This window comes from Lampetra fluviatilis, chromosome 21 (genome assembly GCF_964198595.1).
Source record: "Lampetra fluviatilis chromosome 21, kcLamFluv1.1, whole genome shotgun sequence".
Classification (NCBI taxonomy): domain Eukaryota; kingdom Metazoa; phylum Chordata; class Hyperoartia; order Petromyzontiformes; family Petromyzontidae; genus Lampetra; species Lampetra fluviatilis.
Genome location: NC_136295.1, coordinates 182523 through 470880, shown reverse-complemented (window position 1 = coordinate 470880; position 288358 = coordinate 182523). Strand labels below are relative to the sequence as shown.

Below are 288358 nucleotides of genomic sequence, written 5' to 3'. Positions count from 1 at the left end.
TGGCTGACCTGACAGCCCGGAGGCGAAACCTCCGTGGTATGTCTTAAACTAATGGGCCGTGTGCTCATATGGCTCGGGGAGTCATGGTTCAGTTGTGCGGTGGCAGACTGAACCTGGTGTGCCGGGGGCTCACGGGTTTTGGGTTAGGGCGTTATTGTCTCTATAAGAGAACATTACCCCGTGGGGGGGGTCGTTGATATCTGGCCTTGCCGAGGGATTGATCTTCCCTTGGCTATGAAGCGCATTTCAAAGATTGATGGAGCTCGTTTGACGGGGTTGCAGTGGGAGACGTGTCTTATATATTGGACGATATCATTGTCTTCAGCCGCACATTGAGGAACATTTAACACGGCTGGAGACAGTGTTCACGAGGATGCGCTCTGCGAATTTAAAATTTAAACCAAAGAAATGCCACCTACTGCAACGGTCCGTCCGTTATCTGGGGCACATTGTGAGTGCTGAGGGGGTGTCCACGGATCCGGAAAAGACGGCGTGCGTCCGGGATTGGCCGACTCCGGCCACCGTGGGGGATGTTCGGCGGTTTTTGGGATTTGCCTCGTATTACCGAAGATTTGTGCCGGGTTTTGCGACGATTGCGAGGCCCTTGCATCTCCTTACGGGTAAAGGACGGAAATTTGTTTGGGGACAGCCGGAAGAGGCGGCCTTTCGGAGTCTGCGTGATCTATTGGCTACAGCTCCGACATTGGATTATCCCGATTTTGATCGCCCTTTCATTCTTGATACGGACGCGAGTGACACAGGTAATGGGGCGGTATTATCACAGTCTAAAGGGGGCGTAGAGCGCGTCGTGGCGTATGGTAGCCGAGTCTTGTCGCCTGCGGAAACACGCTACTGTGTCACTCGTAGAGAACTTTTGGCGGTTGGTTTTTCCTACGGCAATTTCGACCGTACCTTTACGGTCGTTCTTTTATTGTGCGTACGGATCATGCGGCCTTGCAATATGCACTTAAAATGGACCAGCCATCGGGACAGTGGGCACGTTGGTTGGACACGCTACAGGCATTTTCCTTCCAAATTCAACATCGGAAGGGAGTGCGCCATGCGAACGCTGACGCACTTTCCAGATTACCAGGGCGCGCCCCTTGTAAATGTGCGTCGGGGACGCATAGGTGTTCGCCGATTCTAAACCCCCCTCAGCCGCTTACGTTGGCCGTCGAGAAGTCGGATACTCCGATGGAACCGGGACCGACTGACGGGGTTTTGAATCTGCCGCGGTCTGTCTGGATTCGGGAACAAATGATGGATGAGTTGTTGTTGTCCATGCGGAAGCGGTCTATGAGGGACAATGGGAGTCTGAGTACGGCTGTGGGGCCGCGAACCGCTCTCCGAGATGGTCTGCTTATGTGGCGAGAAGGGTTCCAGGAAAGCTGGCATGTGGTGCTACCAACGTCCTTGCGATTCGAGTTGATTAGAACTCTCCATTGTGACACACTATTGCATTTAGGGGTGCAGAAGACTTTGTTGACGTTGCAACGTCATTATTTTTGGCAAGGCTGGTGTGTGTCCATCGCTGATGGGATAGTAAGGGAGGAGCATGGCCGAGTGCTGCTCATCCCCGAAATGGCACTAGATGAGAGTATGGTAAATGGATGTTGCCGTGGGTTGACGACCACGGTGAGGGTTACGGCGAATTAAACGTTACCGCTGGGGAGCGTGGCTCTCTCCACGCGAGGGTGTGCGATTAGGGGTTTTGTTGGTTTGTTGAGAGTGACTGTGGGTACATGCTGTGTACGTCTGAGGTCTGTGCTGGTCCTCAAGGGAGGACTGCTGGTGGGTAAGAGCAGACATTTTTTTGTTGTTGTTGTTTTCACGTGTAAATAATATTGTTGTTAAAATGTAAATACTGGGGCGTCCATCGCGGTTATTTGGGTAATTATTGGGGTTTTCTTAAGCGGCCCGGGTGGCTGTCGTGTACGACATGCGGATGTGCGTTGTTGTGCTTTGTGCCATTGTTGTTCTTGTTGTTATATTACATGCTTAGTGTCCTTTAAGGGGGAAGGTCGGTTCACCGCATTACGCTTTGGTATTGTTCAGCCGAGGTCGGCTGGGTTTTTTCTACGGGGGAGGGTGGTGTAATGCGGGCGTAAGCGACCTTCCGGATGTGACGTCACGAGGAGGCGGAGCCAGGTGACGTGGGTGAAAGGTTGGGGTCCTTAAGCGGGTAAACCGGAAAGAGAAGGGAGTCGGGTTGTGAATGGAAAAGGGTGAGGCCACGAGGGCGAATGAGAGGAGGGGGGCACCGCCGGCGAGCGGGAGCCGACCCCAGAGTACAGCCAGGAAGGCTGTGTGTTAGAGGCAGCGGTGTGGCTGCAGAGAGTCGCAGGAGCGACGAAGAGAGAGGAGAGTACAGCCAGGAAGGCTGTGTGTTAGAGGCAGCAGTGTGGCTGCAGAGAGTCGCAGGAGCGACGAAGAGAGAGAGAGACAGCACGAGGCTGTCAGCGCTGCGGAGTGAGCAGCAGCGATTACAGCCAAGGGGGCTGAGAGTGAGTAACAGCAGCGGAGCTGCTGTGGGGGCTGCAAGAGCGACAAAGAACAGCAGCGGGGCTGCTGATGGTGACTGGAGTGACATCGGAACCAGCACTGAGAGAATAAGAAGAGACAGCCGTGTGGGTAATACAGTACGGACCAAATAAAGGACACTGAGCCAGAGATCGTGGTCAAGTCTTTTATTACACAAGGACGTCAGGTCTGGGGGTACCCAGGGTCCGACCACTGTCCCACCTCAGTCCCGGCCCTTAGAAAGACAGCGGGTCTGGGGGTCCCAGGGTCCTACTCTAAGCCCGGTCTTCTGTCTACGGCTTGGGGACGACTGCCGAACCCGTTCAAGGGTCTGGCTTTTATATACCCTCCATGGTCTCTCCGTCCCTGGCCATGCCTCCTTTCCAGAATGTTCTAGGGGATCCTGCAATATTCCCCCAGCCCCCCTCCTGGGGTCTGGGGAACCCTAGCGGCCCACATACCGCCACCTCCTGACGTATGTCTAATACTGCAGGTAAGTTACCACTGTTCATGGCGCTACATCATCCCCCCCCCCCCCCCCCCCCACTTGTAGCATCTAGCCATCCCGGCTGTCAAAACAACAATACAACCCGTGAACAAACTAAAAACAGTACGTGTGCCTCAATAAAGCGAGAACAATAACAACAACAAGTGGCCCCACATAAATGCCTCAACCCACCTGTACAAATATACTCTAAATACATAATTACAAGTGGCTGCACGTCCAACCGCACCCACGCAACCAATCAATTGACGAAACGGCCGGCCGCTGGCAAGACAAAGTTAAGAACGACAGCAGAAGAAAACAGCCAGTCGGACGTGAGGGTAAGTGCGCGGTGCGGAGTCCGTGAAAGTGGGGATATGTCTTATGAGAACTTCAGAGTTTTTGAGCGAGTCTGCATTGCTGGTTCATCAGGAAGAGCAGGAGTTTGGGGTGGCCGGTCCCCAAAGACAGGGCCCACTTGCGGGCCCGGCGGCTGTGCGGGCAGGTGCCCTGCAGGAGGAGCAGCCGGCATGGATGGCTGTGACGGTGTCACTCCTGCGACAGAAGGTGCAACAACACGGCAGGTTTCAGGTTTAGGCACTCCCGGCGCATGGCCCGGCCCGTCGGACACCTCACGCTCTCGGCCCCTGTGTAGTGTGGGGTGTGGGTGGAGTGTGAGGCGTGACAAAAGGTTGAAGGCGCGACCGGTGAATGTACCAGCGGAGCCTACCATACTGGAGCTTAACATATTGTGGCCTGACAACCCGGATAATCTCGACGGGGCCCCTCCAAGGTTTCTGCAATTTTGGCGAAGTCGCCAGAGGCACCTGGGTGCAGTGTAGCCAAGCTTTGTCCCCTTCAACCCAGTCATGACTGGACATACGAAGGCCCCGTAGGCGTTCGTTGGCCAGCTGACGCCACTCAGAGTTGTGTTTAGCGGCCTCCTGCGCATCAACCAACTTCTGTACATTAACTCAAACGTGGTCGGCGATCTTAGATTTAGGTCCGGGCAGCCTGACGCGCAATTGGACGTCTACCGGGGAGCTGAGGTCGCAATCGGGTACCCGATACCCGTACCCTACCCGATACCCGGCTACCCGTACCCTACCCGGCCGGGTACAGGTACCCGTTTGCGACCCTGGTGCGGCTGGGTACGGGTACGGGTAAGGAATCAAAACCCGTTTGCGACCCTTGCCGGGGAGTTGACCTCCCTGCCATACATTAGGTAGAACGGCGAAAACCCAGTTGCCGCGTGAGGCACCATTCGATACGTGGCCAGGACTCCCGGAATATGCACGTCTTAATCGACTTGTGATTCGCACACCCGATGGCTCAGCATGGAGATGAGTGTTCTGTGGAGGCGCTCGACCATACCGTCTGTTTATGGATGATATGGCAAAGTACAATCTTTATGCATGCCCAGCAGGTTGCACACGTCCCGCAATAAGGGAGACGCAAAGTTCTTCCCTTGGTCGGTCAGCAGCCGTTCGGGAGATCCCTTGTCCAAGACATAGCCCTGGAGAAAGGCCCTCATGATGGCTGCTGCCGATTGGTTGGGGAGTGGCCAGGCCATAGGCCATTGAGAGAAATATTCGACCCCAACCCACAGGTACTTATTACCCCTGGGAGTGGTGGGAAATGGCCCCAGAATGTCCAGCGCTACAAATTCATTCACGTGGGACACGTGAATGGACTGTAACAGCGGGCAGGATGGTCTGGCGGGAGGTTTCCGGCGTGTGCACTGGACACAACCCTGGAGTAAATCGGCGACATTCCTTGCCATGCCCAGCCTGAAGAAAGCACCACCAATTTGTAAGTCTGCGAGTAGCCATCCCATCTCATGAGAAGGCCGTCCCGCATGGCCCCCATGACCTCTATCCCTGCTAGACTCTCTGGTTCAATGGCGCAATTTAAGGAGGGACCCGCCCTCCAATTGAAGACGCCCCCACTCAGCCAAAGTTAGGCCCAATAAAGCATCCCGCATGACCGACGCCTCGGGCACACTAGGGAAATCGACCACAGCATCGGCCGCAGTAGCAAGGGCCGGAGGCGAGCCGTCAGTTGGCAGTTTACAACGCCCTGACCCTATGAAGCACGCACATCTCCCGGCAGGCGGCAACTGTGATAGCGCGATAGGTGACCGTGAACCTGTAGTCCTGGAGGACTTCGAGCCAGCAGGATAGTTGGCCAGATGGCTGGTCAACACATAACGCGTACTGAAGCGCCACGTGGTCCGAATGCACGGTAAAATGTCTCCCATAGAGGTATGGTCTGTCCTATTGGATGAAGAAAACAATGGCCAACAGTTCTCGATGGGTGACGCAACAGCGTTGTTCTGCGGGTGATAACACCCTGCTGCCGTAGGCAACGACAGGCTCGACACCATCGACGACTTGGGACAACACCCCCCCGATTCTGGTGTTACTGGCGTCCGTGTCTAGGACGAAGGGCACGAAAAAATCTGGGTATCGCAAAGGAGGGGCATTGACCAGGGCGTCACGGAGGGAGTCAAATGTGGCTCGTTCCGCTTCTCCCCACTGAAATTTCGCGCCTTTAGCCATCAGTGCATGGAGGGGCTTTGCAATGAACGCAAATCCTGCCACGAAGCGCCGATAATAAGAGGCAAAGCCAATGAAGCTCCGCACACCCCCGACAGGAGTGGGGTTTGGCCATGAGTGGACGCAACTCGTTTTTTCTGGGTCCGTGGCAATGCCAGACTGACTAACAATGTGGCCAAGGTAACAGACAGAGTCCCGTAGGATGATGATATTTCTGGGGTTTGAATTTCAAATTCGCAGCCCGCATTTTAATGAAAATGGCTTTCGGCGGGCTAAAGATGATAACATCGTCCAAGTAGATAAGGCACGTGTCCCACTGGAGCCAACGAGGACCAGCTCCAACAGGCGCTGGAATGTCGCTGGGGCCGAGTGGGTGCCCATGGGCAGCCGGTTAAACTCAAAGAGGCCTTGTGGTGTGCGGAAGGCCGTCTTAGGCTTTGACGCCTTGTCAAGGGCAATTGCCAGAACCCTGGCAAGAGGTCCAGTGTCGAGAAATAGCGTGCACCAAACAAGGCATCAAGCAACTCGTCCATACGCGGGAGTGGGTACGCGTCGGTGACCAAAATTTTGCCATCGTGCTTTTTGATGAGAACGATGGGAGCTCCCCATGGGCTGGTGGACGGGGAGATAATGTCAGCCGCCAGCATGTCGTTAACGGCCAATCTCGACGGGACTCAACCAGAATGGGTTTTGTCGGATGGGAGCGGTGTCTCCCGTATCGATGTGGTGGCTAAGCAATTTAGTGCATCCAATGTCGAATTTGCCATGACTAAAGACATCTAAAAAATCACACAACAGCGTGTGCAATTTACCCTGTTGGGAGTCGGTTAGGTTGCTATCAGCAGAGCAAAGCGCATCAATCCACTTTTCATCGAGGTTCGAATGCAGCCATGAATGGGAAACGTCACTCACGTGACCCACCACTGATTCCCCCAGGGACACCGGTGCCGCGTGAGCGAGCACTGTCCCTTGTGGGATGATAGTCGTTCGCAACCCCGCATTCAGGACCTGGATGAAAGGTTCAGCGTCACCCGAACAAAGCATCTGCACACTGACCAGGTCCAAACCTCTTACTGCGGTGTTCGATGGTCCTAACAGAACACCCCCCGCCATAGTGTCTGAGGAAAGGTCGTGCAGGCCGTGCGCAATCGAGTGGGTGAAGGTGTGGACCGCTGCACTGGTGAGATGGCGTAAAATTCCGCCAAGGCGTCATCGTCAAGAGAAGTGGGGGGCGCTTTCAATGCTTCTTCCTCCATCCACCCCACCAACGTGCAGCTTGCGGTGAAGCGGCATTTGAATGCCTCCCAATCCCCGCCAGCAGCTGTGAATTCACGAACAAATGGGAGCCAGCGATGCAGCGCAGGAACGTTCCGCGGCGTGCCCGGCGGGTGAGAGGAAATAGCGGCCTCCCCACCATGCGTTCACGCAAAAATGGATGCCGCTCGGTCGGAGCCACCTACTGGCGCGAACTCGATGCCGGAGAGCTGTCGACAGAGAAGATCCCCCCGGAGCCACGTAGCGTCGACATCGATGCCACATGGCTCTGGGGCGATCTTCTCTGTCGACAGCTCTCCGGCATCGAGTTCGGCGACCAACTCGGCTGTGGCGCCCAGAAACTCAGCAAGGCAGGCGCTGGCCATCCGACGAGTGTCGGACGGCGATGTGTCTGTCGCCTGAGACGCACAGCGCTGTTCCGCTGGCAGTGAAGCCTCGGTGGAACCCTCCGAGGTTGCCATCCCCATGCCGCCAACTCTAAGTGAGGGGTGAACATTAACTCACCCGATGGCCGGTGGGCGAGGTAAGTGGCGGGCGTCGCTACCGGTACCAGCATCTCTGCGAGGGGCCCGATGGTGACAGCCGACGCCAGGACAGCAGCCACGGGTTTGAAGTGGGGTCGATCCAGCCCCTGTCCCAGGAACAGAATCCGCTCCCCAGAGGACCCGGAGAAAAATCCATGTGACCACGGGACAGAGACATGCAACTCTAAATATACAGGCATCGTCAGGTTCAGAAGCAGAACCCACGACTTCCTGTATACCACCATGGCCTCTCACCTCTTACAGCCTGAGGTCACTACAATTGTGGTGGCCGGCGTCCACCCCACCGCCCTAGCCGGGCAGGTGGGGCGCGATATCCGCCCCTTCCACTTCCTCCTCCACTCCCTCCTCGATCAGCCCCTGCCGGGCCCCCACCGACCAGGTGATCGGCCCCCCGCGTTAACGCCCCCTCTGAGGGACATAGCTGAATTGCTGGCTCACCGTCGCACGGGGTTATTCCACACACGCCCACGCACACCACTTGTAATGCTCACGCAGTGGCGAGCATGCGCGGCGCTCCCACTGGTGATGATACTCTACTATGCGCACGCCCCACAGTTAACACTACAGCGGCGGCATGAATACACGCACGCGCCTGCGGCCGGTTATATCCGAATCTGCGCCTGCACAAAGAATAGCACTAAAGCGGATGCACGAATATGCGCGTGCGCCTGCGGGTGGTTAAATCCTAATCCGCTCATGCACAAAGACTAGTGCTAAAGTGCATGCGCGAATATGCGCGCATGCCTGCGGGTGGTTAAATCCTAATCTGCTCACGCACAAAGACTAGCACTAAAGCAGATGCACGAATATGCGCGTGTGCCTCCGGGCAGTTAAACTCTAATTTGTTCACGCACAAAGACTAGGACTACAGCGACTGCGCAAACACGCGCGCGCCGGCGGGTGGTTATCCGCTACCCCGCACCCACACTAAGACTCGCTCTAAAACGGTAGCGCGAACACGCGTGCGCCGGCGGACAGTCACTCCATGCACACTCGAATCACAACACTGCACTGATGCTCTGTGCTAACGTTTTCATTTGTGCCACAAAACTCTGCATTGCCCGGAGGGAATATTCTGCGAGCAGAGCCTATCCTATTATTACCCAATTCTCGCGGCGTCACATGGATGCTGTGAGAGTCAGAGGGACGGAGATGAAATAGGACTTTACCTATCACTGTCTCGTAGCTGCATTCGTGAGAGGCTCGAGGAGGCAGGCAGGGAGACGGTTTGGGCGGCCAGGCGGTCAAAATGACAGAACTGACCTGAACCGTTTCGGTTCCCCTTTTTATTCCCCTTGATTTCGGCCAATCTCCTGGTGCCGGGGAACTGTAGGACTTTGGATGAAAACCCGTTGTGCAGGTGATCCCCCGCCGGGGAAACTATGTGTGTGTGCTGCATGTGTGCGTGTGCTCGGGGAGGGGGGGGGGGGTAGGGGGGAATCGTGGCGCTTGCGGAGTTGCTCCGTGGTCGTGGCACCACGTAATCCCCCGAGGTGCGAATCCCCGTCCCGGGCTGACTGGGGCACGTCGCCTGGGTCGCTCCAACCAGGTAGCGCCGCGGAGTCCATGGGACTCGCCTGGCCCTTGTTGCCAGTTTCGTGGGCGGTGGCTCAGCTGTCCGAGGCTCCTGCGGCAGTCTCCGTCTCCATTCCAGAGGCTCCTCCCACCCTCCAGCGTCCACTGGCTGGTGAACAAACTCAGGGGTGGAGGGGTTTAGGTGCCGCCGCGCCCCTCGCCTCCTTGCTGGGCCGGGATCCGCTGGGAACTGGGGCCCAGCGGGGTCCATGTATGGCATGAAGCCATCGGGTACGGGGGGCATGGGGTGCGGGGATTCTTGGGTTTTGGGGTACCCAAAGGATGGGTTCTTCCCCCACCGGGGCCGATCTTCAGGGTTTTCATTAGCGGACGTTGACCACCGTCTCTCGACGCCTCTCCCCGCTCTAGATCAGCACCATCCAGGGGGATATCTGCTGCACCATGGTCCAGGGTCCGCGCCAGTAGGTGGTCAGCTTCCCCACCTGTTTGGCTCCTACATGCGGGATATGCAGCCATACCTTAGAGCCCGCTGAGTAGAAAGGGGGGCTCCACACGGGGGCAGCCTCCCCTTGTTGGTGTAATAGATGACTCCGTCAGTCACTGCTGGTCTCCGCTTGTCTTTTATTCAGGTTCTTCTCCACACCCCACTGGTCTCCTCTTCGGACCAGCGTCGTCTCACGCGCGCCCTGCGCGCGCTCCCTCTCGCGTGCCACACACGTTCCTCCGTTAGCTCCTCTACTCACACACTCCGCACACCGCTGGCCGACGGCGTGCTGAGGTCCTTCGGCCACGTGGCCGATGGCGCGGATCTCTCTCTCACCACCCAACGTGGCTCAGATTCTTAACTTCCCCGACTGCCCCGATCTCTTCCGGGCTCCCACTTATATACATTTCCCCCACGTGACCCTGACTCCTCCCCTTCCGGATCGTCAGATCCGGCCTTCCCATACTACCCCGCTGGCTCCGCCCCCATTCACCTCGCCTCCCATTGGAGCCGAGGTGAACGGTGGCCCCTCCCACATGCCTCGCAGACCAGGCTCCGCCCCCCAATACCCTGGGCGATGTGATTGGACCAGAGCCCAGCAACAACCCCATTATGCTCGCATTACATTGGTAGGCCCGGGCACATGCCCCTCGCAGGGTCCCCATTAGGTGCTCCACGGGTTGGCTCCCTTACTCTGGTTGTGGCGGGGGAATGCCGAACAACAGATCTGCCGGAAGGCGAGACTCACGACCAAACATTATTAGGAATAAGGTCTGTCCAGTGGATGTGTGTACCGTGGTGGTGTAGACGAACAGAGCATAGGGGAGGTATTCATCCCAGTCCTGTTGATTGGCGGCCTCCATATGTTTGAGCTTTCAGGCCAAGGTCTGGTTCATGTGTTCCACCATACCATTTGCCTGGGGGTGGTATGCGGTGGTTCACCTGGCAGACATGGAACGGCCTGAGGGGCACCTGATACCGCGCTAGTTTCTGCTCCGACTGTGACAAGCAGGGCAGCCCTGTACCCAGGCGGCCACGTCTTGCGTCAGTTTGGGCCAGAGATACTGTCGACGCAGGGTCTCCTGAGTACGCCGTTCCCCATCATGGTCCCCGAGCGGGTGGTCATGCACCAGCCGTAGCAACTGGGGCCGCACCTGGGCGGGAACACAAATGCACCCCGGCTGTCCGGTTTCGGCTAGTTCCGCATCACCCCATCTTTCACACACAACCGGGAGTACAAACCACTCCAGGGTCCCTGTACGGCGATCTTCTCGTCCTGCAGGGCCGTCTCCACCGCCACCAGGTCCGGGTCCTGCTGCTGAGCCTGTCGCAGTTGCTCGTTGTCCAGGTCAGGGAACAAACAGCCAACGTCCTCTTGGATCCGATCGGGTGGGGCAGAGCATCCCCTCGGGACCCTGGGTGCGGGCTCCGGACCTGCCGGGCGGCACCCAGGGCCCCCGGCCCCCTCTGCAGGGACCTCTGTGAAACACACGGCACTCTCTCTCAATAGGGGGGGGGGGGGGTTAGTTTCAGGGCATTCCAGGGGGGCTGCTGTCTGTCGGCAGCGCCCTCCCTTGAAACGGGCAGTTTCTCACGAGATGCCCCCGTCGGTCGCATAGATAGCATGCCCGGGGAAGGGTGTTGGCTCTGTAGGAGGCCCCTTGCCCACTCCCTCTCCCCTCCCGATGCGCATTTGTCCGAACTCTGCCTCTAATTGAGACACCCACCCAGTTAGACCCCCTACCATGGAGCGTAGTCCTCCCACCTCGGACTGGACCACCTCCACTGTGGACTGCAGCTTGTTCATATTTCCGTGTACTCAGGTCACCTCCCCGCGTACTTGGGTCACCTGCTCGCTTACTTTGCTTCACGTTACCTCCCCGCGTACTTGGGTCACCTCCCCGTGTAAATGGGTCACATGGCCTGCTATATCTTCTATGCCAGTCTGTATCCCTGCTTCCCATCCCGGAGTTGTTTCATTGGCTTCCGGAGGCTCCCTCGCCCCCCCCTCACCAATATTTAGCTGCTGCTGCTGCTGCTGCAGCACCTGCACGTCTGGGGCACGTCTGGGAAGCGAACGCGGAGCCTAATTAGGCTGGTTGTAAACAGTATCGCAATAAACTGTGGATTAACTTTAGCAAGTTGTGCGATCTCCGTGGGTGGTTATAGCTTACGGCAGTGGTTTTTAACCTCCTGGCGTGCACGCATCCTTAGGGGTGCAAAACATGACTGATTTTTTTAAAGAAAGTAAAATAATCGAAAACACAAATTAAGCACGGACACGTAAGTGCAACTACTTTGTTTAATCAAATCTATGTATTTATTAACATTATACATCTGTTTTAATATTGAGAACCAACGGGGTGCAAGTTTGCAGTAAAGGCTAAGAACCACTAGCTTAGGGGGAACATAGGCGCGGTTGGAACAAGGCACCTTGTCAGATTAAACACCCCTCCCTGGTGTCCTAGGGCTTAGTGGGTGCGGCATGAGCGGTCGCATTGTGGGAAGCGAACGCGGTGCCTCGCCCGCCAACCTTGTGGAGTGCGCCCGTTTGTAGCCTCCCGTTGTGTAGACTGCAGCGGCTTCTCAACCTTTTGTTGGCTACTGTACCCTACCCCCTTGTTGAATTTTGTTTCAAACGAATACCCCCCTAGCTTGACCCAACATGGTTTTCTGAGAAATAAATGTATGAGTAATGAACATCGATATTGTAACCAATTGTCCATTTTGTGAGGTATCCTGACTAGCAGGTAACTGCAAGCGAATACAAACAAAATCAATGGATGCTCCGCATGCGTGGTGTAATTTGTTCCCGCTCGCTTGTTATTCTTGGAAACCCGCATTGTTTACGATGAATCAGTTTAGAAAGGTATTTTATATCATTCTAGATTACCATATGGATTTACATTTTATCGTAGTTATATTATATTGGCAGATTTAGATTTAAGGGATGTCAGGAGAAGGATTCCTGCCATGGAGTGGGAACAGTGGAAGAGGGAGGAGCAGGCGAGGAGATATTAGAGAGATAACTTGGGGGAAAGAGGGGAGAACTGGCGGGAAACGGACAGAGAAGGCTGGGGACGAGTGTGAACTGGGGGAAGCAATAAAGGACGATTCCCCTGCAACCTTGTGTCGTCTCTCCTTTACATCTCGTGGCAGCGGTGGGATCGAGTCTGGCTACAAGGAAGAACCTCCACGGAAAAGAGCCAACAGAAGAGGAAGCAGGGACTGGGGACCCCCCACGTCCAGGGCAACAAGGGGGCCTGCTACTGAGAGCAGCAGCAGGGGGCCCGGATCCCATGAAGGACCCCATGAAGAATTACATGGCCCGTTTGGAGACGGCGCTCCAGGAGCTACTGTGTCGGCTCCCTATGGGGGGCCTGCCGGCGCCGGGACCCACTCTCCCACTCGTACTACGGGAGGAGGCACCACAGGACCCGGCGGCCGACCAGCCAGCTGGGCAGGAGCCACAACCATCCCCGTCGCGCCAGTCGCCGCCATCATCACCCCTACCCGGGCCAAGGTCGCCGGCCACCACTCACTGACCTGCAGGGGGTTATGTGCCCTGTGTTCGCTTGTCACCTAACGCGCCCCATGTGAGGCCTGACGGAGAGGTTGGAGAGATGGCAGCACGGGACAAGGCAAAACCAGCGCCGCCGAACCTGGGACTGCGACGAGAGGGCCTCCGACGGAGGTAGCCACTGCAGTCATCTGCAGCCTGTGGATGTCCGGGCTGTTACGGGGCACTTGCTGGAGACCCGGGCAGACCGTTCATATGATGTTGTTGTGTTATATGAATTGCATGGTTTCTTGGGGGTTAAGGGCTGTTGTCACTGAGTGGGGGGGGGGGGGGTGGAGCTCATGGAGAAACTGAAATAGTCGATGGGGTAGGCAGAACCGAGGATTTTTTTTCTTTCCGGGGGGGGGAGATGTCAGGGATGTCAGGGGAAGGAGGGGGACAGTAGAATGGGAACAGTGGAAGGGGGAGGAGCATGCGAGGAGATATAAGAGAGAGAACTGGCAGGAAAGAGGGAAGAACTGGCGGGAAACAGACAGAGAAGGCTGGGGTAGAGTGTGGACTAGGGGAAGCACTAAAGGACAAACCCCCTTCAACCTTGTGTAGTAAGTATTCAGGAGGCTTGACGACGGGATCGGAGGCACACTTATTTATTAACACCAACTTGTGTACAGTAGCGGGTACACACAGTACTTAAGGGGTTAACGTCCCCTTTACTCGGCTAACAGGGAGACACAACATCTAACCCCGCTAACCTAAGCCCAAGTCCTCCACTACGGAGCTAAGGGAGGCTACCTATCCCAGCCCTGGTCAAGCTGGGATCCCGGCACCCTGAGTCTGGGCTCTCGGGGCCACGCCACCGGCTTGCCCTGGTCGGCCCTGACAAGGACAGCGAGCCAGGGGAGCTCCGGGGCCTATGCTAGCTGGTCTTCGGTCTTCGCTGGTTAAAGCTGATACCCCGACCTCGAGCCCTCCGGCTCACCACCTTTTATAGTACTCGGCCCCCGGGAGGGGCCCGTGGGGGATGCAGGTGCGGACGTCGGTGTGAGCACCTCCTCTGTGTACGGCCCTAACCACGCCCCCTGTGTTTGTTAGCCATCCGCGCCCATACACAATTACACCTCTACATCACCCCCCCCTGTACAGCTCGCAGCCGTCCCCGGCTGCAACAAAAACAGAATAAAGGTGCATCCCTCCCCAAAACCGTGTGTGCCTCGCGTAATTTTAACAAGAACAATGACAACCATAACAACAACAACAGGAAACAGGTAGAAGACGAAAGAGAGAAATAAAATAACCCGGCGCACCCCCCCGAATAAATACCCCATTCCGCAAAACCAACATATATATACACGCGCCCCGGGCGCCTCCCCCCCTCGTCCGCAAAGGCTCCCCAACGGCCGACCTCACAATAGTCTGCGCGTTTTGGCGCGCGTTCTCGTGGCGGGCCCGTCACAAGGGCCCGTCCCGGCATGCTCAGTGGCGGTTGTTGACGGTCCGGGTGCGAGAGAGTCTGGTTTCGCTGCCGAGTGACCCCCGACCCCCCCAAGGGGGGTTGGCGGTCGTGGACCCGTCACTCCAGTTGCACCTGGAGATGGAACAGTTGATGTCAGGTTAGGCGAGAGCAGCGACGTCGGGGAGTCGGCGGACCCCTCACACGTTTGGCCATGCGTGTGTGTGTGCGAACCACGGGGCGGCGCAATGAACGGTTTCAACCTTGAGGGGTGCACGTACCACCGACGCCTGCCCCATTTGACGCGTACACATTGCGGCCGCAAGACCTGTACGACCTCCATGGGCCCCTGCCACGGCCGTACCAACTTTGACGAGGTCGCCAGCGGCACCTGGGGGCAGTGCAACCATGCCCTGTCCCCTGGTTTCCATTTGAACACATGTGCCTGCCCCAGCCAAAGCCTCTCGTTCGCCTTCTGGCGGAGTTCAGAATTTTGCACGGCCGCTTCCCGCGCCTCAGATAATTTGCCGATGTTAAATTTAACGTGTTCGGACAATGTAGACTTCGCCCGAGGCGCCGAGAGCTTCAGCTGGGTCGTCACAGGGGGGTTAGCCTCGCGGCCATACATTAAAAAGAAAGGGGAAAATCCGGTGGCCGCATGGGGAGCCATCCTGTAGGCTTGCAACACACCGGCAATGCGAAGGTCCCAATCTGTCTGGGATTCCGATACCTGCTGGGACAGCATGGACATGATGGTCCGATGCAGCCGTTCCACCATCCCATCAGTTTGTGGGTGATACGAGGAGGTCCGAATTTTCTCCGTACCCAAGAGGTCGCACACCTCGCGGAGGAGTTTCCCCGAAAAATTCTTACCCTGATCAGTCAGCAGCCGTTCCGGAGCACCCTTGTCAAGGACATAGCCCTGGACAAAGGCCTCCGCGACGGCTGCTGCTGACTGGTTGGCCAGGGGCCAGGCCATTGGCCATCTCGTGAAGTATTCGACCCCTGTCAATAAATACCTATTTCCCCTGGGTGAAGCGGGAAATGGCCCGAGAATATCTAGAGCAATGAGCTCGTTAACCCGGGAAACCTTTATGGACTGCAGCGGAGGGTTGGACCCCCTTGCTGGTGGCTTCTGCTGCGCGCATTGCGTGCATGACCCCAGGAGATCCCCCACGTCCTTTGCCATGCCCGGCCAGAAGAAATCGAGCTGGAGTGTGGCAAAGGTCTTGTGAACCCCCAAGTGCAGGAGCCGCTCATGAGCAGCCCATACCACCTTACCCCTTAATGCTGCAGGCACCACGAGCCGTTGGCGACGGGATTTTCCGTCCCAGTGCATTAAAAGACCCTGGAACAACCCCCACGAGTCAACGTTCGCCACCCCCTGACCAACCCCCCCAGTGCGACGGCGCAGAGCGAGGAGGGAGGTGTCCTCCATTTGGAGGCGTCCCCACTCCGCGACCGACAACCCCAGCAACGAATCCCTCCCTTCTTGCTCGATAGGACCCGAAGCCGAAGGCGCATTGGCGGCGGCCACGAGGACCGAATCGGTGGTGACGTTCGGGGGCCTACAACGCCCCGAACCCAAGAGGCAAGCGCACTCCGAAGTGGGTGGCAACCGCAACAGGGCATCAGCGTTCGTGTGGCGGACGCCCTTACGATATGTGGTGACAAAGTCGTAGTCTTGGAGAATCTCCAACCATCGAGACAACTGGCCCGATGGTTGTTGAACCCGCAGGGCGTACTGTAGAGCCGCATGATCTGTACGGACGGTGAAACGCCGACCGTACAGATACGGGCGGTACTGCTGAATGAAATAAACAATTGCCAATAATTCCCGACGGGTAACGCAGTACCGTTGTTCCGCTGGAGACAGTACCCGACTACCGTAAGCCACCACATGCTCTACGCCCCCAATGAGCTGGGACAGCACGCCCCCAATGCCCGTGTTACTTGCGTCTGTATCGAGCAAGAAGGGTTGTGAGAAATCAGGGTAATTCAACGGCGGAGCCCCCACCAGGGCATTCCGGAGGGCGCGAAAAGCAGCCTCCTCCTCCGGCCCCCAATGAAACCTGACTCCCTTGGACGTCAAGGCATGCAATGGTTTCGCGATCGTAGCGAAGTCAGCCACAAACCGTTGGTAGTACGACGCGAACCCAATGAAACTCCTGACCTCTCCCACCGAGGTGGGAGTCGGCCAAGAGCTAACGCATTCCATTTTGGCGAGATCAGTGGATATCCCCGAGCGCCCAACAATGTGACCCAAATACCGCACCAATTCGCGGAGCAAATGGCACTTCTGCGGTTTAAATTTCAAATTGGCAGCCCGCATTTTGAGAAAAACAGCACGCAACCTCTGGAGGTGTTCCTCGAAGGATTTGCTAAAAACAATGACATCGTCCAAGTAAATTAAACACGAATCCCATTGCAAGCCTGCCAAGACCAGTTCCATTAACCGCTGAAAAGTTGCCGGCGCAGAATGTAAGCCCATCGGCAAGCGGTTAAATTGGAAGAGACCTTGCGGTGTACGAAAAGCAGTCTTAGGTTTTGATTCGTCATCCAGAGGAAGCTGCCAGAATCCAGAAAGTAAATCGAGGGTGGAAAAGAATCGCGCCCCCGCCAAGGCATCGAGCGACTCATCCATTCGAGGAAGCGGGTATGCATCTGCCACAGAAATTTTGTTCAATCGCCGAAAGTCGACACAAAACCGCAGTGAGCCGTCGTGTTTTTTCACCAAAACGATCGGCGCGCCCCACGGGCTGTTGGAAGGGGAAATGATATCGGCGGCTAGCATGTCATCAACGGCCGATTTGACATGATCCTTTTCGGCGGGACTCAGCCGAAAGGGATTTTGGCGGATTGGCGCGCTGTCACCCGTGTCAATATGGTGTCGCAGCAATTTAGTACAACCAATATCAAATTTGTGTTGACTAAAAACGTCGGCAAATTCTTTCAGGAGAACTCGCAGCTGCGCACGCTGCGAGTCGGACAGGTCCACTGATCCCGCGCAAAGTGCATCCAGCCATCCGTCATCACAGTCCAAATGCGGTCGCGACGGAGGATCGGTGGTTACCTGACCCACGAGTGGTTCCTCATAGGGTGCCGGCGTTGCGTGTGCAAGCACGGTCCCTTGAGGAATCACGGCCGTTCGCAATCCTACATTAAGGACTGCAATGAAGGGGTCCCCATCCCCTTTCACCATGGTCTGAGCCGCTAGCAAATCGGGGCCATTGACTCCGGCCCGAGATGGTCCCAACAAGACCCCCCGATCCGCAACCCCCTCAGCAAACGGCCAACGCAACCTAAGAGGGACGAGCATCTGAGCCCCCGGGGGTACGCGCACAGTTTTTGCTACGAGCGCCTGCACGGTTGCAAAAGCCCGACGCCCCGTGGCGGGGGAAGACAAAAACGTTACGCGTCGACCCGACGGGAGCTCGATGCACCCCTGGTCAATCAAGATACGAATGGGCATTTTGGCCAAGAAATCCGTCCCCAACAGGCACGGAACCGCCAGTGAGGAGGAAACCAAAACAGGGCCGGATAATTTAATGTCTCCAATGCAAATTTTGGCGCGGATTTGGCCAATGATGCCTAGCGAGCCCCCGTTAGCTGCATAGCATGGCACGTCAATGGGGAGCAAGGGACGACTTTGAACGGGAAGAATGTTATAGATCAAATCAGATATAATGGTCGCCGACGCTCCTGTGTCAATTAAAATCCGCACCTCTACCCCATCAATATGACCGACCACAACCGACGATCCCGCCGACGCTGCAACGACACGATGGGCGAGCTCCGACCACTGACCCGGTTGGAGTGCTCGCTGCATTTCAGAATAATCGGGCGCAACTGCCGTTGATTTGCGAGCCCTGTTCGGTTGAGCGCGTGAGTGTGTGTCGGATGTGTGCATGGGCCAAACGTGTGAGGTGCCACGACTCGCCGTATTTCTCTGCTGGAGCTTGGGTGGAGACGGCGCGGCGTCCTGACGAGGTGTCGCCCCGCGCTGGCGGGGAGCCCGGCACCCTGAAGCAACTTGGCCTTGAAGGCCACAGTTGTAGCAGCGTGTGAGCGCCCGAGATGGCCTGGGCTGCTCCTGGCGGCTCGGTCCATTCCGAGCCTGTGGTGCCGCCGATCTCCATTCCCCCCGCCGCTCCACCCCGCAGACCTCCTCCGATGGGAGGGTGGTGGCCGCCATGGCATGGCCGGCCACCCCCTTGGCGGCCTTGCGACGTAGGGACCGCAAGCCCCCGTGGATGTGGCGCGCGACCAGCAAGGACGACATCTCTGCGTCGTCTTGAACCAAGACGGCGACGTCCAGCTCATCCGCGAGTAGCAGCAGCTTTTCAGCCACCATAGCGTCCACTCCCTCCTCGTCCATCCGCGGGAAAGCTGCCTTCGCCAGGGCCAGGAGAGCCGTCCGGAAGGCCAGGAGCGATTCGTTGGCGCCCCGATGCCGATCGTGGGATAGCTGCCTGCAGTCCGAAGGCGGGCCATAGACAGCTGACAGCAGCTGCAGCGCCAAGTGCAGCGTGGCGCGCTTTTCCTTAGGCGCCGAGGTGAGAGTAGCCAGGGCGTCGTTGTCCAGCATCGCCGGCAGCGCGCGTAGTGCTTCGGCGTCCGTCCAGTTCGCCATCTCTTGATGAGCGATGAACCGCCTTTTGAAGCCGCCCCAGTCTCCGTCCGCGCCCACGAATTCTTTGAGAGGCGGCAGTCGCTGCTGTAACGCGACGTCCGTGGCTGCGGATCGCGCTCCGTCGTTCCCAGCAGATGTTACAGTGTGGGCGGGCTGCGAGCATGGCATCGCCGGTCGCTCTGTTGTTGACGCGCTGGCTGGTGTTGATGATGTCACGGCTCGTGCTTGGCCCTCAGCAGTCACCTGACGTGGGCCGGCCCCGCCCTCTGCCCGCACTGTAGTGACGGCGGGAAATTTAACCGCGAGCCGCGTCGGGGTGGCGGGAACTGTCGCCGCGCGTTGGCTGCTGTCGTCGTCCCGCGCAGCCCCTCCAGCCCCCAGCCGCGTGATCTCTTCCAACGCGGCGGCCGCAGCGTAGAGCAGCTCCGCCAGGCGGGAGTGAGCCAGCCGAAGTCCCTCGGCCGACGCATCCCCCCCTTCCTGTCATAGCAGCGTGGGTGTACTCGGCCCCGACTGCTCCGATCCGACCTCGGCCATCTCTGGTGGCGATTCGGCCGCGGTGTCCTTCATCTCCAACTCCCTGGTACGTGTCGTCCCTCGTGTGTCCATCGTTGAACGTTTTACTTCTGACACCAGATGTAGTAAGTATTCAGGAGGCTTGACGACGGGATCGGAGGCACACTTATTTATTAACACCAACTTGTGTACAGTAGCGGGTACACACAGTACTTAAGGGGTTAACGTCCCCTTTACTCGGCTAACAGGGAGACACAACATCTAACCCCGCTAACCTAAGCCCAAGTCCTCCACTACGGAGCTAAGGGAGGCTACCTATCCCAGCCCTGGTCAAGCTGGGATCCCGGCACCCTGAGTCTGGGCTCTCGGGGCCACGCCACCGGCTTGCCCTGGTCAGCCCTGACAAGGACAGCGAGCCAGGGGAGCTCCGGGGCCTATGCTAGCTGGTCTTCGGTTTTCGCTGGTTAAAGCTGATACCCCGACCTCGAGCCCTCCGGCTCACCACCTTTTATAGTACTCGGCCCCCGGGAGGGGCCCGTGGGGGATGCAGGTGCGGACGTCGGTGTGAGCACCTCCTCTGTGTACGGCCCTAACCACGCCCCCTGTGTTTGTTAGCCATCTGCGCCCATACACAGTTACACCTCTACACTTGTATCAGCCCTCCTTTACACATACATGATTATTCACCAATGACTCTCATGTATAAATCACGTCACCCGTACCCCCTGGGACATTGCCACGTAACCCCAGGGGTCCGCGTACCCCCGGTTGAGAACCACTAGTGTAGTATACAGTGCAGTGTGTAGTAGTGTAGTGTATAGTGTAGAATATAAGGTAGTGTGTAGTAGTGTAGTATATAGTGTAGTGTGTAGTAATGCAGTGTATAGTGTAGTGTGTAGTAGTGCAGTGTATAGTGTAGTGTGTAGTAGTGCAGTGTATAGTGTAGTGTGTAGTATTGCAGTGTATAGTGTAGTGTGTAGTAGTGCAGTGTATAGTGTAGTGTGTAGTAGTGCAGTGTATAGTGTAGTGTGTAGTAGTGCAGTGTATAGTGTAGTATGTCTACAATGACTCATGTATGCTAAAAATGCACACATGTGTAGTGTACTCATTCACAGACACTAGTAGGAGGTACACTCCCTCGTTCATTATAGCCTTCACAGCCTTTAGGGGATAACCACCCACTGGATCGGGACAGTCAACATGCTGACAGACCCACAGCTTTAAGAGGGTGAAGATCACAATGACGACGGCACGACGAGTACCACTCCAGATCGCAGCAGCCCCGAATGTGAGTCGGAGCTCGCCTTATATCCTGAACAGCATGGCCAGGCCCCGCCCTCGGCCCTGCACCCCTCAGGATCCCCAAGATTGCTCCATGCCTTGCCCACAGGTGCAACTGGTAGAATGGGCTGTTACCCCTAATTATATTGTTTACCAATCTCCCAGCAGCACGCACTCCAGTGACTCATTCCACGTAACTATATTACGCCCCCGCACCCCGCACCCCCCCCCCCCCCCCCGTGAAAAAACCTCAGGCTGACCCCCATACATCACACGGCGGGATGATGAACACCACAATATCCACGCAACACTTAGCAATGCATGGCAACAATCCAGCCCTCAAAATAACAGCAATCCAACGACGAGTAGGGGCGGTCATCTGAACCGAACCATCTTGGTTCGGGTCCTTGTCACTGGTCCATCATATGGACCCAGCACGTGTCCCCCAGGGATCCTGGGGGTGACTCGCAGCTGGCCCAACGGGTGCGGTCTCCCCCGGGACGAAGATAGAGAGGAAGAAGCAGGTGGCGGTTGTACCGTCTACCCCTGTCTGCCTGTGGACGGCACCACCTGGCGGTTCCATGGGCGTCACGCCCTGGGATCCTGCGGATGGAGGAACATAATCTCGCAGAGGTGCAATCTCTGTAAATGTGCATCCGTCCCCGTCGGACACATCACACACCCGGCCATCAGATGGTGGAGATGAATTTCCCTCATAAGGTGAAAAATATGGTTACAGTCGTGACGGGTGCACATACCAACGCCTCCGACCAACCTGGATCCGTACACACTGCAGCCTTCTAACCTCAATTACCTCTGTAATAAAGGACTCTTTCACTGTGTCTGTCTCCGTTGTCCTTTATTTGGGTTCTTACAACTTTGCCCCACACGGCCCTCGCTCAGAGCCTTCCGCTTGGCAGGTTGAAAGCTGCCGTCGCTCACGTAGCCTTTTCTCCCTGGTCCTGATGCAGCTCCGCTGCTGGCTTCCCTCTTAGCCTCTCCGCCTTTGTGCAGTCTCCCAGCTGCTCTCTCTGCAGCCCCACCGCTGCTCTCCGTCTCCCCCCCGTTCCCGGACACCGCTGGCCAACGGTGCCGAGTCCCGTCCTGTGGCGATCGCGCCACTCTCCACTCTCTGCCTTGCGTGGCCTCCTCCCGTCTTTATTCTTACACTCTCCTCTCGTCTCTTCCGGTTACCGCCCTTAAGAGCTTTCCCCTCTCCCCTACGTGACCTAACCCCTCCCCCCGTTACGTCATATCCGCGAGGCCGTTTACGCCCGCATTACACCACCCTCCCCCGTGGAGAAAATTCCAGCCGTCCTCGGCTGAACAACAACAACAAGTAATGCGAGCGACCACCAACCATCAGACATGCAAGGACAACGAAGCATACAATAAATATAACAACAACAACGAGAACAAGAACAGCATAAATCAACGAAAAGCAAGGGACTTCGACCGCGTGCGGGTCGCCGGCCCGTCCCGGGCGGGCGGCGGCCCCCCTGCAGACCGAGAACGCGACGGGGTTTTAGGAGCGACAGGATCAAGACTGCCTGTCGCTATTGGAGGCCCGCCAACGCCACGGTCCCATTTCCCCGAAGGACCAGAGTCCGGGGTGTCCCGCAATCGTGTCTGCGGCGGGGTCGGAAGGGCGGTGGGGCTCGGCGTCTCCGCAGCCGTGGTAGGCCCACCCCGAGCAGAGTCCCCTGTCTCCTGCAGTGTCACGGCCGGCTTGTTTGTAAAAGGCACGACAGGCGCTCTTGCAGGGTCAACAGGCACAGGCAAGGGTGCGTCGGCAGCAACAGACACCAGCAAGGCAACATCAGGAGATGACGCATCCGTTCGAGGGGCCACGCATGGTTTCAAGCGAGACGTGTGGACGTACCAACGCCGAGATCCGAACCGAACGCGTGCAGACTGTGGGTTGGGAACCTCGATGAGCTGAACAGGCCCTTGCCATGGTTTATGTAATTTAGGAGAGGTCCCTGGCCGCACCTTTGGGCAATGCAGCCAGGCCATGTCCCCCACCTTCCAGGGGCACTTCCCCTTAGAGCGTCGAGCGCACCGCTCGTTCCGGGCCTGGGCTTTGGCCGTAGCCATGCGGGCCCCTTTCCGCGCCTCAGTGACGCGGCGAACGGTGTCCTGAATATAATCAGGAAGAGGATTAATAGGTCCCCTCGCTCCTGTTCCCAACTGCACATCCATCGGCGGCACGTTTTCGCGACCGTACATAAGAAAAAACGGCGAATATCCAGTAGACGCATGCGGCGTCATCCGGTATGCCGAGAGTACCCCAGGGATATGCAAATCCCAATCCGCTTGTTTTTCATTCACCGTGTGACACAGCATGGCGGACAGAGTCCGATTCAGCCGTTTAACCATACCATCCGTCTGCGGGTGGTAGGGAGATGTCCGGATCTTTTTAGTTCCCAGAGCCGCGCACACTTCCACCAACAACTTGGAAGAAATATTCCGGCCCTGATCCGTGAGGAGCCTCTCCGGCGCCCCCTTGTCCATAACGTACCCGAATAGAAAGGCGTCCGTAATGCACCACAACGTGTCCAAGATGGCGGCCCCCCACCACGGAGGGCGCAAGATGGCGGCTTCCCTCCGTTCTTCCCCTGCCACGCCCAAGATGGCGTCTTCGTGCCGCGTGGCAGATGGCGCTGGCAGCTCAGGCAAGACCGAGGCCTGCGGATCACCCCCGGGCCTCCCCGACGCCGTCGCCGGCGTGACGAGGTCGCACAGTTGCGCCAGCACGGTTTTCAAGGTCTCCAACTGCGCCGCCATCTGCCTCCATCGTAAGGCAGCGTCCTCCGGCGCGGACGGGTCCACTGACGCGGCGACATCTTGAACTCCCGGACCCGTACTCGTTCCCGCTCGGATCTCTTCCTCCATCGCAGGCAGGTCCGCCGCCTGAGGAAGGTCGTCATCGTCGGATGATGTAGCAGACGATGGTGCAGGAATATTCTTTCTTCTGAGCTGTTTTGACATGCCGTTTCACTTCTGACACCAGTGTAATAAAGGACTCTTTCACTGTCTGTCTCCGTTGTCCTTTATTTGGGTTCTTACAACTTTGCCCCACACGGCCCTCGCTCAGAACCTTCCGCTTGGCAGCTTGACAGCTGCCGTCGCTCACGTAGCCTTTTCTCCCTGGTCCCGATGCAGCTCCGCTGCTGGCTTCCCTCTTAGCCTCTCCGCCTTTGTGCAGTCTCTCAACTGCTCTCTCTGCAGCCCCACCGCTGCTCTCCGTCTCCCCCCGTGCCCGGACACCGCTGGCCAACGGTGCCGAGTCCCGTCCTGTGGCGATCGCGCCACTCTCCACTCTCTGCCCTGTGTGGCCTCCTCCCGTCTTTATTTTTACACTCTCCTCCCGTCTCTTCCGGTTACCGCCCTTAAGAGCTTTCCCCTCTCCCCCACGTGACCTAACCCCTCCCCCCATTACGTCATATCCGCGAGGCCGTTTACGCCCGCATTACACCTCCACTGGGTCCTGCCATGGCCTGTGTAATTTAGAGGGGCAATGCAGCCATGCCCTCTCCCCAGGTTTCCACGATTTCCCCGATTCCTTAAGCCCGGCCTCATTTGCAGCCTGCCATTTGGCCAAATTTTTCCGGGACGCCTCCCGTGCTTCCGTCAACCGCTTTAGGGTGAGGCTCATCAGTCCCGGCACAGAGACTCTCTTTTTGCTTGACTAAATATTTGACTGGGCTTCCATGGGGGGGTTGCATTCTTTCCCGTCCATAAAAAAAACGGGGAGAATCCGATAGAGGCATGAGGAGCCACCCTATAGGCCGCAAGAACGTGTAGGTCCCAATCGGACTGTGCCTCGTTGACTTGTTGGCACAACATGGACGTAAGTGTCCTATATAAACGCTCTACCATCCCGTCATTCTGGGGATGGTAGGGCGAGGTTTGAATTTTCTTCGTACCCAACAAATTACATACCTCTTGCAATAATTTTAAAGAAAAATTCCAGCCCTGGTTCATAAGGAGACGTTCCGGAGCCCCTTTATCTAATTCATAACCTTGCAGGAACGCGTCCATAGTGGACACCGCTGACTGATCCGGTAGGGGCCATGCCACCGGCCACCGTGACAGGTACTCCAACTCTACCAACAAGAATTTATTTCCATTTAAAGCTTTTGTGACTGCAGGGATTCATCTTCTTGGTTCTTTCGGTAAAGTCACGTAGAAGGGAAATAATACAATAATAAAAATAAAACATAATAAAAAGAATGAAACACCACCACCAAGCTTGGAGTGTATATTTAAGCTTAAATATACGCTCCAAGCTTGGTGGTGTTTCATTCTTCACCTGAGGACGGGTGCTTGCGTTATGGCCGAAACGTCGTGAGAATTATTTTATTATGTTTTATTTTTATTATTTTATTATTTCCCTTCTACGTGACTTTACCGAAAGAACCAAGAAGAAGAATGTATTTCCCCTCGGAGTGGTAGGAAATGGCCCGAGGATGTTGAGGGCCACGAGCTCGTTTACACGGTACACCCCAATGGACTGCAGCGGTGGTCGGGTCAGTCTCAGTGGGGGCTTCCGGCGGGCACATTCTACACAACCCTTGAGCATGTTGTGAACGTTCTCTGCCATCCCGGGCCAAAATAAGTCCCGCTTTAACGTAGCCAACGTTTTCTGCACCCCGAGGTGCATCAATCGTACATGGGCAGCTCTTGCCACTTTACCCCGCAGAGCAGTTGGCACCACAATACAGTACCCACTGTACCTCCGTATCCCAGCACATAAGTATCCCATCTCAGAGGACCACGGCTAACATACCCCCTGGGCCCTTCCTATCGCTTGGTGCATCAACACGGCGCTGCAACTTTAATACTAATAATGAAATTCATAACGCTCGCAAATTTGCGGAGGTAACGGCCGCAACTCAGAGGCGCGGAGCCTAGCTCAGAGTCGCTCGAAAGCATGGTTATAGAGGTGAGTTTATACGTGTATCTTGAAGGAGGCAATTGAGGTGATGCTGCGAATGTGCAGAGGGATAGCGTTCCAGACTGTTGGGGCTGCCACCAAGAAGCGGCGCATAGACATGACCATCCTGGATCTTGATATCAATAGGAGGTCGTGAATCGTGCTGTGCAGGCATCTGCCGTGTGCTGAGCTGCAAGTTGTCAATAATGAAGAAAGGTAGGCAGATGTGAAGGCATGGTGGCAGAGGCAGGCGATCTTGTATATGACCCTACTGGCGATGGGTAGCCAGTTGAGGGAACGGAGACAGGCAAGTGAGTCGAGATGGGGATGAGTGTGGCCAATGACGACGTGTGCTAGGTTTTTTGTAGTCTTTGAAGTTTAAATTTCGATTTAATGCTTTCGTGACTGCAGGGATTCATCTTCTTGGTTCTTTCGGTAAAGTCACGTAGAATGGAAATAATAAAATAATAAAAATAAAACATAATAAAATAATTCTCACGACGTTTCGGCCACAACGCAAGCAGCTGTCCTCAGGTGGAGAACAGGTCTGTCGAGAAGACAGAGTCTGAATGACACACCCCAGGCTTGGAGCGTATATTTAAGCTGGGATGGAGGGGGAAGAGCGCCTTGACAAAATAATTTGCATATCCAGAGGAATTTAGCATATTTATGGGAAATGCAGATATGCGATTAGTACTACTTGTGAAATGCGTAGGAGGTTTGGTGGGGGGTTTAAAGTCATATTATGCTCGTGCATTATGCAGGATTAGCAGCATCAAAGGGAGGGGATAGGGGTAGCATTAATAAAGGTAAGGAATGTTAATAGTATGTAGCTGCAGTAACTAAACCACCACGTAAACAACTAAAGTATAAACTACATAGTATCATCAGTATACTAAATATACTCTCCAATAAGCTGAGCTACTAACAGTAAGTAATATATTACAATTCTATGTCGCAAAAAATATAATATGCTTCCATTCTAGATTTGAAACTTTCGTGACTGCAAGGAATCATCTTCTTAGGTTTTTTCGGTAAAGTCACGTAGAAAGTAAAATAAAATAAAAACAAAAATCACGACGTTTCGGAGGCAACACAAGTCTCCGTCATCAGGTGGGACCGTCACAGCCAGATTAGCTGTATCAAGTGAGGCAATGATTCAAGATGTAATCCCTTAAAAGCATGTTGAGGGGGGAGGGAGAGGGAGGGGGGAGCTCATCAGACTATGGTAGCCAATGAAAGGAACGTATCGGGAGGGAGGGGGGGGCGAGGCCAAAAGGGTGGGCGATGGACGTGGAAGCGCTTGTGCGCAAGCGGCCAATTACTGCACACGCCAACACAATGGAGCGATTGCGCGCAAGCGGCCAGCCACTGCACCCGCCAACACAATGGGTAGAGAGGAGGAGGGGAGGTCTAATACACATGATAGACAAAAGAACGAAAATGATGATGGGTACAAACTTAGGGGGAGCTCATCAGACTATGGTAGCCAATGAATGGAACGTATCGAGAGGGAGGGGGGGGGCGGGGGGGGGCGAGGCCAAAAGGGTGGGCGACGGACGTGGAAGCGATTGTGCGCAAGCGGCCAATTACTGCACACGCCAACTCAATAGAGAGAGAGGGGGAGGGGGGGTCTGATACACATGATAGACAAAAGAACGAAAATGCCCATGTTTATACCAATGCTGGCTGAACAATGAAGAGAGTACTGTTAAAATAAATGGGGATGTTAACACTCGGTAAAGTACAGTAAAATAGTGCCTGTCAGATAAGATGGTCCAAAAAATTTTTGTGATTAAGTCTTTTTTGCGTGGTTGATAACATATTTCCAATGATTACTAAGTTTGTACCCATCATCACGGTTGAAATTATGTCTGTGTTTGTATATTTGTATGGCTTCGTGTACAAACCTTTGATGGTAGCCGGGAGGTTTGCAGAGAACTTTGGTCTCGGAAAAGACAATTTCATGAGAGCCCACCGAGTTGTAGCAATGATCAGCCACGGCAGAAGAATCAGTTCTGCCGTGTTTCAGATCTGACTTGTGCTCGCGGACACGATCAGAAACATGACGTTTCGTTTCTCCAATGTAGCAATCACCACAAATGCAACTCAGTTTGTAGACTCCAGGATACTGTAAGTCAGGAACGACATCCTTCACAGATGGAATCAGATCACGGATTTTATGCACTGTACTGAATCGGACTTGGATCTTATGTTTGTTTAGAATTTTGGAGATCTTTTTGGTCACGCCAGCTATGTATGGTAACGTGATGGTTTTGGTCGGAGTTTCATGTGGCTGTTTCTGTGTGGTGGGAGAGACAGCTTGGCGGATAGTACGGTCAGAGTATCCGTTCATCCTGAGGGCCCGATGTACATGTCTTAATTCACCGGTCAGGTGGTGATTGTCAGAAATGCCATGTGCTCTGTGGTATAGCGTTTTGATGAGAGAGTTCTTTTGAGATGGGTGGTGGTGGGAATCCGGTTTCAAGTAGGAGTCTGTGTGGGTGGCTTTTCTGTAGACAGAATGTCCCAAGGAACCGTCAGGACTCCTCTCAAACAGAATATCCAAGAATGGTAGTTTACCGTCTTTCTCCACTTCCATGGTGAATCTGATGGATGGGTGTCTAGAATTGATGTGGTCCAAGAAGTGGTTCAATGCTGGGAGGCCATGTGGCCAGATGACGAAAGTGTCATCCACATATCTCTTCCACAGGGAAGGACGCAGGGTGGATGTCTGGATGGCGTCTGATTCAGACTTTTCCATGAATATGTTGGCTATAACTGGTGACAAAGGGGAGCCCATAGGGGTACCCTCATTCTGTTTGTAGAAGGTGCCATTCCAGGTAAAATAGGTGTTGGTGAGGCAATGCTTAACCAGCGCAGGTGCATCAGAATTCAATCCATGTTGGACTAAGTCCTCAATTATTGTTAGGGTGTCCGGTACTGGGACTTTGGTAAACAAAGATACTACATCAAAGCTGACGAGGATGTCATCAGGAGATAGTACCATGTCCTTAACCATAGAGACTAATTGGGTTGAGTTGAGTACTGCTGAAGAGGTCTTGCCTGTGAAAGGGAGCAGAGTATCTGATAGAAAAGGGCTAGTTTGTACGTAGGAGAGTTTATCGTCGACACAATGGGTCGTAGCGGGGTGCCTTCCTTATGGATTTTGGGAAGACCATAGAGTCTGGGAGGTCTTGCCGCCGATGGTTTTAGAGAGGGACGTTTGCTTGGTTCGATTAGGGAAGTCGAACTCGTGATGATACTGTTGGTTTTTGTCGTTAGCCTTTTAGTGGGATCGTTTTTAATTTTGGAGTAACTCCCATCATTAAGAAGGTCCAGGATTTTGTTGTTGTATGAATCTTTATCCATGATGACCGTGGCATTGCCCTTGTCTGCCGAGAGGATGACTATATCATCTCTCTTTTTTAGGTCCGCGAGTTCAGAGCGTTCGTTTTTGCTGATGTTACTAGTGGGTTTCTTAGCATTCTTAAGAATAGTAGCTATTTCAGCTCTTGCTACATCCGCATGGATGTGTCCTATGCCTCTGAGGGCTACATCAATCTGGGAAATCATATCCTCTACTGGTATATATTTAGGGGTGACGGCGAAATTTAGTCCTTTGGCCAGTACCGTTTTTAGAGTGTCAGAAATTGGGATGTTACTCTGATTAATCACGGTCTTGTTAACATCCAGCTTTGCGATGTGTGGCTCTGGTTTCTTCTTAGATAGGAGGTTGAATTTAGAAATCAGGTTAGCTTTGCATTTGGCTGACAGTGAGTCAGCAGAAGCAGAAGTCATGTTATCAACGTGGTTCCAATCAGAAGGTGACATTTTTTGTGTTAACATTAAATGTGTTTGTAAGAGAGTCTTGTCTAAATTATCGAGTTCAGATCGGAGTAACCTTATTCTCTCCGAGATTAGTGATAGGCTGGCTTTAAATAAGATCTGTTAGGAGTTCGGTGAGGACACAGCAGCGGATGTGAGTGTGAAAGCGATGGGTATTACCTTGTTATCTCGGCATCTCTTGAGGAAGGCCAGCGTCTCGAGAAGCTGTGACTTCTTGTCTCTTTGTCTGTTAAAAACTCTAACAGATAGGTGGAATTCCTCCCCGTAGAGGGCATTAATTCTAGATTTGAAGCTTTCGTGACTGCAAGGAATCATCTTCTTAGGTTTTTTCGGTAAAGTCACGTAGAAAGTAAAATAAAATAAAAACAAAAATCACGACGTTTCGGAGGCAACACAAGTCTCCGTCATCAGGTGGGACCGTCACAGCCATCGCTTGTGTTGCCTCCGAAACGTCGTGATTTTTGTTTTTATTTTATTTTACTTTCTACGTGACTTTACCGAAAAAACCTAAGAAGATGATTCCTTGCAGTCACGAAAGCTTCAAATCTAGAATTAATGCCCTCTACGGGGAGGAATTCCACCTATCTGTTAGAGTTTTTAACAGACAAAGAGACAAGAAGTCACAGCTTCTCGAGACGCTGGCCTTCCTCAAGAGATGCCGAGATAACAAGGTAATACCCATCGCTTTCACACTCACATCCGCTGCTGCGTCCTCACCGAACTCCTAACAGATCTTATTTAAAGCCAGCCTATCACTAATCTCGGAGAGAATAAGGTTACTCCGATCTGAACTCGATAATTTAGACAAGACTCTCTTACAAACACATTTAATGTTAACACAAAAAATGTCACCTTCTGATTGGAACCACGTTGATAACATGACTTCTGCTTCTGCTGACTCACTGTCAGCCAAATGCAAAGCTAACCTGATTTCTAAATTCAACCTCCTATCTAAGAAGAAACCAGAGCCACACATCGCAAAGCTGGATGTTAACAAGACCGTGATTAATCAGAGTAACATCCCAATTTCTGACACTCTAAAAACGGTACTGGCCAAAGGACTAAATTTCGCCGTCACCCCGAAATATATACCAGTAGAGGATATGATTTCCCAGATTGATGTAGCCCTCAGAGGCATAGGACACATCCATGCGGATGTAGCAAGAGCTGAAATAGCTACTATTCTTAAGAATGCTAAGAAACCCACTAGTAACATCAGCAAAAACGAACGCTCTGAACTCGCGGACCTAAAAAAGAGAGATGATATAGTCATCCTCTCGGCAGACAAGGGCAATGCCACGGTCATCATGGATAAAGATTCATACAACAACAAAATCCTGGACCTTCTTAATGATGGGAGTTACTCCAAAATTAAAAACGATCCCACTAAAAGGCTAACGACAAAAACCAACAGTATCATCACGAGTTCGACTTCCCTAATCGAACCAAGCAAACGTCCCTCTCTAAAACCATCGGCGGCAAGACCTCCCAGACTCTATGGTCTTCCCAAAATCCATAAGGAAGGCACCTCGCTACGACCCATTGTGTCGACGATAAACTCTCCTACGTACAAACTAGCCCGCTTTCTATCAGATACTCTGCTCCCTTTCACAGGCAAGACCTCTTCAGCAGTACTCAACTCAACCCAATTAGTCTCTATGGTTAAGGACATGGTACTATCTCCTGATGACATCCTCGTCAGCTTTGATGTAGTATCTTTGTTTACCAAAGTCCCAGTACCGGACACCCTAACAATAATTGAGGACTTAGTCCAACATGGATTGAATTCTGATGCACCTGCGCTGTTTAGGCATTGCCTCACCAACACCTATTTTACCTGGAATGGCACCTTCTACAAACAGAATGAGGGTACCCCTATGGGCTCCCCTTTGTCACCAGTTATAGCCAACATATTCATGGAAAAGTTTGAATCAGACGCCATCCAGACATCCACCCTGCGTCCTTCCCTGTGGAAGAGATATGTGGATGACACTTTCGTCATCTGGCCACATGGCCTCCCAGCATTGAACCACTTCTTGGACCACATCAATTCTAGACACCCATCCATCAGATTCACCATGGAAGTGGAGAAAGACGGTAAACTACCATTCTTGGATATTCTGTTTGAGAGGAGTCCTGACGGTTCCTTGGGACATTCTGTCTACAGAAAAGCCACCCACACAGACTCCTACTTGAAACCGGATTCCCACCACCACCCATCTCAAAAGAACTCTCTCATCAAAACGCTATACCACAGAGCACATGGCATTTCTGACAATCACCACCTGACCGGTGAATTAAGACATGTACATCGGGCCCTCAGGATGAACGGATACTCTGACCGTACTATCCGCCAAGCTGTCTCTCCCACCACACAGAAACAGCCACATGAAACTCCGACCAAAACCATCACGTTACCATACATAGCTGGCGTGACCAAAAAGATCTCCAAAATTCTAAACAAACATAAGATCCAAGTCCGATTCAGTACAGTGCATAAAATCCGTGATCTGATTCCATCTGTGAAGGATGTCGTTCCTGACTTACAGTATCCTGGAGTCTACAAACTGAGTTGCATTTGTGGTGATTGCTACATTGGAGAAACGAAACGTCATGTTTCTGATCGTGTCCGCGAGCACAAGTCAGATCTGAAACACGGCAGAACTGATTCTTCTGCCATGGCCGATCATTGCTATAACTCGGTGGGCTCTCATGAAATTGTCTTTTCCGAGACCAAGGTTCTCTGCAAACCTCCCGGCTACCATCAAAGGTTTGTACACGAAGCCATACAAATATACAAACACAGACATAATTTCAACCGTGATGATGGGTACAAACTTAGTAATCATTGGAAAGATGTTATCAACCACGCAAAAAAGACTTAATCACAAAAAAATTTTGGACCATTTTATCTGACAGGCACTATTTTACTGTACTTTACCGAGTGTTAACATCCCCAGTTATTTTAACAGTACTCTCTTCATTGTTCAGCCAGCATTGGTATAAACATGGGCATTTTCGTTCTTTTGTCTATCATGTGTATCAGACCCCCCCTCCCCCTCTCTCTCCATTGAGTTGGCGTGTGCAGTAATTGGCCGCTTGCGCACAATCGCTTCCACGTCCGTCGCCCACCCTTTTGGCCTCGCCCCCCCCCCGCCCCCCCCCCCCCCCTCCCTCTCGATACGTTCCATTCATTGGCTACCATAGTCTGATGAGCTCCCCCTAAGTTTGTACCCATCATCATTTTCGTTCTTTTGTCTATCATGTGTATTAGACCTCCCCTCCTCCTCTCTACCCATTGTGTTGGCGGGTGCAGTGGCTGGCCGCTTGCGCGCAATCGCTCCATTGTGTTGGCGTGTGCAGTAATTGGCCGCTTGCGCACAAGCGCTTCCACGTCCATCGCCCACCCTTTTGGCCTCGCCCCCCCCTCCCTCCCGATACGTTCCTTTCATTGGCTACCATAGTCTGATGAGCTCCCCCCTCCCTCTCCCTCCCCCCTCAACACGCTTTTAAGGGATTACATCTTGAATCATTGCCTCACTTGATACAGCTAATCTGGCTGTGACGGTCCCACCTGATGACGGAGACTTGTGTTGCCTCCGAAACGTCGTGATTTTTGTTTTTATTTTATTTTACTTTCTACGTGACTTTACCGAAAAAACCTAAGAAGATGATTCCTTGCAGTCACGAAAGCTTCAAATCTAGAATTAATGCCCTCTACGGGGAGGAATTCCACCTATCTGTTAGAGTTTTTAACAGACAAAGAGACAAGAAGTCACAGCTTCTCGAGACGCTGGCCTTCCTCAAGAGATGCCGAGATAACAAGGTAATACCCATCGCTTTCACACTCACATCCGCTGCTGCGTCCTCACCGAACTCCTAACAGATCTTATTTAAAGCCAGCCTATCACTAATCTCGGAGAGAATAAGGTTACTCCGATCTGAACTCGATAATTTAGACAAGACTCTCTTACAAACACATTTAATGTTAACACAAAAAATGTCACCTTCTGATTGGAACCACGTTGATAACATGACTTCTGCTTCTGCTGACTCACTGTCAGCCAAATGCAAAGCTAACCTGATTTCTAAATTCAACCTCCTATCTAAGAAGAAACCAGAGCCACACATCGCAAAGCTGGATGTTAACAAGACCGTGATTAATCAGAGTAACATCCCAATTTCTGACACTCTAAAAACGGTACTGGCCAAAGGACTAAATTTCGCCGTCACCCCGAAATATATACCAGTAGAGGATATGATTTCCCAGATTGATGTAGCCCTCAGAGGCATAGGACACATCGATGCGGATGTAGCAAGAGCTGAAATAGCTACTATTCTTAAGAATGCTAAGAAACCCACTAGTAACATCAGCAAAAACGAACGCTCTGAACTCGCGGACCTAAAAAAGAGAGATGATATAGTCATCCTCTCGGCAGACAAGGGCAATGCCACGGTCATCATGGATAAAGATTCATACAACAACAAAATCCTGGACCTTCTTAATGATGGGAGTTACTCCAAAATTAAAAACGATCCCACTAAAAGGCTAACGACAAAAACCAACAGTATCATCACGAGCTCGACTTCCCTAATCGAACCAAGCAAACGTCCCTCTCTAAAACCATCGGCGGCAAGACCTCCCAGACTCTATGGTCTTCCCAAAATCCATAAGGAAGGCACCTCGCTACGACCCATTGTGTCGACGATAAACTCTCCTACGTACAAACTAGCCCGTTTTCTATCAGATACTCTGCTCCCTTTCACAGGCAAGACCTCTTCAGCAGTACTCAACTGAACCCAATTAGTCTCTATGGTTAAGGACATGGTACTATCTCCTGATGACATCCTCGTCAGCTTTGATGTAGTATCTTTGTTTACCAAAGTCCCAGTACCGGACACCCTAACAATAATTGAGGACTTAGTCCAACATGGATTGAATTCTGATGCACCTGCGCTGTTTAGGCATTGCCTCACCAACACCTATTTTACCTGGAATGGCACCTTCTACAAACAGAATGAGGGTACCCCTATGGGCTCCCCTTTGTCACCAGTTATAGCCAACATATTCATGGAAAAGTTTGAATCAGACGCCATCCAGACATCCACCCTGCGTCCTTCCCTGTGGAAGAGATATGTGGATGGCACTTTCGTCATCTGGCCACATGGCCTCCCAGCATTGAACCACTTCTTGGACCACATCAATTCTAGACACCCATCCATCAGATTCACCATGGAAGTGGAGAAAGACGGTAAACTACCATTCTTGGATATTCTGTTTGAGAGGAGTCCTGACGGTTCCTTGGGACATTCTGTCTACAGAAAAGCCACCCACACAGACTCCTACTTGAAACCGGATTCCCACCACCACCCATCTCAAAAGAACTCTCTCATCAAAACGCTATACCACAGAGCACATGGCATTTCTGACAATCACCACCTGACCGGTGAATTAAGACATGTACATCGGGCCCTCAGGATGAACGGATACTCTGACCGTACTATCCGCCAAGCTGTCTCTCCCACCACACAGAAACAGCCACATGAAACTCCGACCAAAACCATCACGTTACCATACATAGCTGGCGTGACCAAAAAGATCTCCAAAATTCTAAACAAACATAAGATCCAAGTCCGATTCAGTACAGTGCATAAAATCCGTGATCTGATTCCATCTGTGAAGGATGTCGTTCCTGACTTACAGTATCCTGGAGTCTACAAACTGAGTTGCATTTGTGGTGATTGCTACATTGGAGAAACGAAACGTCATGTTTCTGATCGTGTCCGCGAGCACAAGTCAGATCTGAAACACGGCAGAACTGATTCTTCTGCCGTGGCCGATCATTGCTACAACTCGGTGGGCTCTCATGAAATTGTCTTTTCCGAGACCAAGGTTCTCTGCAAACCTCCCGGCTACCATCAAAGGTTTGTACACGAAGCCATACAAATATACAAACACAGACATAATTTCAACCGTGATGATGGGTACAAACTTAGTAATCATTGGAAAGATGTTATCAACCACGCAAAAAAGACTTAATCACAAAAAATGTTTGGACCATCTTATCTGACAGGCACTATTTTACTGTACTTTACCGAGTGTTAACATCCCCAGTTATTTTAACAGTACTCTCTTCATTGTTCAGCCAGCATTGGTATAAACATGGGCATTTTCGTTCTTTTGTCTATCATGTGTATCAGACCCCCCCTCCCCCTCTCTCTCCATTGAGTTGGCGTGTGCAGTAATTGGCCGCTTGCGCACAATCGCTTCCACGTCCGTCGCCCACCCTTTTGGCCTCGCCCCCCCCCGCCCCCCCCCCTCCCTCTCAATACGTTCTATTCATTGGCTACCATAGTCTGATGAGCTCCCCCTAAGTTTGTACCCATCATCATTTTCGTTCTTTTGTCTATCATGTGTATTAGACCTCCCCTCCTCCTCTCTACCCATTGTGTTGGCGGGTGCAGTGACTGGCCGCTTGCGCGCAATCGCTCCATTGTGTTGGCGTGTGCAGTAATTGGCCGCTTGCGCACAAGCGCTTCCACGTCCATCGCCCACCCTTTTGGCCTCGCCCCCCCCTCCCTCCCGATACGTTCCTTTCATTGGCTACCATAGTCTGATGAGCTCCCCCCTCCCTCTCCCTCCCCCCTCAACACGCTTTTAAGGGATTACATCTTGAATCATTGCCTCACTTGATACAGCTAATCTGGCTGTGACGGTCCCACCTGATGACGGAGACTTGTGTTGCCTCCGAAACGTCGTGATTTTTGTTTTTATTTTATTTTACTTTCTACGTGACTTTACCGAAAAAACCTAAGAAGATGATTCCTTGCAGTCACGAAAGCTTCAAATCTAGAATTAATGCCCTCTACGGGGAGGAATTCCACCTATCTGTTAGAGTTTTTAACAGACAAAGAGACAAGAAGTCACAGCTTCTCGAGACGCTGGCCTTCCTCAAGAGATGCCGAGATAACAAGGTAATACCCATCGCTTTCACACTCACATCCGCTGCTGCGTCCTCACCGAACTCCTAACAGATCTTATTTAAAGCCAGCCTATCACTAATCTCGGAGAGAATAAGGTTAATAAAATAAAAACAAAAATCACGACGTTTCGGAGGCAACACAAGCGATGGCTGTGACGGTCCCACCTGATGACGGAGACTTGTGTTGCCTCCGAAACGTCGTGATTTTTGTTTTTATTTTATTTTACTTTCTACGTGACTTTACCGAAAAACCTAAGAAGAATATGCTTCCAGCTAAACTTTTTTCTCTTACATCACACGGGTCTACCCCGTACTATATACTGCCATAGACAAACCCAACATTTAATTATATACTGTATTACTATACACCTTCGACTATACATTGTAATATTACACTATGTATTATTCTACCCACCCTACTGTATATCACACTGCTGTATATTCACTCTACAATTACGATACTATATATTACTTTGTACATTGTATTAAACATTACAATATTTATACTATTTATTATTATACAATCCGCTATACATTATACCATTGACCGTCGCGTGAAAGATACTAAGAGAAAGCAACGAAATATGTCAATGGGAGAGTGGTGGTAGGAGACTTGCAGCAGAGCAACGAATCCATTCCCTGCGGAGAATACAAGATATATAGTCAATGCCAGTGAGTGGACTGCGGTCTGAAAGTCACCGTAAACGTGAACACAATCAGTTAAGATCCGAAATGGTTTATTACGTCCTTCCAATGATTGCTGAGCCAGAATCCATCTTCTCGGTTGAAATTGTCTCTGTGTTTGTATATGTGGATCGCCTCATGAACGAATCTCTCATGGTAGCCAGATGGCTTGCAGAGAACCTCTGTCTTGGAGAAGTCAATATCATGTGAGCCCACTGAATTGTAACAGTGATCTGCCACGGCTGAGGTGTTTGTCCTAGCGTGTTTCAAGTCTGCTTTATGTTCACGGATGCGGTCCGAGACATGTCGTTTGGTTTCTCCAATGTAACTGCTACCACAGAGGCAACTTAATTTGTAGACGCCAGGGTACTGTGTGTCTGGAACCACATATATTACAGACGGGACCAGATCACGGATTTTATGTACTGTGTTGAATCGGACCTGGATTTGTGTTTAATCAGGATTTTGGAGATCTTTTTTGTGACCCCAGCAATGTAGGGTAAGGTGATGGGTTTGAAAGGCTCCTCAACAGGATCCTTCTTGATGGTTGGAGTGATGGCTTTGCGGATTGTGTAGTCGAAGTAACCATTAGCCTTAAGAGCTTGGCATACGTGTTTGAGTTTACTGGCAATGTGTTCCTGGTCGGAGATGCATTGGGCTCTATGGTATAGAGTCTTGATGAGGGAATTCTTCTGGGATGGATGGTGGTGGGAATCCGGTTTTAGGTAAGCATCCGTATGGGTGGCTTTCCTGTAGACAAAGTGGCTCATTGAACCATAAGGTCTCCTTTTAAATAGGACATCCAAAAAGGGTAGCTTGCCATCTTTTTCGACTTCCATGGTGAATCTGATGGCTGGGTGTATGGAATTGATGTGGTCGAGGAATTGGTCTAGAGCAGGCCGGCCATGTGGCCAGATGACAAAAGTGTCATCTACGTACCTCTTCCATAAGGTCGAGCGTAGAGTGGCAGTCTGGATGGCGTCAGTCTCAAATTTCTCCATTAAAACGTTGGCTACAATCGGAAATAGGGGGGAGCCCATTGGGGTGCCCTCAGTTTGTTTGTAGAAAGTTCCATTCCAGGTGAAGTATGTATTATTAAGCAGTGTCTCACCAGGGGGGGTACCCCAGTATTCAGTCCTTGATGAACCAAGTCTTCAATGATTGCGATGGTGTCAGGTACAGGAACTTTGGTGAATAAGGAAACCACATCAAAACTGACAAGCAGGTCGTCTGGGGACAGGGAAATCCCTTTAATTGTCGATACCAGGTCAGTAGAGTTTAGTACCGCAGAGGTGGTTTTTCCAGTGAAAGGCCGCAGGATTTCAGACAAAAAACGAGCCAGTTTGTAGGTGGGGGAGTTGATAGTATAGATAATGGGACGAAGAGGTGTATCTTCTTTATATATCTTTGGCAAGCCATATAATCTTGGTGGCCTGGCTGCAGAAGGTTTCAACGAGAACTGTTTGGTTTGATCAATTAATGCGGTTGAATCATACATAATTTTGTTGGTTATAATGACGAGGCTGTTGGTGGGGTAAAATAAATAAAAATAAAAAGAGACCCCACCAACAGCCTCGTCATTAAAACCAACAAAATCATTTCTGATTCAACCGTATTAATTGATCAAACCAAACAGTTCTCGTTGAAACCTTCTGCAGCCAGGCCACCAAGATTATACGGCTTGCCAAAGATACGTAAAAAAGATACACCTCTTCGTCCCATTGTCTCTACTATCAACTCCCCCACCTACAAACTGGCTCGTTTTTGTCTGAAATCCTGCGGCCTTTCACTGGAAAAACCACCTCTGCGGTACTAAACTCTACTGACCTGGTATCGACAATCAAGGGGATTTCCCTGTCCCCAGACGACCTGCTTGTCAGTTTTGATGTGGTTTCCTTATTCACCAAAGTTCCTGTACATGACACCATCGCAATCATTGAAGACTTGGTTCATCAAGGACTGAATACTGGGGTACCCCCCCTGGTGAGACACTGCTTAACCAATACATACTTCACCTGGAATGGAACTTTCTACAAACAAACTGAGGGCACCCCAATGGGCCCACCCCCTATCTCCGGTTGTAGCCAACGTTTTCATGGAGAAATTTGAGACTGACGCCATCCAGATTGCCACTCTACGCCCGACCTTATGGAAGAGGTACGTAGATGACACTTTTGTCATCTGGCCACATGGCCGGCCTGCTCTAGACCAATTCCTCGACCACATCAATTCCATACACCCAGCCATCAGATTCACCATGGAAGTCGAAAAAGATGGCAAGCTACCCGTTTTGGATGTCCTAATTAAAAGGAGACCTGATGGCTTAATGAGCCACTCTGTCTACAGGAAAGCCACCCATACGGATGCTTACCTAAAACCGGATTCCCACCACCATCCATCCAAGAAGAATTCCCTCATCAAGACTCTATACTATGGAGCCCAATGCATCTCCGACCAGGAACACATTGCCAGTGAACTCAAACACGTACGCCAAGCTCTTAAGGCTAATGGTTACTCCGACTACACAATCCGCAAAGCCATCACTCCAACCATCAAGAACGATCCTGTTGAGGAGCCTTTCAAAACCATCACCTTACCATTTTCTTAGGTTTTTTCGGTAAAGTCACGTAGGTAAAAAAATTAAAATTAATAAAAGTTAAATAAAAATAAAATAAAAATCACGACGTTTCGGAGGCAACACAAGCTTTCGTCTTCAGGTGGAACCGTCACAGCACGAAAGCTGTATCAAGTGAGAGAATTTCCAAGAAACAGTATTTGTATATATATACAGGTTGAGGGTGGGAGGAGCCAAGGTAGGCCCTGAATATTATTTTTGTGTGGTTCGGTGCGGCTGAAGCACGCTGTTAGGAATGAGCCTTTGTTGTGTAAACTAGGTGCGGATGATGTAAAGGTGCGTGTAAAAGGGACTGAGCGTTTTTGTTATGTAGAGATGATGCGGCAGAAATCACTGCCAGGAAATGAGTCTTTGTTGTGTAGAATAGTTGACTGAGCCTATTATTATGTAGAGGTTTAGTACACATATTTGGAGCATTGCTGGCAGCGATTTCAGCCGCACCATCTCTACATAACAATAGGCTCAGTCAACCATTCTACACAACAAAGACTAATTTCCTGGCAGCGATTTAAGCCGCACCACCTCTACATAATAATAGGCTCAATCAACCATTCTACACAACAAAGACTAATTTCCTGGCAGTGATTTCAGCCGCATCATCTCTACATAACAAAAACGCTCAGTCCCTTTGACACGCACCTTTACATCATCCGCACCTAGTTTACACAACAAAGGCTCATTCCTAACAGCGTGCTTCAGCCGCACCGAACCACACAAAAATAATATTCAGGGCCTCCCTTGGCTCCTCCCACCCTCAACCGGTATATATACAAATACTGTTTCTTGGAATTTCTCTCAGCTATCGTGCTGTGACGGTTCCACCTGAAGACGGAAGCTTGTGTTGCCTCCAAAACGTCGTGATTTTTATTTTACTTTTATTAATTTTAATTTTTTACCTACGTGACTTTACCGAAAAAACCTAAGAATATGAATCCTTGCAGTCACGAAAGCTTCAAATCTAGCATCACCTTACCCTACATTGCTGGGGTCACAAAAAAAAAAGATCTCCAAAATCTTGATAAAACACAAGATCCAGGTCCGATTCAACACAGGACATAAAATCCGTGATCTGGTCCCGTCTGTAAAAGATGTGGTTCCAGACACACAGTACCCTGGCGTCTACAAACTTAGTTGCCTCTGTGGTAGCAGTTACATTGGAGAAACCAAACAACATGTCTCGGACCGCATCCGTGAACATAAAGCAGACTTGAAACACGGTAGGACAAACACCTCAGCCGTGGCAGATCACTGTTACAATTCAGTGGGCTCACATGATATTGACTTCTCCAAGACAGAGGTTCTCTGCAAGCCATCTGGCTACCATGAGAGATTCGTTCATGAGGCGATCCACATATACAAACACAGAGATAATTTCAACCGAGAAGATGGATTCTGGCTCAGCAATCATTGTGTAACGGGTTCCGGAGACACTTGTAGAGGTAACTTCTTTATTACAATACAACACTCCAACAGTCCTGATACTCTGCTACAGCCTAGGTACATAGCCTAGGTACACAGCCTAGATACTCTACTCTGGCTATGCTCTGGAACTCGCCCTCACAAGGTCGTAGAGTCGGGAGTTCCAGAGTCCCACCACTTGCTCTCACAACATCCCAGGGTCTTCAGATGGCTGGTCGTGGGTCTTGGGTCTTGAGTTACAACTGGCCCCGATCGTCTAGGGAGCTCCCCTTTTTATGCCTAGTCCAACGAGGGGTGGGGCCGTGTGCGCCGCCAGACATCCCACAGAGCACACACAGCCCCCCCCCCCCGTTGGCGGCGCCAACAGGCTTAAGCGCCTGGGAACCCAACGCCTGGCGCCCAGAGGCTTAAGCGTCTGGACCCCCTGGGAACCCAGAGCCCCCAGCAGCCCCTCCCTTCTTATGTCACTACAATTGGAAGGACGTAATAAACCATTTCGGATCTTAACTGATTGTGTTCACGTTTACGGTGACTTTCAGACCGCAGTCCACTCACTGGCATTGACTATATATCTTGTATTCTCCGCAGGGAATGGATTCGTTGCTCCGCTGCAAGTCTCCTACCACCACTCTCCCATTGACATATTTCGTTGCTTTCTCTTAGTATCGTTCACGCGACGGTCAATGGTATAGTGTATAGCGGATTGTATAATAATAAATAGTATAAAATTGTAATGCTTAATACAATGTACAAAGTAATATATAGTATCGTAATTGTATAGTGAATATACAGCAGTGTGATATACAGTAGGGTGGGTAGAATAATACATAGTGTAATATTACAATGTATAAGGTATAGATAGGGTGGTGTATAGTAATACAGTATATAATTCAATGTTGGGTTTGTCTATGGCAGTATATAGTACGGTGTAGACCCGTGTGATGTAAGAGAATAAAGTTTAGCTGGAAGCATATTATATTTTTTGCGACATAGAATTGTAATGTATTACTTACTGTTAGTAGCTCAGCTTATTGAAGAGTATATTTAGTATCCTGATGATACTATGTAGTTTATACTTCAGTTGTTTACGTGGTGGTTTAGTTACTGCAGCTACATTCTATTAACATTCCTTCCCTTTATTAATGTTACCCCTATCCCCTCCCTTTGATGCTGCTAATCCTGCATAATGCACGGGCATAATATGACTTTAAACCCCCCGCCAAAGCTCTTACGCATTTCACAAGTAGTACTAATCGCATATCTGCATTTCCCATAAATATGCTAAATTCCTCTTGATATGCAAATTATTTTGTCAAGGCGCTCTTCCCCCTCCATCCCAGCTTAAATAGACGCTCCAAGCCTGGGGTGTGTCATTCAGACTCTGTCTTCTCGACAGACCTGTTCTCCACCTGAGGACGGCTGCTTGCGTTGTGGCCGAAACGTCGTGAGAATTATTTTATTATGTTTTATTTTTATTATTTTATTATTTCCATTCTACGTGACTTTACCGAAAGAATCTTTGAAGTTTTTTTATGTTGCCAGTAGAGGTCCAGACTAGGACGGAGTTGCAATAGTCAAGCCAATGTGTTGACAATTTCGGTGGAGATGAGAGGACTTAGGTGTCTGAGAGCCTTCAGGTGAAAGTTATATGAACTGATGATATGATTGGTTTGACGGTCGAAGGATAAAGTTGAATTGAGGATGACAACGAGGTAGCTGAAGTGATTGTTGAACCTGATGCTGTGACCAAAGATGTGTATGTGTGTTGGGAGTACTGATGAGTTGAGACGTTGCTTTGTACCTAACATGATGGCCACTGACTTTTTCGGATTAAGGGCTAGGCTGTGTGCAGTGAACCACTGTTGCAAGGCGGTGGTACAATCCGAGAGCCTCTCGAATCCAGATGCATTGCTAGAATCGATGGCGGTGAATAGAATAGTGTCATCCACGTATGAGTGGTGTTTAACACCGAAGCTTGCGATGAGCCGGTCGATCGGGGAAGTGTAGGCTGTGAAGAGGAGGGGACCTAGGACGGAGCCCTGGGGAACCCCGCATAATGCTTTTGTTTCAGGCGATGTGGACGTGTCCACCCTGACTGAAGATTGCCGGTCAGAAAGGTACGAAACTATCCACTTGAGTGCTGAGCCACATATACCGAAGTCGGATTCCAGGAGGGAAGTAAGGAACTAGTGGTTGATGGTGTCGAAGGCTGACAAAATGTCCAGACTTACAAATGCAACAATGGAGCCGGTATCAATTATCGTTAAAATGTCATCGAGCACTCTAGTGAGTGCTGTTTCTGTGGAGAATTTTGACGGTAAGTTGACTGGAAGCAGCAGTAGTTTGCGGAGGAGGTGATGTGTGGTTTTAGCTGGGCGAGGGCTAGTCGTTCAAGGAGTTTAGAGAGGTTCGAGAGATTAGTGATGGGACGATAACTAGATGGGTCATCCGGGTCGAGACTTGGTTTCTTTAACAAGGGAGAAACCAGGCCAGATTTGAGGTTGGACGGAAAACACTCCATAGAGAATGAGGCATTTGCGATGTTCCTGATCATGATGACGAGTTCCGGAGCACATCGCTTGAACAAGGAACCTGGGAGCACGTCGAGTGGAGATGACTTCAATTGAAGTGATTCAATTAAAGAGAAAACGTCTTTTGTAGACACCGACTTGAGCATAGTTAGCAAAGTGTCTGGATGAGTGCTTACAATTTTAGGTAACTTGAGCGGGGTACAATGGTGCGATGTGTGGGTAGACGTGCAAGAGTTTGCAATGGTGATCAGCTTGTTGGTAAAGTAAGTATTAAAATAGGTGGCAAGTTTCAGTGAGGCCAGGGGCTCGCTAAGGTGAGGGACCATGGTGTTACCAGGATGTAGAAGATCGTTGAGGGTGATTGTCTTGGGAATTTGGAGGGAAAAAAGTATGAGGCGGTGGTTGGAGTAACCAGTTTGGAAAACTCCCAGTGCAGTGATGCGTCGATGCTGGTCAGGTTCCAGAACCAGGTCGAGCATGCTCTCAACATTTGTTGAGGATGCTCTGGTGGGGCCTGAGTTTGTGATGACCAGGTTATGGCAGGCCAAGGTTGACTCAAGGTGACTATCGATAGAGGCTGCGGTATTGCCGGGGCAATTAAAGTCACCTGTAAGCACAAGCCTGTGAGATGGGTTAGGAATGAGGTAAGGGAATTCCGAAAGCTCGTTTAATAAGGTATTGATGCTGCCATCTGGAGGGCGATAGATGTAAATGATGGAAAAGCACTTGTTGTTAGTAGTGAGGGATACGGACTGGACCTCGAAGGTGGCGGGAGCCATCGGTAGATAGAGCTCTTTAATTTTCAAGTGTGCATTGTAACCGACCGCTAAACCACCACCCCGCTGGTTAGTTGCGCGAGGTTTATGAAGAACCTTGTATCCAGGGGGCGCAACTTCCAGAGAGATGGCTGGCGGGGAGTCTTGCCTGCACCAGGTCTCAGTAATGAGCAAAAGGTCGATTTGGTGGTCCGAGATGGTATCGTGAATCAGGGCTGATTTGTTGGTAATGGAGCGTGAGTTGAGTAGGCCGAGGCGGATGTGTGAAGGTGGATGTGATGATCCGTAGAGGCGAGGCATCGAGGGATTAGAGGAGATGGCTGGTTGAAGGTTGACCTGTGAACGGCGGCCCCTACCACCTTTAGCAACCACGGTGCCGATGCAGTCTCTGACGTTGACCTCGAAGAAGCCCGAGGTCAGAGAGCGTCCTCAGGAGCGCGGGTTCCAGGTGCAGGTGATGAAGAGATGGTATATGTCGAAGCCCTATTATATCAGCCCATGCTGTACCGATGGTGGTGATGAGGGGGGCAAGGATTCGGGTGGACTCCAATCAGCGGCTCTGCTGCCCGGAGCAGCAAGTCGAGGTAGCGTTGTCCAAGCTCCGCGCCATCAGCAAGCACTTCCCCGTACATAGCGGATGCGTAAACGCCTGTGTAAACACTCGTTGAGCGCGTACACGGGCGTACAGAACCACACAGGTGGGGCGTACAATGGAGCAGCCAGAAGAACACGAGGTCCAGTGGATTAGCTGACCACGCGCTGTGCTCCAGCTCGCAGGTGATGCAGCAGGGTGGACAAACCTCCCAGAGCTCCCGTTCACTAGTGGTGCTGGGCAGCAGGCAAGCCAACTCTCTCGTATTGAGGAGATGACAGTCTGCTTCACGTTCCCACTCGCTGATGGTGTTGAACAGTGGATGGAGCACGTCGAGCTCCCACTTGCTGGCGATGCTGGGGCATGCCAAGCTCCCACTCACTGATAGTGTCGGAAGAGGTGCCTTGTAAGGACGTTGCTGGCAGGAACCGTACAAGGGGCGGCTGTTAAGCCGCGCTGCATGAACAATGCAGCCAGCGTCCTCCAGCCTCGTGAGTCGGAGCAGCAGGCCTCGTTTACCCGCACTGCCCCTCAGCTGTGCGATTCGGCAGTTAAGCCGGGTTGTGTGACACTGCAGCAGCCGGCATTTGTCAGCTGCTGTAGCGCCGCGGGGCGTGTGCAGTGAACGCGGAGGCAGGCGGGGTTGGGTGCAGGGATCTGCCACCACCCAAAACTCGGGCAACGCCAAAGTAATAATGAAAATAATAAAACAAAATAAATAATAAGAAAAATGTAGTGGAAGATGAAATTAAGAAGAGCGGTGGTGAGTGAAGAAAGACGTGGGTAAGGTACGAGGTGTGGTTAGTAAGGAGGCGTCCTCGTGCGCAAGACCAATCGTATTGTGGTGGGTAAAACAGAGACTCAGTCTAGCACTGGAGGCAACACGTTTGTAGGACTCGTACTCGGCTGTCTTTCTGTTCTCTTTATTTTCCGCTCAACAGTCCACCTCCGCTGCGCCACCGCTTCGCGTCTCTCTCTGCAGCGCCACCGCTCCGCGTCTCTCCGTGCCCTCATTTTGCTCCGCGTCGCTCCGTGTCTCTCTCTCTCGCCGCGCCGCGTCTCCTCCGTGTCTCCCTCTCTCTCTCTAGGTCTGTCGACTCCCCTGCTATTCTACACTGCATCCTTCAGATGCATGGCTACCCCTGTTCGCACACTGCGTTCTCGCTATCACGGTCTCTCTATACTCTGTTCCGTCTGTCGCCGCTAACCCACTCTATCTCTGCTCTACTACCGTCACCGCCTGCTCTGCGATTCCCTGGGAACCGTCGCTGCAGCTCCATCCAAGACGCCAACCAAGACAATAAGACCCTCTCTCCATCGCGATGTGGCTTATATCCCCACACCAATTAATCCCCATTAATTATCTCAACCCCCCGCTTATCACTCGCCCCCTGGCCCCCGGTCTCACGTGACCTTGTTATTGCCGCCAGAGCGACACCAGCTAATAACCAATTACCCTCTTAGCCAATCGCTGGCCTGTGTCCCCCCAGCTACCCCGAACACCTGTCTCAACACTTAACGACCCTCTCACCTAATGCCACAACAACCGTATCCTCACATACACCCCACTGTACTCTGCTCGCTCGCATAACAACAGTGGAAGAGAATGCGTGGCGCGCTATAACTCAAGTCCTACATCACCCCCCCCCCTGTTGAAAAAAATAGCCGTCCCAGCTAAAGACAACGTGCCACGCGGAACCCACAATACACAAGAAGTACAACAGATGCTCAATATACACACCCCAAGTCCCCAAGGAATTAAGTAAAAGTTAATCTTCTTGAACATGTTCCCGCGGCCGGTCCGTCACCCCGACTCGATTGAACAGGGTGTTGTATGTGTAGTGGTGGTGCGGACGCGCGACCGCAGTGAGAGATCACGGGGCGGCGCGGGGTGCGTGGTTGGGCACGCGATGTAGGCGTGGTGTTGATGCGCGCGCCAGGAGTGAGAGATTACGGGGCGGCGCGGGGTGCGTGGTTGTGCGCGCTGACACAAGGTGGGAAAGAGGATCGTGGGCAGCGCGCAGTGATTGGTCAACTGGGGTGGGTGCTCTCAGCGACGTCCGCATGAAGGACTATAAAGGGGGACGCGCGGGAGCACTCGGGAAGTTGTTAACCAGTCGAAGACCGAAGACGGAGTTTAGAGGTAGGCCCTGAGACCCCTAGTCCCGCTGTCCTTGTGAGGGCCGGGGCCCTGTGTGGCTCGGAGGCGAGACTGTGGGACCCGTGGTCTGACGTCCCTGTGGACCGAGACTGTGGGACCCAGAGTCGAGACGGACACCCCGGCTGGGTGTGTTCCGAGAGGCTACGGGGCGTAAGAGCCCGTGTGGGTGTAGCCGGGGGAACCCCGTGGGTTAAGGCTGGAGTTAGCCACCCGTGTAATATACGTTGGTGTTAATAAAAGAGTGTGCTACCCGTAAGGTCGTCTCCCGCCAAGTTCCTACATTACAACTGGCGTCAGAAGTAAACCTGTCTTCAAAAGGATGGATACTAGGAAGACTACCCGTACCCACGAGCGAGATCGGGAAGACGACGGCGTACCGGAGCCACAAACCTCGGAAGGAGAGGATGAGGAGTTGCCGCCGATGCAGCACTTCGCGGCGATGGCCGACGCTCCGCTCGCCTCCGACACCAGCCTACAGGCTGCAAACTCCCGCCTGGCGGAGTTGCTGCTCGCCGCCGCTTCAATTTTGGCGGAAATCACCGTTTCAGCAGGCGGAAGGACGACTACGAGGTTGGAGGAGGGAGCGCGACCGGAGGGATCCCGCCAGAATGCGCTTCGCGCCGAAAGTTTTGAGGGTCCACCATCGGTTGGCGGGAAGCGTGGACACCACGTGGTCGGAGACCTACACTCTGCACAGCGCGCGTCATCGGCGCGCGCCAGAGCTCTCCACCATGCGCCTGCCGACGGAGCCGACATTTTCGTCAACCACAGCGGCGCGCAGGAAAAGCATTCCTCGGAGGACGACGACCAGGTCTTCCAGCAACGACTGCCCGCGCTGACGGCGTTCAAGGCAGACGGGGGCGACTGGGGGGCCTTCCAACGAAGGTTCCTCGCACATCAAGAAATGTCGGGGTGGTCCGACACCACTGCCCTATGCGCGCTGCCAGCGACGCTCGACGACGACGCGCTTGCGGCCTTCACATCCGCCCCAAGGTCGTCCCGCTCAACGCTCCAGGCCGCGCTACATCTAATGGCTAAGGTGTTCGGACCGCCCTCGACCTGTTGCCACCAGTTCTATGACGGCGCAAGATGGTTGGAGAAACTACGCTCGCCTATCGCACGGCGCTGCTCACCCTGGCGGATGCTGCTTTTCCCCGCATGGACAAGGAGGGGAAGGACGCCATGGTGACAGAGCAGCTGCTGGCGTTGGCTCATGACCTGGGAGTCCCCATCAATACGGCGGACGAAATGGACATCTGCTCCTTGGGGATTGCTACTAGTATTCACGCACACGAGGTCCTCAAGCGCAAGCGGACGGTCGTCTGTGCATCGGCGGGGATCGCGGCACCTGCCGCCACGGTCGCCGAGCCTCAGACTGCTACGGCTCGGGAGGAGGCCTTCACCATGTCGAGACCGGGGGAGTAGAGAGCGGGAGGTCGTTCGCCCACACGTTCGTCCCGCAAGCTGGAGCAACCGAAACCCACGACGTCCCTCGTCATGTGTTACAACTGCGGCCTTCGGGGTCACGTCGCGTCCGGGTGCCGGGCTCCGCGTCAGCGCGCCATGGGACCACGTCCGGACGACGACCAAGGCCCCAAGTCGTCCCAGCTAACCCCGGCAAGTTGCGGCACCCCACACGCTCGGTCCACATACACGGCACACTCGGGTCGCCGCTTCGCGGTGGGGGGACCGCGTATGGGTACCGGGGATTCGGTTCGGCGAGGGGGTTTCGTACACGGCCCGAAAGCAGTCGAATGGTCCGAATTGGCCCACAGGATAATGGCTGCGTCGGCCGGGTCGTCCGTGGTAACGGGTTTTATTGACGGGGTTGAGGTCCGGGTGCTGGTGGACACGGGTGCGTCAGCCACTATCATTTCGGACCTTATTTATAACATCCTTCCCGTCCAATGTCGACCCCTTTTGCCGGTGGACGTACCATTTTACGCGGCGAACAGGGGATCCTTGGGAATCATCGGACAGATTCGGGCGACTATTTGTATTGGCGATATCAAATTGGCGGGTCCTATTTTTGTATCATCATCTCTGGCAGGTCCTTGTTTACTGGGTACGGACTTTCTGGCTAAAATGCCCATCAAAATTCTCATCGATCAGGCCTGCATTGAGCTTCCATCGGGACGGCGGGTTGCATTTTTGACGAGTCCTACAAAAATACGCACGGTTTGTGCGACGGTTCAGGCGCTGGCAACTCAGACTGTACGGGTACCCCCGGGATCGCAAATGTTGGTACCCCTTCGATTGAGGAAACCCCTCAGGGTGGATGCAGCGGGACAGGGTGTTCTGTTGGGGCCGTCAAACAGAGCTGTTGGGGGCCTCGACTTAGCGGTAGCTCAGACCATGGTGCGGGCGGACAGTGAGCCGTTCGTTATGGTTCTGAATACGGGGTCGCGGCCAGCCGTAATTACACAGGGCACGGTGCTGGCTCACGCGGCGCCGCTACCCGTCGATGAACAGCTCGTTGCACATGCGGATTCGGGCCTCGATACGCATCCTCCATTTGAGAAGGGGACAGAGTGGTTGGACTCGTTGTGTGCTGGGTCTGGTAACTTGTCTAGTGTGCAGTTGGGAGCGTTGAGGGGCTTGCTACTCGAATTCGCTGACGTGTTTAGCAGACACAAGTACGATATTGGCTGCACAGACCTGTTGCGCCACCACATAGCGACGGGTGACGCGGCCCCTATTCGGCAGAATCCCTTCCGGCTCAGCCCAGCCGAGAAGGAGCATGTGCAGTCGGCTGTTAATGACATGTTGGCGGCCGACATCATTTCACCCTCTTCCAGTCCGTGGGGTGCTCCCATCATCCTTGTTAAAAAACAGGACGGGTCCTTGCGGTTCTGTGTGGATTTCCGCCGCCTAAACAAAATCTCAATGGCCGACGCGTATCCACTCCCCAGGATGGATGAGTCGCTGGATGCCTTGGCGGGAGCACAGTTTTTTTCGACGCTTGACCTGCTTTCGGGATTTTGGCAATTGCCCCTCGATGACGAATCGAAACCAAAGACCGCTTTCCGGACACCAGGAGGCCTATTTGAATTCAATCAATTGCCCATGGGCTTACATTCTGCTCCCGCCACGTTCCAGAGGCTCATGGAATTGGTTTTGTCAGGACTCCAATGGGACACCTGTTTGATTTATCTCGATGATATCATCGTTTTCAGCCGGACTTTCGAGGAGCACCTCCAGCAACTGAGAGCGGTGTTCCTCAGGATGCGTTCCGCTAAATTAAAATTTAAACCGGCGAAATGTTACCTGCTTCGGGAATCGGTCAGGTACTTGGGGCATATCGTTGGCCGTTCAGGGATCTCTACAGACCCTGCTAAGACGCACTGCGTCAGCTCATGGCCAACGCCAACCTCAGTCACTGAAGTCCGCAGCTTCATAGGATTCGCCTCCTACTACCGCCCTTTTGTCGAACATTTTGCCACCATAGCCAGGCCCCTGCACGCTTTGACGGCTAAATGAGTAAGGTTTCACTGGGGGCCGGAAGAGGAGGCTGCGTTCTGCTCCCTTCGAGACGCCTTGGTGCGGGCTCCGCCCTTGTGTTACCCCGATTTCACGCAACCGTTCCTGCTTGACACGGATGCCAGTAACACGGGTATCGGGGGAGTGCTCTCACAGGTGGTCGGGGGGGTCGAACGAGTGGTCGCCTACGGTAGCAGAGTTTTGTCACCTGCAGAACAACGCTACTGTGTAACACGTCGTGAATTGCTAGCGATCGTTTTTTTTATACAGCAATTCAGGCCGTATCTCTACGGCCGTCATTTTACTGTTCGTACGGACCACGCGGCTCTCCAATACGCTATGCGGGTGGCGCAACCCTCCGGCCAATTGTCCCGATGGCTGGAGGTCCTCCAAGACTACCAATTCACGACGATTTACCGTAAGGGATTGCGGCACTCGAATGCGGATGCCTTGTCGCGATTGCCGCCCCGCTCGGAATGCGCATGTCTTCTGGGATCGGCGCGGTGTAAACCCCCTGTCGCCGTCCCCGCGGAAGTTTTGCTCGCCGCCACTGACGCGCCCGCCGCTCCCAAGGGGAGGGACTCATTACTAGCATTGCCTCTTATCGAGTGGGGCCGTCTCCAAATGGCCGACAGCTCCCTACTCACGCTGCGTCGGAAGGCTGACGCTCCCGGGGGGGGGAGACGCGGGTCGGTTCCTGGGTGGTCAGACAGGGCCTCCTGATGAAGTGGGACAACATGTCTCGGCGTCATGCGCTCGTTGTGCCATTTGCTATGCGGGGTAGGATCGTTCTGGCTGCTCACGAACGACTCATGCATTTGGGATTTCACAAAACGCTCGCCCTAATCCAACGGGACTATTATTGGCCGGGTATGGGCAACGACGTGGCAAACATACTTAAGGGATGTGTGGGGTGCGCCCAAAGGAAACCGCCACCAATAGCGGCTAATCCACCGCTACAATCCATTCAGGTTTCGCGCACAAACGAACTGGTTGCGCTCGACATCTTGGGGCCCTTTCCCGCTACACCTAGGGGTAATAAGTACCTGCTGGTTGGCGTAGAATACTTCACCCGATGGCCCATGGCATGGCCACTCGCCAACCAGTCGGCTGCGGAAGTGGCGGACGCCTTTGTCCAGGGCTATGTTTTGGACAAAGGCGCCCCCGAACGCTTGCTGACGGACCAAGGGAAGAATTTTTCGAGCGTTTTGTTGCGCGAGGTGTACGACCTGTTGGGTACAAAGAAAGTGCGTACCTCCCCGTACCACCCGCAGACTGATGGAATGGTTGAACGTCTGAACAGGACGATTACTTCTATGCTGTTCCAACAGGTTTGCAACGATCAGGTTGATTGGGACTTACAGGTACCTGGGGTACTCGCGGCCTATCGAATGGCCCCTCATGCGGCGACGGGGTTTTCCCCATTTTTTCTCATGTATGGGCGGGAGGCCGATCCGGCCATGGATGTCCAACTGGGGATTTCCCAGCCACGTGCGAAATCTAAATTGGCCGACCACATCAAATTTAATATCGCCAAACTGGCTGAAGCGCGAGAGGCTGCGAGGTTGAATTCGAGGTCTCGCCAGATCGCTAACGAAAGATTGCATGAACGAAAGGTGTATACGCACGATTGGAAACCAGGTGATAAGGCCTGGCTGCACTGTCCACATGCACCGTTGGCTACGTCCCCTAAATTGTTGAGACCATGGAGGGGACCAGTGGAAATTGTGCGTGTTGCACGACCCCAGAGTATCCAGATTAAATGGGAAAAACGCCGTTGTAACGTACACCCCTCCCGGCTGAAACCCTTCGCGGCACCGCATGGCCTCCCTTTGTGCCGTAACGACCGAGCGTGTGATGTGGCCGTCGACTCGGGGAGGGATGTGTCGCAGGCTGATCCTCACGTGTCTCCACCTGACCCACTCCCAGGTGTCTCGGACCTGACGGCTGTTGACCGTCGGGAACCGGAACCCCGCGGCACGCGCGGATCTCCGATGCCTGCCCCGTGCCTTCCTGGACTGCCGGCACCACCGGACGGTCAACCGCGTCTGGTGCCGTACGACGGACCGGCCAGGCAGACTCGTGCTAAGACACAACACTTTTCATGAAAAAAAAAAAAAAAACCGAGCTCGCCGCCGCGTTCCCCTTCTGCCCGGTGTAATGTCCCGTTCAAGGGGCGCTCGGAAATGAAGGGACGCTGCACGAGTCATTTTTTTGCATACACATTTATTGTTGTCGCCCGCCGCGTTGTACATATTGTTCTTGTTGTGTTGTGTTGTTGTTGTTGTTGCTTGTGTTACGGGACACACACGGGGGGGGGGTAATAAGATTTTTTTTATAGCAGCCGGGTCGGCTGCGAGCTATGTGGTAGGGGGTGATGTAGTGGTGGTGCGGACGTGCGCCCGCAGTGAGAGATCACGGGGTGGCGCGGGGTGCGTGGTTGGGCACGCGATGTAGGCGTGGTGTTGACGCGCGCGCCGGGAGTGAGAGATTACGGGGCGGCGCGGTGTGCGTGGTTGTGTGCGCTGACACAAGGTGGGAAAGAGGATCGTGGGCAGCGCTCAGTGATTGGTCAACTGGGGTGGGTGCTCTCAGCGACGTCCGCATAAAGGACTATAAAGGGGGACGCGCGGGAGCACTCGGGAAGTTGTTAACCAGTCGAAGACCGAAGACGGAGTTCAGAGGTAGGCCCTGAGACCCCTAGTCCCGCTGTCCTTGTGAGGGCTGGGGCCCTGTGTGGCTCGGAGGCGAGACTGTGGGACCCGTGGTCTGACGTCCCTGTGGACCGAGACTGTGGGACCCAGAGTCGAGACGGACACCCCGGCTGGGTGTGTTCCGAGAGGCTACGGGGCGTAAGAGCCCGTGTGAGTGTAGCCGGGGGAACCCTGTGGGTTAAGGCTGGAGTTAGCCACCCGTGTAATATACGTTGGTGTTAATAAAAGAGTGTGCTACCCGTAAGGTCGTCTCCCGCCAAGTTCCTACATTACATATGTGTTGGGTTATGAAATTTTGATAAAAATAATAAAAATCAATTATTTTCCGAAAAATGCGCAAATCGCATTAATTATGTTAATGTGTGTATTAGCATGCATAATTATGATAATGTGTGTAATTATATGCATAAATTATGATAATCGCGGAGATAATCGTAGTAATTTATGCGGATGCTTGCGATTATGTTAATGTGTGCAGTTGTGATAATTAGGCTTAGCTTCGTTTATCCAGGGTTATATCAATCAGGATAACACGATTATCATCGATTAAACGTTTACCGATTATCTTAGTGTGTTTATGTTATTTTAGGTCTCCAGTTTCAGATCTCATCACAGGATACAGTTATCAAGAATAAGACAGTTTTGCATGGACTTGGAAAGAAGCACTCGAACAGTTGGTGTTAAGTAATTTTAATTCTAAACAAACACATGACACTCTCTTATCCGAAAGCAAGTATACATCAATAAATTCATGGGCGAGATTATGCAATTAACGAAATTGAATGACTAAAAATACTTCTTCATTGGCGAGATTATGCAATTAACGAAATTGAATGACTAAAACATTTCTTATTCATGTAACTCGACGGCAGCAACTGCTTTGCACGTTCAGTTGATATTGAACGCACCACCTCGAAATGGCAACCCTTTTTGAAACGCAAAGATACATTTTTTTTTTTAAGTCTTATTCGTGTGCGTGCTGTGTGTGCGTTGTCCCCTTGTAATATTAATTAATTCTTAGAGCCGGGAGTTGTGTCGTTAGCTTGTGTGGTGTGGGAGGATACAAACAGCGGCCAGAAGTTTTCTCTGGATTGGGCGTGGCCGCATCGAGTCGTGCTGCTCCCTCGCTCGGCGTGTCTCTGCTTGTGCGCTCTCTCTCTCTCCACTGCTCGATTGAGTTTGCACGACGCTCGCCGACGTGGTGCGCGATGATTCCGTCGCCGGATAGCGCGCAGCTCCTCCACGAGTCGGCACGACGCTCGGTGACGTCCGAGTCGTGCTGCTCTTGCGCTCTCTCTCCCTCTACTGCTAGATGACGAGTTGACACGACGCTCGGTGACGCCCGGGTCGTGCTGCTGCTGTGGCTCTCTCCTTGATCGTTGCCAACTTCACACGGACACTCGCCCTTGCTTCAGGCTGTGTTGGCTTGTGGCTCTGGACGACGCGGCTGTGCTCACTGGGTGGTGGTCGGTCTGAGTATCAAACACACTGCGCATTCGATGGCGCTTTCTCTCTCTTGGTGGCAGCCCCCGACTTCTCCACTGCTCGATTGATTGTTGAGTCGGCACGATGCTCGCCGTCGCTCTAGACGTCCTGTCTGTTCACACTGGTCGTTGGTAGGTGTGCCCTCAAACACACGGCGCATTCGATGGCGCTGTCCTCTTCCTCACAGCCGTTTGATCAGACTTTCTCCACTGCTTCGCGCTCTCTGCTTTGCACGCTTGGTCGACGCTTGGCGATCTCCGCCCTTTTACAGGTTGATTGCTTGTCGTCACTCGTCACTCTCTCTGCTCCGTGCTTCCCTTGTTCGTGCAGCTGCCAGCTTCACTCGCACTTAACTTCGTTCTGCGAGAAGCGACACCTGCTATCGGCATCGGTGTTTCGTTTCCTCACGACGCTCCGCCAGCCGGAGCACGGCTGAAACCCAGCCCCGACCCAGGTTGAACTCAGACTTCTGCGACTCGAACGACCCCTCCTCGTTCCATCACTTCTCGAGGCACAACCGCCCCAGCTCTCTTGCGAGCCCCGTCGCAACGCTGCGTCGCAAACCGAGTCGCGAGACTGAGCGCGACTCGAACAGACTGCCCTCAGACTGTCACCATAACGACCCCTCGTCGTCCCATCTCTCCTCGAGGCACGACGCGCCTCAGTTCTCTTGCGAGCCCCGTCGCAACACCGCGTCGCAAGCCGAGTTGCGAGACTGAGCGCGACTCGGACAGACTGCTCTCAGGCGGTCACTCTCTGACCCCTCGTCGTCCCATCTCTCCTCGAGGCACGACGCCTCAGCTCTCTTGCGAGCCCCGTCGCAACGCTGAGCGCGACTCGGACAGACTGCTCTCGCTATGTGCGCCTGTGCCTAACTCAAAACGTGACTCCCCTCTCTGCGCATCCCTTGCGAGAGAAAAACAAACAGAAAAAAAACAGATGTCTTTGGAATGTCAGGCACCGATTCCCCCCTGTGACCTTTTTGCTCCCTCCTTGCTTGCCGGACCGTTGGAGACAAAGGTGGCTGAGGAGATTTTTGCAATACATTTATGTGGTCTTGTGTGTTACATTTATTCTTGAGTTATATTTTAATGTCCTGAGGTTAAGTGTAACTATGTTTCCACTTAAGCTTTCTGGAATTCGTACTCTTTTAGTTTTTAGGAAGGTCATGTAGATAGGAAACATATAATTTTAAATAATATGTATGTGGTGAATACGAGTAATATAAGAGAATTACTAATAATAATAAAAAAAACTTATTGTTTGTTGGTTAATTCTCTTTGTTAAGTTTCTACTTTTCGGTAAGGAAAACGTTAAGAAAACGCGAGTGGCAACCGTTATTATCCTTTACTCTGCTCTGCACCCCCTCCGTGCATCTCAAGATGTCTTGGGAGGTCAGGCCATCGATCTTTGTCCATCTGGATGTCTCTGACCTCTCTGTGACCGACTTCTTACCAGTTTAATGGCCGTTTCACAGATTCCTGGTGTGCTTGTAGTGGGTTGTTTTCATTATTTAATTACAAAATATATATATATATATATAGATATAAACAAAAAAAAAATTCTTAATTATTCTTAATATTAATAACGGAAAACAGGGCATAGATACAACAAGGGGCTAGGGCATCCCTGTCCGTGGCCATAGGGCAGCATTCTGCCTGAACCGTGCATCCATCTCCATCACCCTGTCCATTCCTCGACGAGAGCCACCCACGGCCTTGTGCGTCCCGGTGTGACCGTTGCCTCAAAAATTGTGCTCCTGCAGACACACGGGGGGTAAACCGCTGAGGTGCATCCTTCCATCGCCCCCCAGGACACTCGTCGAACACATCCAATACAGGCCGTTCCGGGATTGGAGATGACGCATCATACGGCACCACATATCTTTTCAACCGTGACGGGTGAATGTGCCACAACCGTCGACCGTAGCGAATCCTTACACTTTGATCCCGACGAACTTCCACAATCTCAACGGGCCCCTGCCAGGGCCGGTGGAATTTTGGTGACGTGCCCACCGGCACCATCGGAAAATGTAACCAAGCCTTGTCCCCCACCTGCCATGGTTCCCGTAGAGGCTGCCCACCGTGCAGACGCTCATTAGCTGCCTGCCTTCGTTCCGTGTTTCGCAGCGAGGCCTCCCTGGCCTCATTCAACCGATCCAATGACTCGCGCATGGGGACAGCCACTACTGGCGACTTGCTCTTAGATTTCACACCCAGCCTGACCAAGGCCGGGGCTTCTGGTTCACGCCCATACATTAGATAAAATGGCGAATACCCTGTGGGGCCAATCTATAAGCGACTAAAGCCGCCGGGACATGTAAATCCCAATCTGTCTGAGCCGAATTAACCTGTTGGCACAACATAGATGTCAACGTTCGATGAAGACGCTCGACCATTCCGTCGGTTTGCGGGTGGTATGGGGATGTCCGGATTTTCCTCGTACCCAATGCGTCACACACCTCCTTCACAAGGCGGGACGAAAAATTTCTACCCTGGTCCGTAAGCAGGTGCTCTGGGGCCCCTTTATCGAAAACGTAACCCTTGCAGGAAGGCCTCCACGATTGATCCCGCCGATTGGTCCACTAGCGGCCATGCCATAGGCCACCGAGTTCGGTACTCGACCCCCACGAGCAGGTATTTGTGACCCCGCGGGGTAACGGTCCCAGAATGTCAAGGGCTACAATTTCGTTGACCCGCGAAACACGTATCGATTGCAATGGTACCCGGCATGGCTGAGCCGGCGCCTTCCGCCGTGCGCACTCGTGACAAGCTTTAACATAAAAATGAACATCATTCTGTAAACCCGGCCAATAGAAATCGTTACTCAAAGTCAAAGCGGTTTTCTTCTCCCCCAAGTGCATCAATCGCTCGTGCGTGTCAGAAATGAGTTTCCCTCGTAAACACAGTGGCACCACTATACAAAATTTCTGTAAGACGACATCCCATCTAACCAGGAGGTCGTCAATGAGTCGAAGAAAGGCCCGATCATCCGACTGTTTGGAACGAGAGGCACGTAGCCTCATCTTGGTAAGCGACGGATCGTCTATTTGCAACCGCACCCAACGCCCCCGTGACAATCCCAGCAACCCAGGCTCAGTAACCGGTGCTTCGTCAACCTGCTTCGAAATAGATGCAGCGGCCATGCTCGGCATGCTCTGCAGCGGCAGCCCACAACGCAGCGATCCTTCAGAGCATCTACACGAGCCCGATGCCTGAGGCAACCGAGACAGAGCATCCGCGTTAACGTGACGTGTACCTTTCCTGTGCTGGACCGTAAATGAGTATCCCTGCAGGACCTCAAGCCAGCGGGCCATTTGGCCCGAGGGTTGATCGATCCGCAAGGAGTACTGCAGTGCCGCGTGGTCGGTGTGGACCAAAAATTGTCGCCCGTACAAGTATGGTCGATACAACTGCACAAAGTGAACAATCGCCAATAATTCCCTGCGCATTACACAATACCTTTGTTCTGCCGGGGACAGTACCCGACTGCCATACGCGACGACCCTTTCAACCCCGTCAATCGTTTGCGACAATACAGCACCGATGCCCGTATCACTGGCATCAGTGTCCAAAGTAAACATTTCCGCAAAATTTGGATACCTGAGCGGCGGTGCGTCCGCCAAAGCGTCCCGGAGCGTTTCAAACGAACGCTGTTCCTCGTCACCCTATAAAAACTTCTTACCCTTAGCAGTCAGCGTGTGCAGCGGCCTCGCAATCGTAGCAAAATTCTTAACAAATTGACGATAATATGACGCAAAACCCACGAAGCTACGTACTTCCGACACCGTTTTAGGCACTGGCCACGCACGAACACAACTAGTTTTCTCCGGGTCCGTGGTGACCCCCGCTTCGCTGACCACATGCCCAAGATATTTGACGGACGTTCGCAACAGATGACACTTTTGGGGTTTAAACTTCAAATTGGCGCTCCGTACCCTGCCAAACACAGCTTGCAGCCGCTGCAAATGTCCCTCAAAATCCTTACTGAACACAATGACGTCGTCCAGGTATATCAAACACGACTCCCACTGCAATCCCGTCAACACAAGTTCCATCAGTCTTTGAAAAGTGGCAGGTGCGGAGTGCAGCCCCATAGGCAATACATTAAAGTGAAACAATCCTTGCGGCGTGCGAAAAGCCGTCTTCGGTTTAGATTCCTCGTCCAAAGGCAATTGCCAAAAGCCAGATAAGAGGTCTAATGTGGAAAAAAATTTAGCACCGGACAATGCGTCCAATGAGTCATCAATGCGCAGAAGCGGATATGCATCCGCCACCGAAACCTTATTCAATTTACGGTAATCCACACAAAATCGCAGAGAACTATCTCTTTTTTTAACCAACACGATCGGGGCTCCCCATGGGCTGGACGAAGGGGAGACGATATCCTGTTGCAACATCTCGTCAACCGTTCTCCAAATGCAATCCTTCTCCAGCGGGCTCACCCGGTGAGGATTTAATCGAACAGGGGGCGCATCTTTAGTGTCAATGTGATGTCGCAACAAGGTCGTACGACCGACGTCAAACTTCCCTGAGCTAAGCACGTCCCTGAATTCCCAAAGCAACTTTCTTAACCGCGTCCGCTGCTCGGGTGTCAAATCGTCGTTGCCTTCATACAACTCGTGAAACCAGCTCGGTTCCTTCTCCGCCCGCGGCAGCGTGCTACCACCCTCCGCTGCCAAACACACATGACTTTCCGAACCTCGTTCGACTGACACGTGCGCCAGCGTAGTCCCTTCCTGAATAACGACCGGCTCGTGCCCCGTGTTTACAATTTGAATGAACGGGTCGGCAGTCGCTGGCACCATCGTAAAAGCCCCCACCAAGGAGGGCATTCGTGTCACGGCATTTGAAGGCGACAATAATATGCCTTCCTCCAAGTTACCTACTGACAGCCCCTTTTTCAATTTCAACGGGACAAGCATCTGCGTCGCAGGCGGAACGCGCACCGTGCGGCTAACCACCGCCTGGACCACAGCGTTGACACGAGCAAATTTAGACGGAGTTCCCAAAAATTTTAGGCACTTCCCTGACGGCAATTCCAATCGTCCCTTTTCAATCGAAATCTGAATTGGTATATTTTGCAAAAAATCCGTGCCCAACAAACACAGCACAGCCAGAACAGACGAAACCAAAATGTATCCCGTTACACACACCTCCCCGACCTGTATCGTTGCCAGTATACGACCCATAATTCCCAAACTACCCCCATTTGCCGCTATACACAGGCCCTCCACCGGTTCCAAAACATGGGCCGAGGTAGGAAGCAATCGGAAGGTGTGCAAGGAAATAAGCGTCGCTGATGCCCCCATATCGACAATAACCTGAACTTGAACCCCTTGAACAAGCGCCATCACATCCGATGAGCCCGGCGCAGCCCCCAAAACATGATGAGCCAACGCACCCCATACCACATTACCTTGTGTATCATACGAAGGGGGATCAATATTGTGTATCGTCGCGGATGGGTGAGGTGTAGGATACGGCCGTGTATTGCATGTGTCGCGACTCGCCTGGTAATCCTGCGCTGGGTAGAATCCGCGATTGTAGGCTCCTGCTGAACGTGGGAAGTGTCCTTGACGCCCGCACTCGTAGCACCGTAGCGGACCGCCACGTCCACCCGTATCCGAGCGGCGGTGTGGGCTCAACGGTGGTCGTGCGGCTGCTGCCGTCCGCGGCGTCGGCTCGCCCTCCAGTAGACCACCGTCCGCTCCAACGCCCACCACCAGGGGCTGAGATGGCCCTGCCGATGGCTCGTCGCATAGATCCAGGTTGACCTGGATGTTCCTGGCAAGCACCAAGGATGACCCGTCGTTGTTGTTGTCGCTGGGAAGCGAGAGGAAGGCTTGTAGCTCCTTCGCCATCTGCAACAGCTACTCCTGGGCCAAAGAATCAAGGGCCGCCTCGTCCATTGCCGGTTAAGCCACTTGGCCAAGAGTCAACAGCGCACTGCGATACGCGAGGGGAGATTCTCCCTCCGCCCATCGCCTCGTTCGTAAATTTTCTGCATCGCCGCGAATATCTCTGGCAACAACAAGCGAACCCCTCGAGGGAGGCCGTAGAACGTCGCCAACGCGTCGTCGTCCAAGGCTGTTGGCAGCGCCCATAGCGCTTGAGCTTCCGTCCAGCCGAGCGACTCGTACGCTGCCCGAAATCATCGTGTAAATGCCGTCCAGTCGCCGACTGGGACCTCAAAGCGTTCCACGTGCAGTCGGCGTGACGTGCTCGAGGGCAGCGATTCCGGTTCCTCCTCCTCGTCCAGCTGCGCACCTGGTGCCTCGGGAGATCCAGCCGCGCCGTCGGCCCCCGCAGATGTAATGATATCGTGCGGCTGTGAATCCAATCCCGTCGGCGCTTCCCGCATTGTCCACAGAAATCGATCAAATTCTTGTGTGAGCGCCGTCATCCTGGCCTCTCACGCCACCATCGTAGCTCTCCATACGTGCGGCGGGCTCGGCTCCTCCTCGTCGTGCGGGTCGACCTTGTCGTGCGGCGGTGCTTGCTCAGTCACGTCATCCGGCGATGCGGGGGCCTCCACTCCCGATGGAGGAATCACGTCCGCATCGCTGCTCTCCGCCGACGAGGCTGCTGCAAGTTCTTTTTCTTCATAACTTTCTTGGACATTTCGGCGCAGGTCTTTTATCACTTCTGACACCAGTTGTAGGACTCGTACTCGGCTGTCTTTCTGTTCTCTTTATTTTCCGCTCAACAGTCCACCTCCGCCGCGCCACCGCTCCGCGTCTCTCCGTGCCCTCACTCCACTCTGCGTCACTCCGCATCTCTCTCTCTCGCCGCGCCGCGTCTCCTCCGCGTCTCCCTCTCTCTCTCTATGTCTGTCGACTCCCCTGCTATTCTACACTGCATCCTTCAAATGCATGGCTACCCCTGTTTGCACACTGCGTTCTCGCTATCAGTCTCTCTATACTCTACTCCGTCTGTCGCCGCTAACCCACTCTATCTCTGCTCTACTACCGTCACCGCCTGCTCTGCGATTCCCCGGGCACCGTCGCTGCAGCTCCATCCAAGACGCCGACCAAGACAAGAAGACCCTCTCTCCGTCGCACTGTGGCTTATATCCCCACACCAATTAATCCCCATTAATTATCTCAACCCCCCGCTTATCACTCGCCCCCTGGCCCCCGGTCTCACGTGACCTTGTTATTGCCGCCAAAGCGACGCCAGCTAATAACCAATTACCCTCTTAGCCAATTGCTGGCCTGTGTCCCCCCGGCTACCCCGAACACCTGTCTCAACACTTAACGACCCTCTCACCTAATGCCACAACAACAACCGTGTCCTCACATACACCCCACTGTACTCTGCTCGCTCGCATAGCAACAGTGGAAGAGAATGCGTGGCGCGCTCTAACTCAAGTCCTACACGTTTATTAACATTAACACAAAAGAGGTAATGGCCCCTTTACCCGCTTAGCTACGGTGGTAACCCACCGAACTAGCTAACTTAACACACACCACAACGTAACCATCCTCCTGCCCTACTCGAGTCCGAGTTCCCATGTGTAGCTCCTCTTCAGGCTGGGGCGTAACATCTTCACAGCAATCCTCCCTCTAGATCCCCACCGGGGACCGGCTTTTTATCGCCCTGTGCGAGACTTGCTCCGCCCTCAGCCCCACCTCCTTTACGGGCCCACACATAGGGCTCCTCCCCCGACCCGGGGTCCCCTCAGCCCCCCTTCTGGGGGTCCTCGGGTAGGTCCCCCTTCTTGCCCCCTTTACCCTGGGGCTGGTACTGCACCCTGACAGTACGTCGCGTGGCGTGCCCTGGCCAGGTAAGTCCAGCACACGGTGACATGGGACGATGTCGCTACAGTATAATCGCATGCCACCCCCGGTACGGGTGGCGGAGCATCCACTCATGCTACCATGGTGTCCGGCTCCCCCGTATCCACCTGCTTACAACGGTCGGCGCCCATCAAACATGTGCACTGGCTCTTCGGCGATAACCATGACAGAGCGTCCGCGTTGTAGTGGTGAGCCATTTCCTATAGGTGACTTCGAAATAATAATCTTACAATATTTCCAACCATCGTGAGAGTTGCGCGGACGGCTGGACAACGCGTAGTGTGTATTGCAAAGCCGCGTGATCTGTGCGCACCACAAACTTGCTCTCCACCCCGTTCTCCACTTGTGACAACACGGCGCTGATCCCGGTATCACTGGCATCCATATCCAACGTAAATGGCAATGAGAAATCGGGGTATTGAAGGGGGGGGGTGCGTTCACGAGACTGTCAAGCAGCGTAACAAATGCGGCTTCCTCCTCTGTCTCCCACCAAAACCTTTGGCCCTTTGCCATGAGAGCATGGAGCGGCTTCGAGATTGTCGCAAACCCGGCCACAAAGCGGCGGTAATACAACACGAACCCCACAAAACTGCGGACCTCACCCACCGATGTGGGGGTTGGCCATTTACGCACACACGCAGTCTTGTCAGGTTCTGTGGCGATTCCGGACTCTCTAACAATGTGCCCCAGGTATCGAACCGATTTTTGCAAGAAGTAACATTTCTGCAACCGCTGCAGATGTTCCTGGAACGTGCAGCCAAAGACAATTATGTCATCCAAATATATCAGACATGACTCCCATTGGAGCCCCGACAGTGCCAACTCCATAAGTCGCTGGAACGTGACCGGAGCCGAGTGAATCCCCATCGGAAGCACGTTAAATTGAAACAGCCCTTGCTGTGTCTGGAACGTAATTTTGGGTTTTGAACTTTCATCCAGGGGCAACTGCCAAAACCCTGACAATAGATCCAGGGTGGAGAAAAACCGCACCCTCGACAGGGCATCCAATGAAACGTCCACCATGGAGACCTTATTCAATTTCTGAAAGTCCACACAGAACTGCAAACTCCCATCCTTCTTTTTAACCAGGACAATAGGAGCACGCCACGGACTGTTTGACGGAGAGATTGTATCGGCGGCCAACATCTCGTCGACCGCCTGACGAACGTAGTCCTTTTCCTTCAGACTAAACCAAAATGAGTTCTGACAAATGGGAACAGCGCCACCCGTATCAATATGGTGACGCATCAGAGGCATGCGGCCCACATCGAATTTACCCTTACTAAATACATTGGAGAATTCCCGAAGCAATGCCCGTAACTCGCCCCTCTGCTCCCACGACAAATCCGGATTACCCATGCACAACGGATCCATCCACGAGTCATCCAACACCGCTTCCCGTTCAACCGCGGCCACAACTTGAGTGGTCACATCATCCGTATCCTAACAATACACAGCCATCGCGTGGGCCAACACCGTACCAGCCTGAATGACCGCGAAATCCAGCCCAGCATTTAATCCTTGCAGGAAGGGCTCCTGATCCCCAAAAACTATCATCTGAGCCCCTATCAAAGTGAGCCGACGAACTGCTCTCTTCGAAGGGGTTAAAAGAACCCCACCCCCAGTGATGTTCTGGTCGAGCCGCTTCCGCAGCCTCAAAGGTACGAGCATCTGTGCCCCCGGGGGAACCCTAACAGTTTCACGCACCAGGGCCCGAACCACAGCGTTAGCCATAGACAACCCGGTAGGGGACTCCAAAAACCTTAACCGATGCCCCGACGGCAACTCCACACAATCCTGGTCAACTAAAATCTGGAGGGGCATCCTCTTAAAAAAAATCCGTCCCCAATAAACAAGGCACCGCCAATGAACGTGAAACCAACACTGAGCCTGTCCTTTCAATATCGCCAATCCGTATCAATGCCTTAATTTGGCCCACAATGCCTAAACTCCCGCCATTAGCAGCAACACACGGATTATCCACCGGACTAAGGCAACCCAACGTCGATGGCAGAGTCCTAAAAATAAACTCGGAAACCATGGTAGCGGATGCCCCCGAATCTATGAGCATCCGCACCTCAACACCCTGCACAAATCCCCTTACCGTGGGTGATCCCGCTCCCGCTGCCATGACACGGTGTGCCAGTGCGGTCCATTGCCCAGACCCTCGCGGCCAAACATCACGCACCGAAGCGCCATCTTCGTACCCCATATCACTATGAGGGGCGATGGCATGTGCACCCGACACTGACTGCAATGGGGATGCATGAGGTGGCTGTGTCGGCCGAGTGTGTGATGCATCGCGACCTGTCTTTGGACCCAGAGGAACGGAGGCCGGTAAGGCAGAGGATGGCGAAGCCAGGAAAAACTGCCCCAAATCAGCACGGCAGTCCCTGGAGATGTGGCCCGGCAGGCCACACCTGAAGCAGGTAGCAGGACCCCGCCATGGCGGAAGCAAGGTCCCCCCCCCCCGCTTGTCCTGTCGTCGTCCCGCTCCAACTCTCCCCCGCAGGCTACAACCACCTGATGCCCAGACCCAGGGAGATTCTTGGTGCTCTTGGTCGCCCTCTTCTCCCGGAAATTCAGCCCCGGCTGCCACCCCAGCACGTCGTCGCAGGTTACAATGGGCCTGGATGCATCGGGCTACCTGAATCGAGGACAGGTCATACTTCTCTGTGCCCGGCAAAACAAGTAAATTTCCTGAGCCAGCGTCAACAGTTTCTCGAGCACCAGAGAATCCAGTCTTGCCCGCTCAGCTCAATCCTTGGGTACGCATCCTGGGCCAGTGACAGTAGTGTGCTGCAGAAGACGAGGGGCCTATCGGTCTCCCCCCGACTCCGCATCACGAATTTCCGCCGCGCGTTGGACGGCGGGTCAAAAATTGCCGCCAACTGGCCGTACGCCTGACACAGCGGAGTCGCCCGTTTGCTGCCCCCTTGCCCAGTTACCCCACCAGCGCCGTCACCGCGGAGAGCAGTTCCACGATACACACGATGAGTGCCCGCAGCCCTTCTCCAGCCGGCAGCGATGCGGGATCATTGTCCTTCACTTGCTGCCCCGCCGGGACCGCCACTCCGGGACCCCCCGCCGGGGTCTCGACTGCCGGGGCTGCCCGAGAACCCTCCTGCCCCGACTGTGAGTCGGAGCTCACCTTATATCCTGAACTGCGTGGCCAGGCTCTGCCCTCAGCCCCGCACCCTTCTGGATCCCCCAGATTGCTCCGTGCCTTGCCCACATATGTAACTGGTAGAACGGGCTGTTACCCATAATTCTATTGTTTACCAATCTCCCAGCAGCACGCGCTCCAGTAACTCATTCCATGTCACGACACGTGTAGTGGATTCAACTGAGTCGCAGATGTACTTCTTAGAGGCAACACATATTACAAAGAGGTTACTGCCCCTTTACCAGATAACTTATGGTGGTGGACCACCAGGTTAACTACGCTAGTTACTGGGAGTAGCTACAACGGACAGGAACCTAGCTGGGGTCCTCGTTCACGTGTTGGTGACTTCTTCTTGGACGTAGAACGTAGATCTCCCTGTGCGGACCCGGTTTATATGCTGCTGGGTCGTGGCTGGCCCTGCCCTTGGCCACGACCACCTTTGAGAAACCTCTTGTCGATTCTCGACCCTTCCCGTAGGATCTTAGCCGACACGTGACCACCCCCAAGCCCCCACCTGGGGCCCCTGTGTAGATCTTACTAGTCACATGCCTTCCAGGATCAACCAGAGTGCCATGGCCCAGGGTAACCTCATCCCATGGCTGACACTCTCACACTCTTTCCTGTAGGAGTCAGTACTACACGCCACGCGTGGTGCCACTGCGCTCTCCCAGCGCTCACCGAGCCCCCTCTACACATGTAGAAATAACGTCACGTACCCCCAGAGGTCCGCGTACCTTCCCCCCCCACCCGCCCCGGTTGATTCCCACTGATGGTGTAGAGACTGCATGAGCCGTTGTTATTGCTGGTTGTTTGCTTTGGGCGACAGGGCCACTTCATGGGCCTCATCATCGTCGTGGTCGTCATCACGACCCGTAGTAAATGTCCACTGCACATTTCGCAATTTTGTTTCCATTTTCTTCTGTCTTGCAGTGGCAATGTGCTCAAGTAGTGCCAAATCTTTCTGGCACCAATCTCTTATGTCATCAATTTCTGGCACCAATCCTCTTATGAACCACCTCACGCTGTGCCAAGTTTTCTTTAGTTCCTTGGGCTTCTCTCTACATATCTTTTACAGGTAGGAACAATGTTCCACACTGCCCACCAGGGATTTTTTGTCTGTCTGTCTGACTGTCTGTCGTGCATAAATACATATATAATACAAACAGCTCTTTGATTGGTGGAGACCTACTGCCGGGTATGGAGAGGGGAGGGGCCTAAGGGAAGGGGGGTCAGGGGAGGAGCCTAAGGATATGGGGGGGTGGTCAGGGGAGGGGCCTAAGGGAGGGGGGTCAGCGGAGGGGCCTGAGGGAGGGGGGTAAGGGGAGGTGCCTAAGCAAGGGGGAGGGGCCGATAGTTAAGGGGGTTGAGGATGTCGGGGAGGGTGGGGGGAAAGTAAACACGCCCACTCATCAACTGCCCCCCCCCTGAACGCCACGCTGAGTGTGTGTGTGAGTCTGACAGTGTGAGAGTGTGTGTGTGTGAGTCTGAGAGTGTGTGTGTGAGTCTGAAAGTGTGAAATTGAGTGTATGTGTGTGTGAGAGTGAGTATGCGTATGTCTGAGAGTGTGAAAGTGAGTGTGTGTGTCTAAGAGTGTGAGGGTGAGTGAGTGTGAGTCTGAGAGTGTGAGAGTGTGAGGGTGAGTGTGTGTGTGAGTCTGAGAGTGTGAGGGTGAGTGTGTGTGTGAGTCTGAGAGTGTGAGATTGAGTGTATGTGTGTGTGAGAGTGTGTGTGTGTGAGTCTGAGAGTGAGTGTATGTGTGTGTGAGTCTGAGAGTGTGAGAGTGAGTGTGTGTGAGTCTGAGAGTGTGAGAGTGAGTGTGTGTGTGTGAGTCTGAGAGTGTGTGTGTGTGTGTGAGTCTGAGAGTGTGTGTGTGAATCTGAAAGTGTGAGGGTGTGTGTGTATGAGAGAGAGAGTGTGTGTGTGTGCGAGTCTGAGAGTGTGAGAGTGAGTGTGTGTGTGAGTCTGAGAGTGTGAGAGTGAGTGTGTGTGAGTCTGAGAGTGTGAGAGTGAGTGTGTGTGAGTCTGAGAGTGAGTGTGTATGTGTGTGTGAGTCTGAGAGTGTGTGTGTGAGTCTGAGAGTGTGAGGGTGAGTGTATGTGTGTGTGAGTCTGAGAGTGTGAAAGTGAGTGTGTGTGTCTGAGAGTGTGAGGGTGAGTGAGTGTGAGTCTGAGAGTGTGAGAGTGTGAGAGTGAGAGTGTGTGTTTGAGTCTGAGAGTGTGAGAGTGAGTGTGTGTGTGTGTGAGTCTGAGAGTGTGTGTGTGAGTCTGAGAGTGTGAGAGTGAGTGTATGTGTGTGTGAGTCTGAGAGTGTTAAAGTGAGTGTGTGTGTCTGACAGTGTGAGGGTGAGTGAGTGTGAGTCTGAGAGTGTGAGATTGAGTGTATGTGTGTGTGAGAGTGAGTGTGTGTGTGAGTCTGAGAGTGTGAGAGTGAGTGTATGTGTGTGAGTCTGAGAGTGTGAGAGTGAGTGTGTGTGTGAGTCTGAGAGTGTGAGAGGTGAGTGTGTGTGTGAGTCCGAGAGTGTGAGAGTGAGTGTGTGTGTGAGTGAGAGTGTGAGCGTTAGTGTGTGTGTCTGAGAGTGTGAGAGTGAGTGTGTGTGTATGAGTCTCAGAGTGTGAAGGTGTGTGTGTGTGTGTGAGTCTGAGAGTGTGTGTGTGTGTAAGTCCGAGAGTGTGAAAGTGAGTGTATGTGTGTGTGAGTCTGAGAGTGTGAGGGTGAGTGTGTGTGAGTCTGAGAGTGTGAGGGTGAGTGTGTGTGTGTGAGTCTGAGAGTGTAAGCGTGAGTGTGTGTGAGTCTGAGAGTGTGAGAGTGTGTGTGTATGTGAGTCTGAGAGTGTGAGGGGGAGTGTATGTGTGTGTGAGTCTGAGAGTGTGAGGGTGAGTGTGTGTGTGTGAGTCTGAGAGTGTGAGCGTGAGTGTGTGTGTGTGAGTCTGAGAGTGTGGGAGTGAGTGTGTGTGTGTGAGTCTGAGAGTGTGAGTGTATGTGTGTGTGAGTCTGAGAGTGTGAGAGGTGAGTGTGTGTGTGTGTGAGTCTGAGAGTGTGAGGTTGAGTGTATGTATGTGTGAGAGTGTGAGCGTGAGTGTGTGTATCTGAGCGTGTGAGAGTGAGTGTGTGTGAGTCTGAGAGTGTGAGAATGAGTGTGTGTGTGTGAGTCTGAGAGTGTGTGTGTGACTCTGAAAGTGTGAGGGTGTGTGTGTGAGAGAGAGAGAGTGAGTGTGTGTGTGTGCGAGTCTGAGAGTGTGAGAGTGAGTGTGTGTGAGTCTGAGAGTGTGAGAGTGAGTGTGTGTGAGTCTGAGAGTGTGAGGGTGAGTGTGTGTGTGTGTGAGTCTGAGAGTGTGTGTGTGTGAGTCTGAGAGTGTGAGAGTGAGTGTGTGTGTGAGTGAGAGTGTGAGCGTGAGTGTGTGTGTCTGAGAGTGTGAGAGTGAGTGTGTGTGTGAGTCTCAGAGTGTGAGAGTGTGTGTGTGTGTGAGTATGAGAGTGTGTGTGTGTGAGTCTGAGAGTGTGTGTGTGTGTGAGTCTGAGAGTGTGAGATGTGTGTGTGTGAGTCTGAGAGTGTGAGAGTATGTGTGTGTGAGTCTGAGAGTGTGTGTGTGTGAGTCTGAAAGTGTGAGGGTGTGTGTGTGTGAGAGAGTGAGTGTGTGTGTGGGTGTGCGAGTCTGAGAGTGTGAGAGTGAGTGTGTGTGTGAGTCTGAGAGTGTGAGAGTGAGTGTGTGTGAGTCTGAGAGTGTGAGGGTGAGTGTGTGTGTGAGTCTGAGAGTGTGTGTGTGTGAGTCTGAGATTGTGAGAGTGAGTGTATGTGTGTGTGAGTCTGAGAGTGTGAAAGTGAGTGTGTGTGTCTGAGAGTGTGAATGAGTGTGAGTCTGAGAGTGTGAGAGTGTGTGTGTGAGTCTGAGAGTGTGTGTGTGTGAGTCTAAGAGTGTGAGATTGAGTGTATGTGTGTGTGAGAGTGTGAGCGTGAGTGTGTGTGTCTGAGAGTGTGAGAGTGAGTGTGTGTGTGAGTCTGAGAGTGTGTGTGTGTGAGAGTGAGTGTGTGTGTGTGTGAGTCTGAGAGTGTGTGTGTGAGTCTGAAAGTGTGAGGGTGTGTGTGTCTGAGAGTGTGAGAGTGAGTAGTGTGTGAGTCTGAGAGTGTGAGTGTGTGTGAGTCTGAGAGTGTGAGAGTGAGTGTGTGTGAGTCTGAGAGTGTGAGAGTGAGTGTGTGTGTGAGTCTGAGAGTGTGTGTGTGAGTCTGAGAGTGTGTGTGTGAATCTGAAAGTGTGAGGGTGTGTGTGTGAGAGAGAGTGAGTGTGTGTGTGTGTGCGAGTCTGAGAGTGTGAGAGTGAGTGTGTGTGTGAGTCTGAGAGTGTGAGAGTGAGTGTATGTGTGTGTGAGTCTGAGAGTGTGAGATGTGAGTGTGTGTGTGAGTCTGAGAGTGTGAGAGGTGAGTGTGTGTGTGAGTCTGAGAGTGTGAGAGTGAGTGTGTGTGTGAGTGAGAGTGTGAGTATGTGTGTGTGTCTGAGAGTGTGAGAGTGAGTGTGTGTGTGTGTGAGTCTCAGAGTGTGAGTAAGTGTGCGTGTGTGTGAGTCTGAGACTGTGAGAGTGTGTGTGTGTGTGTGAGTCTGAGAGTGTGAGAGTGAGTGTGTGTGTGTGTGAGTCTGAGACTGTGAGAGTGTGTGTGAGTCTGAGAGTGTGAGAGTGAGTGTATGTGTGTGTGAGTCTGAAAGTGTGAGGGTGTGTGTGTGTGTGAGAGTGAGTGTGTGTGTGTGCGAGTCTGAGAGTGAGTGTGTGTGTGAGTCTCAGAGTGTGAGCGTGAGTGTGTGAGTCTGAGAGTGAGTGTGTGTGTGTGAGTCTAAGAGTGTGAGAGTGTGTGTGTGTGAGTCTGAGAGTGTGTGTGTGAATCTGAAAGTGTGAAATTGAGTGTATGTGTGTGTGAGAGTGAGTATGCGTATGTCTGAGAGTGTGAAAGTGAGTGTGTGTGTCTAAGAGTGTGAGGGTGAGTGAGTGTGAGTCTGAGAGTGTGAGAGTGTGAGGGTGAGTGTGTGTGTGAGTCTGAGAGTGTGAGGGTGAGTGTGTGTGTGAGTCTGAGAGTGTGAGATTGAGTGTATGTGTGTGTGAGAGTGTGTGTGTGTGAGTCTGAGAGTGAGTGTATGTGTGTGTGAGTCTGAGAGTGTGTGAGTGAGTGTGTGTGAGTCTGAGAGTGTGAGAGTGAGTGTGTGTGTGAGTCTGAGAGTGTGTGTGTGTGTGTGAGTCTGAGAGTGTGTGTGTGAATCTGAAAGTGTGAGGGTGTGTGTGTATGAGAGAGAGAGTGTGTGTGTGTGCGAGTCTGAGAGTGTGAGAGTGAGTGTGTGTGTGAGTCTGAGAGTGTGAGAGTGAGTGTGTGTGAGTCTGAGAGTGTGAGAGTGAGTGTGTGTGAGTCTGAGAGTATGAGAGTGAGTGTGTATGTGTGTGTAAGTCTGAGAGTGTGTGTGTGAGTCTGAGAGTGTGAGGGTGAGTGTATGTGTGTGTGAGTCTGAGAGTGTGAAAGTGAGTGTGTGTGTCTGAGAGTGTGAGGGTGAGTGAGTGTGAGTCTGAGAGTGTGAGAGTGAGAGTGTGTGTTTGAGTCTGAGAGTGTGAGAGTGAGTGTGTGTGTGTGTGAGTCTGAGAGTGTGTGTGTGAGTCTGAGAGTGTGAGAGTGAGTGTATGTGTGTGTGAGTCTGAGAGTGTTAAAGTGAGTGTGTGTGTCTGACAGTGTGAGGGTGAGTGAGTGTGAGTCTGAGAGTGTGAGATTGAGTGTATGTGTGTGTGAGAGTGAGTGTGTGTGTGAGTCTGAGAGTGTGAGAGTGAGTGTATGTGTGTGAGTCTGAGAGTGTGAGAGTGAGTGTGTGTGTGAGTCTGAGAGTGTGAGAGGTGAGTGTGTGTGTGAGTCCGAGAGTGTGAGAGTGAGTGTGTGTGTGAGTGAGAGTGTGAGCGTTAGTGTGTGTGTCTGAGAGTGTGAGAGTGAGTGTGTGTGTATGAGTCTCAGAGTGTGAAGGTGTGTGTGTGTGTGTGAGTCTGAGAGTGTGTGTGTGTGTAAGTCCGAGAGTGTGAAAGTGAGTGTATGTGTGTGTGAGTCTGAGAGTGTGAGGGTGAGTGTGTGTGAGTCTGAGAGTGTGAGGGTGAGTGTGTGTGTGTGAGTCTGAGAGTGTAAGCGTGAGTGTGTGTGAGTCTGAGAGTGTGAGAGTGTGTGTGTATGTGAGTCTGAGAGTGTGAGGGGGAGTGTATGTGTATGTGAGTCTGAGAGTGTGAGGGTGAGTGTGTGTGTGTGAGTCTGAGAGTGTGAGCGTGAGTGTGTGTGTGAGTCTGAGAGTGTGGGAGTGAGTGTGTGTGTGTGTGTGTGAGAGTGAGTGTGTGTGTGTGCGAGTCTGAGAGTGAGTGTGTGTGTGAGTCTCAGAGTGTGAGCGTGAGTGTGTGAGTCTGAGAGTGAGTGTGTGTGTGTGAGTCTAAGAGTGTGAGAGTGTGTGTGTGTGAGTCTGAGAGTGTAAGCGTGAGTGTGTGTGAGTCTGAGAGTGTGAGAGTGTGTGTGTATGTGAGTCTGAGAGTGTGAGGGGGAGTGTATGTGTGTGTGAGTCTGAGAGTGTGAGGGTGAGTGTGTGTGTGTGAGTCTGAGAGTGTGAGCGTGAGTGTGTGTGTGAGTCTGAGAGTGTGGGAGTGAGTGTGTGTGTGTGTGTGTGAGAGTGAGTGTGTGTGTGTGCGAGTCTGAGAGTGAGTGTGTGTGTGAGTCTCAGAGTGTGAGCGTGAGTGTGTGAGTCTGAGAGTGAGTGTGTGTGTGTGAGTCTAAGAGTGTGAGAGTGTGTGTGTGTGAGTCTGAGAGTGTGTGTGTGAGTCTGAAAGTGTGAAATTGAGTGTATGTGTGTGTGAGAGTGAGTATGCGTATGTCTGAGAGTGTGAAAGTGAGTGTGTGTGTCTAAGAGTGTGAGGGTGAGTGAGTGTGAGTCTGAGAGTGTGAGAGTGTGAGGGTGAGTGTGTGTGTGAGTCTGAGAGTGTGAGGGTGAGTGTGTGTGTGAGTCTGAGAGTGTGAGATTGAGTGTATGTGTGTGTGAGAGTGTGTGTGTGTGAGTCTGAGAGTGAGTGTATGTGTGTGTGAGTCTGAGAGTGTGAGAGTGAGTGTGTGTGAGTCTGAGAGTGTGAGAGTGAGTGTGTGTGTGAGTCTGAGAGTGTGTGTGTGTGTGTGAGTCTGAGAGTGTGTGTGTGAATCTGAAAGTGTGAGGGTGTGTGTGTATGAGAGAGAGAGTGTGTGTGTGTGCGAGTCTGAGAGTGTGAGAGTGAGTGTGTGTGTGAGTCTGAGAGTGTGAGAGTGAGTGTGTGTGAGTCTGAGAGTGTGAGAGTGAGTGTGTGTGAGTCTGAGAGTATGAGAGTGAGTGTGTATGTGTGTGTAAGTCTGAGAGTGTGTGTGTGAGTCTGAGAGTGTGAGGGTGAGTGTATGTGTGTGTGAGTCTGAGAGTGTGAAAGTGAGTGTGTGTGTCTGAGAGTGTGAGGGTGAGTGAGTGTGAGTCTGAGAGTGTGAGAGTGAGAGTGTGTGTTTGAGTCTGAGAGTGTGAGAGTGAGTGTGTGTGTGTGTGAGTCTGAGAGTGTGTGTGTGAGTCTGAGAGTGTGAGAGTGAGTGTATGTGTGTGTGAGTCTGAGAGTGTTAAAGTGAGTGTGTGTGTCTGACAGTGTGAGGGTGAGTGAGTGTGAGTCTGAGAGTGTGAGATTGAGTGTATGTGTGTGTGAGAGTGAGTGTGTGTGTGAGTCTGAGAGTGTGAGAGTGAGTGTATGTGTGTGAGTCTGAGAGTGTGAGAGTGAGTGTGTGTGTGAGTCTGAGAGTGTGAGAGGTGAGTGTGTGTGTGAGTCCGAGAGTGTGAGAGTGAGTGTGTGTGTGAGTGAGAGTGTGAGCGTTAGTGTGTGTGTCTGAGAGTGTGAGAGTGAGTGTGTGTGTATGAGTCTCAGAGTGTGAAGGTGTGTGTGTGTGAGTCTGAGAGTGTGTGTGTGTGTAAGTCCGAGAGTGTGAAAGTGAGTGTATGTGTGTGTGAGTCTGAGAGTGTGAGGGTGAGTGTGTGTGAGTCTGAGAGTGTGAGGGTGAGTGTGTGTGTGTGAGTCTGAGAGTGTAAGCGTGAGTGTGTGTGAGTCTGAGAGTGTGAGAGTGTGTGTGTATGTGAGTCTGAGAGTGTGAGAGGGAGTGTATGTGTGTGTGAGTCTGAGAGTGTGAGGGTGAGTGTGTGTGTGTGAGTCTGAGAGTGTGAGCGTGAGTGTGTGTGTGAGTCTGAGAGTGTGGGAGTGAGTGTGTGTGTGTGAGTCTGAGAGTGTGAGTGTATGTGTGTGTGAGTCTGAGAGTGTGAGAGGTGAGTGTGTGTGTGAGTCTGAGAGTGTGAGGTTGAGTGTATGTATATGTGAGAGTGAGAGTGTGAGCGTGAGTGTGTGTATCTGAGCGTGTGAGAGTGAGTGTGTGTGAGTCTGAGAGTGTGAGAATGAGTGTGTGTGTGTGAGTCTGAGAGTGTGTGTGTGACTCTGAAAGTGTGAGGGTGTGTGTGTGAGAGAGAGAGAGTGTGTGTGTGTGTGTGCGAGTCTGAGAGTGTGAGAGTGAGTGTGTGTGAGTCTGAGAGTGTGAGAGTGAGTGTGTGTGAGTCTGAGAGTGTGAGGGTGAGTGTGTGTGTGTGTGAGTCTGAGAGTGTGTGTGTGTGAGTCTGAGAGTGTGAGAGTGAGTGTGTGTGTGAGTGAGAGTGTGTGTGTCTGAGAGTGTGAGAGTGAGTGTGTGTGTGAGTCTCAGAGTGTGAGAGTGTGTGTGTGTGTGAGTATGAGAGTGTGTGTGTGTGGGAGTCTGAGAGTGTGTGTGTGAGTCTGAGAGTGTGAGATGTGTGTGTGTGAGTCTGAGAGTGTGAGAGTATGTGTGTGTGAGTCTGAGAGTGTGTGTGTGTGAGTCTGAAAGTGTGAGGGTGTGTGTGTGTGTGTGAGAGAGTGAGTGTGTGTGTGGGTGTGCGAGTCTGAGAGTGTGAGAGTGAGTGTGTGTGTGAGTCTGAGAGTGTGAGAGTGAGTGTGTGTGAGTCTGAGACTGTGAGAGTGAGTGTGTGTGAGTCTGAGAGTGTGAGAGTGTGTGTGAGTCTGAGAGTGTGAGAGTGAGTGTATGTGTGTGAGTCTGAAAGTGTGAGGGTGTGTGTGTGTGAGAGAGTGAGTGTGTGTGTGTGCGAGTCTGAGAGTGAGTGTGTGTGTGAGTCTCAGAGTGTGAGTGTGTGAGTCTGAGAGTGAGTGTGTGTGTGTGAGTCTAAGAGTGTGAGAGTGAGTTTGTGTGAGTCTGAGAGTGTGAGAGTGAGTGTATGTATGTGTGAGTCTGAGAGTGAGTGTGTGTGTGAGTCTGAGAGTGTGAGAGTGAGTGTATGTGTGTGTGAGTCTTAGTTACCTAGAGTGTTATACAGGTAGGAACAATAGGTTCCACACTGCCCACCAGGGATTATGTGTCTGTCTGTCTGTCGTGCATATCCGGAATTCCGCCCACCCATGCACCTCCCCACCGAACACCAAGCTACGCCGCGATTGGTTGACGATGTCGGGGAGGGTGGGTGCGAAGGGTCAACATGCCCACTCATCCAACTGCCCCCCCCCCTGAACGCCGCGTTGTCCAACCAAGTTCCTACCTGCCCACTCCGAAGGAACGTGTTTTTTATCGTTAGCGTCTTGGGTTGAACCTCAAACCTCCTGGTGTTTATCTTCAGTTTATTTGGATTATCTCGTGCAGAAGGACGAAATCATAGCCACAAAGGCAAGTGGATTGAGTTGGCTTTGGTGCCACCCGCCAATCGGAGTTGCATTACTCCACACCTGCTGACACAGCAGTGGAAATTCAACGTTCTTTTGGCGGGGAACGAGCTTATCCACTGGATAACCTGTACGTATGTAATTGTATGCACCTCGTCACCCCATTGCTCCATCGCGTTCCACATCGAAGGACGTTTGCAGGTTTGTATGTTCTTCTTTCGCACCACCGTACGTAGCCAACCATGCTCATTGGAGGTGCGGGGGGAAGGACAAACAAACTAAACACAACGACAAGAAGCAGTTTAATCGTCAGAACGAATTTAATAATAAAAAACTCCACGCAGCCCTCACTGTCCTGATCTGACGGCTGATGTCATTATCTCGCTCCCGGTCACGAATACACTCTACCAACTACAAACAGCAGAGATAGGTATTTATACTGCAGGAGGAATCTGATGATCTATAAAGCTCTTTTTCACAAATTTCCAGTAGGGGCACGGAGTCAGAAGGTTTATAAAAGTTAAGCAAATCAATAAACATACAAATACAACTAAACTCTTATTTTAACAGGTAAGGCCCCACTGAGCTATGGGCTTCTTTTTCAGAAGCCACCTGGCCACAAATGATAGCTCAACGAAGTGGCTTATTACGTGGAAATGTATAGCAGCCAAATACGCTAAACACACGTTTCTAAATGTGGAGGGAAAACCCGGAGGAAATGGAAACAAATCCACGCGACCACGGGGAGAACCTGCAAACTCCAAATATACAGGATTGAACCCACGACCTCATGTATACCAATCGAGATAGTTAACATCTTGTCACGGTGGCGCCAAATTATGGAAATTGTCTAAACAAGAACGCTGCTGCCACCACAACCCAACGACGAGAGCGTTCCGGTGTAGCAGACCGCGGGCACAGTCGTGGAGCGGTCGAGCGCAATTTTTTATTTCACGGAAATCCTTTTGTGATACACAAGCATGACGCTTGCGAATGATAAACACAACGGTAACAAGTATAACCCGTAAAAACAAAGTTTTTCACTATAAATCCTTTATATGCGTGGCGGCTAGAGTCCTCTCGTCCTCTGGCTTGAGATGGCTGCCACCTATGGGTCAGATGATTGCATGGCAGCATTAAGCAATTGGTAATTAAATATAATATTTTTGTCCTAAAAAGTGTCAAATTTTCGAAAAAATGTTTCACGAACATTGTCACGCACAACGAGTCTGTGTGGAAAATGTCAGCTCGATTGGATCACGGGAAGTGGGTTAAAAAACGACCGAAAGATGTGCACGGTCCTAAGCAAGCAAGCAAGTGAACTTAATATAAAGGATTTAAAAATATACATTTTAGAAACAAACGTCAGCCACCAAATATCCAACATTGTCACCGTTTTTCAGAATCATATTTATTGGCAACTGAGAGAGAAATCCGATGAACTATAAAGCTCTCGTGAGGTAGAGATCATCTTTGAATTGGGCGGCCATCTTTTGTATTTTGGTGGCTAGCGGTTTTTTCTGTTCTAATTGTGCGACGTTAGGGGGCACTATGTGCCGAATGTTTTGCCTGCACTCCAGTTTGAAGGATTATTATTACGACGACGACTCCGCAGAAGCTGCGCCGTAAACACAAATACGGTGACGTCACGGGCCGTGAGCGCGTCACGGGGTCGCGACAGCGGCCTGTGGGCGCCGAGCTCGCAGCCTCTCACACCTCAACACACACACAGCCCCTCCTCGTCACATTCAGTCCTCTCAGTCTGATCCTCACACTCAGCCTCACCATCACACACAGCCCGCTCACGTCCGCCTCCTCCTCACTCTCGGAGACCACGGATCTCACGGTGGTGCCGCTGGCGGTGCCGCTGCTGCTGCTTCCCGAGTCCCGGGCCTCGCCGCGACCGCCGTGAGTCGCGACTGCTCACCCACTCACTGAGCCTCTCACTCACTCACTCACCTACCCTCTCACCCACTCACTGAGCCTCTCACTCACTCACCTACCTTCTCACCCACTCACTGAGCCTCTCACCCACTCACTGAACCTCTCACCCACTCACCTACCCTCTCACCCACTCACCTACCCTCTCACCCACTCACCGAGCCTCTCACCCACTCGCCGAGTCTCTCACCTACTCGCCGAGCCTCTCACTCACCCACTCACCCACCCACTCACCGAGCCTCTCACTCACCCACTCACTGAGCCCCTCGCCCACTCGCCGAGCTTCTCACTCACCCAGCCCCTCATCACCCACTGACTCAACGAGGCTCTGATTGATCCACTCGGCCACCCCATCACCCACTCACCCATACCCTCACTCATTCTCTCACTCAACCAGGTTCTCGCTCACTCACCCACCAATCCTCTCACTCACTCAGCCTCTCACTCACCCACCCAGACGTTCACTCACCCACTCACCGAGCCTCTCACTCACCCCCACCCACTTACCCACTCACCTACACACATAGCCTCTCACTCACCCACTCACCGAGCCTCTCACTCACCCAGCCTCTCACTTACCCAGCCTCTCACTCACCCAGCCTCTCACTCACCTACACACTCACCCAGCCTCTCACTTACCCAGCCTCTCACTCACCCAGCCTCTCACTCACCTACACACTCACCCAGACTCTCACTCACCCAGCCTCTCACTTACCCAGCCTCTCACTCACCTACACACTCACCCAGCCTCTCACTCACCCAGCCTCTCACTTACCCAGGCTCTCACACAGCCTACCAACTCACTCACCTATGCACTCAGCCAGCCTCTCACTCACCCAGCCTCTCACTCACCTACACATTCACCCAGCCTCTCACTCACCTCGCCTCTCACTCACCTACACACTCACCCAGCCTCTCACTCACCTCGCCTCTCACTCACTACACACTCACCCAGCCTCTCACTCACCCAGCCTCTCACTCACCCAGCCTCTCACTCACCTACACACTCACCCAGCCTCTCACTCACCTCGCCTCTCACTCACCTACACACTCACCCAGCCTCTCACTCACCTCGCCTCTCACTCACCTACACACTCACCCAGCCTCTCACTCACCCAGCCTCTCACTTACCCAGGCTCTCACGCAGCCTACCAACTCACTCACCTACGCACTCAGCCAGCCTCTCACTCACCCAGCCTCTCACTCACCTACACATTCACCCAGCCTCTCACTCACCTCGCCTCTCACTCACCTACACACTCACCCAGCCTCTCACTCACCTACACACTCACCCTCTCACTCACCTACACACTCACCCAGCCTCTCACTCACCTCGCCTCTCACTCACCTACACACTCACCCAGCCTCTCACTCACCCAGCCTCTCACTCACCTACACACTCATCCAGCCTCTCACTCACCCAGCCTCTCACTTACCCAGCCTCTCACTCACCCAGCCTCTCACTCACCCAGCCTCTCACTCACGCATCCTCTCACACAGCCTACCAACTCACTCACCTACACACTCACCCAGCCTCTCACACAGCCTACCAACTCAGTCACCTACACACTCACCCAGCCTCGCACACAGCCTACCAACTCACTCACCTACACACTCACCCAGCCTCTCACACAGCCTACCAACTCACTCACCTACACACTCACCCAGTCTCGCACACAGCCTACCAACTCACTCACCTACACTCACCCAGCCTCTCACACAGCCTACCAACTCACTCACGTTAGCCTCTCACGCACCCCAGCTTCACCCAGTCTCTCACTCGTCCAAGCCGCTCAATGCAACTCTTGCTTCCCCACCTCGTGTGTCCTCGCGGCTGTGTGGTAGCCTCGTGACTCTACTCGGCCGTGTCTCCTGACATTTTTGTTCTGTTTACGCTCTTAATGTGAGCTGCCACAGCGGTGTGACGGCTCGCAACACCACGGATTTACCATGCCGTGGTCGCCAATTACAATTCAATCTCCCGATGCGGCAGTTGAAAAGAACGTTTCACGTTCCTGAATTCCTTCTCCCGCTCAGTCCTCCCAGCAGTATATATATACAGTACTGTGTAACACAGCGTTTAGGTAAACCACAGTTCATGGGCAGGTCGCACATGGTAGAGATAAGTGTGGGTACACCGAACTCTTTCAAGATGTCTGGCTGTCATTGGGAAGATTAGTTGGGTCCAATACCCTGTCAAGCTCGTGGAGGTCGCGTTCCACTAGCAGTAGAGTGAGCGAGTCCATTGCATGCGTGTGGTTGCACCTTTTCCTTTTACAACTCCTAGAACAACGCCCTCATCGTGTGTTATTGTCACGTGTTGGCGTGCAGAGTGTATTCAATACAACGCGCCTTTATTCATGGAACGCATGCGTGAGACATTAACACTCGGAACGCATTCCCCAGTAACACTGTTGCCCTCAAACGGGAGGAGGGGGTGGGACTTTATAAACACGTTCCTTCGGAGTGGGCAGGTAGGAACTTGGTTGGACAGCGCGGCGTTCAGGGAGTGGGGGGGGCAGTTGGATGAGTGGGCACGTTGACCCTTCGCCCCCACCCTCCCCAACATTGTCAACCAATCGCGGCGTAGCTTGGTGTTCGGTGGGGAGGTGCATGGGTGGGCGGAATTCCGGATATGCACGACAGACAGACAGACACATATTCCCTGGTGGGCAGTGTGGAACCTGTTGTTCCTACCTGTATAACACTCTAGGTAACTAAGACTCACACACACATACACTCTATCTCGGCCTCGCTGTGCGCTGCGTTGCACCGCTAGTCGAGTAGATAACCTTGCGTTCAATAAACCCTCGGAGCCTGGATGAACGTCCAACTCCAATCGTCATTTATTGATTGTAACAAGGTAAAACTGGTGAGAAAACACAGATACATCATCTGTTATAATCCGGAAACACCAACACAATGAACACCACAGCATCAGAACATTGTCTTAGATAACAATAGATCCTGGACGGACCAGGCCCCTACATTACCACTGAACAGCTAGACGAGCACAAGCCGGTGCGTTGCATACAGGCACATCGTGTATTCATCCCACTTCACCCCAAATGTACAGCATTACACATAACACTAAACTGTGGATGAGATACTTCGTCATCTTTACTCTCAGGATCGCAACATAGGCACAAGTCTGACTCGACCTACTTAATCACAAGTAACATCCACAATAAGGAAAGTCGCAGGCTTCGTTACTAACTAGGCCTCGTATTTACTACAACAACTTAACGGCACCATAAAGGCATTTACATCACTATAACGGTCATTCCAACATTACAACAGCATTGCCAATATTATAGGAATATAAACAAACTTACAGACAATGCTTCTTAAGCTCCCACAATGGACAAGTGCGGCTGTGGTCTCACTAAGATGTGATGCGTGCCGCCATCTTGAATTATCAGTAAGATGGCAGATGCCCACGTGGTTCACTGAAAATCTAACATCGTCACTTCCTGGTCACGTGACCAAAATTAGCAACAACAACAGGAACTTCCTGTAAACATACGCTCCACATCTGCCGTGAGGCAAGACACACTCACTCTCACACTCTGAGACTCACACACACACACTCACTCTCACACTCTCAGACACACACACACTCACTCTCAGACTCACACACTCACTCTCAGACTCACACACATACACTCACTCTCACACTCTCAGACTCACACACACACTCACGCTTACACTCTCAGACTCACACTCACCCTCACACTCTCAGACTCACACACACACACTCACTCTCACACTCTCAGACTCACACACACACACACTCTCACACTCTCAGACACACACACACTCACTCTCAGACTCACACACACACTCACTCTCAGACTCACACACATACACTCACTCTCAGACTCACACACACACTCACGCTTACACTCTCAGACTCACACTCACCCTCACACTCTCAGACTCACACACAGACACTCACTCTCACACTCTGAGACTCACACACACACACACTCACTCTCACACTCTCAGACACACACTCACTCTCACACACACACTCTCACACTTTCAGACTCACACACACACTCTCAGACTCACACACACATACACTCACCCTCACACTCTCAGACTCACATACACGCTCACCCTCACACTCTCAGACTCACACACACACTCACTCTCACACTCTCAGACTCACACACACACTCTCAGACTCACACACACACACTCTCACACTCTGAGACTCACACACACACTCACTCTCACACACACATACACTTAGGCCCCTCCCCTGACCCCCCCCCCTAATCCATAGGCCCCTCCCCTGACCCCCTTCCCTTAGGCCCCTCCCCTCTCCATACCCGGCAGTAGGTCTCCACCAATCAAAGAGCTGTTTGTATTATATATTTATTTATGCACGACAGACAGACAAAAATCCCTGGTGGGCAGTGTGGAACATTGTTCCTACCTGTATAATGATGTATAGTAATAGACGACGTTTCGTGTACTGGCACTTCTTCATAGCGCATGAAGAAGGGCCGCAACCCGAAACGTTTTCTAGTATATATATTTTCCCACGTTTAAGGCAAGGTTAATGCTTAAGAATTCGTCCGTAAAATGTTGTCTTTCGTTTTAGTTACAGTGCTACTAACGAATGTGAGACCATTTTTTGTGAAATATAATTGGGACAATGTTGAAGTGGAAACAGCAGAGCTCCGGTTGACGGAAAGCCAAGGCGTGGGTTTGTCTAACTTTGTCACCTCTGCACAACGTTGCCGTGATACACTGGGGAACACGAGTGTGTAAGCAACAGGCTCCACAATATCGAGTGTCTCATCATCCCGAGCAGGAGTGGAGTGGGGAGCCGCTGTTGACCGAAGGCGGCTCTTCCCGAGCGGAGGCCCTCATTAATTATAATCACTGTATCTGTTACATTCAGATTTGAACAACACACACAGATGTGCAGCCACTGCATGTGTTGGCATGTTGTTGTTAGTTTAATATGTTGTGGCCTGCACTCGTGTCTGTTGTGGTGGGGGGGGGCCTCGTCATTTACAGACTTGAATTGTGTGTCGATTGTGAGTGGCTGCGGTTACTGTTGTGAATCAATACATCCTGTTTGGGTGAAGCAGCTGTGTCTTAGCGTTGGTTTTCCCACAGCAGGTTGCCCCGAAGAGGCTTCAGAATAAGCCGAGGAGACGAGCAGCCACCACTTTATTCAGTTTTTTTAGCCATCTGGCCAGAATTGGGCAAAACTTTTTACACAGGCAACTGAAAGCCCCAGACTAAGTCTCTAATCAAACGTTAAAACTTACAATAATGTACGGTATTTAAGAATCACAATTAAGAGACAACATGTGTACTGTTAAACAGAAGAATAAAAATGTTTTACTTAATCTCGTGAATTATCCTGATACTTTCCTGGATGCTGTCCACTGCCCAACCAGGCTGCTATTGTTATTTAAGGAACCGTAAGCACCAACTCAACGCTGCAAGGAAAATTTTGGCAATTTTAAATCGGGACTAGAACGCAACCGATGTAGGTGAGTGCGGGAAGGTCAAATTACCCTTCAGATGATAAAAATGTCTATGAAATAAAATATTGTGTCTAAGCAGGATATAGTTCTCCTTTTCTTCAATCTGCAAAGGAGATTTAATTCAGTGAGCTTATTTAAGGTGCTTCGTGGAATGGGTATCTGAGATCAAATGGAGGTAAGAACATCAGAATCAGAATATGTATTTATACTGGAGGAATCCGATGAACTATAAAGCAATTTTTTTACAGATGTTCAATAGGGGCGGTAAGAATGTTACAACAACAAAAATACAAAAACATGATAAAAAGTAACATCAAGACTCTTAGAGGCCGTGACTCGGGTGCATTGAGAGAAAGGACTGGGAGTATCATTGCGTGGAATAAACGACGCCTCACCTGCAACTAAAAGCCCAGATTCTGCCTTTTAAGTTGAATGTGTTCAATATGAGACTCAAAATATAGCTTCTCATCAATCCAAATCTTGACTTAAAGCTTTCGTGACTGCAGGAATTCATATTCTTTGGGTCTTTTGATAAAGTCGCGTAGATGGGTTCGACGAAAATAACAAAAAATTTGCAAAAAACTACGACGTTTCGATCGCAACACAAGTGGTCGTCATCAGGAAAAGGGGGGGTATGAAAAGGGGGGGAGGGGTTGCTTCTAAAGACAAACTGTTTATAAAGGTTTGAAATGGCCGTAGCTCAAATGTCAGCAGCCAATGTTAATGTAAGTGGTGGGCAGCGACTGCGGCGGTGGTGGATTTTTCCACCAATCAAAGGGCTGCCAGGTAAGAATGAGCATACTCTTAGTTCTTTCGGTAAAGTCACGTAGGTAAAAAAATGAAATTAAAATTAATAAAAATAAAACAATTAAATCACGACGTTTCGGAGGCAACACAAGCTTCCGTCTTCAGGCGAAAGAACTAAGAGTATGAATCCTTGCAGTCACGAAAGCTTCAAATCTAGAAAGAATTAGCATGTTAATGGACGATCACCGAGCATCCTCCACGGCGAGCACGCCGAGCATCCTTCACGCCGAGCACGCCAAGGTGGCTCTGTTAATGTGAGAGATTAGCATGTTAACGTGAGAGATTAGCATGATAATGGCAGATCGTCGAGCAGCAACCTCGAGGATTGCACGCGAGGTGGCTGTGTAAATGTAAAAAATAAATCGGAGCCGAAAATAACAACTAACATCGGAAGATGGTAGGATTGGAACATCACAGCCAGTAATGACTTAAACTGGTTAATGACGTCTTTCCAATGATTGCTCAATGAGCAATGAATGCTCCATGAGCAATAATACTCTGGGTCTTTCGATGAAGTCACATAGATAGAAAAATAATTTTAAAAATCACGACGTTTCGATCGCAACACAAGCATTCGTCCTCAGGTGGAAAAAAAAGACCCAAAGAGTATAAATTCCTGCAGTCACGAAAGCTTTAAGTCAAGGGTATATCAATATTAACAGAAAAAAACACATTACTGTTTTTTTTTTTATATAAAGTTTTCAATATCAGTTTTTGACAAACGAATCCTATTCAGAAAATAAATCACTGAAGGCATGCACTACACTCAGCTGGGGTCTGGGCCATAAGTGTACAACACCGTATAATCCACATACAAATGCAATTTGCAGGATTGCACGGCCGTAATTACATCATTCAAAAAATAATTTTCAAAAGGTGAGGGCCCAGAATGGAGCCCTCAGGCATGCCACATACAGTCTGCTCTCATAACGCGGTAGTTGCGTTCCCAAAGAACACAGCATTATGGAAGAATTGTGTTATAATAAATAATGTAGGGTAAAGCGCAGTCCGCAATAACACGTGAGATGTGTACGCATGCCGAACAAAGACCGAGGCGCGTGGGTAGCATCTAGAAAGTATCCAGCAACATATCCCGCCTTGTGTGATGATGCTACGCCGAGGCAGGCATACAATCCCTTAAAACCTACATGTGCAACATAGTTCTGTTCACTTAATCGCGTTATATCCAATTCGCATCCGCGTTATAAAAATGTGTGTTCCCTAATGCATTTATCGTATTATATCCAATTCATGTTATTAAAACAAATGGCATTATAGGAGAACAGACTGTACATCCTATCCCATCTTGCTTTTAATTCTATCCCATTGGACACACTAGGATCTATCCCTCAGATTGGCCTCTATCCATTCCAGGGGTTGTGGACCAAATCTTAAGATTTTCAATTTTTTTACCAGGGTGGGATTAAAGGTCAAATGCTTTTCTTTGGATCAATGAAGACTGCTATAATGCTATTTCCCCACTATCCAGGGCTTTTTGGAGATCAGCCACCACATTAACAAGAGCTGTTGAAGTCGAATGTCCTTTGCCAGCTCCTGATTGAGCATCATGAATGAGTGGAAATTGCTCAAGATGCCTAGATGACTATAGATTTATCTTGCACTCTAACATCTTGCTCAGAGTAGTTAGCAATGATTTGGGGCTGAAGTTGTCTATAAAATTCACCGCAATCTTGATTTGAAGATGCTTACTCACCTGGTGACGGACGCTTGTGTTGCGCCCGAAACGTCGTGATTTATTTTATTTTATACCTACGTGACTTTACCGATAGAAACAAAGAGTATAAAAATTCCCCTCCTTTATGGACTAGGATCACAAGAGCCTCCTTCCAGGCTGATGGAAAACATCCAGTGGCCAAGGTTAGGTTAAAAATATGCCAAAAAGGTATTTGCGATTAGGGCTGTCCCTTTCTTAAAAAGAAAATGCGCTCGATGCTGTCCGTGCCAACAGCTCTGAAAATGTAATGAATATTCAGTACTTCAGAGTTAATAACTTGGCTTCAGATAAAAAAAGACATCAATAACGAGGATTGGAATGTCATAAGTGCCAAAGTCAAAATTGTTCTGAGAAGATGTTACATTTTTGTGGAGTTCTTGAATACTACCAATGAAATTATTCAAAGTTTGTGGGAGTGTCTCCATACTGATGTGATGACCAGCTTGGTGTTTCACCAAAGGGTTGGATAGCACTTCGTGTAAAGCATTACGTTCTTAACACTTTTCCAGAATAACTTGGATTTATTGAAATTATAATCAAGTTTATCGTTGAACTATCTGCATTTAGCTTACTTCTAAACTGGTTTCCTAACTTGTTTATACTGAGAAAAGTCCCGTTGGTCTATTAAAGCTTTTCCAACTCTTACACGCTTGTTTTTTATTTATATGACAGAATCATTTAGATCCACTGTAAACCAGGGCTGATACCATCTTTTGGACCTCATCCTTTTAATTGGGGAAACTTATTTTACAATTTCCGTGACCTTTCTGGTAACATAGTCAGCAGCACAGTCTAAGTCAGGGATGGCATACAAAGAATCTCAATCCCCATCTTTACATTTCTAGCAGGACATCTAATCATTAAAATTATTTTCTTAGACCTATTTTCTGCGATAAGGTCATAAGTGTGCATGGGTGTTATAGAGATGGCACGTTTCGTGCTGAATACAAGACAAGGATCACTAATGAAATAATCAGCCACTCATACACACACTTTCCTGTGAGGAGTGTCTGAGATAGCTAAAGCTAAGAGAGAGTGCGTCAATGTTTGTGTTTATTGGAGCTGTAAAGTGATGTACCATCTAAGTCGGGGATAATTCTTAGGAGCATTTTATATGGGGGTTTCCCTGCTTACTCAGGAGATTGTAATTTACATCGCCCATGACTAATAATTCAACTTTGCTCTTTATAGGAGTTTGCTTGAGGCTTAAAAGAAGGGTTTTTAGATGTGTAACACCATGAGTTGCTTATTTAGGAGATCGATAAACTGTAGAGAAAACTGTCGGTACAGTGTAAGTTGGTCGAACTAAAATGGATGTACAGTGAGGGAAAAAAGTATTTGATCCCCTGCTGATTTTGTACGTTTGCCCACTGACAAAGAAATGATCAGTCTATAATTTTAATGGTAGGTTTATTTGAACAGTGAGAGACAGAATAACAACAACAAAATCCAGAAAAACGCATGTCAAAAATGTTATAAATTGATTTGCATTTTAATGAGGGAAATAAGTATTTGACCCCTCTGCAAAACATGACTTAGTACTTGGTGGTAAAACCCTTGTTGGCAATCACAGAGGTCAGACGTTTCTTGTAGTTGGCCACCAGGTTTGCTCACATCTCAGGAGGGATTTTGTCCCACTCCTCTTTGCAGATCTTCTCCAAGTCATTAAGGTTTCGAGGCTGACGTTTGGCAACTCGAACCTTCAGCTCCCTCCACAGATTTTCTATGGGATTAAGGTCTGGAGAGACTGGCTAGGCCACTCCAGGACCTTAATGTGCTTCTTCTTGAAATATTAAATTGGATAAAATGTAATCCGTTTGGCAAATTTGCCATATCTATTAATAAGGAAGCACAAGGGTTAGGATGAATATCTCTGCATATACGTAATTATCTTTTTTCCAAGTTGACCTGGCTTCGTGTTAATAGCTGGGCAGGCTGGAAGGGGGCTTCCACTCATATTCGTAAATACATCACATTGCAAGTTGACCAACCTGCAAAATTTGCCAAAGCAGCACTACTTTCAGGACCTAGAATATAAGGGTCATTTAGGATCAATCCATACCAAATAATCCACACAATGTGAGAAATAGTACCTATGCACTTTTGGAATTTAACTGTACACTGAGAAAACATTTTGCAAAACAATTACGCGTGATGAAAATAATGATTTAAAACGCTACAATGTAGTCTCATAGGTCAGACAATAATACAATCATATCTCCAGTGTCAGAGCATTAAAGAGTAGATTCAAATAATACAATAACATTAAAACACAACCACCGTAAAATAACAGATATGCATCTAAATTGCAAGAAACCTGAGTGTTTGTACAAGAGTAATACAGGCTGCGGTAATTCCGCCGTGCCAAGACGTATGGATCTACATGTGCATGTTGAACTTCTATCGCACCGTGTGTAGCCAACCGTGATAATCGGAGGTGATCTACACTTCAGTGCTAAGCCACAAACAGGGATCCCACTGGAGTCCCAGCAGTGGAATGCAGCACAGCAGTTACATGGAACCGAAGCAGGTACTGCCGGAAATGATATATTTTAGAGGAACTGAACCCAAAACCTGGACCGCCAAAAACATCACAGCTCCCAGTTCCAGTTGGGCTTTATGTTGGTCCCACGAGTTCCCTGCAAGTGCCAAATAACCCCCACAAAAAAATATCCACACTCCCAGGATCGGTGAGTTGGCCTCAGTCTGCAGTCAGACAGGGAAGACCAAGGACGTGCATGCTTCCTTCAGTGCTCTGTGGCTTCAGGTGCTTCATGTTGACTGTCGCCTAATTCTCAGTCAATTAATACCTACCTTTTTTTTGCAAAGAAGGATATATATACACATAATACAGCCAAATAGTGAAACACCTGTATCCAGACTGCATAGTTATCAGTGGTGTCGGCCAATCAGTTTCAAAGACAATGCATATATGATCAGAGCATGTTTGGTTGCATGTTTTGCCACAAGTATGTGTGGTTAATGCAGACTTGATGCCTTGAAAAAGGTAGCTATTTAGTGTTTGAACATCTTAACACCTGTTTTATTGCCAGAAAGGGGAAATCGTATTCTTATTTTTTCACCATTTTGACACTGGCAAATAAGTCCCATAAATATAGCTAATGTGTTTAAAAAAGATATGTATGTTGAACTTATTTTGCAGTGTACGTAGCCAACCGTGCTAAATGGAAAAATAAGCCTTTTCTTTTCAACGCCCTTGTGGGGTTCACTTTTGCCTAGGAACCGGTTCCGGAACCGATCGGGTTGAGCTCGAACCACATCCAAACCCAGAATCGTTCAGCTTCCGTTCCACATTACTGCAGCACAGTAGAAATTGAGGTGTGTGCGTGCAGGGTTGAACAGGAAGGAGACGGCAGAGGTGGTGCACAACACCACAGAGGGGGGCTGCAGGCAAGTAACTCGCACCAAGACTCCAGGAGACATGTGTAGTGTAAATTACGCACAGCAAAGCTGGTCACAGATAGCCCTCACGTGAGCCCCAGAAGGGGTAGTGCAGGACACCAAAGAGCTAAGGTGCAGGCAGGTAACTCTTACCAGTGCCTCAGCAGAGGTAGTGGAGTACACCACAGAGCAAGGGTGCAGGCAGGCCACCATCATCAAAGCTGCAGTTGGGATGTGCGACACACTCCAAAGTTGACCTGCTGAAGTTAATTTCCCAGGCAGAACAATTCAGTTCACAGCACAAACCCAGCAGGGACAAGTAGTACCTTGCAGTACCAGCGAAACGTCGTACTCAAATTGTAAATGTTGTGGTTTCACGCTTCAACACACCGGTGGGCTAAAGCAGTGGACTATTTGTCTTTTGTCAACGTGACACTTTTTTACTGATTGGCCGTGTCGGGTGGTGGAGGGTTACGACACATTTATAAATAACGCGATTTAAACCCAAAAACGGTGATTATGAATAATATTCTTCCGCACTGTTCGTAGCCAACCTTGTGTGTGATGTCATCAAGCAGGTGTGAGTGGTGATGTCAACGATACAAAAGAGCTTGAGAGCGCTGTGCCCAGTCAGACAGGAATCCAGCCAGGTCATCAGGCTACACAACTTTTTTACTGGTAGGAACCTCCTGGTTACACCAGCCCACAGGGGATTATTGTGTCCGTTCATCTGTCTGTCGTGCATCCAAAAATGGGAGGGGTGGGCCTGGGTGGAGAGGGGAGGGTGGGGAGGGGCTGGGTGGGGTGGGGAGGGGCTGGGTTGGGAGGGTGGGGCTGGGTGGAGGGTGGCAGGGGTGGGGCTGAGTGGGGTGGGGCTGGTCACCCCGTGGTGCCCTTATAAAACTCAATGTTTAACCTACTCACGCCGGCTTGTGCCCGCCCTCACAGTCGGCCATATTTGCGGAATACACCAAGCCGCCGTTGACCCTAGCCATTGACCGAGCAACCCAACGTTCCTACCAGCTCCCTCCGCAGGAATGTGTTTCTGATATACTATAACACTTGTGTACCCAGGAAAGCTTCGCTGAGTCTCATGATTTATTTTTATGAGGGTCCTGGCCAACTTTTCACAGTAGGGGGTGATGACTATAATCCAGTAAGTTGTATCTTTTGAGCATTTTTGTGGATATTTACAAAAATGTAGCCCATGACACCAGGACGCAATGGCTGAACTCTTGCAAATGACGTCACGGGATCTCTGAAGGTCCATTGTGAAGCAGACGACATGTGTAGTACCTGTTTGGTTAATAACAGCCACAGCATTAATCGGGACGGCCGCTAGGTTCGAAGCATGAAACCACTGCAACAAGTGACGAGTGCGCTGCCGCCACCCCAACAGCCAACACGGACTGCAGCCATCGTGATAATCGCGGAAAGGCCTCTGAATGTTCGACAACGCACGTGGGGACTGAGGGCATTTGATTTAAACTTCATCGTCGGAACGGCACTGGAGAAGAATGCTCCATGGGCTGATGATTGCTACGTATAATCCAAATTGAGTAATTTGCAGATAATATTTAAAGTTTGGGACGTAACGCTGGCACACAATGGCAAATGACATTCAGAGATATTTAATGTACGTTGTGAAGCAGGTGGTGCATAGTACTTCACGTTTATTACACCCGCGATAGTAACCAGGGGCGAACTGTGAACCTCGCCAGCAAGTGGCAAACGTGCTACCGCTGGGTCATGCTCATTGGTGGAAATGTAAAGGTCGAAATGCCGGTCTTACACCCTGCACCATTATTAAAGCCAGCACGACACACAAGGGGGTGGGTGGCCACCACCAGTGCTGATATTTACATACTGCATCGGATGTTCATTTAAGGCTGAGTTGACCTTGGGGAGGCTCAGGACCGACTTAGATATTTCTCACCGATGTGGGCCATGAGCGGGAGTCGAGCTTGAGTCACACACACCCTGAAACACTCTCCTCCCTCAAGCTCACACTCCCTCCCACCATCACACCAACAACAGCCGCTATTTGCCACTAAGTTACGGTGATGTCACTAAAGTGCTTTTGCCAGGCCAGGTGTTCTTTGAGGCCACCTGAAGTGTCGAATGCTCGTTGACAGGAGGTCACGAGACAGACCCAGTTGCCATGGGTTAACTGCGGTAACTGACAGATGCATTACTTGTGGGTTGGTGTCCAGCACCATACCCGGTCGCCTCTTTCTCCCAAGTGGCGACGTTTACACATCGCACCAGGAACTCATTTAAGGCAGAGTCGTCCTAGGGGAGGTCAGGACTGGTTCAGATAATTGTCACCGGTGTTGGTTTCCGTGAGGTTTAATCGAACTAGGGTCTCTGAGTTTGTAGCGCAGCACGCTAACCATTGCACTACTGCCCCCTTTAGGTAGTTGCACTTCTCACACAAAAAGACAAAGATATCCCGTATAGCCTTAACAGACTTTAGGGGCAAGTGCTGTTCATGAGCACCTGTGAAGGCCGGCATGGCACACGAAGGGGTGGGGGGGCAGCTCCACGCCCGACTGCCTTTGTCTCCCTGGTGGTGATGTTTACACACCCCTCTGGGTACTCAGTTGAGGTTCACCTACACACCATCACAGACTCACACTCTGGGTCGTTTCCCCTCTGCTGAAAATCGTTGTGGAGGAATAGGAACTGGTCTGAAGAGTGCTGATACGCACATGGTTGGTGAGAAGTTCCGATGTGGAATGCTGGCATACACCGGCCCACTTCCACTGCTGGACTTACACTCTTAAAAATACTTGACCCGAGGAGGATTTATACTTTGCAAACGGTGCACTTTCCATCCAATGCACAATGACAACACCCACACATATTTTGTTTTGCACGAGGGTCTAATGTTGCACTAATAAGACAAGTGTTGGTTTCGTTATGTCATTGCACTATCTGTGAGTGTTAATTTTTTTTCAACACAGTTATTGAGTACAGTCCCGAAAGTAAGTTAGCCAGCAACAAACAGCACTATCAAAGTTGGAATCAGAATTGGAATCTTTATTTATACTAGAGGAATCCGATGACGTATGAAGCTCTTCTTCACAGATGTCCAGTAGGGGCGGGTCAAGATAAGAGTGTAACACTTATACGCTACACTCTTGTGTAGCATATAAATAGAGCAATGTTATTGTGAGAGCTTGGGAAAAGAAATGGGATGGAATTCCACAGTGCAGCAGTGGCGAGAGAAGAAGCGGAGAGATGTGAGGTGACCTGTAGTGTGGTGAGTGGGTGAGTGAATAAGTGGGTGAGTGGGCGAGTGTGATGTTGTGATCTGCAGTGCGGTGGTTGAAAACAGTGAGTGTGGAATGAAAGTCAGTCTGGTAGACAAAGTCCTCAATAGTTTTTAATAGTTTCAACAGGTGGAGGAATTAACGCGTGAAGTTCATGGAAGTTCATGGAAATTGTAACAATGTTGTGTCAATGGAAGAGCGATTACGAGGCGATTGACTACCAGAGAGCGAGTGGGTGGATTGATCAGTGAGTGCTGCATCATTAATTCTCTTTATTGCTCAATGTAAAAGGAGCTGGGTGCTGCACTGCAGATAGGGCAATCGTATCCCAGATTAGGCCGAATTTCTGCTTTGCATAACAGTATTAGTTGTCTGGAGTTAATGAAAGTAAAAATACAAATTTGTGACACGCTCAGTTGTTCTTTGAGTCAGAGGCATGGGAAACCAAAGGCGAGCGGGAAGGCAGCCAGAGCCGGCGCCAACAAGCACTCCATGAATGACAAGTATTTATACACGCAAGAGGAAACCGGGGTACTCGGAGAAAACCCACGTGTGCGAGGGGGTCGCATTTAATCCCCGTACAGATAGTACTACTATAATAGCCCAGAAATGTGTGTCGTGCGCGTGACGTCACTCCACATGCTGCACCCCACCCCGTCAATAATAAAATAATCATGAGCGGGTGGATTTTTACACTCACGCAGGTCGATAGGAATTACTTATTTTTACGCAAATTCGCTTTAAACTTGACGTTTCTTTATTGAAATGTAATCAAATCAATATTTATATGCAGAAAACAAAGTGTATTTGGTGTCTTTATTTATTTCTTCAGCACTTGAAACAAAAGGCAAGTCTAATTTTTTCTTCTAAATTATGATCAAAGTAGCCTACAGCCTGTCCAAGGACGGGTGTATTGCAGTTAATCTAAAATATTCAATCGAAAAGAATGACCTGCTCATGATTATTAATGAGGGGGTGGGGCCGGGTCCACATGAGTGACGTCATCGTACCATGATTATTGATGAGGGGGGGGAGCTCCATGTGGAGTGACGTCATCTGCTCATAATTATTAATGAGGGGGTGGGGGCAGGGTCCACATGAATGCCGTCATCAGCTCATGATTATTGATGAGGGGGGAGCTCCATGCAAATTCGCTTTAATTTTCACGTTTCTTTATTGAAAGTGAATATAATAAATAATTCTACGCAGAAACAAAGTGGATTTGGAGTCATTATATTTTTCTTCAGCACTTGAGATAAAACAAATTCAAAATGTATGCTTCTACATTTTGGTTAAATAGACATTTCTTGGTGATTTCCCAGATATTGTATTGCAATCCAATTTCTTTGAACCCCAGCGACCGAAAGCAGAAGAGAATAAAGTATCAGAGCAGTGACTTAGAACAAATTGAAGGCTAGTTATATACAGTGCTATAGTGAAATGCAGTGAAGTGTTTTATGACATACTTTCGTTCAAGATTCACTGCCATTCAATTTACACAAGATACAATTATACTCTGCTCATTTTTTTCGTAATTTACAGGTCCGTCCTAGGATAGTCAAATAAGCTAGTAATAAATATCGAAATTCACCCACTTGCTGCACTGCCATACCCCGGCAAGCCAGGAGATGGCTGCCTCGCAGCCGCAACTGATTTGGGTGTTTCACGAGTATCTTACGTGATCCACCAACGTTTGCTGACTGCAACAGTGCGATATTGCAGGCCGTGTGCAGCAGAGCCACCAGCATCAAGCAAAGGAGGTTTTGGCAAGGGAAAGAAAACCAAACTTCTTCAGTGTCTTCGTAGCCAGATGAATGACACAGTAATTGGTGCCACGGTGGCGAGATGTTATCTCCCTCGCCTGGTATGCAGGAGGTCGTGGGTTTGATTCTGACCCTGACGCCTGTATATTTTGAGTTTACATGTCTCTCTCCCTGTAGTCGCTTTGATTTTTCTCCAGGTCCCCTGGTTTTTCCCTCACCATTTATAATCAATATGCATTTAGAGTATTTGGACACTGTAAATTTCCACGTGATGATAAGCCACTTCGTTGAGCTATCAATTGTGGCCAGGTCACCTTTGAAAAAGAGCGACATAGCTCAGTGTGCTTTATTTGATAAAAAATGATGTTTGTAGTTTCCATGCAATGTTGTGTGTTTGTGTGCATGGTGCCCCAGTGCCATGGAGGAGCCGGCTGCTGGCTGTGGACTCGTGTTCGTGTGGCGGCGGTGGCGTCGTCATGATGGAGAGTTCGTGCCACAAGCACTCGGGGCACCGCTCTTCCGCCAGCCTGTGCAGCAGGCCCTCATCAGCACGCAGCACGGCCTCCTGCTCACCACAGGTGCCGCAATGCTTCCTATTTTTTTCATTTAGTATTTTTATTTTACCAGATAAAGCCCACTGGGCTACATAGCTCATTTTCTGCGGAGTACGAGTGAGAGCCTGCGTGTGAACATCAGCATTCGGGAGACAAAAGATAACCTAGTGTGGTGCTGGCCACCACCCCCCTAGTGTGCCATGACATCCTTTTCGCCATGTTCTGCGCTTTGCTCCTGCGTTGGCCAAATATCTCAATAATTAAAAACGTTATTATTACCTTGCACAGACTTGGGGCCATGGAATGGCCCAGCTGCAGCACATTCACCACTTGTCGCAGAGGTTTACAGTTCAAATCCAGCGGCTGTTCTGGCTATTGCAGCGGTGCGGAAGAGCCACAAAAATACTAAATGGCGTCTGCTTCATAGATCCCTTGATGCAACTCGCAAGAGTAAGCCACTGCTGTTGTCGTGGGTCCCAATTTGGAAAATAAACCACAAAAATTACTCAATGGGGATTACACAGAGAAATGTTGCCCACTACGAAAACTTGATAGGACCCTCTTGAAAAGGAGTCTTGCTACTCATGAGGCTTTTCTGGTTAAACAAGCCTGATAATAAAAATAATATGACGTTCAGAAAATGACTGCATTTTCCAGATTGCCCCATTATATTTTAATATTACATTTTTCTGTTACCTGTGTATCTGTTTTTTTTTCTCCAGCTGGTGAGGTTTTCTTTCTCAAAAATGTGACCCAGGGTTTGGAAGGAGATGACGATTCCACGTTAACCCCTCGAGAAGATGCCACGAGAAACCTCAGAGAAAAATATCCGCGATCGTCGGACTCTAGCTCTGCAGACAACACTGACGTTCCGCCAAGCGGAACACAACTCGGCTCATTGGACGTAAACCTGCACACAGCAGCAGTCGCTCCCGAAAATGCCAAGACACAAGTAGAGGAGGACAGCATCGCTTCAGCCAATCCAGCCTCTGAACCGTCGGAGGATTGTCAGCAGCCTGGGCCTACGGACGGTGCCGACGCGTGGGACATCGCCCCGATGAGGGCCTTGCTCGGGAAGGTCGTCCTGAGCGTTGCGGTGGGGCGGACCCACTGCGGCGCTGTGTGCTCGGGCGGAGTGCCCTTCATGTGGGGGTGCAACACCCACGGCCAGTGTGGCAGGAGCGCGCCCGACGCCATTGGCAGTCCCGCTCCGGTGCCCACGCTCGAAGCGGGCCCTGGCAGAGAGGCGCCGCCGCTGGCCGACGTTGCCCAGCTGGCCTGCGGGGACGCCTTCACGCTGGCCCTCTCGCTTCGCGGAGAAGCGTGGGAGTGGGGCGGTGTGCCGGGCAGGAGCGGCGGCGGTGACTGTGGCAGCGGCATGGCGGCGGTGGTGCCGCCGCGTGTGGTAGAGGCACTGCGCGGCGTCTGTGTGGTGCAGGTGGCGTGCGGGGCGCAGCACTGTCTCGCGCTGGCACGGCGAGCACGGAGTACAGTGGCGGCAGCGGCAGCGGTGGCCGGCCCCGAGCCCGACACGTGTGCCCACTGCAGGCAACTGTTGGTGACCATGACTGACGCAGCGGACCACGTGGTCATTTCCGACGAGCACCACTGCCTCGCGTCGGAAGCAGTGACGGCATCCAATCAGTGCGGCGGCGAGACTGAGAGGGGTGTCGTTCGTGCCCACCATGATAGCTCTCTGCCCGAGGAGAGCAAGGTCCCAGTGCAGATGGCTGAGGACATCTTAGAGTCACAGGTACAAGCGTAACGATGATTATGATGATGATAACTAGTTGTGTTTGATTTTCTCGCCCTTTATGCCGGGGTGTCTCGGAGCACTTGACATCTCATCTCAAACATTTGAAGGGGCACCCCCAGTGGCAGCTGTCTTTATGTGCACAAGGTGACTCTGCACCCGGCCTGCGAGTGGACATTAGGCTGCCAGTAGTGGGCGATGATTTTTTCTGCGTGATCCCAATTGAGTGACGCGTCGTGTCATTTTTCGACTTTGGCAAATGCGGCCCATGATAGCGGCGTGCACAATGGCCGCCTTATTTAGCACACAGCGCCATTGAGAAGGAGACGGTGCGCTGCGTGTGTTCACGATCAACAGAAGCCAGAGCATTAACCCGGGTGGGCTCTGGGCTTGAATCGTGAACCTCTACAGCGATGGTTCTTAACACGGGGTGCACGCACCCCGTGGGGGTGTCAGATGCCCTTTCTGGGGGACCGGAACATGGGCAGATTTTTTAGAAGGTAAATCATAGAAACACAAATTAAGCACGGGCACGTAGGTTCAACTACTTTGTATCATCAAACCGATGTAATTATTAACATTATACATGTTTTAATGATTGAGAACAAAAGGGGTGCAAGGCTGCAATAAAGGTTAAAAAACACTGCTCTACGGCAAGCGGGTGAACGCGTTACCGCTGGGCCGATTGGCGGGCCCCCAAGCACGTACGGTGCAGCACGGTTTTGGTTTAGGGTGCAGCACGGTTCAGGCTTCATTTAGTGAAGAAATGTAACAGCATTCTCATGACGCTCTACAGAGTAGACGGGCGTACGCATCCTGGAGGATGTACGCTTTTTTAACCTAGTAAGAACTTGAGAAACAACGAGACTGGCTCATTTGAAAGAGTGACCCGGATGAGGAGGCGTTTGTGTTTATTGAGAGGGAGGGAGCACTTGAGTCAGTTTGAAAGGTAATGTGTTTTTTATTAATATTAAAATATTTCGCGTGAAAAAGCCCTTGAGATCGAACATCTCACTTGTAAGAGTGTCCAAGGTGTCAGTTAACACAAACACCTAGCAACATGTAACTTATACAGTATGCATATATACAATGAATGTCACATACAGTCGAACACTTGCACACATAAATATATATGTAAATGTATTCGACCACAGTGTTGATGAATGTAGAATGTTCTCCAGCTGTAACAAGTGTTGTGCGGGTGAGTTTTAATTAACAGATTTAAATAGGATGAGACTGGCAGAGTTTAGCGTATCTGGGAGATCGTTCCATGTTGAAGCAGCTCTGTGTCTGAATGAGGCTGGAATTGTCACATTTACCAGTGTAAATATGACAATTATTGACTGCAGGTATTGCGGTCTATGCAAACATGACTCCTTGTAAAAAGGTGTCAGTTTTGTTGCCAGATAGAAGGGTAAAAAACCAATTATCATATTTTTTCTGGCAAATGAGGTTCCCATAGTGTATGACAATTATTGTTTCAGCTCACAGGTAAGTTTCACTTTGCACAAACACACAATAGCCTCCCTCCTCTTGTGAGAGACATCACGGGATCTTTTAATGTCTACTGTCAAGCAGACCAGACTTATTTTTTTTAAGGGTAATACATCTGCTGTATAAACAAGGGCGGCCGCTGGATTCGAACCATGAACCCGAGCAAGGAGCGGTGAACGCGCTACCGCTGGGCCGCCCCGTGACCAACCCGAGATGCGATGTGAGGTGCTTAATCGCTTCGAGACGTTGCGCACTCTTCTCAAAAACAAACTACTACATCACTTTCATAATCAACTTTTTTGGTTTAGATCGCGTTATTTATAAATGTGTCGTAACCCTCCACCACCCGACACGGCCAATCAGTATAAAAGTGTCACGTTGACAAAAGACAAATAGTTCACTGCTTTAGCCCACCGGTGTGTTGAAGTGTGAAACCACAACATTTACAATTTGAGTACGACGTTTCGCTGGTAATTGCATCCAGCATCATCGGGCAATTCGCCAGAATGGTGAGGCTCTGCTGTGTCTCCCGTTCTTATATAGAGCAGCAACAGGGTGACGTCATCATTAACTCATTACTTCACTTGTCACCTGCTCGTTGTGCCAGAGCCGGCCCGTTGAGGTGGAGACGTGCAGCTTGGGCCGTGGGGAGGGGTCTCGGGTGAGGAGGAGCGTGGAGGCGGAGGAGGGCGAGGGCGGCGGGCGCAAGTGCCTGAGCCTGGTGGACGTGCGCGCTGTACGTGAGGAGTGCTCGCGCCGCCTCTCCCTGCCCGGCCTGGTTCAGGGCCTGGCCCATGGTACGCTGCCTTGGACTTGCATAAAAGATATAGTTTTTGTTTTAAATGGGGAGGGGATAACTGGGGAGAGGGAGAGTATAACCTGACGAGGGAAACCTGGGGAGGGGGGTGGGATATTCCTTCATCGTGCATAGTCTGAAGGAGCGTTGCGCCATACGTGTGACCTCTTTTGACTGCATTCGCATAAACTTCTCTTGCTGCCACATCGGTGTCTCGACTGATTTGTTTCATCCACAGATCACGGGAGGGGGGGTGATAGTGAAGAGGGTGTGTGAGAGGGGGAGGGAGTTGGGGGTTTGGACAAAGGAGAACCCTGAAAGCAATTCACGTCCATGCGGCTGATGGGTGTTTCTGCTATCCATACACCATTCCGAGTTTCGCTCCGAATTAGCTAATTTTCAGAAGCGACCTGGCCACATATGATAGCTCAACGAAGTGGCTTATCACGTGGAAATTTATAGCAGCAAATATTCTAAACACATGTTTCTAAATGTGGAGGGAAAAACCGGAGGACCCGGAGACATATCCGCACGACCACGGGGAGAACATGCAAACTACAAATATACAGGTGTCAGGATTGAACCTACGACCTCATGTATACCAAGCGAGGTAGTTAATATCTTATCGCTGCGGCACCGAAACAAATGTAACTACCTGAAAATTACTGAATTAGGATTACATACAGCAGCAACATCGCCCCCCTTCCGTGAAAACTTGGCGAGAGCCTCTTGGAAAAATATTGGGGCTCGGTAAGACTCCCCTAGGTAAACAAGTAGAAGAAAAATGCGGTCCCCATGTTCAGAACCCCTACCAGTTCTCAAAGTTAAGATTAATTATTAGCAATTATAACTTTCATATATTACTATTTTGCGTGTATTGCCATCTTAAGCGGATAATGGCATCTTGAGGGATGATTGCCGAGACGGGCATTTGAAGCAGCCGTCCTCAGGTCTGTCGGGGAGACAGCGTCTCCCCGACAGACCTGGTCTTCACCTGAGGACGGCTGCTTGCGTTGTGGCCGAAACGTCGTGAGAATTATTTTATTATGTTTTATTTTTATTATTTTATTACTTCCCTTCTACGTGACTTTACCGAAAGAACCAAGAAGATAAGCCACTTCGTTGAGCTATCATTTGCGATAGCCAGGTCGCTTCTGAAACAGAGGTACTACATAGCTAAGTGGCCCCTTAACTCGTAAAATAAAAAATAGTTTAATGCGGAATGCATCTTGTGTCAGTGTCGCGCTTTGCAAGAAAGACCGATGGCAGCAGAGAGGGCGCCCGGCCGGGCCCCGCAACACTGCCCAGCTCCCCCGAGGCCGAGTGGGCCTCAAGTCTGCCGTGCCTGCAGACCGAGCTGTGGAGCTGGGGCCGTGGGCTCGAGGGCCAGTTGGGCCTTGGAGACTTCAACCCCAGGTGAGAATTACCGGTCAGGCTCTCTGTCGAAAGTCGGCAGTGCCCAAGGTGATTTCCTGCTCGGTTGAGCATTGAAGCAGTGCTCACCTTATGTTTATAACACTTCAGCCAGCGGCAGAAATTCACATTCCTATATGGAGGCGTGTCAAAATGTATTTGACGGTTAAAGTGCCTGCGGCGATAACCAACGCGGCCTGCCAGATTATGACCACGAGCCTCTGCAACAAGCAGTGTATGTGTTACCGCCATGCCGTACCACTGCCTAATGTTGATCTCAAGCGGCTAAGCTACAGCTGGGCAGCCGTGTGGCCCAGCGTTGGCATGATTTATGATGATACCACGATTGGATCGGAAATTGTAAATCTCTGCAGCATTGTTAAGTGCATCTTAAGTCATCGCTGGCTAAACTCTTATTATTATTACGTGGACTGCCCGTGGCGACTGATGCTTTCGGTTTTTTGTTTGGGAGCAGGGCAGAGGCCGAGTGTGTGAAGACGCTGAGCGGACAGGAGACGGTGAAGGTGGTGGCTGGAGGTTATCACTCCATGGCTCTCACCAGCACGGGACAGGTTTCTAGCACGCTCCCTCACGGCTCAACATATGTCCTAACTGGTTTAACGCATTAGTAGGCTTTCGCGACCAATATTATCCGTAATATAGGTTATTTGAGTTAGATTACGTAAATATATAAGAGGATTTCTCCACAACTCTTGCTGCCGCCTGATGATGCTGGTTGTAAATACCGGCGAAAACAGGACAGGTGGCAACCCATTTGGTCCGAAATTCAAATCTATAAATGACGAGAAACCCCACCATAACAGAAAGATATCTCCACGTGCAGTTCTTTTGAGCTTATGGTTTGCATAAGGCTTGTATACAGTGCACACCTTTTGTGTGTTAAATACATTTCTTTGGAGTCCATGTGGGGCGAGTAACATTGCTTTTTGCTTTTAAAATATGAAACGGAAAATGATCACGAGCTTGTTGAAATGTGTGTCTGTGGGAATACAGGTTTGGTTGTGGGGCTGCAACTCTCGGGGTCATCGTGGCCACGCGAGCTCCTCTCCGCCTTTGCCCCGCTTGCTCATGGTAACTCGCCGCCAGCCCTGAGGCCCATGGCTGCTATGCCCTTTGTCCGAGCATTGTGCCGGATGCGGCGATGCCGTGGACCAGCGCTAGCACGGTCGCACAGAGCGCTCGCCACTAATGAAACCACAATGCCTTGCTGATCTTGTCAAGGAGCATAAATCATCATCACGCGGATTCCGGTCATCCTCGCAGCAGCAGCAGCAGCGGTTTTTGGCTAGCCATTGAACAAAGACGGTCACCGCATCGCGCGCTTTCGGACACGCTTCTGCGGCCGTCTGGAACACTCTTCCGATATTGGGAAGCCACTGGAGCTATGCACTTTTAAATCATTTAGATTGAAAACTCATTTCTTTACAGCGGCTCTTTGTGGTTAGTTTGTTGTCTTTCCCCCTCACTTCCGATGAACATGGTTGGCAGCATATGGTGCGAAAGAAGTTCAACACACATACACACACTAACACTGGGGTGCGGTTACCGTAAATGAACACGTGCCGTCTGCTGTTCTGCCAGAGTGGACGTTAAATATCCCTGCCATTCTAAAATGAGCGCGCCATTGTGTGCCGGTGTCATGGTCCGTGTTTGCCGAATAAAAACAAAATTACGACGCAGGATTACTCGGTTGGGATCGCACGCACAGCAGCAGTCGTCCTCTGCTGATGGGACTCGTGTCCACTTTCTGGCCAGGTGCTGAGTCGCATTTTGTCCATGGGGACAACTGCCACTGGGGGTTCCCTTGATACGTTGAGATGAGATGTAAAGCGCTCCTGAGATGCCTCGGCATAAAGGGGAGGGCGCTACGTCCAAAATAAATAATTGCCGTTTCTATTTTGATAATTACATACGACCAACGAAAAGCAACTATTAAGTTAACCGAGTGATTTAGTCATTCAATTGCAGATACACACACCACCTTCAAGATTACGTTTGGGTCGGTGCGAAGTTGTGTGGTGGATGGTTTGGTGTTTGTTGCTGCAGTTGCACACAGTAGAGTCTTTTTTATGTTACACTTGCGCATTAGCTGTCCACCGCATCTTTTGCAGTTTGTGCAGATCCCATTGTTTCTCTGGAAGATTTTAACTGTGCTGTCTGGTTGGTATGGCTTGGTGAGCAGGTGCATGTTGGGCACCTTTCTTGAAGCCCACAAGTTGGTTCGCAACGTTTTACTGCTGAAGTTTGTGTCACGCCGAGTTTGTGCCGCGTGCTTCCAAAATAACGGAGTTCTGTTTCTCAGCCGTGGGTGTGGGATGTTGTTCAGATCGTGGTTGATTGACTGGTTTGGGTCATTTTTAGTTCACGGAGCGTTGCAGCCATCGCAGTGAATATTTGGTGGTGCGATATTGTATAGCATTAGAAGCCAAGGCAATGGCGTAGATTTAAACATATGTAATGAGAGCCTATGTCCGGCTCACGTGGTGATTGGCTCTGCCGGTCCTGCTCTACAGCCAATGGGGGGAGAGCCTGGGAGCATGGCCCTGGCGTGATCGAGGGATGTCAGCTAGGATGATTGGTTCTGCTGCTCTTGGCCTCAGCCAATGGGAAGACAAGTCAGGGGCGTGGTCCTGGGAGTTGATGGAGGAATCTGGGACATTCAGCGCAGGCTATTAAGGATTGGCTGGAGCGTACCACGTGACCCAGGCATTAAATAACGGAAGAGCCGAGGGACACGGGGTCAGACAAGGAACGAAGAGAGATAGGGGCCACGCGCGAGCGGGAAGTAAATAAAAGGACCGATTCCACAAGCCGTCTCCAGAGTGTTATTACACATACGTGGTAGTTTGCATCGCGATGGTCAATTGGGTATTGATGAGTACTCCCAAGTACACTCAGGCAGTGGTCGATGTTCAAAGCACCGAGGCATCTGCCCCCAGCTCGTATCGTATGATTTTTTAATGCAGTTCAACCTCATCTTAGTTTTACTGGCAGACTTTTTTTTTAGGTGTTCATTAAAAGTTTGTGTGCGGTCAGTTGTCACGCCAAGATCGATCGGCATCGGGTTATGTCGCACCTTTTCTGCTGCAAGACATTCGCCAAGTGTGGCGTCTGCACTGTTGTTGACATGAAACACCAAGACAATCGATTTTCTTGGGGTCATTTCGGAAGTACTCCTCCATGGTGTTGAGGTCACAGTTGATTGTGGCCTCCAGCCCACTGTAAGCTTGTGCAGACGGAGCCTCGTCGTCCACCTACTTTACATTGCGGGACGATGCCCGTGGCGTATTTCCCGTGTACAGGTTGAAGAGCATCAGTGAGCACAGATGTATTTATGTTGAGCTTCTTTCGCACGGTACGTAGCCAACCGTGCTAATGTATGTATGTATCCATTTTTTACTTATTTCGTGCCGTACGTAGCCAACTGTGCTAATTGGAGGTGCGGGGGAAGGACAACATACTAAACACAAAAAAGCAGTTTTAAAGAAATTTGTGTTTCAAGATCCCTGGGGATACCCGCTATTCAGGGTGCAAGATGAGCTCACTTCCTCTCCCAGCTGGATGCGCTTCAGTTTGCTGAGCATATTCCAGGACACATTAAGGGTGGCATCTGCTGCATGATTAGTCAATGGGAAAGTGCCTGAGTTAGCTCCGTATTATTCCCGTTTTAGCGAGAACGTCGTTTTATATGTTTGCATCCACAACGTTCACCTGTGTCTTTGCGTGTGCAGTCTTAGCTACAGCAGTCAGCCTTTGATGTTGATTTTTTGCCGCACTTCCTGATTCTGCTGGGAGTCCCGGCAGTATGCACGTCCCTGAATTACGGCCGTGCGTGGTTGTGGGTGAGCAGGGCCCACCTGCCCAAGAGGTTTGGGACATCTCGGCTGGAGACTTTGGCTCCCTGCTACTCTGCGACGGGCCTGGACACTGCCCACGGCTATTCCACGTGGGAGGGGAGCCCACGCTTGCGAGCGTTGCCGTCATCCCTGTACCAGAGCAGGTACATGAACAGACAATAACCATACCTCGTGCAACACAACGTGGAATAAGAATTACAAAAACAAAAACTGTACAAAGTTTTTGATGATACAGGAGTTACTTGAATATTGCAGGTTTATCGTTCATGTTGTTTCGACCTATCAATGTATTGTGCACAGAAGTGCCATATCTGTGGCTGATACCGTGGTTCGGGGTGGACATGGGACACCAGGCAGGCAGTGGTACCTCAACCTTTGCTGTGCAAGCATCTTGCGGACAAAGACCCCCCCCCCTGGAAGCGAATCATCAAATTATATATTGTTTAAATACCTTTGAACAGACAATAACAGGTACTTCTATTTTAGTGCACACAATCGACAGGAGGTACAAGATCAATGGGCTTGCATAATGCGCATGTATAATGTAGGTTGATTACCATATAAATATATCCATTGCTATCTTATGAATTCATTAACCCCCCCCCCCCACTTCCATCAAGAAGGGCTCACAAGTGATATCACATCAACCCGCCTCTATTTAAGGAACTAAACAGGAGGATTTCTCCACAAATCAGGCTGTCGCCTGATAAAGCTAGTTGTAATTACAGTGATACCTCGGTTCACGAACTTAATTCGTGAACTGACTCTGGTCGCGAACCGAATTGGTCGTGAACCGAGGCACATTTTCCCAAAGGGTTCAATGTAAATCCGGTTAATCCGTTCTGACCTTTTTTTGTTTTGTTTTTGAAGCACAAAAATATGAAACAAATTACAATATACATTAGTACTGTACAGTATAGTAATGTATAAAGAGAGAACACTAACCTTGCTTGAGATGACTTCAGTAAGCACTCAAACGGGTGAACTGTACAATACAGTAAGTACAGTATTGTACAGTACAGTAGTACAGTACAGTACTGTATGTGCTAAAAAGCACACCAAAAAGCAAAAAGTCACTGAAAGTGTCTTCACAGTACTCACAGTACTTCTTTCTGTGTCTCTTCTTCTCTCCACGATCTTCCTACAGGAAGTCACGACCATGTGACAGCCTGGAAATAGCATTAAAATGGCCGCGGCTCCTGTTCGTGAACCGAAGCAGAGTTCGTGAACCGGAGCATATTTTTATGAACTTTTCTGTTCGTGAACCGAGTTGTTCGTGAACAGAAGCGTTCGTGAACCGAGGTATCACTGTACTGGCAAAACGTCGTACTCAGATTGTAACTGTTGTGGCTTTGCTTTCCAACACACAGGCGTGCTGTACTAGTAAAGAATTGGCATATTCTGTTTACGTGACAAACCTTACTAATTGGCTATGTCGGGTGGTGGCGGGTTTAATGACACATTTATATATTCACGCGATCTTATCCAGAAAACCTTAACAGACTGTTGGGGCAAGTGCTGTTAGCAAGCACTGTGGCACACGGGGGGGTGGGTAGCCAGCACCATGCCTGGTTGCCTTTGTTTCTCCAGTGGTGATGTTTATACACCACACCAGGTACCCATTTCAGGCTGAGTCATCCAAGAACGTAATCCCAACGATGTTCAAGGGTCTCCTTGTAATCGTAATTGTTGCATTTACATGACGGTTAAATTCCTTTGCAACTCAGTGTTTTATATAAGCAGCTGCCCTGTGTGGCACAATGTGACTCAGCACCTGGCCTGCAAACAGACATTAGTCTGGCAGAAGGGGGCAGTGATTGCTATGTATAATGACGCCGGCATACAATAGCCTACTCGTATCGAATGATGTCAGGAGATCTGCGAAGCAGATAGCACGTATTTATGGTTAATGCACCTGCAGTGTTAACTAGGGTGACCTGCCGGATTCGAAACGTGAACCTCTGAAGCAAGAAGGGAATGCACCGCTGCTTGGCCATGTCACCATCCCATGTGACTTTGTGGGAAAGTAATCGGTGGTTGTCCCATGGAGAAAATCACCCCCCCCCCCCCCACCGCTATGAGAATGTGGCATTTTCACCACTGGCTTCAGGGCTATAAAGAGAGGGGATGAGCACACCGCCCCAGTCGTCGCTTGAGTAGGAAATCACTTTGACTTTGTTGTGCAGGTTGGCCACGTGTTCAGTGTGTCGCTGAGTGGGAACGTCTTCGTGTCTCTGTCGGATGGGGGCCCCTCCTTCTCCTCCGCCACCGCTGCCACCGCCCCTGAGGGGTTTGTGGCTGCCCTGCATGAGTTATCGGCTACGGAGCGCGCCTGCTACCGCGAGCTGCAAGCAGCCAAAACTCACGTGCTCAAGCCTCTGCTGAACTCAGGTGACGCCGAGTAGCCCGGGAGGATTTCCTCAATGACGTCCGTTCATCCGTTAGGCACTGGGGTGGGACCCGTGTGCAAAATGGGAGAGGGCCAATTGCGGAAATCGTGTTGGACTGGTGTCCACGAGTCCGGCGACCCGAGGAGAAGAGCGGAACTTGTAACATATTAGTGGGAGACTGCCGGGACAGATCTTGCTGGTGGCTGTGTGTCTTATGTGCAGCAGCTGTGGGATTTGGCGGAGGGTAGAGAGCATTGGAAAGGTGGGTGGAGGCATCGATGGCTTTAGCCATTATGACATATTGACCTTGATGAAGAGTTCCGTGTGTAGACCAGTCTAAGGAACAATTGTTGTCAGCTGTTGCCCTTGGTTCTGGAATCACTCGACCTCCCGATTACATCTAAATTCAATCCCGGCCGTTGCCGAGTTTGGAAATAAATTTATGACCAGGCTTTTGCCGTAAACTTGTAGAGCTGTGGAGAGTTACGGTGTTTGCGTTCAATGCTAACCGACCATCTACGCCGGCTGTTGACATTTGAGCTCATTTAAAAGAATTGTAGGAATTAACTGTACTGGCCTCATCTCGTCACTAAACCTCTCCACCTGAGCCTTCTTCACATTGTATGATACTCATTGTCAAATCTAGTCTAGATTTGTTACATTTAAAATAATATTGTGTTCTTAAATTGTACTCGATGTGATCCGGGTCGTCGTCCCCCTGCCCCGCCCCCCTGTTCCAAGGGAGGCGATGCTGCTTCATCTGTCCCGATGGGGTTAATTTTTTCATCTCCCCGGCTAAGTAGATAAATAAAAGGAACTAAAAAAAAGCACGAATGCGGCAGACGACCTGCAGCAGTGCGAGGCTCACGGCGGACTTCCCCTGCACACGCAGATGCAGCGGCGGCGCTCCGAGGGTCCCCGGTGGAGGCTGCCTTCCAGACTGCCGTCGACACCTTCCGCAGCACCTGCTGGCTGCTGGGCCAGCACGGGGCCAGCCTGGGCACGTTCCTGGGCGGCAGGCGCGACGTGGGAGACCTGTTCGTCGTCTCCCAACTCGCAACCCACACGCAGACGTTTCAGAAGTAACGACTTTCACATGCAGTGTCTCATCCTGATCCATAAACGATGGGGAGGGGGGGTAGGGGACCCATCGCGACAAAGAATGTGGGGGTTGGCCAAGAGATTGGCAGAGATGCGCGTTATGCTCGTAAATGCTCTCGGCCTCATCAGCATCTCAACAATGCATGGACTCTGCCGTCTTCTGACCTACTGCAGCTAAGCAGAGTATACAATCTCCTTCATATATCTGTTTATCTGTATAAAATATAAAAGTATTCTTTATACAACCCAGCGGCCCCATGGCCTTCTGGGAGTGAATAATTGAGCACCTTTGATTCAGACATACAGTCTCCATAATAGCGTGTTTTTGGGTTAGATCGCGTAAATATAAATGTGTCGTTAAACCTGCCACCACATTGATATTTACGCGATATAACCAAAAAACTCCTATATTATGGATAATATTGGTTGCAAAAGCCCACGTGTTAAACTAGACAGTGTCTCATCAGCAGATTCAGCAGTGCCGACATTTGTGTTTAGGAGTATTTCATATTTCTTTGGTGTTCTTTTAGTCTCATATTGATCATTCGTCCCATCTAACCAACATAGCATTTGCCACAGAAGCAATTAATCTGGTATACACCTTCTGTTGATATCTTCGATAATACATCTTTAGTACCAGATATTAGTTTTTGTATTGAATGTACCGTGCCGAATCTGACTCTCACTTGGATGTCAGCAGTAGCAGAACACGCGTGCCAACAAGGACACTCAATTGATTTTGATAATGTTGACGTTTTGTGCAAAACTGGTTACTACTGGCCGAGACTAATTACGTAATCTATTGAAATGGAGAGAAACAAAAATAATCCAAAAAACCTCTTATGGGTAATATTGGTCGCGAAAGCAACTACTCACTATAACACGAGTCTAGCACGTGATGGACTACTTGCTATCATGCAAATCTAGCTCGTGACGGACTACTCACTACAATGCGAGTCTAGCGCGTGACGGACTACTCGCTGCATTGCAAGTCTAGCGTGTGATGGACTACTCAGTATAATACGAGGCTAGTGTGTGACGGACTACTTTTCTGAGTGGCGTGAGTGTTGGCAGCGTTGTTCGGTGATGTTGAGAGCTGGCACTGTCATACTGTGGTACTAATACGTGCTGTGATAAACAGCATGCCTTCCTCTTCCTCACTCTTTGTTCCGAGGCATCTTTGTGTGCGTAGCGTCATCTCACTTCCTTGTCTTTTTCACTCACCGTATTTCTCTCTCGCACATTAGATTTTAATATATGACTGTCACGCGTAGCATATACATATAGAAATACTTTATAAACACCACATTTATAATGGAACACATGTAACAGCGTACCTCTACTGCCAAATAAAAACAACAATAAAATTACAGTCTGGAACGCCATCCCAACCTTTACCATTGCTCCTTGGGAAAATTGTATTCACTTTATTGGGCAATTTTCCGTAACACCCCCATGTTAAGCGAGGACTTGCTATTTGTATGCATATTTAATAGACTCTCAGTGTTAATCATGACGGCCACTGGATTTGAGCTTTGAACCTTTGCAACAAGTGCCGAAAGCACTACCGTTGGGCGCTAGGCTACATCACCGCCCCTATGGCAATCTAGTGTTTTTTAAATCTGCTTATGTCACTCTTGTGTGCTGAGTTGTTACCATGTTTGGTATCGTGCATGCCCTGTTCCTCTTCCTGCATGGGCATTGGACTGTATTGCCTCCTCTGTGTGGCCCTGACAAATATGTTGTCATGCACAGGTACTTCTCATCCTTCACCAACCTGCTGGTGTTGGATGGAATTGAAGTAATTTCCCGCATAGCCGGGTGAGTAGTGTGGGGAAAATGTGGTTTTACAATGGCATTATGTCTGTGTATTTTAATGGACCTACACTGGTGAAATGTACATTATTCATCACAGAGTTTTGGGTTCGGCCATGTAATATCTAACCTATTCTGTGATATTAGGAACCATCGACCACCTGATACAGCGAAACAGTCAGGTGGTGGAGGGTTGCAAATGACAGAATTGGTCAGGTCACCATGTGGCCTAACCCAAAACTCTCTTATGATTCACATTATCGGCTGCGATAACCTATTCCATGTGAAGTTAACTGTACACGGTCTATAATTGAAATTGTGAAGGTACAGCACAGTCAATATAATGAACAAATTAGGATAATAGACTGTTCTGATTTGTGCAGGTATACAACAGACTATAATGTGTCATGGTATAGTTTGCTCACCTCGATGCATATTTTGAAGAAATAAAAAAGATGCGAGTTTGTGATTGACTTGATAGACATAACCTTCTTTCCTTTAAAACTAAAACACTTTCACACCTGAATTAACTTGTCATTTTTAGTATTGCGATTCCAACAGCAGTGACAGTTTCTGTATGCTCACCACTGACATGGTGCTATTACACAAAACACCTTGCAGTGCCCAGGCTGGGAACCACTGTCTTAGAGCCTGTGTGTAATTAATGAAAAATAATTTTAACTTGTAACATACTGCACAGCATTAGCTCGCTCTCAAAGAGAGAGAATGACTTGGAGGCCTGGGGAAGGCAGCAGCCAAGGGGTGAAGCCAGTGACAAATTCACCCCCTGTTGAGGTGTTGTTGACCAATTAATGAGTGGTTTATAAGTGTGGGAGGAAACTGAAACACCTGAAGAAAACCGACACTTGTGAGGAGGCAACACTCTATCCCCAACAGATGGAACAGATGGAAATTAGTCCACCTTGCTGTACCACCAACTGCTGGCGAACCAGGGGTACGGCTCATTCATGCCCACGAGAAGGGAGTTTAACACAATGTGTGTGATCCACCAATCCTTGCGTCTACCAGTGCTGGATTAGAGGTGTGCATAGCCACCCGTTCGATCTAAATGAGTTTGCTTGTCATGTATTGTTTTTTCCTACAGGGAGTGCCTAAAAGTTGGTTTGCAAGCACTCAAACAGTCGGCGCAAGGACAGGCGAATGAGCGAGCGGACGAGGCATCGTTGGCGGACGGGCTGCTGCGGCTTCTCTCGTGGCCGGGAGACAGAGCCCAGGAGTACGCGAGGCTCACCAAGCAGATGTGTGGCAGCTTCCCTGGGGTGAGGCCCGAGCCTGTGAATTATTCGTCTTGATGAGCTTGAGAATCGCCCTGACTGAGCGCTTTTTCTATCCAACCACACGTTATTACGATCATCTAGGTGGCAGGATAGCGCAGTGGCATCACTCGTGCCTCACAACAACAAGGGCCTGGGGTTTGATTCCTAACTCGGACAACTTTCTGGGTGGAGTTTGTATAGTCTCCCTTTTTTATTTCTACTTCATATAATTTCGAATTAATTTTACCAGGTGAGGTCCAACTGTGCTTCATAGCTCTATTTCAGTAGTCACCTGGCCACAAATGATAGCTCAATGAAGTGGCTTATTGCGTGGATATTTCTAGCACCAAAATATTCTGAATGCTTATTTCTAAATGTGGAGGGAAAAGGCGGAGGACCCGGAGAAAAATCCACACGACCACGGGGGAGAGACATGCAAACTCCAAATATACAGGTGTCAGGGTCGAGATCGAACCCACTACCTCCTGTATACTAGGTGAGGGAGTTAACATCTCGCCTCCATGCATTGGTTTCTCCTGGGTTGACCAAACATCTAAATGCTGAAAGATTACCTGCAAGCTGCTCAGTTGGGATTATACAAAGCAGCAGCAACGTTGCCCCATACTGCAGAAAACTTGGCAGGACCCTTCTCAAAAAGAGTCTTGAGATTCAGTGAGGCCTCTTGCGTGAACAGGCATAGTAGTAATATTATAAAACATCAACTTTACAATCAATTCATAACAGAATAAGCACATAAAACAACTCGTTCACATGTTTGACCTTAGACGTAATAAATATAAGTATTTGTCCACTTCCCATCAGCCCACACTGCCTTTTGGACCAGTTTTGACATTCATTGTCTCATAAGCAGCCAGGCTTGCTTGAACCAATACTGATGAACTACCAAAGTTTACAGGTAAGGACCCTCTCTGTGAGATAGGGGTCCTAATTTTATGCATATCTATTATATAACCCAACAATGTTGATTATTATTCACGGATGAATACATTGTTTATGACATTACAGAAATGGATTCGTGTTGCCACAAATACTACTTAGTATGTTGGACCTGATAAACTGTTGGTCTGTAAAATTCGTTGACCACAATCTCTCAGCCAGATTGCTGATGAGACACTGAATATCAAAACTGGTCCAGAGTTTGCTTGCGTTGGACTAGTGCTGCTAAACGCTGTCCTCCGTGCTTGTTGTGCTGAGGCTGCTCATGTGTGTCTGTGCGCAGAGAGCGTTGGCGCAGGGGTTAGCGTGCTGCGCTACTTTGTTAATTGTAAATTCGATTAGTATGGCGAGTTATGTACCGTGCAAAAGAATTTGAACATATACACTGTGTGTACGGACAAACATGGCAACGCTAGTTTGATTCCCGGTCACGGCTAACACCAATGACAATTATCTGAACTGGTCCTGGGCCTCTCCTAGGTCGACTAGGCCTAAAATTAGAACCTGGTACAGTGTGTAAAAATATTGCCACTGAGGAGACAAAACCGGCCGGATGTGGTGCTGGCCACCCACCCTCTTGTGCCGCTGTACGTGGCTGTCATAGGTGCTACTCGCTAACAGAACTTGCTCCAACTGTTTATTAAAGGATATATGGGGGTCTTTGTCTGGTTTCTCATGTTCAATGACGCATTCATCCAGATTCGTGCTGGATACAGCCACATTTGCCAATGTGATTTTAATTTTTTTATTCTTAACAATGTATCAAGACTCTTTGATTCTTTCGGTAAAGTCACGTAGGTAGAAAAAAGAATAGATTACGACGTTTCGATCGCAACACAAGCAATCTTTCTTCCGCCTGATGACGACTGCTTGCGTTGCGATCGAAACGTCGTGATCTATTATTTTTTCTACTTACGTGACTTTACCGAAAGAACCAAAGAGTATGGATTCCTGCAGTCACGAAAGCTTCAAATCTAGATTGAATATATCAGTTACATTTAATGTACAATTTTATTGAGGGACTGTGTGTTGTCTTGCTGTGATCTGGACCTGTTTTTGCTGTTTTATTGCTTTTCCCTAGCTTGGGAAATGATGTACGAATGCAATTTGAAGATGTTTTTGTTGTTTGTTTAAGGGGTGCCATGGTGTTGTGATGTTACATTCCTCGCTTGGTATGTAAAAGGTCATGTGTTTGAGTCCGACCCTGACAACTGTATATTTGGGGTTTCCATGTTCTCCCTGCGGTCGCCTGGATTTTTTTCTCCAGTTCCCCCGGTTTTTCTCCAGATTGTTTCGACTAATTTGGTGGTGTGAATTTCCCCATGATAAGCCACTTCGTTGAGCTATCATTTGTGGCCAGATCACTTCTGAAAAAGAGCTACATTGCACAGTGGGCCTTATCTAGTAAGATCAAAAGTAAGATTTAAAAAATCTGTTTTATTTGTATATATTTTTTAAGTGATTTCTTTGCTTTGCCTATAATTTGCACTCCTATTGTATTTTTGTATCATTTGTTGAAACATTCTGACCTTCCCCCCACTGGAAATCTGTGAAAAATAGCTTTACAGATCATCGCATTCCTCCTCCAGTCTAAATAAATATTCTGATTTTGTGTAGGGGAGCACTGAGTGGCAGAGCCTGCACAAGGTCTCCAGCTGCTGGGCCGCGCTTGCCGCGTCGCTGGCTCGTGAGCGCGCCGCGGCCGACCGCACACGGCTCTTCTGGGCGGCCTGCTCTTCCAAGCTCACGGCAAGTCTAACGGCCACTCGCTCGCTTGCACACCGCTCATGTTCTTGTGTGCTCGCGTACTCGCTCGCATGCTCAAGTGCGCGGCACAATGGCGGTTGGCTTTCGGACTGAGTAATGTCTAAACAATCATAGGTTTTGAAAGAATCTAGTGAAGAAGGTGTTTCTCCGAGGTTCCTGAAAAAGAGTCTTGAGATTCCAGTGAACCTTTCTTGGGTCAAGAAGTCGAGTGGTATACCATGGGACCTTTCTTTCCAGTATCAACACATAAGAATTGGTTTTACCCTTTCTGGCAATTAAACAGGTGTTCAGATTTTAAAATACCAAACAGATTACTTGCAAAAGGTTTTTGTTTGGTGTTCTAACATCTTAATACCTCTAGTGGTAATAATGAATAATACTCTTTAAAACGTATCTTGGTAACAGGAAGGAACATAGATAATAAATAGATAATAAGATAAGTGGATAATATGCCACATAAGAGGAGCTTGAATGAATATCGTATATTTTGAGCAAGTAGAAGCGCGCGACTTGCGCTGCACACGCATCACCACGCTTGCGCACAACTGTGAGCGTCTCGTTGACGCGCGCACCCTGGCGTCTGTGTGGGCCGGACCTTGCAGGAATCCCTGCGCAGGCCGGAGAGGCGCTTGGTGCGGGAGTCGCGCAGCTGTCCGCTCGCCCTGCACCACACGGCTCGCTTCTCTATCCACTGGTTCATCCTGTTCAACGACGCCTTCATCCACGCCCAGGTGACCGCGGGTTGGGACCGGTGCGAGCATTGGGGCATGGCGGGCGGGGCTGTGCACTCCGTGCCGCGTGTGGGTCCCTGCCAGCGAAGCAGTAGGAGGCTCGCCGAGCAGGCGACGTGCACACGCGAGGATATTCAACACGGTTGCTGAGCACAGGCGCGAAGGCCAAACCTGTCAATTGGCCAGAAGCCAATGGCATTCATCAAAGTAGCGATGGATAAATAGTGTAACAGGTTTATTGAATCGTGCAAGGTTATTACAAGAGCTTGGGTAAAAATAGACGATGGAAGGGAATTCGAAGGTGAAGCAGTGCGAGGGAAGAAGCGCGGAGAAAAGTGTTGAGACCTCAGAGAATAACGGAGGGCCGGAGGAGCGACAACAACGAGCGGAGTAATGGGCGGCTAAAACACAGTGAGGCGGTGCATTGGAGAGCAAAGGTGGTGCATCTGCCAGTTATCTAAATCATACTCTTTGGTTCTTTCGGTAAAGTCACGTAGGTATAAAATAAAATAAATCACGACGTTTAGATCGCAACACAAGCAGTCGTCCTCAGGCGGAAAAAATATAATCCAGCAGTGGAACTGCTGAACCAGCGAGAGAGCAGTTATACAAGGTTATATATGTGGCGATGGGCAAGCAAGCGGGGCCTGAGCTGGAAAGGAATTCCATCCACGGACGCAAGCACGTCAGTTGTGTTAATGGGGGAGATTAGGGGGAGATTAACATGAATGAGCTTCCATCGCCGCATAAGAGTATCATGCCCACATATGCGCACAACAGCAGTTTTATTGAGGGATTAGCACCATGAGAGTGCAATCCAAAGGATGTGAGCATGAGAGTGCAATCCAAAGGACATGTGAGATATCTAAGAGAGAGAGACATAGAGTTGGAAATAACAGCTGACATAGGCAGGTAGGATGGAAACATCACAGTCACTTAAGACTTTACCTGGTTATAACGTCCTTCCAATGATTGCTCAGTTTGTAGCCATCTTCTCGGTTTAAGTTGTGTTTGTGTTTATATATCTGGATGGCTTCATGAACAAATCTCTGTTAGGTTTGCAGAGTATTCCGTCTTGGAAAAATACATTTTGTGTGAACCCACAGCGTTAAAACAATGATCAGCAACGGCAGAGGTATTGGTCCTACCATGTTTCAGATCTGCCTTGTGTTCACGAACGCGGTCCGAGACATGTCGTTTCTTTTCCCCATTGTAACTGCTGCCACAACCACAATTCAGTTTGTAGACACCAGGGTATTGCATGTCAGGAATCACATCCTTTATAGGTGGGATTAAATCACGGATTTTGTGTACTGTGTTGAAACGAACCTGGATCTTGTGTTTGTTTAAAATTTTGGAAATCTTTTTGGTAACCCCTGCTATGTCTGGTAAAGTGATGGTTTTGGTTGGATCTTCAGAAGGTTGTCTCCCCATGGCTGGGGAGGCAGCTTTCCGGATTGTACGGTCCGAGTATCCGTTCATCCTGAGAGCTTGGTGTACGTGTTCCAACTCACTAGCTAGGTGGTGCTGGTCGGAGATGCAATGGGCCCTATGGTGTAGTGTTTTGATGAGGGAACTCTTCTGGGCTGGATGGTGGTGGGAGTCAAGCTTTAGATAGGCATTAACACAACTGACGTGCTTGCGTCCATGGATGGAATTCCTTTCCAGCTCAGACCCCGCTTGCTTTCCCATTGCCACATATATAACCTTGTTGTAACTGCTCTCTCGCTGGTTCAGCAGTTCCACTGCTGGATTATATTTTTTCCACCTGAGGACAACCGCTTGTGTTGCGATCGAAACGTCGTGATTTATTTTATTTTATACCTACGTGACTTTACCGAAAGAACCAAAGATTACGGATTCCTGCAGTCACGAAGCTTCAAATCAAGATAATCTAAATCCGTTTAATACGTAGGCTTTCGCGACCAATATAACACGTAACCAGGCAACACATAAAACCTGGGTCTGTCCCGTGACCTCCTACCAGTGAGCCTTACACGGTTATCATGGCCTCAAGGTGCACCTACCCTGGCACAAAGCGCCGTAGTGACGACGTGCGCCACTTAGTGGTGAACGGCGACTTTTGTTATGCTGCGTTTGTCATGGTATTGGTGGCATAGTGTATAGCGCACAGTGCTACATAGCTGGCTACCTGAGTTCGATTCCTGCTCACAGCTAACATCAGTGGCAGATCTATAAACGAGTAATGGGCCTCCCCAATGTCAACTTGGTCTTAAAATGATTACCTAGTGTGGTATAGAAAAGCATCAGCACTGGAGAGACGAGGCGTCTCCTGACCACACTATCCCCTTGTGCGCTGGGCCGACCTTCAGAGGTGCTCGCTAATAACACTTGCCCCAACAGCCTGTGTAGGCAACACAGGGGATCTGTGTGTGTGTGTTGAGCTTTGCAGTTCTCCAGCCATCAGGTGTTCCCGCTCAGCACCGTGTGGGCCGAGCCGTTCTCTGACGAAGACGCCACGAGGTGAGTAGCCTGGGTTCGATTCCGGACCTCGGGCCCCTTTGTGTGGATTTTGTTGGTCTCTCTCTGTTTTCTGTGGTTTTGCCGGGTTCCTCCCATGTTTAAAAAGACATGAATTAAGCCGGCAGGGTGGTGCAGTGGTAACATTCATGACTCACAGCGAGAAGTGCCTCGTTTTGATTCCTGACTCGTTTGTATTTTCTCTGCCCTGTTTCGCTGAGTGAGAGTGAGTCTGTGATACAGTGTGAGTGTGTGTCAATATTAGTGAGTGTATGGTGTTTGTTCTCCATGTGTTTCTTCTGGGTTGTCTGGTTTCCTCCCATAGCTAAAAACAATTCAGTGTCACTGCTATTGGCCAAAACATACCAATGCTAAAAAACAGCCTGCAAATTTCTCAAATGGGATTAAACACAGCAGAAACAACTTGGCAGGACCCTGTTAGAAAAGTCTTGAGACTCCGTGAGGCTTCCGTGGGTAAACAAGAGTATGAGTAATGATAATAATATAAGATACTAATGTCCGTCTGTTGGATGTGTCTCCACAGTGTAATTATGATGTCATGGTCATGTTTTATTTATACGGATATGTTTGCTGTAACGTAGTGGTTCTGTATATACTTTGATCGTATATTCTGTTTTCATAACGCTAATTGGATATAACACGATGAATGTGTAGTGTAATAGCGCCGGCTGTTGGACAGCAGCGGCAGCTGTGGTGGACAGACAGTGCACACGCCGGTGAGCGTGAGCATGGTTGTGTTGGCAGAGCAGGGGAACGAGGGTAAGGGTCACGGAGGACCCCATCTGGAGGTCCCTGGAACCTGGTAGCGGGTTCGAGAAGAGAGGCGCGGTCAGGGCGCAGCCAGGCTGCGCTGGTAGCATAAAAGGAGCTGAGAGCGGGAGCTCAGGGCTGCTGGTTCTGGGAGTGGACTCGTCTCGTTGCTGTTGTCTCGTCGCCGTCGTCACTGCCGTCTTTACTAGATATTGCGCTGCTGGAAGTTGTTCGCTATCTCAGTCAGCGCCGTCAGTGGTTGACGGTTTGGGTTGTGTACAGGCTAGGTGAAGTAATTGTGGAGAGTATGTGGACGAAATCGTGAAAGGTGTTAATAACGAAGGTGCCTCCTAGAATCTCTGACTGAATCGTTGACACTACAAATGTATGAGGCAATGCATTTTTATAACGCGGATGCGAATTGAATATAATGTGATCGAGTGAACAGAACTTTAAGTTTTCGTGACTGCAAGGATCCATACTCTTTCGGTAAAGTCACGTAGGCAGAGAAAACAAAAATAAAATATAACAAAACACAACGTTTCGGGTGCAACACAAGCGTCCGTCATCAGGCGGGGACAACCACAGTGAAAATAATTGCTGAAGAATGCCAAAGAGATGACTCTGACAAGGGATTATATAGCTGAGGGAGGAGGGGAAGAGAGGTCAGGGTGAGTGTGGGGGCGCGGCGTGGGCTGGAGGAGAGCGGCAAGGATGTTCCTAAAGCTCGACCTAATGCTGTGACACGTTGGGGGGGAGGGTTGGGGGAGAACTCTGCAGGCTCGAAATACTGCACGGTAAATTTCCAAGTGATGGGAGTGAGCAGGGCTGGGAGTTAAAGACTGGAGATGCGGATATGAATATAAACTATAAGGCAGCTAAGCTTTAACTTGGTTAATAACATCCTTCCAATGATTGCTAGATTGGAAGTTATGTCTATGTTTGTATATCTGGATGGCTTCATGGACAAATCTTTGGTGGTATCCAGACGGCTTGCAGAGTACTTTGGTATCGGAGAAAACAATATCATGAGAGCCCACAGCGTTGTAGCAATGGTCAGCTACAGCGGAGGAGTTCGTCTTGCCGTGTTTCAAATCAGCCTTGTGCTCGTGAATACGGTCTGATACATGTCGTTTGGTTTTCCCAATGTAACAATCACCACAAATGCAACTCAGTTTGTAGACTCCAGGGTACTGCAAGTCAGGAATGACATCTTTTACGGATGGGATCAGATCACGGATTTTGTGTACTGTACTGATTCGGACCTGGATCTTGTGTTTGTTTAAGATTTTGGAAATCTTTTTGGTAACGCCTGCTATGTATGGTCACGTGATGGTTTTGATCGGAGTCTCGGGGTTGTTTCTCCATGGTTGGAGAAACAGCTTTGCGGATAATACGGCCCGAAAATCCATTCATCTTAAGGGCCCGGTGTACATGTTCTAATTCACTGGCCAGGTGGTGTTGGTCAGAAATGCAGTGGGCCCTCTGCCTACGTGACTTTACCGAAGAGTATGAACAGAACTATGTTGCGCGGTTGTACGGCTGCCTTGGCGTAGCATCTTTATTAAGTCTGCGTACGCATCTCACGTGTTATCGCGGACTGTGCTTTACCCTATGTGATATGTTTTTTATTGTTACGTGATTTTTCCATGAGGCGGTGTTCAGGAATGCAACAACCACCATGTTATAGGAGAAGAGACCGTATTTCACGTGAAATTTGGCTTTTAGTAGCCGAACTTATCAACTCAAAACGTTCGATTTAATTTCAAACTCGCCCCAAGACTGCAGGGCCTGGTGGTGGCTACACGTGCCTGTAATCCAGCATGGTGGAGGAAGTGAGGGTTTGCGGATCAGACACATGTTGTGAAACTTCCTTCCCTCTGGCACTAAGGTGACATACCCTGGCTTGCCAGGAGATGGCGGCACACCAAAGTGTGGACTAATTTCCACTTGTTCCATCTGTGTTGTGGGGGTTTCTCCGGGCGCTTTCTTCCCACGTGTATAAAAACAGTCATTCATTGTCCGCTAGCACCTTAATATGTAGAGGACGGCAGAACTTGGGAACAAATTTGGCACCGGCTCACCGCCTGTCGGCTGCCTCCCCCCTTGTCTTGTGGATCCTCGTGCCTCCGAGTCGTTCTCCATCTCCGAGAGCGAGGGAATGCCACACAGCGCCAGTCACAACTTTCAGTCGATGATTGTGAAGAACACGTGAGTGACGAGTGCTACTTTGCTGTTTTTGTAGACACACGCTGAGGATAATCACACCGGAGGAGCAGCTCTTGCTCGTCACACCAGATGCCAAGGGCAAGGTAAGGCCCCGAGGGTTTCCTCTCATGCCAGATGGGCCATATTCTAGAGAGTGCACATTTACATTCTCTAAAGTTACCTGCCTCATCCTGTCATGAAATCCGTTATATCCTCCACGTGTTTTTATACTTGAGAGGCATATGCTAGTTTTGCAGTTTCTGAAAGTGGAGCTCTCTTAGCTGTTTATTAACAGCTATCACCTCTGCCTCAAACACTGCTCATTGTGTCTTTTGTATAACCAAGAGATTGAATGAACCCATTGAGACGTATGGAGCAGCATCGCCTCTTGCAACGACGACCTGGGTCGCATCAAGAACAATTTAAGAACGTGATTTTTTAACATATTTTAATTTAATGAGTGTTGACTAGATTTGACAATAAATTAATCTGGTACATTGTGAATAAGGCTCAGCGGGGAGACATATAAATATATAGCTCTTACAATTATGAATGTGTAATGCGAGCGTAAATGGGGTTGCTGCTGGACTCTGGCCCAATCACACGACCCGGGCTATTGGGGGCGGAGCCCGGTATGGGGGGCGGTTGAGAGGGGCCGCCGTTCACCTCGGCTCCAATGGGAAGCGAGGTGAATGGAGGTGGAGCCAGCAGGGCAGTATGGGAAGGCCGGATCTGACGATCCGGAAGGGAGGAGTCGGGGTCACGTGGGAGAGAGGTTATAGAGGGGAGCCCGGAAGAGATCGAGGCCAGTTGATGGAGTGAAGAAGCGGGACCACGTTGGGTGGCCGCCGCGCCATCAGCCACGTGGCTGATGGGGCTTCGGCACACCGTCGGCCAGCGGTGTGCGGAGCGGGGAGGAGCGGAGCGACTAACGGGAGAGCGCGTGCGGGGCGCGCGAGAAGGAGCTGACAGAGGAGCGTGCGGGGCACGCGAGAGGAGCGTGCGGGGCACGCGAGAGGAGCGTGCGGGGCACGCGAGAGGAGCGTGCGGGGCACGCGAGAGGAGCGTGCGGGGCACGCGAGAGGAGCGTGCGGGGCACGCGAGAGGAGCGTGCGGGGCACGCGAGAGGAGCGTGCGGGGCACGCGAGAGGAGCGTGCGGGGCACGCGAGAGGAGCGTTCGGGGCACGCGAGAGGAGCGTGCGGGGCACGCGAGAGGAGCGTGCGGGGCACGCGAGAGGAGCGTGCGGGGCACGCGAGAGGAGCGTGCGGGGCACGCGAGAGGAGACGCTGGTCCCTTGTCAGGACCAGCGGGGTGTAAAGACGAGTGGAGGAGCTGAGGAGGAAGCGCGTGCGTGGGGCGCGCGAGAGACGACGCAGGTCCATGGAGGAGACCAGTGGGGTGCGGAGAAGAACCTGAATAAAAGACAAGCGGAGACCAGCGGTGCCTGACGGAGTCTTTTATTACAAATGTATAAAACATCCAATGTAACTTTAGGTAAGGAAAGTGACTAGATGAGGCCAGTAGAGGTAATGGGGGAAATTGGTGAAAATGTTATCAAACCTCAACAGTCAGCATAGGCGGTTGGGAAGCATTGACCACAAACAGTCAATCACATATGTATGTATATGTGAATTATTAACTTTTTTCGCACCTCATCGTCGCCAACCGTGTCAATCGGAGGTGTGGGGTAAGGACAACAAACTAAACACAAAGTCACCACAGCTCCATCGGTTCACGGCAAAGCCCATTCATCAATGCCTCTCAATACGAACGTTGATAATTCTACTCTATAAAGTGGTTCATGAAGCCCATAAAAACCTGACCTTCACTATTCCTGCCACTTTTGGCCAACTCCCATTCATGGAGTTGACCAAATTCATGGAGTTTGCCAAATATATTATTGGGCTACAGTGCTAAGGCAATTGGTGGCACCAATCCTGGCTGCCTTCCCGCTTTGTGGTTTCCCACACCTCTGAGTTATTGTTTTAAGCCGTCATTTGTTTGGGATATCGTGAGTTTGAGAGTGAAAGCGTGTATCACACAGCTGAGATTACTTCCTGGCAGGAGCTAAGTGGCTGTGTGGTAATGGTGGTTAGTCGACTGTGCTACGAACCAGGCAACCTGAGTTCGATTCCTACTCACAGCCAACATCAGTGACGAATATCTGAACCAGTCCTGGGCCTCCTGTAGGTCGACTCAGCCTCAAAACAGTCCCTAGTGTGGTGTGTAAATATCGCCACTGAGGAGATAAAGGTGGCCGAGGGTGGTGCTGGCCTCAAACCTAGTGTGCCGTGCCGGCCTCAAACCTAGTGTGTAGTGCCGGCCTTCATAGGCACTTGCTAACAGCACTTTTCCCCAACGGTCTGTTAAGGCTATTTGAGGGATCTTTGTCTTTGTGTCTTTGTGCGAGTGAAGACGGAATGGCTGTGGGCGCTGAACGACACGATCGAGCGCGCCCTCTCCAGCGCGGACGGGTGGATGCATAAGGGGGGCACGGCGCTGGTCCTGGGCACCCCCCCCCACCACGGGTGGGGGGGGCCACCCCCCGTTGCGCGCACGGCCGTGCACACCTTCTACCGTGACGCGCGGCTCAAGCACGCCACCTATGAGGGCGCCTGGGTGTGCGGCAAGCCCCATGGCCGGTGCGTGTTCCCCGTCACCACGGTCTGCTTCACAGTGGGCCATTGCGTGGTGGCCTCGTAGTTGCAAATTTGCCAAATAAAAAAAATATACACGGAAGATTCCTCAATTGGGATTACACATAGCCACTGTAAAACTACTACAGACTCTCTGAAACGCAATAATAACGCGTAGTTTTATATATTATAGTTTATGCAAATCACATCTCACAATCACATGAGGAACCACAGACAAACTGGAAAGCAGCTAGGCAGTGAGCTGACAGTGGCCCAAGCTCTGCAGTCCTCTATCTATTTAGATGTTTTCAGCCAATGAATGAGTGTTTACATGTGGGAGGAACCCAGAGCACCCACAAAAAATCTGCACTTGTGAGGGGGCAACACTCTATCCCATACAGAAGCGACAGATGATATGAATCCGCGCTTTGGTGCACTGCCTTTTCGGAGCAAGCCAGGGTATGGTCTCTCAACACCCATGGGAAGGGAGTTTCTCAATATTTGTGTGCTGGATTACAGACGTACACTAGCACCGTCCGGTCTCAACAGAGCAGCACCCGTCTTTTGCGATTGCGCAAATTCCAAATGTACTAAATATTATAATAATTGTGTTTTAGGGGAGTGCTCAAGTGGCTGGATGGACGAGTGTATGTCGGCGTATTCCGCAATGGCCTGGAGGATGGGTGAGTGAACCATGTGACCCCTCATCACCATAATGTTCTCACACCACGCGGGGTCACCACCCCCCCGCGTGTCGCCGTCAGTCCTGGGGCAGGTGAGCACAGCACTTGGGGGTGGGTATTGACGGGCCAGTACCATACTTGATCACCTTACCCAGTGATTGTGTTTACACACCATGCCAGGTACTCATTTAAGGCCAAGTCAACCTAGAGGAGGCCTAGGACTAATTGAGATATAATTCGACATTGACATTCGTTAGCCACGGCCAGGAAATTAACCTAAGGTCCTGGGTTCTTGCACTGCACGCACGCCTGGACCCAGTGCGGCCCTGGCTATCGGCGCTATCTCACCAGGCTGAGCACAGCACTGTTTATCTCGCGTCCGTTTTTTCTCTGTATTGTCCCAGGCTTCTTGCTGCCATAACTCTACAGTGGCAGGAAGCCTGGGACTCAGATCAGATCACTTCTACTATACTACTATTATAACCTTGAAACTTGAACTCAAGAAGCGATAGGAAACGCAAGTCTGGTTTACTCTTCCCTTGTCCACCTGTGTTCTGCTATCACTCGCATGTTTACAAGCTTTGTGCATCTACTCAAGACGACTGAACTCTTGTGTGATGAAAGCTTAGCCAAGGAATAAGTCAGTGAGTGTTTCTGCATGGTTATAACGTGTGCGCGTGTGTTTTAATTGGTAGGTTCGGAGAGCTCTGCGTGCCGAACCAGCTTCTGGGAAAGGATGATGTTTATTGTGGCCAGTGGAAAGCAGCCCGAATGCATGGGCAGGGTGCCATAAGGTAAGGACTTACTTGATGCCTACAGTTCTATGGTGTTTAGATTTATTTTGCTCTCGGCGAGAGAGAGCAGAGCGAGATTCAGAGATGCGGGAAATTGCAGACAAAGCAGGGAAAGGCAGCCAGATTCGGCGCTCCCAATAATTGCGGTAAAATATTGGGGTACAGTCTGTTCTCCTATAACACTGCATGTTTTCATAACACGAATTGGATATAACGCTATGAATGTATCAGGGAACGCATTTTTATGATGCAGATGGGAATTGGATATAACACGATTGAGTGAACAGAACTACGTCGCGCGAGTAGGAATAAGCGGTTGTACGGCTGCCTCGGCATAGCAACCCACAAGGCATTGGGATGCTGCTGGATGCTTCTCGATACTACCCACGCACCTCAGTCTTTGTTCAGCCTGCATACGCATCTCACGTGTTATCGCAAACTCCGCTTTACTTTATATTATTTATAATTTACTCTAACATGATTTTTCCAACGTGGTGTTCTTCAAAAATGCAACTACCACTGCATTATAGAACAGACTGTATTTGGGAAACTATATGAATAGATGATTGTTACGAGTGAGAAAAAAACGGTGCCCAGAAAAACCCACAGTTGCAAGGGGGTTCTTATGTTAGGCTCTGTGGATAACTCCATTAATACGTGCTTATGTATCTGGTAAAAAAAACAGAGTACCAGGAGAAAACCCACACATTCAAGGCGGGTAGTAACGCTCAACCCCCGAAAAATGGAAATTATTATACTTGCTATACTGTACTGCCGTACCTTGACGAGCCAAAGTGACATCAATGCCTATGCGTAATGTTGCAAGTGTGTGTGTGATCCACCAACCGTCTCCACTAGAGATCGCACACCCATGAATGTCCACGCCTTTTGCACACGCTTTCCCGTGTGAATCTCAATCTAGTCGCCTAGTGCTTGAATGCACCAGGTTGTCCAGAGCGTACAATTAATATTTATACAATACGTTCTGGTGGCCAGTGAACTCAATAGTGGCGATGTTTACACACCATACCAGGTACTCATTTGAGGCGGAGTCGACCTAGGGGAGGCCCAGGACCAGTTCAGATAGTCGCCATTGGTGTTGGCCGTGAGTGGGAATCGAACTCGGGTTGCTGAGTTCATAGCACAGGGTGCTAATCGCTACACTACCGCTCCCCGCAACATTGTCACACACTCGCACTGTAACATACTCTCACTGTACGAAACAGGGGAGGGGAACATACAAACGAGTAAGGAATCGAACCCAGGCACTTCTTGCTGTGAGTCATGAATGTTACCACTGTGCCACCCTGCCAGCTTTATTCATGTCTTTGTGGAACTGCAGTTTCTACTGTTGTTTGGCAGAATACAGCCAAATCACTGCAGGTGAATTATTTTCACGGTTGAAAATAGGTGGAACTCCGGTTCCCACAAACATCCATCTAACCTCTCTGGTTGCGAGGTTAATGTGGCCATGCCAATTTGCAAAACGCCGCTGCAGTATCTAACATGATAATTGCAAATGAGATGCAGTAAAAAAGAAAATCTAACTATGAACCTTAGACACGTACCCGAAAATAAGGGCGTTCGTGCTTTTTCACCTGTGTGTGTGTGCTCTTAACACCGTGTGCGTGCACCGGTCATCCCGAGAATGATTAGTTTTTGTTAAAGCGCCCTTCACTGCGTGGCATCTCACGGCGCTTTACACGCGATAAGCGACTTTCAACTCATCACATCATCTCAACATATTTGAAAGGGCACCCCCAGTCGCAACCGCCTCTGTGCGGCACAAGATGAGGAGGTCGTGGGTTCAATCCCAACATTGACACCTGCTGTATATTTGAAGTTTGCATGTTCTCTCTGGTAGTGTGGATTTTCTCTGAGTTCTCCGGTTTTTCCGTCCACATTTAGAATCAACGTGCGTTTAGAGTATTTGGCTGCTATAAATGTCCACGTCATGAGTCATTTTGTTGAACTATCATTTGTGGCCAATTCGCTTCTGAAATATAGCTATATTGCTTAGTGCACCTTAGCTGAATTTTTTTTATAGGTTATAGTTTACATTTAGGCAGGGTTCTGCCGATAAAGGGTGGTTATTGCTATTATGTGTATTCCTAATCGAGTAATAACCAAGTAATGTTTCATATTTGGCAAATTTATTCCGTGAGGCTAGTACACAATGGTGTACTTGTTTCTAATGGTGTCACGGATAATTTTAACATCCACTGTGAAACAGAGAACATTTAATTAATTCATCGCGCATAGTCAGCAAAAGAGCGTTGTGCCAAACGCGTGACCTAGTGCAACAGCGTTTGCATGAACTACTCTTGCTGCCGTACACCGGCGTCTCGAGTGATTTGTTTAATCCATGAACCACGGGGGCAGCGCCGTTCCTTTGAGGGTCGCAGTTCGATTGGAACGTCGACCGCCAATTGCAGTGCGCAATTCGCTGGCGTTTGCGCGATATTTTACGCTTAATGTGTGGGTAGTACACCTGCGGGAATGAGCAGGGCGACCTGCCAGATTGGAACTCTGAACCCCTACAACAAGCAGCAATCCTGTCCTCCAATTGGGCCCTGTGACCGCCCCCTCCACCTCCTCACCCATCCCCCCCACCCCCCCCGTACACGTTCTGTAGGTACGCGAACGGGGACGTGTACGAAGGTGGCTTCAGTAACGGAGCTCGGCATGGGCACGGGGTGCTCCGCAGCGGCTCCCACACCTCCACCTCCTCCAGCCTTTACATCGGCCAGTGGGCCAACGACTGCAAGTGTGGCTACGGCGTGTTCGACGACATCACGAGGTATAAGACAGGTGGTGGCCTCTGCGGTCTTGTGGTCGCCCCATCGCTTAAAAACAAATCTGAGACTTGCCAGAATCAGTAATTTAAATTGACCTTGTCAGATCACCGACGCTCTCACTCCACCGCTACTCGATCTCGCACCACCAGTGAGCTCCAGTGACCATTCTGACTAATGGCTGTTTTATCTGTAAATTCCCACCTGTCAATCTCCCTTTATCTGTGTGTGTGTCTGGCCATGATGGTTTTACCCCTATCAGAGTACGTTCGCTTTACGACTAATACCGTCCATTTTAACGATCACAGGTTCACAATAATGCAAGACCCACATTTTAGTGCGCACAAGCGACATCTGAACCGGGTCCCCGAGCACCACCTCTGGAAGCCCACCCTGACCAGCATGGTGAAGTATGCTCAAAGCAGCCCCAGTAACTAACATACTGTAGGGATACATCCATTCTGTGGTGGATTATTGACAAAGGGTTGTACGTGACTAAGCTGTTTGTTGTTGTGGATTATAGTGTCTTAATCAGGTAGGCTTTCTCAACAGATATGTAAAGGTGATATAAAGTCTGCTTATTTCCTTCGTTTTTGTCTCCATAACAATGCCCGTGATGATCATTTGGTGCTTTGTTTATGGACTATGCACCGTGCGGCGAATACTATCATTCTCTAAGCGACGTGTGCAAACACTGCGCAATGTGGTTCGTTTTGCGTCTTTGCAGTAAGTCCGTCCGGTCCTTCTTTGTTGCAGAGGCGAGAAGTACATGGGCATGTGGATGAACGATTGTCGCCATGGTAACGGGGTGGTAGTGAGTCAGTTCGGACTTTACTACGAGTGTGTCTTCAGCAGCAACAGGATGGCGGTGAGTTGTACCTGCATTGAACTCTTTGCAATCATTTGTACGGAAATATTTGAGGTGTATTTTGGTCGGACGCAAATATCCAAAGTTCGCTGGTGACATGGCCCAGCGGCAGCGTGTGCCGGTATCATGGTCCAAATTTTCCAAAAAAATTACTTGCATATTACTCAAATGGGATTACAGGTAGCAGAAATCATTGCCCCTTTACTGGCAGAACAATGCCCACTCACGTGCCACTTGTTGAATCGCATTTGTGCCACACAGAGAGAGCTGCCACTGTGGGTGTGCTCTTCGAATGTTTGAGATGAGGTATGATGTGATGCAAGGTGCTTTTGGGTCGCTGAGGCATTTGAGCAACGCCATGTAAATGTAACGGTTATTATCGTTACTGACATTGCACATGATGAGGAGGAGCCACTTCTTGTCCCCTATATCTGTGTGTGTGCGTGTGTGCGTGCGTTCCTCTCCAGGGTCAGGGTGTCTTGCTGTCGGAAGACGACACGCGCTACGAGGGGGAGTTCACAGCCGACCTCGCCCTCAATGGAAAGGTGCTCATGTTTGGCTGCGGATCCAGAGAGTGACGCTTCCCTGAACTGATGACTAATAGATGAGGCCTGGGTATTCCCTTTGCGGGAATAGAGAGTTGTAGCTTTTACATTACTGTAAGATGTCTTTCTTGCCCCTGAGGGAGAAGGATGAAACAAAAACACGGGGTGGAAATATATTTTCTTAATTTGCGGAGGAATGTTATTCAGAACTCTTACAACAAAAACCATAATACTTTATCACAGTACTCTTCCTATGGACGGCAGGGTGACGCAATTTCAACGCTCATATCTCGCAGCAAGGCACGGCTGGGTTTAATTCCCGACTCCGTGTGGCATTCGTGTGCTCTACCCTCCGTGGTGCCGTACAGGGCGTGCTGACACTGCCCAACGGGGACGCCATCGAGGGCTCGTTTGGCGGCGTGTGGGGCGGCGGGGAGCTGCGTGTGGCGGGGACTTTCCGCAAAGCCTTCCTGCTGGAGCCGGGTCGAGCATCGCCCACTCCACCGTGCGTGAGGGCCCCCGCATCTCCACCCACGCACGATCCACACTCGCACCGCACGATTCACACTCGCACACCGCCGCGCCGCAGCGGGCGGTGTCATTTACATGACCATATAACTGCTGGTGCTGCTTTTGCTTTTGCCCCACTGTTGAAGTTGTTTAACGTGAGAGGTGTCGGCCATTAAAATATAGCCTAGAGGGATTTTCTGATTCACAACAGATGTTTGGGTTAGGTTACGTAATGGTCTGGCCAAATTTAAGCAGACAAATCAAATTGTCACGTGAGAAAGCGATGAACACACCAATTGGAGAGTATTTGGCTGCTATAAATTTCCACATGGTAATAAGCCGCTTCATTGAGTTATCATTTGTGATCAGGTCACTTCTGAAAAAGAGCCATATAGCTCAGTGGGCCTTACTTAGTAAAATAAAATAAAAATGTTTAGTTTATAGTGTAGTTTCAGCTCGCCAGTACGTTGGCAGGACAGAATCCAGGAAGCAGGCATGACTGTGCCAAGCATATTTAGGACAGAATCCTGAAGATACTTTTTTTTTAAGATGCTTGGCGCAGTTTAAAGTGAAGCGTCCTATCTCAACACTTTTACATGTGAACGTGTAATTTGCTTGGCTGTGTCAGCTGGAGTAGGGCTTCACAAATTTCACTTGTGCTAATTCGTGAAACTCATGACGAACATTAAAATGAAAACAGTTACAAGTTCCTGACTTTTAAAACCGCTAACTGGTTTACCGGTTATTGATCAACAACCCTGGAATTCAGAACCGCTAATCGGTTTACCGTTTACCGTTCGACAACCCTACTGTTCAGAACCACTAACCGGTTTACTGGTTAACATTCAACAACCCTGGTGTTTAGAACCACTAACCGATTTGTCGGTTATTGTTTGACAAACCTGGCGTTCAGAACCGCTAACCAGTTTACCGGTTATTATTTGACAAGCCTAGAGTTGAGAACCGCTAACCGGTGCACTGGTTATCGTTCGGCATCCGTGGCATTCGAGGTGTGTTGGCTGTGTGCAGGCAGTGGGGCGGCCTGGCCGTGCCGGTGAAGGAGAAATGGTGCGGTGTGTTTGCCGAGTGCTGTGCCTTGCTGGGCTGCGACCGCGAGGGCCACGGGGAAGCTCGCCGCGCTTGGGACAGCGTCGCGGTGGCCCTCTCCTCAGGGCGGCGCCACGGCCCTCACAGCGCTCATGGCAGGTGCAGTCGGTGTTTCCGCTCGGTTACCCACTGGAGCAACATCAGTTAAAAGTCTGTGAATGATGAGAAGATGCATCACAACAGAAAACGTAAATGCTGACTGGAATCAAACATTTAACAACACCCACACAGAGGTGTGCATCCTTGCATGTACACATGCTCTCGGCCCGATCCAGACCACCAGCTCAAAACAGAACTGAGTGTGTGGTCGTTTTGCCGTTTGAGGTCCCCAACGCAAAATAGTTTGAGAACACACACACACTGGCACTGGCATTGGCCAAATATACCAACCTTGACAAATTTTCTTGACAATTACTTAACTCGGATCACACACGGCAGTAGCAGCATTGCGCCCTCCTACGGAAAACTTGGCAGAGCCATCTTGTAACAGGCTCTTGAAACCAAGGGAGACTTTCCTTTAATATCTGATCATCTGTGGAAAAGAGCTTCGTAGCTCATCCGATTACCTCAGTTGAAATAAAATTTCTAATTCTGATAAACAAGCTCAAAGATTGTAAAAGCAAAGCCTCTCAAGACTCTTGATCAGGGAGTGTTACATGTTCGCAGTAGGCTGCAACAATTTCCGTGTCTATGCCAATCAAGTAAATTTGTGAGTCGTTTTTGTAATTGGCAATATGACAGCTTCACACAATGGCCGAACTCTCTAAGAATGACGTAGCGAGATCTTTAACATCCATATCACTGCAGTACGTATCCATACATCTTTAATATCCATATCAGTTTAAAACGTAGGTTTTCGCGACCAATATCATCCATAATAGGGGTTTTTGGGTTAGATCGCAAAAATATATAAATGTGTCGTTAAAACGTGCCACCAGCCGACACAGCCAACTAGTAAGGGTTGTCACATAAACAGAACGTGGCCAATTCGTCACTAGTACAGTACACCGGTGTGTTGGAGAGCCAAGCCACAACATTTAAAATCTGAGTACGACGTTTTGCCAGTAATTACAACTAGCTTCATCAGGCGACGACCAGATTTGTGGAGAAGTTTTACTGTTTCATTCCTTATATAGAGGCGTAGATGTGTTTACCATGCAGCTGTGCTCTTGCACAATGTGGGGGGGGGGGGCATTACTGAGGCAACGTACATTATACATGTGCATTATGTGAGCCCTTTGAACTTGTCCTTCCTGTCTATTGTGTTTATTAAAAATAGCCCTACCAATGGTAATTATTATTTAAGTATGCTGCCCTTTATAGGCATGCATTTAAATAATGTGTTAGTTGATGATTCTCTTCCACGCACCACTAAGGCTCTCCGAATGGTAAACATTATTTTTTATTTATTTCAATTTCGATAGATTCTCTAATTAGTCTTGGCCAATAGTAGCTAGTTTTGCACAAAACTTCAACATTATCAAAATCAATGGAGGGTCCTTGTTGGTACGCGTGTTCTGCGACTGCTGACAGTTGTATTTAGGAAAATTTAATGTTTTTTTTAATGTTCTTTTAGTCTCGTGCTGGTCATTCATCCTGTTTGCCCAACATAACATTTACCACACGTGCAGTTAATCCTGTACACACCTTCTGTTGATAGCTTCGGTAATACATCTTTTGTACCAGATATTAATTTCTGTATTTTATGTACAGTGCCAAATCTGACTCGGATGTTTTGTTTTTCTAAACATCTGGATAGTTTATCAGTTACTCCCGCAATGTACGATATTTGATCGTTTTAATTACTTGGGCAGTTTCAATGCTCTTGTTATTTGATTTGGTTTTGGTATTCAATGCCCTGTTGATTTGTACATCATTGTAACCGTTCATTTGCAGTGCTTCTTTAACATGTTGAATTTCACTTCTCAGACTGTCACCATCTGACACTTTCTTAGCTCGATGAATGAGCATCTTGATAAGAGCAGATTTCTGTGCGGGGGGTGATGGTGTGACTCTGCATTCAGATAGGCGTCAGTATGCGTTTTCTTTCGGTAAACACTGTTTTATTTTACCATGTCTACACCGTCTGAGCAGAATATCCAGAAATGGTAGACTAAGTGATAGCTCTAGACTAGGAGGAAATGTTTACTCATAAACGACAACCCACATCTTTGGACGAAGAGGATGAAAAGGGGATCATTCCCCAGACAGCCCATGCTGTTGCAGCCCCGGAGAGAGGGAGCGAGGCGGTGCTGCCGACGGAGCAGCGGCAAGAGTTTCCCGCCGTAGCTTCGCCGCCGTCAGGGAGAGACCGCAGGGCATGCCGCGCCCGCCTCGCCGAGCTGCTGGCTGCCACGGCAGTGTTGGTCTCTGAGCTTGACCACGAGGAGCCGCCACCAGAGACCGGAGCGCCGGAGCTGAAAAGGGTCGACGCCGCAGCCGCCATTTCCAGCGCACCGGAATCTTTGTACGAGCAGCCCGCATACGCCGCCGCCATTTTGGCGGTCGGGCGGGAAGATTTTCCCGCCATTTCCGAATCTCCACAACCACCGACGATTGCGGTTCCACCTCTCCGGCGACGACTTCCATTCGTCAAAGAGTTTACGGCGTCGGGTGGCGACTGGGAAGCGTTCAGAAGGCGCTTCACGGCGAACTGTGAGTTGGCGTGTTGGACGGAGTTGGATGCGCTCCCCACCGCACTCAATGACGACGCCTTGGCGGCGTTCTACGCCATCCCAGCCACGTTCAGGGACATGTTGCCGGGGTACTTCATGCAGATGGCAGCGATTTTTGATCCACCATCCAACTCAAGGGGAATCCGAGATGCCTCTTGCGTTCCGCAGCACTTTGCTATCGTTGGCACAGGCGGCGTTTCCAAAAATGGAACAGGACGGGTTAGACTCACTAGTGCTTGAGCGATTGCTGGCATTGGCTCAAGAACTTCATGTTGTCCTGCCAGCTACAGAGAACGTAAATTTATCTTCTCTTCATATCGCACGATGCCTCCAAGCACATCTTAGTCTTCAACGCCGAGCGAGGGTGGTGGCGTGCATCAGTTCTTCCATTGCTCCGGATGCACCCGAAGATGTGGAAGATTCTCAAGTATGCGCGTCGAGCAACGACGACCGATGGAGGAAAGTCGACGCGGGGCGACGAGGAGGGCGAGACCAGTGGAAAGGGACCTTCTCTCGCCCGAGGAGCAACCCCGTCGTCCGCTTCGACTGCGACCTGCCGGGGCACATCGCGAAGGGATGCCGCGCTGCTCGAGGAGGACTCCCTGGACCACCGTCGTCCTCCATCCGGCCGTCCTCCACTCCACTGGGCCCCCAGATAGGTCACGACGCACCACACACTCGACCCTTGCCGCCACCTCATTCATCTAATTCGAACGTCGGTGCGGGTTCGCACGGTGTGGGCTCAGATCGGGTCAGAGAGCGTGGGCGTCCGGCATTGCCTTGAAATACTTGGCCGTATCTGCCTCGTCAATGGTCGGAGTTGGCACTGCGGCGGCGGACTCATAGGCGATTGTAGGAACAGTACAAGGGATAGAAGTTAGAGTGCTCATCGACACCAGAGCGCCCTATTATCTCGGAGTTGATTTTTAACATCTTGCCTAAACGCTCTTGCGTTCTTTAACCTGTTGCCATTCCGTATTTCACCCCGGACCGGGGATCCCTAGGGATCATCGGTCAAATTACCGATACATACACACAGTATGTATCGGTGACATCCAGTTGACCGGGCAGGTGCTAGTTTAGAAATCCTTGGCCGTACCCTGCCTACTGGGCACCGATTTCTTAGGAAAAATGCCCCTGAAAATCCTGATAGATCAGGGCTGCATCGGGTTGCCATGCGGCCGCCGATTGGCTTTTCTTTCTTCCCCAACTCGATTGCGCACAACTAATGCCACAGTCCAGGCTGTGGCGAATAAGACTATTAAAATTCTGCCCGGGGCGCAGATGCTGGTGCCACTGCGACTGCGGAAGCAACTCGATCGTGTAGCAACCGTCGAAGGGATCCTACTGGGATCCTAAAATAAAGCGAGTCGGGGGTTAACACTAGCGGGGGCCCAGACCGTGGTGTCCCGTGACCAGGAACCCTTTATTCAGGTCCTCAACACTGGGTTGGTCACGTCCGTTATACAGGCAGAGACTATGTTGGCCCATGCGTCCGCTACAAATTTCGGCGAAAATATTATTGGTGAGGTAGGAGTCACGTTGGCCTTTGGAGCAGGGTGTGCTGGGCGATGAGAGGTGGATAGACACTCTCTGTTCCGAAAACCCCGATCTATCAGACACTCAGAGAACCGAATTGCGCTCATTCTTGAGGGAGTTTTCGGACGTTTTTAGTAAGGGGAAATACTACATTGGTCGCACGACTCTCTTGTGCCACCACATTGATACAGGAGATGCCGCCCCCATCCATCAGAACCCTTACAGATTAAGTCCTAATGAAAAGGACCATGTCCGTCAGGCGGTCGACGAAATGTTGGCCGCTGACGTTATTTCACCATCGAACAGTCTGTGGAGTCTGCAGTTTTGCGTTGACTTCCGAACCAGTCAGCTACGGCTATTACTGAGTCATTCTTTAATGGCTATGTGTTGGATAAGGGGGCTCTGGAGCGCCTCCTAACTGATCAGAGCAAAAAAAATTCGTAAAAAATTTTGAAGGAATTGTGCGATTTGTTGGGCACCAAAAAGGTTCGCACATCGCTCTATCACCCCCCAGACTGATGGTATGGTGGAACGGCTAAACAGGACTCTGATGTCTATGTTGAGTCAGCAGGTTGACAAGTTACAGTGCGATTGGGACTTGCATATCCCAGGGGTTCTCGCAGCCTATCGAATAGCTCCTAATGCTTCCACTGGCTTTTCGTCATTTTTTTATGTATGGGAGGGAACAGGATCCTCCGATTGATGTTCAACTTAACACAAGACGGTTTTAGTCTAAAATTAATCTGCCTGACCCGATGCACCTTAACCTTCAGCGTGTGTCGGAAGCACAGGAAGCTTCCAGAGAGAATTCGTCCTTACGACAATCGGCAAACGAAAGGTTAAGGGGGCTACGTGTGCAGGGGACGAAGTGGACCCTGGGAGACAGAGCCTGGCTGCACTGTCCTCAGGTACTGGTGGATACGTCCCCCAAGTTATATAAACCATGGCGAGGCTCGGTCAATGTGATACCAGCTAACAGGCCACAATGTGTGCAGATTCAGTTCGGTCGTCGGCGTTGGTTCGTACACCCGTCACGCCTCAAACCATTTGTTGCACCTCGCGCGGTTCCTTCATCTCAACTTTTCAAGGGAAGTTATGTGATTCCACCCGCAGGATCAAAGCGCCTGATGCCTTTGCCGTCGCCGGTTGCGCCGGCCACGGACGGACCACCAAAGGGGGAGCAAACATTGGCCACTCGTCTTGCTGCCCTCACTGAGTCCCGGGAGAGGCCGCATACATTAGGCCATTCTTCACTTCCCCCCCGGGTCTTCCAAGGAGCTCATGCCCACCTCACTTGGGGGCCCGGTGACAAGGACCCGTTCAAAGACTAACCGGTTCACATGACTTTCCTCCACCATGCTGTTCCCCTACGCCGCCTGCTTTTTGCCACACTCACGAGTCAGGGGATTCATTGGCTGAACCTGCTTCTTCGTGTGCTCGTGGGTGTTGCCACACATGCGGGCGTAGGGTTGTGCTGGAGGTGGGAGGGGGGGGTGGACCCGTCCTTGTATATTGCTAACTTTCTCTTGTTGTTATTTGGGATTTATGATTATTGTATATGTAGTGGGTTAAATTCAGGTGCACACTGGACTTTGGAGGCAACTTTATTTATTAGCTAACACAACAGGTAGCACTTAAGGGGGTACTACATCACTGGACCAGGACAGCTCAACACGATGCCTGGTCCACTAGCGGAGACCGGAGAGCTTCATCCCAGAGATGACCCAGCAGGATAGCAGAACAGCACAGAACAACCCAGCTCTCCGTCCAATCCCCGCTTATAACCACTCCGGCGTGGGAGGCTCTGCCCCAGGCCACGCCCCCCTTCCCGATCCTTCGGGAAGGCCCGAACCCCAACCACGTGACCCCCCTGGGGCGCCTGGTCCCCCTTTATCCAGTCACATGTCCTGTTGGGTTCACGCAGAGTGTCACGGCCCGACACGACCCACGTGACACCTGCCTACAGCCCCCATACCTAGCCAATACAGTCATGTCGTTCTGCTACACTACATATATACTGTGGTTATATATTGTTGTTCGCTCGTCGGTTGTTCTTAATTGTTGTTGGGAGGCACACTCTTGTCTTTTTGTCGATAGTGACAGCCGGGACGACTGTATTTTCCGAAGGGGGGGTGATGTAGTGACATACTAGACGTCACTAGAGGGCAGCCACAGTACCCAGTGGAATGGGGTGCTGTAGGGGCATGGCCCTGGCAATGGTGAGAGAGAGCGCGTGAGGACACGTAATCGGACGAAGTGGACGGGGCTACCCCCCACGGGGGGCGAGAGGGACACGTGAGGGGCTACCAGATCCCTCGAGAAGAATCTGTAATGGGGCGTGGCCAGGGGTGGATATAAGCCGGGGTGGAGAAACCGGCAGGGTCACTATCGTTGAAGTACTGTCGAAGGGAGATGGGGCCCGCCCGCCAAGTCTTGGATCCTCAGTCTTCGGGCGTGAGAGAAGTCGTCAAGAGCCAGGCAACGTGTTAGCTGGCCTGGCGGATTATATCGTGTTCCCTTGAGTTATCCTGTTGAGAGTAGACTTACCTATGTTGTGTTAGTGAATAAAACGTGTTGCCTCCATACTCAAGAGTGCATCTCAATAGAACCCACTACACATCCATATCACTGAAGTACGTATCCATACATCTTTAACATCCATCTCACTGCAGTACATATACATTTGTAATGACGACTTGACACACTTGTCTTGAGATGGTTTCTTTATTGAGAAGACACCACGTTTACTCGAACAAGTGGAGACCCCACTGCAACAGCCCCGAGTCTCCCGTGCATCTCCCTTATTTACAGACCGAGGCCACACCCCCATTCCCGAACTTTCTCGCTGGCTCTAGACGCTCGCTCCACCAGCAGACTCTACCGTCCTCTTACGTCACCTGGCCACGCTCCTATTCTCGATCATTCCCGTAGCCCCCAGTTCCTTTGTACTGCAAGCTGACACCCCTGTCATTACCTCTCGTGGTCACTAGCCCATTCGTACTGTAGGCTGACTCCCCTGTCATTACCTCCTGTGGCCACTCGTCCACTCACAACGCAGGTTGACTCTACTGTCATTCCACATTTATAACATCCATATTGCTACAGTATGTATACAAATGTAGTAACATGGAATGGGTCACTACGTAGCATAGCATGGGTTGCTGGCAGAGAAGGGGGTCTGCAGTTGCAGCAGCCCTGTCTGTCAGCAGGTCACGTGATAAGTCAGAGAGGGATGTAGGGGAAAGGTAATAGAGGGGGCACGTGAGGTAATTCTGGTAACCCGCGAGTAGGTTATAGAAGGGGGGCGTGGCCGGGGCGGAGGATAAAAGGGGACCCCGAGCAAAGGCTCGGGGCTGTTGCTTGGAGTGGGATCCCTTCATGCTGCTGGAGTCTTCGTCGCCATCTACGTCTTTACCTTCTCGGCATCGTCAGTCAGGCAGTCTGCCAGCTGTCCTAACTGAGAGTTAAAGTTACCTCTTGTGAGTTGTGAAGGCTGATAATAAATCGAGTGCCTCCTACTCCTAGTGTCTCTTAGTGCATTACTACACATACATTGGCACAGTCACGTCTATGTAGATCCTACGGTAATCAGAGTTTTTTACCGCATTATCTTTGTCATTTTTCTGCAGGTCAGAAGTGATGAGTCATGCTCAGACCTTGACCATGGAAAGCCTTGAAATAATCCCGCTGTACAACGTGGAGCATCTGGACAACCGAGGCTATGAGCAGGTCAAGACCTACCTCACAAAGGTATGCACACAGCTCCACGTTCATATCGGTGAGTACTTCTGCACTTGTGTGCGCTGCTGGCTGTGCTGTACACGACCTGTAATACTGCACTGTGGAGGCAGCAAGGGTTGATGGATCACACACACACGTTCGTACGTTAGTGAAACTTTCTTCCTGCCTGTGGACATTGCCAACTCCTGGTGTGCCAGGGTATGATGGCAGTACAGCAAGGGGATTAATTTCCATGTGTAAATGGATTGAGTGTTACACTCCCCCCCTTGCAAGCGTGGGTATTTGCTGGGTACTCCGTTTTACTCCCACGGCTATAAACAATGACACGCCCTTCAATGGAGTTGTCAAAATATCAGTTCTGGCTGTTGTTCCCCCATATTTGTGCTTTTCCTCCCCTCGTGAAATCTGTGTGTCAAAAATTCTGTCCTAGAAATCAGCGTCACGCCCAGCTGTGGCCTATATCAGCTGCTTGTTACTTTTAGGTGCTGCTGCTGACCCAGTTATTGTTAATTCCTCATAATACCTATGACAGAGCATTATAACTAGGCTATAATCATAATAATTACAATATAATTGTATTTATAATAATACAGGTTTCCCTCAATGTATGCGTTCCAAGCAAAAGAACGCGCAAAGCGAAACTGCATTAGACGTTAGCTGCCTTCAAGTGGCACATACAGTACATACAGTACACACGATGTTGTCCCATAGCAAAAAGCGAATTTTGGGTCGAAATAATTTAGCCGCATATACACAAAATCGCACAAACCGAACCTGCATCAAGCGATGGAAACCTGTATATAGTTTGGGGTCGACGTCCTTGCCTAGAAATCATCATTGGCTCAATCAAGCCCGACTGGTGATGAGACGCTTTGTGTTGAAACCAATCCACAGATTGCTGGTATTCAAGCAATGCTGAAATTATTCACTCCCAGAAGGCCATTTAGCCTGATGGGTTGTTTAAATAATACTTTTATTTTTTACGTGGAGGAGCAGATATGGGAAGGACTCTGGGATTTATTTCCGACTCGGGTGTCTTTCTGTGTGGAGTCCGTATGTTCTTCCTGTGTTCTGCACGAGTTTCCTCATGCAGGAATTTTGAAAAAGATGTCGACAAACGACTATCTTAGAAATCATCTCCCCACTACTGACAGACCTGATGCCCATTTTTAACCCAGTTCCCTGCGCCCTGTGAGGGTTCTGCTCTCCGAGACGTTCCGTTACATGGTAGTTGCGGCCACTACGTCCGCAAATTTGCGCACGTTATAAATTGAACTATTAGAGAGAGAGAACCACACGCTCGCACGCTGTTTATTATTATCATATCTAAACACTTTTACACGTATGTATAATTTGCTTGACAGTGTCAGGTGGAGTAGGGTTTCACAATAAATTTGGCTAGATCGGTATGTGGTCAATAATAAATTATGAACCATAATATTGACAGGTGAATACTTCCATGTTGAGATATTCTTGGTTCTTTCGGTAAATTCATGTAGATAGGTTCAAAGGAAAATAACCAAAAATAACAAAAAACTATAACATTTCGATCGCAACACAAGCGGTCGTCTTCATGAAAAGGGTGGTTAGCTTCCAAGGCAAACTGTTTATAAGGGTTAGAAATGGGGATAGCCCAAATGTCAGCAGCCAATGATAATGTAAGTGGTGGGCAACCAACCCGACGGTGGTTGGTTTTCCACCAATCAAAGGGCTGCCAGGTGAAAATTTGCATGTTAATGAGAGATTACCATGTTAATGGAAGATCGCAGAGCCGCAACCAAGAGGTCGGCACGCGAAGTGGCTGTGCTCATGTGAACCCGGTGAAAGCGCAAGTTTGAAATGGGCGTAAAGTACAATTAACATCGGAAGGTGGTAGGATGGGAACATCATAGCCAATTATGACTTAAACTGGTTGATAAGGTCCTTCCAATGGTTGCTCAGTTTGTACCCATCTTCTCGGTTGAAATTGTGTCTGTCTATAAAAATGGATGGCTTCATGAACGAATCTCTATTGATAGCCAGAGAAATCAACTTCGTGTGAGCCTACCGCATTAAAACAATGATCACCCATGGCCGAGGTATTGGTCCTACCGTGTGTCAGGATCTGCCTTATGTTCACGAACATGGTCCGAGACATGTCGCTTAGTTTCCCCAATGTAACTACTGCCACAGACACAGCTTAGTTTGTAGACGCCGGGGTATTGCATGTCAGGGATCACATCCTTCACAGATGGGATCAGATCACAAATTGTATGTACTGTGTTAAATCGAACCTGGATCTTGTGTTTGCTCATGATTTTGGAAATCTTTTTAGTGACCCCTGCTATGTATGGCAAGGTGATGGTTTTGATTGGGTCCTCAGATGTTTTTTTGTTATGTTTTGTTATTTTTCTTTGAACCTATCTACGTGACTTTACCGGAAGACCCAAGAATATGAATTCCTGCAGTCATGAAAGCTTTAAGTCAAGATTTTTCTGTGTTGAGGTTTAAATGATTTCCTGCTCAAATTAGTTATTTAGGCATTGGTGCTCATCTCTCATTTACACCCCTGAGCCAGTGGTGAAAATTCCTCATTCCTATGGCAAGGGGCAAGTAAGTCCACGGGACTACCACTGTCGACTTCCTCACAAATGTTGTCGCTGATGACTGTGCCGGGGTGTGTGTGTGCGGTGAGCAGGCGTGTGACACCGTCGTGCACCCTTTGGGCCGTCTGGTGGCCACGCTGGTGACCGTTTACCGTGCCACTTACGTGGGCGTGGGTGCCAACAAGCGGCTGCTGCCCCAGGCCGTGGAGGAGGTGCGCTCCTACGCGCAGCGCATCTTCGGCATCGTGCGGTAGGGGAGCCCCTCTTCACTTGTCGCAGCTTCACGTGAGCCTCGGAAGGGAGCGTTGTTCACGGAGTGACGTGGGCGGGGCGGGCAGGCTGGTGCTGTGGTGACGCTTGTTCCTCACAGAGAGGACCAGGGTTAAATTTCCTACTTGGCTACCTTTCTGTACCTGGCTTTTAAAAATATTATTTCCCTGTTCTGCCCGGGTTTCCTCTGACTTCTCTGGTTTTGTTTTTTTGCACGGCTAAAAAAAAAAATACACACAATGTATCTGATATTGGCCAAATATTTCAATGCTGAAAAATCACCTGCAAATTGGGATTACATACCCGCACCTCCGATAAGCACGGTTGGCTACGTACGGTGCGAAAAAAGTTCAACATACACACACACAGGAACGTCTCCTCCAACTGTGAAAACTTGACAGGATCCTTCTCAAAAACATTGCGGATTTTTCCTGGGTAAATAAGTGTAAATGAAATAAATAACTTAATCTGTAGACTTTCACAGCCAATTCTGATTTCTGCTGTCTAACACGAAGAGGCTTGTCGTAGTTTAGAGTGAAACGTGTCCAAATGCTATCCTCAAGTTATGCATACGGTGGTCACTGACATGCTGCAGCTCAATAACATTAGAACACTATCCATGTGCATCTTATCTTATCTATGATTTTATACAGCGCTTTTGTAATAAAAAATGGTACATTAGTCTTCTTGGTTCTTTCGGTAAAGTCACGTAGAATGGAAATAATAAAATAATAAAAATAAAACATAATAAAATAATTCTCACGACGTTTCGGCCACAACGCAAGCAGCCGTCCTCAGGTGGAGAGCAGGTCTGTCGAGTAGACAGTCTGAAAGAACCAAGAAGATGAATCCCTGCAGTCACGAACGCTTTAAATCGAAAAATTGGTACATTAGTGTTGGAGTTGCGCTAAAGGACATCTGTAGGGCATCTATGTGTAATGGTTCGACAGAGGCGCACACACTCGTGTGGAGACAACACTTATTTATATAACTACAACACAATTGCAACACACCCTACACATAAGGTGGTGACCACCGTCCTATTCTCGCTAACACTCTGGTACTACTTGGCGTGGCCAAGCCAGGAGGGCTTCTGCTCGGCCACGATGACTGGAGGCTTCTTTCTTCAGATTCTTCATGAGACGTCTTCATCCCAGGCACGAACAGCCCAGCTCTCTGTGCCGAGCCGGCTTATAAGCCCCCAAGGCGTGGCTGGTCACACTCTGGCCACGCCCCCCTTCTCGAACCTACGAGAAGGCTCCACTCTCCGACCACGTGACCCCCAAAGTCCCCTTGGGCCCCTGGCCCCCACCTGGATCCGGTCACGTGACCAGCCAGGTCACTCAGAGTGCCACGGCCTGACACAACCCCCGTGGCACTCGTCAACAGCCTCCATACCGAACAAGCAGTGACGTCATGTGTGTACTGACCCGACACGGTAGTGACGTCATATGTCACTACATCACCCCCTGCCCCCCCCCCCCGTGTAATATACAGCCGTCCCGGCTGTGACCATATAAAGAACAAGAACGTGTGCCTCACAACAAATCAGAACGGCAATAAATAGCCGGCGAACGACAATAAATTACGCAAATAACATATGTACACATCAGAGAGAAAAAAAAACACAACAAACATGTATGAACTAGTTAGCTCACAGGACCCTCTCAACCTCTGATGCACCCCTGTAAAATCACGCACGCACCGAACAATAAACAACCGGAGTGACAACATGCAACGTGTGAAAGAGTAATTTAAAGCGTGCGGTTTTTGAACGGGTCTGTGTGGCCGGACCCCCAGGCATGGTGGGCCTAAGCTAACTGGAAGGTCCGGGGGGAATGTCAGTGCTGGCGGGCGAGTGCGGCCGCTCCGTCACGGGTGGCAGTGTCGACGGGGGGTGGTCAGTTGCCAGCTGCTCCGCACTCAGCGGGGCGTCCAGGGGAGCAGAATCCGGCAGCGCCGGGGGTTTCACGAGCATCAATCTTGTGGGCGGGACCACAGAGCCACCCTGAGAGACCACCTTTACAGGCGTGCCCCCCAGCTCGCCCGGCACACCCGACCCTCGGCCCGCGGAAATTGGAGATGAGACGACGTGACGGGGATGAACAAACGGCTTAAGTCGCGACGGATACAATTTGCGTGTTGTTAAATGCTTGTGTGTGTAACAATTTAGTTTTTTGGCTGCCAGATGGTGGACAGTGACACGACATGTATTTGGCCAGGTCATTGGCCTTGCCCAAATAAATAATTGATCTATCGTATGGCTATGGAGATGAGTGATCCAACACCACTTGTACCACTCTCAGCATGTGCTGCGACTGCACACTGCCTCTGTTCAGTTCTTTGTGGTTGATGCGGTCATGCAGGTTCCTGTTTCCTGGGCTGCCAGAGGAGGGACAATGCCTGAGGCCTCCCCAGGGTGAATCAGCGAACCCTGAGCCCGCATTGGCAACCTGTGTGGAGGAGGCAGGGTAAGAATCCCACCGTATGGAAAACCGTTGCTATTATTCTCGTCAAATGACAGTCATTATTGCACGATGTTTTTCTTCACATTACAGCTGAGCACAGGCCCAATTGCCCACAACGTCAAGTGGTCATCAGCAAACAACACTGTTAAAGTTGTAATCGATAAGTGTCACCTGCAGTGTGGTGAGTGAGTGAGTTTGTTAGTCGGGGGGTGGGTGAGTAGATGTATTGGTGACTCAGTGGGTGAGTGACTGAGTGTGTTGTTGTGCCCTGGATTGTGGTGAGGAGACCGTAGATCCTTAAAAGATCTGGACACATGCACATCAGTGAGCTCTGATAAGCGAGGCTGCGTTGGCTGGGTCATGCAGCCTGCATATCCAGCCATAGCATGCCCAAGCAGCTTCTGTGTGGCTGGATAGAGGGGTTAAACAGGCATGGCATAGGCTGGAGAAGAGATGGACTGGTGCGGTGGAGGAGGATGTGGAGCTGATTGGATTTGCCAATGACTGGTATTCTTAAGTACCTTTTTGCATGTGCATCACATTTCCTCTTCTCAGACATAGCGAAAGGCGAAAACAATAAACAAGTTTAAGAAAATTTGCAAAAGAGATGCTGCATTCGCTTTAGGCGTAGATGAGAACTGTCAGGCTATACTGTACATAACGCATACGGCAGCAGAGCAAAGCAGCGCCATCAGGCAATGAGTCTGCACATGTCAAGCGCAGACTCGTCGACAATCGACTCAGTGTCGGTAGCAGTCGTTAGGCGGTCGTAGATACAAGTTTTGGTCGTTTTGTGGGGGTCGTACTGACTATAAGAAAGGTCATAAATGCGGGGAGTCGCAAGTCGAGCTGTCTTAAGTCGGGGGTGACCTATAGATGGTTGACTGAGTGGGTGGGTGAGTGGACAAGTTTGTTGTTGTGACCTGGAGTGTGGTGGTTGAACACAGTATAGATGAGGTGTAACAGTGAATCTGGTAGACCAAGTCTTTGACATGGGTGGAGGAATCAATTAGTAAAGTTCATGGAAACAGTAACCATGGTGGTAGCAATAGAAAATTGAAAAGGAGAGGTGACTGCCGATGAGCGCGTGATTGGATTGAATCAGGGAGTGCTGGATCATCAATCACTCTGACTGCCCTACATTGAATTTTATCGAGTGCAGTGAGGTTGGGAGCCTGGGTGCTTCATCCCAAATGTGATGGCAGGATTCCAACTTCATCTGAATGTGTGCTTTGAATAGCAGCAGTATTTATTATTCAGAGTTTAAAGTGGCTTTGGGGGTGGAAAATAAAACCAAGCTGCTTTAATGCCTTGGCCAGGTGAGTGACATATCTATGTATGTATGTAGAACTTCCTTTGCACCTTACGTAGCCAACCATGGCCAATCGGAGGTGGGGGGGAAGGACAACAAACTAAGGACATAGTAACGGAGGCAGTTGACGTGAGTGAAAGCGTGCATTACTGGCGGCAGGGAGACGGTGACGAGCCTGGGCCTGGTGCTGCCACTGCTGCTGCCGCGCCTCTACCCGCCGCTCTTCACACTCTATGCGCTGCACAACGAGCGGCCCGACGACGACTTCTGGGAGCGTGTGCGGAGACTTAACAAGCAGTCGGACACGGGGCTGCTTTCCTTCCTCGGGGTGCAGCAGTACGTGGGCGCTCCCATGCACACCCAGAGTGCCCTCCATTACACCGCCGGGGGGCCGTCCCGGAGCGCCTTGCGCTTGACGAGTAACTTGCATCTATATCATGGGACTTTTTTTGGCAGTATAAAAAGATCCCATGATATAGCTGCTCACCCCAAGCTATAAATGCAGTGATAACGTTCATTGTCTTTGTACCGTTTGCCTTTTGGCATTCTGTGGTTTGACAATGGTAAGACTAGGCCATATAGAAGGCTGTCTCTGGTGTTGGCCAATCGGTTTCAAAGACAATGCGTATATTATAATCAAAGCATTTTTTGTGTGCATGTTCACCACAAGTACTTGTGATTAATGCAGACTTGATTCCTTGCTTAAGGTATCTATAACACCTTTTTTATTGCCAGAAAGGGTAGAACCTAGTCTTATTTTTCAAACTTGCATCTAACCCTCCTCGGACATTTGAAAGGGCACCCTCCCCCCAGACGCGGCAGCTCCCTTAGGACACAAGATGACTCGGCACGTGGCCTGCAAGTGGGAGTTAGTCTACAGTAAGGGGGGCACTGATTGCTACGTGGAATCCCAATTGCGAAAATTTGTGGATAATATGTCAAATTTGGCTAATTGAACCCCCATGATACCACCACAGCAATGGACCTGCTCTTTACAAATTATGTTATGGTTTCTTTAACATTGGCTGTGAAGCAGATTGCGTGAAGTATATTTTATTGCTACTATACATGCAATAATAACAAGGGCGGCCTGCCAGTTTCAAATGGCGAACCTCTGAAACAAGCGGCAAATGTGCTACCGCAAGGCCATGTCATGCACAAATCATTGATTATCCACAATGTTGTTTTGTCCATCGAAATACTATTTGTTTTATTATTTTATCACAGATGTTTATCAAAGAAAGCCTTGCTGCTGAGTCTCTTTCTGCATTTTCATCGCTTCATTGTGCACCTCTATTGTCTCTTCTATGTTCCTACAGGAAATTTTGGCCCCTGAGTGAGTCAATGCTCACAGACAATCAGCATGTGAGTATTCATCACGGGGGTGAATGAGACAAGCCACCTATTGTCTTTATCATCATCATCCTCACCACCACCACTGCTGGATGAAAGCCGTCGCTGTGCCGCATGGCTCTGCGATGTCACAAACCATCTCCACATGAGCCCATCGCTCCATCTCCACTGTGGTTTTCTATGTCGGCAATTACATTACAAGTCTTGTCCAGCAGCCATTGTCCCTTCTCATGCACTCTACCCAAGCCCACTCTCTGTACCAATCAGTGTGACATCTCTGTGACGTACCGCACCATCCCACCTTCATCCGTAACATTTACGTGAATGATCGTATTTTTTTCCTTGCCATGGCCATGAATTTAATGGATAATTACCGTGGTAATTCTGAACCAAAATAGTATGCATTCATTTATAACTCTCTTATTTAGGAACATTATTTTGGTGCTTTTCAAAATCACGGCAACATGTTCTGCCTTACTTACATTTCATCATTTCGATCCCAATTTGCCTCTGTTAATTGCCAAAGTAAAGAGACATGTTCTTGGTTCTTTCGGTAAAGTCACATTGAAGGGAAATAATAAAATAATAAAAATAAAACATAATAAAATAATTCTCACGACGTTTCGGCCACAACGCAAGCAGCCGTCCTCAGGTGAAGAACAGGTCTGTCGGAAAGACAGCGTCTGAATGAACACAACAAGGCTTGGCAGCGTATATTTAAGCTGGGTTGGAGGGGGAAGAGCGCCTTGACAAAGGAATTTGCATATCAAGAGGAATTTAGCATATTTATGGGAAATACAGATATGGGATTAGTCACTACTTGTGGAATGCGTAGGAGATGGGCGGGGGGTTTCAAAGTCATATTATGCCCGTGCATTATGCAGGATTAGCAGCATCAAAGGGAGGGAGTAGGGTTAGCATTAATAAAGGGAAGGAATGTTAATAGTATGGAGCTGCAGCAGCTAAGCCACCACGTAAAAAAACTAAAATATAAACTACATCAGTATCATTAATATACTAAATATACTCTCCAATAAGCTGAGCTACTAACTACTATTGGAGAGTATATTTAGTATATTGATGATAATGATGTAGTTTATATTTTAGTTTTTTTTTATGTGGTGGCTTAGCTGCTACAGCTCCATACTATTAACATTCCTCCCCTTTATAATGCTAACCCTACTCCCTCCCTTTGATGCTGCTAATCCTGCATAATGCACGGGCATGATATGACTTTGAAACCCCCCGCCCACCTCCTATGCATTCCACAAGTAGTGACTAATCCCATATCTGCATTTCCCATAAATATGCTAAATTACTCTTGATATGCAAATTCCTTTGTCAAGGCGCTATTCCCCCTCCAACCCAGCTTAAATATACGCTGCCAAGCCTGGTTGTGTTCATTCAGACGCTGTCTTTCCGACAGACCTGTTCTTCACCTGAGGACGGCTGCTTGCGTTGTGGCCGAAACGTCGTGAGAATTATTTTATTTTTATTCTTTTATTATTTCCCTTCTACGTGACTTTACCGAAATAACCAAGAAGATGAATCCCTGCAGTCACGAAAGCTTTAAATCGAAAATTAAAGAGACATGATTGTGTTGTATGACTGCATCCTTATGACATACATTTTCCTTTGTTTGGTGAACAAATGAACTGACACTGGCAAAGACAATACAACAAACGTTGAAAAGTACTGAGCGAAGTACGGTTGCATTTACATTGAGAGACCCAAGAGGAGCTCGTAGATCAGAGAAATTAAGTGGACTTGGGCAGGACACCGCTAGAAGGGAAGATAACTGATCGACGACACTGGTGGTGGAATGGCAGCCAATAGAGGGAACGCCAGACAGACAATCGCCATGGAGATGGTGCAGCAGCAGGCTAGATTAAAGCAGCATGCGAGTGTAAGGGATGCCAACGTTATGGACGGGGATTCATCCAGAAGTGGCTTGATCATAGCTGGTGATTGATGATTTCGTCATGGGATTCACGGCTACAATGATCAATGAAGCTGCCGCATGGGTTGCTGCCACCACGGTTGTTTGGGCTGCGTGACAATGACGCCGGTCGCTGTGTCCACATGTGGTGTGGTTGCGGTTGCTGCCACCATGATTGTTCGGGCCTGTGTGACGATGACAACCGATCACTGTCAACATGTTGTGTGGTTACTGCCACCACACTTGTTGGGGCTGTGTGGCGATGACGCCGGTTGCTGTGTCCAAATTGTGTCGCCGCAGAGACTGTCGGAGCTGCGTGACATCTGCTTCGCGGAAGCCGTCGATTCACTCCAGCAAATCAGGTAGGTGCTCAGGCCTGCACTCGTGCTGGTTGAGTCGTCGCGAGGCTATTTTAAACATTAACCGGTAACCGGTTCCAACAGTCATTAACGAAAATGTATTTCTAGTGGAGTGTTAGCAGTGAGTGCACCGATTGGCGCTTGCGGGTGTACAAACAGCACAGCAGCCCCGGCTGGTCACCGCGTGGGTACATTTGCCCTCGTATTCTCAGATAAAAGGTAAAAATGTGCAGCCTTGCAATTGCTTGCTCACACCACTGCTGGCAGAAGGGCCTCACTCGAGGGAGCTCTAGCGGGTATTGTGTCTATTCATCCACGCTGATCAGGCATCTTGAAAGAAGAGCTGGGCGTACCCACACTTTGTATGCTTTACCCATTGACACTGCTAGGTGAACGACTGCAGGGTGCGATTTAAGAAAATTATATTTAAACTGCTGCACTGGGAGATGGAATCGGACCAGTGAACTCCAGATTGCAAGACCAGAATGCTGACCGATACAACACATTTCCCAGTTAATCTGCTACGTGTCTTGCTCTATGCATTTCCATCCTTGCGGCAAACCAGTAGACCGCTAGTTTTCCGCTGTTACAGATATTATCAGACTCATCGAGAATATTTACTCTTTGGTTCTTTCGGTAAAGTCACGTAGGTATAAAATCAAATAAATCACGACGTTTCGATTGCAACACAAGCAATCATCATCAGGTGGGAAAACCACAGCAAGACATTTTCTTTCTGAAGTGGGAGAGAGAGAGAGTTGCCGTGGTAAGAGGTTATATAGGTAAGAAAGGGGGAGGGGCAAGGGGGGGAGAGGGAGTGGGGGGGAGCGCTGCATGGACACTAGGAGAGGGACGTGAGGCTGGGGGGGGAAGGTGGGAGGGGCTGGAAGTGGGAGGCTGAGAGCTGGGGATGCGGGGGGGGGGAAGTTAACTCGGAAAAATAGACCAGTACCCGGCCGATATGATAGACAACAACCACTATAAAGCAGTTAGGGTTTTACCTGGTTAAGGGCATCCTTCCAATGATTGCTCAATTTGTATCCATCTTCTTGGTTGAAGTTATGTCTGTTTATATATCTGGATGGCTTCATGAACAAACCTTGGATAGTAGCCCGAAGGTTTGCAGAGTACCTTGGTCTCGGAAAAAAACTATATCATGTGAGCCCACAGCGTTATAACAATGGTCAGCTACGCCTGTGTTTCAGATCTGCCTTGTGTTCACGGACACGTATTCTTAGGTTTTTTCGGTAAAGTCACGTAGGTAAAACATCAAAATTAATAAATATAAAATAAAATAAAAAATCACGACGTTTCGGAGGCAACACAAGTCTCCGTCATCCGGTGGGACCGTCACAGCCGGATTAGCTGCATCAAGTGAGGCAATGATTCAAGATGTAATCCCTTAAAAGCAAGTTGAGGGGGGGAGGAGAGGGGGGGAGCTCATCAGAATGTGGTAGCCAATGAATGGAACGTATCAGGAGGGAGGGGGGCGGGGCTCAAAGACGGCACGGAGTGCCACGTACAACGCATCGGGAGGGGGAGGGGGGCGGGGCCAAAATGATGGACGGCGGCTTGGACGCGGTTTCTGCTGCACACGCCAACGCATTGGACAGAGAGGGGGAGGGGAGGCCTGATACACATGATTGAAAAAGAACGAAAATGCCCATGTTTATACCAATGAAGAGAGTACTGTTAAACATTGGGGATGTTAACACTCGGTAAAGTAAAGTAAAATAGTGCCTGTCAGATAAGATGGTCCAAAAAAGTGTAATTAAGTCTTTTTTGCGTGGTTGATAACATCTTTCCAATGATTACTAAGTTTGTACCCATCATCACGGTTGAAATTATGTCTGCGTTTGTATATTTGTATGGCTTCGTGTACAAACCTTTGATGGTAGCCGGGAGGTTTGCAGAGAACCTTGGTCTCGGAAAAGACATGTACATCGGGCCCTCAGGATAAACGGATACTCTGACCGTACTATCCACCAAGCTGTCTCTCCCACCACACAGAAACAGCCACGTGAAACTCCGACCAAAACTATCACGTTACCATACATAGCTGGCGTGACCAAAAAGATCTCCAAAATTCTAAACAAACATAAGATCCAAGTCCGATTCAGTACAGTGCATAAAATCCGTGATCTGATTCCATCTGTGAAGGATGTCGTTCCTGACTTACAGTATCCTGGAGTCTACAAATTGAGTTGCATTTGTGGTGATTGCTACATTGGAGAAACGAAACGTCATGTTTCTGATCGTGTCCGCGAGCACAAGTCAGATCTGAAACACGGCAGAACTGATTCTTCGGCCGTTGCCGATCATTGCTACAACTCGGTGGGCTTGATCCGGCTGTGACGGTCCCACCTGATGACGGAGACTTGTGTTGCCTCCGAAACGTCGTGATTTTTTATTTTATTTTTATTAATTTTGATGTTTTACCTACGTGACTTTACCGAAAAACCTAAGAATATGGATCCTTGCAGTCACGAAAGCTTCAAATCTAGAATTCACGGACACGGTTTCGTTTCCCCGATGTAACTGCTCCAAGATATTGCATGTCAGGAATGACATCCTTCACAGATGGGATTAGATCCAGGATTTTGTGTACTGTATTGAATCGGACCTGGATCTTGTATTTGTTTAAGATTTTGGAAATCTTTTTGGTAACACCTGCTATGTATGGTAACATGATGGTTTTGATCGGCTTCTCAGGGGGTTGTTTCTCCATGGTTGGAGAAACAGCTTTGCGAATAATGCGGTCCGAGTACCCATTCATCTTGAGGGCCTTGTGTACGTGTTCCAGTTCACTGGCTAGGTGGTGTTGGTCGGAAATGCAGTGGGCCCTATGGTGTAGTGTTTTGATGAGGGAATTATTTTGTGCTGGATAGTGTTGGGAATCAGGTTTCAGATAGGAATCCATGAGGGTGGATTTCCTGTAGACAGTGTCCCAATGAGCCGTCAGGTCTCTTCTCAAACAAAACATCCAGGAAAGGTAGCTTACTATCCTTTTCAACTTCCATGGTGAATTTGATGGATGGGTGTATGGAATTGATGTGGTTGAGAAATTGGTTCAAGCTGGCAGGCCATGTGGCCAAATGACGAAAGTGTCATCTACATATCTCTTCCACAAGGAAGGACGTAGGGTGGATGTCTGGATGTCATCTGTTTCAAATTTCTCCATGAAAACATTCGCTATAACTGGTGATAAGGGGGAACCCATGGAGGGTACCTTCATTTTGTTTGTACAAAGTACCATTCCAGGTTAAGTAAGTATTGGTAAGGCAGTGTCTAACCAGAGTAGGTACATCAGGATTCAGTCCATGTGGACTAAGTCTTCAATTATTGCTAAGGTGACATGTACAGGAACCTTGGTGAACAGATAAACTACATCAAAGCTGATGAGCAAATCATCTGGGGACAATGAAATGCCCTTGATTAGAGAGACCAAGTGAGCTAAGTTACGTACTGCTGAGGTAGTCTTGCCCATGAATGGAAGCAAGGTGCTAGACAGAAAACGAGCCAGTTTGTAGGTAGGTGAGTTGATAGTGGAAACGACGAGCCGAAGTGGAGTACCTTCTCTATTGATTTTAGGAAGACCATAGAATCTGGGTGGTCTAGTAGCAGAGGGTTTTAGGGAGAGCCGTTTGAATGGTTCGATTAGGGAAGTCGAACTGGTAATGATATTGTTGGTTTTTGTAGCCAAGCGGTTAGTAGGATCTTTGTTGATTTTGTTATAACACTGTGGGCTCGCTAACTGGTTGTTCCATCATATTTACCAAGCACTAATCTATTCTGTTGAGTTAATTGCATCCCCAGCGTTTGGCAGTACTGCTACTGTTGCTTTGCTGTCTTTCATTGGCTTTACTGTAGTGGTGTTGGCTTTTTTGCACTTCAACGTCTGCTACTGTTGCTTTCGTGTCTTTCATTGGCCTTGCTACAGTGGCATTTGTTTTCTGCACCTTTCTAGCCCCGCCCACTTCCCCCCCCCCTGTCCAGTAGCATTCCACGCAAAGCTACCCTCCCCCTACTCCCCCCCCTCCCTTGCTCCTCCCCCCTCTCTTACTTATATAACCCCTTACCACAGCATCTTTCCCACTTCAGCTAAAATTTCCTGGCTGTAGTTATCACACCTGATGATGATTGCTTGTGTTGCAATCGAAACGTCGTGATAATTTTTATGTTTTATTTTTATTATTTTATTATTTCACTTCTACGTGACTTTACCGAAAGAACCAAGAATATGAATCCCTGCAGTCAGGAAAGCTTTAAATCCAAATTTTTCGCGTGATATTGTTTTTTCCGAGACCAATGTATTCTGCAAACCTTTGGGCGACTATCAAAGGTTTGTTCATGAAGCCATCCAGATATGTAAACATAGACATACCTTCAACCGAGAAGATAAATACAAATTGAGCAATCATTGGAAGGATGTCTTTAACCAGGTAAAACCCTAACTGCTTTATAGTGGTTGTCTATCATATCGGCCGGGTACTGGTCTATTTTTCCGAGTTACCCCCCCGCATCCCCAGCTCTCTCGGCCTCCCACTTCCAGCCCCGCCCACTTCCCCCCCCCCCAGCCTCACGTCCCTCTCCTAGCGTCCACGCAGCGCTCCCCCTACCCTCCCTCTCCCCCCCTTGCCCCTCCCCCCTTTCTTACCTATGTAACCTCTTACCACGGCAACTCTTTCTCTCTCCCACTTCAGCAAAACGTTTTCTTGCTGTGGTTTTCCCACCTGATGATGATTGCTTGGGTTGCAATCGAAACGTCGTGATTTATTTTATTTTAGATCTACGTGACTTTAACGAAATAACCAAAGAGTATGGATTCCTGCAGTCACGAAAGCTTAATCTAGATTCATCGAGAATAGTTCATATCCATGGAAGATTTTATATTTGTCCTCAGTGCTGTTTCATTTGTATGTTGAACTTCTTTCCCACCGTACGTACCCCAACGTGCTAATCAGAGGTGCATTTGGGGTTCCTCAGGGATCTGTGCTTAGCCCTCTTCTCTTTTGAATGTCCTTGGTTCCACTGGGCCATTCACTCAGACATTTTTGCCTAAAGTTTTATTGTTATGCGAATAACATCCACATTTACTTGCACAATCTGCTGCCTGCCTCCATGCTCACTTCAGTGCTGGCTTCTATCAACAAAAGTTACTCCATTTGAATGGTGTTAAAACAGAGGTGATGCTCATTGGATCTCCCCACCAGCTTCAAAAGCTGCACTCTTCAGTGTTACAATCGATGGCCAGGTGTAATGGGTTCAGCACTGGCAGTAATTAAGACATCTAGGGGTCGTCTGCGATCCCACTATCCTTAAAGGCTCATTAAAAAGATCACAAAGACTTTATTTTTCCATCTCGAGAATATCTCCCATATCCGATCCATTATTTTGGCTTCAGATGCAGAGAAGCTGCTCCATACCTTCGTATCTTCTCATGATATTGCACCGTCTTGCTCCCTGGTGTGGCTAAGAAGGTGCTTAACAATCTGTGGCATGTTCAGAATGCGGCTGCTAGGGTGTTAACCAGAACAACTTGTTCAGATCACATTATGCCTGTCGTGTATGTGTGTATGTTGAACTTCTTTCACACCGTTATGTAGCCAACCATGTTAATCGGAGGTGCGGGCCTCCTTGCACTGGCTTCCAATTTTGCAAAGAATTCACGTTGCACCCATCAGTCCCCTCAAGGTCTCTAAGATCTGGGGGTGCCGATCTCTCCGTTCCCAGGTCGAGGCTTTTGTCGATGGGCCACCGAGATGTTTCCCGTGTGGCCGCCAGACCAGACTCTGGAACTCTCTGCCACGATTTTTCGATTTAAAGCTTTCGTGACTGCAGGGATTCATCTTCTTGGTTCTTTCGGTAAAGTCACGTAGAAGGGAAGTAATAAAATAATGAAAATAAAACATAATAAAATAATTCTCACGACGTTTCGGCCACAACGCAAGCAGCCGTCCTCAGGTGGAGAACAGGTCCGTCAAGTAGACAGAGTCTGAATGTCACGCTCCAGGCTTGGAGCGACTATTTATGCTGGGATGGAGGAGCGAAGAGCGTCTTGACAAAATAATTTGCATATCAAGAGGAATTTTGCATATTTATGGAAATGCAGATATGCGATTAGCACTACTTGTGAAATGCGTAGGAGGTTTGGCGAGGGGTTTAAAGTCATTATGCCCATGCATTATGCAAGATTAGCAGCATCAAAGGGAGGGAGTAAGGTCAGAATTAATAAAGGGAAAGAATGTTAATAATAAGGCGCCGCAGCAACTAATATGCTTATTGACTATACCTTGTCATATTACACTATGTTTTATTCTACCCACTCAACTGTATAGCACACTGCTATATATTCACTATAAAATTACGATACTATATATTACCTCATACATTGTATTAAACATTACACTTTAATACTATTTATTATTATATAATATGTTATACACTATACCATAAACCGTCGCGTGAAAGGTACTAAGAGGAAACAACGAAATATGTCAATGGGAGAATGGTGGTAGGAAGCTTGCAGCGGAGCAAAGAATCCATTCCCTGCGGAGTGCATATCAAGAGGAATTTAGCATATTTATGGGAAATGCAGATATACGATTAGGAGGATTGGCGAGGGGGTTTAAAGTCATTATACCCATGCATTATGCAGGATTAGCAGTATCAAAGGGAGGGAGTAAGGTTAGAATTAATAAAGGGAAAGAATGTTAATAATATGGCGCCGCAGCAACTAATATGTTTTTAGACTATACATTGTAATATTACACTGTATTATTCTACCCACCCAACTGTATACCACACTGCTGTATATTCACCATGCAATTACGATACTATATATTACTTTATACATTGTATTAAACATTACACTTTAATACTATTTATTATTATACAATATGCTATACACTATACCACTGACCGTCGCGTGAAAGGCACCAAGAGGAAGCAACCAAATATGTCAATGGGAGAGTGATGACAGGAAGCCCACAGCGGAGCAAAGGACCCATTCCCCGCGGAGAATACAGGATATATAGTCAATGTCAGCGAGTGGAACGCGGTCCGAAAGTCACCGTAAACGTGGATACAATCAGTTATGATCCGAAATGGTTTATTACGTCCTTCCAATGATTGCTAAGCCGGAATCCATCTTCTCGGTTGAAATTGTCTCTGTGTTTGTATATGTGGATCGCCTCATGAACGAATCTCTCATGGTAGCCAGATGGCTTGCAGAGAACCTCTGTCTTGGAGAAGTCAATATCATGTGAACCCACTGAATTTTAACAATGATCTGCCACGGCTGAGGTGTTTGTCCTACCGTGTTTCAAGTCTGCTTTATGTTCACGGATGCGGTCCGAGACATGTCGTTTGGTTTCTCCAATGTAACTGCTACCACAGAGGCAACTAAGTTTGTAGACGCCAGGGTACTGTATGTCTGGAACCACATCTTTTACAGACGGGACCAGATCATGGATTTTATGTACTGTGTTGAATCGGACATGGATCTTGTGTTTAATCAGGATTTTGGAGATCTTTTTTGTGACCCCAGCAATGTAGGATAAGGAGATGGTCTTGAGAGGCTCCTCAACAGGATCCTTCTTGATGGTTGGAGTGATGGCTTTGCGGATTGTGTAGTCGGAGTAACCATTAGCCTTAAAAGCTTGGCGTACGTGTTTGAGTTCACTGGCAATGTGTTCCTGGTCGGAAATGCATTGGGCTCTATGGTATAGAGTCTTGATGAGGGAATTCTTCTGGGATGGATGGTGGTGGGAATCCGGTTTTAGGTAAGCATCCGTATGGGTGGCTTTCCTGTAGACAGAATGGCTCATTGAACCATCAGGTCTCCTTTTAATTAGGACATACAAAAAGGGTAGCTTGCCATCTTTTTCGACTTCCATGGTGAATCTGATGGCTGGGTGTACGGAATTGATGTGGTCGAGAAATTGGTCTGGAGCAGGCCGGCCATGTGGCCAGATGACAAAAGTGTCATCTACGTACCTCTTCCATAAGGTCGGACGTAGAGTGGCAGTCTGGATGGCGTCAGTCTCAAATTTCTCCATGAAGACGTTGGCTACAACCGGAGATAGGAGGGATCCCATTGGGGTGCCCTCAGTTTGCTTGTAGAAAGTTCCATTCCAGGTGAAGTATGTATTGGTTAAGCAGTGTCTCACCAGGGGGGGTGCCCCAGCATTCAGTCCTTGATGAACCAAGTCTTCAATGATTGCGATGGTGTCAGGTACAGGAACTTTGGTGAATAAGGAAACCACATCAAAACTGACAAGCAGGTCGTCTGGGGACAGGGAAATCCCCTTGTCGATACCAGGTCAGTAGAGTTTAGTACCACAGAGGTGGTTTTTCCAGTGAAAGGCCGTAGGATTTCAGACAAAAAACGAGCCAGTTTGTATGTGGGGGAGTTGATCGTAGAGACAATGGGACGAAGAGGTGTTTCTTCTTTATGTATCTTTGGCAAGCCGTATAATCTTGGTGGCCTGGCTGCAGAAGGTTTCAACGAGAACTGTTTGTTCTGATCAATTAATGCGGTTGAATCAGAAATGACTTGGTTAGTTTTAGAGACGAGGCTGTTGGTGGGGTCTCTTTTTATTTTTGTATAGCTGCCATCGTTGAGTAGTTCTTGAAATTTGTTGTTGTATTCTATTTTGTCCATGATGACAGTGGTATTGCCTTTGTCGACTGAGAGGATGACAATGTCATCCCTCTTTTTTAATTGAGCTAATTCAAAACTCTCATCTTTGCTGATGTTGCTAGCTGGCATCTTAGTGTTTTTGAGGGTTGCAGAGATTTCAGATCTTGCTACGTCTGCAGAGATGTGACTCAGGCCCTTGAGAGCTACATCTACTCTAGCAATTATATCATTAACTGGTATGTGTCTAGGTGTGACTGCAAAGTTTAGTCCTTTAGCTAAAACGGATTTCAGACCTTCAGAAATAGAACTGTTACTGCGATTAATTACGACTTTGTTAACGTCTAGCTTTTCAATGTGTGGGTCCGGTCTCTTGTTTGAGAGGCAGTTGAATTTGGAAATCAAGTTGTCCTTACATTTGGTCGACATAGCAGCAGCTGAAGAGGCAGTCATTTTGTCTACATGTTCCCAATCCGAAGTGGACATTGTTGCACTCAAAGATAAGTGTGATTTGTAGAGTGTCTTGTCTAACTGATCTAGATCGGTGCGCGTAAGTCTGATTTTCTCTGAGATGAGAGCTAAGCTAGTTCTAGACAGAATTCGTTTAGCATTAGAAGAAGTTACAGCAGCAGATGTTAGTGTAAATGCGTTTGGTATTACCTTAGAGTCGCGGCATCTCTTCAGAAAGGTGAGAGACTCGATTAGCTGAGCCTTCCTATCACGGAGCTTGTTGAAGAATCTCAAAGTTATGTGGAATCCCTCCCCATAGAGGCGGTTAAATTTCGATGTAAAGCTTTCGTGACTGCAGGGATTCATCTTCTTGGTTCTTACGCGCACCGATCTAGATCATACACCCAGCCATCAGATTCACCATGGAAGTCGAAAAAGATGGCAAGCTACCCTTTTTGGATGTCCTAATTAAAAGGAGACCTGATGGTTCAATGAGCCATTCTGTCTACAGGAAAGCCACCCATACGGATGCTTACCTAAAACCGGATTCCCACCACCATCCATCCCAGAAGAATTCCCTCATCAAGACTCTATACCATAGAGCCCAATGCATTTCCGACCAGGAACACATTGCCAGTGAACGCAAACACGTACGCCAAGCTCTTAAGGCTAATGGTTACTCCGACTACACAATCCGCAAAGCCATCACTCCAACCATCAAGAAGGATCCTGTTGAGGAGCCTCTCAAGACCATCTCCTTATCCTACATTGCTGGGGTCACAAAAAAGATCTCCAAAATCCTGATTAAACACAAGATCCAGGTCCGATTCAACACAGTACATAAAATCCGTGATCTGGTCCCGTCTGTAAAAGATGTGGTTCCAGACATACAGTACCCTGGCGTCTACAAACTTAGTTGCCTCTGTGGTAGCAGTTACATTGGAGAAACCAAACGACATGTCTCGGACCGCATCCGTGAACATAAAGCAGACTTGAAACACGGTAGGACAAACACCTCAGCCGTGGCAGATCATTGTTACAATTCAGTGGGTTCACATGATATTGACTTCTCCAAGACAGAGGTTCTCTGCAAGCCGTCTGGCTACCATGAGAGATTCGTTCATGAGGCGATCCACATATACAAACACAGAGACAATTTCAACCGAGAAGATGGATTCCGGCTTAGCAATCATCGGAAGGACGTAATAAACCATTTCGGATCATAACTGATTGTATCCACGTTTACGGTGACTTTCGGACCGCGTTCCACTCGCTGACATTGACTATATATCCTGTATTCTCCGCGGGGAATGGGTCCTTTGCTCCGCTGCGGGCTTCCTGCCATCACTCTCCCATTGACATATTTCGTTGCTTCCTCTTGGTGCCTTTCACGCGACGGTCAGTGGTATAGTGTATAGCATATTGTATAATAATAAATAGTATTAAAGTGTAATGTTCAATACAATGTATAAGGTAATATATAGTATCGTAATTGCATGGTGAATATACAGCAGTGTGGTATACAGTTGGGTGGGTAGAATAATACATAGTGTAATATTACAATGTATAGTCTAAAAACATATTAGTTGCTGCGGCGCCATATTATTAACATTCTTTCCCTTTCTTAATTCTAACCTTACTCCCTCCTTTTGATACCGCTAATCCTGCATAATGCATGGGTATAATGACTTTAAACCCCCTCGCCAATCCTCCTAAATGCATATCTGCATTTCCCATAAATATGCTAAATTCCTCTTGATATGCACTCCGCAGTGAATGGATTCTTTGCTCCGCTGCAAGCTTCCTACCACCATTCTCCCATTGACATATTTCGTTGTTTGCTCTTAGTACCTTTCACGTGACGGTTTATGGTATAGTGTATAACATATTATATAGTAATAAATAGTATTAAAGTGTAATGTTTAATACAATGTATAAGGTAATATATAGTATCGTAATTTTATAGTGAATATATAGCAGTGTGCTATACAGTTGAGTGGGTACAATAAAACATAGTGCAATATGACAAGGTATAGTCAATAAGCATATTAGTTGCTGCGGCGCCTTATTATTAACATTCCTTCCCTTTATTAATTCTGACCTTGCTCCCTCCCTTTGATGCTGCTAATCTTGCATAATGCATGGGCATAATGACTTTAAACCCCTCTCCAAACCTTCTACGCATTTCACAAGTAGTGATAATCGCATATCTGCATTTCCCATAAATATGCTAAATTCCTCTTGATATGCAAATTATTTTGTCAAGACGCTCTTCGCTCCTCCATCCCAGCATAAATAGTCGCTCCAAGCCTGGAGCGTGACATTCAGACTCTGTCTACTTGACGGACCTGTTCTCCACCTGAGGACGGCTGCTTGCGTTGTGGCCGAAACGTCGTGAGAATTATTTTATTATGTTTTATTTTTATTATTTTATTACTTCCCTTCTACGTGACTTTACCGAAAGAACCAAGAAGATGAATCTCTGCCACGATATATAAGGATATCTTAGTCTGCGGACATTTTAAAAACACATCTTAAAATGTATTTGTACACTTGTGTGCATTTATTTTTTTAGCTTATTCAGAAACTGTCAGATATTTTGCCTTTAGTTTCATGACTTATTGTCATGCCGAGTGTCTGTTGCTGTGTCTTGTGCTTTGAAATTCTTGATTTAAAATTAACAAAAAAATTTGCTGGGTTTTTTCATGTGGTTACTCGTCAGGAAAAAAAAACCAGTTGAGCCACCTTCATGTTGAATGTGTAGTGAGTTCAAGGAGACGTAGACGACGTAGTCGGAGGCACAATTATTTATTCAACCAAAGGGCAGAACACAATACTTGAAGGGGTAACGGCCCCTTCACCCGTCTAACAGGGAAACACCCTTAGTGCTAGCCCGGCTAGTCTGCTCCCAGGTCCTCCACTAGAGAGCTAGGGGAGGCTAGCTGATCCAGCTCTGGCCAAGCTTGGATCTCGGCACCCTTAGCCAACCAGACCGGCTCTTACAAGAGTGTAATGTGAGGATATATCCGGGTTGCTGATGGATCACACCTCGTTACGATGATTGGCTCTGCCGGTCCTGGCCCATAGCCAATCGGGGGAAGTCTAGGGGCATGGCCCTGACTTAATGGGAAGGTGACATCTGTAAGTAGAGGATTGGTTCTGCTGGCTTGAGCCACAGCCAATGGGGGGACGAGTCAGGGGCGTGGTCACCGGAGCGTACGATGGAGTCTAGAAGATTCCATAGAGGTTAACCAGGATTGGTGGAAAGGTACCACGTGACCCGGGTATTAAAAAGGATGGAGACGAACAACACGTGGTCAGATCTGGTACGAACGGAGGGTGAGGCCACGCTGGAGCGGGGTCCAGGCTTGCCACGTGGCCGCGCATGTCTCTCTCTCTCCCTCTCACGCTGTCTGTCAGCAGCGTGAAGGAGTAAGATAGGAGTGTTGTGAACGAAAGACAAATAAAGACCGGATTCCAGAATTCGCTTCCACGACCTTTGTTACAAGAGCATCGGCTCTGGGCTCTCAGGGCCGCGCCGCTGGCTTGCCCTGGTCGGTCCTTATGTAATGCGAGCAAGGATTGAGGGGGGGCGGAGTCTGGGTCACGTGGGGAGTGGGTGGAGTTAGGGTCACGTGGGAGAGAGGATTTAGGGGGAGAACCGGAAGGGGAAAGGGGAGTTGAGAGGGAGTGAAACAGGAGGAGGCCACGCTGGGCAGGACGGAGAGAGTGGCGCGGTCGCCACGCGGTGGGAGACGTCGACACCGTCAGCCATCGGTGTCAGACACAGAGAGCTAGCGGCTGTGGGAGGCTAGCTGTATACGGGGCAGCAGTGAAGCTAGAGAGCGGAGCAGCGGTGTGGCTGCAAGGTGGAGCAGCAGGGAGACTGCATATCGGAGCAGTAGGGAGACTGCATATCGGAGCAGCCGAGTGGCTGTGGAGAGATCGTCGGGAGGGACGCGGGCCTGAGCGAGGACACCGTGGTAACGAGATTCTACGAACCCAATAAAGGACAACGGAGATCGACATCTAAGAGAGAGTCCTTTATTACACTTAGAAGGACAGCGAGCCAGGGGAGTCCCAGGGCCTATCCTGCTGGTTTTAGCTCTTTGCTGGTTAAGCTGCAATACTCGACCCCGAGCCCACCGGCTCCCCGCTTTATATAGCAACTCCCCCCCGAGGGGTGGGGCCGTGGGGGATCACAGCGCCGTTACAGCCCCCCAGGGCTAACCGTTGCGGACTTGGATGTAGGCACCCTTACGCGTGCGGGCGCAAACACCCCTTGTGTGTTTGTTGCCCTCCCGTAACACCCCTACAAATGTACAGGGGGTGAGAGTGGAATGTGCCGGCGCAAACATTGAATGCGGTCTTGATGTACAGTGCTTGTTCATTAGCGCACAACATCACTCTCACCCACTGTATGACGTCACCACTCAAGGCCTGCCATAGTGCACGTGATAGACTCAACATGTTTGCGAATGTGCCACTACACGTTGCTATGTGTGTGTCAGCCAACCCCTGGACACCCTTGCAAACGAGATTCTGCATTAGTCTCCAACTCCTTTTCAGAATGAGCAGAAATACCAGGTCATCAGCATACATAAGTTGGTTGACCAATAGGGGGCCATCCCTTGACCGCCCCCAGGCATTTCCCATTATATCTGTGCCAAATGGAAATTTCTGCGGTACAAGCATTGAAAGCATCTTGAGACGATGCTAAATAGTGTAGGGCCCAGAGGACATCCCTGTTCCACCCCAAGGTGAACACATAAATGGCTTTGATTCCCGGCCACGCAGCCTTACCCAGGCCTGCCCGCTATCATGAAGGTCCTTGCACTCACCCGCTTACACTCTCACACTCATTCACACACTCACTCTGCAGAACAGGGGGAAGAACATACAATCTTCACACAGGCCCTTCTCCCTGTGAGATTCAAGTGTTGCCACTGTGCCAGCCTGCTCCACGGTTCCGCACCTCCGATTAGCACGGTTGGCTACGTACGGTACGAAATGATTTAAACCTACGTACGTACATGACTGGAGAACAAGAATCATAACCTGTTTTATCTGGACTTGATTCCCTCTATGCAGTAGTGTTTGCTTATCAAGGGAGCCCAGGTAAAAGTCTACTTGAGGAAACTCTAGAAAGCAAGGCTTCTGCTTTATCTGAACAAATAGGTATTCGCAAACAAGTTCAGCTTTATATTTTGTTTAACCAGATGGTGAGAACTGAAGAGACCAGGATAGGCTCATTTGTAAGAGTGATGACCAGGGTCACCAAAATGAGAAAAGCAACACAAAGTACATCAATGAAGTAAACAAAACAAAACCCCACTCACACATAAAGAATCGAAAATATTGCAAACTTAACTCAATGTAAAATTTCAAGCTATATATGACATTTCTTGCAGCGCAAATCGGCTTGGTTTAGCCAATATAGTACAATCCATAATGTTTCGGTTAAGCCATGTAAATTATGTGGATAATTTGCATAGTTTCGAGCAAAACGTAGGGTCTGACGGATGTATGTGGCTGTGAGAAGTATTTTTGCAACCCACCGGTGTGGGACAATAACAACTGGTGCCACTTGTACACCATGTGACAATTTTTTTTTGGGTTAGATTGCGTAAATATAAATGTGTCGTGTGTTGGAAAGAAAAACCCACAATATTTCCAATTGTAAACATTTACAAACATTTACAAATGTTTACAAATGTTTACAATTGTAAATCGTAAATATGGCTTTACAATTGTAAATGTTATGGGATTACCGTACTCTCCAACACTAGTAACTAATGGGCATGTTTTGTTCACGTGACAAACCTTATTGATTGGCTGTCAGGTGGTCGCGGGTTTAACGACACATTTACGCTCACTAACCCCAAAAAAACCCTCCGTTGTGGATGATATTGGTCAAGAAAGCCGACTACTACTACGTGTTAAACTGAACAAATGTTATGTCTTGTGCAGCACAACGTTTACGCCGGAGGACAAGCTCTCCGTCATCCAGCGCACTTTTGAGCAGATCAACGAGGCGCTGCGCGGGGTGGTGCAGCCCGACTACGTGTGGTCCATGGACGACCTCTTCCCTGTCTTCCTGTTCGTGGTCCTGCGTGCCAGGTGCTGCCCTTCACCTCCTCATCTCACGCGCACAAAACGCATAACCTCAAAGCCCTCCCTTTCACTTGGAGTGAAATGTGCACGTTCTCAGCGGTGAGATCGTAAAGAAGTCAAGTAGTCGGTGTTCGCGGCCAGTGCTATGATTCGCAAAATAATTTGGGTTAGGCCACGATGTGGTGTGAACAGATTTGTGTTTGAGGTATATCAATTATAAGTCGTGTGATAATAACGAGCCCTGCCCACGCATTTTTTCTGGATTCAAGGCCAGGGTGGAGAGTGAGTGGGGTTGAGGCATGACGTCAGCTCAACACTGGCATGTGGGTGATGCCGTGCTGCACTTGCCTGCATTCCAGCTAGCTGGCTAGCCATCCAGATTTTTTTGTACACTACAGTCCTATTTATAAATTGTAACGTGTACAGTTGTTGCTCACTCTCAGATAGAGAGAGAGAGAGTGGGAAGGCACCCAGGGCTGGCACCAACAAATTGCCTCAGCTCTGTGGCCCTATATTGGGATGTTTGGTCAACTCCGCAAGTGAGTGTTTATACTTATGGGAGGAAAGCTGGAACAAGCCTTAAAACACCCATGCGTGCGAGGGGGGGCAACACTCAATCCTTGCACAGAGAGGATATTAATACACTCTCTATACCGTTCAGCCGTTTGTACCCTGGCAAGCCAGGAGATGAGGGCCTCGACCCACGGGTAAGGGTTGAGCATCACGAGTGGTGTGATCACGTGGCCACCGGTGCCTGGCTAAACGTTGCTGGGATTTGATTGCAATGGTTTGTGTCTGGCTGCCACTGGCCTGTGTAGGATCAGGAATCTGGGATCAGAGATCCAGCTGATCGAGGATTTGATGGACCCCTTCTTGCAGCACGGGGAACAAGGCCTCATGTTCACCACGCTCAAGGTACGAGTCCACCCCGTCACGACAATTGGCCATCTCCTGTATGAGCACTGCAGATGGCGCAACAAACACATCTTACAACAAACACAATTACAACAGTTGTACCTAGCCCTGGAGGGTGCCATGGTGGCGAGATGTTAACTACCTCGCCTGATATGCAGGAGGCCGTGGGTTTGATTCTGACCCTGGCGACTGTATATTTGGAGTTTGCACGTTCTTCCCGTGGTTGCATGGATTTTTCTCCGGGTCTTCCGGCTTTTCCCTTAACATTTAGAAACGTGCCCTTCGAGTATTTGGCTGCTATAAATTTCCACACAATAAGCCACTATGCTCAGCTATCATTTTTGGCCAGGTTTATGTTCAGTCTGCGTATGCATCTGACGTGTTACTGCGGACTGCGCTTTACCCTATATAATGTATTATAACGCGATTTTTCCATTACATTATGTTCTTCAGGAACGCAACTACAGCGTTATATGAGAACAAACTGTACACTCATGTATTTACTGATTAATTTTGAAAGGTCACTTTTAGGATAATAGCAACAAAATGTAAAAAGCAAATATACTTTAAAAATTTATCAAAAGCTACACGTGTGAGTGTTTGCTGGAGTGAGTGTTTGCTGCAGTGATCGTTCGTCTCTCCTGCAGGCTTGCTACCACCAGATCCTCCGCGAGAAGCCGACTTGAGAATGCTCTGCTTGCTCGGCACACCGCCATGGAGTCCCAGGGGACCGGCCTTGTGTGAAACGCCGGTGAAGACGTGGGCACACGTAGTGGAGACGACGCCGGGAACAATACGGCAGGGCCCCAATGCAATGTTTCATGTTACAGAGTGGTCGTCGAGTATCATCAATAGAACTTAAAAAGGGCAGTTGTCCACTGTAGGTACTATTTTCTTAAATATATGTGTTGCTTTAATAAAGATGCGCGATCTAAGGGGTTGTTATACAGTGTTTGTACACAGAGCTTAAATGGTGATTTTGAAAGTTACCTTTTGTGAAGGAAATTGACAGGAACAAAGTAAATGGGATTATATGCCATGTCATATTACTGTCATGGATTTCCCTCGCTTAGAATCGTGATCAACACTGCCGAACATGGCTGTTCCCATTGAATGATCAGAAGCACCATTATGCAGAATATAAGTAACAATAAATACACAGATGTGCCCCCTTCACATATCTGTCCCCAGCACATTAAAAATATTAAATTGTGTTTATCACATCCCATCGGCCACATGGAAGGCTTTTTTTTAATTGACCGATTAAAAAATGTCGAATCTGAAACACAATTACGCGGTGTAACGCTGACCAGGAATCGTATGGCAGCGGTGAGGCTGCAACAGCAGCAGCAGTGAGTGGGGGGTGCGTGGCGACAAACCGGCCAGGTGCTTTCTGCAGCTCTGTGCCCACTGGGTCCTTTTGCTTCACATTGCACGTGGCCACTCACAGGACACGGAGTCAAAGCGGCAAGCGATGGGAGAAGCAGCGATCCACGTTGGAACCACTGGGCCTGCCTCCTCGTCCAGGCTTGACTCGGACGGTCCAAGAACTGGCATCTTGAAGTTGGCCAAACATCCCAATGTAGGACCACAGAGCTTGGGCATTTGATGTTAACATCGGTTCTGGCTGCCTTTCCTGCTATGCCTGTGGGTTTTCCCCCATACCCCTATCATTCTCTCTCTTTCTCGCTTCCTCAAAGAGGGGATAAACGAATATTGTTTACGTAACAAGTTACATTCAAAGCTTTTTTGACTGCAGGAATTACTCTGGTTCTTTCTGTAAAGTCACGTAGAAAATAAAATAATAAAATACGACGTTTCGGTTGCAACACAAGCAACCATCATCAGGTGAGAATGGATGATAAAATACAGACACGGGAACAGCATAGGCAGACATGCAGAGAGAGACACAAAGACACCAAGACAAACACAATGTTTGAGGTTTCCTCTGGAAAAGGTGGAGACCCTCACAGACACTTTTGTCGATAACGAGAAGTTGGTACGCACTAGCTTAGGGAACACTTTAATTTGGCTTTTAATAAAAAATATGTAAAGGATTGTATTAATTGTACAAGAGAAGTCTTGCACACTCGTGGAAAAATGGGAGCTGGAAATAAAATTATATTAGTGCCTTATTACCAGAACACAGCGTTCAGATTATGGAGATTGAATTAATTAATGTTTTAACAGCCGCTGGAAAGCTACAGTGGTTACTTTTCTTGCCACTGCGACAATGATAGGTTTAGGCATCTCCTCACCTCTGTTTTGTTGTGGCACCAGTTTGTGATTCAAGCATGCAGGAAAACACATGAGTTCAACAAGGCCATTGTACTGTTGCAGTTGCATAGTTAAGATGTTCACGTTCTTGGGTCATACGCAGCATCTTCAGCTGAATATCGCTCCCCAGTTTAGTTTGACGCATCAGCTCACAAGTCTCACCTGAACTCATATTGGATTGACCTGTACATTTTTGTCTGCTTATGACATTGCTAATAGATTTGCATAGACCAATATAAATAAGCATCTCCCACCACAAAATGTTTCAAAACTATTTTTCACACATCCAGTCACCCACATGACCTTCTGGAAGTACACATTTTCAACAGCATTGGATTAACACGCAAACGCTGGACCGGTATTCAACATTCAGTGTTTCATCAGCAGAGCTAGGTTTGCTGGAACCTATGCTGGGAAATGTCAGATGCTTCCAGGTAAAGTTTAATGTAAACCATACCATAAAATACTTGCCACAAACCGATCATGAGCGTCGTCACTTGCATTCTCCTTACGACACGAATTATTTTGTGGTACATGGACTAATACAAATTTAAGTTACAGTGGGGAGGTTTTTGTGAATTCCCAAATTCGTGAGAAATACGTTTCAATCTCCAAAGCGACTAGGTCGCCGACTTGATAGAGTTGTCCTTGGCAAATTGGATATTTAAACGTCAAACGGTCACGGTCATCTGAGGCGGATCGATAAACTTAGTAAGGGGAGGGAGCCGTCCCGACGTTTCAAAGTTTTAAAATAGGGCCTTACATTAACAACTAAACACCACATTTGTCTTTGTTAAGTGTCAATGAAAGTAAAATGGTCGGTGTCTCAACACGTGAGCCCTCGCCGTGCGTTGTTTACAAAGCCCAGGCACCCACTTCCCATCGCGTAGTTCTACACTGCAGAAATGTAAATGAAACTACTCTGAATATAAATTAACCTAAGTTATGTACAAGTATGGATCATGTTTTATTTCGCATTGTTGGTTTTAAGAATTGTACAGTTGTGTGCGGGAGGGGGGAATTCCGCTAAAATAAAATGTTTACAATAAAGACTGAAATGTGGACTGATAGGAATACGGGGCTCCATCGCAATTACTGTTAACAGGATATCACTGCGTTTTGTGGGTGTTACCAGTGATGCAATGTATATATCGTTTTTTTCACTTAAATGTCAATGAATACGTTAATTTATATTCTTACGATTGTTTATCCAGGAAAGTCTCGCCGAGTGTCAACTTTTTCAGGGTGGTGCCAAATGATTGAAGTCGGGGCCAACGCTGCTGCTATGGGTAATACCAATGGAACAATTTGCGGGTATTATTTTTTTCTTCAGAATTGGGATATTTGGCCACCGGTTACATAGCATGGGTTTTTTTTAAGCTTTGGCAGGAAAGCAGAGAGCCCCATGCTTAACCAGGGGGGAGAATGCAGATTCCACACAGGCTGCGTGAGTCAGGAGTCGAACCCTGGATGTGCCACCGTGCAGCTTCACGTCTGTAGTTACTCGACCTGTGGTTTGCACTGCCATGTCGGAAGTTGCCACTTATCGGAACCTCCAGGACAGTGAAGTAAACGTACCTAACCTCTTACAAGCATTACAATAACCGTAATTAATACACGTTAACATGCCTATGTCGTTTAAGATAAATATGCATACATGGGGGGGGGGGGGGATTGTCCACGTGAAATGTGTCAGGCCCAGCTTATCTGTGATTGGTCTCCCCTTTCTGTGACCTCTTTCAAATCAATAAAATGTTAACGTGAAATACAGCAGTTACAGCGCAATGTGTGAGCAGTTGGTGGTGTGAGTTTATTATGATTTACGTTTTGGAGAGCAACTCTGCTCTGGCGAAAGTTGTTAGGATGAATATTGGCACATACCAATATCCAAACCTGGATACATTTGTCAGCCTAAGTCTATAAACACTGAACACTACGGTATACAATACTGGGACCATACTGATGTGGTGGTCATGATTGACACACACGCGCCACAACCAGGGGGAGGGGTAGAAACTGGTCCGGACCGGTCAGGCCAACGACGGTTGGAACCCCTCTGAGGGGAGTGGGCTGGCGGAAGCTACGATCCCCCAGAACACCGCCCCTCAGGGAGAAAGAGTATATAAGGCGGGTCCCTGAGAGCACGAGTCAGTCCGTCTAAAGCCGATGCCAGAAGCCGCCTGGAGAAAAAGACCCTGGACCCCAAGCCGCCGACGTCCTTCTAAGGGCCGGGGCTCAGTGCGGTGCCAGTGGTCGAGAGGTTAGGACCCTGAGGTTCCCTCGGCCTGATGTCCTTCTAAGGGCCAGGTCCGGACGGGCCAGTGGTCAGGGACCCACCGGGCCAGCGGTGGGTCAGCCTCCCCTAGGTCTAGCCAGCCGGAGGACTAGAGTAGACAGAGTTGTAGGTACCTAGCCCAGAGGCTGTACCTCCCCAGGTTGTGGGTGAAAGGGGCCATTACCCCTTTGTGTTAGGGTTTAGGGCCGTAGGAACGACGAGGACGTGTCTGCAGGAGGTGTCTCATGGCGCATCAGCAGCCCATCCCTTAGCATGACAGGCACCACACGCCCCGGATCGACCCCCCCCCCCATCAGATCGAGCGGCACGGCGATGCATCACAAGCACGTCTTCAACCTGAAGGCGATCCCATTCGGCCAGATCAAGGTGCAAAACCCCATCGCATTTTGCACCGCCGGCACCGACCCGAGGCCGAAAGGCAAGCACAATCAGTGCAATCGAGACAAGGCATCCGCGATGGAATGCTGGGTTCCTTTCCTGTACACAACTAGAAAGGAGAAATCCTGAAGGATTTCTAGCCACCTTGATAACTGGCCGGATGGCTGGTCGATGCGGAGGGCATATTGCAATGCCGCATGGTCCGAACGCACTGTAAACTCTCTATCGTACAGATACGGCCGGTACATGCGTACAAATAACACGATGGCAAGCAGTTCACGGCGCGTTACACAGTAGCGTTGTTCGGTCGGCGAGAGGACTCTACTGCCATACGTGATAATGCGCTCAACCCCGTCAACAACCTGTGACAGGACAGCACCGATACCAGTATCGCTCGCATCCGTATCAAGGATGAAAGGAATAGAAAAATTGGGATAGCGGAGAGGAGGCGCGTCGACCAGAGCCTTCCGAAGTGCCTGGAACGAGTCCTCCTCAGTGTCACCCCAATGGGATTTCTGGGCCTTCGCTGTCAAGGCGTGGAGCGGTTTGGCAACGGAGGAAAATTTTGCGACAAAGCGGTGGTAATATGAAGCAAAACCAATGAAACTTCGCACCTCGCGCACCGATGTAGGGGTAGGCCATGTCCCGACACACTTAGTTTTTTCGGAATCCGTAGAAATGCCGGATTAGCTAATGATATGGCCGAGATAACGTACCGATTTTCGCAGGAGATGGCATTTTCGCAGTTTGAACTTCAGATTGGCAGCCCGCATTTTGCCAAACACAGCACGCAACCGTTTGAGGTGGTCATCGAAGGTGCGGCTGAAGATGATGACGTCATCTAGGTAGATCAGACAGGAGTCCCACTGCAACCCAGCCAAAACGAGTTCCATCAACCTCTGGAATGTTGCTGGTGCAGAATCGAGGCCCACCGGGAGCTGATTGAACTCAAACAGACCCTGCGGCGTGCGGAAAGCCGTTTTGGGTCGAGACACCTCGTCCAATGGCAACTGCCAGAATCCCGACAGGAGGTCAAGTGTGGAGAAGTACCTAGCGCCGGCCAAGGAGTCAAGCGAGTCGTCCATCCTTGGCAATGGGTACGTATCAGCGACAGAGACCTTATTCAGCTTATGGAAATCGACGCAGAAGCGCAAGCTTCCGTCGTGTTTTTTAACGATAACTATGGGCGCACCCCATGGGCTAGTGGATGGTGAAATAATGTCGGCCGCCAGAATGTTATCAACAGCCAGCCGAACGTGGTCCTTCTCCGCAGAACTAAGCCTATAGGGGTTCTGACGTATGGGGGAGGCATCACCCGTGTCAATGCGGTGACTGAGCAGAGTCGTGCGGCCGAGGTCGAATTTGCCGTAACTAAAAACGTCCGAAAATTCCAGGATAAGGGAACGCAATTTCTGGCGCTGTGGTTCTGAGAGCTCAGTCGATTCCGACCACAGGGAGTCAATCTATCGGACATCTGGTCTGGAACGTGGTGTCGGACTAGGCCTAGCCTCAACGCCACCGACAATACCCCGAAGCGACCGCGACGCATGGGCCAGAACTGTGCCCTGGGGCACAACAGAAGTCGTTAACCCAGCGTTAAGGACCTGTAAAAACGGTTCCCTGTCCGCAGCCACCAGCGTCTGCGCTCCCACAGGCTCCGAGCCATGCACCGCCGTATTAGACGGCCCCAACAGTATCCCGGCTGAGGTCACAGGCGGGTCTAGAGGCTTACGGTACCGGAGTGGCACTAACATCTGCGCGCCCGGCGGAATCCGAACCGTCACAGCTGAGAGTGCCTGCACCGTAGTATTAACCGAGCATAACCGGGTGGCGGGGGGAAGAAAAGCCAACCAGCGACCCGAGGGCAGCTCAATGCAACCCTGGTCAATGAATATCTTGATCGGCATTTTGGCCAGAAAATCAGTGCCCATCAAGCATGGAACGGCCAGGGATGAGGAGACAAGAATCGGCCCTGACAATTTAATATCCCACATGGTAATATGCGCGTGAATTTGGCCGATTATACCGAGCGAACCCCCGTTAGTCGCAACACACGAAACTTCGAAGGGGCGCAGAGAACGACAACTAACCGGTAGGATATTAAAAATAAGTTCGGAAATAATCGTAACGGACGCACCCGTGTCAATAAGCGTTTATACATTTGTTGAGGAATAGAGTGCAGACGTCAGGTCACACTCGCCTCTGGGGAAATGCCGTCAAGGAAAAGTGACGTCATGCCACCCGGGGTATTTGAGGGGAGACCCGTGACGTAGACGGGGTCTTCGCGGTGAGCCAGAAGAGTGAGTGTTAGGGGAGTAGGGGGCTCCGGGATAGAGGGTTGAGAGCCAGGCTAAAGGGCTGCTTTACCCGGCCGGCCGAGTTGGATGAACCCTCGGTCAGTGCTGTGGGAAGAGCCCGATAGCCTGGTAGGGTGTAGGGAACTCCCAGTACCCTTCCCCTGGGGAGATTCGTTAATAACTCTGTGTTAACCCCTTCCCCGGAGTTAGGCGCAAGCCCTTAAATAAAGAGTTGGTGTCAGCCCCTACACGACTGGCTTCAGCGTCCTTCTTACCACACAACACATTTATACATCTACCTCATTTATACATCTAGGCTCTCTCCTGCTCTTCCTCCGCCGCGACAGCTGTGCGATGCTTCCTCTGCCCCTGAGGACGCTCCAAGGAGGGTTTTGTTGCCCAGAGGAGAGGGCGACCCGAGTCCTACCCCTCAAATTTCTCGAAGACTCACTTGGTGAGGGAGAGAAAAAAAAATCGCCTGCGTTTTTTTGTTGCTTCAAACGACAGACGACGCAAATGGTCTCCCACTAACTGAAACCTAACCTTGAAGGAGCCGAGTATTGTGCAGGATGAACGAGACCCCTCCCCTGACGGCCCCGGTCGGGGTTCGCTGCTCCCCGAGTGATGGAGTGGCTCCTCCTCCATTAGACCGCAGTCCGTCCACAAAGCGCGGCTGCCACGGAGCTCGCTCGCACACCCATTCGGGACCACGTCTCGCCCTGTGCTCACGTTCCCTGCATTGACTTCCAGTTCAAATCCGCATTGAATTTATTAAGAGTTCTGCTGATGTTTCAATCTTTAAACGGGGCCTGATCCACCATACATCCAGTTGTCTATTCAGCCACACTCACCACTATACAGCCACACCACTATCCAGCCACGCACCCTCTAAGTTGATTCAGCCACGCACTCCACCGAGATCTCTGAGATCCATTGATCGTGCCCTTCTCTGCGTAACCCCGCTCCACATTTCAGACCTGGGGTGACCATCAGGGCTTTGGTTTGCATGGCACTCAGGCTCTGGAATTCCCTGCCCTTGGAGGTCAGGTACATGCAGTCGATGGTGACCCGCCTACTTATAATGGCCTCTCTCTTGTTGTCTTTCTTGTCTCGCTAGTGGTTCCCTTCCCGGTTACTCCCCACTTGTTTTTCTACATTATATGCATGGCCCTCCGAGATCTATTGCTTAAGGGAGCCTTATAAATCTAAGTCAGTGGTTCGAGATGCCCTTTCTGGTGGTGTGAGACATGCCAGATTTTTTTTAATGAGGTAAATAATCGAAACAAATTAAGCACGAGCTCGTAAAACATTGTTTCATCAAACCTATGTATTAACATATATTTTTAAACTATTGAGAACCAAAGGGGTGTAAGGCTGCAGTAAAGGTTAAGAACCACTGTTCTAGGTTATTATACCACACCTGAGCTTGGTCTTTAAATCCAAACCTATTTTCCAACCCCAGCCACTACTTACCTACAGTTTATTTTGGTGGAAATTCCACATACGGTGGGGAGTGAATTAGTGGTTGCGGTACTCATTTGATCAATCCCAGAGTAAAACCCCCAACCAGAATTTAAACTAATAAAATTGGTGCTCTGAAATGCAGTCGACTAAAATAATTTGTGAACAAGGTCAGTGGTTCATATCCTATTAGGTTAGCCGCGTATGTTTGGATGCATGGAATTTATGGTCGCAACGATGACGAGATATTAACTACCTTTGCTGGTATGCAGGTCGTTGGTTCGATCCCTGTATATTTGGAGTTTGCATGTTCTCCCCGTGGTAGGGTGGATTTTTCTCCGTGTCCTCCGGTTTTTCTATCCGCATTTATAAACATGCGTTTTTGAGTATTTGGCTGCCATACAGTTCCACTTCGCTGAGTTATCATTTGCAGCCAGGTCGCTTATGAAAAAGAGCTTTTCAGCTGTCACAAGATTAAATTATTTAGTGATTTGCAACATGTGCAAAAGAACAATTTTAAAATAATAGTTATTTTTTCCTTTGAAAACACGTAGTGTCACATTGATGGAACTCAGTCGTAAACATTAATGCTCTGCTTTTATTATTCACGGTAATTGCATTCCATTAAATTACAGAGATTATATAACACTTCTGCTCACGTGTTAAGTCAGGGGGTTGCGTGCTTATATTCACGGTAATTGCAATCCATTAAATTATAGAGATTATATAACACTTCTGCTCACGTGTTAAGCCAGAGGGTTGCGTGTGAATCGAATGCCTCGAGTGGGAATCTCGAGTTGGTAGATGCTAGCCCGTTGCATAACTTGGTGCATCCACAGAAGGTAGCGGGAGACCCGCGTGTAGACGCCATATTTTCCTTTGCGGGCGCAACCTTCGCCCCAGCTTATGATCCCTGTTGCAAACCACGTGTCCTTGAAGATGGTGACATGTGGTCCACCGCTGTCGTGCTGGCACGCGTCCTTGGTGCCGTCGGAATAACCGGCACAGAACATGTTTTTCGTCACCAAACTACTGCTGGACTCTTTGCATCGCAGCGTATCGACGAAGGGGACCTCCGCTATCTGCAACACCGTTGCCTGTGCACAAGCAATACCACGACCCACACGGCAATGTTAATGAATTTTCTATACTATATCAGCATCGAGACTGAGATCATCACTTATTAACACCTAACTCTGGATGTACACAACCCTGTGCTGACATCACCAATTATAACTAAACGCACAGTTACAGGAAGATAAGTGCATGGCAATTCGCATCGTAACGATTTCTCATATTTTTTTAAACCATCTCTTTGTTGGGTCTGTTTCTGGCACTTGTTGACTCTAGAGGAGGCACGTTATCTGTGATGGGAGCAAACCAAATTCACAGATAGCAAAGTATTCCATTATCTGTGGAAAACAACACTTATCCACAAACTTATATCCACGGTAAACATGACAATCACCATTGTCAATATTATCACCTTTGTATTTCTGTATCACCTATCACTGTGTAACAAAACAAATGCTGTTCCTGGGTAGTAAGTGTTATTTCCTAATTGCTTATGCCTCAAAAGTACAGAAAATTGCTATTATTCCCCACAAATTTTGCTTTTGTGACCAGGACACAAAAGTAAAGTTAATAATTCACTCCATTAATAACACTTGTAACAAATGTTTGTATTGTTCATGGGTAGTAAGTGTTATTTCCTAATTGCTTATGCCTCAAAAGTACAGACAATGGCTATTATTCCCCACAAACTTTGCTTTTGTGACCAGGACAGTGATATTTTGAAATGTACCTATTTTCAATGATAAAACGTGTGCATTTGTGTCATTCCTTCACATAAAGTCCCGGTCACAAAAGCAAAGTTTGTGAGGAATAATAGCCATTTTTTATACTTTTGTAGGGGTGTTAGAGAGAGAGCCCGTTATGCATGGCAGCTTATGGCAAACAAACACAGTGGGCGGGGCTACGTGAGTGCACGGGGAGGTGCTCTCTACGACGTCCGCGCCAGGCACCCCGGGGGGCGGGGGGGCCCACCCCTCAGCGGGGGGTTGGGTATAAAAGGGGATGTATCGGAGGGCTCGGGGTTCTTGTTAAGCTAACCAGTGAAGACTGAAGACGTCTTAGCTAGAGCCCTGGACTCCCCTGGTTCGCCGTCCTTATCAGGGCCGAACAGGACCGAGCCAGCGGCGTGGTCCCGAGATCCAGAGCCGGTGCTCTTGTCAGCGCTGGTCTGGGACTCAGGGTACCGGGCCCGACTTACCAGTGTCGGGCCAGATAGCCTCCCCTAGCCCGTTAGAGGAGGACTAGGAGGCAGGCTAGGAAGTAGCTAGCGCGTGTATCCCCAGCTAGCCGGGTGAGGGGGCCGACACCCCCTCTAGTGTTGTATGCCACAACCGTGCTGTGTGAATAAACCAGTGTGCCTCCAACTCCGGCGTCCAAGAGTCGTGAACTCTATTACATCTGGTGTCAGAAGTAAAGATCTACGAACATGGACACGCGCCGGACAGCTCGAGTCAGGGTACCGGAGGGGGAGGACACCGTTGCAGTCGGGGAGCCCGGGACGGCTGAAGAAAACACGGAGCAGTCGGGGTCGGATGCGTCCACACCGCAGCAACAGGAGAATGGAGAGCCATCGACAGAGGGGCTGAGGCAGGCGCACGCTAAGCTGGCGGAGCTACTGTACGCCGCTGCCACCATGCTGGACCAGATCACACAGCTGGGGGCTGCTGGACCGCCACAGGGCGACGGCAGCCGGCAACCACAGCGCCTTCCCGCCATTTCGACGGAGCACCACTTTGAAAATCCCGCCATCGCCGCAGCTGCTGTTGAGGGCATGGCCGGGTTGAGCATCGAGTCCAACGGCGGGCATACAATACCTGCCGCGTCATCACCAACGGACGGCACGTCACCACGGGTGCGACCGGCGATGCCATCGGTTGTTCGAGCCGCAGCACAGCCGGGTGGGGGAGACGGAGTTGCGGCACAGCCGGGTGGGGGAGACGGAGTCACGGCACAGCCGGGTGGGGGAGACAGAGTCGCGGCACAGCCGGGTGGGGGAGACGGGGAAGTGCGACCTTCCGCGGCAGCCGCTGCGTTACATCAGCGGCTACCTCCAGTCAAAGAATTTGTGGGCGAGGAAAGCGACTGGGGCGGCTTCCAGCGGCGCTTCCTCGCTCACCAGGAAATGGCGCAGTGGACGGACGCCGAGGCTCTCCGCGCACTGCCGGCACTCTTCGACAGCGACGCCCTTGCCACTCTAACATCGGCACCGAAGGAGAGGCGCTCTACGCTGCAGACGGCGATGCAGCTGCTGGCTGCGGTCTACGGTCCGCCGTCGGACTGTCGCCAACTCTTTTACGATCGCCAGCGGGGGGCAAAGAAGTCGCCCCTGGCGTACCGCACAAGCCTCCTGGCACTGGCGAAGGCGGCCTTTCCACGGATGGACATCGAAGGTGTCGTCGCCATGGTCACGGAAAAGATACTCCTGCTGGCGGACGACTTGGATATCGTCATTGTCGCACAAGACGACGCGGAGATGTGCTCCCTCCAAGTGGCACGACTCCTCCACGCAAACCTGCTCGCGCAACGGCGGAAGAGATTTGCGCCATCGACCATCAACGGCAGCAGGGAGCGGGAGTACGGGCGGACCGGGGCGGTTCGGGCCATCTCGACCATCCATCGTCTTCGCCAGCGCTCCCGCGCTGTTACAACTGCGGCATCCGGGGCCATGTCGCCTCGGGGTGCCGCTCTCCTCGGCAGCGGGGGACGACACCTCGACGGGACGCCGGCCCTCTTCCAGAGCTCCGTCATCATAACCCGGCGAGTCGCGGCACCCCTCATGTTTGGCCCACGCACACGCCCGTCACACACTCAAACACCGCAGCGAATGGGGGGTCGATATCGCGCACCATCGCACCAACACGCACCACTCTGGGTACTCATATCGAACCCAGCCAGTGGTCCGTGTTGGCCCATCGTGTTGTAGCCGCATCATCGGGGTCGTCTGCCGTTGTGGGGCACATCGACGGGGTTGAGGTGCGCATCCTGGTCGATACGGGAGCATCGGCGACCATTATTTCGGAATTGATTTACAATATTCTCCCTGTCCAGAGCCGTCCTGTGATGCCCGTTAATGTGCCATTCTATGCTGCTAATGGGGGCTCACTTGGCATCATTGGACAAATTCGAGCCAAAATTTGTATCGGGGATATTAAATTGTCTGGGCCGATTTTTGTTTCCTCCTCGCTGGCGGTTCCGTGCCTGCTGGGGACGGACTTCCTGGCCAAAATGCCGATTAGGATATTAATCGACCAGGGATGCATTGAGCTCCCATCGGGCCGACGCATGGCGTTTCTGCCATCCCCCGTTACGAGTCGGACGGCGTTCGCAACGGTGCCGGCGTTCGTAGATAGAACGGTGCGCGTTCCTCCGGGGGCACAAATGTTGATTCCTTTGAAACTTCGGCGGCCCTTCGCTAAGGGCATTGGGGCCCAGGGGGTTCTGCTGGGGCCGTCTAGGGCCAGGGTTAGTGGACCTCATTTACTTCCAGCCCAGACCATAGTAAGAGGGGACGGAGACCCCTTCATCGCGGTCCTCAATGTGGGCTCGCAGACGGTGGTGGTCCCACAGGGGACCGTGCTTGCTCACGCAACGCCGGTGCCCTGTGAGGAACCCGTCGCGAATCACGTGAGCACTGTCCCTGCGCCGCGACCACATTTGGACAGCGATGAAGGGTGGCTCGAGGCGCTTTGTGCGGGATCGACGGACCTGTCAAATTCAGAGCGTCAACAGCTTAAAACACTACTGCGGGAATTTTCCGACGTTTTCAGTCGGGACAAATACGATTTGGGCTGCACTCATTTGCTGCGTCACCATTATTGATACGGGTGACAGCGCGCCAATATGCCAGAATCCTTTTCGGTTAAGTCCCGCCGAAAAGGACCATGTCAAATCGGCTATTGATGACATGTTAGCCGCCGACATCATTTCTCCTTCCACCAGCCCTTGGGGAGCGCCGATCGTCCTAGTTAAGAAACAGGACGGCTCGTTGCGGTTTTGCGTTGATTTTCGGCGCCTTAACAAAATTTCGGTGGCCGACGCATACCCGCTCCCACGGATGGACGAATCGCTTGACGCCTTGGCGGGAGCGCGATTCTTCTCCACATTGGATTTACTTTCGGGATTCTGGCAGCTTCCTCTGGACGATGATTCAAAGCCTAAAACTGCTTTCCGTACACCGCACGGCCTGTTCCAATTCAACCGGTTGCCGATGGGACTCCACTCAGCGCCGGCAACTTTCCAGCGTTTGATGGAATTAGTTTTGGCTGGATTGCAATGGGACTCGTGCTTGATTTATTTGGATGACGTTATCGTCTTTAGTAAAACATTTGACGAACATCTCCAGAGGTTGCGGGCGGTTTTCCAAAAGATGCGGGCTGCTAATTTGAAATTCAAACCCCAAAAATGTCATCTGTTACGCGAATTGGTGCGTTATTTGGGACACATCGTGGGACGCTCAGGTATTGCTACCGATCCCGCCAAAACGCAGTGCGTCAGCTCCTGGCCGACTCCCACCTCGGTGGGAGAGGTCAGGAGTTTAATTGGCTTCGCGTCCTATTACCGACGGTTTGTCGCGGATTTTGCGACGATTGCGAAACCCCTACACGCTTTAACGTCAAAAGGGGTTCGGTTCCACTGGGGACAGGAGGAGGAGGCTGCTTTCCGCTCCCTTCGGAACGCTCTGGTGAAAGCTCCTCCCTTGGTTTACCCCGATTTTTCTAAGCACTTTTTGCTTGACACCGATGCGAGCAACACGGGTATTGGGGGCGTGCTTTCCCAGGTGGTTGACGGCGTGGAACGGGTGGTCGCGTACGGTAGTCGGGTGTTGTCTCCTGCGGAGCAAAGATATTGTGTCACCCGTCGGGAACTGTTGGCAATTGTCTATTTCATCCAACAGTATCGCCCATATCTGTACGGTCGGCATTTCACCGTCCGCACAGATCATGCGGCACTACAGTACGCCCTGCGAGTTCAACAACCATCGGGACAATTGTCTCGATGGTTGGAGATTCTCCAGGACTTTGATTTTGAAACCACCTACTGTAAGGGCGTTCGCCACACCAATGCGGACGCTCTGTCGCGCATGCCAACCACCTCCGAATGTGCATGCCTCCTGGGGTCTGGACGTTGCAGGCCTCCGGGGGACATATCGGTTCCGGTCTTGGCGGCCGCCGACGACGACGAAACATTGATTACTAATTCGATCGCACAACAGGGAAAAGATTCCCTGTTGGGGTTGCCCGTCACTGAATGGGGGCGCCTTCAGATGGAGGATACCTCCCTCCTCGGGTGGCGTCGTCGCGTCGGGGGTGCTGCGCGGGGGAGGGGTGATGCCGACGCATGGGAGATGGTGCAAGGTCTGCTGATGCATTGGGACGGGAAATCCCATCGACACCGGCTGGTGGTCCCTTCTGGGTTGCGGGGCAAGGTGGTGTGGGCCGCTCACGAGCGCCTCCTACACCTGGGGATCCAACTTGATTTTTTTTGGCCAGGCATGACGAGGGATGTCGGGGATTTATTGGGGTCATGCCCTCGGTGCGCGCAACGAAAACCGCCGGCACGGGAGTCTAACCCACCCTTGCAATCAATCAAAGTGTCCAGAATAAATGAGCTTGTCGCGCTGGATATTTTGGGCCCATTCCCCGCCACCCCCAGGGGCAATAGATATTTGTTGACTGGTGTGGAGTATTTTACGCGCTGGCCTATGGCCTGGCCCCTTGCCAATCAGTCGGCAGCAGCCATCGTGGAGGCCTTTGTTCAGGGATATGTCCTGGACAAAGGTGCTCCGGAGCGGCTGCTGACCGACCAGGGCAGAAATTTTTCCAGCAAACTACTCCAACAAGTCTGTGAGCTCCTGGGCACGAAGAAAATTCGTACCTCCCCGTATCACCCGCAAACTGACGGGATGGTCGAGCGTCTGCATCGCACCATCACGTCAATGTTGTCACAGCAGGTTTCGGACTCACAGACCGATTGGGACCTGCAAATTCAAGGGGTCTTGGCGGCATACCGAATGGCCCCCCATGCAGCTACGGGATTTTCCCCTTTCTACCTCATGTACGGCCGCGAATCTGACCCGCCTGTTCGTGCCCAGCTGCAGATCCCCGCGCCGCAGAGTAAAACTAAATTGGCTGACCATGTAAAATTTAATCTGGCCAAATTAACTGAGGCACGGGATGCTGCCATGCAAAACTCTGACCGCCGTCAGAAAGCGAATGAGCGGCTCAGACTGGGTCGGGCGCACATGCTGCAGTGGAAGCCGGGGGACAAGGCATGGCTGCACTGTCCCCAGGTGCCACTTGCTACCTCCTCTAAGCTGGTGCGGCCGTGGCGGGGCCCTGTGGAGGTGGTCGAGGTTTTGCGACCGCAGTGCGTGCGCATCAAATGGGGGAAGCGGCGGCTGTAGTTCGTGCACCCCTCTAGATTAAAACCCTTCGTTGCGGTACAACATCCCCACTTCACACACGCGTGGCCAAACATGTGGGGGGTCGACCGACTCACTGGGTCCGTCTCCGTCGCTCTTACCTAACGCCTTGCCGGCTGTGCCACCTCCAGGTGCATCAGGAGTGACGGGCTCACGCCCGATCACCCCTCCTGGGGATGCCAAGGGTCACGCGGCGTCGGATGAGGACTCAGTCCGAGACGGACAGTTGCCACCTGACGGTCCGCCACCCGGGGTTACCCCGTGTGAGGGGCCCGCTGCAAGGACGCGCGCTAAAATGCGCAGACTGTTGTGAGGCCGGAAGATGTGTACATAGGTTGTGTTCATTGTGTGTTGTGTGGGTGGTGTGTTCCCGGCTCATTGGATGTACATATGTTGGGTTCGCCATGTGTTGTGTGTGTGGTGGGTTCCCTGCAAATTGTATAAAAGGCTGTTTTTACGGAATTCGTATTTATTCGGGGGGGGGTGCGTCGGGTTGTTTTCTCTTCTCGCTGTTGCGTTCTTGTGTGTTCTTGTTGTTGTTCTTGTTATTGTTGAAAAATAGTGAGGCACACGCGTGGTCAGGGGGTAAATGCGCTTTTATTGTCATTTTTTTTGTATAGATGTAATAGAGTTCACGACTCTTGGACGCCGGAGTTGGAGGCACACGGGTTTATTCACACAGCACGGTTGTGGCATACAACACTAGAGGGGGTGTCGGCCCCCTCACCCGGCTAGCTGGGGATACACTCGCTAGCTACTTCCTAGCCTGCCTCCTAGTCCTCCTCTAACGGGCTAGGGGAGGCTATCTGGCCCGACACTGGTAAGTCGGGCCCGGTACCCTGAGTCCCAGACCAGCGCTGACAAGAGCACCGGCTCTGGATCTCGGGACCACGCCGCTGCCTCGGTCCTGTTCAGCCCTGATAAGGACGGCACACCAGGGGAGTCCAGGGCTCTAGCTAAGACGTCTTCAGTCTTCACTGGTTAGCTTAACAAGAACCCCGAGCCCTCCGATACATCCCCTTTTATACCCAACCCCCCGCTGAGGGGTGGGGGCCCCCCCCCGGTGGGCCCCCCCCCCCGGGGTGCCTGGCGCGGACGTCGTAGAGAGCACCTCCCCGTGCACTCACGTAGCCCCGCCCACTGTGTTTGTTTGCCATAAGCTGCCATGCATAACGGGCTCTCTCTCTAACACCCCTACACTTTTTAGGCATAAGCAATAAAAAAATAACACTTACTACCCAGGGACAAAAATCGTGTTACTTCGTGAATTATCATTGTAGTCAAGCAAGTCATATTCATACCATCCAACAGTATCATTATTTATTGTGCTTGTTTACCCAGGAAAGCCTCAAGAAGCGTTTTCAGAAGGGTCTTCCCAGGTTGACAGTAGTACTGGTTAATGCTGGTTAATACCACTTGTGTTTGAAATTATTTTTTGCTATGGAAGGATATTGGAGAACCTTGAGGAAACCCATGTGGAACAGGGAAAGAACATACAAACTCCATACAGAAAGGAATCCAAGTTGGGAATCCAACTCAAACGCTTAGTGAATCACAATTAATAATATAACTATGATAATAGGGTTTTCCCCTTTTTTCTGGCAACAAAACAGGTGTTGAGATGTTAAAACACCAAATGTAAACCTTTTACAAGGAATCATGTCTGCATTAACCACAATGCTTGTGGTCAGAATGCAAACAAAAAACACTCTTATAATATATGCATTGTCCTTGAAACTGATTGGTCCACACCAGAGACAGCTTTCTTTTGAGACTAGGCTTTTGAGACACACACAGAGCAGAGACACACAGAGACACAACATAGACAGAAACAGAGTCTATGTTGTGTCTCTGTGTGTCTCTATCTGCTTGTGTGTATGTCTATGTGTCTCCGTGTCTGTGTTTTGTCTCTCTCTCAAATTTATAAATCTTTGTAAGAACGTAATCAACCAGGTAGGGTGTTGACTGTTGTGTTAGCTGACTCTCTGTGTTGTATTGCATTATATTTCTAAGTTTACTAAGTTCGTTTTCTCAATCTCACCTGATGATGATTGCTTGTGTTGTAATCGAAATGGTGTATTCTATTATTATTTAATTTATTTTCTTTCTACGTGACTTTACCTAAAGAACCAAAGAGGATATATCATATTAGTCCACATGTTCTGTACCACCTTCTGAAAAGCCAATGTATGGCGCCTTAATACCTGCAGGAAAGGATTTTGGCAACATTTGTGAGATCTACCAACCCTCACCTCAACAGGAGTTAGACTCTGCCTCCAACGTTTATCTGTTGTGTTTTTATTATCTCACTTCAGGATTATTTAGCTTCCATGTATCAGAGTGTCTGGTAGCTACTTTCAATGTTCACTTATTGAGCTCTGGACTTCAATTATAATTATTTAATAACTTGGTTGTGACCTGAGTCTCTTTCAGCAGTCCGGTTCCACATAGTTAAACCGATAAATGTGTCCTGTGTTCTTTATTCAGAAGATACCATTTTATTTAGTTAAAATTTTGACTGGAACTTGGTACAGTATTACAAACCATAGCTCGGTTTGCCACCTTTTTAAACACACTAAACCCGTACATATTCTCAGCCTAGGTCTATCAAAACTGTGCAGTATATTGTGTAATGACAGTAGAGTCAACCTACGGTGTAAGTGGACTATTGGCCACGGGAGGTAATGACAGGGGAGTGAGCCTGCAGTACAAAGGAACTGGTGGATACGGGAATGATCGAGAATAGGAGCGTGGCCAGGTGACGTAAGAGGACAGTGGAGTCAGCTGGTAAAGCGAGCGGTCTACAACCAGCAAGAAGGTTCGGGAATGGGGGAATGGCCTCAGACCGTATATAAGGGAGACAGACTCGGGGCTGCTGCAGTGGGGTCTCCGCCTTCCGAATTTGAGCACGTTGCTCATGAATAAAGAAAACCTTCCCAGGACAAGTGCGGCGGAGTCGTCTTTACATTTGTAACAACGTTCAACACAGTACCACAACCAGATCTCAATTAATTCCTGCCACCTGGAAACAGATGCCAATTCACAATCTTTCCTGGCCAAACCCGGACAGGTGGTAACCCTAGCTACAATGACTGTATTACTCTTAAAATGCAGTGTCAGTGCTAATTGTGATGTGTGCGCTTAATATCGAGTTTAATTGAATAATGTATTTCAAAAACATCTGTGTGGTGCTTGCCTTGATACCACGGTGGTGCAAGCTCCCCCATCCACTAATCCGTGACTGTTCTTCCACCAGAACCTTGTCAGCAAAGTCTCGCTCAGGCAAGCAGGCCGGAAGCACCAGCCTCGAGAAATTTAAGGGCCGCTCTAATTGAAGAAGCGCAAGGTCATTGTCAAAGGTGATTGGGTCATAGCGGCTGTGAACTACGATATTCTTAATTGGGACGTGTTGTTCGGAGCTCTCCGTCACACGCAGGTTGTGCTCACCTGTAAAACAGACACGGCATCATATTTGTGAACAACTTTGGTGCAGAGCTGTAATAGCTACATTAATATCCTACTGGGGATTGACTTGGCCCATCATCACTCTGGGGTCGATAACATGAGTAGCCACTTTGTGGGGAAGCAAACAGTGGTTGTCTTTCGATTTAAAGCTTTCGTGACTGCAGGGATTCATCTTCTTGGTTCTTTAGTTACTGCAGCTACATAATATTAACATTCCTTCCCTTTATCAATGTTACCCCTATCCCCTCCCTTTGATGCTGCTAATCCTGCATAATGCACGGGCATAATGACTTTAAACCCCCCACCACACCTCCTACGCATTTCACAAGTAGTACTAATCGCATATCTGCATTTCCCATAAATATGCTAAATTCCTCTTGATATGCAAATTATTTTGCCAAGGCGCTCTTTCCCCCCTCCATCCCAGCTTAAATAGTCGCTCCACGCCTGGGGTGTGTCATTAAAACTCTGTCTTCTCGACAGACCTGTTCTCCACCTGAGGGCGGCTGCTTGCGTTGTGGCCGAAACGTCGTGAGAATTATTTTGTTATATATATTTTTTTTTTATTATTTCCATTCTACGTGACTTTACCGAAAGAACCAAGAAAAAATGGTTGTCTTATGGGCTGGGTCACCCATGATATGGGAATGTGGAATTTCACCACTGGCGCAGGGATATAAAAAGAATAGCACTTCCTCACTGTTTATTTGATCAGGAAACCATACAGACTCTGAATATTCTACACCGTAAACAATATCTGTGAGCAATTTTCCATTGCAACACACATTTTGTCATGGCAGTGTTAACACATATCATTTAAAATACAATCGCCAATAACTGCTAGAATAATACTGCACTTACAATGTTCTACGATAATGACTACAATTATTATTACAATATATAATCATATGTCATGATCTATCTGCTCAAGGTGAGTCTCCCCAACTCACTTCCATCCCTCATTCTCGTGATGCTAAAAAACCCAACCTGTTCTTGCATTGCTCCATATTCGTGGTGGCCACTCTGCACATGTAGAAACCTTCATTTAGCTGCCACTCCATCATTAGTCTCGACCATCAGTCATTGTCTCTTATAGAATGTGTTTTTTCCCAGCTCACATGTAAGGGCCTCCCCTTAAGACTCTATTTCACCTCAAGGAAATACCGTTTGCAGTGAGCAGTGATGCAGTTATGGCAGTTGGATCTATTTATTCTAAGACTCTCTGGGTTTGACCCAGACAGCCCGAGCCCTCCAGCAGTGGATAGATCATGGCAGATGACCTGGGCAGTCCAGGCATCTGCGTTGGGGTGGCAGGAATTGGTTTGTACTAAGATCTGGTGGTATTGTAGCAGAATTAATTACAGCTAAAATACAACGTTGTGATAGATCTAGGCTGACTGAGACAAATGTCCAGACGTGGTCTGTATAATAGGTGGCAACCCTCCAAATAACCATTGATATTTCAGGTTCGATACTTACCAACCACAACATTCCAGGGTTTCAATGGAACGCAGTGAGCAGCAGTCAAAATCCATTCCAAGTTAAGGATTGTCCCTCCGCAATATAAATTGTTCTCCAACTTTACCAGTGCCTGAAAACGAGATAAAACAATGTTTCTTACACGCCTTAGACATTGGGGTGCTCTCATATGGAAGTATAGAGGTTCCAGTATGACACAAATTCGTCCTGCAGCCCATGTGAACTATCGTTTTCCCTCTGCAGAAACATCATAACACTGTTCTGACAAGTGCCAGTTTACATGTTTGGTATTCTGAGTTGTCCTGGGATGACGTACCGTTGTGTACCGGCACTTTTACACCACAGCTTGTACTATAATGAGGTGGCATCACAAAATATAAGATTGCCTTTCACCCGATGTGTATTATTTATCGTGATTGGTGGACAGTCACATTTTTTACCTCGATCGAAAGGCATGGGGTCATACATGGGTCAGATTTAACCCCTTAAGTATCTTGATTTGAAGCTGAATATTCAGTCACATCATAGCCTCACTGGATGCTAGATGAATCAAGTAGTCACGTAAAGTGTTGCAACTGGACACAATGACAGACAACTGACATTCCGTGAAGTGTAATTCCACGTGCCCTACATATACTGGAATCTTTGAGTGTGAGTAACTCACGTGTTATATAAAGCCGACGCCATACCTGCCAGGGGCAGTCACCACGAGGACAGTCCATTCCACCGGCAATGCTTTTGACATCTTCCCTCTGTTCTTTGATTGAGGAAGTGTTGTGAGGCTGTGTTTTTAAATTCTCATCCGAGTGGCTGGTGGAAAATTCATCCCGACGATTTTCTTCTCTCTTCGCCCGTATTTCCTCCGGGTGCAGCCGCCCACATGGAAACGCCTCTGCATCAAGTCACATGTCATGCATTGGGAAAGTATTTGTGGTGCATCATCACCTGCTGTAAGCATACTGTTGTTTAATGGCTAACATTATACATAGAGTTTAGTATTGGCACTTCTTTTCGATTGCAACACAAGCGGTCGTCCTCAGGCGGAAAAAATAATCCAGCAGTAGAACTGCTGAGTCAGGGAGAACACAGCGAGAGAGCTGTTACAACAAGAGGTTATATATGTGGCGAAGGGCAAGCAGGCGGGGTCTGAGCTGGAAAGGAATTCCATCCCCGCACGCAAGCACTTCAGTTGTGTTAATGGGGGCGATTACGGAGAGATTAGGGAGGGAGATTAGCATGAAATGAGCTTCCGTCGCCGCATAAGAGTATCGACCCCGCATATGCGTACAACAGCAGTGTTAATGGGAGATTAGCACTATGTTGATAGGAGAGATTAGGCAGAGAGATTAGGGGGATTAGAAAGTTCATGTCATGTCTATGTGTAACACAAGCTGCGGTGCTGCCAACTGCGCTGTGAGAGGCAAGCGCGTCAACGCAAGACAACCACCACAACGTTGGTCGCACCAGTGAGACACGCAAGCCCAGCACACATTCAGAACCATCGATACATCGAGGCTAAAGGAGCAGAGGTGGCCATGTTAGTGAGACCCAAGTCTGTTAATGCAGAGGCATCCAATAGGGCAATGCAACTCAGAGAGTTGGAGTTGACAGCCAAACGGCAGGGAAGAATGGAAGCACCACAGCAAATTACGACTTTGCTTGGTAAATAACGTCCTTCCAATGATTGCTCAGCTTATACCATCTTCTCGGTTGAAATTGTCTCCGTGTTTATATATTTGGATGGCTTCATGCACTAGTCTTTGTTGGTAGCCTGAAGTTTTGCAAAGTACCTTGGTCTTGTAAAAAACAATATAGTGCGAGCCCAATGTGTTATACTGTAACAATTATCAGCCACGGCAGAGGTATTGGTTCTGCCGTGTTTCAAATCTGCCTTGTGTTTGCGAACACGGTCCCAGACATTTCGTTTCCCAAATGTAACTGCTGCCACAGACACAACTTAGTTTGTAGACACCAGGGTATTGCATGTCAGGAATGACATCCTTCACGGATGGGATAAAATCACGGATTTTGTGTACTGTATTGAATCGGATCTGGATCTTGTGTTTGTTTAAGATTTTGGAAATCTTTTGGTAACACCTGCTATGTATGGCAAGGTGATGGTTTTGATTGCGTCCTCAGATGGTTGTCTCCCCATGGTTGGGGATACAGCTTTGCGGATTGTGCAGTCTGAGTATCCGCTCATCATGAGGGCTTGGTGTACGTTCTCCAGTTGATTGGCTAGGTGGCGCTGGTCGGAGATGCAGTGGGCCCTATGGTGTAGTGTTTTAATAAGGAAATGCTTTGCCGGATGGTGGTGGGAATCAGGTTTTAGATAGGAATCTGTGTGGGTGGATTTCCTGTAGACAGAGTGTACCAACGAGCCGTTAGGTCTCTTCTCAAACAAAACATCCAGGAAAGGTAGCTTACCATCCTTCTCCACTTCCATGGTGAATTTGATGAATGGGTGTATGGAATTGATGTATTTGAAAAATTGGTTCAGTGCTGGCTGGCCATGTGGCCAGATGACGAAAGTGTCATCTATGTATTTCTTCCACAGGGAAGGACGTAGGGTGGATGTCAGGATGGCATCTGTATCACATTTATCCATGAAAACATTCGCTACCACTGGTGATAAGGGAGAACCCATAGGAGTACCTTCATTTTGTTTGTAGAATGTATCATACCAGATGAAGTAAGTGTTGGGCAGTGCCTCACCAAAGTTGGTACATCAGGATTCAGTCCCTGTTGGACCAAGTCTTCAATGATTGTTATGGTGTCAGGTACAGGTACCTTGGTGAACAGAGAAACTACATCAAAGCTGACAAGCAAATAATCTGGAGACAGTGAAATGTCCTTGATTAATGAAACCTAGTGAGCTGAGTTAAGTACTGCTGAGGTGGTCTTGCCCGTGAATGGAAGCAGGGTCTCAGACAGAAATTGGGCCAGTTTGTTGGTAGGCGAGTTAATGGTGGAAGCGATAGGACAGAGTGGAGTACCTTTTTTATGGGTTTTTGTAAGGCCATAAAATTCTGGGTGATCTAGCAGCCGAAGGTTTTAGAGAGAGCTGCTTGGTCGGTTCGATTAGAGAAGTCGAATTAGTGATGATATTGTTGTTTTTTGTAGCCAGGCAGTTGGCAGGATCTTTGTTGATTTTTGTTTAACTGCCATCATTAAGAAGGTCCTGGATTTTGTTGTTGTATGTGGTTTTATCTATGACTGTGGCATTGCCCTTGTCGGCTGAAAGGATGGCAATGTCATCTCTCTTTTTCAATTGAGCGAGTTCAGAGCGCTCGTCCCTGCTGATGTTAATAATGGGTTTCTTAGCGTTTTTGAGGATGGCGGCGATTTCAGATCTTGCCACGTCTGCTGGGATGTGACCCAAACCTTTGAGGGCTACGTCAACCTGGGAAATGATATCATTCACTGGGATGTGTTTGGGGATGACTGAAAAATTCAGCCCTCTAGCTAGTACCAATTTTAGGCTGCTGGATTGTTTTTTCCGCCTGAGGACGACCGCTTGTGTTGCGATCGAAACGTCGTAATATGTTATTTTTAATTTTATTTAATTTTTCTACCTACGTGACTTTACCGAAAGAACCAAAGAGTATGGAATCCTGCAGTCACGAAAGCTTCAAATCAAGATTGGCACTTCTGTTTTGAATATTTTGCACATAAAGTTCTCAAAAGCCTGCAGGTAATCCAGTAAATTTAACATCGCATGTGTAGTGACTGTGATTGTCACTGTGTGGTGCCGGGCTTACGAAGCCACGGCGGATAATGTGTTGGCATTATGTGTAGCCTGCTTATTGGGCGTAGTACCAGCCCTAACGGGGTTTGGGTGAGCCCTGGTCAGCGCGGAGGCACCACGTACAGTGTGCGGTGCGGGCTCCCAGTCAGGGAGCGAGAGGGAGTGTCAACCAGCCAGATATCATCCACATCCCAATGGATGATATAATTGCCCACCGGTGGACGGGGGCTGCTGGGCGGTCACGTGGTATAAAAGAGCTCTCGGGGAGCCTTCAGGAAAGAGCTCGAGAGATCTAGAAGGTGGGCGGGGCGAGGGGCGGAGGCAGCCCCAGCCCAGGCTGATATAACGGGTGCCCCGTGAGGGGCTCAGGGTTCTTCGTGTTGCTGGTGATGAAGATCCACTTCGGGTAAAAGAAGCCTCTAGACACGTGGTTCGGGACCCAGCTTGTGGTCCGGGCCGGGATAACGAACTGTGTCTAGTTCTGTCGTAGCATGGCTAGATGAGCATTCAACACCAAAGTGTAGGTTGTGTTATGTTATGTTGAGTTACTGAATAAATAGTGTTGCTCCCAAGGCAACGTCTGTGACTCAGTTGGACTCACTACATATGTACACAAGCCTTGTGCAGACCACCAACTCAAAATAAGTGCATATGTGGCAATTTTTTGCATTTTAGACCATCAACTTAAAGAGCTAAGAACATATGACTACAACAACAGTCAGCGGCGAGTAAGGCAATGCCGAGAGATTTGTACATGCAATGTCCACATTTGCGTGTTGTCACATCTATTTGTTTTCTGGCCTGTGCTATATTTTTCTGTCGTGGGGTTTTCTTGCCATTTAAAAATGTGAGGTTATACAGCATCAGAAAACTTAAGGAGCTCTATTCAATAGAGCATCTAAATCCCATGGCATTGCTTGATGTTGGGCAAAAAGTAGGACATGCCGATTAGAGCCAGTGGTAGAAATTCCACATTCCTAAGTTGGCGGCAAGCCAGCCCATAAGATAACCACTTGGCTTCTCCACAAAGTGGTATCAATTATATCGACCATAGAGAAATGACGGGCCAAGTAAACCCCCAACCAGGATTTGAAAGCACAAAATTCCGTTTGTGAGCTGCTCACCAGACGACTGAACCAACAGTAATAATACAATATTAATTATACAATGCTCATGATGGAAATAATGATTGTCCCACAACTTTTAAAAAACGTTCACCAACATAGGCTTGCCACCTGTCTGACTCGGACAGTCCATGAACTGGCATCTTTGTTTGGGTGGCAGGAATTGAATTGTTGCGAGATCTGATGGTATTAGTTTTTGCTTCCATTACAGAATACTGCACAGTCTCGATTGACCTGGGCTGACTAAGAAATATGTCCAAAATGTGTCCGTGGGAAAGGTGGCAACACTAGACAAAAGGGAAGTCTTTATTTACAATGGTGGAATTGAAATCACTTCACCGATGGGGCACAGTTTGCCATAGGCAGGGGAGATGAGAAAGGTGCTAAATGTTGACTTGAACTGAGGTACAGAAAGTCGTCAGCCTTCATTATTTGAGGGGAAAACATTCCAAACGTCAGTGGCTGTTTCAGAGTGACCTCCCAATGAGTGGTGGTGGATGTGCATATAATGTTAAAATGTCAACTGCAGTTGTACGGTATCTAAGGCAGTAATATTAAAATTACAATCTTAAACTGTCATCACCATCATACATGGTCAATCCATTGCTGCATGATGACCTCCCCAAACCACCACCACCTTTAATGATCCTTCGATACAATAATTCACCGAGCATCTGCGCACACGGATTTCATGAATCTTACTTTTTGGCGAATGTCCTCTTAGACGTGTTCAATTTCTTGGCTAGAACTCTGTTATTATTCTTGACCAGCAGCCATCGTATATCTTCTAGCGATGACGTCTTTCTCAAGCCAACGGACTTTTTTTGACATTTTGAAGAACATTCTTTGCCTGCGGATCTTGCCTAGTACACATGTTCCTATTTATGTCTCTCCATTGAATCTGGAGCATCTCTCCATGCTTTGTGCACTTTTCATTTCCCATTCTTTATTTTTTTTGAATGACCATGTTTCAGAACTATCTGTCACTTCGTTAGGCACATTGGTATGTTACTTATACTTGTATTCTTAACACGATGGAATGACAGTAATAGTGTAATGCGAGCGTAAATGGGGTTGTTGCTGGGCTCGGTTCCAATCACACAGCCAGGGGTATTGGTGGGCGGAGCCTGGTCTGCGGGGCGTGTGGGAGGGGCCACCGTTCACCTCGGCTCCAATGGGGGGCGAGATGAATGGGGGCGGAGCCAGCGGGAGAGAGAGAGATAGTATGGGAAGGTCGGATCTGAGGTTCCGGAAGAGGAGGAGTCAGGGTCACGTGGGGGGAATGTATATAAGTGGGAGCCCGGAAGAGATCGGGGCAGTTGGGGAATCTAAGAGGCTGAGCCACGTTGGGTGGTGAGAGGGATCCATGCCATCGGCCACGTGGACGAAGGACCTCTGCACGCCGTCGTCCAGCGGTGTGCGGAGTGCGGGAATAGGGGAGTTAACGAGAGAGTGTGCGGGCAAGAGAGAGAGAGAGGGAGAGAGCGTACGCGGGGCGCACGCGAGACAGGACTGGTCCGGGAGAGGGAGAGAAAGCGTATGCGGGGCGCACGTGAGACAGGACTGGTCCGAGAGAGAGAGCGTGCGCGAGGCGCACACGAGACAGCACTGGTCCGAGGAAGAGGCCAGTGGGGGTGTGGAGAAGAACCTAAATAAAAGACGAACGAAGACCAGCATCGCCTGACAGAGTCATTTATTACATTGGAGTCAGAAGTAGAACGAGATGTCTAAACATCTCAAGAAGAAGAATATATCTGCACCATCTTCAGAAGATGAAGAGGATCTTCCTCCGGCGGTAGCGGTCCCGACCATGGAAGGCGTGTGCGAAGTGGAGGCGAGCGACACGCCAGGAGTACAAGATGTCGTCGGGGCAGCCGGGCCGTCTGCGTCGACGGGCGTCAAGGACGGCTGGCGACACGTGGCAGTCCAGCTTGATTCGCTGCGGGCCGATCTGCTGCATTTAGTCACCCTGGTGGCGCCAGCGACGATGCCGGATCGGCCAAGCGGCGAGCCTGCAAGCGGGGAGCCTTCGAGTGGGGCCGAGCCGTCCGCCATTGGGGCCTGTGCGACGCTTCTCGCCCTCTCCGACACGCAGCAGGACGCCGCCATCTTGGGTGTGGTCGCGGACGAACGGCGGGAAGCCGCCATCTTGTCGCCGCCGCAGCGGGAAGACGCCATCTTGTCGCTGCCACGGCGGGAAGACGCCATCTTGTCGCCGCCGGAGGGGATGCCTGCATCGGAAGACAGCAGCTCGGGGACTCGCAGCCATTGCTTGACGACGATTAAAGAATTCTCAATTGAGGGGAATTGGAGCGCATTTGCGTGGCGGTTTGAGTCGGCCATCCGATCTGCCAAGTGGACGGATGCGGAGGCCTTGGAGGTTCTGCCGATGCTCCTGGACGACAAGTCTTTGAAATTCTTCCGCTCCATCAAGGCCGTGAAGAAAGCGACGTTGAAAGGGGCGTTCGCAGAGATGGCGGAAGCGTACGAGCCACCGGACGACGCACACCGCAGATTCGTCCAGAGGAAACGGGCAACCGAGGAGTCGCCTGTTGCTTTCCGGGGTGCTGTGCTTGAGCTGGCCATAGCCGCATATCCAGAGACGAAGCCCGACTTGTTGAAGCCCTTGATACTGGGTAAGATGTTGGAGCTGTCCAAGGATTTGGGCATTCCGATGCCGATATGCGGCCATGAGCAGCTGACCTCCCGGATGGCAGCCAAGTGCCTCGACGCGCAGTTCAACTAGCGCCGTTGGGCACAGGTGACCGCGTGGACGGGGAGCCCGACCGTGGAGGGAGGCGCCACGGGGTGGACTCCGTCAAAGGCCGTTTTCGTGCCGGACGAGAAGGGGCCTGGCGATCTCTCTGCAGCGGCGGCCCAGTGGGTTCCTCGAGGGGGAGCGGAGTCGCGCTCCGGCCCACCGCTGAGGGATCGTCGAGATGGGGGGGAGCCGGGCGTCTGGCGGACTTGTCGTGTTACCGCTGCGGGCGTCTTGGACACTTCGCACGGGACTGTCGGAGTCACCCTCGCCCGCCTCTTCAGCCGGAGTCCCCGGCCAGGGACGCGACGTCAACGCCGGAGAGTCAACCATGTCAGGCAAGTTGGTACGCATCAGACACCCGGCAAGGCCTGTCATCTCATGCATCACCGTCGGTATGCGTTCTGGGGGCCTGTTCTAACGGGGGGACTCTAAGGGATCCGCATCGCTCACTGACACAGTGGTGGAAATTGAAACGGAGAGTGGTCGCAGCTGCTACTGGGTCATAGACCGTGCCGGGTTCGATACAAGGGGTCGACGTGCGGATTTTGGTAGATTCGGGTGCGTCCGCAACTATCATCTCGGACGTTATATTCCATCTCCTGTCCATTCCGCTGTCGCGGGTACGACCGGTTTACGATTCATGTATTGCGGCGAACGGAGGGAGTATGGGCCAGAGGTGGGACAAAGTCATTGTTATGCAAGTCCAAGTCGAGTCGCAAGTCATCAAATTCATGACTCGAGTCTGACTCGAGTCCAAGTCACATGACTCGAGTCCACATCTCATAGGTGGGACAAAGTCATTGTTATGCAAGTCCAAGTCGAGTCGCAAGTCATCAAATTCATGACTCGAGTCTGACTCGAGTCCAAGTCACATGACTCGAGTCCACACCTCTGGTATGGGCATCGTTGGTCAGGTGGAGGCGCGTATTTCGGTTGGGGACCGATTTCCTGGCAAAGATGCCCATTCAGATAAGGGTTGATCAGAATTGTATTGAGTTACCGGCAGGCTAGAAAATTTTCTTTTTGCCGTCGCCGTGGGGATAGTCCGCTCTGGACTGTCAGGTGCAGGCGCTATCCGATGTTTTGGTCGACAATCCACCTGGCTCGCAGATGTTTATCCCACTATGTTATCAGAAGCCCGTGCCTGGGGTCGATGGGGCGGCGGGGGTGTTGTTGTCGCCATCCAACGCGGTTATGGATGGCCTGGCACTGGTCGCGGCACGAACGATTGTTCGGCCGGGTCAGCCTCCGTTTTTGCAAGTGTTGAATGGAGGCGCGGACAATGTCGTCGTGCCGGCCGGAACGGTTTTGGCACATGCTACGACCGCCTTCACGGCCCATGATAATCCGGGCCACCGGGGCCTCGTAGGGGGGGTTTCGGCCTCGACGGCGCAGCACGATCGATGGATCGCCGAGTTGTGCCAAGAAAATGCGTCCTTGACTACGGACCAGCGGTCCCCGCTTCGTGCGCTGTTGGAGAAATATTCTGATGTCTTTAGTAAAGACGATTTCGATTTGGGACGCACCTCGTTGCTCTCCCATCATATTAATACCGGGGATGCTGCTCCCATTCGGATGAATCCACATCGGTTGAGCCCGGCGGAGAGGGATCATGTACGCGGCACGGTGGACGATATGCTAGCTGCTGACATTATCTCTCCATCCAACAGCCCGTGGGGCGCTCCGGTGGCCCTGGTAAAGAAAAAGGATGGTAATTTACGGTTTTGTGTCGATTTTCAGAAGTTGAACAAGTTGTCGGTTGCGGACGCTTACCCCCTGCCGCGTATGGATGATTTCCTCGATGCCTTGTCTGGGGAGAAATTTTTTTCCACTCTTGACCTCTCTTCAGGGTTCTTACAGCTCCCCCTGGCCGAGTTCTCGAGGGAAAAGACAGCTTTCCGTACGTGCAGGGCCTGTTTCAGTTTAATTGTCTTCCCATGGGGTTGAACGCCGCCCCTGCTACGTTCCAGAGGTTGATGGAACTCGTGTTGACCGGTCTGCAGTGGGACACGTGTTTGATATATTTGGATGATGTTATTGTGTTCAGCCGTACGTTTGAGGAGCATCTTCAGAGATTGGATGCTGTTTTTGCTAGGGTGCGTTCCGCCAATTTGAAATTTAAGCCCAAGAAGTGTCACCTTTTGCAACGATCCGTACACTATTTGGGCCACATAGTCAGCTCTGACGGTGTGGCCACGGACCCGGAGAAAATGGCGTGCGTCCGGGACTGGCCGATTCCGGCCACGGTGGGTGACGTGCATCGTTTTGTCGGGTTCGCTTCCTATTATCGCAGGTTCGTTCCAAATTTTGCCACGATCGCTAGGCCGTTGCACCTCCTTACGGCGAAGAACCGGAGGTTAAGCTGGGGGCCGGCAGAGGAGGCGGCGTTTAATGGCCTACGCGATCGCTTGGCGTCAGCACCGACGCTGGACTACCCTGATTTCACTCTGCCTTTTATTCTGGATACCGACGCCAGTGACACGGGGATTGGGGCCGTCCTATTGCAGTTTAAGGGTGGCGTTAAGCGCGTTGTGGCTTACGGGAGCCGCGTTTTATCTCCGGCGGAGACCCGCTACTGCGTTACCCGCCAGGAACTGTTGGCTATAGTGCATTTTGTCCGTCAATACCGGCCGTATTTGTATGGCCGCAAACTTTATTGTGCGCACGGACCACGCGGCTCTACAATATTCCCTGAAAGTTGACCAACCATCGGGCCAATTGGCGCGATGGTTGGAAACTTTGCATGAACTTTCGTTTGAAATTCAATATCGTAAGGGGTCGCGTCACGCTAACGCGGACGCGCTCTCCCGATTGCCACAGGGATCCCTCTGCGCCTGTGCCTCTGGCACTAATAGATGCACGTGGGTTCTACAGCCCCCGCGTCCTGTCTTGTCCGCTGTGGAGATGCCTGGGGCTTTTACGTGCCTGGAACTGGCCGACGGGGTTTTGAATTTGCCGCATTCCGTGTGGATTCGAGAGAAATTGCTCGATGATTCGCTGGGGGCCTTACGGAGTCCGGCTGCAAAGGAGAGGGGATATCCGTCGTCCGATGGGATGCTGGGTGCGGCTCTCCGGGACGACTTGTTGATGTGGAGGGAAGGCTTGCACGATCGCTGGCGTCTTGTTGTGCCGTCGTCGTTGCGATATGAGTTGATTCGGATTCTGCACGCCGAGTACATCTCGGGGTGCAGAAAACCTTGTTGACGTTACAGCGGGATTATTTTTGGCACGGCATGACGACTGATGTCGTCGGGCATATTCGGACGTGCTCTGACTGTGCCCGGCGGAAGCCGCCTAAGCAACCGTATGTTCCCCCAGTGCAGTCGATACAAGTTTCACGGATTAACGAGTTGGTGGCGTTGGATAATCTGGGGCCCTTTCCCATGTCCGCTCGGGGGAACAAATTTTTGTTGGTCGGGGTTGAATATCTTTCCCGCTGGCCGATGGCCTGGCCCTTGCCCGACCAGTCGGCGGCGTCTATCACGGAGGCATTTTTGTTCGGATATGTGATAGACAAAGAGGTGCTGGAAAGGTTGCTTACAGACCAAGGGCGAAATTTTTCTTCTAACCTATTGCAGGATGTGTGCGACGCACGGTGGACTAAGAAGGTTCGGACGTCTCCCTACCATCCATAAACTGAAGGGATGGTTGAACGGTTGAACAGGACCCTGTCGGCCATGTTCTGTCATACGGTTAGCGAGAAGCAGGCCGATTGGGATTTGCATATCCCTGGGGTGCTCTCCGCTTGCCGGATGGCGCCGCATGCGTCGACAGGGCACTCACCTTTCTTTTTGATGTACGGCCGCGAGATTGTGCCGCCAGCGGAAGTGCAACTTGGCACGCGGGCGAGGGGTCCTGTTAAGCCCCTCCCCGAGTATATTCGTGACGCCACTCGACGCGTGGCGGAGGCGCGGGAGGCGGCCCGATTGACTACGGCCAGGACCCAGGCCCGGAACGAACGTTGCGCCCGGCGCTCTCATTGTGGGTCCCCCTGGCGAGTTGGGGACATGGCCCGGCTCCACTGCTCGCAGGTACCGGTGGGAATCTCCCCTAAGTTGCACAAACCTTGGCAGGGGCCGGTTGTGTTTATTGAGGTCCCTAGCCCGCAGTCTGTGCGCGTTCGGGTTGGATCGCGGCGTTGGTACGTTAACACGTCCCGATTGAAACCCTACGTGGCCCCGTGAGTGGATGCGTCATCTCCTAACGTTGCCTTGCCGGTGTCTGTCGCGTCCGATGCGCCACTGACTTTGCCTGTTCAACCTGCAAGCGCGCCTGTCGTGCCTCCTGTAGACGGGCCAGCTGTGATCCTGCCGGACACAGGGATTCCTGCACCGGGTGGGCCTACCACGGCGACGGGGACACTTGGCCCCGCTGCCCCTCCAACCCCGCCGCGGTTGCAGTTTCAGGGGGCCCCGACTATGGACCTCTTTGGGGAACGGGGTGCTGGGATGGACAGGCCTCCACCAGCGGCGGATGGTTCCGGTTCCTGCGCTCCTCAAACACTACCAGGACTGCGACATTTGAGGGCGCCGCCTCTCGTGAAGGACGGGCTGGCGACCCGCACTCGTTCCAAATCCCTTCCCTTTCGTTAATTGTGTTGTTGTTATACTCTCCGTTGGGTCTGGTGATTCCTGATTACGATATGGTCGCTCGCATTATTTTGTCCTTTTGCAGCCGGGACGGCTGGCTATTTCATCAGGGGGGGGGGGTCATGTAATGCGAGCGTAAATGGGGTTGTTGCTGGGCTCGGGTCCAATCACACGGCTGGGGGTATTGGTGGGCGGAGCCTGGTCTGCGGGGCGTGTGGGAGGGGCCACCGTTCGCCTCGGCTCCAATGGGGGGCAAGGTGAATGGGGGCGCAGCCAGCGGGAGAGATTGAGATAGTATGGGAAGATCGAATCTGAGGTTCCGGAAGAGGAGGATTCAGGGTCACGTGGGGGGAATGTATATAAGTGGGAACCCGGAAGAGATCGAGGCAGTTGGGGAACCTAAGAGGCTGACCCACGTTGGGTGGTGAGAGGGATCCTCGCCATCGGCCTCGTGGCCGAAGGACCTCTGCACGCCGTCGTCCAGCGGTGTGCGGAGTGCGGGAATAGGGGAGTTAACGAGAGAGTGTGCAGGCAAGAGAGAGAGAAGGAGAGAGCGTACGCGGGGCGCACGCGAGACAGGACTGGTCCGGGAGAGGGAGAGAGAGCGTACGCGGGGCGCACGTGAGACAGGACTGGTCCGGGAGAGAGAGAGAGCATGCGCGGGGCGCACGCGAGACAGCACTGGTCCGAGGAAGAGGCCAGTGGGGGTGCGGAGAAGAACCTAAATAAAAGACGAACGAAAACCAGCATCGCCTGACAGAGTCATTTATTACCATAGCATGATTAGGATAACATTGTGGAAGACAAAAAAATAAATCACATATTTTATGTTTAATCCCATTTGTTGGTAAATTACTGTAAATGTAAAAATTGCAATTCTTGCTGCCACATTAGAAACATCGATTTAAGAAACACATTTACACTTAGTGAAATATTGTGAGAAATAATATCCACAATCTGTCGTTGATCCTATATCAGTGTTGCATTTCAATACCATCAAGTTATATGTCAAAATGGCTGGTTTTAAATATTAGGAAGCATTACACTGTGCGTCCAATTCTGACAGCATTCCTCACCATGTCCAGCTTACATGGATTCTGGTGGCAGTCTCTCACATATACGTTAAAATATAAAAGAACCACAATTATATAAATAAATTTAATCAATAATAATTACATTTATTGAGTGCTTTTCATCAAGGATCTCAATGGCTGTTTGAAGACCATAAAAAATATGCATAGGGCCCTACCTACTGGTTCACATGTGTGCCCGTCATCCTGCAATCGGTATCCTTTCACACAGGTACACACGGGCGCCTTATTTTCTTGGTCGAGACAAAAATGGTTGCAGCCACCATTGCGAAACACGCAGCCGATCTTTGCTGTGAATACAGTGTACATTCGAGATTAAACAAGGCCAAAGAAATGCTCGCTAAATTATCCAATATGGTATACAGTACATATGTCACATTTCAAAAGCTAGCTAACATATTCCTTTTGGGATATTCCCGTCAACTGGAGTAAGCGTTTCTACTGGCCAATAAAATACAGTGTCAGTGAATACTGTACATGATGAAAAAAATGAACCCGTAAAAACTAAGTTTTTCACTATACATCCTTTATATGCGTGGCAACGGTTTAATTTTATTATTCATTTCTGTTTTTCTTGAGTAAGAGTTTCATTTTTATCACATTGGTATTTTAAATTAAATATAAGGAAAGTCGTATATATTATAAGGTTTTCAGTTTTTGTATGATTGTTTATATATGTACATTGTTGTTGTTTTCTTGAATAAGTTTCTGTGTTTAGGAAAAATATATGATTGTGTCAGTGAAAATTTATATTTTCCTAAAAAGTGGAAAATTTTTGAATATCTTTTTTCACGAAAATAAATTGTCACACACAACGAATCTGTGTGCAAAATGTCAGCTCGATTGGATCACGGGAAGTGGGTTAAAAAACGACCGAAAGATTTGCACGGTCGCAAGCGCGCAAGCAAGCAAGTGAACTTAATATAAAGGATTTATAAAAAAAAAATCCTAAAAAGTGGAAAATTTTAGAATATTTTTTTCACGAAAATAAATTGTCACGCACAACGAGTCTGTGTGCAAAATGTCAGCTCGATTGGATCACGGGAAGTGGGTTAAAAAACGACCGAAAGATTTGCACGATCGTAAGCGCGCAAGCAAGCAAGTGAACTTAATATAAAGGATTTAAAAATAAGAATAAGTTTGACCCTTTTTGGCAATAAAATGGGAAGTGTTAAGATGTTCAAACACCAAATAGATACACCTATTGCAAGGCATCAAGTCTGCGTTAACCACACATGCTTGTGGCAAAACATGCAAACAAACATGCTCTGATCATTATGTAGTGACGTAAATATGCTGATTATAGTGTTAGCGCCAACCACTATTACAGGAGTGCTGCTGAGCGCCGGGAACCTCCCTAGGGGGCTCGAGGGACACGTGACAGGGAGCCGGGAGCTCCTGACTTGATACAGGAGGTGGCGTGGCTGAGAGCGGGGCGAGGCCGTGGCCAGGGAAATAAAGGGGGAGCCCCGACGGGGATCAGGGCTCGTTTGTGGGAATTGTCCTGGGGTCCCGGTCTCTTCGCTCTTCGGTCGCCGGGTTGAATCTTAGCTCGGCATCTTAGGTCAGGCAGCGTGTGTGCTGACTGGCCCGTTCGCGATAGTTAATCCACATGCACATAGCGAACAGTATCGCCACACCTACAGTAGCTACAGAACCTGAAGTGGTTAGAGAAATCTTTGCACCTGATGAGTTAATGAGTTAATGATGACGTCACCCTGCTGCTGCTCTATATAAGAACGGGAGACACAGCAGAGCCTCACCATTCTGGCGAATTGCCCGATGATGCTGGATGCAATTACCAGCGAAACGTCGTACTCAAACTGTAAATGTTGTGGTTTCACGCTTCAACACACCGGTGGGCTAAAGCAGTGAACTATTTGTCTTTTGTCAACGTGACACTTTTTTACTGATTGGCCGTGTCGGGTGGTGGAGGGTTACGACACGTTTATAAATAACGCGATCTAAACCCAAAAATCGTTGATTATGTTTATAAACGTGTTGCCTCCAACTCTAGTGTGTACGCCTCCGTACGTCACACTTCACTGGTGTCGGAAGTGGTCAAATAGTTAGGTGTTAGTTAGTTAGGGATGATAATTGGTTTTTTACCCTTCTATCTGGCAACAAAACTGACACCTTTTTACAAGGAGTCATGTTTGCATAGACCGCAATACCTGCAGTCATAAATACAAACAAAAGACATAACTCTGATAATGTGCACTGTCCTTGAAGTTGATTGGTCCACACCCGAGACAGCTTTCCTTAGAGCCTAGTCTCACATGGGTTGGACCAGATGACGCCAAAAGGCGCACAACTCAAAGACAATGCACCATCAGAGTATGAGAGCTCGGGGCAAGCATCTACACTATGGGAACCTCATTTGCCAGTAAAAATATGATAATTGGTTTTTTACCCTTCTATCTGGCAGCAAAACTGACACCTTTTTACAAGGAGTCATGTTTGCATAAACCGCAATACCTGCAGTCATAAATACTAACAAAAGACATAACTCTGATAATGTGCACTATCCTTGAAGTTGATTGGTCCACACCCGAGACAGCTTTCCTTAGAGCCTAGTCTCACATGGGTTGGACCAGATGACGCCAAAAGGCGCACAACTCAAAGACAATGCACCATCAGAGTATGAGAGCTCGGGGCAAGCATCTACACTATGGGAACCTCATTTGCCAGTAAAAATATGATAATTGGTTTTTTACCCTTCTATCTGGCAACAAAACTGACATCTTTTTACAAGGAGTCATGTTTGCATAGACCGCAATACCTGCAGTCATAAATACAAACAAAAGACATAACTCTGATAATGTGCCAATTATCATATTTTTACTGGCAAATGAGGTTCCCATAGTGTAGATGCTTGCCCCGAGCTCTCATATTCTGATGGTGCATTGTCTTTGAGTTGTGCGCCTTTTGGCGTCATCTGGTCCAACCCATGTGAGACTAGGCTCTAAGGAAAGCTGTCTCGGGTGTGGACCAATCAACTTCAAAGACAGTGCACATTATCAGAGTTATGTATTTTGTTTGTATTTATGACTGCAGGTATTGCGGTCTATGCAAACATGACTCCTTGTAAAAAGGTGTCAGTTTTGTTGCCAGATAGAAGGGTAAAAAACCAATTATCATATTTTTACTGGCAAATGAGGTTCCCTTAGTTAGGGATGTTGACAAGAAGGAAAGTACTCACCAAGCCATCTTCGGACGAGGAGGAAGGCGACGAGATGATCCCACAGATGGCCCCCGGTGCTGGAGACCCGGTAATGGAGTGTTGCCACCGGCGCAGTAGCAGGACCCAGAGCTCGCTTCGCTGCCGCCTGCCAGGGAGGGAACACCGCCATCGCAACTCTGGCCGCCGTCCTGTAGCGGGAAGATGACGACGATGAGACGCCGTGTCCGTGGGACGTCTACCACCGCATCCCACGCACGGGAAACTGGAGAGGCACGCGCTGCGTGGGAGCCCACCAATTTTTTGATCACACGGGAGAACACTTCCGCCAATTCGGACCTCCCGCCAAAAGCACTGGCTATGGACAGCGAGCTGAAAAAGAGACTTCCCTTTGTTGGGGAGTTCACAGCGGCGGGTGGCAATTGGGAAGCCTTCCGTCACCGCCGCCTACAAGCTTGTGGAGTGGACGGAGGAGGAGGCAATGCGAGCACTGCCCACAGCGCTCGATGACGATGCTTTGGCAGCATTTTACGCCATCCCTGATGACGACAAAGCGACGCTGATCCAACCGCTCGCGCAGATGGGGGCGATCTTCACTCCTCTATTCACCAAGTGCCACAAATTCACCACGCGTAAGCGGGGGGAGGCCGAGATGCCTATCGCCTTTTGTGTCGCACTCCTGGCGTTGGTGATGTCGGCATTTCCTGGGATGGACCAGGTGGGGAAGAATTAATTGGTCAGGGAGAAGATGCTGCTGTTGGCCCAGGAGCTTCAAGTCGTCATACCAGCCACGGAGGACGACGACCTGACTTCCCTCAAAGTTGCGCGGTGTCTCGAGGTGCATTTTAACATCTGTCGGTGTGCTGGTGTAATTGCGAGCACCGGACCCTCCGCGGCGGAGGGAGCATCTGCAGGCAAGCAGCATCTGCAAGCGGGTGTTTCCCGTCTCACTGCAAAGTGGAGGAGGTCCGAGGAAGATCAGCAGGGCGGACGAGACTGGCCAAGGGGGGTTTTCCCTCGTCAGAGGGACGGCCCAATCATCTGCTACAAGTGTGGGTTGCCAGGACACATCTCCGTGGGGTGCCGCACTCAGCGAGGAGGACCCTCCACGTCGACGCCATCTACGGATCGTCGCTCCTTCTCTCTGCTGGGTCCTCAGGCGCGTCGCGGCGCACCTCATACACAGCCCTCTAACCCATCTCAAGCATCGGTTTCGGAATCGCGGGTCGCGGATTCTTGTCAAGGCGTGTCGCGCGCCGATCCGGTTTTTGCAGGCATGGGTTGGCCGTGGCATCCTGCTCAATTGACGGCCCTGGCACGCCGTATTATTGCTGTGACGGCGGGATCGTCCGCTATTATTGTGACCATCGAGGGGATGGAGGTGCGTATTTTTGTTGATACGGGTGTGTCGGTGACAATCAATTCGGAATTTTTTTTGTATTTCTTGCCGCCAAAATCGCGCGCCATTTCGCCCGTTTGTATCCCCTGCTTTGCTGCCAATGGGCAGTCCTTAGGAATTATTGGCCAGTTATCGGCTACTGTATGCATAAGTGACATTCGATTGACGGGCCCGGTTCTTGCTTCCAAATCCCAAGCTGTACCCTGCCTGCTAGAGACAGATTTTCGAGGGAAGATGCTGCTAAAGATCCTTGTGGATCAGGGCTGCATTTAATTACCGTCGGGCCGCCGAATAGCATTCCTATCATCACCCACTCTATTTCGCAGGGTAAACGCATCGGTCCTAGCGATGGCAAACCACACTGTCCATATTCCCCCCAGTGCGCAGATACTCATTCCCTTAAGACTGAAGCAACAACTCGGCCATAATTTGATCATAGAAGGGATGCTATTAACCCCCTCTACCTAGGCGGTTCGTTCCCCTAATTTGGTGTATGTGTAATGCGAGCGTAAATGGGAAGGCCGGATGTGACGATCCGAGAGGGAGGAGTCAGGGTTACGTGGGAGAGAGGTTATAGGAGGGAGCCCGGAAGAGATCGGGGCCAGTCGATGGAGTGAAGAGGCGGGACCACGTTGGGTGGCCGCCGCGCCATCAGCCACGTGGCTGATGGGGCTTGGGACACCGTCAGTCAGGCGCACAGGGCTAGCGGAGTGGCTAGCGGAGCGTGCGGGGTGCACGGGGCTAGCGGAGTGGCTAGCGGAGCGTGCAGAGTGCACGGGGCTAGCGGAGTGGCTAGCGGAGCGTGCAGGGTGCACGGGGCTAGCGGAGGGGCTAGCAGGGCATGCGTGGCACGCGAGCGAGAGGAGACGCTGGTCCGAGGAGGAGGCCAGCGGGGTGCGGAGGAGAAGAATCTAAATAAAGGACCAACGGAGAGCGACATCGTGTGTGAAGAAGTCCTTTATTACATATGCACAGATGTTGGTGGCTAGCAATCAACAACCGTTCATCCAGGTCTTAATTGTTGGCCCGGAGGCGTCCGTGATACATAAAGGCACCGTTCTGGCTCACGCATCGTCCGCGTGTTATCAGGGGGAAACCGAAGGGACTTTGGGTGTTGCTGCGTCTGTGGGGGAGGGTGATAATGCAGGCCAGAGTGAGGACTGTGATTAGTCGTGGTTGGATGCGCTGAGAGAAATGATTTATCGGTCGTACAGAGGCTCAAATTACGTGCCCTTTTGACGGAAATCGATATTGGCTGCACGCCTCTGTTAAACCACCACATCGATACAGGAGACTCCGCCCCCGTTCGTCAAAACCCATATTGATTAAGTCCCAAGAAGAAGGACCATGTGCGCCACGTGCTTGACGAGATGTTGGCCGCCGACATCATTTCTCCGTCCAACAGTCCGTGGGGAGCACCCATTGTGCTTGTAAAAAAGCAGGACAGAAGTTTGAGGTTTTGCGTTGATTTCCGCAAACTCAACAAAGTCTCCGTAGCTGATGCGTACCCGCTCCCATGGATGGACGACTCATTGGATGCTTTGTTGGGGGCATGGTTCTTCTCCACAATTGATTTATTGTCGGGCTTTTGGCAGTTGCGTTTGGATGACAGCTCTAGACCAAAAACTGCTTTCCGCACACCCCAAGGGCTCTTTGAGTTTAACCGGCTTCTGATGGGACTTCACTCAGCCCCGGCCACATTCCAATGGCTAATGGCACTGGTATTGGCAGGCCTACAATGGGACGTGTGCTTAATTTACCTCGACGACGTCATTGTCTTCGGACTACGTTCGAGGAGCACCTGCGGAAGTTGCGGGCAATTTTCCTCAAAATGCGGGGTGCTAAACTGAAGTTTAAACCACAGAAGTGCCATCTGTTACAGAGATCGGTCCGGTACCTAGACCACATCATCAGCGAATCCGGGATATCAATGGACCCGGACAAAACTGCATGCGTGCGTGCGCACGTGGCCAACCCCCAAGTCGGTGGGTGAGGTGCGTAGTTTTCTTGGGTTCACCTCTTATTATCGACATTTCGTCCCCGGATTCGCCATAATCGCTAAGCCTCTCCATGTCCTCACTGCCAAGGGAGAGAAATTTCGGTGAGGGGAGGAGGAAGAGGCTGTGTTTGCCATGCTGCGAGACGGCCTGGTCAACGCGCCTCCCCTTCGGTACCCCGATTTTTCTTTACCCTTCATCCTTGACACAGACGCCAGCAACATGGGTATTGGCGCCGTATTGTCACAGGTTGTAGACGGAGTGGAGCGGGTGGTTGCATATGGGAGTAGGGTGCTCTCTCCGGCGGAGTAGCACTACTGCCTTACGCGCCGAGAGTTGCTGGCGATAGTTTACTTTATCCAGCAGTACCGTCCGTACCGCTATGGACGGAAATTTGAGGTGGGCTCGGATCACGTGGCTCTGCAGTATGCGCTGCATGTCGAACAGCCGTCGGGCCAGCTGTCCCGTTGGCTTAAAGTCCTTCAGAACTATGCGTTCGTAGTCTCCTATAGAAAGGGCATCCGCCGTATAAATGCTGACACGCTGTCAAGATTGCGACCTAGTGACCAGTGTGCCTGCATTTCGAGTATGGGACGGTGCAAGCCCGCTGTTACAGCTCCACCCTGAACTGTTGTCGCTGCAGCTGACATTGCACACACAGACGCGGCTGACATGCGGGATAACATGCTTGGTGTCACCAACAAACGAGTGGGGGCGACTCCAGGTGGAGGACGCCTCCTTATTCAAAATTAGATGCTGCATTAGAGACTCCGAGGATAGCGGGAACAGACGAGCTTTATCACGGTAATCCTTCGAGGGGGCCTCCTGATGAGATGGGACGCGGAATTGCAAGTACAATGTGGTCGTTCCCACCATATTGCGGGGCAAATTGATCTAGGCGACACATGAACGCGTTATGCATCTTGGTGTCCAAAAGACCCTGTCCACTCTCCGCCTCAACTTTTTCTGGCCTGGCATGGCTGGAGATGTTCAGAATGTGTTGAGAGGATGCACTGAATGCACTTGTCGAAAAACTCTGCCAAAAATGGCTTGTCCCCCCCCTGCAATCAATTAGCATGTCCCGGGTGAATGAGCTCGTTGCGTTCGACATGCTCGGTCCCTTTCCCACCACCCCGCGGGGAAATAAGCATTTGTTGGTGAGTGTAGACTACCTTTCGCGGTGGCCAATGGCCTTGCCGGTGCCGGACCAGTCGGCTGCGGCAATCACGGACGCTTTTCTCCACGGATACATCTTAGATAAAGGAGCCCCGGAATGCATTTTTATGGATCAGGGCAGAAATTTTTCATCTAAACTGCTCAAGGAGGTATGTGACCTGTTGGCTACCAAGAAGGTCCGCACCTCGCCCTATTACCCGCAGACTGACAGCATGGTGGAACGCCTACACAGGACCCTGACATCCATGCTATGTCAGCAGGTCAATGTGGAACAAACTGACTGGGACCTGCACGTCCCGGGTGTTCTCGCTGCATACAGATTGGCCCCTCACGCTTCCACCAGCTACTCGCCGTTTTCCTCATGTATGGGAGGGAGCAAGATCCACCAATTGAGATTCAAATCCGGAGCTGGTGAGCAAGAAAATGCCCAACACCATACGCCTTACCCGCCAGCGCTTGTTTGAAGCTGGGGAAGCTTCCCAAGCTGCTAACAAGCGGCGGGTTGGGTTTTGAGAAACAAGGGCCAAAAAATGGTCATTAGGTGATAGGGCATGGCTTCATTGCCCCCAGGTCCCGGTGGGGACGCCCCCCTAAACTATATAAGCCTTGACACCATTGGAACCTCATTTGCCAGTAAAAAATATGATAATTGGTTTTTTACCCTTCTATCTGGCAATAAAACTGACACCTTTTTACAAGGAGTCATGTTTGCATAGACCACAATACCTGCAGCCATAATGCAAACAAAAAACATAACTCTGATAATATATGCACTGTCCTTGAAGATAATTGGTCCACACCCGAGACAGCTTTCCTTAGAGCCTAGTCTCACATGGGTTGGACCAGATGACGCCAAAAGCCGCACAACAAAATATGATAATTGGGTTTTTACCCTTCTGAAGGGTAAAAAAAAAAATTCATATTTTTTTACTGGCAAATGAGGTTCCGATGGTGTAAATGCTTACCCCGAGCTCTTATACTCTGATGGTGCATTGTCTTTGAGTTGTGCGCCTTTAGGCGTCATCTGGTCCAACCCATGTGAGACTAGGCTCTAAGGAAAGCTGTCTCGGGTGTGGACCAATCAACTTCAAGGACAGTGCATATATTATCAGAGTTATGTTTTTGTTTGCATTATGGCTGCAGGTATTGTGGTCTATGCAAACATGACTCCTCTTAAAAAGGTGTCAGTTTTGTTGCCAGATAGAAGGGTAAAAAAAACAATTATTATATAAGCCTTAGTACCTTCACGCGGCTGTCAATGGTATGGCGTACAGTAGATTATATAATAATAATAAATAGTATAATAGTGTAATGTTTAATATAATGTATAAGGTAATATATAGTATCATAATTGTATAGTGAATATACAGCTGTGTGGTATACATTACGGTTTGTAGAATAATACATAGTGTAATATTACAATGTATAGTCTAAGGTATAGGGTAGTGTATAGTAACGCAGTGTATAATTCAATGTTGGGGTTTGTCTATGGCAGTGCATAGTACGGTGTCGACATAGAAGTGTAATGTATATTGTTAGTAGCTCAGCTTATTGGAGAGTATATTGAGTTTATTGATTATATTGATGTAGTTTATATTTCGTTTTTTCACATCGGTGTATTGTATGGTAATAGGGTATTTGTAGTTCTTTAGAAACTCCTTTTTTTGTTGTCCACATAATGCACGCGCTTGATACACGGTGGTTTGGCTGCTGCAGCTCTTTACTATTAAAATTTCCCTCCCTTTATTACTGCTAATCCTATTTCCCTCCCATTATCACTGCTAATCCTACATAATATACTAGCATAATGACTTTGAGACCCCCACCACCTACACATTCCACAAGTAGTGACTAATCCCATATCTGCATTTGTCATCAATATGCTAAATTCCTCTGTTGATATGTAAACTCCTTTGTCAAGGCTCTCTCCTCCGACCCAGCTTAAAAATACGCTGCCAAGCTTAGCAGTGTTCATTAGGGCGCTGTCTTTCCGACAGCCCTGTTCTGAGGACGGTTGCTTGCGTTGTGGCCGAAACGTCGTGAGAATTTGATCTTATTATGTTTTATTTTTATTATTTCCTTATCTCCCTTCTACGTGACTTTACCAAAAGAACCAAGAATATGAATCCATGCAATCACGAAAGCTTTAAATCGAAATATATAAGCCTTGGCTAGGCCCCGTGGACATTGTGGAGGTTAAGAGCTCACAAAGTGTCCGCATCCAGTTCGGTCGCAGGCACTGGTTCGTGCATTCGTCGCGACTTAAACCTTTTTGTCTGCCTAACAGCGTCCCTTCATCTCTACTACCTGAGGACTGTGTTTCGGGTGCGCCCGACGAGCTGGGGCGAGTACCAGCGGATGTGGTACCTCAGGGGACTTCTCCTCCTTCTTCCGAAGGACTCCAGCACCTAGAATCCTTGGAGCAGCCAGTTGCACCAGCCGGAAGTGGCTCAAGGAGAGAGGAGCGACCGGCCTCTGCCCCTTCTTCTCTGGCCGGACCTCCTTCTTCTTCTTCTCAGGAAGGGCCGGGGCCGTTAGGCCATCTTCAACCGGTCCCTGGGTCTCCTCACCCCCTCTGGTGGCCCCATTGACGAGGACCCGCTCAAAAACTGCCCGTTTTAAAATATTCTTGTCCTGCACGCCAGGATTGTCCACGCACCATCCGGTTGTGGTCTCACTCGCGAGCTGGGGGGGTCATTGGCTGACCCGGGCTCTTCCTGTGCTCGCGGGTGTGGGATTGTGCAGGCTGCTGAGAGAACGGGTCAGAAATTGTATCTTCCCTTCTCTTTCCCCCCTCATGGACTATGTATAGCGTGTTGGGGTTGTTGTTCCAGCGCAGGTTGTTATTTATTCTTTGGTTCTTTCAGTTAAGTCACGTCTAAAAATAAAATAATAAATTAAAATAATAGCGACGTTTCGATTGCAACACAAGCAATCATCAGGCATAAAAGAAATAGCAATAAAAATCTAACTAGAAAACTATAGACATACATACAAGCAGATAGACATCACAAGGACACACAGAGAGAGGACACATATCGGCACAGAGAGAGGGGTCGTTTCTGTGACGGTCCCTTAAATATAGAGAGGGGGGGCGGGGACGGAGAGAGGGAGGGGGCAGAGAAAATTAGCATATCAATGAGTGGACGGCAACGTTTTTCTCTGCCCCCTCCCTCTCTCCGTCCCCGCCCCCCCTCTCTATATTTAAGGGACCGTCACAGAAACGACCCCTCTCTCTGTGCCGATATGTGTCCTCTCTCTGTGTGTCCTTGTGATGTCTGTCTGCTTGTATGTATGTCTATAGTTTTCTAGTTAGATTTTTATTGCTATTTCTTTTATGCCTGATGATGATTGCTTGTGTTGTAATCGAAACGTCGCTATTATTTTAATTAATTATTTTATTTTTAGACGTGACTTAACCGAAATAACCAAAGAATAATTCCTGCAGTCACGAAAGCTCCAAAATTAAGATTGAGGTTGTTATTTGTTAATTGTTGATTTGTTGTTTTGATTTAAAATTGGAGGCCACACTTTTGGTAATTAAGAAATAATGATTAGCCGGGACGGCTGTATTTTATGAAGGTGGGGGGTAGTGTAGTGACATAAATACGCTCACTATAGTGTTAGCACCAGCCACTATTACAGGAGTGCTACCGAGCTCCGGGGACCTCCCAAGGGGTCTCGAGGGACATGTGATAGGGAAACAGGAGCTGCTAACTTGATACAGGAGGTGGCGTGGCCGAGAGCGGGGCGAGGCCGCGGCCAGGGAAATAAAGGGGGAGCCCCGACGGGGATCAGGGCTCGTTTGTGGGAATCGTCCTGGGGTCCCGGTCTCTTCGCTCTTCGTTCTTCACTCTTCGTTCGCCGGGTTGAGTCTTACCTCTAAATCGTGGGTCAGGCAGCGTGTGTGCTGACTGGCCCGTTCACGATCGTTAACCTCCACGCACATAGCGAACAGTTTAGTAAAACCTATCTACAGAACCCGAAGTAGTTAGAGAAGTTGTTAATAAATGTGTTGCCTCCAACTCCAGTGTGTGCGCCTCTGTACGTCACACTACAATTATATAGGCGTTGTTTTTGAAACCAATTGGCCTTATTGCCAGAAAGGGTAAAAGCCTATTATTTTTTTTCTTCATAATTTTGATAATACTGGAAAAAAAGGTCCCACGTAATACTGTATATGTTTGAGTTGGCCAAGTGACTGAGACAGAGAATTGCCGTGTCAGAGCACTCAGCCAGAAGTTTCGTTTCTAGGTTTTAGCCACTCACGATGAAAGCAAGTTTTAAAATGCAACACATTTTTAGTTAATATTGAATATAAACCCAACTATATCTTAAGACACCGTGCATTAAGTATTTATTTTATAAGGAGAAAAGTGAAAGCAAATTTCGTGAAAACACTTAGGTCTTAAATAGAGGCAGGAAGTCGACGTTATGGATGTCTGAGGAATTCTGAGGAAATGCAGTTGGAGTCTATGGGAGTAGCAGAGAGACTTTACAAAAAAGCATTGGTTGCCGGAACAATGAGTACACAGAATGGGATGAAGTGAGATTAGAGGGGAGAGGGAAGAGAGTGCACATACAGGAGAACAGTGGAATGACAGGGGAGACACAGGATAATTTTCTGATGTCTTGACTTCTTGTTCCCCTGGCCTTGCTGCAGTTGCCAGTTGGCTGCCAGGTCTTGTGTGGAACGGAACCAATCAGGCCTGGCTATGGCTCCTCTCGGATGGGAGACCCGGGGGGAGGGGGGTGGTGGGCAGTAGATCATGATATTGATTCAACACTCAGGAAAATAACCTTTGGTGGGCCAAAGGGACATTGGTGGTACAGGGTCCATCTCAGAATGCCCTGTCATGGTGGCCCAAGAATTCCACCCAATCCACCTAGGGAACTGTAGCTTTACACGGTTCATGGGTTTAGAGGAATTACCTATACTCTTTGGTTCTTTCGGTAAAATCACGTAGGTATGTTGATGGGAGAGATTAGGCAGAAATATTAGGGGGATTAGCAAGTTAATGTCATGTCTATGTGTAACACAAGCTGCGGCGCTGCCAACTGCGCTGTGAGAGGCAAACGCAAGAGAACCACCGGAACGGTGGTCGCACCATTGAGACACACAGCCCATCACACAGCCAAAACCATCGATACATCGAGGCTAAGAGAGCAGAGGTGGCCATGTTAGTGAGACCCCAGCCCGTTAATGCAGAGGCACCCAACAGGGCAATGCAACTCGGAGAGTCGGAGATAACAGCCAAACGAAAGGGAAAAATGGAAGCACCACAGCAAGTTACGAATTTGCTTGGTTAATAACGTCCATTCCAATGATTGCTCAGCTCATACCCATCTTCTCGGTTGAAATTGTCTCTGTTGAAATATCTGGATGGCTTCATGGACGAATCTTTGATGGTAGCCCGAAGGTTTGCAGAGTACCTTGGCCTCGGAAAAAACAATACCGTGCGAGCCCAATGCGTTATAACAATTATCAGCCACGGCAGAGGTATTGGTTCTGCCATGTTTCAAATCTGCCTTGTGTTCGCGAACACGGTCCTCAGATTGTTGTCTCCCCATGGTTGTAGATACAGCTTTGCGGATTGTGCGGTCTGAATAACCATTCATCTTGAGGGCTTGGTGTATGTTCTCTAGTTCACTAGCTAGGTGGCGCTGGTCGGAGATGCAGCGGGCCCTATGGTGTAGTGTTTTGATGAGGGAGTTCTTCTTGGCCGGATGGTGGTGGGAATCAGGCTTTAGATAGGAATCCGTGTGGGAGGCTTTCCTGTAGACGGAATGTCCCAACGAGCCATCAGTCCTCTTCTCGATCAATACATCCAGGAATGATAGCTTGCCGTCATTTTCCACTTCCATGGTGAATTTGATGGATGGGTGTGGAATTGATGTAGTTTAAAAATTGGTTCAGTGCTGGCTGGCCATGTGGCCAGATGACGAAAGTGTCATCTACGTATCTTTTCCACAGGGAAGGACGTAGGATGGATGTCAGGATGGAATTACCTATCCAGAATTTCCACCAATTCACCATAAAAGCTGAAGTGTGGAGCCAAACTATGTACGAATTAATAAATAAGCAGACGATACACTGCCTTCCCATTATACCTGTCTCACTGGATAAAACATTAAAGGGTATGTTATGCATCTCATCAGCCATATGGTTTGGGAATAGCCGTATGGCCATTGGATGTGTACAGACATCCTTTAATGTTTTTACGTGCAGAGACAGAGGCAGCATATTTTATATGCGTATTTATTTTATGAGTTATATTCTCCACAACTATGCTAATGATTAATTTGTGTTATGTACCATTCATTCGTTCATCATGCATAGTCAGCGAAGAAGCATTGCGCCAAACGTGTGCCCTCTCGCAACAGCATTCGCATGAACTACTTTTGGCTGCCATACACTGGCGTCTCGAGTGATTTGTTTGATCCATGGATCGCAGTCCACCTCGAACGTCCACCACCAACTGAAGTACGCTATTTGCTGCTGGAGTTTGCGCATCAATAGAAGGTGACGTGTCCACAAAGTGATAGCCGTCTCCCTCGAACTGAGCTCTTGATCGCTAGGAGACCGGTCACAGATTTCTGATGAAGTTGAACCATCGGATGCCAAGAAGGCTTCGCGTGTGGAAGGACTGCAGCTGATCTAAATCAGCTTGAAGCACTGTCCAGGCCTCCGCACCGTACAGCAACAAAACTGACAAAACACAGCACTAGTCGACTCTCAATCTGGTGCCCAGACTTAAACTTTTCTAGGATTAAATGCGATTCAGATCGCATTTACTATACATTAATTGGGCTAATAAACTCTCAAACCTTAATTTGTGTGCCAAGTAAGCAAACGTTTAACCAGCCATAGGAGCTCCGTGCAATAAAACTGTGATTTCCCTCACAACGTTAGGTTTCCGTGTATGTTGAACGCACTCAGCTCACAGTTGTTCCCTTCAAAGCCATTTGGGCAAATGCACGTGTACATCTTGACACCATCCTTGCAGATACCATTATTGAGGCACTGATTTGGATCACACTGATTTCCATCTGCAGTGAAAGAAAACATTTCAATTCTCAGAGTAATTCTCAGACAGTTGCATTATATTGTGTACAGCAATTACATTGAATAGCATTGTTTGTTGAATTATGGAAATGTTTCTGGTATAAAGGTAAATTTCTCCAGTATAAATAAATGAAGGGCAGTGGTCAGTATATCGATTAGGCATTTCATATAGTGGAATATATTCAGGGTCAGTTGATTATTCCTACAACGTGTTAATTAATTACTATGAAGTGTGCTACAATGTAAAAAAATTAACCCGTAAAAACAAAGTTTTTCACTATAAATCCTTTATATGCGTGGCATCGGTTTTATTTTATTATTCATTTCTGTTTTTCTTGAGTAAAAGTTTCATTTTTATCACATTGGTATTTTAAATAAAATATGACATTTTTTTTTTCCTAAAAAGTGGAAAATTTTGGAAAAAAATTTTCACGAAAATAAATTGTCACGCACAACAAGTCTGTGTGCAAAATGTCAGCTCGATTGGATCACGGGAAGTGGGTTTAAAAACGACCGAAAGATTTGCACGGTCGTAAGCGCGCAAGCAAGCAAGCAAGTGAACTTAATATAAAGGATTAAAAAAATTAACCCGTAAAAACAAAGTTTTTCACTATACTGTAAATCCTTTATATGCGTGGCGGCTAGAGTCCTCTCGTCCTCTGGCTTGAGATGGCTGTCATCTATGGGTCAGATGATTGCCTGCCACCATTAAGCAATTGGTAATTATATATTTTTAAAAAATTCCTAAAAGTGTAAAATTTTGGAAAAAATTTTTTCACGAAAATACATTGTCACGCACAACGAGTCTGTGTGCAAAATGTCAGCTCGATTGGATCACGGGAAGTGGGTTCAAAAACGACCGAAAGATTTGCACGGTCGTAAGCGAAGCAAGCAAGCAAGTGAACTTAATATAAAGGATTTAAAAATACATTTTCACCCCTTAATGGAAGGTTTTTTTTGGGAGTTGGTTAACTCTTCGTTAGATGTATTATTTTTAGTCTGTTCCTGAATCTTTATTATCGGTTGTTTCTTAATTTTATTTTGCCAATACATGTGAAATGGTCAATCTAAATTATATATTCTACCTTCAAACAGTCGATTAAATATCTGTTGAGCCAGCTTAAAGGCTTAAGTTAGTTTTTATATTTTCAATGTCTTATTAATTTCTTTCATTTCCGAATATGTTTTTTTCAAATACATGTTTTGTATTTAATTAAAGTATATCGTCATGTATTATCTAGGCATTGCTGTTATCCAGGTGGGCTGCTGTGCAAAGATCGCAGCTGGTTGTGAAGTCATCCACATGAAGGCGATTCAGTTGCATTCAACCAAGTTGTGCAACTGATCGCTCACGTGTGGCCCTGTTCTTAATCCCAGTGCACGCAGAGATATTACTTCAAGGGACACACAGAACATCATTGGGCAGATTCTTGTGCTAAGGTTGTCCATGTGCCGATCAACTCATTGACGCAGCAATGCAGAGCCTCAACCTTGTCTCTGTAGTGGTGGTATTGACGTGCGCCGACTGTGACAGTGATGGATCACGGGGCGGCGCGGGGTGCGGGGTTGGGCACGCGTTGTGGGCGTGGTGTGGACGCGCGCGCCGGGAGTGACAGATGACGAGGCGGCGCGGAGTGAGTGGTGAGGCACGATGAGATGTGGGAAAAGAGGATCGTAGCCGGCACCCGGTGATTGGTCGAATAAGTGGGTGCTCGCAGCGACGTCCGCAGGTGGGGTATAAAGGGGGACGCGCGAGAGCACTCGGGGAGAGTTACCCAGTTGAAGACCCGAAGACGGAGCTGAAGACCTAGTGAAGCCGAGTAGCTCAGTGGCGTTAGTCGCCGAGTAGCTAAGTGGATGTTGGTCATCCGAGTAGCTCAGTGGCGTTAGTCGCCGAGTAGCTAAGTGGATGTTGGTCATCCGAGGAGCTCAGTGGGCGTTAGTCGCCAAGTAGCTAAGTGGGTGTTTGTCACCCGAGTACTAAGTGGATGTTGGTCATCCGAGTAGCTCAGTGGCGTTAGTCGCCAAGTAGCTAAGAGGATGTGGGTCATCCGAGTAGCTCAGTGGGCGTTAGTCGCCAAGTAGCTAAGTGGGTGTTTGTCACCCGAGTACTAAGTGGATGTTGGTCATCCGAGTAACTCAGTGGGCGTTAGTCGCCAAGTAGCTAAGTGGGTGTTTGTCACCCGAGTACTAAGTGGATGTGGGTCATCCGAGTAACTCAGTGGGCGTTAGTCGCCAAGTAGCGAAGTGGGTGTTTGTCACCCGAGGTACAAAGTAGGTGTTAGTCACCTGTAACCAAGGTTGATAAAATAAAGAGTGTGTTACCCGTGAAGTCGTCTCCCGTGGAGTTACTACATTACAACTGGCGTCAGAAGTAAACCTGTCTTCAAGAAGTATGGACACAAGGAAGACTACCCGTACCCACGAGCGAGGTCGGGATGACGACTGCGTACCGGGGACACCGACCTCGGGAGTAGAGGACGAGGAGTTGCCGCCGATGCAGCACTTCGCGGTGATGGCCGACGCTCCGCTTGCCTCCGACACCGGCCTCCAGGACGCGCACGCCCGCTTGGCGGAGTTGCTACTCGCCGCCGCCGCTGTCTTGGCCGACATCTCCGTTCCGGCGAGCGGAAAAACGGCTGCGGGGGTCGTGGAGGAAGCGACGGTGGAGGATTCCCGCCAAAGGGCGCTTCGCGCCAAAAGCCTGGAAGTTGCCGCCGTTTTTGGGGGGCCGCCACCGATTGGCGGGAAAGACGGACGCCACGTGGCCGGACACCTCCGCGCAGCGCAGCCCACGTCATCGGCGCGCGCCGGAGCCCTCCATTTTGCGCCTGACAACCGAGCCGACATTTTACACAACTCCAGCGGAGCGCGGGAAAATCTCTCCGACGTCGACGACGATCGGGTCCTCCAGCAAAGATTGCCCGCGCTGTCGGCGTTCAAGGCGGATGGGGGCGACTGGGGAGCCTTCCAACGAAGGTTCCTCGCTCATCAGGAGATGTCGGGGTGGTCCGACACCACTGCCCTGCGTGCGTTGCCAGCGATGCTTGACGACGACGCGCTTGCAGCCTTCACATCTGCTGCAAGGTCGTCCCGCTCTACGCTCCAGGCCGCACTACACCTGATGGCGAAGGTGTTCGGGCCGCCCTCCACGTGCCGCCACCAGTTCTACGATCGGCGGAAGGTGGCTGGGGAAACGACGCTAGCCTACCGCACGGCACTGCTCGCCTTGGCGGACGCGGCTTTTCCCCGCATGGATAAGGAGGGGAAGGACGCCATGGTGACGGAGCAGCTGCTGGTGTTGGCCCACGAGTTGGGGGTCCCCATCAACGTGGCAGACGAGATGGAGATCTGCTCCCTGGCGATCGCCACGAGCATTCACGCGTACGAGGTCCTCAAACGCAAGCCGGGGGTCGTCTGCAAATGGCCGGGGAATGCGGCACTGGCCGCCACGATCGCCGAACCTCAGCCAGCTGCGGTGCAGGAGCGGGCCTTCGCTGCACCGTGTCCGGGGGAGTGGAGAACGGGAGGTCGTTCGCCCACACGTTCGCCCCGCAAGCTGGAGCAACCGAAACCTACGACGTCCGTCGTCTGCTACAACTGCGGCCTTCGGGGTCACGTCGCAGCCGGGTGCCGGGCCCCGCGTCCGCGCATCGCAGGACCACGTCGGGACGACGACCAGGGCCACAAGTCGTCCCAACAAAACCCGGCAAGTCGCGGCACCTCACACGTTCGGTCCACAAACACGGCACATTCGGGTCGCCGCTTCGCGGTGGGGGGTTCGCGGCTGGGTGCCGGGGGTTCAATTCGGCGGGGGGGGTCCGTACGCGGCCCGCAAGCAGTCGAGTGGTCCGAATTGGCCCACAGGATCGTGGCTGCGTCAGCCGGGTCGTCCGTGGTAACGGGGTTCATTGACGGGGTTGAGGTCCGGGTGCTTGTTGACACGGGTGCGTCGGCCACCATCATCTCGGACCTTATTTACAACATCCTTCCCGTCCAAAGTAGACCCCTTCTGCCGGTAGATGTGCCATTTTATGCGGCGAATGGGGGATCCCTGGGGATCATCGGCCAGATTCGGGCGACTATTTGCATTGGGGACATTAAATTAGCGGGCCCTATTTTTGTATCATCATCGCTGGCCGTTCCCTGTTTGCTAGGTACGGACTTTTTGTCAAAAATGCCCATCAAAATTCTTATTGATCAGGCCTGCATAGAGCTTCCGTCAGGTCGGCGGGTTGCCTTCTTGTCAAGCCCTATCAAAGTGCGCACGGTTTGTGCGACGGTGCAGGCGCTGGCGACTCACACTGTACGGGTACCCCCGGGATCGCAAATGTTAGTACCCCTTCGGTTCAGGAAGCCACTCAAGGTGGGTGCGGAGGCACAGGGGGTGCTGTTGGGGCCGTCAAACAGAGCCAGTAAGGGCCTCGACTTAGCGGTTGCTCAAACCATGGTGAGAGGGGACAGTGAGCCGTTCGTAATGGTCCTGAATACGGGGTCGCGGCCGGCCGTAATTGCGCAGGGAACGGTGCTGGCTCACGCCGCGCCGCTGCCCGTTGAGGAACGGCTCGTGGCTCAAGCAGATTTTACTGTCGAGTCGCATCCTCAAAGTGATGAGGGGACTGAGTGGTTGGACTCGCTGTGTGCGGGTTCTGCTAACTTGTCCGGGGTGCAATTGGGAGCATTGAGGGGTTTGCTCATCGAGTTTGCTGACGTGTTCAGCAAACATAAGTACGATATCGGCTGCACTGACCTGTTGCGCCACCACATAGCTACAGGGGACGCGGCCCCTATTCGTCAGAATCCTTTCCGGCTCAGCCCGGCCGAGAAGGAACATGTGCAATCGGCGGTTAATGATATGTTGGCGGCCGATATCATTTCGCCCTCTTCTAGTCCGTGGGGTGCTCCTATTGTCCTAGTAAAGAAACAGGACGGGTCCTTGCGATTTTGTGTCGATTTCCGCCGCTTAAACAAAATCTCGATGGCGGATGCGTATCCGCTCCCCAGGATGGATGAGTCGCTGGATGCCTTGGCGGGAGCGCAGTTTTTTTCCACACTCGATCTGCTTTCTGGATTTTGGCAATTGCCACTCGATAACGAGTCTAAACCTAAAACTGCTTTCCGCACACCTGGGGGCCTTTTTGAATTCAACCGTTTGCCCATGGGCTTACATTCCGCCCCCGCCACGTTCCAGAGACTCATGGAATTGGTTTTGTCAGGCCTCCAATGGGATACCTGTTTGATTTATCTTGACGATATTATCGTCTTTAGTCGGACTTTCGAGGAGCACCTCCAGCGACTGAGAGCGGTGTTCCTCAGGATGCGTTCCGCTAAGCTAAAATTTAAACCGGCTAAATGTTTTCTGCTTCGGGAATCTGTCAGGTATTTGGGCCATATCGTGAGTCGTTCAGGGATCTCGACGGACCCTGCTAAGACGCATTGCGTCAGCTCATGGCCAACGCCAACCTCGGTCACGGAGGTTCGTAGTTTCATTGGTTTTGCCTCCTATTACCGTCGTTTTGTCAAGCAATTTGCCACCATAGCCAAGCCCCTGCACGCTTTGACGGCTAAGGGTGTGAGGTTTCACTGGGGGGCAGAGGAGGAGGATGCGTTCTGCTCCCTCCGTGACGCTTTGGTGCAGGCTCCCCCCTTGTGTTACCCCGATTTCACACAACCGTTTTTGCTTGACACGGACGCCAGCAATACGGGTATCGGGGGGGTGCTCTCACAGTTGGTCGGGGGGGTTGAACGGGTGGTCGCCTACGGTAGTAGGGTTCTTTCCCCCGCAGAACAACGCTATTGCGTAACTCGTCGTGAATTGTTAGCCATTGTGTTTTTTACACAGCAATTCAGGCCGTATCTTTACGGCCGTCATTTTACGGTCCGGACGGACCATGCGGCTCTACAATACGCTATGCGCGTGGCGCAGCCATCGGGCCAATTGTCCCGATGGTTGGAGGTCCTTCAAGACTACCAATTCACGACGATTTACCGAAAAGGGTTGCGGCACTCAAACGCGGACGCCTTGTCGCGGTTGCCGCCGTGCACGGACTGCACATGTTTGTTGGGATCAGCGCGGTGCAAACCCCCGGTCGCCGGCGCCCCGGGAGTTGCGCTCGCCGCCACTGACACCCCGGGAGAGGACGCCCCCACGGGGAGGGATTCGCTGTTGTCGTTGCCCCTCATTGAGTGGGGCCGCCTCCAGATGTCCGACAGCTCCCTACTTACGCTGCGTCGGAAAGTTGGCGCTCCCGAACAAGGGGAGGCGCGGGTCGGTTCCTGGGTGTGCAGACAGGGCCTGTTGATGAGGTGGGACAACATGTCCCGGCGTCACGTGCTCGTGGTGCCTGTTGCTATGCGGGGTAGGATTGTTCTGGCAGCTCATGAACGGCTCATGCATCTGGGTTTTCACAAAACGCTCGCCCTAATCCAGCGAGACTATTATTGGCCGGGGATGGGTAACGACGTGGCGAATATTCTTAAGGGATGCGTAGAGTGCGCCAAAAGGAAACCGCCACCATTGGCGGCTAATCCACCGCTGCAATCCATTCAGGTTTCGCGTATAAACGAATTGGTAGCGTTGGACATCTTGGGGCCCTTTCCGGTTACACCAAGGGGAAATAGGTTCCTGCTGGTTGGCGTGGAATACTTCACCCGATGGCCTATGGCATGGCCGCTCGCCAACCAGTCGGCTGCGGCGGTGGCGGACGCCTTTGTCCAGGGTTATGTGTTGGACAAGGGCGCCCCCGAACGCTTGCTGACGGATCAAGGGAAGAATTTTTCGAGCGTTTTGTTGCGCGAGGTGTGCGACCTGTTGGGTACAAAGAAAGTGCGTACTTCCCCCTACCACCCGCAGACTGACGGGATGGTTGAGCGTCTGAACAGAACGATTACGTCTATGTTGTGCCAACAGGTCTGCGACGATCAGGTTGATTGGGACTTACAGGTGCCGGGGGTACTCGCGGCCTATCGAATGGCCCCTCATGCGGCGACAGGGTTTTCCCCATTTTTTCTTATGTATGGGCGGGAGGCCGATCCGGCCATGGACGTCCAACTGGGGATTTCCCAGCCAAGTGCAAAATCTAAATTGGCAGACCACATCAAATTTAATATCGCCAAATTGACTGAAGCGCGGGAGGGGGCAAGGTTGAATTCGCGGTCGCGGCAAATTGCAAACGAGAAATTGCATGAGCGGAGGGTGCATACGCATGATTGGAAACCAGGCGATAAGGCCTGGCTGCATTGTCCACATGCACCGTTGGCTACGTCCCCCAAGTTGTTGAGACCTTGGAGGGGACCGGTGGAAATTGTGCGGGTTGCACGGCCCCAGAGTATACAGATTAAATGGGGGAAACGCCGTTGGTATGTGCACCCCTCCCGACTGAAGCCCTATGCGGCACCGTGTGACCCCGTTCTGTGCCGTGACGACCGGGCGTGTGATGTGACCGTCGACTCGGGGAGGGAGGTGTCGCAGGCTGATCCTCACGTGTCTCCACCTGACCCACCCCCAGGTGCCTCGGGCTTGACGGCTGCTGACCATCGAGAGCCTGAACCCCGGGGCACGCACGAGTCCTCGATGCCTGGCCGATGTCTTCCTGAACCGCCGGCACCACCGGACGTTCAACCGCGTCTGGTGCCGTACGACGGACCGGCAAGGCGGACTCGGGCTAGGTCTCAACAATTTTCATGAGGACGGGTTTTGTTTGTGCTCTACACCGAGCTCGCCCGGTGTTCCCCTCTGCCGGGATAATGTCCCGTTGTAGGGACGCTCGGAAGAAAAGGGGACACTGCACGAGTCGAAAGAAAAAAAAAAAATTCCATTTATTTTTTTTGTATACACATTGCTATTGTCGCTCGCCGGTTTGTATATATTGTTCTGTTGTCGCGGTGGCATTGGTTGAGGGTTGCGGATGGTGGTGTTCGCGTCGTGTTGTGTTGTTAGCTTAGCTGTTGTTCTTGTTGTTGTGTTGTGTTACGGGGCACACAGGGAGGGTTTGTAATTTTTGTAGCAGCCGGGGCGGCTGCGAGCTATGTGGTAGGGGGTGATGTAGTGGTGGTATTGACGTGCGCCGACTGTGACAGTGATGGATCACGGGGCGGCGCGGGGTGCGGGGTTGGGCACGCGTTGTGGGCGTGGTGTGGACGCGCGCGCCGGGAGTGACAGATGACGAGGCGGCGCGGAGTGAGTGGTGAGGCACGATGAGATGTGGGAAAAGAGGATCGTAGCCGGCACCCGGTGATTGGTCGAATAAGTGGGTGCTCGCAGCGACGTCCGCAGGTGGGGTATAAAGGGGGACGCGCGAGAGCACTCGGGGAGAGTTACCCAGTTGAAGACCCGAAGACGGAGCTGAAGACCTAGTGAAGCCGAGTAGCTCAGTGGCGTTAGTCGCCGAGTAGCTAAGTGGATGTTGGTCATCCGAGTAGCTCAGTGGCGTTAGTCGCCGAGTAGCTAAGTGGATGTTGGTCATCCGAGGAGCTCAGTGGGCGTTAGTCGCCAAGTAGCTAAGTGGGTGTTTGTCACCCGAGTACTAAGTGGATGTTGGTCATCCGAGTAGCTCAGTGGCGTTAGTCGCCAAGTAGCTAAGAGGATGTGGGTCATCCGAGTAGCTCAGTGGGCGTTAGTCGCCAAGTAGCTAAGTGGGTGTTTGTCACCCGAGTACTAAGTGGATGTTGGTCATCCGAGTAACTCAGTGGGCGTTAGTCGCCAAGTAGCTAAGTGGGTGTTTGTCACCCGAGTACTAAGTGGATGTGGGTCATCCGAGTAACTCAGTGGGCGTTAGTCGCCAAGTAGCGAAGTGGGTGTTTGTCACCCGAGGTACAAAGTAGGTGTTAGTCACCTGTAACCAAGGTTGATAAAATAAAGAGTGTGTTACCCGTGAAGTCGTCTCCCGTGGAGTTACTACATTACATCTCTACTGCGTCAGGTGCTGTAACTTTCTGACCCGTCCCTACTGGACAGAGTTATTCTGTCCCTATCAACGTGCAGCGTTGAGGTCAGCTGATAGTCATGACCCTGGCTCTGCATTCCCGGGGTCAGGCTGAAGAGGCGAGGGGGAGAGGTGAGGAGGCGAGGAGGAGAGGTGAAGAGGAGGAGAGGTGAGGAGGAGATGAGGCGAGGAGAGGTGAGGAGGAGAAGGGGAGAAGTGAGAGGAGGTGATGAGGAGGAGAGGAGGCGAGGGGTGAGGAGAGACGAGGAGAGGTGAGGAGGAGAGGAGGCGAGGTGGAGGAGGAGAGGTGGAGAGGAGATGTGAGGTGAGGAGGAGATGAGGCGAGGGGGAGAGGTGAGGAGGCGAGGAGAGGCGAGGAGGTGGCTTTTGGTGTTCTAACTTCGCGACTTTGCAGCTCTGCCCCATCGCGTCAAAAGTTCGCCCACACTGTATGTACTGTACTTTGAACTTCTTTCGCACTGTACGTAGCCAAACGTGCCAATCGGAGATGGTTACTTTTAAATTAAGTCTTTTCGATGTATTTCTATAATTTAGCCTCCTAATTTTATTCTGACATCTAATTATTATTTTACTGTTGTATAAAGAAAATTGTTACTTTCACATACTTTTTACATTATTTTATGAGTCGTTTAACATTTGTCCTTGTACAGTGAGGGAAAAAAGTATTTGATCCCCTGCTGATTTTGTACGTTTGCCCACTGACAAAGAAATGATCACTATAAGACCTCCTTTGCCAGTGGCAAAATATAGTAGTAGGTTTTTACCCTTTAAACTGGTACAAAACTGACACCTTTATACAAGGCATCATGTTTGCAATAACCACAACACATGCAGTAAAAATGCAAACAAAAAGAAACAACTCTGATAATGATAATAATATGCACTGTCCTTGAAGTTGATTGACTGCTTGTGTTGTGGTTATTGCAAACATGATGCCTTGTATAAAGGTGTCAGTTTTGTACCAGTTTAAAGGGTAAACACCTACTACTATATTTTGCCACTGGTAAAGGAGGTCTCATAGTGTAAATGCTTACCCCGAGCTCTCAATACTCTGATAGTGCGCTGTTTTTGAGTTGTACGCCTTTTGGCGTCATCTGGCCCAACACCAATGGAGGCTAGGCTCTAAGGAAAGGTGTCTCGGGTGTGGACCAATCAACTTCAAGGACAGTGCATATTATAATCATTATCAGAGTTGTTTCTTTTTGTTTGCATTTTGACTGCTTGTATTGTGGTTATTGCAAACATGATGCCTTGTATAAAGGTGTCAGTTTTGTACCAGTTTAAAGGGTAAAAACCTACTACTACAAAGAAATGATCAGTCTAGAATTTTAATGGTAGGTTTATTTGAACAATGAGAGACAGAATAAGAACAAAACAAATCCAGAAAAACGCATGTCAAAAATGTTATAATTGATTTGCATTTTAATGAGGGAAATAAGTATTTAACCCCCTCTCAATCAAAAAGATTTCTGGCTCCCAGGTGTCTTTTATACAGGTAACGAGCTGAGATTAGGAGCACACTCTTAAAGGGAGTACTCCTAATCTCAGCTTGTTACCTATATAAAAGACACCTGTTCACAGAAGCAATCAATCAATCAGATTCTAATTTCCCCACCGTGGCCAAGACCAAAGAGCTCTCCAAGGATGTCAGGGACAATATTGTAGACCTACACAAGGCTGGAATGGGCGACAAGACCATCGCCAAGCAGCTTGGTGAGAAGGTGACAACAGTTGGTGCGATTATTCGCAAATGGAAGAAACACAAAAGAACTATCAATCTCCCTCGGCCTGGGGCTCTATGCAAGATCTCACCTCGTGGAGTTGCAATGATCATAAGAACGGTGAGGAATCAGCCCAGAACTACACGGCAGGATCTTGTCAATGATCTCAAGGCAGCTGGGACCATAGTCACCAAGAAAACAGTTGGTAAAACACTATGCCGTGAAGGACTGAAATCCTGCAGCGCCCGCAAGGTCCCCCTGCTCAAAAAAGCACGTCTGAAGATTGCCAATGAACATCTGAATGATTCAGAGGACAACTGGGTGAAAGTGTTGTGGTCAGATGATACCAAAATGGAGCTCTTTGGCATCAACTCAACTCGCCGTGTTTGGAGGAGGAGTAATGCTGCCTATGACCCCAAGAACACCATCCCCACCATCAAAAATGGAGGTGGAAACATTATGCTTTGGGGGTGTTTTTCTGCTAAGGGGACAGGAAAACTTCACCGCATCAAAGGGACGATGGACGGGGCCATGTACCGTCAAATCTTGGGTAAGAACCTCCTTCCCTCAGCCAGGGCATTGCAAATGGGTTGTGGATGGGTATTCCAGCATGACAATGACCCAAAACACAGGTCCTGCAGTGGCCTAGCCAGTCTCCAGACCTTAATCCCATAGAAAATCTGTGGAGGGAGCTGAAGGTCTGAGTTGCCAAACGTCAGCCTCGAAACCTTAATGACTTAGAGAAGATCTGCAAAGAGTAGGACAAAATCCCTCCTGAGATGTGTGCAAACCTGGTGGCCAACTACAAGAAACGTCTGACCTCTGTGATTGCCAACAAGGGTTTTGCCACCAAGTACTAAGTCATGTTTTGCAGAGGGGTCAAATACTTATTTCCCTCATTAAAATGCAAATAAATTTATAACATTTTTGACATGCGTTTTTCTGGATTTTGTTGTTGTTATTCTGTCTCCCATTGTTCAAATAAACCTACCATTAAGATTATAGACTGATCATTTATTTGTCAGTGGGCAAACGTACAAAATCAGCAGGGGATCAAATACTTTTTCCCCTCATTGTATACGTTTAGTTTTACCTCATACGAAGTGGCCTTCAATCTTGTGGAGCTATGAAAGGCGCTCGATAAATTATTGTTATTGTTTTAAATTCCTACAGATTCCAAGAACACAGGATGAGATGTTACTATCCTTTGTGCAAGCACTTCCAAGAGTTCATGAACAGTGAGCCTGGTGAAATTTGGGGAGCGCATCTACAGTAGTGTACCTTTGGTTCTTAGGGTGTTTCGGCCTTTCACACTATACACCCTCCCCAAAGGCGGCCAGCGACAGGGTGATCAATCCTACACTTGCGTCCCATTCCCAATTAGTCATAAAAGTTGCCTTGTTGTTGATAGCCAACATCCCATGGGACTATGCATGGAAGGGGCGTCCTCCTCCCCGAGTCAAGCATTGTTGACCGCATACCTCCTGGCCCTCTCACTTCGGGGCCCAGCTGGGGTCTTTCCTCTTCATCCAGAACCACTGACTGCTGCCTTCTGCCGCCTCCGATACAGCCTTTTGCCTCTTGCACTCCAAAGCTTTCTGCCACGTACTCATAGATGATGTCCCCCATCCTCTCCAATTTCTTCTCCACTGTGCCTCGAAGTTTCTCGAGGGTCAAGGTAAGGTCAGTATTCACTGTTTCCCACAACTTCTTGTCACTGGCGCCAGGCCACTTCACATACGGTCTGTGCCCTGGTAGTCTCCTCTCGACTGCAGGTCTGGGAGGCTGGGTGAGTTCCACTACTGTTGTTGGTTCCACCTCAGTTGTTACTTCGGTGCTTGAGTTTACGTCCTCCATGACAGTGGTACTGATGCACTGCAAACTATGGTTTGCGTCCAGTTGCTGTGCTTCATTCGACTAATTTGATCACTTTCGCAGAAAGTAATCAATGCGAGGCCTCTGTCTCTCTTTACCCAAACACCCCTTCTTCCCCTGGTGGATCCTCAACCCATGGTGTGATGTAACTTTCCTCCAACCACAGACACATACCTGCATCTGTTTGTGGACCGCTGTTGCAGCGGAACTTGTGACAGTTGCTGTGGTGTTCTCTTGTGCTGTGCTCTCATTACTCATAGTCGTTTCCGGTCCAGTCATTACCATGTTGTCAGCCGATGAGTCATCTTCCGCCCCCGCTCTCGCAGACTCTAGGGGTATTCTCGTATGTTGACTTTCTGTAGCTAAAGCGGGTGTTTCCAACATACTGCGAAGCATGGGAAACTACAGAAATGGGAAGCTAACCCATGACTGTCCCAGTGGGGTCTATTCCCTCCTGTCAGCCGTCTCTCCGTGCCGCCACAAGGACTTTCCCCTGTTGTCAGCTGATCTTTCTCAGCAGTCACTGGACAAGTCCAGATATTCAGATTCCAAGAACACAGGATGAGATGTTACTATCCTTTGTGCAAGCACTTCCAAGAGTTCATGAACAGTGAGCCTGGTGAAATTTGTGTAGTCTTACAAAGTATGCTACATACATGCATCAAATTAGATTTTGCACACATTCCTAGAGGTCATTTAGGAACATTCAGCAATGTATTTAGAAATTACATCTAGTACTTACCGACATATGTGTTCCAGAAATCATTCTGGAAAAAAAAACACGTTTCATAAGCATTGTGATTACTAAAGAACTGTAAATTATGGTAAGTTCAAAGCGTTAAGTGCTGGAGTACAATACGATTCTTAACCCAAAATATATCTTCATAAGCAAGATAGTACACGCAAATTTTGGCCATCGTGGGGGTTTCCAAACGTGGATATAACCATTCGCACCAAATCTATTGAGGTACAATTCGCCGATTGCTCCCCTGTGACTCCACCATTCACGTGTGTTAGTTATCCATAAATATATTTGTTTCATGGCCACGTAGGCTGTTTCATGAGCTCAAAGGAGTTATTCAGTGGCCAGAAAAGTGTCCTGGTACTCTTGATTGCCAGGTTTTCTGAATGAAGCAGATGAGCTGGAAAATACCTCTGAAGTGCTGCCCTGTGGTTAAAACGTGCATAGGTTTCGGTGTGGAAAATATGCAATGTAGAAGTGTGTTCATGCTAGAATATGAATGTAATTTAATCTGCATTGCCATGTCGGTACTCTATGTATTGGAAGTTTTGTCCTTGGCCTAGTTTTGGCTTTGTGTGGGCCCTGTGTGCACATGCAGCATGCACACGTAATTATGCAGACACACATTTCGTTTTGTATAAGAGTTACATACCGCGAGTTCCTTATTTTTAAAGATTTCCATTGCCTCCTCAATGCTGCATCGTTCCTCGTTGCATTCTCTCTCCAGGTTTGCTGCTCGCAGCTCCTCGAAAGCGCTGTTAGCCCGACGCAAACGCGACAGAACTTGTCCAGCGTCCTGTTTTTCCAAAAACACTTCTCCCAACAAGAGGCAACCGTCAGGCAAAGTCTTCGCACTCAGCGACTCTGCATACAACAACTTCGCATCTCCACCACTGCCCTCACCTACGCTCCCTCACCCGCCTGTCCCGGGCAGGAGGTTCAGCCAACACCCACCCGGCGACGGCGTGAGGGTTGAGGTCCCGTTGACGGCTGGAGCGGCAGCGGCGAGATATCTTCACTCTTGGTTCCTGGCACCAACCCCCTTGCTCACACACACACTCCCGCTTATATCCCCCTGCTCATCCCAAGTCCTCATGTGCTTCTACTTAAGCTGCCGCCAGGCCGGTGCCAGTTGTCACATTAATCTCTTATCATCATCCCCCATTTCCCGTCCAGGCGCCAACCTCCGTTCACAGCGTAACACCTGTTCGACCTCGGTTGCACCCGCTTCTCCCCTTAATTACTGGAGGTTTGTCTGTGCAAACCTCATGTTGCAACACGCACACCTGTTTGCCCTCTGTTACACCCGCTTAACTGTGCGCACCGCGTGTTTCTCTCCTCTACACATGTTTGACCATTGGCCTTGCCTTATTAGTGTACACTATTATTTAATTACTCCTACCAGGTGTTGTTCGTCTACTAGGGGCGTTGGGTTGCCGCCCACCAAGCAGCTGGATATGAGAAAAAAACATTCTAATAAACAATACTTTTCTATAAATTGTTTTGTTGTTTTTACATTTTTTTTAATATAGTGATTCTTTCAACGTGAATTGCCTAATAAAGATATCAATTTAAGTTCATATTAGAATCCGCTGCAACACAGTCTGATTTGTGCCTCAGGGAGGTCTCGGCCGGCTGTGAAAGCTTCCGAGTGAGAGATATCCCTTCCTTTTCATTATGATTAGCTTAGCATTTTAGCCACGTCAATTAAGACCCATTCAGGGCGGTGAAAAGGTCCGCCCATTGCTGTAATCACCATGTCACAACGCTAGGTTGCACTGTGCAAATATAGCAGGTGACGGCCCACACGGTCTAGGAGTAAATAGCAATAGCGATGGCAACAGGTGCAGCAAACGAATTGGCAACAAATACGGTGGAGTCAATCCTAAATATTCCATTTGAAAGGATGAAAGGGTTGTGTAGTGTAGACTTGAGGGTCATGAGGACAGCATTTGATTGCTTTGTTTTATTTCGTATTGTTTATAAATGCCTACCGTTGGTAGATAAGACAGTTATATCACTGTCATGGGAATGCCAATAACATGAGGTTTTTCTTAATTAGAACACCATATTTTCAGAGGTCACTCACAACAGCCGCACCCACTGGTGGAGCCAGTGGGGGGTGGGGGTGCGGTGGCACGTGCCCTCCCAATGATCCGATCGAAATCCCTAATTTCAGTGACTCAGAATTGTGCGCAGTTGCGTATACAGTACACTCGCCCCCCTGCCTGCAAATCTTGGCTCCGCCATTCGCCCCACCTAGTGGAAATGTCACGAGCCGCCACTGACTACTACTTCAATGCTGCCACACTGCTGTAACCTTGATGTGATCAAATCGAATACAATTGTAACGCGCCTCCAAATGTACTGACTTTTGATGTCAAACTTTGCAAATCTGCCGACCATTTCAATGGTGTAAAATAAATCAGAACACTGCTGATTGTGAGTAACTGTGACAGACATTGTTTATGCCGTAAACAAAACAATACCCCCCCAGTCACGACACATTGCATTTATGAAGCATTGAAAGGGAATGCCCTTCCTCATTGCATCCAACATTAATGAACGTGAAGTGTTGACTCACCTGCGCACAGGGTCATCGGGATAATGCTGCCAATGAGGAGCACGAAAGTGGCTGAGTACAGCGCCATGGTCTCCCAGCCGTTCGGAGTCACCTCCTACAGGAAACACAACTCATGCTCGCGAAGCCTCTCCATAAATGAAGCAACTACATTTCGGAGGGAATATCAACCACGTGGATAAAATTTAATCACCCACAACTTGGCACCTGCGGTAAGATATTGTTGCTAATCAGGTTTCAAATACGTATTTCTGTTCACGTTAAAATGTGAGCAAACAAGTGTTTGAACGTGACAATGCTCTGGATCACGGTTTACTTGGCAGAGTAGCGCAGTTGCAATACTCGTGCCTTACAGTAAGAAGGGACCTGGGTTCGATCCTCGACTGTTGGTAGTTTATATGTTCTCCCACCTGTTATGCACGGCCAAACATCACCAATGCTGAAATATTACCTGCACATTTCTCATTTGGGATCAAACTTGGCAGAGCCCTTCTGAAAAAAAGAGTCTTGAGACTCGGTGAGGGTTTCCTGGGTAAAACAAGCAAAACTATACTATTATTATAATCAATGTTATTCTCTATTAAAAGTTAATATACAAGCATCTGCGTACATGAGAAAATATAAAACGGAAAACACAAATCCTCACGTGATAATGATTCCTGTCCCATGGAAGTGGATCGAATGCGAGAAGGCTGAAATACCGTGACGAGAGAGTGTCACATACTCAGATCGACAATTGCACCACGTTTGTCACGTGACACCACACCCCCAAATGCCCTGTAAAAAAATTGGCTAAACCACCGCAGTTGTGATCCAAAATTGGTCATAGTACAAGGTTCGTTGAGTCTGTGCGGACAAGCAACAGTTGGCATTGATGTATGAACATGGTTATCAGGGGGATGATATCGATCGGCCTCGGTTAGACCATCTACTTAAACATACAATGTTATAGTTTACTCAGGGACAGTAAATATTCATACTTGTGTCTCCGTTCCTTCTAACTCGGGGTTGTGTGCCGATGGTCTCTTGCAGGAGTTAAATTATGATGCACCATCTGTGCGAGGTTATTGTTACTGTAATAGTTAAGCCACGGGAAATGTGTGTTTGATTTATTGGCATTGACAATGACCTTGGAGGGTTAACGTTTTGGGTTTGATAAGCAATGTTTACCACCTCCCCCGTGATGTCCGTCACAACTGCTGCGGTGACCTGCTGAGGTCATTTCTCGTAAACGCTCGAGCGGCAGAGCTCCACGCTGGCAACAATTGTGCAGTACCTCGTGAAAAGAAGCTCCTGGGTTCGATTCCCGATTATGGTGGTGTGGTTTTTTTCTGCGTGAAATTTGTTTGCGGGATTTTTTTTTTCCAGCAGGTTTGTATGTTCTCCTCTTGGTCAGGTTGCCTCCTCACGTAACAAAAAAAACCCTAAATGTTAACGATATTGGCATACACCTCAATGCTGGAAATTGCCTACAAATCTCTCAATTGAGATTACGCACAGCAGCAGCAACATCGCCCCCTGGGTGAAAAAAAATTGATGGGACACTTGAGACTCAGTAGAGCTTTACTAGATAAACAAGAGTAATACAACGTATTATAGACCATCTAGAGTTAAGACAGTGCGATGCAGGTTCTAAGGCTTTCCTGGGTAAACAAGTCATCTTACCTATAAACGTCATTTTTTGTCTGTCTGTCCATCTGTCCATCTGTCTCTGTATCTGTGTGCACGCAACTTGCAAAGGATTTGGCTCGCGAACCGTGGGGTTTATGTTTTAAAAAGTTGCCGGGTACCACGCCGTAAGCCCCATGGTGAGCCAGCACTATTCCGTTTCCCATCCGTCAAATTTTAAGTAGTTAAATGAGCAATTTAGTGATATTTGCCATTACTTAATTATTTCCTCGCGTCGCTAAAGCTGCCTGGGGGTTGCCCCTAGCAACGCACACGCGTCATCGGTGAGGGGGGGGGGATTTCTCATTCGCGTTCAAAATGCAAAGAAATACACAACGCTGAGCTAAATTAATCAAAGTGTCATGTCCTCTTGTCCCCCCCCCCACCCCAATGTGTGCACTTACTACTATAGGGTCGGTAGATACTAATATTATACCGCTTAGTATTATTGTAGCGCAGGCTGGGGGATGGTGGGGGGTGGGGGATAGCGGCCCAGCCTGCCAAGGTGCCACCTCGGCCGGCTGGGTAATCTAGGCGAGGCGGGGGCTCTGCACGGGACTAGGCCTCACCACGCCACTCTGTCACGTGTTATAGAGTCGATATATACTGCTATAGAGTCAACATGTACTACTGTAGCGATAGCAGGTAACACCACAGTCAGTATGCACTGCTGTAGTGAAAGCAGGTACCACCACAGTATGCACTGCTGTAATCATAGCAGGTACCACCACAGTCAGTATGCACTGCTGTTATAATAGCAGGTACCACCACAGTCAGTATGCACTGCTGTAGTGAAAGCAGGCACCACCACAGTGTGCACTGCTGTAATCATAGCAGGTACCACCACAGTCAGTATGCACTGCTGTAATCATAGCAGGTACCACCACAGTATGTACTGCTGTAATCATAACAGGTTCCACCACAATATGCACTGCTGTAATCATAGCAGGTTCCACCACAATATGCACTGCTGCAATCATAGCAGGTTCCACCACAATATGCACTGCTGTAATAATAGCAGGTTCCACCACAATATGCACTGCTGTAATCATAGCAGGTTCCACCACAATATGCACTGCTGTAATCATAGCAGGTTCCACCACAATATGCACTGCTGTAATAATAGCAGGTTCCACCACAATATGCACTGCTGTAATCATAGCAGGTTCCACCACAATATGCACTGCTGTAATTATAGCAGGTTCCACCACAATATGCACTGCTGTAATCATAGCAGGTTCCACCACAATATGCACTGCTGTAATCATAGCAGGTTCCACCACAATATGCACTGCTGTAATCATAGCAGGTTCCACCACAATATGCACTGCTGTAATCATAGCAGGTTCCAGCAGTCAGTATATAGCCCTGTACAGTCAGTACATACTATTATAGAGTGAGTAGTTACTACTATAGTCAGTGGATACTACTATAGAGTCGGCAGATACTATACAGTTAGTCGTTACGACTATATAGTCGGTAGATACTACTGTAGGCCCAGTAAATACTACTACGCAGTCAGTAGCTAATACTGGCTCAGTAGATACTACGGTACAGTCAGTAGCTACTACTGGCTCAGTAGATACTACGGTACAGTCAGTAGCTACTACTGGCCCAGTAGATACTACGGTACAGTCAGTAGCTACTACTGGCTCAGTAGATACTACGGTACAGTCAGTAGCTACTACTGGCCCAGTAGATACTACGGTACAGTCAGTAGCTACTACTGGCTCAGTAGATACTACGGTACAGTCAGTAGATACTACTGGCTCAGTAGATACTACGGTACAGTCAGTAGATACTACTGGCTCAGTAGATACTACGGTACAGTCAGTAGATACTACTACAGAGTCAATAGATACTGCTACGGGGAGGAATTCCACCTATCTGTTAGAGTTTTTAACAGACAACGAGACAAGAAGTCACAGCTTCTCGAGACGCTGGCCTTCCTCAAGAGATGCCGAGATAACAAGGTAATACCCATCGCTTTCAAACTCACATCCGCTGCTGTGTCCTCACCGAACTCTAAACAGATCTTATTTCAAGCTAGCCTATCACTAATCTCGGAGAGAATAAGGTTACTCCGATCTGAACTCGATAATTTAGACAATACTCTCTTACAAACACATTTAATGTTAACACAAAAAATGTCACCTTCCGATTGGAACCACGTTGATAACATGACTTCTGCTTCTGCTGACTCAATGTCAGCCAAATGCAAAGTTAACCTGATTTCTAAATTCAACCTCCTATCTAAGAAGAAACCAGAGCCACACATCGCAAAGCTGGATGTTAACAAGACCGTGATTAATCAGAGTAACATCCCAATTTCTGACAATCTAAAAACGGTACTGGCCCAAGGACTAAATTTCGCCGTCACCCCTAACTATATACCAGTAGAGGATATGATTTCTCAGATTGATGTAGCCCTCAGAGGCATAGGACACATCCATGCGGATGTAGCAAGAGCTGAAATAGCTACTATTCTTAAGAATGCTAAGAAACCCACTAGTAACATCAGCAAAAATGAACGCTCTGAACTCGCGGACCTAAAAAAGAGAGATGATATAGTCATCCTCTCGGCAGACAAGGGCAATGCCACGGTCATCATGGATGAAGATTCATACAACCCTCTCTAAAACCATCGGCGGCTAGACCTCGCAGACTCTATGGTCTTCCCAAAATCCATAAAGAAGGCACCCCGCTACGACCCATCGTGTCGACGATAAACTCACCTATGTACAAACTAGCCCGTTTTCTATCAGATACTCTGCTCCCCTTCACAGGCAAGACCTCTTTGGCAGTACTCAACTCAACCCAATTAGTCTCTATGGTTAAGGACATGGTACTATCTCCTGATGACATCCTCGTCAGCTTTGATGTAGTATCTTTGTTCACCAAAGTCTCAGTACCGGACACCCTAACAATAATTGAGAACTTAGTCCAACATGGATTGAATTCTGATGTACCTGCGTTGGTTAGGCATTGCCTCACCAACACCTATTTTACCTGGAATGGCACCTTCTACAAACAGAATGAGGGTACCCCTATGGGCTCCCCCTTGTCACCAGTTATAGCCAACATGTTCATGGAAAAGTTTGAATCAGACGCCATCCAGACATCCACCCTGCGTCCTTCCCTGTGGAAGAGGTATGTGGATGACACATTCGTCATCTGGCCACATGGCCTCCCAGCATTGAACCACTTCTTGGACCACATCAATTCTAGACACCCATCCATCAGATTCACCATGCAAGTGGAGAAAGACGGTAAACTACCATTCTTGGATATTCTGTTTGAGAGGAGGCCTGACGGATCCTTGGGACATTCTGTCTACAGGAAAGCCACCCACACAGATTCCTACTTGAAACCGGATTCCCACCACCACCCATCTCAAAATAATTATCTCATCAAAACGCTATACCACAGAGCCCATAGCATTTCTGACCAACACCACCTGGCCGGTGAATTAAGACATGTACATCGGGCCCTCAGGATGAACGGATACTCTGACCGCACTATCCGCCAAGCTGTTTCTCCCACCACACAGAAACAGCCACATGAAACTCCGACCAAAACTATCACGTTACCATATATAGCAGGCGTGACAAAAAAGATCTCCAAAATTCTAAACAAACATAAGATCCAAGTCCGATTCAGTACAGTGCATAAAATCCGTGATCTAATTCCATCTGTGAAGGATGTCGTTCCTGACTTACAGTATCCTGGAGTCTACAAATTGAGTTGCATTTGTGGTGATTGCTACATTGGAGAAACGAAAGGTTATGTTTCTGATCGTGTCCGCGAGCACAAGTCAGATCTGAAACACGGCAGAACTGATTCTTCGGCCGTTGCCGATCATTGCTACAACTCGGTGGGCTCTCATGAAATTGTCTTTTCCGAGACCAAGATTCTCTGCAAACCTCCCGGCTACCATCAAAGGTTTGTACACGAAGCCATACAAATATACAAACACAGACATAATTTCAACCGTGATGATGGTTACAAACTGAGTAATCATTGGAAAGATGTGATTAACCATGCAAAAAAGATTTAACTACACTTAGTTGGCCAATCTTATTTGACAGACAACTATTACAGGTGTAGTAATTACTCAGGAGGCTTGACGACGGGATCGGAGGCACACTTATTTATTAACACAACTTGTATACAGTTAGCGAGTATACACAGGACCTAAGGGGTAACGTCCCCTTACTCGGCTAACAGGGAGACACAACATCTAAGCCCCGCTAACCTAAGCCCAAGTCCTCCACTAGGGAGCTAGGGGAGGCTACCTGTCCCAGCCCTGGTCAAGCTGGGATCCGACCCCCTGAGTTCCCAGACCTGCTCGTCAGTCTGGGCTCTCGGGGCCACGCCACCGGCTTGCCCTGGTCGGCCCTGATAAGGACAGCGAGCCAGGGGAGCTCCGGGGCCTATTCTAGCTGGTCTTCCGTCTTCGCTGGTTAAAGCTGATACCTCGACCTCGAGCCCTCCGGCTCACCCCCTCTTATAGTCCGCGGCCCCCCCGGGAGGGGCCCGTGGGGGATGCAGGTGCGGACGTCGGTGTGGCCACCTCCTATGTGTACGGCCCTAACCACGCCCCTTGTGTTTGTTTGCCATCCGCTCCCATACACAATTACACCTCTACATCACCCCCCCCCCTGTACAGCTCGCAGCCGTCCCCGGCTGCAACAAAATCAGAATAAAGGTGCATGCCTCCCCAAAACCGTGTGTGCCTCGCGTAAATTTAACAAGAACAATAACAGTCATAACAACAACAACAACAGGAAACAGGTAGAAGAAGAAAGAGAAAAAAATAACCCGGCGCACCCTCCCGAATAAATACCCCATTCCGCAAACCCAACATATATACACGCGCTCCGGATGCCCCTCCCCCACTGTCCGCAAGGGCCCCCCAACGGCCGACCTCACAATAGTCTGCGCGTTTTGGCGCGCGTTCTCGCGGCGGGCCCGTCACAAGGGCTCGACCCGGCACGCTCAGTGGTGGTTGGTGACGGTCCGGGTGCAAGAGAGTCTGGCGTCGCTGCCGAGTGACCCCCGACCCCTCCGGGAGGGGTTGGCGGGCGTGGACCCGTCACTCCTGTTGCACCTGGAGATGGAACAGTTGATGTCATGTTAGGCGAGAGCAGCGACATCGGGGAGTCGGCGGACCCCTCACACGTTTGGCCATGCGTGTGTGTGTGTGAACCACGGGCCGGCGCAATGAACGGTTTCAACCTTGAGGGGTGCACGTACCACCGACGCCTCCCCCATTTGACGCGAACACATTGCGGCCGTAAGACCTGTACGACCTCCACTGGCCCCCGCCACGGCCGTACCAACTTTGACGAGGTTGCCAGTGGCACCTGGGGACAGTGCAACCATGCCCTGTCCCCTGGTTTCCATTTGAACACATGTACCCGCCACAGCCGAAGCCTCTCGTTCGCCTTCTGGCGGAGTTCAGAATTTTGCACGGCCGCTTCCCGCGCCTCAGACAATTTGCTGATGTTAAATTTAACGTGTTCGGACAAGGTAGACTTCGCCTGAGGCGCCGAGAGCTTCAGCTGGGTCGTCACAGGGGGGTTAGCCTCGCGGCCATACATTAAAAAGAAAGGGGAAAATCCGGTGGCCGCATGGGGAGCCATCCTGTAGGCCTGCAACACACCGGCTATGCGAAGGTCCCAATCTGTCTGGGATTCGGACACCTGTTGGGACAGCATAGACGTGATGGTCCGATGCAGCCGTTCCACCATATCCCGTCAGTTTGAGGGTGATACGGGGAGGTCCGAATTTTCTCCGTACCCAAGAGGTCGCACACCTCGCGGAGGAGTTTTCCCGAAAAATTCTTACCCTGGTCAGTAAGCAGCCGTTCCGGAGCACATTTGTCGAGGACATAGCCCTGGACAAAGGCCTCCGCGATGGTTGCTGCCGACTGGTTGGCCAGGGGCCAGGCCATAGGCCATCTCGTGAAGTATTCGACCCCTGTCAATAAATACCTATTCCCCCTGGGTGTAGCGGGAAATGGCCCGAGTATGTCTAGCGCAACGAGCTCGTTAACCCGGGAAACCTTTATGGACTGCAGCGGAGGGTTGGACCCCCTAGCTGGTGGCTTTCGCTGCGCGCATTGCGTGCACGACCCCAGGAGATCCCCCACGTCCTTTGCCATGCCCGGCCAGAAGAAATCGAGCTGGAGCGTGGCAAAGGTCTTGTGAACCCCCAAGTGCAGAAGCCGCTCATGAACAGCCCATACCACCTTACCCCTCAATGCTGCAGGCACCACGAGCTGCTGGCGGCGGGTTTTTCCGTCCCAGTGCATTAAAAGACCCTGGAACAACCCCCACGAGTCAATGTTCGCCACCCACTGCCCAACCCCCCCTGCGCGACGGCGCAGAGCGAGGAGGGAGGTGTCCTCCATTTGGAGGCGTCCCCATTCCGCGACCGACAACCCCAGCAACGAATCCCTCCCTTCTTGCTCGATAGGACCCGAAGCCGAAGGCGCATCGGCGGCGGCCACGAGGACCGAATCGGTGGTGACGTTCGGGGGCCTACAACGCCCCGAACCCAGGAGGCAAGCGCACTCCGAAGTGGGTGGCAACCGTGACAGGGCGTCAGCGTTCGTGTGGCGGACGCCCTTACGATATGTGGTGACAAAGTCGTAGTCCTGGAGAATCTCCAACCATCGAGACAACTGGCCCGATGGTTGTTGAACCCGCAGAGCGTACTGTAGGGCCGCATGATCTGTACGGACGGTGAAACGCCGACCGTACAGATATGGGCGGTACTGCTGAATGAAATAAACAATTGCCAATAATTCCCGACGGGTAACGCAGTACCGTTGTTCCGCTGGAGACAGTACCCGACTACCGTAAGCCACCACATGCTCTACGCCCCCAATGAGTTGGGACAGCACGCCCCCGATGCCCGTGTTACTTGCATCTGTATCGAGCAAGAAGGGTTGTGAGAAGTCGGGGTAATTCAACGGCGGAGCCCCCACCAGGGCATTCCGGAGGGCGTGAAAAGCAGCCTCCTCCTCCAGCCCCCAATGAAACCTGACTCCCTTGGACGTCAAGGCATGCAATGGTTTCGCGATCGTAGCGAAGTCAGCCACAACCCGTCGATAGTACGACGCGAACCCAATGAAACTCCTGACCTCTCCCACCGAGGTGGGAGTCGGCCAGGAGCTGACGCATTCCAATTTGGCGGGATCAGTGGATATCCCCGAGCGCCCAACAATGTGACCCAAATACCGCACCGATTCGCGGAGCAAATGGCACTTCTGCGGTTTAAATTTTAAATTGGCAGCCCGCATTTTGAGAAAAACAGCACGCAGCCTCTGGAGGTGTTCCTCGAAGGATTTGCTAAAGACGATGACATCGTCCAAGTAAATTAAACACGAATCCCATTGCAAGCCTGCCAAGACCAGTTCCATTAACCGCTGAAAAGTTGCCGGCGCAGAATGTAAGCCCATCGGCAAGCGGTTAAATTGGAAGAGACCTTGCGGTGTCCGAAAAGCAGTTTTAGGTTTTGATTCGTCATCCAGAGGAAGCTGCCAGAATCCAGATAGTAAATCGAGGGTGGAAAAGAATCGCGCCCCCGCCAAGGCATCGAGCGACTCATCCATTCGAGGAAGCGGGTACGCATCTGCCACAGAAATTTTGTTCAATCGCCGAAAGTCGACACAAAACCGCAGTGAGCCGTCGTGTTTTTTCACCAAAACGATCGGTGCGCCCCACGGGCTGTTGGAAGGGGAAATTATATCGGCGGCTAGCATGTCATCAACAGCCGATTTGACATGATCCTTTTCGGCGGGACTGAGCCGAAAGGGATTTTGGCGGATTGGCGCGCTGTCACCCGTGTCAATATGGTGTCGCAGCAATTTAGTACAACCAATATCAAATTTGTGTTTACTAAAAACGTCGGCAAATTCTTTCAGGAGAACTCGCAGCTGCGCACGCTGCGTGTCGGACAGATCCACAGATCCCGCGCAAAGTGCATCCAGCCATCCGTCATCACAGTCCGAATGCGGTCGCGACGGAGGATCGGTGGTTACCTGACCCACGAGTGGTTCCTCATAGGGCGCCGGCGTTGCGTGTGCAAGCACGGTCCCTTGAGGAACCACGGCCGTTCGCGATCCTACATTAAGGACTGCAATGAAGGGGTCCCCATCCCCTTTCACCATGGTCTGAGCCGCTAGCAAATCGGGTCCATTGACCCCGGCTCGAGATGGTCCCAACAAGACCCCCCGATCCGCAACCCCTTCAGCAAACGGCCGACGCAACCTAAGAGGGACGAGCATCTGAGCCCCCGGGGGTACGCGCACAGTTTTTGTCACGAGCGCCTGCACGGTGGCAAACGCCCGACGCTCCGTGGTGGGGGAAGACAAAAATGTAACACGTCGGCCCGATGGGAGCTCGATGCACCCCTGGTCAATCAAGATACGGATGGGCATTTTGGCCAAGAAATCCGTCCCCAACAGGCACGGAACCGCGAGTGAGGAGGAAACCAAAACAGGCCCGGATAATTTAATGTCTCCAATGCAAATTTTGGTGCGGATTTGCCCAATAATGCCCAGCGAGCCCCCGTTAGCAGCATAGCATGGCACGTCAACAGGGAGCAAGGGACGACTTTGAACGGGAAGGATGTTATAAATCAAATCAGATATAATGGTCGCCGATGCCCCTGTGTCAATTAAAATCCGCACCTCTACCCCATCAATATGACCGACCACAACCGATGATCCCGCCGACGCAGCAACGACACGATGGGCGAGCTCCGACCACTGACCCGGTTGGAGCGCTCGCCGCATTTCAGAACAATCGCGCGCGATGGGCGGCGATTTTCGAACCCTGTTCAGTTGAGCGCGTGAGTGTGTGTCGGATGTGTGCATGGGCCAAACGTGTGAGGTGCCACGACTCGCCGTATTTCTCTGCTGGAGCTTGGGTGGAGACGGCGTGGCGTCCTGACGAGGTGTCGCTCCGCGCTGACGGGGAGCCCGGCATCCTGACGCAACGTGGCCTTGCAGGCCACAGTTGTAGCAGCGTGTGAGCGCCCCAGATGGCCTGGGCTGCCCCTGGCGGCTCGGTCCATTCTGAGCCTGCGGTGCCGCCGATCTCCATTCCCCCCGCCGCTCCACCCCGCAGACCTCCTCTGATGGGAGGGCGGTGGCCGCCATGGCATGGCCGGCCACCCCCTTGGCAGCCTTGCGACGCAGGGACCGCAAGCCCCCGTGGATGTGGCGCGCGACCAGCAGGGACGACATCTCTCCGTCGTCTTGAGCCAAGACGGCGATGTCCAGCTCATCGGCGAGTAGCAGCAGCTTTTCAGCCACCATGGCGTCCACTCCCTCCTCGTCCATCCGCGGGAAAGCTGCCTTTGCCAGGGCCAGGAGAGCCGTTCGGAAGGCCAGGGGCGATTCGTTGGCGCCCCGATGCCGATCGTGGAACAGCTGCCTGCAGTCCGAAGGCGGCCCATAGACGGCTGACAGCAGCTGCAGCGCCAGGTGCAGCGTGGCGCGCTTTTCCTTAGGCGCCGAGGTGAGGGTAGCCAGGGCGTCGTCGTCCAGCATCGCCGGCAGCGCGCATAGTGCCTCGGCGTCCGTCCAGTTCGCCATCTCTTGATGAGCGATGAACCGCCTTTTGAAGCCGCCCCAATCTCCATCCGCTCCCACGAACTCCTTGAGAGGCGGCAGTCGCTGTTGTAAGGCGACGTCCGTGGCTGCGGATCTCGCTCCCTCGTTCCCAGCCGACGTTACAGTGTGGGCGGGCTGTGAGCATGGCATCGCCGGTCGCTCCGTTGTTGATGCGCTGGCCGGCGTTGATGATGTCACGGCTCGTGCTTGGCCCTCAGCAGTCACCTGACGCAGGCCGGCCCCGCCCTCTGCTCGCACTGTAGTGATGGCGGGAAATTTAACCGCGAGCCGCGTCGGGGTGGCGGGAAATGCCGGCGTGCGTCGGCTGCTGCCGTCTTCCCGCGCAGCCCCTCCAGCTCCCAGCCGCGTGATCTCCTCCAACACGGCGGCCGCGGCGTAGAGCAGCTCCGCCAGGTGGGAGTGAGCCAGCCGAAGTCCCTCGGCCGACGCATCCCCACCCTCCTGTCGTAGCGGCGCGGGTGTACTCGGCCCCGGCTGCTCCGATCCGACCTCGGCCATCTCTGGTGGTGATTCGGCCGCGGTGTCCTCCCTCTCCGACTCCCTGGTACGTGTCGTCCCTCGTGTGTCCATCTTTGGACGTTTTACTTCTGACACCAGATGTAGTAATTACTCAGGAGGCTTGACGACGGGATCGGAGGCACACTTATTTATTAACACAACTTGTATACAGTTAGCGAGTATACACAGGACCTAAGGGGTAACGTCCCCTTACTCGGCTAACAGGGAGACACAACATCTAAGCCCCGCTAACCTAAGCCCAAGTCCTCCACTAGGGAGCTAGGGGAGGCTACCTGTCCCAGCCCTGGTCAAGCTGGGATCCGACCCCCTGAGTTCCCAGACCTGCTCGTCAGTCTGGGCTCTCGGGGCCACGCCACCGGCTTGCCCTGGTCGGCCCTGATAAGGACAGCGAGCCAGGGGAGCTCCGGGGCCTATTCTAGCTGGTCTTCCGTCTTCGCTGGTTAAAGCTGATACCTCGACCTCGAGCCCTCCGGCTCACCCCCTCTTATAGTCCGCGGCCCCCCCGGGAGGCGCCCGTGGGGGATGCAGGTGCGGACGGCGGTGTGGCCACCTCCTATGTGTACGGCCCTAACCACGCCCCTTGTGTTTGTTTGCCATCCGCTCCCATACACAATTACACCTCTACACAGGTTTACCATGTTTAGTTGTTGTCTCCTTGTCACAGGTTGAGTCACAAACCGTACCTCTCCATAACAAAGGCTCACCCTCTTAAGCCTCACCTTACCATATGAATAAAAAGTGTGCTTTACTTGGCCCTTCCCCCCCCCCCCCTCTCCAACCATTATATAAACGGAGTGGTAGCTCCTGCAATCTCTCATTTACTTGATACAGCTGTCGTGGTTGTGACGGTTCCACCTGAAGACGGAAGCTTGTGTTGCCTCCGAAACGTCGTGATTTTTATTTTATTTTACTTTTATAAATTTTAATGTTTTACCTACGTGACTTTACCGAAAAAACCTAAGAATATCAATAGATACTACTTCCTCTGTTGTATGTAGGGTGTGTAGGTATATATACCTACGAGGGGTAAAGATATTTTTTGAGGGGGGGGGATCCACAATTTTCGGAAACCTTTTACATCAACTATTTACCCCACACTTTCTACAACTTTTTGGACTTGTGCAAGCCTCTTATATATTTGTTGGTGGAGAAATGTACAAACGGCCTACTGGGCTTTGACAATACCTTAGTATCTGTGTATATATATGTAAGGTTTTTAAGAAATATATTTTTCACCCGGGCAACGCCAGGTACTTCCGCTAGTATACTATAAACGCGTGTTTCCGACGTACTCAGAGGAAATCCCCCAAAGCTTTAAGAGGGGATAGCACGCAATAGTCTGCACAGACCGGTTCATAAACCCACATGAGTCTTCTCACCTGGCTAGACTCCCGTTGATATATTTAGTCAATTCCTCGTATTCCGAATGAGATTCGTGCATCCTCCTGGGTTCATTTCAGTCGAATCTTTGTAATGAAAAGTAGAAGGCCTCAAATGAATGTATTTTACATCAACACAGCCCCTCGCATTGACAGAAAAAACAATGCTGTCCGATTCGGTAAAAAAAATCTCCCAAGCAATCGAGTGGTGAGGGGGCAAAAGTGCAGGGAGAAGGCGCGACAAACCGAACGAAGGTAAATTACTGGAACAGCAATGGCACTGCGCTCAGGTCGTCGCAGCCTTAAATAAGTACCCGGTATGGTGTGGAAATACCAGCACTGGGGAGACAAAGGCAGCCGGGCCTGGTGTTTGTCACACGACGTCCGCTGTGTGGGCCTTAAAAAGGTGTAGTGGTGTTAACTACTCGCTGTTCGCAAACTGTGAGAGCAGATCGTAAACAAGGTTTTCCCGCTCAATCAAACGGTCAGGGTCAAATGGGGTGAGGTAGGATCCAAACCCAGATTGGGAAGGACCAATCAGAGGGAACCACAAGGTGGCCGGAGATTGGACAACCCGGCCACGAACAGGTATAAAAGCCAGAGCGCTGAGAGCTCTGGAGGAGTTCTGCTACACGAAGACCCAAGTCGGCCGAAGACGTCTAGGACCCTGGACCAAGCCCTCCAGCCCTTATCAGGGCTAGGGCTCAGAGTAACCAGTGGTCGGGGAGAGATCCCCTAGGTCCAGCCAGAGGACGCTGGGAGAGCAGGGAGATTAGATAGCCTGCAGGGTCCGGAGGCTTGTACCTTCTGAGGGTAACGGGTGAGGGGACCATATACCCCTTAGTGTGATAGGGACTGTGTATTAAGATAATAAACAGTGTGTGCCATAAAGAAGTCCAGAAGTCCGTCCTTACAACACTACAAAGGTAACAAGACTTGCACCAACAATCTTTTAAAGGCTACCCGGGGTTATTTGCAGCCGCAACTGCCTGCTTAGCTTGGCACGTTCAGTAGCGCAGTACGAGAACCGCTCCGCCACCACTCGCCTATAGTAAAGATAATCAATTCTAATTGCATGGAACATAATTGCATGGATTCATACCCTTTGTTTTTTTCGGTAAAGTCACGTAGGTAAAAAAAATGAAAACAACTAAATTAAATCACGACGTTTCGGAGGCAACACAAGCTTCCGTCTTCAGGTGGAACCGTTACCTAGGTGACTTTACCGAAAAAACCAAAGAGTATGAATCCTTGCAGTCACGAAAGCTTCAAATCTAGAAATAATTGCATGGAACATGTTGTTTCTGCTGCTTGGAGTTGTTCGTGATTTTCTGTTATGGGTGGGGCCATCGTCAGAGAAAATAATTAGGGAGGCAGAGTCCTTGCATTAATTGTTAACAGCTTCAATTACTGTCGCTTTAAAGCTTAGCGATTTATAACGTTCCATCATCTCAATTACACGCGGTAACTGTGAATGGGTATTGATGCTGTGATGGACGGGAAACGTGCGTAGAGTGGAGAATAGGGTAAGCAACTTGAAGGTTGGGAATAGCACGTGGCAGGAAAGTCTTGTGGGAAGGATCAGGTGGTGGAGGTTGAGATGGGTGGGACACGGGTGGAGGACGAGGGCCGAGCCGGACATTGGAGTGGCACCAAAAGGTGAGTGATCATCAAGCAGTCATTCTCACTTACCTGCTTCCGCTCCTCCCCTACAACCCGTCTCTTCCCCCGAGACCAGGGCAACCTGCGGCTCTGGAGCCACATGCAGCTCTTTAGGGACAGCTTTGTAACGTTCACTTACTCATTCACCTACTCACTCACATCACTTACCCAAATACCAACCGACTCATGTGTAAACCCACCCACTAACTCACCCAGCCACTCCCTCCATGTCTAACCCACCCACTCCCTGACCGACTCACTCACCTGCCCACCCACCGACCCCACTCACTCAACAACCCACCCACCCAACCACTCATTCACTAAACCACTCACTCACTTACCCACCTATTCACCAACCCACCCACTCACTCACCAAACTACACACCTGATCACTAACTCACTCACCCACCCACTTACTCACCCACTACCTCACCCACCCATCTTCTCCCGCATTCAGCCAGCCACCCGCTCAATCATGTAGCCACTAGCTCACTCACACACTCGCCTACCCACCCACTTACTCACTAACGCACTAACTCACTTTACCAAACCACTAACTGACCCACTCACCCACCCACCCATACACTCAATCACCTACCCATTCACTCACCTCACTCACTCAACAACCGACCAACTCACCCACCCGCTCACCACCCACTACCCACACAATCACTCAACCACTCACTCACTGTCTCATTCACTCACCCCACTCACTCAACCCATACACTCACTCAACAACCCACCCAATCACCCACTCACCCAATCCCTAACTCACCCAATCCCTAACTCACCCACTCACCTACTACCCACGCAATCACTCAACCACTCACTCATCATCTCATTCACTCACCCCACTCACTCAACAACTCACCCACCCATCACTCAACCACCCAATAATTCAACCACCCATTAAATCAACCATGCGATGGCCACCTTACAGCCTAGGCAGTGCAGTTTGTTGCTGTGGAACTTTGAGTGTTATCTCCTTCATCTGTAGGGGTTTCTTCATGTACTCCAGTTTACCGTCACGTGCATACCACACAACAACAAAGGAACTCGAAAAACTATTGAAAACGATGTTATTGTTTGATATCCCGTGTTTTATGAGTGTGGTATACAATTATTTACAGCCCCTTGTTAATCCACTGCTGGTTGAAGAAGGGCCCTTATATGCTGTGTCAGTTATGTGCGCTGCTTGACCATACTTCACCACGCTGGCTAGAGTTGTTGAAGCGAGGTTCAGGACCAGTTGAGAAAACATTCACTGCTGATGTTAGCAGCGGTCGCCAATCCAACGCGGGTCACTGGGTTCACAACCCACAGTGCCACCATACCACCTTTGGGTATACTGCAATGTAAAGTCGATATTTAGTCAGGAAAGCTTCACCGAACCTCAAAACTTTTCAGAAGAGTCCTGCATTTGGATGTTTTACCAATGCCATTTTAATGAGTGATTTTAAATTTAGTGAAAGATGGACAACACAAGTGGCGTTTATAAGGCCATTCAACTCAAAAGGTGAACCATTTGTAATGGAGTGTGTGGCAGGAATAATATCCATTGATAAATGTGAAAGAATGATGGATATTTCACATCCTGTGGTGGGCATCAGCGTCACAAAATAAAAACCACTGTCATCTTTTCCGAAAATGACGCTTATCCTACCGAATCAAGTAGAGAGCTGACGATATCAGTTGTGCAGAGTTGTGCCTCGAGTGGGAATTTAACTCATGTTCATCCGATAGCGAGTCGAGCATTCTGACCACAGAGCCACTCAGTTGGAAATCCTTAAGCTTCATGCAGCTGCTTCTGCAGTGCAGGTGGGCACTGATCAATTTGGACAAAACCCAAAGGGACCCAGTCTCCATGGCTTGCAGCACTTTTGACAGAAGTGGCATGCACGAGCAGACGCCGAGGACATTCTGCAGTGCGGCAGGAAGGGGGCTACCAATTTCCTGACAATGTCATCGTCAATTTTACCACCTTCTGTTCAAAGGCAATATCCATCAAAAGAGTGCCGTGGCCATGTCTGAGCCTGGTGCTGAATAAAGGATAACATTTATAAACAGGGTGAGGTTTGTTGATCTATTGTCGAGAGACCCCATCAGAGAACGGGCTGCCAGTCTAGAGACCCCATCAGAGACTGGTCGGTTGAATATGCCTTAAGCATTTTTGCCTGTTTTACATAAGTAACTTCATGAAATTGTCTTTTGTCTATCATTCACAGCAATTTTTTTTATATTTATCATGCAGGTTCTAGTGAAGCCTCATTCTGACCATAAGAATCCAGGGTTATATAAGAGGTTGAATTTGATCTATATAAGACCTAAATCTGTTGACCTATGTGAAATAAACAAGAGACTACACACAAATGACAATGAATGATTCGCTTCCTGCTGGACTTGGCACGCTGTTGAGGAGCCTTTCAAAACCATCACCTTACCCTACATTGCTGGGGTCACAAAAAAGATCTCCAAAATCCTGATTAAACACAAGATCCAGGTCCGATTTAACACAGTACATAAAATCCGTGATCTGGTCCCGTCTGTAAAAGATGTGGTTCCAGACATACAGTACCCTGGCGTCTACAAACTAAGTTGCTCTGTGGTAGCAGTTACATTGGAGAAACCAAACGACATGTCTCGGACCGCATCCGTGAACATAAAGCAGACCTGAAACACGGTAGGACAAACACCTCAGCCGTGGCAGATCACTGTTACAATTCAGTGGGGTCACATGACATTGACTTCTCCAAGACAGAGGTTCTCTGCAAGCCATCTGGCTACCATGAGAGATTCGTTCATGAGGCGATCCACATATACAAACACAGAGACAATTTCAACCGATAAGATGGATTCTGGCTCAGCAATCATTGGAAGGACGTAATAAACCATTTCGGATCTTAACTGATTGTGTTCACGTTTACGGTGACTTTCAGACCGCAGTCCACTCACTGGCATGACTATATATCTTGTATTCTCCGCAGGGAATGGATTCTTTGCTCCGCTGCAAGTCTCCTACTACCACTCTTCCATTGACATATTTCGTTGCTTCCTCTTAGTATCTTTCACTCGACGGTCAATGGTATAGTGTATAGCAGATTTATAATAATAAATAGTATAAAATTGTAATGTTTAATACAATGTATAAGGCAATATATAGTATCGTAATTGTATAGTAAATATACAGCAGTGTGATATACAGTAGGGTGGATAGAATAATACATAATGTAATATTACACTATGTATTATTCTAAGGTTAGGGTTAATACAGTATATAATTTATATAATTTAATGTTGGGTTTGTCTATGGCAGCATATAGTACGGGATAGACCCTTGTGATGTAAGAGAAAAAAGTTTAGCTGGAAGCATATTATATTTTTTGCGACATAGAATTGTCATTTATTACTTACTGTTAGTAGCTCAGCTTATTGGAGAGTATATTTAGTATACTGATGATACTATGTAGTTTATACTTTAGTTTTTTACGTGGTTGTTTAGTTACTGCAGCTACATACTATTAACATTCCTTCCCTTTATTAATGCTACCCCTATCCCCTCCCTTTGATGCTGCTAATCCTGCATAATGCACGGGCATAATATGACTTTGAAACCCCCCGCCCACCTACTACGAATTTCACAAGTAGTACTAATCACATACCTGCATTTCCCATAAATATGCTCAATTCCTCTTGATATGCAAATTATTTTGTCAAGGCGCCCTTCCTCCCTTCCAACCCAGCTTAAATATACGCTCCAAGCGTGGTGGTGTTTCATTCAGACGCTGTCTCTGGTCTTCACCTGAGGACGGCTACTTGCGTTGTGGCCGAAACGTAGTGAGAATTATTTTATTATGTTTTATTTTTATTATTTTATTACTTCCCTTTTTCGTGACTTTACCGAAAGAACCAAGAAGATGACACTGGCATTATTTATGTAAATCATTGTTTTTTCAGACATAATTTTTTTTTACTATTTAAGGGAGCCGATTTAACTAAAATGTAAAAATGTTATTCGACCAGATAAGGCCAACTGAGCTACATAGCTCTTATTTAGAAGTGACCTGGCCACAAATTATAGCCCAATGAAGTAGCTTATTGAGTGTAAATTTATACCAGACAAATACTTTAAATGCATGTTTTTAAATGTGGAGGGAAAAACCGGAGGACCTGCAGTAAAATCCATGCGACCACGGCGAGAGAGACATGCAAACTCCAATATACAGGCATCAGGGTCTGGTTCGAACCCACATCCTCTTGTATACTAGGCGAGGTATTTAACATCTTGTCACCATCTCGATTATCGTAACCATCATCATACTCTTTAGATCTTTCGGTAAAGTCACGTAGGTATAAAATATAATAAATCACGATGTTTCGGGCGCTACACAAGCGTCCGTCATCAGGTGGGAAAGCATGGTCTGCTGCTGAGGCAGACTGTTGTAAAAGGTTTGCAATGGGTGTAGCCCAAGAGTCATAAAGAAGTGGTCGGGGCTAGTGATGTTAATGTGAAAAATTAGCATGTAACTGTAAGATAGGAGAGCGGCCTCCTCGACGAGGGCACGAAATTGATTTTTCCAAGGTGGAGATACTCTGCAAACCTACCGGCTACCTTCAGAGATTTGGTTATGAAGCCATCTATATATATAAAATCGCAAATCTGTCTGTCTGTGTGTCGCCGGACCATACGCAGTTTCATTGGACGAAATGTGAGGGATTTGCGAGACACGATTGGTCCGTTTGGTTTTCCACGGCGGTTGCCCCTGGCAACGGGTAGCGACGCATTTGCTGCGGGGTGGACGCCATTTTTAATTCCCGTTAAAAACATGCGCACGCATTAACACGCGACTCTGAGGCAAATTCATCAAAGTTTCACGTCCTCTTCACTCCCCCCCCCACCCCAATGTGTGCAATTACTATTATAGGGTCGGTAGATAATAAAATTATAGCGATTAGACAGTATTATTGTAGCGCGGGGGGGGGGGGTAACGGCCCCAGTACCCAGCCTCAGCCGAATGGGCAATTTAGGCGAGGCCGGAGGCTCTGCACGGTACTAGGCCTCGACACCCCACCACACTATAGGCCGTACATATTACTGCACAGCGGCCGAGGAGATCGTGGCTGGGGGGGGGGGGGGGCAGGGGTAGCAGCCCATCTGTGTATATATGTAAGGTTATTAAGAACTATATTTTTCACCCGGGCAACGCCGGGTACTTCTGCTAGTCCAGATATATAAACACAGACACACTTCAACCGAGAGGATGGGTACAAACTGAGCAATCATTGGAAGGACGTTATTAACCAGGTAAAGTATTAACTGACTGTGATGTTTCCATGTCAGCTGTTATTTCCAGCCCCCTCATACCCCCCCCCCCCGCTCCCCCCACCATCGTGACCCCCCGCCTCCCCCTCGCGACCACCCTTGCCCCCCATTGCTCCCCCATAATCCCCCATGCCCCCCTACCCCCCCCCCCCTCGTGACCCTCCTTGCCCCCCTGCCCCTCCCCCTCACAACTCCCCATGTCCCTTTCTCACAACTCCCTCCCCACGCCCCCCCAGCCCCCCTCGTGACTCCCACCATGCCCCCCCTCGCGACCCCCCCATTCCCCCTCCTGCCCCCCTCGTGACCCCCATGACCCCCACGCGCCCCCTCACAACCCCCCCATGCCCCTCCTCACGACCCCCCTCATGCCCCCCCTGCCCCTTCCCTTCCTGACCCCCCATGCCCCCCCACCCTCCCCCTCGCGGTCCCCCTCATGCCCCTCCTGCAACTCCTGCGCCCTCCCTCGTGACCCCCCATTCCGCCCCGACACCCCCTTGCGACCCCCCCATGCTCCCCCTCAACCCGCAATGCCCCCCTACCCTCCCCCACGCGACCACCCCTGCCCCCTGCCCCTTCCCCCTCACAACTCCAACCATGCCTCCCCATGCCCCTCCCTCACGACTCCCTCCCCATGCCCCCCAGCCCCCCCCCCCCCTCGTGACTCCCACCATGCCCCCCCTCGCGACCCCCCCATGCCCCCCTGCCCCTCCCCTTCGTGACCCCCCTTTGCCCCCCGCCATCCCCCTCGCGGCCCCCTCATGCCCCCTGTGCCCCCCCTTGCCCCCCCTCAAACCCCATGCTCCCCTACCCTCCCCCTCGCGACCCCTTTGCCCCCCCCAGCCCCCCCTGGTGACTAACACCATGCCCAGCCTCGTGACCCACCCCATGCCCGATCCTGCCCCCCTCGTGACCCCCCCATGCCTTCCACACGCGACTCCCCCCATGCCCCCGCCCTCCCCACCATCGTGACCCCCCTTTTGCCCCCCATGCCCCCCCCCCTGTCCCGCCGTCGCGACCCCAACCCCCTTTCCCCCTTTCCTGGCAACCCCCGCCCATGCCCCTCCCCCTCGCGACCCGCCCCGTCCCGTCACCACCCATGTCCCACCCCCCTCCCCCCGCTGTTACTTCCGCTTAGGCCTTGGCCGAGTGGAGGTGGTGCGCGCTGTGGATTGTGGGTGGCGAGTGGCTGATTTGAATTCCCGCTCACGGCCACCGTCAGTGGCTCGCGAAAGCTTCTGAAGCGGCAACTCGCTGGGTCTCCTCTACGTTGACTCAGCCTGAAGGTGAGAACCTCGCGCGGTGTGTCCACATCAGCAGTGGCGGCGGCGGTGGGGGGAGACAGAGGAGGCGCCTGGCCCACAGCCGTCACGTTCTGCTGAGTTCACGGCGCTGCTTCAAGCAGAGCTCGGCCCTGCTGCTGCTGAGATGCACTCCCAGACGGCCGTGTGGCTGATGGGGATTATAGTTGTGGTTACATTATAGTTGTGGTTAAATTATAGTTGCGGTTATAGTTGTTGGTCGTGGTTATTGTTGTGATTATAATTGTGTGGTTGTTATTGTGGTGGTTGTGCAGGTGCTGGCACACGAGTTAACCCATAGCACCAGGGTCTAGCCCTCCTCTTGTACCGAGCCAGGCAGAGCAGTCAACCCATGGCACCTGAGTCTGGCCCGTGACCTCCTCCTGCACTTAGCCTGGCACAGCCGTCAAACCATGGCACCTGAGTTATTGTGGTGACGTCACCACCACGTAGTGGTGAATGGCGACTTTTGATGTGTGTGAGTATGATGGTGAATGCGTGAGTATGATGGTATCATGGTGAGTGTATCATGGTTAGTGAGTAATATTGAGTGTGAGTTTGACTAATTCTCCCCCCTCTCGCTGTCTCTGCTTTCCCCCCTAACTTCCTCGCCTTGTATACAGGAGTTTGGGTTCGATCCCGACCTTGATGCCTGCTGTATATTTGGAGTTTGCGTGTCTGTGTCTCTCCCCGTGGTCGCGTGGATTTTTCTCCGGGTCCTAAGGGTCCTCCGGGTCTTCCCTCCACATTTAGAAACATTCGTTTAAAGTTTTGACTTGACTGCAGTAATTAATATTCTTGGTTCTTTCGGTAAAGTCACGTAAATAGAAAAATATATATTTGTTTTAAATATATTTTTTAATAAAAATACAAAATAAGATATATTGAAAATAATAAAAGCAATTTATTATATTTATTTTATTAATATATATTTGTATGTTTTGGTTTTCTATTTACTTGACTTTACCGAAAGAACCAAGAATATGAATATTCGTTTAAAGTATTTGGCTGCTGTAATTTACACGTGATGATGAACCACTTCGTTGAGCTATCATTGGTGCCAAGTCGCTTCTGAATAAGTAATATTTAAAAGTACTTTTTTTAAAAACTCGCTTTAATGAAATGTACCGTACGAGTAATGGCAGAACTCCACGACTCCAGGAAGTTGCCCCGAGGCTTGCCATAACGTAAGGGACCGTGGTGATTTACAGCCAACGTCAGTTGAGCGTGGACAATTAGACCCAAGCCGAATCATAACATATAAAAATGAATGTTTAAAAATACTTTTTTTGATATAATCTAGTTTTGTCATCAGTATGACATAAGTATACCAAGTTTGCAGCCGATACCACATTGGCAAGTGGGTTAAAATTGAGTTACAAGATTTGAGGATACGACAACAACAGAGTCAGTTAAATAAAAGTGTGTAATAAAATGAGATGTTTAGCTCAGTGGACCTTACTTGGTAAAATGAAAATCGTTGAGATTTTAGTCTAGTTTTGTCTCTCCTTCCCGAGCACAACAACAAGCAGGAGTAGGAGGAGGAGCATTCTCCACTAAGTGGTGGTGACGACACCACGGCACTTGTGCCAGGATATGTGCACCACATATATCCATCACATAGAGACCCATAGAGTCATCACACATAGACCTATACACTCACCACGCACAGACCCTCAGACTTGCACAGAGAACCATAGACTCACCACAGAGGCCCATAGACTCATCAGACAGAGATCCACATACTCAAACAGAGCCCTATAGACTCACCAAACAGAGACATAGACTCACCACAGAGAGACACATAGACTCACCAGACAGATACCCATAGACTCAATCGTACCCATACTCACATAGAGACCCACAGACTCGCCACACAGAGACCCATATAATCACCACACACAGACCCATAGACTTACACAAAGGCGCATAGACTCATCACACATAACCACAGACTCAAACACACCCACGGACTCGCAGAGTAAGACTCGCAGAGGTCTATGGACTCACCACACAAACACATAGACTCACCACAGAGACCCATAGACTCATCACATAGATTCTAGATTTGAAGCTTTCGTGACTGCAAGGATTCATATTCTTAAGTTTTTTCGGTAAAGTGACGTAGGTAAAAAATTAAAATTAATAAAAGTTAAATAAAAATAAAAATCACGACGTTTCGGAGGCAACACAAGCTTCCGTCTTCAGGTGGAACCGTCACAGCACGAAAGCTGTATCAAGTGAGAGAAATTCCAAGAACACAGTATTTGTATATATACTGTTTGAGGGTGGGAGGAGCCAAGGTAGGCCCTGAATATTATTTTGTGAGGTTCGGTGCGGCTGAAGCACGCTGTTAGGAATGGGCCTTTGTTGTGTAAACTAGGTGCGGATGATGTAAAGGTGCGTGTAAAAGGGACTGAGCCTTTTTGTTATGTAGAGATGATGCGGCTGAAATCGCTGCCAGGAAGTGAGTCTTTGTTGTGTAGAATGATTGACTGAGCCTATTATTATGTAGAGGTGGTGCGGCTTACATCGCTGTCAGGAAATGAGTCTTTGTTGTGTAGAATGGTTGACTGAGCCTATTATTATGTAGGGGTGGTGCAGCTGAAATGGCTGCCAGGAATGCTCCAAATATGGGAAGTTAAATATTTTTTGCATGATTAATAACATCTTTCCAATGATTACTAAGTTTGTACCCATCATCACGGTTGAAATTATGTCTGTGTTTGTATATTTGGATGGCCTCATGTACCAACCTTTGATGGTAGCCAGGAGGCTTGCAGAGCACCTTAGTCTGCTCACACACCCACGCATTAAATTTTAAATGCAGGCTACGCAATGCATCGTGATCAATTTACACCAAAATCTACTCTCAACCACTTAAACCACATATTCATGAACGATGCGCACCCTAATCAGCCACAATGGCTGTGTGCAGGGTGTTGTGATGTCACGTAGTAAGACGTTTGTCCTGCTCCTCACCCCCCCCCCGTTATAACGCGGCGTCTATTTATGGCCTCGTCGCATTGGCCTTATTGGACGCGTGGTGATGGTGAAAGATGATTCAGCGATGGACATTGAATTACTGGGACCCCATTTAACGTTCAGGTGACACGGGACACGGTCAGTGAAGAACCTCTTATCTGTCCTGTAAGCAGACTCCTCTGCGTGGGATATTTATCACCTCATAATGCACAGACAACAGCCAACGCAGTCTCGCCTGCCTGAGGAGCTTGCTGATGATCGGACAGTGTCCAGATCTCTCAAGGATCTGTGAGCTACTCGCACACAAAGATCCCCCTGTAGCCTTTAACAGACTGTTGGGGCAAGTGCTTTGTAACATCATCAAAGGGGCGCTACAATACGATGCAATCAATATCACCGATCAGAGATTTTCCCATATATGGTCTTTGTTGATCATGAATCGAGACTAATTGTATTTATTCCACTCAGTCGATCCGGCAGGAAGCTCAAAATGTCCGATTTAATCTAAAATCCTCTGCGTTTCACAGATCATACAAAGCAACGGTATTGATGCCCGATTTGTATGTACTTTTTATCTTAATTTTTTCATGTAGTCTATCAGACTTTTGTGTTAAATCGCTCTGCAAAAATCCTTTTGTATACTTATAAATCAATATTATGCTAATGCAAAATTTCATCATAGCCGCGCTTCAGTTTACTCCGATTCGCTGTCATCTTTAACTCGATCCTGTGAGTGTACAATTTTATTTTAAACTTCATTTAGTGAGTGAAAACTCACTAAATGATAGCTGTGATTCATTCAGCCATTCACTCACTCAGCCACAAACTCATTCAGCCACAGACTCGCTCAACGACTCGCTCAACCACTCAGCCGCTCACTCACTCAACTATTCACTCACTCAACCACTCACTCAACCAATCATTCAACCAACCACCCACTCACTCAACCACTCACTCAATTACTTACTCAACCACTCAACCATCACTCTCTCACTCACTCAGCCATCACTCTCTCACTCCCTCAGCCATCACGCTCTCACTCACTCAGCCACTCTTTCAGCCATTCACTCACTCAGCCACACAATCGCTCAATGACTCACTCAACCACTCAGCCACTCACTCACTCAGTTATTCTCTCACTCAACCACTCATTCAACCACTCACTCAACCACTCACTCAATCACTCAACCACTCACTCACTCAACCACCTACCTACTCGCTCATCTACCCACTCGCTGACCTTTCCACTAACATACCCACTTCCCTATACACTCACTCACCTACCCACTCGCCTATTTTATTCTACCAGGTAAGGCCCACTGAGCTATATAGCTCTTTTTCAGAAATTACCTTGCCACAAATGATAGCCCAATGAAGTGGCTTATCACGATGAAATGTAAATAAGCCAAATACTGTCAATGCATATTTATAAATGTGGAGGGCAAAACCAGAGGATCCGAAGAAAAATTCACGCAACTCCTCATGTAAGCATCAGGGTTTGGATCAAACCTACAACATCCTGAATACCGGGCGAAGCAGTGAACATCTCGTCACCCGGGTCACCCTAATCCATTCCCATATCTCTTCTGCGTGTGTGCTACAGGCGGGTGTCTCAGATTGCCAGCACCATGTGACGGGAGCTCCAGGGCATGCTGCGTGCTCGCCAGGAGGAGCTGGGCAAGATGGCCCAGTCGCTGGAGCAGCTGCTTGCGCAGCACCGCCGCTCTCACCCTGACGGAGTACAGCAACACAGTGGGGCGGCACCAGCGGGACACCCTGGACAACGCAGCCAAGGTGCGCGCCGGCTACTCACTCACTCAATCACTCGCTCACTCAGTCACTCGCTCATACAGCAACTCATACAGCCACTCACTCACTCAACTTGAACCACTCACTCAACCATTTACTCACTCAGCCACTCACTCATTCAGCCACTCACTCACTCAACCACTAACTTAAACCACTCGCTCAACTACTCACTCACTCAACCATTCATTCACTCAACCAATCAATCACTCACTCGGTCATTAACTCAACCACTCGCTCAACCACTCATTCACTCACACTCATGCAACTGCTCACTCATCCACTCACTCAACCACACACTCATGCGCTCAAACACTAACTCATTCGCTCAAACACTCACTCATTCAAATACTCATTCAACCACTCACTAATTCACTCAACCACTCACTCAACCACTCACTCAATAACTCAGTTATTCAGCCACCCATTCACTCACTCAACCACTCGCTCACTGAACCACTCACTCGCTCACTCAACCACTCGCTCGCTCATTGAACCAATCGCTCCATCAACCACTCCCTCACTCAACCACTAATTCAGCCACTCACTCACTCTACCATTCACTCACTCACTCAGCCACTCACTCACTCAACCAATCAGTTATTCAATCATTAATTCAACCACTCACTCACTCAACCACTCACACACAGGCTCATCACTTGTATCTCAACCATCTCACTGAGTAACATAGCTCTGTTTTTTAGACGTGACCTGGCCACAAATGATAGGTCAACAACGTGCCTTATGTGGAAATTTATAGCAGCCTACTACTCTAAATGCCTGTTTCTAAATGTGTAGGGAAAATCTAGAGGACCAGAATAAAAATCCACTTGACCACGGAGAGAACATGCAAACTCCAAATATACAGGTGTCAGGGTTGGGATCTAACCGAAAACCTCCTGTATACCAGACGAGGTAGTTAACATTGTATCCGGGCAAGCCGTACATCGAGCTGGAGTGGACCATGCGGCCCATCCCTATCGCGTGAGTGGCTCCCAATGTTGTTATTGTGTTCATATGTGTGTGGTCTGCTTGTGTGTATGCATGTGCCGCACTGCGCTATGAACCCAACATGACCAGGCTGTTGCCCCGCTCGCCCGGCTCGTTGAGAGGCTTGCCCACCCCACCGGGCGTTGTTGTGAAGATACCGCTGGGAGGAAGAATATCTCACAATACTGGAAGAGGTGAGGACTCCACGTAGTGGGTGATTAACTGGGTGGGTCTATGGGTGAGTCGGTGGGTGAGTCGGTGGGTGGGTCGGTGGCTGGGTCGGTGGGTGAGTCGGTGGGTGAGTCGGTGGGTGAGTCGGTGGGTGAGTCGGTGGGTGAGTTGGTGAGTGAGTCGGTGGGTCAGTGGTTGAGGGAGTAGGTGGGTCAGTGGTTGAGGGAGTAGGTGGGTCAGTGGTTGAGCGAGTAGGTGGGTCAATGGTTGAGGGAGTAGGTGGGTCAGTGGTTGAGGGAGTAGGTGAGGGAGTGGTGGAGGGAGTAGGTGAGTGAGTGGTTGAGGGAGTAGGTGAGTGAGTGTGTTAGAGAAGTGGGTGTGTTGAATTTGAGTGAATTGTTGAGTGAGTCGTTGGGTGAGTGAGTAGGTGGGTGTGGGTTAGAGATTGAGTGGGTGGTGGGTGATTGTGTGAATTAGTGGGTGGGTGAGTGAATGGTTTGAAGTGATTGAGTGGGTGAGAGGTGGGCTGGTGAGTGGATGAATACATTGGTGGGTTAGAGATTGAGTGTGTGGGTAACTAGGTGATTGGGTGGGTGAGTGGGTGAGTGGCTTAATGGATGAGTAAGTAGGTGAGTGCCTGGATAAGTGAGTGGATGGGAGCATGAGTGGGTGGATGGTTGAGTGGGTGGGTGAATTAGTGAGTGACTGTGTGGGTGGGTGGGTAGGTCAGTGCGTGATTGTGTGGGGGAGTGGGTGAGTGAGGGGTTGAGTGAATAGGTGGGTGGGTGAGTAGATTGTTGGGTGAGTGGGTGGGTGGGTCAGTTAGTAGTGGGTGGGTCAGTTAGTGGGTGGGTGAGTGAATATCGAAGGTTGAGCAGGTGAGTTAGTGTGTGATTGGGTGGGTGGGTGAGTCAAAGAGTGGGGCACCACGGTGGTGAGATGTTAACTACCTCACCTAGTATACAGGAGTTTGTGAATTCGATCCCATCCCTTCCACCTGTATGTAAGGAGTTTGCATGTTCTGCCTGTGGTCGTGTGGATTTTATCCGGGTCCTCCAGGTTTTCTCTCAGTAGCAGGGTTGGTGTGTGGTTTAGAGATTGAGTGGGTGGTTGGGTGAGTGTTGGGTGGGTGAAGTGAGTTGGTGGGTCGGTGAGTGCGTGGGTGGGTGATTGAGTAAGTGGATGAGTGAGGGGTTGGGTGAGCGATGGGTTGAGTGAGTGTGTTTTTTGTTCGTGAGTTTGTAGGTGGGTGAGTGGGTCAGTTAGTGGTTGGCGAGTAAGTGGGTGGGTGAGCAAGTGAGTGAATGGGTGTGTTGGTAGGTGAGTGTGTAGCTTGGTGAGTGGTCGTAGGGTGAGTCGGTGGGTAAGCAAGTGGTTAACTGAGTGAGTGGTTGGGTGGGTGGGTGAGTTGTTGACTGAGTGGGGTCAGCGAGTGGGTGGGTGAGTTGATGTTGGAGGTTTAGTGGGTAAGTTAGCGTGTGAGTGAGTGGATGAGTGAGTCAGAGAGTGAGGCGCCAAGGTGGTGAGATGTTCACTGCTTCGCCTAGTATAAAGTAGTTTAGTTTAGGGGGTAGGTGGCTCGTTGGATCGGTAGGTCTGTTGCAGGTCGAGTAGGTGGCAGGGTAAGTGAGTGAGTAGGTAAGTGGCTGGGTGAGTGGGTGGACTGGTGAGTGTGTGAGTTAGAGATAGAGTGGGTGGATGGGTGGGTGTATGATTGGGGGAGTGAAATGGTGAGTGGATGGGTGAATGAATTGTTGAGGGAGTGAGTCAGTGAGTGGGTGTGTAGGTGGGTGCGTAGGTAAGTGGTTAGCAAGGTGTGTGGGTTTTTGAGTGGGTGGGTCTTTGAGTGGGTATGTGGCTGAATGGGTATGTGGCTGAATGGGTAGGTGGCTGAATGGGTATGTGGCTGAATGGGTAGGTGAGTGGGTGGCTGCGAGTCAGAGAGTGGAGCCCCATGGTGGCGAGATGTTAACTACCTTACCTTTTGTACAGGAGGTTATGGGTTCGGTCTCGATCTTGATGCCTGTATATTTGGAGATGCATGTTCTCCTCGTGGTTCATGGATTTTTCTCCGAGACCTCTGGGTTTTTTGTGGCCACGTTGCTTCTGAATAAGATCTATATAGCTCAGTGGGCCTTACCTTGTAAAAAAAAAAATTAGTTTACAGTTGGGTGAGTGAGTGGTTGAGTGCGTGGGTGGGTGAGTGAGTTGGTGGGTGGTTAGGTTAGGTTAGTAGGTGAGGGGCTGGGTGAGTGAGTTGTTGGGTTAGATATGGAGTAGGTCACAGTGTGAGTGGGTGGGTTGGTGCGTGAGTTGGTCAGTGAGTGGGTGGGTGAGTTGGTGGGTGGGTTGTTGGGTGAGTGAGTTGGTGAGTGCATGTGTAGGTGGGTGCGTGGATGAGTGGTTTAGAGAGTGGGTTAGAAATTAAGTGCGTGGCAGGGTGAGTGTGTTTGTGAGTCGGTTAGTGGGTGGCTTTAGTAGTTGAGTGGGTGAGTCAAATAATTGAGCGCCACGGTGGCAAGATGTTAACTACCTCGCCTGCTATACAGAATGTTGTGGGTTCGATCCCGACCCTGACGCCTGTATATTTCACTCCACATTTAGAAACATGTAATAACAGGAATTGGGTGCAATAAATGTTTACAGTGACTTTGTTGAACTATCATTTGTGGCGAGGATGCTTCTGAAAACAATCTTTATAGCTCAGTGGGCCTTACCTGCTAAAATACCGCTGGGAGGAAGAATATCTCACATTACCAGAAGAGGTAAGGACTACACATAGAGTGGGTGATTAACTGGGTGGGTCTGTGAGTGTGGGTCAGTGATTGAGGAAGTAGGTGAGTGAGTGTGTTAGAGATGGTGGGTGATTTTATCCCAGCCCTTCCGCTTGGATATTTGGAGTTTCTATGTTCTCCCCGTGGTCGCGTGGAATTTTCTCCAGGTTGTCCCTCCACATTTGAACATGCATTTATATAATTTGGTTGCAATAACATTCTACGTGAAAAGCCACTTAATTGAACTGTCATTTGTGCTGAGGTGGCTTCCAACAAAGATCTATAGCTCAGGGCCTTACCCAGTAAAATGAAAAACAATTAAATATTCGTTTATTGTGTGGATGAGTGGGTGCGTGCGTGAGTGGCTGCGTGGGTGGATGAGTGAGTGGATGGGGTGATGCGTCGTAGGTGAGTCGCTGAGTGAGTGAGTGGCTGGTTGCATGAGTGTGAGTTAGAGATTGAGTGGGTGGCTTAGTGAGTGGGTCAGTGTATGAATGGCTCAGTAGTTGAGTGGGTGATTGAGTGAGTGGGTGAGTGTGTGGGTTAGTGGGTGGGAGAGTCAGACAGTGGGGCGCCACGGTGGCGAGATGTTAACTACCTCGCCTGGTATGGAGAACGTTGTGGGTTTGATCCCGACCCTGACACCTGTATATTTCCCTCCACATTTAAAATCAACAAGCATTTGTAGGATTTGGCTGCAATACATGTCATAAGCCACTTCGTTGACCTATAATTTTTAACCAGGTAATTTCTGAAAAAGATGTTTAGCTCTGTCGGCCTTACCTGGTAAAATAACCACAATTTAGATTTAGTTTAGTGTGTTGGTGAGTGGGCGGGTGAGTGGGTGGGTGGGTGGGTGAGTGGGTGAGTGTGAGTGGCTCGGTGGTTGAGTTAGTGGGTGGTTGAATGTTTTGGTGGTTGAATTATTGGGTGGTTGAGGGATGGGTGAGTGGGTGAATAATTACGTGGTTAGTGGGTGAGTTGCTGAGGGAGTGGTTGGGCGAGTGGGTGGGTTAGAAATTGAGTGGGTGGCATGGTGAGTGGATGTGTATGTGACTGGGTGAGTAGGTGAGTGGCTGGGTGAGTATGTGAGTGGATGGATGAGTGAGGGGGTGAGTGGATTTGTGGATGAGTGAGTGTGTGGGTAGCAGGTTATGTGGGTAGTGGGTGGGTTATAAATTGAGTGAGTGGGTTAGTGACTGGGTGGGTTGTAGTTGAGTCAGTTTAAAAGTGAGTTGGTGGGTTAGAGATTGACTGGCTCGGTGAGTGAGTGCTGGGTGGGTTAGTGAGTTGTTGCGTGGGTGAGTGTTAGTGGGTGGATGATCGACTGGGTGGGTGGTTGAGTGAGGAGATGGGTGGGTGGTTTGCAGTGACGTGTGGTGAGGTCAATGGCTGGGGAGGCACTGGCTTGTGTCAGAGCCAGATTCACACACTGAGGGGGGAGTGGCCTCACGGAGGGGGGCGTGTTTGACGCATCCTCCTCAGTGAGGCAAATGTGATGGCTGCCTCCCCTGGTGCCTTTTCATTGCAGTTTCATGACGAGACCAGCGAGGCTAAATATCTTAATACACATACGTGAAATAAGTTACCTGGAGTATGGAAGGCGAGGACATGAAATGAAGGGGTCTACAAACATTACATTGGTGACATACTGTGATAGTAACAGGCACGCGCTTATTGCCCGCGTTCCATCCAGTTACTGAGGGGTTGCGTAATCAGGGGAGGCTGAGCTCGTTGCTGCCTCACCTCTCGTCTCTTCCTGTATTTGCAGCGGAGCTCCGCAAATTTGGCAATTTTGACTATAAAAATGATTGGAATCGTACAGAAATGACATTTATAACACAGATCAGTGGAAAAATCTTAATTTTTATTTTATTATTCTCTTTTTTTTACTTTTCATAACAACTATTGTCATTGGAGTATGACAGGTGAGGCTCTGCCTCCCCTGACCGCACGTCCCTGGTGGGTTGGTAGGTTGGTGAGGAAGTGAGAGAGTTAGTGGGTACGAGATTGAGTGGGTGGCTGGCTGAGTGGTTGAGAAGATGGGTGTGCGATTTCATGGGTGAGTCGGTGAGTGAGTGGGTGAGTGGGTTTTTGTATGGGTGAGTGCTTCAGTGGGTTCATGAGTGAGTGGATGGGTTATTGAGTGATAGGGTGGGTATTTGAGTAAGTGGTGTGCGTGAATAGGTGAATGGGTGGGTGTTTGAGTGAGTGAGTCAGAAAATGGGGTGCCACGGTGGTGAGATGGTAACTTCCTCACCTAGTATACAGGAGGTTGTCGATTCGATCCCGACCCTGTCGCAAGTATATTTGATTGTGCTTGTTCTCCTCGTGGTCGTGTGGATTTTTTCCAGGTCCACTGAGTTTTCCCTCTGCATTGAGAATAAACTTGCATTCAGAGGATTTGGCTCAAATACATGTGTATGTGATAAGCCACTTAGTTAACCTGTCATTTGTAACAAGGTCGCTTTTGAAAAAGATCTATATAGCCCTGTGGGCCTTACCTGGTAAAATAAAACAGTTTAGTTTTTGTTTCGTGGGTGAGTGGGTAAGTGAGTGAATGGGTGGGTTGGTGGTTGGGTTGTTCAATGGGGGTTGGGTGGGTGAGTTGGTGGGTGTTCGAATCAGTGGCTGCGCCATTGTGTGAGTGGATGGGTATTTGAGTAAGTGGTGTGAGTCAGTAAGTGAATGGGTGGGTGTTTGGGTGAGTGGCTGGTGGGTGGGTGGGTAAGTTAGTGTAGGAGGTTGAGTGGGTAAGTTAGTGTGTGAGTGGGTGGGTGAGCGAGTCAGAGAATGGGGCACCACGGTGGTGAGATGTTAACTACCTTGCCTAGTATACAGGAGGTCATGGAATTGATCCCGACCCTGCCGCCTGTATATTTCGAGTTTGCATCTTCTCCCTGTGGTCACGTGGATTTTTCTCCGGGTCCTCGGGGTTTTACCTCTGCATTGAGAATAAATTTGCATTCAGAGGATTTGGCTGCAATAAATGTATAAGTGATAAGCCACTTTGTTTACCTGTAATTTGTAACAAGGTCGCTTTTGAAAAATATCTATATGGTCTGTGGGCCTTAGCTGGTACAATGAAAAATAGTTCAGTTTTCGTTTATTGTGTGGGTGAGTGGTTGGTGGGTGATTGATTGAGTGCGTGGGTGGTTGGGTGGGTGGGTGAGTCGGTAAGTGGCTGGGTGAGCGGGCGGATGAGTGTGTGAGTTAGAGAGTGGGTGGGTGGATGGGTGGGTGTGTGAGTGGGGGAGTGAATAGGTGAGTGGGTGGGTGAGTGGAGTCTAGAGTGAGTGGGTCAGTGAGTGAGTGAGTGGGTTGGTGGGTGGGTCGTTGAGTTAATGAGTGGGTGTGTAGGTGTGTGCACAGGTAAGTTCTTGAGTAGCTGTGTGTGTGCATGAGCAAGTGGGTTAGCGGTTGAGTGGGTGGCAGGGTGAGTGAGTGTGTGGATGGCTTTCGTAGTTCAGTGGTTGGGTGAGTCAGATAATGAGGCACCACAGTGGCGAGATGCAAACCCCCTCGCGAAAGACGACGTGTTAAACTGGTATATTGGAATTCGTAGATTTGACCCCAACCCTGATGTCTGTATATTTGGAGTTTGCATCTTCTCCCGTGGTCACGTTGATTTTTCTCTGCGCAGAACATGCCAATTTGTAACTAGTACAGCACACGGTGTGTTGGAGAGTCAAGCCACAACATTTACAATCTGAGTACGACGTTTCACCAGTAATTACAACCAGCTTCATCAAGCGACAGCCAGATTTGTGGAGTCATTCACCTGTTTTGTTCCTTATGTAGAGGCGTAGATGTGGTGCCTGTTTTTATAATTTGCCTGTTATCATTCGCCTGTTATCAAGTTAAAAGTAGAAATAGTTATTATTGTTGTAATCACGTTATAAGTGTAATAAAGGACTCGATCACCGGGTCTGTCTCCGTTGTCCTTTATTCGGGTTCTTCACACTTGTCCCACACGGCCCTCGCTCAGAGTCTCCCCCGCTTGGCAGCTCGACCTCTGCCTTCGCTCCCGTAGCCTTCCGCACTCCTGCAGCTCCGCTGCAGGTCCCTGGTGCAGCCCTCCGGCTGCTCCCTCTGCAGCTCCACCGCTGCTCTCCGTTCCTCCATGCTCGGTCACCGCTGGCTGGCGGTACCGAGTCTTACCGTGTGTGGCGATCTCGCCACTCCCCAACCTCAGCCCTGCATGGCCTCTGTGGCGATCTCGCCACTCTCCAACCTCCGCCCTGCGTGGCCTCTGTGGCGATCTCGCCACTCTCTGTCTCTATCCCCAACTCTCTCTTCCACCCCGCTGGCTGGCACCGTCATGAGCCCCTCAGCCACCAGGCTGAGGCACGGCGACCACCCAACGTGTTCTCCACTCTTCACTCCCCCGACTGACCCAGATGTCTTCCTGTCTCCCCGCTATAACATCTCCCCCCACGTGACCCTGACTCCTCCCTCTCGGATCGTCACATCCGACCCGCCCATTTACGCCCGCATTACACCACCCTCCCCCGTAGAGAAAATTCCAGCCGTCCTCGGCTGAAACAGAATAAAATAATGCGGGCGAAGGCATCACAAACAGGAGTCCCCCAGACACAACGGAGATTATAACAACAACACAAGTAACGAAAGGGGAGGGATCAGGAACCGGAACAGAACAACAAGAATAATAATAGCACAAAGCACAACAACGGCAACCGACACGCAAGAATGGCACACGCGCACAACCCAGAAATGTGGTGTCTTAGAGCGTGTCCATGTTGTTGTTCCATCCGCTCAGCTCAAGTCCAACATCAAAGAGCAAGTGGTAGAGCAGAATGACGAACGGGCGCTCAATTGCTCCTTTAAGTCCTCATCCAGTTAGCACACCAGGTAACACCCAGTGTGGCAGGCGCCGAAGATCTGTGACGAGAAGGAGAATCCAATCCCCTGAGGCACAGCACAACAACGCACATCCGCATGTCGTACACGACAGCCACCCGGCCCCAGGGTAGTGGAGATGATGTAAATCCCGCCCGCTTAAGAAAACCCCAATAATTACCCAAAATAACCGCGATGGATGCCCCAGTATTTACATTTTAACAACAATATTATTTACATGTGACAACAACAACAACAAAAAAATCCTGCTCTTGCCCACCAGCAGTCCTCCCTTGAGGACCAGCACAGACATCACACGTACACAGCATGTACCCATGGTCACTCTCAACAAAACCCCCAGTCGCACACCCTCGCGTGGAGAGAGCCACGCTCCCCAGCGGTAACGTTTAACTCGCCCTAACCCTCACCGTGGTCGTCAAACCACAGCAACATCCACTGATCATACTCTCGGCTAGTGCTATTTCAGGGGTGAGCAGCAACTCGGCCATGCTTCCTCCCTAACTATCCCATCAGCGATGGACACACACCAGCATCTTATAGTCTGACGCTGTATAGCCAAGGGAAGATCAATCCCTCGGCAAGGCCAGACACCAACGACCCCCCCCCACGGGGTAATGTTCTCTTATAGAGACAATAACACCCTAACCCAGATCCCGTGAGCCCCCGGCACACCAGGTTCAGTCTGCCACCGCACAACTGAACCATGACTCCCCGAGCCATATGAGCACACGGCCCATTAGTTTGAGACATACCACGGAGGTTTCGCCTCCGGGCTGTCAGGTCAGCCATCAGCCATAGGCCGATGTGACCACAACTCGTGCATCACCCAATCAACAATGGCAGGCATAACAGATGGAATATTTGCCCCACCGAGGTTTTCCCCCGTGCTCAAAATGGCGGCCCCCTTCGCCAAGCGCGTTGTCGCAATATCTCGCGCGCACTCAAAATGGCGGCCCTTTGCGCAAAGCGCATTGTCGCCATACCCCGCGTGCGCGCAAAATGGCGGCCCAACGTGCGAACACGTGGCCAGTTTTCTCCGTGCGTGCACCCCAGCTGCCCTTTGCTGGGGGTCACAAGACGCATCCCCCGTCACGTTGTAACAACCCCACCAACGATAGACGCACAGCCCCAGCTTGCTGCGCACAGCAGTCATATCGGGGAATTTTTAACCAATATTTTACCAAAACACATTGGTTACACACACCAACCTGCAAAGCAACTCCTGGCTGCATGCAATCAAGCGACGCCACTTGGCGCCAATTTACGGTCCCATCACCCTTAACATCTGAGCCACCCACAACGGCGTCATCGCGCACCCTCATTTTCAAAAAGCTCAATTACCTATAATATACACGCAATCTCGTGTGCACAACACCCATACAACCAAATTTTTGGGTCCCCCTCGAATTTGTTACCAATTTCCAAACAGGTGTAGGGGTGTTAGAGAGAGAGCCATTATGCATGGCAGCTTATGGGAAACAAACACAGTGGGCGGGGCTACGTGAGTGCACGGGGGGGGTGCTCTCAACGACGTCCGCACCAGGCAGCCCGGGGCCCCACCCCTCAGTGGGGGTTGAGTATAAAGGGGGATGTGTCAGAGGGCTCGGGGCGGAATGTTAAAGCTAAACCAGTGAAGACCGAAGATCGTCTAGCTAGAGCCCTGGACTCCCCTGGGACGCCGCCCTTGTCAGGGCCGCGCAGGACCGAGCCAGCGGCGTGGTCCCGAGAACCAGAGCTAGTGCTCTGGGACTCCGGGTACCGTAGCCCGACTTACCAGTGTCGGGCCAGACAGCCTCCCCTAGCCCGTTAGTGGAGGACTAGGAGGTAGGTCAGAGATAGCTAGCAGTGTATTCCCAGCTAGCCGGGTGAGGGGGCCGATACCCCCTCCAGTATTGTATGTCCGCGGTTGTGACAACTGTTGCGGAATAAATACGTGTGCCTCAACCCCGGGTGTCCAAGAGTCCTCAACGGTATTACACAGGTACGCACAAATAATAACAATCCCAACCCCAATAGTCAACCAATGCATCGCACCCCATAACCGTACAGAACGGTGTAACAGCACATGCAGTCAGCATATCGCGATCACACGCGTACATTTAAGCACAATAGTAAGCAGATCTGCAGGCAACCAACACACCATTAATCCTGTCGTAACTTTGCAGCAACAACACAATATTCTCTCTCTTGCAACAACCACATCGCACACAGCACCTCGCAGCACAATACAGCAAAAAAAAATATTTTTCAATTAAGTCCGTCGCACACGGTAACCCACGAGATGGTACAGCGCAGGATACCCGACGCTCCCGAGTTAATAATTAACTTCGCCATCAAGATAACAACTCCACGCCGCAGTGCACACACACTATTTGACACTCAGCAAGCACAGCAGACTCTCCTTCCATCCTCAACACACACACATACACACTAATTGACACCGAGCAACAAGCAAATAGCACGTTCATCCAGAACACACACACAGCCCGAACCGCACTCCGCACGCTCGAGACATGACAAAAATCGCCCCCCGGCACACGAAAGATGGGTGAGGTGTGTGTTAAGGCTGGGTGCGTATCGTTACGACTCGCCCGGGGCTGCAGCAAGCAGAGGACGGCAGGGTGGTAACTTGAGACGCCTCGCAGAACTCGTTCGGCGACTTGACTGCTCCGTTGTCTCGCACCCGAGCCAGGACGGGAGAGCTCCCGCCCCAGCAGCTGCAGCGTCGGCGTCCTCTCCTCGCAGCTCCTCCTCGCAAAACAGCAGCTCACAGCAGGCTGCTCACCCCGCGGCACCTCCAGATGGCAGCGCAAGGCTGCCTCTCCGCCGCGATGTTGAAGATGGCGGCATCTTCCCGCCGTGGTAAAGACAAGATGGCGGCTTCCCGCCGTTTCTCCCCTGCCACGCCCAAGATGGCGTCTTCGTGCCGCGTGGCAGATGGCGCTGGCAGCGCAGGAAAGGCCTGCGGATCACCACCGGGCCTCCCCGACGCCGTCCTCGGCGTGGTGAGCTCACACAGTTGCGCCAGCACGATTTTCAAGGTCTCCATCTGCGCCGCCATCTGTCTCCATCGTAAGTTGGCGTCCTCCGGCGCAGACAGGTCCACCGACGCGGCGACATCTTGCTCACCCGGACCCGTACTCGTTCCAGCACGGATCTCCTCTTCCATCGCAGGCAGGTCCACCGTCTGAGGAAGGTCGTCGTCGTCGGATGATGTAGCAGATGATGGCGCAGGAATATTCTTTCTTCTGAGCTGTTTTGACATGCCGTTTCACTTCTGACACCAGTGTAATAAAGGACTCGATCACCGGGTCTGTATCCGTTGTCCTTTATTCGGGTTCTTCACACTTGTCCCACACGGCCCTCGCTCAGAGTCTCCCCCGCTTGGCAGCTCGACCTCTGCCTTCGCTCCCGTAGCCTTCCGCGCTCCTGCAGCTCCGCTGCAGGTCCCTGGTGCAGCCCTCCGGCTGCTCCCTCTGCAGCTCCACCACTTCTCCCCGTTCCTCCGTGCTCGGTCACCGCTGGCTGGCGGTGCCGAGTCTTACCTTGTGTGGCGATCTCGCCACTCCCCAACCTCAGCCCTGCGTGGCCTCTGTGGCGATCTCGCCACTCTCCAACCTCCGCCCTGCGTGGCCTCTGTGGCGATCTCGCCACTCTCTGTCTCTATCCCCAACTCTCTGTTCCACCCCGCTGGCTGGCGCCGTCATGAGCCCCTCAGCCACCAGGCTGAGGCACGGCGACCACCCAACGTGTTCTCCACTCTTCACTCCCCCGACTGACCCAGATGTCTTCCTGTCTCCCCGCTATAACATCTCCCCCCACATGACCCTGACTCCTCCCTCTCGGATCGTCACATCCGACTCGCCCATTTACGCCCGCATTACATAAGTATAAATAATTGTTATTTCGTTAAAAGTAGAAATAATTATTGTTATCAAGTTCTAAGTGGAAATAATAATTACTGTTCTCATTCGCTTGTCGTTATCATTTGCCTGTTGTTATTTTTCGCCTATTGATATCAAGTTAAAAGTAGAAAGTTATTATTATTGTTATAATTCGCCTGGTGTTGGTAGCGCACATCTCTAATCCAGCACTGTGGAAGGTAGCGAGGGTTGGTGAATCACCGCACAATGATGTTGGCAAATCCCCTTCCCGTGGGCGTCGAGGTGCCATAACCTGGCTCGCCAGGAGAAGGCAGTAGAGCAAGTGGACTAATCGCCATCTTCACCTGTACAGGGATAGAGTGTTTCACCCTCACACGCATGGGTTTTCTCCGGGTACTCCGGTTTCCCCCACTGGTATAAACACTCGTCATTAATTAGCGCATAATGCCTCCATAGAGGACCGCAGAGCTTGGACAATTGTTGGTACTGGCTCACCACGTTGCTTCCTTCCTGCACGGCTGTGGTTCCTCCTGCCTCCGAGTCGTTCTTGTGCATGCTATAAAACTTTTAATTATTACTATTATTCGCCAGGCGGTGGTGTTGCAAGCCTGTAATCCAGCAGTGGAAGGCAGCAAGGGTGAGTGGATCACACAGTGAATGTTGTGAAACCCCCTTCCCGTGGGTATCGAGAAAGTGGGATAATCGCCATCTTTGCCTGTGTAGTAGAGTTACCCACTCCATGTTCACAAACTGGGAGAGCTAATCGTTGACAAGGTTTTCCCGCTCAAACTAACGGTCAGGGTCTCACAAGTTGTGAGAGCTGATCGTAAACAATGTTTTCCCGCGCGACCTAACGGCAGGGTCAGATAGGGTGAATTGGGATCCTAAAGCAGATTGGGAACGACCAATCACAGAGTTCCACAAGGTGGCCGGGGATTGGACAACCCGGCCACGAACAAGTATAAAGCGAGAGCGCTCAGAGCTCGACGGGGAGTTCGACTACACGAAGACCCAAGACGGCGGAAGAAGCCTAGGACCCTGGACCAAGCCCTCCAGCCCTTATAAGGGCTAGGGTTCAGAGTAACCAGTGGTCGGGGAGACATCCCTTAGGGTCCAGTCAGAGGACATTCAAAGAGCGGGATATTAAGTAGCCTGTAGGGTGCGGAGGCTTGTACGTTCTGAGTGTAACGGGTGAGGGGACCGAATACCCCTCAGTGCATAGGGACTGTGTTCATAAGACGAATAAAAGTGTGTGCTACAAAAGACGTTGAAGAGTCCGTCTGTACAACACTACACCTGTACGGTTTAAAGTGATGGCCAAACTTGGGCCACTTTCTCCGTGTGGAATGTGGAGTGTGTTCTACGCCCCCCCCCCCCCCCCGTTTTATCCTGCATTGGTTTCCAAAATCTGAATAAATGATTTAGACTGGATGAAGAGGAATCCGATAAGCTATGAAGCTCTTCTTTCACAGATATTCAGTCGAGGCACAGGGTCAGCAAGTTACAACAACAAACAAAAGAAAATTAGTGCAACGTGTAAAAATGTAAGCAAGTCACAAAATAACTGAGCATAAAAATTAACCCGTAAAAACAAAGTTTTTCACTCTAAATCCTTTATATGCGTGGCGGCTAGAGGACTTTAGTCCTCTGGCTTGAGATGGCTGCCACCTATGGGTCAGATGATTGTCTGCCAGCATTAAGCAATTGGTAAATAAATATTTGAAAAAAAATTCCCTAAACAGTGTAATATTTTGGAAAAAACATTTCACGAAAATTAATTGTCACGCACAACGAGTCTGTGTGCAAAATGTCAGCTCGATTGGATCACGGGAAGTGGGTTAAAAACGACCGAAAGATTTGCACAGTCGTAAGCACGCAAGCAAGTGAACTTAATATAAAGGATTTAATAAGCACAAAGTACGTAAAATCCTGCCAGTTTTTATACAAATACAAATGTAGGAGTTGTTACGGGGAGAAAGGCGGACAGAAACACAAGGGTGTCTGGACCCACACACGGGTGTCTACATCCATGTCCGCATCGGTTAACCCTGGGGGGCATGGGGGCGTTGTGATCCCCCATAGCCCCACTCCTCGGAGAGGATTCTTATAAAAGGCGGGGAGCCAGAGGGCTCGGGGCCAGTGTGTGAGAAGCTTACCATTGAAGACTGCAGAATAGGCCCTGGAACTCCCCTGGCTCGCTGTCCTTGTCAGGGCCGAGCAGGGCAAGCCAGTGGCGCGGCCCCAAGAGCTCCAGGACCGCTGCTCTTGTAAGAGTACGGCCTGGTTAGCTGGGTGCCGGGATCCGTGCTTGACCAGGGCCGGATCAGATAGCCTCCCCTAGCACTCATAGCGGAGGGCTGGGAATAGGACAGTCAGGGGATAGTGCTAGGGGTGTTTCCCATTGAGTACGGGTGAAGGGGCCGCTACCCCTTCAAGTAATGTTACCGCCTTTTGGTTAAATAAAAGAGTGTGCCTCAACTACGTCGTCTGTCTCCCTGAGAACTCACTACACTTGTATAAGTGTAGTGTATCGTGTCGTGTATAGTGTAGTGTGTAGGTTAAACGTTGAGTTTTATAAGGGCACCACGTGGGTGACCAGCCCCTCCCCACCTAGCCCCACCCCTCCCACCCCCCACCCAGCCCCACCCTCCCCACCCAGCCCCTCCCCACCATCCCCTCCTCCCCCAGCCCCTCCCCACCCTCCCCTCCCCACCCAGCCCCACCCCTCCCACCCCTACCCTCCCCTCCCCATATGCACGACAGACAAATAATCCCTGGTGGGCAGTGTGGAACCTGTTGTTCCTACCGGTATAACAGTGGGAAATATCTGAACCGGTCCTGGGCCTCCCATTGGTCGACTCAGCCTCAAATGAGTACCTGATGCAGTGTGTACACATCACCACGAGGGAGACAAATGCGTGGTGTTGGCTATCCACTCCGCTGTGTACTGTGCCAGTCCTCATTAGATCCTCACTAATACCACTTGCCTCAAAAATCTGTTAAGGCTATGAGGGGGATCTTTGTCTTTGTACAGTGGCATTGGCTACGTATAAAATGATACTTTGCACGGAGTTTATAATACAGCATGGCCTATGTGTAACGCATAATATACCGTGTACACAGCACCATGAAAGTGTGTGCTGTATAATACAGAGTATGTGTAAAGGAGCATAGCCTGTGCACGTACTGCAGCGTTACTTTGAACTGAAGCGTGGCATGGCCGTTATGTGTAGAACAGCATTTCTTGTGTATATGTAGTGGGTTCCCACGGAGACTGGAGACGTAGCTTAGAGGCAACACGGTTAATTTAAATCTTATAACAGAAGCCCCTTTTACTCCCACTACTTGGGGAGGTATGGCCTCCGGGCTAACGTGCCCTATCACTGGGGCTACGGGCTCTGAGTCCTCCGACTAAGGGTGGCCTAGGGGAGGCTATGCTGACCCGACCCAGCCAAGGTGCGGGTCTCGACCACTGGTCCGTGCTCGGCCCCGGCCCATAAAAGGACGTCGGGTCCCGGGGTCCCAGAGTCCTAGCCTAGCCGGTCTTCAGTCTTCGTCTTCGGAGCACTGCCTCGGGCCGTCCTGGGGTCCGTCTTTTATACCCACCTCAGGGACTCTCCACCCTCGGTACCGCCCCCTTTCTGGAACCTTCCAGGTGGCTCTGGAATAACCCCCCAATCCCTCACCTGGGGTCGGGGGGGGGGGGAACTCTGCCTCTCAACGGTCCCGGTTCTCACAGGGTGGTGTGTGCTTTGCATTTCCGACGCTTCATATACAGCAAGAAATACTCTACATAGAGAGAGCATGGCATCTGTGTGTGTGTACTGCATGACACACGGTGTAAGGTGTGTAATGCACAGTGATGGGCTGCTGCTGCACCTGTTGACGTTGATGTCGGGGCAGGCAGAGTCTTCGCTCCGGGTCCCGGTGGCGTTGCTCCGGAGGAACGTGCAGAAGAAGGCGTTGGCCAGGAGGCAGGTGGCCTGCTCCTGAGACATCGTCAGCATCAAGCCGGTGTCCCGGCGGAGCAGCGGCAGGGGCTGGGGACACTTGCGGTGCACAGGGCGCAGCGACGTTTACACGCGGCAACGGGTGGCACGGGGTTGCAGAGGAGCAACGGCGCAATGGTAACACCGATGCAGAGCACTGAGCCTGCAGCACTGGGGTGCTGGGGTCTGGATCAAGGAGTTCTGAAATGCACGGAAACCAGATGATTGTTGTACACGTGAGGTTAATGCTGCAACCCTGCAATTACTTGCTCATACAACTGCTGGTGAAAGAACCTCCACTAGAGGGAAGTCTAGAGTGCCGATCCGGTGGGTATGTTTTGGCCAACTTTTCCACACTGACCATACGTCTTGAAAGAGGTGGGAGTACTCGCCATTTAGCCCACTGCACGCGACCCACCGATGGACTGTGGGTGGACAAAAACAGGGAATTGTAAGAATCCTGGTCAATGTTTTCAAGGCCAGGCTGGGAGATCGAACCGCGACATTTGAAGTCAATCGTGATAACCATCCCACAGTCATGGCAGAAGCCCTTTTGCAGAAATCAAATAAAATATTGGAGAGGGCTTCACACAAGAAACAAGAAGATTTAGTGGTTTGGACGTGGCTCTCCAATGAGTACAGAGAGGGTGCCACAAGTAGCGGTCCATACTCGGGCGTAAGGAAATAGAAGCAGAGACAAAGAATGAGATAGATCTATGCAATAAAGAATTGGCAGTGGTGCACCAAGCACGACCCCTTTGCTGAGCGCTGCAGCAGCAGCCGCCCCCCATCCCCGGACCCCTCCCCCCACCCTCCACTTCTCACCCTGACGCCACACAACCCGTGGGTAGGCGATGCCCTCTGGTGGACAAGGCGCGGTACAGGCGGCAGCACGAGACGCCAGCAGCGTTGCGCTGCCAGGGTTACTCACCCGAACACCTCTGTACACTTACACACACACACCTATACACACTTACACACACCTACACACACACCTCTACACACTTACGCACCTACACACACACCTCTATACACTTACACCTACACATACACCTCTACACACTTACACACACCTCTATACACTTACACACACATCTATATACACTTACACACACACCTATATACACTTACACACACACCTCTATACACCTACACACACCTACATACACCTCTATACACTTACACACACACACCTATATACACTTACACACACACCTCTATACACTTACACACACATACACACACACCTCTACACACCTACACACACACCTCTATACACTTACACACACATACACACACCTATATACACTTACACACACCTCTACACAACTACACACACCTACACTTACACCACACACACCACTCACACCACACACACCACTCACACCACACACACCACACACCCCACTCACACCACACACACCACTCACACCACACACACCACCACACACCCCACTCACACCACACACCACTCATACCACACACACCACTCACACCACACACACCACAAACACCACACACACCACTAACACCACACACCCACACACACCACTCACACCACACACCACAAACATCACACACCACACACACCACAAACACCACACACACCACTCACACCACTCACACCACACACACCACACACAGCACACACACCACACGGTTCCCCAGAAAGACAGTGCCACTGGGACCGCAGCCGGGGAAGGAGACTGAGCAGCAGATGCCAGGACTGGACTGGACAATGACTGCTGCCAACAGACTAACTCTGTTCAGAGATAGGATCAATCCAATGTATTATGTAATACTTATCATTGTTATTTTTATTATAAACGTCATGACATAAACTTATGAGGAAACAATGTAACTTTGCATTGCTTGTGAGTGCTGCCTGGGTTTGTTAAATGTTCCTTGGCTCGTGTGCAGTGTCCCGGCTGTGTGTGCGGCGGTACAATGACAACTATGTCATGAGAGAAGTTTCAGGCAATGGCCCTTCTTCAGAACGTGTACAGGCAGCGGTGGGAAAAGATAATCAGGCGATTCGTCTGACACATCCGCCCCCTGACTGCCCCACTGCCCCTCTGCCAAGCTGCTCCGCTGTCCTGCTGCCCCAATGCCCTCTGCCCCACTGCCCCTCTGCCCCACTGCCTCAATGCCCCTATGCTCCGCTGCTCCACTGCGCTGGTGCTACTCTGCCCTAATGCCCCGCTGTTCCATTGCCCCACTTTCCCACTGCCATCACATCCATCACGAAGCAGCGAGACGTCCACACCACCTCATTAAATATTACCCTGATGTGCACGCAGAGAGAGAGAGACCCTCGTTAAACATTAAATACTGGAGGGGGCTGCTGTGATGCAATGGCTCGTAAAATTCACTGGCAATAGAGAGATTGCTGGTTCCAACTTCTGGCACAGCAGTTGAAACAAATGGTCGAGTACTAATAGGGTTTTTCCCCTTTTTTCTGGCAACAACACTGACACCTTTTGCAAGGCATCATGCTTACATTAACCACAATACTTGCAGTCAAATGTTGCCAGAAAAAAGGGGAAAACCCCTATTAGTATATTTTGGTACTGGAAAAGGAGGTCCCAAAGTGGTCGAGTATCTTAAGTTCCCCTGCCTCTGTCCGCCAAACAGTACAACTGGGTACACCAAAATCGAGTGGCAAGTTGGGTGGGTAGGTGCTGGATGAATGAGTGCGTCGGTGTGTGGGTAATTGGATGAGTTGGTACCTGGGTAAGTGGATGGTAGCTGGTTGAATGGGTGGATGGGTAATTGAATGAGTGGGTCAGTGTGTGAATGAAAGGGGGGCTGGGTGTGTGGTAGGTGGATGGATGAGTGGGTAATTCAGTGTGTAGATTGGTGGATGTGTGAATGTGTTAATGAGTAAGTGGGTGGTTGGTGAATGATTAGGTGAGTGGATGAGTGAGTGGGCGGGTCAGTGAGTTAGTTTAAATGAATGAGTGGTTGAATGAGTAATTCAATGAATAGGGAGGTGGATACATGATTTCGTGCTTGGGTGGGTCAGTGGGTAATTGAGCGAGTTGGGAATGAGAACGTGGGTGAGTGGAAGTTTTAATGAGTGATTGGGTGAATGGGTGAGTTCTTGAGTCTGTGTGTGAGTGTATAATTGAGTGGTTGGATGGGTGAGTGGGTTAATGAGTGGGTGAATGAGTGGTGGGTGAGTGGGGAGGTGATTGGGTGGGTGAGTGGGTGAGCGGATGGGTGGGTTAGTAAATGGGCAAGTGGGTGCGTGGGTGGGTCAGCGGGTGGGTGAGTTAGTAGGTGGGTGGGTAAGATAGTAGGTGGGTGAGTGGATGGGTGAGTGGGTGGGTGAGCGAGTGAATGAGTCGGTGAATCATTGAATGAGTGGGTAAGTAGGTGACTGAGTGAGTACTTGAGTGGGTGAGTGAGTGGGTGGGTGAGTCGTTGAGTGAGTGGTTGAGTGGGTAATTTAGTGAGTGGGTGAATATGTCCGTGGGTAATTGCGTATTTGAATGATTGAGTGATTGGGTGGGTGGGTCTGAGGACCAGACACGGTTGTGACCACTCCGTCCCCTTCGAGCGCCTTGCTGGCCTTCATCGGGGCTCACTACCAACACGAGCTGCCCTAGATATGTATATGAAAATCAAAATCTGAATATGTAATCATACTGGAGGAATCTGATGAGCTATAAAGTTTTTTTCAGAGATATCCAGTAGGGGCGGGTTTGAACGTTACAGCAACAAACAATCCAAAAAATACGATCGGAGTGCAAGGTATAGGAAAAGTAAACAAATCAGTAAAAAAGTTACTGAGCAATTTTTGTTATCTTATCAGGCAAAATCCAATGAGGTATTAGCTTATATTTCAGAAGCCACTTGACCACAAATGATAACTCATGTCTGGGGGCAGCTATTGAAGGCAGCCTGAGATGAACATGATGTATGCTGAACTTCTTTCGCACCGTACATAGCCAACCGTGCTAATCCGAAGTGCTGGGGAAGGGCAACAACAGTATTAGGTTAGGGACAGGGCTATAGGCTCAGGGCTATAGGATGTAGGGGCACTGCAGGTTCTCCACAAGGCACGTACTGCCCTCTAGTGGACGAACGCACAACTACAGCTGCTGCTGCTGCAACGCAAGGAACAAGACAACCGGCTGTACAGCCTCCACATCGCCACTTCTCCACGCACACAACGCGAGTAGTGCTTCTCAGCCGCACAACCTTCTCAGAGTGCATCTCATGATGTCTCAACTGCGTTATGGAGATCGCGTGACGTGAGGGTTGTTCTGCCTTTGTCGTGAGGGTTGTGAGTTGACGCCGAGGAGGGGGGAGGAGGCGCCTCGGCTCCCCATGTGGAGAGACGTCACCCACTAATTATTATGAATGGGGGGTGTCCATGTGGAGGACGTCACCTGCTCATGAATAACAATGAGGGGGGCTGGTGGATGTGGAGTGACGTCACGAGCGTTAAGGACGGACATTCCTGGGTGATGAGAGTAGATATATGGGCCTGCTTCAGCACAGGACCGTGTAGCGCAGTGGCAGGAGCCTGGCGCTGCTGCTGTTGCTGCCACTGCGGTGCACGGCGGAGACGCGGCGCCCTCTCGTGGGCGAGTCTCTGGGGCTGCAGATTATTGGGTGAAGCTGCGTTGGCAGCGACGCACGAACGCAATTCAAGACGACAAACTCAACACATTGGCCAATAACCCTGTGGCCTGAAAGAACCTCGACAGGCGGGAAAGTCGGGCCATGGGACTTGTGTCCAGCCCAGCGGCTCTTCTCGTCACCAGCGGGGGGACGACCTCGCGAGAAGCCGCCTCGTCCCGCGACCTCTGCCGCTGGTGGTGGTGGAGGTGGTGGAGGTGGTGGTGGAGGTGGTGGTGGTGGAGGTGGTGGTGGTGGTGGTGGAGGTGGTGGTAGTGGTGGTGGAGGTGGTGGTGGTGGAGGTCGTGGAGGTGGTGGAGGTGGTGGTGGTGGTGGAGGTGGTGGTGGAGGTGGTGGTGGTGGAGGTGGTGGAGGTGGTGGTGGTGGAGGTGGTGGTAGAGGTGGTGGTGGTGGTGGTGGTGGTGGAGGTGGTGGTGGTGGAGGTGGTGGTGGTGGTGGAGTTGGTGGTGGTGTTGTATATGTTGGGTGTGAAAATTTTGATGTGTTGTATGCGTGCGTGGGTGAAACTATTATGTTGTATATGTGGGTTATGAATATTCAGTGAAAATAATAGTAATCAAATGAAATTTGGCCAAATGTGTAATTATCCGGAAATATGTTAATTTATGTAATTATGCACATTTAATTATGCCAATTCGAGGGGTAATTGTAGTAATTATGCGAGTGGGTGTAATTATGATGATGCAAGTCGTTATGATAACCAGACCCCGCCTCGGTGACGAGGGTGGGTTATCGATCGGAATAAGGCAATTAATCGTATGCAGGTATGCAGGTGTGGTGTAAGTATGCAAGATTAACTTAGATTAACTCGGCATCGTTGTCTAGGTTCGTCTCATTCTCGCTTATCTTTAGGTCCCCGGTTCACCCCGTTATCGCTTTAACATTTATTGAGTATGTGTTAGTGTGTTTATTAAGGTCACCAAGTTCAGATCTCAACGCAGAAGCAGATCTTATGCATAGACTTCAGGAAAGAATCACACAACCACTTCTGTATTAATCAATTTATTACTAATTCAACCTCAACTATGATATAGTATGCGAACTCTCAATCCCGGAACGTCAACACGGCATCAATACAGTATCATCAATGATTGTCTGATTTCACTTGACAACGGCACATGGATCCCGCGTAACGCGATGGTTGTTAGTGAGAGAGAGTCGTTAAAACATGCAAATACTATGCTAAGAAAACCTTAACGTTAATGAATGATTATACTTGAAAGATTATACGGCGATAAAAACACAATCAAAAACAGTTATTATTCTTAAAGGCACCAATCTCAACAGATACATCGGCAGGTTATCTGACAACAGAATGGCTCGGAGTAAGGACCTGCGACGGCGCTCCTTTTCCGGAGATCGTTATCTTATACAGAGTTTACTAATTGGGGACCAGATCACCTGTTAAGGATCTGGTGGGCCACCACTCCCCACGTGAGCGTTGCTCGGCGGAAGGAGGTGCCAAGAATCAATTCGTATTGATGGATCTGTTGGGAATTTAAGCGATTAAGAGTACAGTCCACTAAATATTAAAGATAAAAATTACGAATACTCTTATAAATGACGGATGGCCATCACTCGGTCTCGAGTTTTTCTTCACAGCCACGGATGGCTTATGGGTTCGAGTGGGTTTGAGTGGTAAGAGTTGTCTTCAATAGTCAGTGTTCGGAGTCGGTTCTTTATGTCAAACAAACGCCTGGTGGTCGTGTGGTGAGGGGGCGGTGCGCGTCATACGTATCAATCGCTCCCCTGTCGCGGTGAACTTGGTTCGGATGTCCGTTGATACGCTGTCGTAATTCGGAACTCGGTCGGTAGGTGGCGCCCACAGCTGGCTCACAGCGTCGTCGCCAAACCGCGATTCTCGCGGCAGCAGGGAACCTCCGACTCGGCAGAGGTTGGCCTGTCGCGGCCGAGTTGAGCTGTCAAGCGGGTCTTGCCCGCCTGCAGAGGAGACGGGGAGCCGCTTGAGTCGAGCCCCGAGAGCCGTCTGAACTCGGCTGAGTCCCAGACGAGCTGAAGAGTCGAGCCGACCCGTTAGTCGCAGCTCGCCCTTGAGTCGACCCGCTCGGTCGAGCTGAAGATGAGTCGAGCCGACCCGCTCGGTCGAGCTCGCTCCGGAGCCGACCCACTGGTCGAACTCGTGATGAGTTGACTCTCCTGTCGAACTGGTTTCCAATGCTCAGGGTCCTTTCTTTTATGCCGAAAAATCCCTTTGGGTCCTGCCCACAAGGCGGGGTTTTCTTTTGATTTACTGTGTCAGGATCTGTCCGTGTGTAGGTGTGTTCATGTGTGTGTCCGTACGTCCGTGTGTCCTTGTGTGCATCACCCATGGTATTTTCCGTTGTCATACTCCCTCCATAAAATATATGAGCAAACAATCAGATGTTACAAATTGCCTCGAAGTCGTCTCTCTGTCTGGGTGCAATATTATCTCTTGTCTGGCCTCCTTCATGAACCAAAACACAGACGTTACAAATCGTCTCACCGGCGTCTCTGTCCGTGTTGCACGACCTGGAGGGAGGGGCACACTCCCTCCGACCCTCACAGACGCACACAGACATGGTTAAAAAGTTTTAAATTAACATTTGTCCCTTACCATTTCCCAGTTATGATTCTGTATGTAGCCTAAGGTGTGTCGTTTCCCATCGTGGTGCTTGACCCAAGTGGAGGTGCCTCCCCGAGCACATACACACTCCCATCCCGCGCTGCGGGGATACAAAGACGGCCGGGATCTCCCTTTCTCTCCGACCCTGGGTTTAACATCGCTCTTTTATTATGTATTTTATTTCGACCTGGTGGTGATTTATCCCGCTATCCTGGCTTTTCATAAGTTTTACTTTTGTCTTTCATGCATAGGCTTATTATTATTAATTTATTTCCGATATCTTAGGTTAAGGGGTAAGTTTCTTGATCCTAGGAATTCGTATTCCTTGGTGTCTGCATGGTTATATAAGCGGAATATAGTTGACGGTGAATAGCGTTAACATTGATGTTATGTACGATATTATGTATTGTGATGTCATTAACTTAACTTGTTGGTCAGGCTTCACTGACATGAAGTTGCATTTCATAGCCTCGCAGGTTTTTGCCTCACTCTGTCTCTGCTCGCCGTTGTTGTTGCTGTCCAGCTGACGCCGTTAACTCAAGGCCTCATTAATTTCCGTCACTCCTTGTAGGTGAGGGCGGTTGAACCTTGGAGTCAGTTCTGGTTTTTGTCTGCTTGCTTTTTTTGATGTCCCCTGACCCCGGGAGTTATCATTCCTACTTTTATGGCCTGTCGAAGCCCGACTCGCTGTTGCTGGCTGGTGTGTTGTTCCCGGCTTTTTTGCTTACGTTTGCAGTTCGCCGTGCTCTTAATTTCCTTCCCTCTTCAACCTTATATCGACTATTCGCTCCTGTCTGGGTGCGATTCAATTTTGACTTAGGAAGGTTCTGATTGTCATATGCTTTGGGTCGAGTTGTATTTTAAAGTATGGAAATAACATTTCATATTGACTTAATGATGGTGATGGTTCAGTAGGCGTAACTTGTGGCCTGGTTTAATTGGAGTGGGTGTGAATATCGATAACTTTAGCCTATCCTGTTGTTAAATTCCGACTTTAACGTTACTTTAATAGCAATACAGAATTATTGAGCTTTTTGACTTAACTAGGCGAACGCGAACTCCTGGTAACCTCCGCAGCCTTGTTATTCAGCTGAGTCTGCATCCTTGATATACAACGCTCTTATTTGTCTCACTGTGGTCATCCAACCTTCTGCTCTGGGAGTGTTATTCTTAATTTCAGGTCAAAGGCCCCCTCACGTTCAGACGCGCAGGGTTGTTAATCAGCTCCCTCCCCTGTGCACCCAGCGTTGCTGACCCACTTCATTTGACCACTCACCCTGGATTTAATAATTTAATTCCTTAAAACCATGCAGGATGGTTGGCTTTTTGCCTTAATTATGTCTGGCTGACTCTCCCACTGTCTCTGCCGCCTGCACGGGTGACATATGCCCGTTCATCAGGCCCCCTCCTTCCTTGAAGCAAGGTTGCAAATTCTGTCATCCTAGCCCTCCTCCAGTTCATTACTTAACAACACCTGGTTTTTGCAGCCTGCTGCGCTTTGGGGTGTTTTCATTCATTATATATCAAGTAAAAAGATAATATATAAAAATATCAAGTTTGGAAGAAGGCTTAGGATACAACATTCCGCCCTTTTAAAAATGGCCAGTGGTCAAATGGCCACGGGTTATTTTTAAAAAAAATGTATACCCTTCTTCCATCATGAACCATCGATTGTCCTCAAGTTTTGCTGCTATTTCCTTACAACGCGCGCGTACGTGTCACACTTAACATGGTTATATGTGACAAAGAAAAAAAATATTCTAAAGGAAGGTAAAACGATAAGGGAGGGAGAAATTATTCTATTGACTACGTGTTATAGGAGATATCGTTAAAAGATAGTTTCTACGGTTATTCTTGGGTGGCATCATCAGGCATTGGCTCCCTTCTAGCTTGGCAAGGTACGTTAGCAGGAGCGTGAGCAGGAGGGCTGCCATTCCCTGGAAAACATGTTACACATTATCGTAGTGTGATATGCCCATTAGTTTAGTTCCCCCCCCCCTTTTCCACCTTTATTCCTCATCTTGCTCCACCAGCACAGGGTACGGTTTGATTTGGTTGATGTGCACCCACTTGTATTGCTGCTCTCTTCCTGTCTTTGTGATTTTTAGCTGATATACTACTGGGGACATTTTGTCAACCACCTCGTGTGGTCCTGTCCAGGAAGGTAGGAATTTCCTGCACTTCTGTTTTCTTTTCTCGTAATTGAGGTACCACACCTGGTCTCCTAGCTGGTATTCTGCGTGGCTGGCTTTTTGGTCATAGTATGCTTTGCTCCCCTGAGCCTCTACTTGCAACTGGTCCCTGACCATAGCGAACGTGCTCTGTAGGTGACTATTGAGTCCCGTCAGGTATTCAGTTGGCGTCATTGCCGTCGGGGTCTCGTCCTCCGCTGGGACATATAACAGGTGTACTCGGAGGGTCATTAGCCTCCCTGTCATGATCTCGAAGGGTGTCCTGCCTGTAGCTCGGTTGGGTGTGGCTCGCATGGCCATCAAGACTAGGGGTAGTTTCGTATCCCAGTCGCGGCCCGTGGTAGACACATATTTCTTTAGGAGGCTCACGATGGTCCTGTTGGCTCTTTCCACCTGTCCTGAGGATTGTGGATGGTATGCGACATGTAATTGTCTTTTTACTCCCAACATCTTCCACACTTCTGTGATGACCTCGGCTGTGAAGTGGCTTCCTTTGTCTGAATCGATCGTTGACGGTAGGCCCCATCTACTGAATATTTGGTTGATCAGTAGGATAGCGGTCGTTTCCGCGGTGTTGTTGGGTGCTGGTAAACACTCTGTCCATTTAGAGAATGCACAGGTCACAGTTAGCATGTACTTGTTCCCTTTGGTTGATCGGTTGACAGGTCCTATCCAGTCGATTTGTAGGTTGGACCAAGGATAATCTGTTCCCCTCCTCTGTAGGGGTGCCCTATGCTGTGAGGTCGTTGGCTGGTACTTACAACACACGAGACAGTTGGACACATGTTTGTGTATGTCTTCCCCCATTTTTGGCCAGTAGGCCACCTGTCGCAGCATCTGTCCCGTATTCACCTCGCATCGGTGGCCGCTGCACGGTTCATTGTGGGCGTGTTGTAACATTATTTCTCGATATGGAGAGGGGACTACCCATCTAGGTCGACCGTCTTTTTCGTTTGTATATACCAGTAGCCCTTTTCGCATTGAGAACCTTTTGATTTGGCTATGCATGATCTCGAGCTCTTTATTGTCATTCAAGTTGTCAGTAGTGATTGGTTTTCCTGCTGGATCTTGGATATGATCGGCGAGTGTCTTTAGTGTTTCGTCCTCTTGTTGCATTCTGATCAGGTCTTCGGAAGGCTGGGCACTGTTCAATTGGGCTCTGGTTCCAGCTTCTGCCGGGTTCTTCCCACTTCTTGTGACCAGTCTTATCACGGCGATGTCTTGGTTCGTCGACTCTTGTTGTCCGTCTCTGTCGGTTTGGTCTTCTAGCTTCCACGGGGTGCCTTCCAGGCTTCCCACTTTTGCTATGGCATCTGCTTGGTCGTTCCCAGTTTTCTCTTGACCAGGTATCTTGGAGTGCCCTTTGACTTTCTTCCAAAATATCTTCATATCCTTGTTCTGAACCATCTTATCTATGGCCTCGAATAGTTCTCGATGGTGAATTGGTCTATTCCTATGGTTCTTCATCCCGTTTTTTTTCCATATGGGTAGGTGGTGCAGGAAGCTGTGCTGTACGTAGTTGGAATCAGTGCACACCACCATGGTCCGTATTTGGTTATCGGATGCCATTTGGACAGCGATGTATACCCCGACCAACTCTGCATACTGGTTTGACTTTGGTCCCAGCTGAAATCCCTCTTGAATCCCTGTGAGTGGGCCAGTTTCCCAAATGACTCCTGACCCAGCGTGAAGCTTGTTCTCCTTCATCTTGGAGCATCCATCGATGTATACCACTGGTAGGTCGGCACATGTTTCCTTCCTGAAGGGCAAGTACCTGTTGTCCTCCGGAGGTATCTTTACGTCCTCTGCTTCTACGCTGTCAAAGGTACAATCATGTAAATCGGCAAGACCTTGGGCCATTGGACTTTTCTTGTTTTTTGCGTATTTCACTGTGATTGGTAGGCCTTGGAGTGTCAGTGCCCAGCTGGCTATTCGGCTGCTGGTTACGCGGCCCTCTCGAATCTTCTTACTGTTGAGGTATGCCAAGGATTCATGATTCGTTTCCAGGATGATCTTCTCTCCGTTCAACAAGTTCCGAAAATGTTGTATGGCCCAGATGTTTCCAAATATCGCCTTCTCACACTCGGAGAACTTCATCTCCACTCCCCGGAGGGCTTTGCTGGCATAGGCAATAACTCGTTTCTCTGCTTCCTGTCTCTGATACAGTACCGAGCTGATACTATGATCTGAGTATGCGGTCTCCAGGTAGTATTCTTTCCCGTTCTCTGGGTATGCTAGGCAGGATGCCTCTGTGATCTGTCGTTTTAATTCTTTTTCTGCGGCTTCCTGTTCCTGTCCCCACTCCCATGGTTCGTCTTTTTGCAGTAGTTTGACTAAGGGTCGAACGATTCCTGCGTAGTCGTCCACGAACTGTCGCAGGTAGTTGCAAATCCCTAAGAAGCTCCGAAGGGTCGTGACTGTGGTGGGCGATTTGAGTGCGAGGAGGGCTTCAAGTCTTTTGGTTTGGGGTAACATTCCCTCAGTGCCGACCTGGAGCCCGAGGTAGTCCACCCTTTTGCGTGCCCACTGTCCTTTTTGTATTGAAATCTTTGCGCCTGCTTCCTTTAACTGCTCGAGGGTATGCTGGAGGCTCTCGAGGTGTTCTTCCCAGGAGGAGTCCTTGACCAGTATATCGTCGACATAGACGATGGTACCTCGCTCTTTTGCGTCGTCCATTGCCTTGTGTAGGAATATGTTAAAGTCCGCAGGTGAATTTGAGTATCCAAATGGACATCGGTTCCAAGTATACTGTATTCCATTGAATGTAAATGCCAACTTGTATTGATCCGCTTCTTTCACGGGCATGGTCCAGAAGCCATTTGATAGATCCATGGTGGTGAGAATTTTTGCGCCTTTTATTTGGTTGAGATTCTGGTCGATTTCTGCCATTGGCCATCGAGATAGGGGAACCGTTTTGTTGAGTTGCCTATAGTCGATGGTGAGTCGCCACTTGCCTGTGGGTTTCAATACAGGCCAAATCGGTGAGTTGTAGGTTGAGTTGCATTCTCGAATTATATTCTTCTTGAGTAGGTTCTCCAAGGTTTCTTGGATTGATTCGTAGGCAGCCAGTGGAACCTTGTATTGTTTCACATATACCGCTGGCGCTCCTTCCAGTGTGGGAATAGATACCACGTGTAGGTCGGTTTTGCCGCAATCATAGGGGTCTTCTGAGAACAGGGAGTGGTATTTGTGGAGCAGTTGACGAGGCTCATTTCGTTGAGTGTCGTTCTCGAGGGCGTCTGCTGCTTCAATTTGTTGTTCGATTTGTTCTTCTATTAGGGAGACTCCTTGTCCTGGGTCTGGGTCCAAGGCCTTCGTGGTTTCGGGCGGCTCGGTTGAAAGTTCCTTTTGCGTTACTATCGGTTGAGTTGCCTTGGCTTCATCCGAGGGTAATACGCTCTTGCCCTCGTGTTCTCCTTCATCAGTTTGCAGTTCGTCGGTTTGGCCTCCAGGGGGCGGTATATACTCCATGAGGGGACGGTCATTTGGTGATACTGACTCTAAGTCGGCTTCCTTTCGGTCTTCTCTCAGTCTGTTAGTCATTAGCTGAGTGATCCGAACTCCTGCTGGGAGCTCGTCTTCGTTCCTGGTTGTCGTTGATAGGTCGTTGAGCTCTTGTGTTATCACTTGGATTCCCGTGGAGTCTCTCATAACGTCTTCATCTTCTGAGTCCCTCTGTTGCTCCGGCATTGACTGTGCCCAAATTTGTCGGGATTCAAGGTTCATAATGGGTTTCAGGCGATTCAGTAGTTCTATCCCAATGATCAACTCTTTTCCGGGGCTCCGTACGACATATAGGGGATGGTTCATGTTGATTTTGTTGAACGTCAACTTCGTCATAACTTTGCCCAATGGTCGCATGTGGGTCCCTTCACATCCTGAGTAGGTAAGGTTACTTGGCATCATCTGTAGTGTTTCATTCTTCCTCTGGAGGGCAGTCTGGAGTTCGTCAAATAATTCTCTGGATATCATGGATATTTCTGCTCCAGTATCACAAAGGCCCTGGCTGGTCAGGGTATCTTGCAGTATTACTTCCACGTGGACTCGTCCGACTGGTCCTACGGGAATCAATTCCCCCAGATGGTACCCTTTTCCCTCTGGTACCACTTCGGTGATTGCTTCGGGGCTTCTTGTCTTCCCTACGTTCACTTGGGCTACCTTTGCGCTGGGTGTGTCCTCCTCCTGTGTGGGTATAGTTGGTATTCTTCCCTTTGCTATTTGCATGGGAGTCTTCATACTCCCTAGGAGCTCTTTTTCCATCCTAATGTGGTGAGCATATCGATTCCTGTTAGCTAACGGTGGTCTATGCTCTATTGTTAGTGGAGGCGGCAGTGGGGGACGATATGGTGACTGGTTTAATGGGCGTCGGCCTCCGCGGGGTAGGTATGGCCCGTCACTCGCTCTTCCTCCTCCATAATTCCAGCCTCCGCCCTCTCCTGCATTCCATGGTGGTGGCGGCTGTGGGTGCCAGGTTCCCCTTGACTCGTCCCTCCCCCCACGTGGAACGTGGTTCAGCGTGTTGTAGACGGGTGTTGATTCTATTGGGTTAGGCGCCCTCTCCTGGGGGAATTCATGTCCACCCCGTGTGGCGCTAATATTATTCCTTGGAGATTCGCTTCCCTCCAGATCGAGGCATTCTTTATCTCTGGTGACGATGTGGGTTTTGGCTATGCTAGTGGTTTTCCGTCCGTTCACCCAGGCCGTGTGGGCCTTGCTTTCAATCTGGCGTAGGGAGGCAGTCTCGGGGTCCAACATCATTCCTACTATTCTCACTATTTCAGGTCTCAATGATTGAAAGAACATCACTTTTAAAACTGTCTTATCTCCCTGGGCATTGTCCCCGTCTCCTGCGTAATATGCTTTCTTAAGGCGTAGGAGATAATCTCGTGGGTCTTCGTCTACTCGCTGGGTCATCAACTTTGCCGCGTTCAATCCTTCGGATAGTGTGAAGTATTCCCCAAATCTCTTAACTACTGCTCGGCTCAATTGTTTAAAGTCACTCTTCACCCTATTTGGCAGGGAGGCTACCCATGGTCTGGCGGGTTCATGTAGGCTCCTTGATAATAAACATGCCTTTTCTGCTGATTTACCCAGACCCCGGATCTTAGCCTCCTGTTCTACCGTAGCTATGTAAGTGTGTATGTCCCTGTTCTTGTTATGTGGATCGAAGTAGGGAATTCTCACGAGTGCTTTGTCCATTAGTTTTAGTGTCTTACTGTTAAAAGTGTGTTGTTCGTCATCAGTGGTGTCGGTTCCTGAGGAGTGCTCACTTGAGCTACCCTTGTCTCCACTATCCCTGTTGTCATGTTTCCCGTGTCTGTGTCTCTTGTTTTCCTTATGTGGGTCTTGTGATTCGTGTTTGTGGGTTGGTGTGCGTGATCTCCTTGAGCGGTGTCTATGTGGTGAGTGTTTTTGTCCTTGACCTTCATGCTGCCTACTACGTGTGTAGTGCCTGCTAGGTGAGGTGTTGTATTTACGTTTGTCTCGTGCTTCATGGTTATCGGGATTCCTGTCTCTGTCATCTGTGGTGCGGGTGGTTTTGCGTGGGTGATTTTCACGGGTCATGCGTCCCTCTGGTGAGCTTTCTCTGTTACCCCTGTCGTGTTGATAATGTTTACGTGAGGTGCGTCTCTCTGGTGAGCTGTGTCTGTCATCTGCATCATGTCGGTCATGTTTGCGTGAGGTGTGTTCCTCTGGTGAGCTCTCTCTGTTACCCCTGTCGTGTTGATAATGTTTACGTGAGGTGCGTCTCTCTGGTGAGCGGTGTCTGTCATCTGCATCATGTCGGTCATGTTTGCGTGAGGTGTGTCTCTCTGGTGAGCTGTGTCTGTCATGTTTACGTGAGGTGCGTCTCTCTGGTGAGCTGTGTCTGTCATCTGCATCATGTCGGTCATGTTTGCGTGAGGTGTGTTTCTCTGGTGAGCTGTGTCTGTCATGTTTACGTGAGGTGCGTCTCTCTGGTGAGCTGTGTCTGTCATCTGCATCATGTCGGTCATGTTTGCGTGAGGTGTGTCTCTCTGGTGAGCTGTGTCTGTCATGTTTACGTGAGGTGCGTCTCTCCGGTGAGCTGTGTCTGTCATGTTTGCGTGAGGTGTGTCTCTCTGGTGAGCTGTGTCTGTCATGTTTGCGTGAGGTGTGTCTCTCTGGTGAGCTGTGTCTGTCATCTGCATCATGTCGGTCATGTTTGCGTGAGGTGTGTCTCTCTGGTGAGCTGTGTCTGTCATGTTTACGTGAGGTGCGTCTCTCCGGTGAGCTGTGTCTGTCATGTTTGCGTGAGGTGTGTCTCTCTGGTGAGCTGTGTCTGTCATGTTTGCGTGAGGTGTGTCTCTCTGGTGAGCTGTGTCTGTCATCTGTGTCATGTTGGTCGTGTTTGTGCGAGGTGCGTTTCTCTGGTGAGCTGTCCCTGTCATCTGCATCATGTCGGTCATACTTGCGTAGCGTGCGTCTGCCTGGTGTGCTGTTTAGGTCATGTTTCCCGTCTTGCACCAGCTCCGCCCTTTTCCGCCCTATCATTACAGTGTATCCTGATGACTTAGGGTTAATTATTTGTCTCTCTCTAACGTTGGGGTGGTCGGCCTCATGTTTTCCCGTTTGTATTACTATTTCCTCTTCTCTCTCCTCGATTTGCGAGGGTGTTACTTCATCAAAATTGCTTTGCACAGTAGCCATACTCATTGTGGGATCTGGCCCTGGGCTACGTCCACGTGGCTCGGAGTGTGGTAAATTGTTACTCCCGTATGTGTTCTGTGTATCAGCGTCTGGGTGTTTCACTGGTGCATTTAGTGCGGATTCTTTCTCTCTCATGAGGGCGTGCAGACGCTCTACCTGCACCATTAAGGACAGTTTCTCTTGTCTTTCCCTTTCAAATTTTTCCTCATTCCATAATCTTTCTCTGTCTGTCTGTGCGAGGAGATACGAGTCTACCCTCGCTATTT

The 288358-nt window shown here is 49.9% G+C and overlaps 2 protein-coding genes across 6 annotated transcripts; one reads left to right on the top strand and one right to left on the bottom strand.

Moving 5' to 3' along the window:
* Positions 1 to 77390: 77390 nt before the first annotated feature.
* ALS2 (alsin Rho guanine nucleotide exchange factor ALS2) lies at positions 77391 to 167208 on the top strand. 5 transcript variants are annotated; one of them, XM_078865822.1, is made up of 33 exons: positions 77391 to 77642; positions 94585 to 94748; positions 95447 to 96477; positions 98579 to 98768; positions 100006 to 100183; positions 100656 to 100752; positions 101195 to 101272; positions 104052 to 104201; positions 106245 to 106449; positions 107341 to 107530; positions 109305 to 109370; positions 110470 to 110644; positions 113216 to 113347; positions 113968 to 114096; positions 116510 to 116580; positions 119594 to 119660; positions 121974 to 122200; positions 122812 to 122877; positions 123573 to 123671; positions 126307 to 126471; positions 127223 to 127334; positions 127802 to 127879; positions 128248 to 128384; positions 129419 to 129595; positions 137340 to 137460; positions 140129 to 140286; positions 142673 to 142777; positions 144246 to 144422; positions 145406 to 145451; positions 147679 to 147740; positions 162799 to 162948; positions 163761 to 163857; positions 164505 to 167208. In XM_078865822.1, exons 2-33 carry the CDS (start codon positions 94589 to 94591, stop codon positions 164541 to 164543), a joined length of 4935 nt encoding a protein of 1644 aa, XP_078721948.1. In that variant the 5' UTR covers positions 77391 to 77642; positions 94585 to 94588; the 3' UTR covers positions 164544 to 167208. The 5 variants fall into 5 exon arrangements, 4 of the variants coding, with proteins under 4 accessions (XP_078721948.1, XP_078721949.1, XP_078721950.1 ...); XM_078865823.1 differs by having other exon boundaries at positions 128248 to 128388; positions 129419 to 129591; XM_078865824.1 differs by lacking the exon at positions 129419 to 129595.
* Positions 167209 to 173312: 6104 nt separating this feature from the next.
* On the bottom strand, positions 173313 to 229071 carry LOC144938297 (coagulation factor X-like). Its single transcript, XM_078866188.1, has 9 exons — positions 229005 to 229071; positions 227073 to 227233; positions 226421 to 226445; positions 213008 to 213121; positions 198477 to 198608; positions 185695 to 185897; positions 185006 to 185117; positions 183258 to 183508; positions 173313 to 173663 (listed from the first exon to the last, which is right to left on the bottom strand). Exons 1-9 carry the CDS (start codon positions 229069 to 229071, stop codon positions 173313 to 173315), a joined length of 1416 nt encoding a protein of 471 aa, XP_078722314.1.
* Between the last annotated feature and the right edge of the window lie 59287 nt (positions 229072 to 288358).

What these genes read in the sequence shown, in the direction of transcription:
- ALS2 (XM_078865822.1), top strand. Translation starts at nt 94,589, where the DNA reads ATGGAGGAGCCGGCTGCTGGCTGTGGACTCGTGTTCGTGTGGCGGCGG. An exon ending in CCTCACAGCGCTCATGGCAG is followed by an intron (nt 129,596 to 137,339) that starts GTGCAGTCGGTG and finishes ATTTTTCTGCAG; the next exon opens with GTCAGAAGTGATGAGTCATG. An exon ending in CGCATCTTCGGCATCGTGCG is followed by an intron (nt 140,287 to 142,672) that starts GTAGGGGAGCCC and finishes GCGGTCATGCAG; the next exon opens with GTTCCTGTTTCCTGGGCTGC.
- LOC144938297 (XM_078866188.1), bottom strand. Translation starts at nt 229,071, where the DNA reads ATGGCGCTGTACTCAGCCACTTTCGTGCTCCTCATTGGCAGCATTATC. An exon ending in CCCGATGACCCTGTGCGCAG is followed by an intron (nt 227,234 to 229,004) that starts GTGAGTCAACAC and finishes TGTTGGGAGAAG; the next exon opens with TGTTTTTGGAAAAACAGGAC. An exon ending in TTTCTGGAACACATATGTCG is followed by an intron (nt 213,122 to 226,420) that starts GTAAGTACTAGA and finishes CTTTCACTGCAG; the next exon opens with ATGGAAATCAGTGTGATCCA.